General features: G+C 40.1%; 2 protein-coding genes, 1 long non-coding RNA gene, 1 other non-coding gene and 1 pseudogene across 8 annotated transcripts; 2 read left to right on the forward strand and 3 right to left on the reverse strand.

Annotated features, from left to right (window-relative positions):
- Positions 1-27,603: 27,603 nt before the first annotated feature.
- On the reverse strand, positions 27,604-235,638 carry LOC135321764 (uncharacterized). Its single transcript, XR_010381796.1, has 3 exons — positions 235,427-235,638; positions 166,804-166,948; positions 27,604-27,691 (listed from the first exon to the last, which is right to left on the reverse strand). It is a non-coding gene; the product is annotated as an uncharacterized LOC135321764 (long non-coding RNA).
- Positions 48,131-49,351, reverse strand: CCDC71L (coiled-coil domain containing 71 like). Its single transcript, XM_064487689.1, has one exon. The coding sequence runs from the start codon at positions 49,010-49,012 to the stop codon at positions 48,311-48,313; it is 702 nt and encodes a 233-aa protein (XP_064343759.1). The 5' UTR covers positions 49,013-49,351; the 3' UTR covers positions 48,131-48,310.
- TRNAS-ACU (transfer RNA serine (anticodon ACU)) lies at positions 82,025-82,097 on the reverse strand. Its single transcript has one exon. It is a non-coding gene; the product is annotated as a tRNA-Ser (tRNA).
- Positions 125,957-128,154, forward strand: LOC105093053 (BCL2/adenovirus E1B 19 kDa protein-interacting protein 3-like; annotated as a pseudogene).
- On the forward strand, positions 178,433-214,237 carry PIK3CG (phosphatidylinositol-4,5-bisphosphate 3-kinase catalytic subunit gamma). Of its 5 annotated transcripts, XM_064487690.1 has the most exons (12): positions 178,486-178,594; positions 178,929-178,964; positions 180,828-182,834; positions 185,914-185,979; positions 186,093-186,318; positions 187,753-187,856; positions 190,099-190,245; positions 192,096-192,186; positions 192,979-193,109; positions 194,092-194,203; positions 195,599-195,756; positions 210,852-214,237. In XM_064487690.1, the coding sequence occupies exons 3-12, from the start codon at positions 180,840-180,842 to the stop codon at positions 211,128-211,130; spliced, it is 3,309 nt and encodes a 1,102-aa protein (XP_064343760.1). In that variant the 5' UTR covers positions 178,486-178,594; positions 178,929-178,964; positions 180,828-180,839; the 3' UTR covers positions 211,131-214,237. The 5 variants fall into 5 exon arrangements, with proteins under 5 accessions (XP_010983137.2, XP_010983135.2, XP_064343760.1 ...); XM_010984835.3 differs by lacking the exon at positions 178,929-178,964 and having other exon boundaries at positions 178,433-178,518; XM_010984833.3 differs by lacking the exon at positions 178,929-178,964 and having other exon boundaries at positions 178,450-178,594.
- Positions 235,639-243,793: the final 8,155 nt, after the last annotated feature.

The raw sequence follows: 243,793 nt of genomic DNA on the forward strand, positions 1-243,793 counted from the left end.
ATGGCCATTTTTAAGTGATTTAAATAATTAAATATTTTTGAAATTTCTTGGTTGCACTTTCTGATACAACATCAATAGGTATTATGTACACAACACAAAAGTTCTTCGGAGTCCTGGATAATTTAGTTAAAAAGGAGTCCTGATGCCAAAAAAAAAAAAAAAAAAAAAAAAGAGAACCACTCCATTCCAGGATTGCTAAACAGAGCTGCGGGCCTGCCTGAGGCTGGGCATTGCATGTTTGCAATGGCGCTGGGTCATAAGTTTCCTTCAACAGCACCTGTTGGTTTGGGAGCAGGAAGAACAACAAAGAAAATGCATTGTTGAGCTGATCCAGGACTGCGGTTGGCAGAGCTGCTGGAGCTAGACTAGGTCAGGCTGTCTTGTTATTCTGGCCAATGAGGATAAGCTGTCACCTTAATAAACTACCCTTTATATTTTGCAAGAATTAGGAAGATTAAGAGGTCTTTTAATCCTGAACTTCCTTCTCCTTTATAGATCCCCTTTGGATCATTTTAATCTGGTTACTTATGTACTTAGAGTAGTTTTTCCAGCTTCTTACTGTTTAGCTCTTATGTTTAATGACATAAACAAAGACCATCTATTCAGCTTCATGGTTTGATCTGTCTCTGATGATAAACCCATTCCTAGGTCACCTGAAATAATGGAGTCCTTTATAGTATGTATTCAGTTGTTGACCAGATTACACATTTCCATACAGCTTGGATATTTAATAAAGGAATGGAGTCAGGCTGTTGATGATGATAATGACAGTCACGTTGATTCACTGATTCATCCCACAAATATTTTTTGGAGCATTTAGAATGAGACAGACATAGTCCAGACCCTGAGGATTGAGCACTGAACAAAACAGGCAAAGATCCCTCCACTCCTGGTCCTTACAATCCAGTGGAGAAGACCAAGAAGGAAAAATAACTGAAATAGAAATGATGGTATATAATAATAAATGCTGGAGGGAAAGAGGTAAATAAATCTTGGGAGATGATAGAAGAGCTGGGGTTTGAGTGTGAAAGCTAAATGGAGGGAGGGCAGTCTCACTAAAAAGGTGATATTTGAATAAAGACCTCAAGGAAATGAGTGAGCTGTATAGTGACAGGAGAAAGACGGAATCCAGGCAGAAGGAGTCACAAATTCCCAAAGGCAGAGGAGTAACTGGTGTACCGATGGATAGCAAGGAAGCCAGTGTGGATGCAGAAGATGAGGCAGGGGGAGGAGAAGGGAGAGGAGGGAAGGGGAGAGGAGGAAGGGTAGGGGGAAGAAAAAGGAAGAAAAGGAAGGAGACATGGATACAAATGCAGCTGCCAATAGATAAGGAAGGCACAGCAAAACTTGGCCATGTCAGCTCCTCCCCTTCACATGACACTGTAATTCTTTTCTGTTTTTTTTAATTGAGATACAACTAACATTCTTTAACCTATTTTCTCCACCATACGAGGCTCATTCTATTCTTAGCATTTAATGGAAGCAAGAAAATGGACATAACTTTAAATGTTCAATAATAGAGTTTAAATAAATTACAGCATGCTCTGGGACCTTTACAATTCATAGCTCTGTACAACATTTATGACTTAGGTAAATGCTTATATTACATGACTAGATAAAACAGTGGGGCTCAAAGCTATGTAGCTAATTTTGTTTAAATATATACTTATATATATACAGTCTTCCTCCTCCCCAAAGAATTACACCAAAGAGTTAGAAGAGTTTACCTCCAGGTAAATAAATAAAATAAATAAAAACTCTTATCATTCAACATATGATAAGAGTTTTTATTTCCTTTTATTATTTTCTAACTTCTCTACAACAAAGCTAAATTACTGTCATAATCAGAAAATAATAACATTTAGAAGTGAATTAAATAATTCAGTCCAGTATTGCTTGAATTAATAAAATATTTCATCTCGTAAATTTATTAAGTACCCTCAAGATATTAAGGGAGTGGTTAAAATAGTCCAGTGTTAACACTGCTGAGGTCTGTATTACAGGTACATTTATTTGCATATTTGGAGATAGTGCATTTATTTGAAAATCATATAACTGGTTTTATCAATTGGCTTTGGAGCAGGATTAAATGAATAGATTTATCTTGAACCCCCATTTACTTCAATTAACATATATTGTCTTAAGTAGGTCCATCTCAAAGATTGCATTATATTTAAAAGACCAAGGACTAGGAGAAAATCAAGAGCCACAATGATAAATGTCACTGTGAAATCTCATTATTTTTTGATGAAACATCTTTTTCCAAAAGCTTGTATTGCTTGATATTACAGGTGAAGCTCTTTAATTATTTCAGTGTATGGAGTTTAGAACATACTGAAATGATAAAGCAAAAGCATATTTTATGTTGCATAACCTGAGGACTCTAACTTTCACAAAGTTCAAAAAATAGACCACCAGCACCACGGATTCCCTCCCCGTGATCACCCCTAGTCAATGACCTAACTCCCACCGCAAATTTAACCAATATCCTGACTTCTAACACCATAGGTTAGACGTGTCTGTGTTTGAAGTTTAAGAGAATAGAATGAAACAATATGCATTTCTGTGCGGCCTGGCTTCTTTCACGCAACATCATGAGGCTCGTGTGCGCTGCTCTGGGGAGCAGTGACTCAGTTATCTTCACCGCTGTGTTGTCTTCTCTTGGATGAGTCGTCCACTATTTAGTGATCTGCTCTACTGTTGACAGACATGTGAGCGGTTTCCAGGTTACCAAACTCATGCTTGGCAACTGGCGGCACAACAGGCCAATGAGTTAAGCAACAAGGCGTTGCAGTAAGGAAAGCTGGTTAACCCAGAAGATGGTGGCCTGGTGTCCTTAAAAACCATCTTAACATCTGGGCGCAGGCAAAGGGCTTTTACAGGCAGTGTGAGGCAGGGGGCTGCAGGGTGCGTGATCAGTGTGTGCTCAGTTCTCCCATTGGTTAGCACCCAGGTGAAGTTTCTAGCATCACCAATCTTCTGGTTTCAAGCCGTCTGGTGTCTACGTGCTTGCAGTGTTTTGCAGGCAGCAGTTTTCATCTGGTGGGGTCTGCTTCCTGTAAAAACAACTGAGGAATGTGTGTCAGATCTTCATCTATCTCTCGATCTATCCCAGTCTCAGGGAACTGGGAGTTCGGAGACTCTGCTAGTGGCTGGTGTATAGTCTAAATTGTTACCAGTTTCCCTGCCCAACTATTATTCTTTGTTTCTACATCTTCACATTTCCTAATCATTAACTCTTGAGCCAGCCTTTGGAGACTCCAGGAAAGCCTGGGACACTAAAGCAAAAGCCTTAATTTCAAAGGACAGGGACAAGGGCTTGTATGCAGTTTCATCCAGGCTGGCATTGTTTTAACAAAGGCTGCTGTGAACACTCCTGATCCACGTGCTTGGATAGGCGCATATCCGCTACAGTGTGTTCATGTTTAGTCACTCTGTTCTTAAACCCTGATTTATTCATTGGCATCTTCCTGGTGCCTGGGTGCCAGTTCTGCAGGTAATTCTAATCTGAGCTGGGATTAAGAACCACTGAGCCGGATGTTGCAAACCCCTGACAAAAATAGGAGAGGAATCCAGTCCAGGGGATGTTGAATGAATTGTTTCCAGAAAGAGGACAATAAAATGCAGTGTAAAAAATAGACAGTGTCCATTTTGACTTTGTCTTTCCTTTTTTTCACTTCCAGTTCCCAAACCAAAAGACTACTTACTGGATTTATGATATTGTAAGTGGCCTCCAGATTATTTAAAAAATTCCCCAGATTCTCAAAGCAAAGTTACTTTAGACATGTTTGAAAGACACATGTGTCAGGAGCTGGCATCCTTTGGGTGGGGCATTAGGCTTTCAAAAATTTAGACAGACACAAGTTTGCTGTCCCAGCTGCATAAGCAGTGAGGTTTCCAAAAGGCAGAGCTAATTTTCTGTGGTCCAGATCAGCCTGGAATTAAATGAGATCTGCTTAATAATCATCATTGCAATGGAGAATTTGGTTGGCACTGTTAAATTCCCTGGTTTCTTGAAACTGTTTTTTGGACCCATGCCCAGGAGCTGTCTTGATGAATGTATTTCAGAGAAGGGAAAACAAAAATGAACAACGTGGCTCTAGAAAGCACAGCAACAGAGAACACCGAAATACCACAAAGCTGTAAAAATACGTTCCTCTTTGAGCTCAGTCTCCAATATGCATTGGAAGATAGGAGAGAACAGAGGCCATGAATATAATTCTTCCGTGATATGTGCAGACTATCTTAGAAACTTAATGTTATTTTTGAGTAGTCAGGTAGTTAGATGCCTTCAATTTGTAGTGTGGGAGTTAAGTTCCCACTTGGCCCAGAATAACTCCTCCACCAGCCTCCCCTCCTGCCTGACTTGGCATGAACTCAACCCCTCGATCAAGAAACATTCTTTGATCTTTGAACACGTATCAGGCTACATGACAGGTTTTGTAGGTACATAAAGACCCCATCCTTGCCTTCAAAGAACTTGCAGTCTTTTGGGGGTGGGGAAGGCCTCCACACATACAAAGAAAACTAAAACTGCGAGGCCAAGTATGATGTGTCAGAAGAAGCCCACCGAGCTGAGCGATGAGCACAGGCTTCTTGGGAGCAGCAGGCATGAACTGCATCTTAAAGGATGGTCAGACTTCTAACTGACAGGCAGGAAGGAGGGGGGCACTTCAGACAGGAGCAATGGTGCAGCAAAAGGAAGGGCAGATGTTCGGAGAAGAGTGAGAATAATCCTCTTGGAATCTGAGACGCTTCTAAAGCAGTGGTTATTGCCGAAGTTTTGTGACCATGACTGACATAGAGCAGAAGATGATGGATACAGGCAATCCACCGATTCCGAAGCCTTGTGTTAGAAGACGGCGAACAATCTGGGACGATGGACTAGCCAGTCAAGATGGTGACAACCTCGCAATTTGATAGAAACAAAATAACCAAGAGAGAAAACCCTAAGCAAAATTCTGTTTATATGAATTAATGCCAAAAATAGCAGCCACTGAACTCTATGAACAACAATCCATGAACACTCTTAGGATGCTCTGTTCAGGGCACTCTTCCCAGCCACTCAAGCAAGAAACCTGGACCTCACCTTCCATCCTTCCTTCATCAACCTCCTTCCTACAATCCATCCAGCAGCAGGGCTCATGGCTCTGCTGCCACCTCAGGCCAAGCCAGCTGACCTCTCACCATCTTCCAACTGGTCTCCTGCTTTATTTTTTAACCCCCTCATTCTTGCCACCCCAATTCAAATCTTTTCTTTACACAGCAGCTAGAATGTCATCTAAAAATCCCAAATCTGAGCAGATCATTCCCTGCTTAAAATATACCTACAGTCTCCACTGTGCCCAGGATGACATATAGAATCTGTGACATGACCACAAGACCCTGGAGGGGCCCACTCTGTCCCCTCTCTAATGGCATCTTCCCCTCTGCCCCCTTCATTAGGTGACTGAGACCTGCTCTTTCCTGGTTTCTCAAACTAGACCGGCTTTGTCCAGACTCATCTTAGGATGTATCCATTCTTTTCCTGGCTAAGCTCTCAACTTAGATCAAAGCTTAGAGGTCATTTCCCCTCGGAGGCCTGCTTCAACCAATCCCCCATCTAAATGTTGTCCACCACGTCATTCACTCTCACAGTCTTTAGTCTTTTATTTCTCAGCACTTAGCATGGTTTGTAATTACACATGTAACTTTTGTGTTGAAGGCTTGAAGCATTATGAAAACATGGACCATGTATGTTTGATTCATCACTGTGTACCTCAGCCTCGCAGCCTGATACCTAAGGTCTGCGATAAATGAATCTACAGGGCATGAAATGGAGGGAATTCCAACAATCTCTGTGCTAGACTCAAGTCCTCAATAATCTCTACCACAAAATTGGGTAATTCATATGACTGATTACTCGTCGTAGTCTTTATTCACATATAAAAAAGGGAAAGGTCACATATTCCAAGCACAGAAGAAAAATACTGCATTTTTGATAGCGCAAGCCTCATGTGGATGCCATTTTGACCAAGGAAAGGCGCCATCCTTGAGATGCAGGACATCTAGAATTAGTGCAAAGTATGGAAAGGAAATCATGATAATAATACAATGTTTACCAAGTGTGATCTGCCAGGCTTCCTGCTACACTTTTTACAGGCATTATCTGTAATCTTACAATTATCCCAGACATAGATATTACAGCCTCCATTCACAAATGAGGAAAGTAAAAGATTATTTGCCATAATCATAGAGCTAGTTAGCAGGAGAAATTGATGGAGCAAGGTCTTTAAAAGATCTACAATTTGCAAAATGTAATCTCTGTGAAATTATCAAAATACTGGAATTTCCACCTCTACTGATATTTCTCACATTGATTGGCATGATATTTACCAATATTTATCTTATTTTTCAAAAGAACCATAAATGCATTTGGATAATAAAGAATATCATTCACTGGCCATCATTAAAAAGTCCTCAAACAATAAATGCTGGAGAAGGTGTGGAGAAAAGGGAAACTTCCTACACTATTGGTGAGAATGTAATATGGTGCAGGCACTATGGAAAACATTATGGAGAGTTCTTAAAAAACTAACATTACACTTACCATATGATCCAGCAATCCCACTCTTGGGCATATATCCAGAGAAAACTCTAATTTGAAAAGATACATCCACCTCAATGTTCATAGCAGCAATATTTAAAATAGTCAAGACATAGAAGCAACCTAAATGTCCATTGACAGATGACTGGATAAAGATGTTGTGTTATATTTATACAATGGAATACTACTCAGCCATAAAAAAGAACAAAATAATGCCATTTGCAGCAACATGGATGGACCTCGAGAGTATCACACTAAATGAAGTAAGTAAGACAGAGAAGGAGAAATATCATATGAGATCTCTTATATGTGGAATCTTAAAAAAATGAACTGATTTACAATACAGAAAGAGACTCACAGACATAGAAAACAAACTTATGGTTACCAAAGGGGAACATGGAGGCAGAGGGGGGATAAATTAGAAGTTTGGGATTAACAGATACAAACTACTGTATATAAAATAGATAAACAACAAGGTCCTACCGTGTAGCATACGGAACTATATTCAGTTCCTTGTAATAACCTATAATGAGAAAATGAATATATGTATATATATATGCACGACTGGGACATTGTGCTATACACCAGAAATTGACACATTGTAACGGACTATACTTCAGTTTTAAAAAAAGTCTGTAAAAAGAAACTATAAAGAAAAAGAAGATATATATGTGTAACTAAATCACTATGCTGTACAGCAGAAACTAACACAACATTATAAACTAACTATACTTAAATAAAAAAGAATATCATTCAGGAATAAATATTTTCTCATCCTAAAGTTTGGTTTGGAGAGACTTTAGGATTAAAAAAACCTAAAATCAAAATAAGATAAGATTATAAGTGGTATGTTTCTGACCAAATGATAAAAAGTGGCCTTTGACCCAAATACTTGGGAACTATATGTGACTCCCTGATATATGTCCATGAACCTGTAGGCTGGTTGAGCATATATCTAAGTATATGTAAGAACAAAATGGCTCTGCTGGAAATCCTCAGTGCACTAGAACCATAAATGTTCCAGGAGATGAAGCACTGTTAAGGAATGAAAATCCAAGTGGACCCAGCATGAAGCAGGAGACTGCTTGAGAGCTTTGAAACTTCTTCAAACTCGGACATTCTAAGTATCCTGAAAGGGAGAGACTGTGAAAAAACTAGACCTGCCAGGTAATTCTGACTTGGGGTATACAGCTAAATTCTTTTCTTTATGGGCTTAAACCAAAATGTTAAAACACCACAGAGAAATGCCATTTCTACGTTAGAAGGAAACATCCTCCCATAAGATTTAAGAGAAAGAATGACTATGTGCAGGAGTTTTATATATTTTATTGATTCCATATGACTCCCTGAAGTTGGAATTCTTTCTCACTTACAAATGAGGAAACTATGAGTTTAATTAATTATCCATAATCATACATTTGTGATGCGGCTGGGATTTGAACCTAAATTTTGACTTCAGATACCTCTTTCCCTGGTTGTCAACTGTTTAGCGTGACTGAAGGAAGACGGGTGGATTTCTCATCTAATGAGGAAAACTACAGAACCACAGAATCCTGAGGTTGAGAGACAGGTGATTTCAGTACCATGTCTTATTCATCTTTACATCCCTTACAGTGCCCAGTACGTAATAGGTGTTCAGTGTGTTTATAGGGTGATCAGTGGATGGATGGATGGATAGATGAATTCCCTTACTCCTGGGCTATTGAGATTGACTGTTTTTTCCATAGTAAGAGCCTATTTCTCCAAGGACAGGAGACGGTAGCCAATTGTGCAATATTGTGTCTCCTCCTCTGGGCAAACTCAGGCAGGTAAAATGGAAAAAACGTTATTTAACAACCTATCATTAATTTTTTAGCCACTTTTCTTGGAAGTTAAATATATGTGTAGGTTACTGTAGCTGATTCAGTCCTGTGAAGATAAGGAACATCTTATCACCTCAATTTACAGAGGTGAAATACACTTTATTTGTAGCTGCTTCAGTCCAGTGGATGCAGGGAGTACTGTACCTCTTTAAGATATTTTTTAAAAAATTTTTTTAAAAAGTCCAAATCATCAGTCTGATGGTATAAACAGTAATCCCTCTGAGTTAGCAAATGGAAACTGATATTTGCAACCAATGTTATAAGTTCATCAAATGATAAAACCCGTGGGCCAAGTGACACCAGGACTAAGCCCGCCACTCTACATAGCTTCTGAGCCGGAGGAGCATGTGGCCACTGCCAGCCGGAGTCCAAAGGAGGATGGGGTGGTCAGGAATCCTTTCGCCATCAAATTCAAGGAAGGGAAGCATTGAGAAGAGGCATTCCCTATTCCAGGGCTGCCTGTGCCTCAAGGAATACAGGCAGGAGACTCTTTGACAAGCTAAATCACTTGTCCAACTCTTAGTGAAGGTAGAGGATGGAAGTTTTGAAAACTGAGTGGAGAATTCAACTGAGAAAATGAGAAATAATTAAAATACAAATTTTTAAATGATTAAAGTAGAAAATCACAATAAAATTGGAGAGAATGTGTGTGTGTGTGTGTGTGTGTGTGTGTGTCTAAACCCCCTTTAAAAATAAATATTCTTCAGAGCACCAATATGATCTTCCTAACCTTAAAGGCAGAAGGGAGCAATCTCCTAGTTTATTCCGAACAGCCAATTATTAGATAAATCTTTTGTCTAGCTCATCACCTTGATGGAATAACTGATACAGAAGTGGCAATGGGTTGCCCTGTAGTGGGTTGAAGAGTGGCCCCCAAAAGATACATTCAAGTCCTAAACCCCATACTCATGAAGACGATCTTATTTGGAAATAGAGTCTGGAGATGTAATTAAGGGAAGGACCCTGAAATGAGATCATCCTGGATTTTGGGCAGGCCCCAAATCCAATGACTGGTGTCCTGACACAATAAAGGAAAGAGAGATTTCACAGAGAGACACTGAGAAGAAGAACCCAGAGACAGAGGCAGAAACTGGAGTTACGTGGCCACAAGGCAAGGAAAGCCAAGAGTTGCTGGCAGCCACCAGAACCTGGAAGCATGGGACGGATACTTCCTCAGAGCCTCCGGGAAGCACTAATCCTGCTGACACTGTGATCATGGACTTAAGGCCTCTAGAATTGTAACAGCATAATTGTCTGTTGTTTTAAGCTTTCCAGTTTGTGCTAATCTGTGGCAGCAGCCCTTTGGAAACAAACACACTTCCCAAGCCTCAGGTCTGAGCATAGAAGTGAACTGAAATGACTTGCAGGGCATATTCCTTTGAATTCCTTACTGCAGGAACCTGTTTTGCCAGGATTTATACAGCACAGTCAATGGAACATTTTCTGTCTTAGACAGAAGGCTAGGTTAACATTCCAGCAATTTGCCTGAAATCTCTGTGACATTAAAGGGAGAGGCCAGCGGGAAGACCCCCCCACCTCATACCCTCGGTTGAATTCAGATGCCTGAGTAGGGTTATATTTGCAAGAAAGCCCCACATGGACACTGGCTGGATCCCTGGGGCTGGGAGCCATTCTGCAGGGCTCTGAGTCTAAGTGGTAGAGACCAAGAGCTCCTTCCTCTCCAAGACAACATTCAAGCTGAAGAAGAGACTTGCACCATGGTGGAGGGAGTGACAGGGAACAGGCTTAGCCTGCAAACGGGGACAATACTGGAGATCAGCCCACCTTTGTATCTTCCACCTTATTTTGGCCCTTCCCTTTGGGTCAGGTAGTCAAAGAGGGGGCAGCTAGGGCCTGAAACACAAGTCAAATGATGGATTCAGGGCTCTGGTGGAAAAGAAGCTGTGAGTGCAAGGCTCTGTTGAGGACTGATGGGCAGTGGGGGGGGGGGGTGGCCACACCCAGCTTGTTGGCTGTTTGAAAAAGTAAAGGCAAGAACAGTGGTATAAGCCACACCAGAAAACCCCAGGGACCTCTCAACTATAAGGGATAATTTGAGGGTCAAGGTTGCAGCTGTTTAGCTAAAAGAAGCTGGAGCAAAAGGCCACTGCCAAACACATGAGATCCCAACACACACCCGTTGGATGGCTACATTATTTAAACAAACAAAACAAGTGTTGGTGAAGATGTGGAGAAATTGAAACCCTGTGTACTGTTGGTGAAATGCAATAAAACGGCACAGCCACTATGGAAAACAACATGGTGGTTCCTAAAAATACTAAAAATAGAATTACCACATGTTCCAGGAATAGCACTTCCAGGTATATGTCCAAAAGAGCTGAAAGCAAGGCGTTGAAGAGAGATTAGTGCACCCATGTGGCATTGCCACATTATTCACAACGGCCAGAAGGAGGAAGCAACCCATGTGTCCACTGATTGATGAATGGGTAAACAAATGTCTTCATAATACCACGGAATATTATTCAGCCACAAAAGGCAGGCAATTCTGACATACGCTATAACATAGATGACCCTTGAGGACATTATACGAAGTGAAATAAGCTTGTCACAAAAAGACAAATAGGGCATCAAATTCACAGAGACAGCAATAGTGCTTGCCAGGACCTGGGAAGGAGGGGACTGAGGAACTTTTATTTAATGTGTACACAGTTTCAGTTTTGCAAGATGAAAACAGTTCTGGAGATGGATGGTAGTAATATTTACACAACAATGTAAATATATGTAATATATCAACAGTATATATACCACTGCATATGCTGAACTGGTATACACCATTGAACTGCACAATTTTAAATGGTTAAAATGGTAAATTTTATATTGTATTTTACAAGTAAAACAAATAGCATTACTTCGTTTGCATATTCTACCCTGAACACCTGCACACACACTCCACACCCCTATACCCACATCCACACATTTGAGGTTGGGGTGACCTTTAGAAACACAGTTCACTTGCCATGCTGGCGAGCCCAGCCTGAAGGTATCTGTTCCTGTAGGACTGATTCTATAAAGTCAACTGTGTTTAGTGCCTAATAGGTATCATAAGTCATCTGGCTGGTCAAAAGAAAAACCTGGGGGGAGAGGGTATAGCTCAGTGGTAGAGCACTTGCTTAGCATGCACAAGGTCCTGGGTTCAATCCCCAGTACCTCCGCTAAAATAAATAAATAAATAAACCTAATTACCTCCCCTCAAAACAAATTTTTTTTAATTAAGAGAGGGGGAGGGTTTAGCTCAGTTGTAGAGTGTGTGGCTTTGCATGCATGAGGCCCTGAGTTCAATCCCCAGTACTTCTGTTAAAATAAATAAATAAAAACAAATAAATAAATAATCTAATCCCTCTCCAAAACAAAACAAACACTGAAAAAAAAAAAAAAAAAAAACCAAAAAACCAAAAACCTGGAAGTCAATCTGATGCCCTGTCTTTTTTGTATCTGTCACCATTGGCCAGGTCTTGTTCATCCTGCTTCCCTGATATATTCTAGAGCTAACCCCTTTTCTCTTCTCACTTTAGTTCAAGTCTTCTGCCTGGGTTTGGCAACAGCCTTCTTACTCACCTCCCGCCTCCAGTCTCACTCCTCCCATACTCATCCTCCCCAGGACTGCCAGAGAGAGTCTGCAAAAAGCAAGTCTGTTCATGTCCTGTGTCTTAGAACCTCCAACTGTTGGTGGCCATTGGCTCCAGGATGTGCCTCCTGAGGTTGAAAGTTTGAAAGAACACACCCTTCTGGGTCCAGCCTCACCTCCTACCTTGTGCCTTTTTTACATGCCTCCCTTCCCTCCTGAACTGAAGAGTAAGGCTGCATACTTAGTATGTGATAAACACTGGCAAAGTGAAATCTCTTAAAGAATTCATCCCACTGCAGTGGCCCTAATGATAAGATTTTGACAATAATTATAAAATTAAAGTGATCATAAATATGATCATTTTATTAAAATTAAGTGACCTCAATTGTAAAAATTCTACATTTTCAAGGAACTCCAGACCCACCTAGTACTGTTTCTGAAACAATTATATCAGAATAACAGGGTTTGGGGCCTGGGCATCAGTACTTTTTAAAGGTCTCTAACTAGAGAAAAGATTTCAAAACCACTGGCAGCCAAGTCTTAAAAGCTCTGATCTCATCTGTTTACCTGTGAGTGGGCAGTGACTTCCAATATCCACCCCAGGAAGATAAATATCTTATTTTATTTTTTTAAGACTCTCTAGGGGTACAAATTTCAGAATCTCCCTTGCCTTTTAAAATCACGTTCCTCTTTAAAATAAATAAGTAAAATCAGTATTAAAAGAACCTTGTAGCTATCATCATTTAATTTTCAAATAAAAGACTGTTCTTACAATTTTTAAATGCAAAACCATTCAGAACAAGTCCTTTTCTGGGCATCTGATCTTTTAACCCCCATTTGGCATGATGTTCTCTTAATTTGCTACGTCTTTGAGAAATAGTTCCAGCATTACAGTTTCCTAAGAAGTCTGGGGTCATGACAGAATGAGCTGGCTAGCAGAGTTTATTTTTAGCCAAGAGTCTGACCCAAACGCAATAGTGCGTGGTAACGCCCAGCTTCTTTTTCCTGCTCTCACACTTTGCTATGCCCATGGGTAATTTGTCCCTTTCAGGGATCATGCCACCTACGAAATGTCTGCTTGGCTACATACATCTCTTAGCTCTCCGGGCCAAAGTGGAGCCTTTAACATCCCTAGATACAAAACATTGAGAGGTCCTTTCAACATGCTTGTGTTTTGGAAAGTGAACAAAAAGCATCTGTGGGAGGCCACCTGGAAGGAACACTGATTATGAAGATCAGGAGTGTTCTGAATCTGAAAAACTGCACGTCCTTCCTACGTTCTGTCACTAATTTAAGAAAACATCACCTCTTTTCTACCAACTTAAGTCACTGTTATTTAAAATTTCAGGCCCAAACAGAATTTGCCTGTCTTTTAAAATCATCTCCTAAAGAACACCCAACCTATATAACAGGGCAGAAGCACAAAACTTATCTCTGATTTCTCATTTGTTCCAGAAGCAGACGCACCCATTCCTGCATGATTTTTCTTCAGTCCACTTCTCCACTGTTACCTTTTCTTCATCCACAGCCCGGACTCATTCCATCTCGCTAAAGGAACCAGCTTAACTAGCTCTCTTTCTATTGCTGCTCTAACAAATTACCAACAAACCCTGTTCTTTAAAACAATATGAATTTACTCTCTTATAGTTCTGGGGGTCAGAAGTCCGAAATGATTCTGACGAGGCTAAAATCAAGGTGTCAGGAGGGCTGTGTTCCTTCTGAAAGCTCTGGGAGGAATCTATTTCCTTTTCTCTTCCAGCTTCAAGAAGCTCCTGGCATCCCTTGGCTCCTTGCCCCTTCTCCCATCCCAAAGCTCATCATTCCAGCTTCTGCTTCTTCATTCCATCTCCTTCTGCCTTTTACTCTCCTGCCTCCCTCTTATAAGGACCGTTTTGATTGCACTGGATATATCCAGATAAGCCAGCATGATATCTTCATCTCAAAACCCTTAGCTAAATGACATCAGCAAAGTCCTTTTACAGCATATAAAGCAACATATCCACATATTTCAAGGATTAGGATGTGAACACCTTTGCTGGAGCCAGGGGCGGAAAGAGCGCACTCTGTCTACCGCACGTCCTGACGCTCTCTAGCCAAGCATCAGCTTTCGCTGCTAAAATGTACTGAGTTGAACTGTGCTCCCTCACCACCACCACCAAATTCATGTCCTCAGGATCTCAGAAGGCGACTTTTCTTGGAAGTAGGGTCTTCACAGATGCAATTAAATTTAAGTTGAATTAATTAAATTCATGAGGTCATGCTGGATTAGGGTGGGTCCTAAATCCAATACAACTGGTATCTTTATAAGAAGGGGAGATTTGGACACAGAGACACACAGGGAAGAAGGCCATGTGATGATGGAGGTACGGACTGGAATGATGAAGCTACAAGCCAAGGGATGCTGAGGACTGCTGGCAACCAACAGAAGCTAGAAAGAGGTAAAGTAGGGTTCTTTGCTAGGGGCTTCAGAGGAAGTGTGGCCCTGCTAATACTTTGATTTCAGACTTCTGGCCTCCAGCACTACAGGTGAATAAATTTCTGTTGTTTTAAGCCCCCAATTTGTGATATTTTGTTATAGCAGCCCTAGGAAACTAACACAGGTGTATTGGAAAAAAGACACCCTATGTGCCAGGTTATACTAAGGGGCAGTTTGACTGATATCTCAGCTGACCAACCAAAAGCTTTCTTTGTTCCATTTGTAATGTATAAGGATTCTTACTGATTACTGGCTCTGTGCCTGGGACTTCCCCATCTGAGGACCTAAGATTGTCTTCTAGCACACAGCAAGTAAGAACAGTTTAGATTTGGGGTCAGCACGCAGTTTCTATAAAGGGGCAGATAGCAAAGTTGTTAGGCTTTGTGGACCAACAGGCAAAATCAACGATATTAAATAGGTACTTATAAAATGAGAAGGAAAACAAATTTTGACACATTTTTTACAAAATTTAAAATATAGTAATGTAGCAAAATCATTTTGTAATACCAGTCTAATAACGAGAAGAATAAAATTCTTATTGGGGCAATAGCATTTCACTTACTTGGGGTTCAAATGTAATTAGCCTACCACCAACACTGACTGCTAATGGTTATCTGTTAATGCTGATCTGTAATGAGGTTTCTACCTCATTGAGTGTTTTCATTCAAAGATGAAAACTGCATCTTTGAAAATGTCTTTTCACACAGAAAAGTACTACTAAAACTGATACCAATTCATGAGCATATAATTTTAACTGAGCATACTGATTGCTTAAAAGGTATTTATAGAGTTCTGTTAAATTTTTCTACCCACATTGCTCTTTTAGTATATCATTATATTGCAGATTAATCACTTCCAACTGAAGGTAGAAGCCCTTCAACTGCTCAATGTAAATGGATTTTGAAATATGGATGTTTTCTTTGCACTTGCATTGAGATCCAAAAAATGCTACTGGAACTGAAGTTTGAACTCAGAAAATATATCCACTGCAAATTTGCATGGCATGAGGATCTTACTTCTTGTTGTATCTTTTGACATCTCTGGAGGTGTATAAGGCAGCTTGACATTCAATGTTAGTTGTTGAAATGACTTTACTGCAGTGTTAGTTTCTCATATGAGTGCTGCTTGGCCTTGTGATTTTAGGTTGAATTCATTAAGAAACATCAAGTTTGCAGCAAAAACTAGACTTCAAAGCCATTCAGTGTTCAATAGTAGTGGCTGAAGACAGTTCATCTCACTTAAAAAAATTTCAATCCCAGCCCCAAGTTCAACAAATTGCAGTAAAACTTTACCATTGCCTTTGAACTGCTGTGTTGGGACAGGTCGGGATACTCAGCTTCTCTTTCCACGAAAACTCATGGGACCCACTATGGTTACATCTATGAGAGCAAATGAGCTCTTCAGGGGAACCACTGGATCAGTGACACATGACAGACTCAAGTATCTGCAAAGTACCTGTTGACAAATAACTCAAGCCTTAAACACCTTACATTTCCTCAAGCTTGTGAATCTGTCCAACTAAGCCTTTAAGGTCTAAACGTATTTTTACTGCTATCAATTGTAACACATTTTAGCAAATTCCAACTCAGGTTACATAATTAGTTTTCTCAAATTCTTTGAACATGTTCTCATCTGTAGTTGTTCCATGCAGACTATTTATAGAGGCTAATTCTCCCGTCACTTCAAACCCAGCACTGACTCCTTAAATAAGTAACAACAACTGAGCAGTATCTGTAGTATCTGTGGGCTCATCAAGAGCCACGGAAAAACACTCCAAATTATTTCTCTTGTGCTTTACTTGACCAACAACGTTGTTCCCAACGTTCTCAACTCTCTGAGACTCACTGAAAGGCTCAAAGTCTCAAACAAGCTTATTTTCTCTGGACACATTTGAATGGCTGCTTCCATCAATCACAATTTCGTTAATTCACCATTGGTAAACAGCTTTCTTTGCTTAGCTAATCAATGAGGCACTCAGAAACGTTCTTGGGTTGCAGGCTCATTTTCATGCTTTATTTTTTTGGGAAGAAATTCTGCTAGGATGAGAAATTCTGTTTTAGAATTTTCTGATCTTTCTAACCACTGCTTTTCTGTGAACTGGGAATATTGTGATGGCTGTTTAGTCTGGTTCTGCTGACACATACTGCATTCTTTAAGCACAGCGACAGTGTCCCTGCATGGTAAGCAAATGCTTGGCTGTCTAATTCTATAACGAAATAATGCACATATGCCATAAAAACATGATAGTCAAAGTCCACTTTTTCTTTCTTGTTTTGACATGTTTCTTGTTCTGATGGGTATTTACTGTAAACTGAAAAGAATGGGGAGGAAGAGACACAGGAAGGAAAGAAGGGAGGGAGGAATGGAGGGAAGGAAGGAAGGAAGGGAAATGTAATCATATGACACTTAAAATGCTGTTGAATTATAACTGCAGTTTGTAGTGTGCCAAGCATCAGTCCAAAGTGATGAGAGGGCCATATATCGTCTCTATCATAATTCCTCAATTCTGCCATTATAGCTTAAAAGCACATAGACAATATCAAGACAAATGAGTAAGGCTGGGTTCCAATAAAAAGTTGTTTGTGGAGCATGAAATTTAAATTTCATGTAATTTTCATGTGCCATGAAATAGTCTCTTATTTTTTCCAATCATTTTTAAATATTGGAATCATTCTCAGCCTCTGGGCCATATGAAAACCGGTGGTATGCCAGATGTGGCTGGTGAGTTAGTTTGGTGACTTCTCCTTAGTCATCAGGCCATCCCCAAAGCTCACTCAGCTCAGTATCACAAGATGCCTGTGAGGGAGGAGTCAGCGTATTCATGTCCTTTGCCCAGGGCAGCTGTATGTCACTGTTTACTTAATTATTTCGAAGAAAGGGTTATGGAATTTGTTTTAATATTGAACTTTTTTTTAACCATTTAATCCATTCTTTTTACTTGTACTACATTATTCTTACTTTATTTTTGTTTGCTAATTGTTTACTTTTTCTCTTTTAAGTGAAAGCAGAGTTGGGAGCTATAGTGCATATCTGGGCTCCACACCAAGGCAGTTTCTTTTTTGATTTACTTGTGCCCCAAAATATGTATCCCATGACAGCCCCAGAGGGTTCCCAACCCCATAAGTGACTTTAAAAAGAAGTTCTGAGACAGATCAATCAGTAGTCATCAGGGGTTGGGAATGGAAGAGGGGTGGACCACAGTGGGGCAGCATAAGGGACAAGGAAACAGTTCGGCATCTTGATCATGGTGATGGCTAGATGATCCTCTGTGTTTGTCATAACAGATAAATTTATACTGAAAGATGGAATTTTACTGTATGCAAATTTTAAAAGTGAGTTATAAAAAAAATACTATGTGGTTTTTTAGTTTCAGATCCAACATGCAAAGAACCCGGAAGCCATCACTCCTGTCCTCACCACAAGATAAAAACTGAACAGACTGAAAAATCAATGACTTTTCTTAGATCCATCAGAAAACTGAGATTGCATGGCAAATCAAGAGTGGAGAGAGACAGAAATTCAAATCTACATAAAGAGAGGAAGAGTATTAGAGAAGGAATAAATGAAGGAAAAATTAAAGTCCTATTTTTCTTGATCTTACCTGAGCTAATAGACAACCATTTGTTCAAAATAATAAAAGCAGCAACATATTGGGTGATTATAGATCCAATAATCAGAGAAGGCAGAAAAGTTCGTAAGGATATAGTTGAACAAAACAGCAGCATCAATCAACTGGATCTAATTGGTATTTATAGAATACCTCAGCCAACTGTAGTTGAATAAACACACTTCTCAATTTCATACAGACCATTCACCAAGAGAGACCACAAAACACATCTTTTAGAACAGAAATCACACTATGCTCTCAGGCTACACTGAAATTAAACTAGAAATCTACAACAGAAAGACAGCTGGGAAAATTCCCAAAGATTTGGAGATTAAACAACATACTTCTAAATAACATAAAAGTCAAAGAAGAAGTCTCAAAAATGTTTTTAAAGTATTTTGAACTAAATGAAAATGAAAACACAACCTATCAGAATGTATGGGATGCAATGAAAGCATTGTTCAGAATGAAACTTATAGCATTGAAAGCATATACTAGAAAAGAAGAAAGATCTAAAATTAGTAGCCTAAATTTCTGCCTTAGGAAACTAGAGGAAAAAGTACAAATGAAGACTAAAACAAGCAGAAGAAAAGAAGTAATAGAAATTAGATCAGAAATCAGTGAAATAAAAAAACAGGAAAATCAGAAATCAATGAAATAAAGAAAAGGAAATGGATGGGGAAAAATAACGGTACAAACTGCTAATATCAGGAATGAAAGAATCACTACTGATTTCATAAATGTCAAAAGGATAATAAAAGAATATTATCGACAACTCTATGTCCAAAACTTTGACAACTTAAACGGACCAATTCTTTAGAAAACGCTACTAAAAATCAGACGAGGGAAAACAGAGCATCTGGATAGGCCTCTATTTATTAAATAAATTTAATCAAGAATTAATAATCTTCCAAAAAAGAAATCATCAGGCCTAGCCAGTTTCACTGGGGAACGCTACCAAATATTTAAAGGAAAAATGATGCTAATTCTCTACAATCTCTTCCTGAAAATAAAAGTAGAGCGAACACTTCCTAACTCATTCTATGAGGCCAGCACTAATAAAACCAGCTAATAATAAAATGAGATAAAGACTTTATAAAAAAGGAAAGCTACAGACTAATATTTTTCATTTACATAGATGCAAAAATCCTTGTTAAAATGCTAACAAATCAATACGACACTATATGGAAAGAATTATACGCCACGCACAAGTGGGATTCATTACAGGTATGCAAGACTGCTTCAACATTCAGAAGCAAATTAATGTGTTCCATCACATCAAAAGGCTAAAGAAGAAAAATTATATGATCTTAACAATAGATGCAAAAAAGCATAGATGCATAAAAGAATAGAGGGAGACTTAATCAACTTGATAAAGAACATCTAAAAACAAACCAAAAACCCTACAGCTAGCATCATATGTAACGGTAGAAAGTTGGATGCTTTCTGAAATCATACTGTAGCTTACTATAAAGAAGCTGGGTAGGTGGAAGACACCTAGGGAAGATCATCTTCCTTGTAATATGCTCATGGATTTACTTACAAAACAAAAAGCACCTGTTGGTTCTGCCCTTTTGTATTTCATCACTTCTAACAGCAGGATCAGTGGTCCCTCAAATAAACCATTCCCTTCCCTTATCCCTCTAGCCAAGTTTTTTGGAGCCTCCAAAAAGTGATCCCTTCCTACACGATCTTTCTACCTACCTGTGATGTTACACACTGTTGGGCTGCACTCTGCAGTCCTGCAAGCCTTGTAATTGCCCAGTTGCGAGACGAAAAGAAAGAGCCCAGAGACACTGACAGAGACACCAGTGGTTTGATGGATAGGGAACCTTACAAGTCCAAAGTAAAGTCCTGGAGCAACACCCAACCCTGGACGGCGGATGGCAGGCAGGACACAGCAATAATCTTACCTACACAGGGGAGAAGGAGGCCATCATTTACAGGGGAAATTGACATCAGATTGGCTCATCAGTTACCAGGGAAACCAGCAGCTCGTGCAGCAGGTAAGCATGTAGGTAGCTACTGATTAAGCCCTATGATTAAGAGGATTGGAGAGTCGTGTGAGTAGAGTAGAAGTGAAGCAGGGACTGGCCAACCAGGGGATGTACGGAGAGCAAGAGGACAGCCATCTTGACTGGCCTGACCATGTACCCCAACTCCTCCCAAACTGTCAGCCTTCAAAGTCCATAATTCCCAAGATACCCTTCTTAGCAATTTCCCCAGTTAACTTGTATTCTTTCCCAAGGTACAATCAGATTCTGTGCCTTCCCTGGATGAAAACACAGTAAGCCTGATTTTGAATAAAAACAACTCATAAATAGGATGCTTGCGCCTCCTTCCCCACCCACGCCCAGCAGTGGGATGCTTGTCCCTCCTTCCCCATCCCCGCCCAGCAGTGCAGCGTTTTACAGCTTGTATTAATCGTACTACTTGATGAAGGTGACAACACAGCAGGACACTGAGAACAATTCTGTTCTGCTAAAGCTTTTCTGGTTCAGCTCTGACACTCACTGTTGACTGATGAACAGCTTGTGATCCTGTCTTTAACCGGGAGTAAGAAAGGACAACCAGTCAGGTATTCAGAATATAAAATTCTCAACCACTGCATGGAACCTCACATTGTCAGAGAGATGCCATGTGCCACCTCGTTGTTTACTCAGAGCTACTTGGAATTAATAATGGATTCCTCATAGCCAAAATATTACCTGCTAATGGCATTCCTGTCTTCATGCTCTGTTGCTTTTTTTTCCCTTCCTTTTATATTTTGTTGCTTTTTTAAAATGCAAACTCAGAGTTACATAATGAATGATGCCACAAATCTCAGGCTGTTAGTCATTTGTTTAGACATGGCTGTCTAGACAGTGAAGACTGGCTAAGCTCAGGAAGTTTCCAATTTCCATAAATGTGAACTGATGGAAAGAGTCAGCTGAGGAAACCAGCCTGAAAGCATGATGTTGCTGGAACCCCAAGGACAGGCCATCAGCTCGCTGAAGGGTCAGTGTGAACAAGTTAGCTTTACATGGCTCATATGCAGGGGCTACTTAAATACAGCTCCAATATATATTCCACATAAGAACAAATAAGTGACAGGAGAAGTAAAACAGAACCACAGCACTGATGGTAATTTGTGCAGTAAAGAAGACACCGGGGCGATAATGTATGCTTGTACAAGTTGCAAACTTTAAAGCTCTTAGGGTTGCCATTCACATTGTAGTCCATAAAACTCATACCTTCTAGAGCTGTGCAGTGCACAACTTGTGCAACCATAAGCAACAAACCTGAAAACATTCTGATGCTAATATATAACAGCAAATGCATGCCAAGAAAGAGCGGGGATTTTATGTATGAAGTTATAAGCTTTATAAATTAGATTTATTTAAATAATAATATCGGACTTCAATAAATAGAATTTCATCAAAATTAAAACTTTTGTTGCATCAAAGACACTGTTAAGAGAACAGGAATACGAGCTAGCTACACACTGCAAGAAAATATTTGCAAATCATACATGCAGCAAAGGTCTCATATCCAGAATATCATATATTTAAGTACATGAAAAGATGTTCAGCATCATTAGGCTCTAGGGAAATGCAAATTAAAACCATAATAAGATACTGCTGCACACCTATTAAAATGATTTTTTTTTAGACAATACCAAATACTTGCAAGGATGCAGAGCAACTGCAGTGCCCTCACATTGCTAGTAGAAAGGCAAAACGGTACATCTAGCTTGGAAAGCAGTTTGGCAGTTTCTTATAAAGTTAGACATACTACATGTCATATGACCCATTAATCCTACACCAAGGTGTTTATTCTAGAGAAGTGAAAACTTGTATTCATACAAAAACCTGCACCTAAATGTTTAGAGTAGTTCTAACCGTAATTGACAAAAACTAAGAAGAACACAAATATTCTTCAGGAGATGAATGGTTAAACAAACTCTGGTATTTCCATACAATGGGGTATTACTTGGGAAAAAAAAAAGAGTCAACTATTGGTATATGAATAACAAAGAGGCATCTCAAAGGCATTATACTGAGTGAAAGAAACCCATCTCAAAAAGTTAAATACAATAAGGCTCCATTTACCTGATAGTATAGAGAAGGCAAAGCTACAGGATGAAGACGGGTGGTTGTCAGGGGTTACAGGTAGGGGAGGGGTGACCACAGCACAAGGGATGTCTGGAGGTGGGGATGGAGATCTTCTCTACTAACATTGGGGTGGCGTTTACATGATCATACATCTGTTAAAACTCATAGCACTATACACCAAAAGAACTTATTTTTATAGTATGTTAATTAAACAACTAAAAGCACTTTTTAAAAAAACCCTAAATCTGTCATCTCTCCATTTCCTGCCCCCACTCTAATCCTAGGCACTGTCTCCCCTCCTGGACTACTAGAGTGACCCCTGGCTAGATTTCCACCCAGTTACAATCTTGAAGTATACTTTACAAATTAATTAATTATGAAATATTTCTATGGTACAAAATGTTATAAAGAAAAAAATTCAGCCAGAGCTAAATACAGCTCTGCCCGCTTTAGACTGGGCACATGCACCACTCCCTATGGTATCCCCAGCACTAAGACCCAATGTGAACATTAGAATAGACATCCCAAAGAATATGTGTTTGTTGCTTGTTACACACTTACATCAGAGTTTAACAAAAATAAAGTTTGATTATAGTGCTGGAAATGGTGGATTTTTTCTCATACCCAGCCCATTTTGCTTATTTGTGGTTCATTTTCGGGTCTCCTGTCCTAATCACCGGGCCCTCTGCCTCTAGCAGGTGCTAACCTAATCCTAATTGAATTGAATTTCTAGCTATTTCAACTCAGTAGCTTCTTCGGCCTGTGGCCTCCGTCCTGTGAACCTGGAGGCCAAGTCAGGGAAGAATTAACACACTAGGCCTGGCATGACAATCCTAATGCCTGGCAAAGAGCAACAAGCTCCCAGGGATAGTATCTATTAAACAATTAATTGGCTATTTAGGAAACATGAGCCAGAAAATAGAAGAACTAGAACTTCCCAATGGGATGCTTAAAAAAAATGCATTGGAGTGAAAAATTGAAGGGAAAAAACAGAAGAATTTTATCCCAGTGTTATTGCAGGTGTTTCTGGAGTGACTAGATGAACTTGAGGCAAATGATTTCAAAATAAACAAAAAAATTTTAAGATGCACGGTTACAATTTGGCAGGTAATCAGAGCAGAAGAAAACTACCTTTCTATGGAAATAATCAGTACACCATAGCTACTTGGAGGAGCCGCATTTATTGCTAATAACTGATGCTCAGGTGGTGCTGATCATTGTATCACCCAAGACTAATTAAGGGTCTTAAAAAGGAGGAGGGAACCCACACAGAGAAATAGAGACGGCTAAACAGATGGGATGGCTCAAGGGCTCAGGGAAATGAGAGGCCTTCACTGCAAAGTGAACAGTTAGCCTGAAAATTCAGGCAAGCACACCAGGTCTCTGGGCACCTGGCTTGAGTGCTGGGAATACCAGGGAGCAAGAAGATGAGTGACAGTGATAGAGCGTGTCCTCTCTGCCAGGCAGATGACCTGATGGAAGCCTCCCAGTCACTCCTGGGTGCAGAAAGAGGAACTGATGTTTAAGGAGGCTTTGTAACCTGCTCAAGGTCACACAGCTCAGAAAGTCCCGGAGATGACCTTTAAACTCAGCCCATAATTCTTACCCGTGACATGCTATGTCTCATGTACGCAGACTCAAGCTTTGGTGACCCTTTCGCCAGCTTTGATAACCAGCATCCCAAGTCTTGGCCTGTGTTCAGAAAGTTTCTACTTGCAACCCTCTCTCCCCACTCCTAATTAGAATTCACTTGTGTTTTCAGAACTCTGCTCTCTGAGCTGGAATAATAGGAAAAATAAAATTTTAAACAAATAAATGGTTACTATATGAATATGTTATCCCTTGATCTTGGCAATATGTTTACAAGTACCAGAAACACAATGTTATAATAAAAAACATAGCTCTAATGTCATCATGGAGGCTGAATCCTGGAGAAGTTGGTTTTTGTTTGTTTGTTTGTTTCTGGGGGCACGTGTTTTTCTTTAGTCATCCATCTTCACCCCATAGAGAGGTGCCTGCTTTCTCTGTGCCTGGGTTGGCTGATAAGTTTCCACTCTGTTGTAAGACACAGAGAGCCACTCAAGTTGCCTCAAGGAGGAGGTGTATTGACTGTAAGAATGGAAGTGGAGGTAAAAACGACAGGATTCTCAACTACTGGACGGACCAGACCACAGAGAAAAAGAGGAGCCACAGCAGAGGTGGGCCTCATGGGGTCTGCTGGGCAGTTCAGAAATCGACAAATGGGGGACTGAGGCGGCCGTCACCTCTCGGCCACACAACCTGCTGATCCCGCCTCCAGAGGCCATCCTCTCTCAGTCTCTGCTTCTGCTGCATTTATTCTCACTATTGCTGTTCCTCGTACTGTGTCGGCTCACTCAAAACTTCTGCTTATCCAGGCTAACTGCAGACATATACAGAAAACATTTGAGGTAAAAAATGAAATCGCCATCCATGCATGTCCTTGCATTCAAGCGTACACATAACTATATATACATATGTCTTTATGCATATGTGTGTGTGTGTGTGTGTGTATATATATATATAAAAATAAAAGATCTATTCAGCAAATAGTGCTGTAACAACTGAATGCCCACACAGGAAAAAAAATAATAATAAACCTCAACATTCCCTAAGATAAAAAATTAACTCAAAATTCATCTTGTACCTAAACGTAAAAGCCAAAACTATACAATTTCTACATAAAAACATAGAAAATCATTTTGATTTGGGGGCAGGCGAAGACCTCCTAGGTAAGTCACAAAAAGAAGCCATATTCATTGGTTGTGACAAATGAACCAGACCTACATTTATAAGGAAGAAAGCTGGGTGTGGGGTTTATGGAACTCTCTGTGCTGTTTTCGTAATTTTTTGTATAAATCTAAAACTATTCTAAACTAAAAATGTATTATAACAAAGCATGGACCATAAAATTAAAAATTGCTAAGTTGATAAATTTAAAACTTTCGCTCTTTAAAAGACACTGTTATAAAAATGAAAAGACAAGCTACAAGCTGGGAAAAAATATTTTCAAATCATATATCTGACCAAGGAATTGTATACAGCACGTATAAAGAACTCTCAAAACTCAATACTAAGAAAATAACTCTACTTTTAAAAGATTTAAATGATTTAACTTTCACTAGAGAAGATACATAGATGACTTATAAGCACAGGAAAAGATGATTGGCATTAGACACCAGGAAAACAAGAGACCATCACACACCTATTAGAAGGGCTGAAATTTTTAAATGGACAATACCATGAGCTTAGGGGATGCAAAGCAATTGGAACTCTCACTGCTGGTAGGAATGCAAGATGATACACTCTGAAAAAGACACTGGCAATTTCTAAAACATACACTCAGCACATGACCCAGTAATCCTTCTCCTGAAGTGTTTACCCAACAGAAATAAAACCATCATGTCCCAAAGACAAATGGTGCATAATCATCAGAAACTGGAAACAAACCAAATGTCTATAGACTGGTGAATGAACAGTGTGATGCGTCCATACACTGGAATGTTGCTGGACAACAGGAGGAGTGAAGCACTGATGCACACAACCTGAATGATCTCAGAGGCGAAAGAAGCCAGATGCAAAAGGTGACACACGTTATGATTCCGTTTCACTAACTTTCTGGAAAAGGCAAAACTATAATCTGCAGAGACTGGTAGTAGAAGGAGAAGACTGACCACAAAGGAGCAAGGGAAACTTTTTGGGGTGGAAGAGTCTTATCTCTTTGTGGTGGTGGTTATCACATGACTGTACACATTTGTCAAGATTAATCAAAATGTATGCCTGAAAAAGGAAAATTTTACTGTATGTAAATTATACCTTAAAATACTTTGAGGTATTTGGGGGAAAAAAACTGGGAATACATCTTCTCTATTACTTTATAAACTGCTTTTTTGTTTGTTTACCATCAGAGCACTAAACGTGCTTTGAGATCATGACTTTAATCACTACATAAATTTCATTATGTAGGTATATTGTAACTCAATGATCATCCCGTTATTGGACATTGTTTATTTCCAATTGTATTACATATATTCTTACACAAACATCTCTATACACCAATTTCATCTTTCTTCTCTGATGTTGGCCTTAGGACAAAATTCTAGATGTGAAATTACTGAGCCAAAGGGTATGAGCAGCCACTTAAGGTTCTGGATACTTATTGCCAATTTGCTCTCCAGAAAAGGTGGACACAGTTTACACGACAAGCATCGTAATAGTGGGTCTGTAACAGAAATCTTAAATATGTTTTTTTGCGGGGGGAGGTAACTAGGCTTATTTACTTATCTATTTATTTATTTTTAATGGAGATAATAGGGAGTGAACCCAGGGCCTTGTAAATGCTAAGCAGGTATCTACTCCTGAGCTATAATCTCTCCTGAGAAATACATGTTTTTTGAACATGGGGGAATCATAAAAGAAGAGACTCAAAGTACTTGAGGGAGGCAGCACCCTAACTCTCAGATCTAGAACACCAAACTAAACCATCAGAAAAAGGTCTATGAGGTCATGAGAAAATGAGCAAATCTACAGAAAACAGAATTTTCCATGAAATTTCCAGGGGCTTTTTACATTCAGAGATCTCTTGAATAATATTTGCTTTCAAGAAGTGAGATTAGTGTTTCCATTCATAATGCAGTACTTTGCCTAATGAAGAACAACTAGCACAATAATTCATCAGAATCCAATTTATACTTAAATTTTCAAGAGCAAAGCTTATTTCAACTAAGCTATCGCTCTCCTTTTAACTATCAGTGCCCAGGAGTAAGAATATTGGAATTTTCATAATCATCTTTCAATGTAACAAACCCTGTATTCCACAATAGAATCTTGGGTTCACAATATTCTTTCACGCGCTGGTCACTATACTCAAGGCATAGTTTGTCCTAATTCATGACTCTCCTTTAGAATCAAAACAAAAAAACTTTATTCATTCATTTCCTTATGACGTCTCTATTCAGACATTAGCTCTGCTATAACTAAGATAAACACATTGCTTATCTAACATTTTAACTAAAAAGTGACCAAAGTTGAAGAACTAAACCTGGATAACGTTAAATTCAGTACCAAAATGCCCTCGTGGTGAATGAATAAAATTTCTGAACCTCAGCCATATGATCTTAGAGTTCTGATCATCATTTTCCATCACTGACTTGAAAGATGAACAACATCTATCAGCATAGCTCCATCTGAAGCCCTCCTTTCTGAATTATTCATGCAGGCATGAATTTTGATTGAACAGAAATCATGGAGAACTTTAACTTGCATCATGAAACTTCGGAATAGAAAGAACCCTGATTTGCCGAAGTCCTCACAGCAGGTTGGTAGTTGTGCTGACTGTGAACTCAGCTTCTAAACCTTGCACTCTCTGTACTCACCCCATTCTGCCTGGCTCTCTCCTCCACATTGGCTGGGATCACTCATTTGACTGTACATTTCCAATGTCTCCTGCCAGACTGTTTGATCTGTGAAGTGAATCAAAAAATCACACTAATAAAGCTTCCATTCCAAACCATGTTTAATGTTTCATGACATCTTCCAGGATTCAGAGGAGATCAAAGTCAACTTCTTAAATCAAAGGAACATATTTAGAAGGAATTGTTTTAAACAATAAACATCAATTTCTAGATCTATTGTTATTTATTACTGTTATATTACTTAGGACTTCCTTTTTTAAGGAAAATGCTCTATGATTTGAAACATTTGAAAATGACTAGGCAATCGGAATATGCATCACATCCCTACACTGTGATCCTCCTCTGCTCGTGCGCATGCACACACACATACACACACACCTACTTCCCACAGACTGCCAGGAACCTACCCCAGATGCCCCTACCTCCAGCCACCGCCAATGCATGAAACTCCACCAGCACTCAGGACCAGGCTGCCCAGACATCCTCACCAGGACCAAGTCTGGAGGACACTGGATGGAGACAAGTGTCCACTAGTCCCACTCTCCTGGCCTTTTAGTGTCCTTTCTTCTTCCTGGTCTCCCTGCCTCTCACCCCACCCTGCTGTCACAGCCCCTTCCCCCAGCTCCAGCTACCTGAGAAACCTATCTAGTGTTTGATTCCTACAGCAAAACACAAGTCCAAGAAGGGCTAAGCCCTCCCAGACAAATGGATCAGCAGAAAAAGATGCTGCACAGAGAACAGACTATAAGGATTCTCGTTCCAGCTGTACCGCTCACTAGCTGAGCAACCCTGGGCAGGGGCTGTGGCTCTCTGGGCTGAAACAGGAAAATGAGTGGGCAGGGCTGGGCTGTTTTCAGAGCTTGCTCTAAGCCACATTTTCAAGGTCCAGAATGGTTGCACTTTGATCTGAAAAAAAAGCCCCCCAGCACGGGGACTCACTCACCAACTTTGTCCCTTGACCAAAGCCTTCCACAAAAAGCCATTGAATGTTTGTTAAGCCCTTAGGACTTTAGATGAGCCCCTTCAGGCTTATTTTGCCTTATTTAAAATATCTAGCTCAAGAGTAAACTGGCTTTTGAAAACAATGCGTACGATTCACCAAAATAACAGACCCACCCAGGAGTCCATTCACAATAATCTTCCATATTCCCAAAGCACTGAATTCCACCCTGTATATAATGAGAGAAAAGAAGCAGATACGCATCTGCCAAATTGAAAACAAAAAAGCACTGGAAGTTTGGGGAGTGACCCCCTGATGTAGTAGCTGCAAGCACTGAACATACAAATCACCCACCAGCCTGTCAGTGCCGAGGGCAGGGTTTACCTCTGGGGCAGATCCCGGCACATGGAAGCCCTCGATGAATTTTTGTTGAGTGCCTGATAAAGCCATTGGTGGATAAATGGACTGAGAAGAAAGCAAGCAAAGCCTGGCAAAGGTAAATCTACCTGTTCTACTGTGAGAAAAATAGATGCTTTTAGCAATATCAGCTAGAAGGAAAGCATTATAGGGCAAAAGAATGAGCAAGTTCTGTGGGTGGTGTAGCTCCCATGACCACTGAGGCAGCCGATCCATCCTTTGGCTGCCAAGTGCAATGGTGAGTGGGTACCATGCACTGGGGACAAGAAATTTTGGTACAAAGGAACCAAGGGCCAACTCCCACCTTTGCTAGTATCTGAACTTCCACTGAAATATAATCCGGGTGCTTCCTCTTCCTTCCTTAACTCCGCCTTTGACTTCCACATACCCTGTCCTTAGGTCAGTATATCTCTGATTCTGTGTCCATGATTCTATTACGTCTTGTTTTTGTTTCTCAGCTCAGTAGCTTATCTTGGTAAAATCTGGTATTTAAACCTTATGAAGGTGTTTACGAGGTAAAAGGGAATCTGAATATACTTAGAACCTAGTCCACATGGTCATGTGGTAGCAACCTATAGAGCTGATACCATTATGAACTGGAAGAGGTGTCTGCAGTCGGCCTGCAGGATTCCAATACAGAAAAGCTCTAGAATGGCAATTAGGGGGTGGGGGAGGAGGAAGGGTTGACAACTGTATGTGACTCCTCATGGTTACATGACTCCCCTTGGATATTCTGCGCTTATACAAAGTCCCCATCTCCCACCGCCCAACCTCCAGCCTTCCCAATGCCTAGGTTTCTAAAAAAAAGTCAACATATAAGGTCAAATCAGACAGTTTCTTCCAGAGATAAGGTTTCCACTATGTTATGGATTCTTTTAATAGAATCCTGCCCAAGAGATGAACTCAAGTCTCCTTAAATGCTTGGTTTTATGATAATTAAAGTTCACTGGGCTTGGGTTAACAATCGTCAACATTATTTCCAATCTCAGAGCTGGTTTTGTACAAAGGATGGAGAAAAAAGAACTAATACATAAGCTCAGCTTTAAGATAGCAAGAAGAAAACATAGCGGGGGGAAATGTCTTTATTTCACATTAAAAGCAGAAGGAAAAAAATGTCCATAGCTTTGAAGAACAAAAGAATAATAGCACCATACAAAGCAAACTTTTAAGAGATAAGTCTTATAATCTTATTATCAGCAACTTCTTTAATACAAAACTTACAGATTATGATATTTCCCATAACTCCTTGCTGCCCTGGGGGAAAAATATTTCATTGCTTAAAATTTTATCTGATTTCATGGCTATCTTTCCTTTTTTCTTTTTTTTTTTTTTTTTAAGCAAAGCAGCTTATCTTCATTAACCAGATAAAAATAGTTTATCTCTTTATTTGATGACATAAATAGAACATAATTTATACTCCTAACCACTTGTACCTCCTTGTAGTACCAAGCGTGTTTCCTCACACGTATATTTGCTGATCAATAAAGAAGATATTTTCATTTGGGACCAAAAAAAAAAAAAAAAGACATTATTTATTCAACTTCCAGAGAGAGAGCCAACTCCTATCAGAGATAATAAAATATCTGAGTATTAAACATGTTAGGGCTCTTTCCAAATGTTCATATTCAATTTGAGGAAAAGTTTCCTTGACAAGTTTGATCAAATACATAGCAGAATAATGCAAAGGAAGTGAAGAAAGCTCTGGAGGAAAAAGCACTGAAAGGTAATGAAAAAGTAGAGACTAAGATCCGGATCTCAAAAAAGCTCTATTGATACTGACAAAGACCTTTCAGAGCTTTGCTAACCAGGTTATAAACTTTGCTTTGAAAATCAAAAGAGCTATAACTTTCTAAGGCAGGGTTTCTCAAAGTATGATCGGATCCTCCCACCTCCTCCCCCTCATCAGAACCATAAAGGGCTCACATTCCTACTTCCATATTTTAAGGTAATTCACCGCTTACTGGTAAGATACCCAAAACTAGCACCCTGATTCCAATCTGCAAAAGACGCACAAACTCCACTTTCTTTATCATAAAGTTTATGTTAGTTTGGTAAATGGATGAAGATGACAAAAACATATCAGCTTTCAGGGAGCAGTGAACAAACACCCTAACTGCTTGAAATATATACTGTCCCTTTCTAAGGAAGAGCACAGACACTGCTCTATGGCCCCCCAAGCCAGGTGCTTTTGCCAGAACTAACCCTGCTACCCTGGCCACAGCTAAACACAAAGGTTATCCAGGGAGATGGACTATATCCATATCTGCCAGACACTTAAACCAACTAATCAGATTCTCACCACTGATGGAGCTGGGAGGTGAGATAAATGGAGAGATGCAGACAAACCCAAGTAGCCAAGAACTGGATGGAGTCCAGCAAACTGTCGCTACTGCCACATCTGCTGTTACCACAGCTGGTGTTGCACATGGGTCCACCACTGCTCTGTAATGATACAGTAGTTATATGGTGATAAGAATTAAATAAAACGAAACTTGGCAACTTAGCATAAGTTAGAAAATGTCAACCAGAAGACAAAGTAAAAGCCTTTGTTTTAACTTTAATTAATAATTAAAATAGATAGAAAAGTTGCAGTGCCTTTTGGGAGGAAAGGTTCTTGTCAACAGAAACATAAAGCCAATGCACCCACAGGAGCACCATCAGAAGAGTCATCCTGAAAGGGAACTGAACCACATGGATCTTTAACATGATTTGAAAGGCTGCACTGACTGGTTTCTCCAAAACCCAAAAGCATTTGAGTCTTAAAGTCTTCCAAGTTTGCTTAATGCATTGATAAGCCAAGGAGACTGTGGAGGAATTTTGGTGAAGCCACATACTCTAGAAATATCACAGCCAGTTTGTGACTTGGAGAAGAAGAAGAAGAAGAGGAATGACTTTCAAATGACATCAACTGTTCCACCTCATAGATCTGCTGTGAGCCTGAAATGCTCATCTTTGTAACGCACTTTGAAGAGGACAAATGGTAAGTGATCAGCGAATAATGGTATTATTAGTAGTAATGACTGCTAATTATTTCTTCCAATATTTTAAAGTAGGTTGTAAGGAAATCAGCAGCTCTGCCATTCTGTGCAGCCTGCTTCAGATGACACTGCTGCCTCAGAGGAGTGCAGGCTGCAGCCTGTTTTGTGAGTAAATCTCTCTCTGTTTAAGCCATCAGTGGCAGACTTTCTGCTACTTGTGGCTGAATGCATTCTTAACTGATACTACTAGCATTTTAGTCAATACATTCTAAATATAGCTTCGTATTTCATTAGCACAGAGAACATTAATCATGCAGCCCTTATCAAAAGTGAAATTATTAAGAACGAACCTGAACAGATGACATTTGAGAAAAGATGCCAGAAAAGTTTCCCAAAGGAAGCAGAGTCTTGGAGAATCCCAGTATTCTTCAACATAAGCATGTACTCTTACAAAGCAAAGTCAACTGTAAGACCTCTCAGCAGAAGCCCAGCGTAGAGAAGGGTTCACTTAAAAGAATGGAGCCAGAACAGTGGAAGAGTGCTTTGCACCTACAAGTGACTGCAATCAGCAAGCAGACTGAGACAATGATGCAGCTACAGAGCAGGCTACCTTTCGTAAAAAACAATGACTCAGGTGATGAAATCAAGAGCCCAGGGGGTGGAGCTGGAGCCAGGGAAAACTGTTCCCAGGCGTTGAGTTCCAGTAAAGGAACTGCCAACCGTGCCCAGCTGAATTTCAGGATTTCTGTGGGCCAGTGACCCTTTATACCTCCTTGTTTCGTCCTTTTTGAACAGCAATGGTCTAATCTGGTTATCCTATGCCTGTCCCACCAAGCAATGTTGGTTGCACCTTCAAGTCACAGGTATTCGGATCGAGGGGGAGTGTACTCAAGGACCTTTGTTTAAGAAACTGCGCCTGAGCAGCTTCATCCACACCGAGACCTAACTTAGATGAAACATCCTGGACTTTGAGCTAATGTTGTAAAGAGCTGGGTCTCTGGGGAGAAATTCTTAGTAAGGGGTAAGGATATTTTGCATGTGACATGAATGTAAATAATTTGATCCCGGGGGAAGACCATGGTGGCTTAAAGTATGTTCACAAATTCTCTTTAAGGACCTTCAAAAGGTAGAGCCTAATTTCCCTTGCCTTGAGTATGGGTTGGACTTAGTAAATCTTTTCGAAAGAGCAAAATAAGATAAAAGTGACCATATGAGTCAGAAACACTACAGAAAGTAGATATGATAGTTCCAATGGTGTAATAATCTGGAGCCGCTCAGGGAAGGGGCAATGAGTCATCACAATCTAGAATTCTAAACCTGTCAATGAAGTATGCGGAGAATAAAGATATTTTCAGACATGCAAAGCCTCAGAATATTTGACTCTATTCGCTCTTTAGGAAGTTATCTGAGGAGGTACTCCAGCAAAACAAGGAGAAGAGAAATAAAAAGAATAATTAATCATAGCTAACATTTACTGAGTGCTTATTTTGTGCCAGGTACTGCTCTGTTGTGTTTAACTACACAACAATCCTATGAAGTATATACTAATTATTATTACTATTTCAGAATAGAAGAGGAGATTTAGTTACAAGGGGCCAAATGAATTACCTAAGTTATTTGAAAGCTGGAGAACTCAGATCTAACCGTGGCAATCTGGCTCCAGAGCCCATGCTCTTAAACACTCCCTATCTTCCCAGACAGTCATGTTACCATGAAACTGTGGGACCAAATACAGACAGCAGCAAAGGAAAGAAAACCTCTGGGTGAAAGCTATGAAGCAGGCCTACTGAGTCATCGACAGAAACTGGGGCAGGAAAAGAAAAGGATTCAATGAAACAACTCTAGGAGGAAAATAAGACAACTTCATAGATGGCATGATGTGGGAACATTAAGAGTGCAAGAAAACAAAGATGAGCAGTTAGAAAATCAAGAAACAGACTTACAGAAAACAAACTTATGGTTACCAGGGGGAAAAGGGGGTAGGAAGGGACAGATTGGGAGTTCAAGATTTGCAGATACTAACTAATGTATATAAAATAGATAAACAACAAGTTCATACTATATAGCACAGAGAACTATATTCAATATCTGGTAGTAACTTGTGGTGAAAAAGAATATGAAAATGAATTTATGTATGTTCATGTATGACTGAAGCATTATGCTGTACACCAGAAATTGATACAACATTATAAACTGACTATACTTCAATAAGATATATAAATATATATATATATGTGTATATATAAATATATATATGTGTGTATATATATATATATATAAATAAATATATATATATACACACACACACACACATACATAAAGTAAGTTCCATACCATTGGGGAAAAAATACCCATAAGATGGTCTTAATTGGAATGAACCAACCAAAATATGGCATAGTTTAAAGCACTGATGGAGTATAAAGAAAAAGGGTCCATTTCACCTTGACACTAGGGATGTCTTCATTCTAGAGGTTCAAGGGTTGCAAAGAAGGACCAGTAATTCTAAGATTTGAATACTATTTACATAGTCTTAACAATGCAAACCATTTATTGGTTTTCAACTTTTAGAATCAACACTTGCACAATCTAAAAAGAACGTGATTACAGGGCAGAATAATAATGTCAACAACAATGACAAAATAAAAGTCCAAAGCTGACAGTAGGTGAAGGAGAAAGAAAACTACTATGCATAAAATAGATAAACAACAAGGTCCTAAATGTATAGACTAGGGAACTACATTCAATATCTTATAATGACCTATAATGGAAAAGAATACGAAAAAGAAAAATTATATATCTATATATAAAAAAACATGACTCACTATGCTGTACACCAGAAACTAACACAACATTGTAAATCAACTATACTTCAATAAAACATAAATTTAAAAAAATTTTAAAAAGACCACACCAAAAAATGCAGAAAGGATGAGGGAGACATTCATCTTACAATGTAAGAAGTGAAAATTGATAAAACAAGTAAAAGAGACCTAAGTATCTACTTTTAAAGTACATGATGTGATAGTTAAGCTTATTTTTCAACTTGGCTGGGCTACAGGGTGCCCAAATATTTGGTTAAACATTATTTCTAGTGCATCTGTGAGGATATTTCTGGGTAAGATTAACATTTACATCAGTAGACTGTGTAAAGCAGATTTTCCTCCCAAATGTCAGTGGGCCTCATCTAATCCATCAAAGGCTTGAGTAGAATTAAAAGAATGAGTATGAAAGAATTCACTCGCTTTGTCCAATTGTCTTCAAACTCAGATATTGGTCTTCTCCCACCTTAGGACTCAGACTGAAATAAGACTTACACCATCATCTCCTGCTTCTCAGGACTTCAAACGTGGACCAGAACTATACCATTGGCTTTCCTGGGTCTGGAATTCTTAGCCTCCATAATCGTGCGAGCCAATTCCTATTGACATGGTTTCTTTGTAGAACCCTAATACACATATGAACTCAATCCATTAAGCCTTTTTGCCCTCAAATCCAGTTCCTATACTTCTACAACCTACATTTCCTAGGACCTTTGCCAACTGGCTTCCAGAGTGGTTTGACCAATGGTGGCTGGGCTGCAGAAAGGGAGAGAGATATAAGCACACATTCTAGCTGGGAAGCTCATTCTCCTATGATCCCAAATCCTACTAGGCATAGTTCTGTGTCTTTCTACTCTAGACAGGGTAGAAACAGCTTTCTGATGATACTAATTGCTGGTTGCTTCACCATCCTTTGTTTGGCTTCTGGGATCTCCCATCACCTATGTAACTGTTTGAAATACCTATAGTGAATCATTTTCTGGCTGGATCCTGACTAAAACAGTAATAAAGATAGGAATTTAGTAATATAAGTATACTAGGAGGAGAGGAGAGAGAAGAAAGATGGTATAAGCGAACTATATCTCATCTTCATTTAGGAAGTCAGCAGATGGTACCTAAAATTAATAAATAAATAAACAGCAGTACAGTACATTATATAGAATTATGAAGATAACACAAAAGAATAAAAACCTGAAACAGTTCAAAGTGTTATCTCAAACTATGAAGACAGTAAAAGACCTGTGGTTTCCAGGGAGTCAGGGTAGAAAGGGAGAGATGAATAGATGGAACATAGGGGATTTTATAGCAGTGAAACTATTCTTTCTGTATGATACTGCAATGGTGAATACGTGACATTATATATTTATAAAACCTCATAAGACTATACAACACAAAGAACAAACCATAGATAAACTGGACTTTGGTTAACGATAGTACCAATATTGGCTCATCAACTGTAATAAATGTACCATGTTAATGCAAGATGTTAATAATAGGGGAAACTCTGTGTGTGGGAGCACGGGGAGTGGGACGTGGCAGGGATGAGAAGGTATATGGAAACTCTCTGTACTTTCTGGTTAATTTTTATGGAAACCTAAAACTGTTTCAAAAAATAAACTTCGTTAGGAGAAGTTTCAAGAAATATACAGTCTACCAAAACTGAATCAAGGAGAAATAGATAATCTGAACAGGCCAATCACTAGTCTGTAGTGGACTGAAGAGGAAGGAACACATCCGAACTCATTCTATGAAGCCGCCATCACCCTGATACCAAAACCAGACAAAGACACTGCCAAAAAAGAAAATTACAGGCCAATATTGCTGATGAACATAGATACAAAAATTCTCAACAAAATATTAGCACATCAAGTCCAACAACACATAAAAAAGATTATATACTATATCAAGTTGAATTCATCCCAGGGACATAAGGATGGTTCAACATATGCAAATCAACCAATGTAATATACCACATTAACAAGAGAAAGGGGAAAAAAATCACATGATCATCTCAACAGATACAGAAAAAACACCTGATAAAATTCAACATCCATTCATGATAAATACTCTTACCAAAATGGGTACAGAGGGAACATATCTCAACATAATGAAAGCTATTTATGACAAACCCATAGCCAACATAACACTCAATGGTGAAAAAGTTGAAAGCTTTCCCACTAAAATCTGGAACAAGACAAGGATGCCCGCTCTCACCACTTCTATTCAACATAGTATTGGAAGTCCTAGCTATAGCAATCAGACAATAAAAAGAAATTAAAAAGATCCAAATTGGAAGAGAAGAGGTAAAATTATATGCAGATGACATGACATTACATACAGAAAACCCTAAAGACTCCAAACAAAAATTACTACAACCAATAAACAAATTCAGCAAGTAGCAGGATACAAGATTAACATACAGAAATCTGTTGCATTTCTTTACACTAACAATGAAAGATCAGAAAAGGAAAGTAAGAAAACAATCCCTTTTAAAATCACATCAAAAAAAAATTGGAATATATCTGACCAAGAAGGTGAATGACTTACATGCAGAGAACCATAAAACATTGATTAAGGAAATTAAAGATAATTTAAAGAAATGGAAAGATACCTCATGTTCTTGATTGGAAGAATTAATATTGCTAAAATGGCCATACTACCCAAAGCAATGTACAGATTTAATGTGATCCCTATCAAATTACCCAGGACATTTTTCACAGAACTAGAACATAATCCTAAAATTTATACTGAATCACAAAAGACCCAGAATTGCCAAAGCAATACTGAAGAAAACCAACAAAGCTGGAGGAATAAACCCTCCCACGCTTCAGACAATTCTATAGAGCTACAGTAATCAAAACAGCACAGTATTGGCACAAAAACAGACATATGGAGCAATGGAATAGAATAGAGCAGTAAACAGAATAAACCCACACACCTACAGTCTATTGATCTTCGACAAAGAAGGCAAGAATATACAATGGAGAAAAGACTGCCTCTTCAGCAAGTGGTGTTGGGAAAGTTGGACAGCTGCATGTAAATCAATGAAGTTAGAATACTCTCTCACATCATACACAAAAATAAACTCAAAATAGCTTAGACAGTTAAACATAAGACAAGACACTATAAATCTCATAGAAGAAAGCACAGGAAAAACATTCTCTGACATAAATCTTAGCAATGTTCACCTAGGTCAGTCTAAGGAGGCAACAGAAATAAAAGCAAAAATAAACAAATGGTATCTAATTAAACTTACAAGCTTTTTCATAGCAAAGGAAACTGTAAACAAAAAGGCAACTGACAGAATGGGAGAAAATATTTGCAGATGATGTAACTGAAAAGGGCTTAATTTCCAGAATGTACAAACAGCTTATATAAATCAATAACACAAAAATAAACAACCAAATCAAAAAATGGGCAAAAGATCCAAATATTTCTCCAGTGAAGACACAGAAATGGCCAACAGACACATGAAAAAATGCTCACTATCTCTACTAGAGAAATGTAAATCAAAACTGCAATGAGGTATCACACACACACACAGAGGTCAGAATGGCTATCATTAAAAAGTCCACAAATGATCAGTGCTGGAGAGGGTGTGGAGAAAAGGGAACTCTCCTACACTGTTGGTAGGAATGTAGTTTAGTGTGGCCATTATGGGAAACAGTATGGAGATTCCTTAAGAACTGAAAATAGACTTACCGTATGATCCAGCAATCCCACTCATGGGCATATATCCAGAGGGAACTCTAATTCGAAAAGTTACATACACCCCAATGTTCATAGCAGCACTATTTACAATAGCCAAGACATGGAAACAATCTAAATGTCTATTGAAAGATGACTGAAGATGTGGCATATATATACAATGGAATACTACTCAGCCATAAAAAATATAAAATAATGCCATTTGCTGCAATGTGGATAGACCTGGAGATAGTCATACTAAGTGAAGTAAGCCAAAAATAGAAAGAAAAATACCATAGAAAGAAAAACACCATATATCACTTATATGTGGAATTTAAAAAAATGATACAAATGAACTTATTTACAAAACAGAAATAGACTCACAGACATAGAAAACAAACTTGTGGTTACCAGGGGGAAACGGGGTGGGTGGAGGGATAAATTGAGAGTTTGGGATTTGAAGATGCTAATTACTATATATAAAATAGATGAACAACAAGATCCTACTGTATAGTACAGTGAACGATATTCAATACCTTGTAATAGCCTATAATGAAGAAGAATATGAAAAGGACTATATATAGCTGAATCACTATACTGTACCCCAGAAACTAACAGATAACATTGTAAATTGACTGTACTTCAATTTAAAAAAAAGGAAAAAAGGAAAGAAAGCCAAACCATAAGGAAAGGATTCAAACCTATTTTCCACTAAAAAAAATAATTAATTAATTAAACTCATTAATGAAGAAAAGGAAGGGAGGGAAGGAGGAAGCTATTTGAAAGATATTGAGGAAACTTAAATACATATTGCTAAGTGAAAGAAGGCAATCTGGCAAAACTATGTACTTTATGATTCCAACTATAAGACAGTCTGAAAAAGGCAAAACTATAGAAACAGTAAAAAAAAAAAAAAAAAAAGAAAGAAAAGGAAAAAACCAGTGGTTGCCAAGGAGGAAGGGAGGAGGTGATGAACAGGTGGAGCACAGGGCCTTTTTAGGCAGTGAAACTATTCTGTATGATATTATAGTGGTGGACACATCATATTATGCATTTGTCAAAACTTATGAAACTGTACAACAGAAAAAGTGAACTCTAATATTAGTTAATTAATAATATGTCAATAATGACTCATCCAGTCCCTAGCCACAGTCATAAGAAAAGAAAAGAAATAAAAAGAACCCAAACTGGAAAAGAAGAAGTAAAACTGTCACTGTTTGCAGATGACATGATAATATACACAGAAAATCCTAAAGTCACTACCAAAAACTACTAGAACTCATTGATGAATTTGATTAAATTGTAGTATACAAAATTAATATACAGAAATCTGTTGTATTTCTATACACTTACAATGAACTATCAGAAAGAGAAATTAAGAAAACAATTCAATTTACAATTGCATCAAAAAGAATAAAATACCTAGCAGTAAATCTAACTAAGGAGGTAAAATATTTGTACTCAGAAAACTGTAAGATATTGATTAAAGAAATTCAAGATAACACAGATGGAATGATCTTCCATGTTCATGGACTGGAAGAATTAATATTGTTAAAAAGACCATACTACCCAAAGAAATCTACAGATTCAGTGAAATCCCTATCAAAATACCAATGGCATTTTTCACAAAATAAGAACAAATAATTCTAAAATGTGTACACAAACACAAAAGACTGAATAATCAAAACAATCTTGAGAAAGACAAAGCTGTAAGTATCATGCTCCCTCACTGCAAACTACACTAACATAGCTATCATAATCAAACTGTGTGGTACTGGCAGAAAAACAGACACATAGATCAATGGAACAAAATAGAGAGCCCAGAAATGAACCCACCCTTAAATGGGCAATTTAACGAAGGAGGCAAGAATATACAATCAGGGAAAGGCAGCTTCTTCAATAAACGGCATTGGGAAAACTGGACATCTACATGAAAAGAATCAAACTGGACAACTTTCTCACACTATATACAGAAATAAATTCAAAATGGATTAAAGACTTAAATGTAAGACTTGAAGCCATAAAACTTCTAGAAGAAAACATAGGTAGTATGTTCTTTGACACCAATCTTAGTAATATTTTTTTGGATATGTCTCCTCAGGCAAGGACAACAAGAGTGAGAATAAACAAAGGGGACTACATCAAACTAAAAAGATTTTGCACAGTAAAAACTATCAACACAATGAAAGGGCTGCATGCTAAGAAAATATATTTGCAAACAATATATTCAATAAAGGGTTAATATCCAAAATATGCAAAGAACTCATGCAACTCAACGTCAAAAAAAATCCTGATAAAAAAATGAGCATTGAACCTAAACAGACATTTTTCCAAAGAAGATACACAGATGACCAACAGGCACATGAGAAGAGACTCAACATCACTCACCATAAGGGAAATACAAGTCAATACCACAATGAGATATCACCTCACACCTGTCAGAATGACTAATCAAAAAGACAACAAATAGTAAGTGTTGACCAGGATGTGGAGAAAAGGGAACCCTGATGTACTGTTGGTGGGAATGTAAACTGGTGCAGCTGCTATGGAAAAATTAAAACTAGAACTGCCACATGATCCAGCAGTTCTACTCGTGAGAATTTATCCAAAGAAAACAAAAACACTAATTAGAAAAGACATATGCACCCTTATTGTTGTGTTATTTACAACAGCGAACATATGGAAGCAACCTAAGTGCCCATCAATGGATGAATGGATAAAGAAGATGGTGTATATATATACAGTGGAATGCTACTCAGGCATAAAAAAGAATGGAATCTTTCCATTTGTCACAATATGGATGAACCTAGAGGGCATTATGCTAAGTAGAATAAGTCAGACAGAAAAAGACAAATACAGTGTGATTTCTCTTATATGTGGAATCTAAAAAATAAAACAAATGAACAAACATAACAAAATGAGTGAAGGAGATTAAAAAGTACAATCTTCCAATTGCAAAATAAATGAATCAGGTATGAAATGTACAGTGTGGGGAATATAGTCAATAATTATATAATATCTAAGTAGGGTGACAGATAGCAATTAGACTTATCATGTGATCATTTTGAAATGTATAGAAATACTGAATCACTATGTTGTGTAATAGGAACAAGTGTTGCACGTCAATTATACTTCAAAAACCAACAAACAAACTCATAGAAAAAAGAGATCAGATTTGTGGTTACCAGCAGTGGGGATAGGGGAGGAAGAATTGGATGAAGATAGTCAAAAGGTACAAACTTCTACTTACAAGTTATTACTAGGGATGTAATGTACTCTGTGATAAATATAATTAATTCTGCTGTATGTTATATATCAAAGTTGTTAAGAGAGTAAATCCTAGGAATTCTCATCACAAGGAAAAAATATTTTTTCTATTCCTTTAATTTTGTATCTCTATGAGATGATAGATGTTCACCAAACTTGTGGTAATGATTTCATGATGTATGTAAGTCAGATCATTATGCTGTACACTTTAAACTTATACAGCACTATATGTCAATCATATCTCAATAAAACTGAAAGAAAAATTTAATTAAAAGATGAAATTAAAAATGGCTCACCCATCAGTTATAATATAATAAATGTACTCACATTAATGCAAGATATCAATAACTGTAGAAACTAGGGGGACTCTGTCCCTTCTATGGAATTAGCCTGCAAACCTAAAACTGCCCTAAAAAATAGCTTATTTTGAAAACACCCCAACTTTTAAAAAAAGGGTTGCCTCTAGGGAAGGGATGTCTGTGGGTGAGCAGGGCTTTAACTTTATTATTGTTAGCCCTCAAGTGCTTTTTAAGGTGTTTTTTTAAAATCATGTCTATATATTACTTGGATTAAAATGTTTTTAATTTTTTCAAAAAAAATCTGTTTATCCACCAGGATGGCTAAATGAAAAAGACCAAAGATATCAAGTGTTGGCAAGGATATGAAATATCCAGCATGCTTATATGCTGCTATGAAAGTTCATAACTTGGTATAACCACTTTGGAAAACTGGAAGTGTCTACCAAAGCTGGTCATTTGCATAGCACATGACCCAGCAAATTCATTCCTAGGTAAACTTTTTTATTTTCAAAAATTCACCAAAGGACATGTTCTCTCATGTGCCTTGAAGATTTATTTATAATTGCCCTAAACTGAAATCTAACTAAATGCCTGTCAAGAGTTGCAGAAACATTGTAGAATATTGACATAATAGAATTCTATACACCAATGAGAATAAATGATTTACAGTACATGCCATAATATGAGTGAATCTCACAAACATAACTTTGAGTGAAAGAAGCTAGGCTTACAACACATAATTCCATGTAAGGACCAGAAGGAGGCAAAAGTTACCTATACTGTAAGAAGTCAGAATAAAGTTTACCTTAGAGAGGAGATAGGTAGTGACTGAAAGGGGCATAATGGGGTCCCCTGGGGTACTAGTAATGCTGTTTTTTCAATCTGCATGCTGGTTCCACGAGTATATTGAATTTATGAAATTTCATCAAGCTGTCCTTATAATATTTTAAATATACGTACTTTTTAGTATGTGTACTACGCTTCAATAATTTTTTTAACCTGAGAATTTACAGCCCTGTCACACTGCTTTTTCTACTCTTATTGCTGAACATTTATAGTTAAAGAGTATGTATATTTAAAAAATTGTAGATAAACATACACACACACACACACATACACACACACACACACACACACATACACACATATATATATACACATTTAAAAAAAAGTAGTCCAATTTTGAGTCCAATAGAACATGAATTCAAACTTGCTGGGCCAGCCATAGTGCTTGGTGTTGTTATGATTGTTATCTTTCAGTTGGGTTCTGGGTGTGTTTATCACATTACAGATCACGGTTTACAGTGACATTTACCAAGACAAGTCATGGCTGACAGTAAGAAGTCATTGCTCTTGTGAAATCAAAACAGCAATCAGGCTCAGTTTTGAGCTTCTTACTACTGGATAACTTCCATCTAACGAAAATTCTTTTGCGTCAGCTTCAGACACTACAACTGGCTTGCTCACCAACTTAGAATATGTTCTGTTATTCTTTGTGCTAAGAGGAATTAACTAAACTAAAGGCTTTAGACCCAAAATCTAAAACAAAGTGTATCAATTCTTCAAAGATTAGGATTTTTTTTATTTTCAGTAATAATTTTCTGCTGTTTCAAACATAACTATCATACTCATTTGTTTCCTTTAACACAGGAAGTACAAACTTCACAGTAATTAATTCTAACTTAGTTCTGTACATGCAAATTAATTAAATTAATATGGTTCCTTACTGAGTTTACTCCAGATGAAAGCTTAGTGCGGAAATCTGGCAAGTTCTTCAATCAGTAACATCAATCTAATACTTTTATAAATTCTCAGATAGTTTAAAACATGTAACATGACACTTTAAATATCTTTCAGAGATAACACGATGATAAAATTTTAAGAAAGCCTTAGAAAACTCCAAGAGTAAAATCAGTAAATTAACTTAATCCAACTTCCTGCTGTATAGCTTGTCAGAATAAATCCATTTGGAGGTTCCTCCATCTTCAATTTAATTCACCCATAAATTACCATCTCTTAATTTGTCTTTTAGCTTTCCCAGATGACACTATTCTCGGGAAGCTAAATTCCCAGAGGACTACTCTCAGCATTTATATTCTCAGCACACACACCTCCAATTAATATTATTTATTTCCTACGTGTCCACCATTCATATTCCTTTGAGTCCTTTCAATAATAGCCCGGTAGTTTCTTTTACTAAGCACAGGTGATACTCGAGGAAGCTAAAGCAGTTTACATATCTTCCCTCAAGTCCTAACACTTACGAGTGGTAAAACCTTAATTCCATCCCAGGAACTATGATTCACACCTATTACACTACGCTGCCTCCAATTATTGATAGGAACTCAGGTACAAAGCCTCATTCAGGCCACATAGGACTATGAATTCTGCTCTTGCTAATACCGCACTTCTACCTTCTAAAATGTAATGAAAATTCTGGCTCTACTATTATTCTGTGAAACAAGCTTTACTGTTCCTACTCACATGGGAGCACTCTGACTCTTTCCTAATATTAAAGAACATGAGCTTTAGACTTTTTATCACCACCACAGGAAGATTTGGGGGCCAGGACTCAAAACTGAATTTTGATGCATTTTTAAAGTCTTTTTTTGCTGGCAAACTGGGCAATGGCTTTGGCTTGGGCATGTAGTACCATCCTGGAGATTCACTAAGTCATTCAAGAGGTGATATAACAAACAAGTCCCAAGATAGCACCAAACACAAATCCCGAGACTTCCAGAAGTTGAAGTTCACAAAAAAAACCCAAAATTGATCACCCTGTAAATTAAGGTGCTTCCCAATTCACATGTAAACATAAAATCCCATTTCAAAAACATTCAACATTAGAAAAACCAGACACTGTGTATTCTCTAAAATTTATTTACAGTAAATAAGTTAAAAAGCAAAGTACAGATTATAAATCTTGATCATATGCACATCAGTCCAAGGAAACGATTCTCTTCCATTACAATTGCCTTCTAATGTACTTAAGACATAACAGTCTATCAAAAAAATATTTCAAACACACCAAAAAAGAAAATATTATGTATATACGTCCGTGAAAAACCACCAATTTAAAAAGAGCTGTGGCCACCCTTAAAATAACAAAAAGCTTTGAGTTCAAAATTGCTCAGAACTTTTTTTTTTTGTATTCAAGTATTTTTAATGTTTTTTTGAGTGAAGTTTTCAGAAAAATAGTAGTATCATTTGCAAGTAGCAAATCAATAGGGGTTGGCCACCAGCTTAAGTTACACATGTTCAACTGGTTACTCAAACTGTGACAAAATAAATACACACCACAACACTTTGCATTATCAACAACGAAGCTTACCCTCAACAATCATGACATTACTGGTTTCAGTAAGGAAAAATATAAGTTGCTGGTTGACAAGGAGGATAAAAATGACATTGGGAATCTCAAAAGGTTAGCTGAGGTGCCAGTCACCACATTTAGGCACTCAAGAGTTAAAAATTAAATAAAAGAATTGCAAGGTGATAAAGTTCCTCCTAGCTTCCCCCTCCTACTTGTGCCATAAGACATATAAGATAATCTTATAAGAGAATGAATAAAGATCATGGGATTTTTTTAAAAAACTATATACAAGCTAAGCTACGGACTTACTTTAGAGGACAGGAAATGAACACCTCAACATAAAGGCCACCTTGCCAAGTTCCTTTTTCACATTCTGCCCAATGTACACCCATAAAATACTCTTCCCTATTAGAACACTCACCAACTATAATAGCTGTTTCTTCATATTTTAGAAGTTGTAACATAGATTCTGCTAAAGAACACTTGGCAAAAATAAAGGATTTTTTTACATCTTTTTTCACAAACTAGTAATGGCACGATTTTTAAATAGACCAGATAAATAACATTTTGAATTCAAGATGGGCAATCAGAGCCAAACTGAAAACAAGACAGCCCAGATAATCCAAAGAAATATTTATGATAGTTCAAATACACTAAAGTAATAAGGCATGAGGAAAAAATGTCAAGAATCTCAGTTAAAATAAATGTATGGTGTCAATGGTTGGTTCGGTTTTGTGCTGAGCAAAGTTATCCTCCCAGCTAAGTCTAATTTCAGAATCCTCTAGGAAACTATCTAGATAAGCTATATGTTGAAATTACATTCTAATATGGCCATTGAATTTATTTTTTAATTATTATAAAACTATGTACAATAGTCAGTGTTACAAATACATATTTTTTCATCAGGGGATAGTTGGCTAAAAAAGTTAACCATTTGGGGGTTGGAGGGGGGAAACTCTAATACAACTGGCAATGGAAGCTAATAACCAAAAGAATATATATAAGCTTTCTATCACACAATATAATTTAACACTCGCCATCATCTAAGTAATTATTCACTTTTATTTACTCCCATGACAGTGGTTGGAAAAACGCACTGTCACTGAGTAGTGAATAAAAGAATACCAGGTGTACCGGGAAGCTGGCATAAAGTATATATATATATAATTTTGTTTTTTTACAAAACAAGAACACTGAAATTAAAGTCACAAAACTCCTACTTACAGACTATGAAACTTGAACAATTCAATTCAGAAAGCTATGCCATTTGAATTCTAAGAATACAAGAGTCAAAACCGCAACTCTTTTTATTCTTCTAAGAAGCTGTCAAGCAGATAAACCTTAATATTGAGGATTTCATAAGTCAAGTTTCAGCCAGTATGAACCTTTTCATGGCAGAATAAATCTGAAAAATAGTGGTACAAAAACACTACTTGACCCTTTAAATATTGCAGTAAAATCTGGCTGTGGCACCACTGGCTAAAAACTATTAAAGTTTTGCTGCCACCAATGACCAAAGGCACTTGGATAATCAAGAATTCCACACTGGGCCATACGGTATAAATGCTACTATAAAAATGTAACAGAAGGGTCAGTACTCAGTGTGACTCGCCTGTTCCAATTCCTGTGATCTTCAGCTGTCAACAAAGACCGGTAACTGCAAACATTATGAATGGAATTCAGATAAAAGATACTCGTGGAGCAAAAAAAATCAACTAATTGTCACGATATTTATAAATGTGATGGATATTACTCTGGACATTTCTTGCTATCCAACAACAAAGAATAGAGAAAGATCTACTTTGCTCAAAGTAACTTCAACCAGTTATTTGATACCAAGAAATGACCCCACCCCTCTAGATCATTAATAGCTCTGAGAATTCTAATGGGTATTCTGTTTCTCATTTTAATCACAAAGTTCACACACATTCCCTTCTCCTATGTGATCCCCAACTTAAAGTTATCCTTGAACTATTCCTGGATTTGTATGTTAGACCAGGAAGCCATATGATTGCCAACAGGATTCCATCCATCTCTTTAACCAACACCAGTTCTTTATGATACATTTTTTTATCACAAGCCATGTGGTTTCAATGCACTTTAATTTTTATTTAATTAAAAAGAATTTAACAAGTCAACTTTTCCTAAACAGAACTTTATAGGAGTTTCTACCATTTTCTTTAGGAGCTCAGTAAATTGAAACATTAAATTTCAATATAAAACCTTTAGAAACATCTTTAAAATGCTTAAACAGTTGTACTTTGCATCTCTTTGTTTGCAATCACTGAGCCCATGAAATTCAAAGCATACAAATCCTTGCACTATTAACAGTCATAAGCTTGAATCTCTTAGAAAAATATCCTTGGTCAAAGCTTTGGAATCCAGTTAAAATTAGGGAACGAGTGGGATTCAGAATACCCTGAGCACAAATGGGTGCAACACCACAAAACAGGTTCGATCGTTCATCCAGCAAGAGGGGTGGCAGTCGAAAAGAAAAACGGGGGCTTAGAGGAGCGGGGTGAAAAGCAAGTCGATTCTGGCTTTATTACACAAGCATGAAACCAAATTCCTTTGGAAAAATAATTGACTTCTTCGAAGGACTTCCAGACCAGTGAGGTAGAGTCCAGAGGGAGAAAACGGATCTGCCCCTACAGTCCTGGAGACGTCTCAGTTCGGGGTAAGGAAGAAAAGGGCCCTCCCCTGCGGGTCCAGCGGTCTCCTCCCTCCGCGGACTCGGCGCCGGAAGGGAGGCAGCGGAGGGCACACCTGTCCCCGGGTCCCAGACGGCGGCGCCGCGGGCCGGGGAAAACCATCCGGTGACATCTTCGCCCGTAAAGTGCACGAGGGGACGGGGTCTTGGCCGGATCTGTAAACACTTGACTGACACTAGTCCATCCCTCCGAGCGGGAGCTCGGTCCCAGGCTGGGAGGGCTACGCGGGCCGCGTCTCACGCCCGGGGCACCGGGAAGCGGCGGAGCCTCACCACGGGTTCCAGGTTCACTCGCAGGACTTGGCGCGCCCGGCGCCGCGCAGCCGCCAGGCTGCGCTCGCCCCACACGTCGCCGCCGACGCGGATGGTGGGGAAGGTGGTCAGCGTCGGGGTGGCCGCCCTCCAGATCTCCTCCAGCGTGCGGCCCCCGAAGCAGGGCTCCGGAGCCGCGGGCTTTGTGGGGCAGCTCTCCTCGAGGGCCGGCGGCGGCGGCGGCGGGGGCTTCCTCCGGCGGACGGCGGGCGCCCGGGCTCCGCGGCGCCTCCTTCTGGCCGCGGCGCCCTGGGCCGGCCTGCGCGTCTGGCCACGGGCGGCAGGGTTTACTGGGGGGTCGGGGACCAGAGCCCGGCAGGAGGAGTAGCCGTAGACGTCCTTGCTGCGCAGGATGTGCGGGGAGAACTGGTGCTTGAGGCTGCAGAGGAAGCTCCAGAGCTCCGCGTCCGAGCTCATGAACTCCGTACTGCGCGGCATGAACAGCTTGAAGGCGTCGCCCAGCGCCTTGGTGCTGTCGGCCAGAGACAGTTGCGACCGCGAGTACACGACCTTCTCCTCCCGCGCCTCCAGCCCGGCCCCTCCTCCCGCTCTAAAGCCGCCGCCCCAGGCGGCCGGGGCCGGGGCCGCCGGGGGCCGGCGCCGCTGCCTCTTCACGCTGCGCCGCATCGGAGGCCGCTCGGGGCCGCCCGCGCTCGCCGGGTCCCGCCGCCGCCGTCACCGCCCGCGTTCGGCTCCGCGGCTGCGGCCGCTGCTGGCGCCTCCCGCTCGGCGCGTCTCTAGCTACTTTTCTCGCCTCCGCCGCCGCCCCTCCCCCTCCGAGGGCGGAGGACGCGGGTGAAGATCCTGCCGCCCGGTACAAGATGGCGGCCGGCGCCCACCCCTGGGCTTTGTCATTGGACGGCGCCTCGCCCCCTGGTTTCTCTTTCTTCTTCTCTCTTGCCTTCTTTCGCCCTCTGCCTTTCTTTAAATGTGCCCGCCTCAGGCTCCTCCCACCGCGTACCCGACTCCACCCATTGGGTGCTCACCGAAGAGGGGCGGGGACTAATGGGGGAGAGGCCAGTTCCTGGAAGATGGTGCTGGGGTGGGTAATGGTGGTGGCCCTTGAACGCAAGTCAACAGTTGGGTGGGTCTATGGGGAGGGTGCCCTGTCAAGAGTAAAGGGTGGACGTCAGCTCCACCTTGGGGAGAGTCCCTCAAGGGAGTGGGTGTGCATTTGTGGCTCGAGCTGGAAGGTCTACCAGTCTGTATAACAAAGGGAGACCTGCCCAAAGGCTGTGGCTTGTATCACAAAAAGGGAATCTGGGGTTAAGTCTAGAGGGAATGGCCCTTTGACAATTCCCTTCTAAACCTTCCAAGGTCTCCTTTGCGTCTTCATCCAACTCTTCCCTCTTTTGGCCCCAATCCACTTCCAGCAACGCTAGTAATCCAGAATTATTCATGTAGTATGGGCGGCATCAGTGACATTGTCTCCTTCTGAACAATGGAACCATCTTCACTTTTAAGAGAGACTCTACTTATCGGGAAAGCAAAGCCTTTTATACCTATAGACTAAATACCCTGTGCTCAAGTTGATCAAAGATCTATGACAACAAAGCCATTCTCCTTACAGAAAACGTCATTTTTAAATATATAGTTCTTTCTAAATGAGGACACTTCACTTTTCATTTAATTTTAATATGTCCCTTTGCAGCACCAGCTTTACCACCGAGAAAGGATACAGCATCACAGACAAAAAAGTTCGGTTGAGAAAGAACACATGGTTAAGAACCAATTATTTTTGTATTCAAGGGGAGGGGATTATGAATGTTTATAGAGTAATGGACAGTCTCTAGTCTTTTTTATCCTCAGTACTTACTTCAGTGTCTGTCAGATAGTGGGCACTCTGTTGAGTGAATCAATGAAGTATCACTAATTTAAAATGAGATGAGAAAGAAAAATGTATTGAAATCACTGAGAATAGGACTATTTTATATTGTATATTTTACACTGCAATTTTATCTTAACTCCACTAAATTTTTAAGATTCAAAAAAATCTAGTACTTAGAACTCTGAGGTAGGCAAGCAAATTTTACCCTCCAGTGAGCATATTATTTTGCAGTAGAGAACTGATAGAACAGAGTTTTGTGATTTGCATCCAGCTGCTCATGGTTCCCTCAAATATTTGAGCTGAAAGATACCTAGTTCAATCTCCATTATTTTACAGATGAGGACCTACAGAGGTTCTGTAATATGGCTTCTTAATAGCAGGACTAGGACTAGAGGTTAGATCTTTAGATTCTTAATCTAGGGATTTTTATATTTTACTGGAGGGTTTTTTCAAATTGTGCTGCTCAGACTCTAACAGGTTGAATAGAAAATGCTTTATTGCGAAAATGGACTGACCAAGGGACAGAACTCTACCGCTCTTTCTAATTACACTCCTCTCCTCCCAGAATTAAGCAGCTTTTATCTGTCCTATATTGGACCTACAGATGATATTTTGTTTGAACCAGATAATATTTTTGTTTGTTTCGTTTCAATAAAAGATTAAAATATTTTGAAAGTTGCTTTCTCTACACCAGAGCACCCTCTCCACACAATGGGCTTATGCACAAAACAAAACTACCTGCCAGGAAACGATTTCTCATCCTACCAAAATCATGGTAACTTTCTGAAGAGAAAATCATTTTCCTAGAAAAGCACACCCTGATCTCAGAACAAGATTATGGTGCCAATAACCAGCTTCATTAGTCCTTGTAAAGAAATGGTATTACAACAACTCTTTACATCACAATTAGTTCTCTGGGTAATTCTGGGAACACATTCTAATGTGAAATTTGTATAACTTCCATTGGAATTTCCCTGCAAGTCAGACACACAAAATCTCACAGAGTAAGCCAGCAGAAATGGTAAGGGGACTTCATAATGAAAGAAAGGGGTAAAATAAGGATTTACGTACTCCTGGCTTCTCATGTTGTTATCTCCCCCCTTCCATGTTAATCATATTTTAAGTACTTAGGATACTTAAATATGGAAAGACTTAAGAGTCTTTTGCCACATAAATACATACCAGACATCTACACAAACTTATCAGAATTGATTCCAGTTGAAAGGATAAATCTTTTTGTAAGACCATTTGTATTCTAAGAAAACATAAGAACCCTACAAATTGCAGAGTATTCAATAGTTCATTTTATGATACATACTCATTTAATTCACTTAAAACCAAACAATATTTTTATGAAATATTTTTAGGAATTAATGTCAATTCAAAGCATTTTAATTATTGTATAATTTTAAATTTGGCATTGTTTGATCTCTCTATTCTGTTTTCCCTATTTCTTATTTTTACATTTCTTCTTGACCTCTACCTTTTGATTAGCTTAAATAGATTTAAACATGGTTCTTATCCATTCTTCATAAGTGAGTAAATTTACACATAAAGATAAAATACTTCTTCTAGTTCCTGGGACTCTCCTAAGACACTATAAGCTTTATGGAAAGTTGGCAAATTAAAATTTTGTCCTTGAAGAAAGATTGTTTAAAATGCCTAGTTTGTTCCTTTACCTCTCATGGAGAATGATGCTTCTTATATCAGATAAGTAAGTAGTGGACATTATTATTATGAATAAGCATAAGAAAAAAACTAGCTATACAAGTATATATTCTGAATTTATAAATTATGTAGTTTAAAAATGAAGACAAACAAAATAAAGTGATTGGAGAAATTAAAAATATCATATATCTCTTAGCTATCCAGAACTTGTGCTTCAAGATCCCACTTCTATAAAATAATTTGCTTCTTGAAAAGTGGCCAAAAAGTAAAAAAGTATACGTAAGTGGTTGGAAGCATCAACTCTGGAATCAAATCAACTTGAAATCAAATGGATCTTTATGACAAAATATTCTTAGATACTTTTTTTCACCTTTCTGAGCCTGTTTCCTCATCTATAAAATGGGCATAATCTCTACTTTAATAGGTTGTTCTGAGGATTGGATGAGCGAACATTAGTAAAACTTTTACTAGAGTGCCTGGATCACAATAGGCATCCAGGAAAACCACACCTAGGCACCAGCATTAATAAAGCTATTGAAGAAAAGTGAAAAGCCAAAGAGGAAAAGTCTTAAAGGCAGCAGGAAAAAAGGGCACATTACATTCATATAGGTAGAGAAATCCCGCTTGATTTCTCAAGAGAAATGATAGGATTTAGAAGATAATTGGGTAATATCTTTGAAGAGCAGAGAGAAAATAAATTGCTATTAAGAATTCTGTACTAAGTACAGTTTTCTTTCAAAACATGAAAGCAAAATAAATATGTTTCCAGAAGAAAAAATGCATCCAATAAATAACTTATCTTAATTTGTCTTATCTAATTATGAGGATTTTACTTGGTTTAACCAACATATTTCAAATCCTGTATTACAGTGGGAGTCTTTTTAAATTTTTGCCTAGCTTTTTTATTTTATATATATATAGGAGTATAGTCAGTTTACAATGCTATGTCAATTTCTGGTGTACAGTACAATGCTTCTGTCATACAGGTTTTCATACTCTTTTTCACATCTTGTAAGTTACTACAAGATATTGAATATAGTTTCCTGAGCTATACAATATAAACTTGTTGTTTATCTATTTTATATATATTAGTATCTGCAAATCTCAAACTCCCAATTTATCCCTTTCCACACCACCCCCCCGGCCCGGTAACCATAAGTTAGTTTTCTATGTCTGTGAGTCTGTTTCTGTTTTGTAAATAAATTCATTTGGTTTTTTTTTTAGATGCCACATGTAAGTGATATCATATGGTATTTTTCTTTCTCTTTCTGGCTTACTTCACTTAGAATGACATTCTCCAGGTCCATCCATGTTGCTGCAAATGGCATTATTTGATCATTTTTTATGGCTAGGTTGTATTCCATTATATAAATATAGCACAACTTCTTTATCCAGTCATCTGTCAGTGGACATTTAGGTTGTTTCTATGTCTTGGCTATTGTATATAGTGCTGCTATGAACATTGGGGTGCATGTATCTGTTTGAACTAAGGTTCCCTCTGGATATATGCCCAGGAGTGGGATTGCTGGATCATACGGTAAGTCTATTTTTAGTCTTTTGAGGAATCTCCATACTGTTTTCCACAATGGCTGAACCAAACTATATTCCCACCAGCAGAGGAAGAGGGTCCCCTTTTCTCCACTCTCTCCAGCATTTATCATTTGTGGACTTTTGAATGATGGCCATTCTGACTGGTGTGAGGTGATACCTCATTGTAGTTTTGATGTGCATTTCTCTGATAATTAGTGATATTGAGCATTTTTTCATGTGCCTATCGGCCATTTGTATGTCTTCACTAGAGAATTGCTTGTTTAGGTCTTCTGCCCATTTTTGGATTGGGTTGTTTGTTTTTTTCTTATTAAGTTGTATGAGCTGTTTATATATTCTGGAAATTAAGTCCTTGTCAGTCTCGTCTTTTGCAAATATTTTCTTACAGTGGGAGTCTGTAGATTCTTTTTTAAGTAACAGATTGATGAGGGGAAAATCAAAATGCTAGAACTAGAACGAAACTTAGAGATCATCTAATGACTCCAACACTCTTAGTTTAGAAGAGAATACTGAGTTGCCCAGAGATCTGCCCAAGGTCACACAGCTGAATGCTGGAAGAATCTAAACTAGAACCCAGGTTTCTAACTGTTAATCCAACGTTATTTCCACCATTCTTGTATTTAATCCAAGGAGATAGCATTAGTGTTTAGTTCAAATAAAATTACATAGAACATGATTCATCAATTTCAGCCTTTTCATTAAAATCATTATAAAGTAATTTAGATTTTTCTATAAAAGTTATTTCAAAGCTCTGATATGCTCTAACCAGGAAAATGAATGTATTTCCCCTATTCCTCTTGCAACTTTCAACTTAAAACCCTGGACATTATATATAAAATGAACATAAGAAGACTGAAGAACAGAGAGGAGAAAGCAGACAGGCTAAGGATCTCGAACCCAAAGAACAGCACAGCAGTGAGTTCCCTGGGTTTTCTTTATTTCCTCTTACGTGCACACATCTCAGATTGAGTGCTGGAGAAGCCAGCAACTAAGAAATGCCAACAGACAATAAAAGCTCCAACAAAATCTTGTTCTTTCTAGCTTTGGGGCCAAAAAAAGGAGTAGCCTACCAAGACAGAAATTTTTAGAAAATAATCAACCTACTGCAACAAAACATCACTAAGACCAACTATGGCTCCTACCCTCACCAGGCTGTAACTAGGCACCCCACCACCACTCTTGGGGTGGTATCAGAGAAGGCCAAGGAGGGAATCAAGAATCTCATCCCTGATGGGCAGTAAAGAAGCAGTTCTCTCATACAGTGTCAGTAGAGACCACGAGGGGAGAATAAGACACTCATACCCACCCCAGCCAGGGGGCTATCAGAAGAGGTCTAGTAGCAAGCCAGCATTCCCACCCCTACCCAGCAGCAATGAAGAGCCTCTCTCTCTAACTTGGGTATCAATGGAGGCAGAGTGGAAAACTTGGACTTCTACTTGGCAATACAGAGGGAGTAGCCCTCCCTTTCCCTGTTAGAACAGTGTCAGAGGAAACCAGCTAAAACACATGGTTTAAAAAAATATCCAGAATCTCATAACATAATAGCCAAAATGTCCAGGTTGCAACTGAAGATCACTTATACCAAGAACCAAGAAGAAAATTTGAATATAAATATTGAAGATAATTGAATGAAAAAAGACCATCAGTAGATGCCAGCACTGAGATGAGAAAGATGTTAGAATTATGTTTCAAAGATTTTAAAATAGCCATTATAAAGACACTTTAACAAGCAGTTATGAACATTCTTGAAAAAGAAGAAAAAATAAATAGCTGCAGTAGAGAAAATATTTTAGCATAGAAGTAGGAGCTATAAAGAAAAACCAAATGGAAATTTTAGAACTGAAAAATACAATAACTGAAATAAAAAGATTAGTGGATGGTCTCAACAGCAGATTGGAGGGGACAGAGGAGAAACATCAGTGAACTTAAAGAGATAAAACAACAGATATTTTCCAATCTGAAAACAGAGGGAACATAGGCTTAAAAAAAAAAAAAAAAAGCAGAACAGAGCCACAGAGACCTGTGGGCCTACAATATATAATATCTATTTGTGTCATCAGAGGACTGGAAGGAGAGGATAAAGAAGGCTGGGCTGAAAAAAATAACTTGAAATAATGGCTGAAAATGTTCCAAATTTGGCAACAGACAGAAACCTGCAGATTCAAGAAGCTGAACAAACCTAAACAAGATAAACTCAAAAAAATCCACATCAAACAAATCATTGTCACTCTGAAAACTAAAAACAAGAAAGGAAATCTTGAAAGTAGCAAGATAAAAATGACACTTTACCTACGAGGGCAAAACTGTCTGAATAACAGTAGGCATCTCATCAGAAACTGAAGATACTAGAAAGAAGTGGCTCAACATTTTCCAACTGCTAAAGGAAAAGAACTGTCAACCTGGATTCCTATGTTCAGTGAAAATATCCTTCAGTAATGAAGAGGAAATCAAGACATTCTCACATGAAGCAAAACTAAGGGAATCCATTGCCAGCAGACTTACCCTAAAAGAATAACTAAAGCAAGTTCTCTAAACAGAAAGGAAACAATAAAAGAAGAAATCTTGTTGAGGAGAGTATAGCTCAGGGGTAAAGTGTGTGCTTAGCGTGCACAAGATCCTGGGTTCAATCCCTAGTACCTCCATTAGGATAAATAAATAAACCAAATTACCTCCCCAACAAAAACATTTTTTTTAATTAACAACAACAACAACAAAAAAGAAGGAATCTTGGAACATCAGGAAGGAAGAAAGAACACGGTAAACAGAAATACAGGTAAATATAATCGACTTTCCTTTTCTGACTGAGTTTTCTGAATTATGTTTGATGATTGTTATGGACTAAATATTTGTGTCCCGCCAAATTCATTTGTTGAAGCCCTAAGCTCTAGTGTGACAATATTTGGAGATAGGGCCTGTGAAGAGGTGGTGAAGGTTAAAGAAAGGTCATAAAGGTAGGGTCCTATTCTGATAGGGCTGATATCCTTATAAGAGGAAGAAACACCAGAGCGCTCTTTCTCTTTCTCTCCCTCTCTCACTCTCTACACCCCAGCCCGGCCCCCGCCCTATGTAAGGACGCAGAGAGAAGGAAGCCACCTGCAATCCAGGAAGGGGGCTCTCCCCAGGAACTAAATCAGCTGGCACCTTGCTCTGGGACTTCTCAGCCTCCAGAACTAAGAAAGTAAATTTCTGTTGTTGAAGCCACACCATCTGTGGCATTTTGTTATGGCGGCCCAAGCAGACTAATACAATGGTTGAGACACATATTATAACACTGTTGTGGTTCTCAATATATGAAAAGGAAATATTGAAAACAAATATATTAGAAACAAGGAGAATAAAGGGACACAAAGGGAGGTAAGGCTTCTATACTTCACTGGAACTGGTAAAAGGACATGACTAGACTGAGATAAGTTATGTTTATATAGTATAATACCTAGAGCAACCACTAAAAAAACCTAAAGAAAGATACACTCAAAAACATTATAGATAAATCAAAATAGAATTCTAAAAAAATATTCAAGTAACCCACAAGGCAGGAAATGAAAAGAAAGAAATGAAAAATAGAAAACAAAATAAAATAAGATAAATCTGTAATATAACATTAGTATATTAATGTTTATTGATAAGTGATTGATCAAATCAGAAATTGCCCAGATGGAAAATGGACTAAGACATTGTTCAGACTTCAAATTAGCTAGGGCTGAAATTAACCAAAATTCTTTGTTCCTCAGGTCTAGTTAAAAGATTTTTCTTACATTTAATTAAAATCTACTTCTATTTTATCTTTTACCCACTGTCTATCTTCATAGAACCAATCTCAAAAACTAAATTTTAGATTGTCAAAAATGCAAAGTAATTTCTTCATATTCTTATTTCACAGTAACTTTAGTCACATAAAAACCTGAATTTTTTCCCACATGAGGGGAACTTCTCCAAAATTATGTATGCCTTCCACTGTACTCTACTGTACTTGGAAGACTTTACATTTATCCTCATTAAATTTCATTTTGTTAGTGTCAGCCCAACATTCCTATTATAGTATCTTTGAATCTGGATTCCATCATGTCTGATTTTGACTAATCCTTTCAGTAAATTAAATAGGCATGCTTCCATCTTAAACCAAGTCATCAATGGCACAACCAGTTAGCACAGACTCAGTGACAAAGACCTGTGTCACTCTACTGGAGATACTGTCCACTGATTCATGTCCATGCTGATAACATGTCCACTTTTCGATATGGTTGGTCCACTAGCCTCAAGCCTGCCTTTTATTATCATCACCCAGTTCACATGCTCTTATTCAGGAAGATGTTGTTAAAGACTTTGCCACATTTTCACTGAAATCAAAATATACTATGAGCCTTTCCCTATTCTACCAAATCTGATAGTGAAATAAAGTCATCAGATATTTTTTATAATCTCTCTGTTTGATCTCAATTGTAAATGCCCACTTGCCCACTTGTCCTATTCATTTTCTTAATAATTTTGGATCTCAGCCGCAATTATATATAAAAATAATTACCCAGTTTGAGATTATTAGCATCGGATTGGAAAAATATTAACATATTGAATCATAAATGTGGAAAAAGAGAAGTAAGTAAAATGAATAGATTAATAAGAGTCAAAAAATTAGTAGGATAACTTTAAAAATATGGCTTTTTAGACACATAAGTAGGATGCATACGTAGACATATAAAATTCCAGAATCATGAAGTAAATGTTTCCTAATTTTACTTAAAACTGTTCAGTTTAATCTCTTAACACACAGTTCCAATCCTGTTCCTTTAATACTCAGAAATCTTCAGTGTATCTCCAGTGCCTATCAAATTAAGAATAAACTCTGTAGCCTCATATTCAAAAACTTTCAAATTATGACCCTAACCAACATTCAAGCCTTATTTTGCCTAGACCAAAGCAAAACTTCCTCCCAAACTTCACTGCAGTATATTTCTAAAATATCTATTTATTCAATCATTCAAATAATCTATTAAGAGTCTGCTATACACCAAGCTGAGAGCTGGCAATAAACAGGGAGCAGAATTGCATCAGAAACCTGCCTCTTGGTGCTCACAGGGTAGGATTATTAGTCTCCTATTGCCGCTGTGACAAATTACCACAAACTTGGCGGCGTAAAACAACGTAAGTGTATTATGTTACGGATTTGAAGGTCTGCAGTTTGACACTAAACTCACCGGGCTAAAACCAAGTAAGTTATGTACAGGGTTTCATTCCTTTCTGGAGGTTCTAGGGGTGAATCCATTTCCTTTCCTTTTCCAACTTCTAGAAGCCACTCTCTTTCCTTGGCCTCTCCTCCATCTTCAAAGGCAGCAACGTTAAATCCCTCTGACCATCTTTGATAGTCACATCTCCTTCTGATACTCTGCCTCCTTACTGAACTTTTAAAAACACTTATGACTACACTGGGCTCACAGGGATAATCCAGAATAATCTCTTTATTTTAAAGTCAGCTGATTAGTAACTTTAATTCCATCTGCAACCCTAATTCCCCTTTTCCATGTAACCTAACCCACTTGCATGTTCCAAAGATTAGGATATGAACATCATTATTCTGCCCACAGAATCACAGGTTTAACTGGTAATAACACAGGTTTAACATATACTGAATATTCATATTCTGTGCCAGACCCCATGCTAACCATATCACACAGATCACGTCATTTAATCTTCACAACAGTCCCATGAGGTAAGTACTGTTCTCTTTGCCCCATTTTACAGATGAGTAGAGTGGGACTATTCTTTCCTACCTACATTTCTGCTCATTTCTCCCATCTTCCTCTTTCCAAAGCTTATCCATCTTTTGAGGCTCCTCACAAGAGCCACCTGATTTCCCGTGTGCTCTTTCTATTCTATGAAGGCTGCGTCATTTTGCTTTCATTTCCCCATCCATATCCTACCTTACACTTACCCCCAGAAGAACCACTATTCCAGGGGGGAATATGTCATATCTCTCCATTGTGATGGGACAGAAAAAAGGTCGTAAACCATCTAGATTATAGTTCTGTCCAATTTTACATTGCTGTATAGTTTTTTCACTTAACACATAAATATTTCTTTCTATTTTACACAACCTTAATACTTCATACTTCCACTTCCTCATAATATAATATTTCTTTCATCAGGATGTTCAAATATAATATTTGAAGAATATTTAGGACATTGTTTTCTGTTTTGGGGGATTATAAACAATGTTCAAATGCAACTCCTTTTCATTACTTCCCTAGGATAAATTTCCTGGGTCAAGAAGTAAGAAAAAAATTTCAACTTGTTAATACATGTTACTCTATTGATTTCTAAGAAAATCACAACCAAGTTACAATGCTTTCAGCAATATATGAGTATGTGTTTCACCCCGACCTTTCCAGAAATAGGTGCTTCCTATATTTTAAGCATTTTTGCCTGTTATTAATTATTATTATTTTAACATATATTTCTTCTATTACTAGTGAGAGTGAATATTTCACCTTATATTTCTTAACTTACATTTCCTGTTATTTGAATATCCCTTCATGGTCTCTCACACTTATTTATTTCTTGTGGTCTCTTAGTGGTAAATATTTAAAAGACAATATATTGGTCTAGTAAGCTATTAAAATATTAACTCTTTTATTACATATCTTTGTATATAGTCATTGAAATGTGGAATTAAGATCTACAGAAGCAATATGAAGTTAGTTTCTTATTATTGCACTTATATAGGCATGTACCTTGCTTTAAATGACAAGTTTCTGTTTAGCTTGTGAACAAGCAATTTTTATACTTTGAGTTTTACCATTTTCAGCACCTTGATCTGTGATTTAGATAAGATGATGGGTGGTGGGCTCATCAAACTTAGAGACTCCATGGAGCAGTAGGAGATAGTTAATACTTCCTTCTAAAGTATCCAAAACAATGAACCAATTCTTTTAAAATGTAATTTCATAGAAACAGGTATAACATCTAAACCTGGAGTCCAACAACTCAACTGCTGAAGTATAACATAAAATAACAATATCATAACAGCAGCACATGTTTAAAGGATCAAGGGGGTGCAGTTGGCAGCGAGCTTAATTGAAGTCCATGGGAGACATTTGCTGCCCAAGAACATATGTGATCCTACAACTGTATTAATCATAATCACCATTGCTCTGCACTCCTCAGACCACTCCTGGAGTCTTGTGTATTGTTCTGGGACATTGGCACAGTGGAGCCCATTCCCCAGGAGAATGATGTGGAAGATAAAGTGACTCAACAGTAGGTCATGGAAAGAAAGGACAGATGGCTTGGCTTGGACTATTCTACTTGGAAAATAGGAGTCTCATGTAGGATGTTATCAATGACTTGCAAACATTTTAACATTTGCATGTTCTCTGAGGTTCTAAACTAGGAAACAACTAGACATGGAGGTATTGTATTATCAGAAAAAAGCACCCCCATGGGGTAAATGAAAAAAAATGCCCATCTCTGGGCAGAGTGTCATGCTTTGCTACAGAATATGGCGAAGAGTGTGGCTGCATTTCAGTCCCCACTTGTCCCCGTGGTTACTCATTTTTGTGTACAGATTATTCAGCTTTATGCAGTGGCCCTATCTCTAAGGCAGCGTCAGTGAACTATGGTCATGGACACATCTAGCCTACAGTCTGTTTTTGTAAATAAAATGTTGTTGGAGACAGCCACACTCACCTGTATTGTCTGTGTCTGCTTTCCTGCTACAACAGCAGAGCTGAGCAGTGCCAACAGGGCTGTGTGGCCTGCAAAGCCTAACATACTGACTGTTTGGCTCTCTACAGAAAATGTTTACCAACTCCTTCTCTTTAATGCTTTTTAAAAAAATTATGAAGTTATGCTTGACATACAATATTAATTTCAGATGTATAACAAAGTGATTCAGTATTTTTATACATTATGAAATAATCACAGTAAGTCCAGTTACTATAATTTCCTTCTGCTCACAAATACCAGGACTTGAGGGGCAATTAGGGATCTAAAGGATGAGGGCTCATTTTTAAGAAGCAGATTTTGGGGAAATTTTTTCACTCTTTGATTTTCATTTCCCAGAAGCAACTGTTTTCAACACTTCTGGCATTTCTTCTGTCCATGTTTCTAAATAACATGCTTCTACTGCTATTTCTTGATTCTTCCGTTTTAAATATTATTCATGTATTTCTTACTATGCAAGAGGTGGATTCTCCTTTTCTCTACTTCCTAACACACTTATATCACATATTTGGGCTAAATCTGTATCCAGCATTTACATTGCCATGACTATGTAAATAAAGTGAACTTTACCATAATTAAAGCCTTTTAAAAATGGAAAAATGTCTTGCAAGGTTAGTGAGTTCCTGTACATATCTGAATGGCAGATATTTTCTTATTTATCTTTATCTCCAGTACCTTCTACAGTGCCAGTATATGTGAGGTCATCTTTAAATGGGAATGTTTCTTGTGAAAGAATCTGGCATTTACTAGTTCCAAAGAAAGCATCAAAGTGGTCTCATGGGGAAAAAAAGATCAGAATTCTGTTACATTTCCTGACTCTTACTCAGCAGTTTAGTGCTATTGTGATTTTAGACCAGAGGGAGTAGCAGATAAGAGGACAAGCTCTACAAACTCTCCTGGGCTTCGTGCTTCCAAAAGGCATCCCGAGGTCCTGAGTGTGTGGACGTAGCACCCACGTGTCCCAGCATGTGGACATGGTGATTTGGTAACAGGTAAAGGGAGGAAGTCTCATTTAGAGTCAGGATATTTTCACTTTGATCTACTGGGATGCCATATAAATCTATCAGAATGCCTGGGTTTCTGCTAATGTTCAGACAGAAGTCAGAGCAGAGCAGGAAAAGGGATTCTGTGTAGAACCAGATAAACTTTTATGTAACTAAGAGCCATCTCAGAGTCAAGCCAGACCCTTTATTTAACTTTCAAGAATATCACTTTGACCTAAAGCATTGCCAGCTTTGTGATAAGTATTATTACTGGAGTTTTATATTATAATCATTACTTCACTTTACTCATAAGGATGACTCCTTCACTCCCCTGAAACTACATGTATTTAGTCTATCAATTTCTCAGTATAAAATGGGGGAGAAGAGAGGGTGTTATTTTTTATTCAACATAGTACCAGCCTCTGAGTAGGAAGCTTTACTACATAAATTTAAGTAATATACCATGAAAACCAAGAAAAAAGTAAAAAGAAAATTTTCTTGACTTTGAGCTACATGATTGGTTTTCAGTGAAAGGATGTGGACTCTCCCAAGATCTTCTGTAAGACAAACTCCTCTTTTTGAAACAGGACTATAGCCTTGGTCAGGGGTTGCGAATCCACAGAAATGCTTCCTTTGTATCTGCACAGAATTTTGATAACCATGAAAGTTTAAAAGAATTACGGATCTCTGGCTGTTCTTGAAAACCTGTTACTTCTCTCACCACTGGATCCTCATTCAACATGGCGGCAAGGGCTGGAGCCAAGAAGGTTCTGTAGCCTGTGTACCTCTGTAATATGTGTGAATCTGCAATCTTCGGGCTCTGTGAAACCTCAACATTATCAAATCAAAGTCTATGGTTTTAATATTAGTGGTACTATTTGTTCCCACTTCACTACTGACCAAGCTTTGGCTAGCTTTAGGGAAGTGAAGTTATATTTTCATGCTTTGAGAAACAGGGCATATATTTCGGAATAATAATAACAGAGAATAACACACTCCCATGGATACAGCTTTGTCAGGATGATGTCTAGCATTTCACTTTTTTGACTCTATTTTCTTGAAACTGATCTTCTGCTTTTTGTTTATTTGCTTAGTTGCAAAATGTCTGCACTATATTTAAGAGGCAAAAGCCCCAAGGGGGCATCAATTCTATTAAAAAGGTAGGGCAGAACTCAACAGAGAAAATATTCTTTTGATTGCATACCAGTGAGGAATATATTAAGTAAATGGTTAATTAATGTTAGAAAAAATATTACCATATTACAGGATTAAAATCACAGGACACCATTTCCCTGAATTCCCTGAGGATCCTTGTAAATCACTAAAAACACCTGGGCCTCGATTTGAAAACCAGAAATTCCAATGCAGCCTCATGTCAATAATAGTGTGTCAATGCCTCTTGTCCACCCTTGAAGTCAGGATCTACAGTGAACCATCTGAAGACCAGTAGGCAGAAGCTGTTCTTTAATATATTTTAAATGCTAAAGAAAAAACTAAAAATTATTACCCATCAGAGATAGGTAGAATTATAGTAAAAAAAAAAAAAGGGGAACTTTCTTATCTTGTTTTGCTAAGACCATTAGCACTACTCCTTGTGTAACTTTTTTATTCCATATCTGCATTTAAGCACTTATTACATTATTTTTAGTTGCTTTCATGTTTCTCTTTCCCGAAAGTCTTGAAGACATGAATCAAGTACAATTTCCTTTGAACCTCCAACTCTTAACAGAGTAACTTGGTATTTAGATGTTCAGTAAATATTTGTTGAATGAATGAATATATCAATTCACTAATTATACAACAGGCAACTTTGAGGGTAATTACTACTACTACTCAAATGTTCCTACTTTTAAGACTCGGGTCCTAAAACAATCCAAATGATTGGTCTCTTCCTTAGTTTCAACTGTGTGTGTGTGTGTGTGTGTGTGTGTGTGTGTGTGTGTGTGTGTTTATGTGTGGGCATGTTTTCCGTACCATCTTCCTTTCACTTGGCATCCTCTAAAGGTGTTTATGCAGCTGATGTCATCCCACAGAAACTGGGTCTTAGGTTTGACAAAATGCCCAGCCTGGCCCATGGAGCTTACAGAAGTTACAGTTCACTGCAATAGCATGAAAGGTAGATTCAAAGCCAAGAACACTAGGACTTCTTGCAGTTTTCTTGAGTCTTACAGTGGGGGTTTTCAGTTGATGGCAGTAACAATCTGCTTGTCCATGGTGAGGTCCTACCAGGTGCAGGAAACACTCAGCAGAACCTAATGCAGCCTGCTGTATCCTGCAACTGTGTCACTCCGAAACTCTAGCATAATTACTTTAAATGACCTGCAGAAATAACTTGCTGCTTCTCACAAGCCAGGTCACCTGGATGTCCCATTTAGATGGCTGACACTATTTCTTGCTGAGCCACCAGGACCTTCCTGCAACACTGTCTACCTGTCATACAGTGGTAAGGAGGCAGGAAATGTGCCAGCTGCATTGGTAACAATGACCAGTCTGTGGACACACCCCCATCATCAGGGTGGTTCTTTGGCTAAGTGTTCATCAGAACCACGTGAGGGACTTGTTGACTATACACTCCTGGACCTCACTCCCACATATTCTAATTTAGTAGCCCAGGATGGAGTCACTTAGCCCCCAGTTTTAACAAGCACCTCAAGGGATTCTGATGAAAGTGGTCCACAGACAACACTTTGAGAGACACGTCACTAGAGACTGAATAATGCGTTATTATGCACCTTTCCTACGGCAGCAGCCTTTCACTCCCTTTTCCCAGATTGCCTTACACTCTTTGGGAATCTTTGTTGGTTGTAACTGAGTTTTCTATATAATCTAAGTACAGGCATACAGCTATTACCCTTCTGTTTTTAAATAAGTCTCCCATGTGCTTTCCCCTAGACCAGCAGTTTTTGTGATACGCTCCATGGACATTCAGGATTGTGTGAAGCTTTTCTAAGGGATTGTAAATTGTTCATATGTGAAGAAATGTTTTCCTTTGATGTGTGCTTTATTTGGAGACGTACAAAATATGTACAATTTCCACAACCTTAAACTGAAAAGGAAAACCAGAAAGCCACTAGAATGGTTGACAACTTTATAATATAATACATGTTTATGAATGTCTGCTTGGCTTTAAAAAATACTTAAAAACTTATGTTTCCCTCTACAAAACTTCCAAGAAAATTCACGGTAACAAAAGAGTAAATCAGCTAAGATTATATCCTACGTTCACTGCACACCAGATAGGCTTCCCATAAATGTTTTTTTTTTTTTTCCAGGAAACTTTAGTTGGGGGTGGTAATTAGGTTTATTTATTTATTACTTTTTTCTTAATGGAGGTACTAGGGTTGAACCCAGGACCCCCTGCATGCTAAGCAGGGACTCTACTACCAAGCTATACCCTCCATCCCCATAAATCTTTTATTGCTTTGCAGCTATACCCACTTTTCAACCAAAGACAGACTCTAATCTTTATAGCATTAGGGGTTCAGCCTTCATTTACAATATTTGAAGTAAGAGATTTAAAGGCAGAATACAGTGTCCAGAAGCCTACATTTTCCTTAAACCAAATTATTCCATGCTTCTGTGTTTCCTGTTTTCAAATGCTTTTCATTCTTTTGTGAGGATCTAGTCCATTAAGATGTCTGAAATGTGCATCCTTTGGGTGTGCTTAACAAAAAGCCCTGCATGGTTGGTCTGCCAGAGTCCATCCCCTGTGAATGAAGCTGAATGCACTTGAATGAGCAATGATCTATGAATACCCTTAAAAAGAAAGGCACTGGTGATGGAGCTTCAGATGCATTCTAAGCACTGAACCCTTCAAGATGCAACAGAGCAATCTCTGCCACGTCAAATGGGAACACACACAGAAGCCATCAGCTCTATTTACTCAGCTAGAAGAAAGGAAGAGAATGAATGTGTGCTTACGATGAGGTTTCAGTGGGCCTTTCAGAATGAGTAAAGCTAATTCAGCAAATATTTACTGAGCACCTCTATGTGCAAGAGTATTAATAAAAATGTTTGTAGTACTGTAGGAGCTAGAAAGCTATTCCATCCATTAGTTCCATCCCAATTTCTAGGCTTGTCTCCAGAGGCCCTAAAGGAGACTTGTCTGGTCCAATGTGAGATGGTCCCCTTGGACCTTGTCCAACCCCAGACCACTTCAAGAGTCCTGCTGGAACAATTGGCCAAAGGATGAGTACTGAGTGGGAATCAGCAAGTTTTCTGTGATGGGTGGCATCCAAAACATCAAATGGTCAGGCTCAATCAGTTTTTTTCAAATTACAGGTTACAAAATCAATTAATGTCACAATCCAACACTTTTAATACAGAATAGGATGGTAAAAAAGAATATGAAAGTGAATATATGTATGTTCATGTATGACTGAAGCATTATGCTGTGCACCAGAAATTGACACAACATTGTAACTGACTATACTTCAGTAAAAAAAAAAAAATATGTATTTTTATATATATATATATAGAATATAGAATAGAATAGAGGGGGGAAAGTATCAGCATATTACAAATAGTAAGCTTAACTACTGTTTCATGAAATATATATTCGTTGTGTGGGAAGAGAGAGAGGATGAAAGTGTATGTGTGTGTATGTGTATGTATCCAAGGTTGTTATGTGAATATATTCTAACAGTGAGTAGTGGTCCAAAAAGTTTGAAACAAATGATGTACTAAAATCTTTTCCAACACTGAGATGCTACAGTTCTCAAATTTTCTAACTTCTACATGATTTTTAAGTTACTATGTATCAGTTATACTTGAATATAGTTTTCCAACTCAAATCATTCTCTGAATTTAAAAAAAAATCAAAATTCCAAATGTTACCTCTTCCCTTCCCAATTTCCATTCTCCAAGGCAAGTAGTAAAAGCCTATATTAATTTAGAAGTGAGAGATCATTTTTCTGTTTGTAGTTGTTATTAATGGTTAGCTCCATATTACAAAATAGTATGCTTTTACTGTTTCTTGGCTTTTTTCATCTTAAATACAATCTATGGACTTTTTTCATATGGAAGATGAGTATAACTTAGCTCTCTTACATCACACACACACACACACACATACTCACATGCGCACACACACCGTACTCCAACACCTAATCCCATTAGCATTAAAATTATGTTTAGATTAATTGTCAGTATTTATATTAAATGGCTACATGACTAATACTTCCAGCTGAACATGTAGGGTAATATGATTATATATCTGCTTGCTTATTTTTTTTTTGTTGCCCTGGAGTTATTAATAGCTTCTTTTTCATTTCTTTAGTTTCCACGTATACCTCTTATTCATATATAGACTTTCAATAGAACTATAAATACTCTGTCAAAACTGTTAAAGACATCTGGCAAAACGTCGGTTTCATTACTTCTTAGAGATGTCCCTCTTGATCTCCTCAGCCCTCCTGTGCCAGACTGAATTAGTGTTTCTCTTGACCTGATTCCCCGCTGACATTTTGGGCTTTCTCTTTACCCCCAGTCTGGCTCTTGTCTTTCTCCCGTGTTGGATCTCCTTGGATATCTGGATCCTGTGTCATCATCTTCTTTCCTGGTTTACTCCTTTGTTAAAGGAAACACCTCCTCCAGTTGATTCTTGAAAAACAAAGTGCATGTGAGTTAAATTTTGGGAGAGCTTTGTACCTAATTCTCAGAACTGATGAAAAGTTTGACTGGGAATGAAATTCTGGATTGGTAAGCACTTTCCCTCAGCATTTTAAGGAGATTGTTCTATTTTCTTCTAGCTTCCAATGTTACCACTGAGAAGACTAATGCCATTCTGATTCCTGAACCCTTGTATATGACCTGTTCTTCCTTTCTGGAAGTGTTAGCATCTTCATTCTGTTCTCAGAGGTCCAAATACTAATGATTATTGTTATGTTGCATCATGCTGGGTACTTAATATGGAAACTCAGATCTTTCCATTCTGGGAATTTGGGGTACTATTTCTTAATTAATTTCCTCCCTTCTGTTTTCCTCTCTCTCTCTATTTCTGGAACATCTTTCCTTTGGCTACTTTTCCTTCTATTTCTCCTTTCTATCTCTATTACTTTTTTTGTATACTGAAATGTCTCCTCATCTTTATTGTCTAACTCTTCTATTCCAGAAGGTTGCAATATATACAAGTGAAAATATACATTTTTCACTTCTACTGTCATATACTTAATTTTTAAGATATCGTTGTTGTTTTCTGCGTGTTTCTTTTTGTGTATGTATTATTTTCTCTTACCTTTCAAATTTTAATTATAATTTTCTAATGTTTTCTGCTCCCTGCCTTGTCTAAGTATCCTCCAAGTCCCTTTTAAAAAAAGTTTCCCCTTCATTTCTGTACATTCTATTTCATGTTAGATTTTTTTTTCCTCAGTTTCTGGTGGTCCTTGGATCTTTGACCATATTTAAAGATGAAGCACTGAAGAATGGTTGGTGAGTGTATAGGGTGTTTAAACTTCACTGATTGGACAAGGATGCAGTCATTTGTTGGGAATCCCAAACCATCAGTATCTGTTGGTCTTTCTCTTGGGTTTATCAGTCCCCTGAAGAGAAATTCTCCAAATTCCTGCTTGGGGTGTGTAAGCCTCTCTGTCAACATTTTTTTGGAACTGTGGAAGCTGCAGGAAGAAAGAATTTCTTCCATCCAATACATAGATTTACCCTGTTTTCAGGGCCGTGCTCCGCCCACAGGTGTGTCTGCTGTCTCTGAGGCCAGAGTCCTTCTGACTCAGAGTCACCTTCCACCTCCTGCCAGGCTGGGAGGGGAGTAGTTTCCTGGTAGGGAATATGGGGAGAGGACCTAGTAATTCTCATTTCAAGTTTCAACCCAGTTCCCTTTCAGATCCAGTTTCTGGGGAGTTTGGAGGCTCTGCAGCAAAGCTTTACCTGCTCCTAAGCATTCTTCACTGTTAGGTTAGTCTTCAGCCTTCTGTGGTCTCACCACTGGCTTCTTGCACTCCCCAGGTATTGTTGCAGTCATCTTCTCTTTCACTCTTCTAGTCTTTAGGGAATTATGCCTTTACATTTTTACTTTGGTGAAGTTACCAGAGGCGAATAGACACCACATTTTCTTAGCTTTTTAAAAGATTACATGTCATCCCACCTTTTCTGTATGATTTTCACCAAGGAATTTTCAATTCTAAATTCCAGCGTTATGCAATAAATCCAGTTTGGGTAGGAGCTCAAACTGGCATGCTATTTTGTACAAGAGGTATTTTTAAATGCAGTTTGGTACTGAATTCTCAACATCACATTTTTTCTAAGTTTTTTCAGAGAACTAATTTTAATTCAGTTGAATTCTGCTTGATTCTCAAAGCAGGATTACACTGGAGGGTGTATTCCTCCTTTCTTCCCCACTCCCTCCCCACGGCATCAGGCCCCAGATACATGACACAGATGCATAGTTCCCAAGCATAACTTGGGACCAGAAAGATAATATAGATGACAGCAAAGTAGAAAATAAGTTGTCTAGGGCATTGATCTGACAATGCCTGCCCTGCAGTCAATCTGTGTGTGCTTTTTGTTACCAGGAAAGAGCTCATGGTTGCTTTACTGGCTTCCTTTCCTCACTGTACTTAGATTAGCTGCCGTTGGGTACAGGGTGCTGTGCAAGACAATGAGGAAGCAGGGTGGAAAGAAGGATGCTCCTGACTCGATGTCGGAACTACCTTCCTAACTGCAGCCTTCTGGAAGTGGAGGAAAGATGTGGGCAAAACACCAGTGACTTGAGTAGAAAAGAGTCTTCCAGAAGGAAGCAATGGATGAGACACATCTCTTGTCAAATCATTCTTTCTCTCTCCTTTCCTCTTTTTAAAAGGTTACAGGTGCACTAACTAGAGAGAGAAAAGTTCGTCCTCGGTGCACTTATGAAACAAGGTCTCTTAGTCACATCTTCCATTCACTCTTAGAAACATGACAGAGCACCAAGGGATTACGAATTTTATGATTCCACTCTTTTATCAAAAGTAGTAGAGGTAGTTTAAGTAAACTTGATATACCTCAGTCTTCATTTATGACAGTCCTTTAAGGTTTTCATCATACACTCCTTGTCACCGACAATCTGAAATTTACATAACCAATCTCACTATTCTGGGGGGCAGCCTTGCTCCCCAGATGAGATGCGCTGTGACCAGCACAAACACACCTCCCACCGTGGGAGGAGGTGGCAGCCTGGAGTGCTGGAAGGAACGCCAGCTCTGGGAGCAGGTAAGTTCAAACTCTGGCTCTGTCGTGTATGAGCTGGTTGATCTTTGAGTGTGAATTTATGCATCCTTTCAACAGAAACAGAAAGCTATATCATTTAATTGCTCCCTTTTTCATCTTATTTTCCAGAAAATGTGGAGCTAAATCCATCACTTTGGTGCACCAGATAACTCATCTCAGGTAGCTGGCAGTGTCTTTTCCCTTCGTTTGCTTAGATGATCTTTACCGTATTTGATTGTCAGTGTCTCACGTTACATTTCAGTCTATTTTAAGCCAGATAATAAAGTCATCAGGTATGAATCTAAGGTACTTTTTACCCCATGATGCTCCTATTGACATCACTAATCTAGGCTGACCTTTCACTTCACGGCTCTTGATGTCACTTTACTCTTCGTCTGACGATTTCTGCGAGGTGAGTAGTATGACATGCTGCTTTTCTAGAAGGTGTATTGGTGCTGATAGTTTCAAGTCTGATTTTTCAAGCTGTAGAGTTTTCTGAAAATTCATGCAAAAGGGGGAACATTTGGCACTACACAGTTTTCACTTCCTATCAGAAGAAATCATACAGGTTCATAAACTTAAGGAATTTTGCTGAGACCTGCCATCAAGCATGAACTTCTGTTTCTTGTAAGTATACATGTAATTCACTCAGCAAGCATTTATGGTGCATCCGTCATGGGACAGGCCTGTTCCCGTCTCTCAGAACACAGACATGAAAACACAGACCTTGTCCTGACATATCTAGCAGTCCAGTGGGAAAAACTAATAAAAAAAAACAAATAAACAAGAACAATAAAATGTGATAAATGCTAGGGGAACATGAAGTTGAAGCCAACTATTTCTAACAGGAACTGATTCTTACATGCTTCTGACTATGTTTAGCTTTCCCAAAGTGGCTGAGCCGACTTACTCTCTTATCAGCAATGTATTTGTGTTTTAGTGATTCCTCATTCTCACCAACACTGGCTATTGTAAATGTCCTTCACTTAGCCATTCTGGTAGACACGTTGTGGTATCTCATCTGGTTTTAATTTGCATGATCCTGATGAGTGGATGTTGGTGGAGGCAACAGGTGGGGAAGGGTGAGGGGGGGAAGGTGCATTACAGACAGAGAAACCAACATGAAGAGGAAGACACGGAGGCTAGAGATAATGATGGATGGGGTAGATGCAGAGGCTGGCAAGAGATGAGACCAGAGGGAAGACAAGGAGGAGTATGAAAGGCTTTGCACAGGACACTAAGAAGGTTGAACTTCCCATTAAGCCACAGGAAAGTTAGTCATCAAAGGATTTTTAAGTAGGAGAAAAATATAACCAGGCCTGAAATGAAATGATCCCTCTGACAACAGTGTGGAGGACAGACTGGAGGAAGCAATACTAGAGGAAATAGCTAGGGAAGGAGACAGACAGGACCTGGATAGAGGCAGAGACACCGAGGACCATGCAAAGAAGGTGGTTTTAAGAGGCACTTAGACAATAGAATCATCAGAACTGGCTGGACAAGGGAGATGAGGAGGAGTGAGGAGCCCAAGATGGCACACAGGACTCTGGCCTGAGTAACTAGGTAGATGGTGATAAAATTCACCAGCTTGGAAAATAAAGGAAAAGAAGCAGATATGGCATAGGATGTGATGGGAGAGGGTAGCAAAATTCATTTTGGACGTCTTATATTTGACGTGATGGTAGAACATCCAATGAGATAGGTATTTTTCCCTCCCCAGCCTCAAATTCCTACCCCAGAAACCAAGCAGTGCATCCCAAGGTCTGATCTCTCCTTGCCTTAGAAATTTGTTTTCAAAGCTTAATCTATAGGGGTAAAAGAACTATATTTCTAAAGGGAGAAAGGGGCCCTGGGGATTGAGAGTGAAATAAACAAAAAGTGTCATGGCCTTTGAGTCTAGGAAAAGGGCCCCCTGAGAACAAATCTGCCAAACAAAGAAGGATGCTATGAGGGGTGTTGCCATATGTGTCTCAGAGCAGCTGGCTGGAGTCAAAAGCAAGACTGCTTAGCAGTAGACAAAGCTATAAGATGCTGAACTGTGTAGGTGACATCTGGTCATCAGCATGTTTGGGGTGGTTACAGGCATGGAAAAGGGTGAACTTACTCTAGGGTTGCCTAAAAGCTAAGAGGAGAAAAGCACCAAGATGATGGGAAACATGTGTTTAGGGGTTAGCAGTCGAACAGAAGGAGTCTGAAAAAAGCATGTCCAGAGAGGCAAGAAGAGAATCAGTGAAAGCCAAGGAAGAGAGAGTTTCGAGAAGGAAGTTATCAATATGGTCAAGTGCTGGAAAGAGAAGTTACATAAAGTGAGGATTATAAAGAGCTAGAAGCTCTTTGATGACTTTACCAGAATCATGTCACCAGATTGATGGATTATAAGCCTAATTATGGAGAGCTGTAAAGTGAATGAGCAATGAAGACACGTAAGAAATGTTTTATACTCTTTTATGGGGTTAAATAATGAAGTGGATAAAATGTAGGGTGATCTCTAAGAGGGATTGCAAGTTTGTGGGAGAGATTTTTCCTTTAATATGGCAGAAACTTTAGCATAGTAAAAGGCTCTGGAGAAAAAAACCAATAGTGATAGAGAAATTGAAAAAAATGGGAAAGAAGAAGTTAAGAAGGACTGACTGAAGCATTAGAAGGAAAACCAACAGAAAGGTCTAAGGGAAGGGAAGGTTGTCAACTATATCAATTGCTTTTAACAACTCATGAGACATAAGGGCAGAAATAGTGTGATGTATTTGTCAACTAGGACATCAACAATGGCTTTTCTGAGACAGGTTCAACTGAGTTTTGAAGACAGAAGCGAGAGTACAAGGAGCCGAGATCTAAAGGGAATATGGGGAACTGAAAACAGAAGGTTTAAGATTATGTTGTCAAGGGTCTTGCCTATGATGGAAGAAAATAGGTCAATTCACTAAACCTTTCATCTCCATCGGGCCCAGGGTCTCCATGAGTGGCCAGTGTACCAGTATTGCCTGGCGTATTGGTCTGGGGTGGGCACCTGAAAAAGGAAGTGAACTTTATGGGCATGGGTGTCAGTCAAGATGGGGCACCTGAAGTGATACATGTGACTTTCTTTTGGTGGAACCTCTCCTTGGGGGAAATTAAAAGTCTACTCATGGTTCAATGACAGAAGCACAATGACATTATTGAAGAGATTCTTATGTTTCTGGATAGAGGAAACACTCCTTTTTCTTGGAGATCAATTGATCTCCATAACAATTAGCTATAAAATAATGTTCCGAGACATTCTCTCTGTTAGACTGCCTTTCAGAAATCACATTTTTCCTTTTCTCTATTCCTCCTTATTTTGAGCCATGAACAGGAAAGCAAAAAGCCATTAAGGAGCCTATAAACCAAATATTTTTGTTTACATCCTCATGATCTCAGAATAGCTAAGTCATCAGTCAATATCAAAAATAAAATAAAATAAATAAAGCCAAATAAGTTAACAGTCACTGATTAGGTCTGTGTTTTTCTATCAACTTACTCATTCTGTAAGCGTGGGCACTTATAATTATGTCCTTTAAGCTAACCAGGATTTTCAGAAGTCAAGTGTAACATGGGCTGTGGCTTTTATTAGTCACAGCCTCCAGGAGTGTTGATTCAGCTGAGCAGGAAGCAACAGGAGGATTCACTCTGACTTAGTTAGTAGTCATGTGTGGGGGAAGGGTGTGGGACTGAGTAAAAGATGAAAAAAAGATAAGCAAGTAATTTCTAAAAAATACCTTTTACTATGATTAAGAAAGTAGCATTTATTTTTCTTATGCTGTGACATGTGCAGTTTCACAATGGGTTATGATGTTTGATACATTCTTTTAATGCTATCTGAACAGAGCAAGAGGGGGGAGGAAATGACCAAGCATGACTGTGGGCAATTGGTGATAAATACTTTAGCACCATTTAAAGATACTTAACACCCTCTGCCTTTGTTGTGCAAGGGTATACTACCATTTCATTATTTTTTAAATGTTACAACTCAAGTTGTTCAGTGCCATGTCTAGTCTATGATGACGAAAACAAAACCATCATTCCTGAAAAATCTCAAACAAGGTTATGTTCATCAGTTGGGGGACAGCCTGCCTTTCTGGATGCTTAAGACTATTATTTAAAATTTTATAGAGTATCAAATTTTAATGAATTTAAGAATCAATTTGAAGGAAAAGTTTCAGAATTTAAATTGTAAAAATATAAGCAAAAGCCCAAGCTAACTTGAGATAAAAATTTTGGCCTTTAGTATCCTCTGGGTATGGATAGACAATATTTCTCAGAGAAAAGGGTTTTTTGGCCCACTTTTTAAATCCCATTTCCACCCCATCTCACCCACTCCACAACCTAATACAGTGCCTGATGCATATATATTCAAGAAATATTTATTGAGGACAAATGTGTGCCAGGCATTTGCTAGAGGACATAGGAATGACTAACAAGGCACCTACTTTCTATTACAGAGTTTTAAGATTAATATCCCCCCCAAAAAAATCTATAAATAAACAGTTTACTGACGTGTCCTATACACCAACACCTAGGTTTTATAGGTGTTGCATCAGAAATTCGTAAAAGATACAGAGTGCCACCTGTGTAGAAATGTCCAATGAGATCAAAAGAGACTTTACAAGAGGCATCATAAGCTGTATTTGGTTGGAAGATTCCTCTCTGGGAAAAGAGATCAGATGAGGAGAAGAGATATCTAGACAATGAGATAGTTGGGAGTTCCACAGTAAAACTGTCTGGGCCCCACAGCAAAGCCCTCCAACACAAAGCCCAGCCTCCCTACACAAAGCCTTGAATCAGCTTTTAGTGCCTACTTGTAAATATGGGCAAACAGCCAAAGATCACCAAATATTTGAGGAAACCCTCCAGTGTGAAAGACAGAATCCAAAACAAACAACAACAACAAATCAAAAGCTAATTGGCAAGAAACACAATTTAAAAACATAATTTCTAAATATTGTAACTGATACTCTTAGGAAAAATTAGAAAAGATGACGCATTCACAAATAGGGACAGAAAGTTATGAAGAGGGACATTCAGAGAACAAAAGAAATTTAAAAGTGGTGTCAGAAATACAAAACTCAGTAGAAGATCTTGTAAGTGACAAAATTGAGGAAATATCCTAGAAAGTAAAACTTCAGATGTTGGAATCTAGATAATTCAGCATTTAAATCAGAGTTCAAGGAGGAGGGTGTAGCTCAGTGGTAGAGTGTATGCTTAGCATACACAAGGTCCTGGGTTCAGTCCCTAATACCTCCATTAAATAAATAAACCTAATTACCTCCCCCTCCAAATAAATAAATAAATAAATCAGAGAAATTCTAGAAAAAAGAGAAGAGAAAAAACAAAGGAAGGAAACTATCAATGAAACACTTCCCAGAATTTAAAGATAATTTTTTTTTAATTGTGAGAGTCCACTGAGAGCCCAGCACAGCATCACAGAATTTCAGAGTCCAGAAGATAAGAGAATCTCTAAATTACCCAGGGTAGGGGTGAGAGGATTAGATTCAAGTAATCTAGAATCAAGATGGCATCAGACTTCCATTGCAAAACTGGCAGCAAAAAGATAATGAATGAACAATGCTCCTAAAATTTGGAGGAAAATTTACTTCAACCTAGAATTCCACACTCACAAGAAATATCAATCAGGTGGTAGAGGAAACTAGAGTCATTTTAAGACATACCAGGTCTCAAAACATTTACTTCTACATACTTTCTGAGATAGCTACTAGAACATGCACTCCACCAAAACTAAAAAGTAAGCCAAGAGAGAGGAAAACATGCAACACAGGAATTTTGAGACCTAACAGAAAAGAGATGTGAGGGAAACCACAGGGTGATAGCAAATGGAAATATTAGGATGGCAGCTAATACAGGTCTAGAGAGCACCCAGTCCGGATGGGAACAACACAAGTCACATTCAAAGAAATACTACCCCCACAATAAAATTAATAGGATATGTGAGCATTTAAATATACTGAGAAAAGACACAGAATTTCCTAACAGTTTCAACACGAAATATTGAAAGACAGAGATATATAAAACTAAAAGAACAAGTGAGGGAGGTTGTTAATTACAGGAAAACAAAAAAATTACACAAGAAAGGAAATGAATTAATACATTAATAAGTACACTATATGGCTCAGGTGGCAATACTGGTAATACAACTATAATATTGTAAATGGTGAATACTAATCTAACTAAGAAGTATAATATAACTGTACTGGGAAGATAAGGAAAGGAGGATGTGTATGGTGTCTTAAGGGGTGGGAGGTGGTAAGAGAGCATGAAATACTTATTAAATACTTATTTTCTATAACGACAATTCAATAGATAGATCTTACTGGAAAAGAAAATCAGAAGAAAGCAGTATAAGGATGCAACTTAGAGAAAAAGAAGCAAAACCAGAAGAAACATCTAAAAGGTTAAAAAGTGACTGCCTCCAAGAAGCAGAAATGGGGTATGTGCCTACAAGAAACATGACTTTTATTAAAAAAAAACAAAAACAAAAAAAAGAAAGAAAACTTCTGAAATTACCACACTTCACTGAATCTCAGTGTACTAAGATGCACCATTATATTGTATACCACAAAGAAAAACATGCTGAAAAATTAAGGCAAAATGCTCTCCTATAGCTTAAAATTTGTTATATTAATTGAAAGAGCTATTTTGGCTTAGATATTTTATTATATTTCACTGTTGTACATATATAAAAAAGAAAATATAAGTGAAATAAATTAGCCATAATATTTCTAAAACTTCCTTACAAAGTCCAACTCTTCTGAGTTCTCTTGGACCCAAAGTTGTTGATCTCCATCTTTTCCCAGACAGTATTGATTTCTGTGCTCTCAGACTATTAGCAATATACAGCATCTATTAAAAGAGTGCTTACTCAGCCTGCCTTAGAAAGCCACTTAATATTTTAATATTGACTTTGGGTTTTCTCGCAAGCTGCTGACACCCATTCTGCAGCTTTTGATACTGTCATAAGTTACTTTTACCAGAAGGTATCAATGAAAGTTTATAAACCAACAGGACAGTCTCTTCCACAAGTGGTGTTGGGAAAGCTGGACAGCCCACATGTACATCAGTGAAGTTAGAGCACTCCCTCCCACCATACACAAAAATAAACTCAAAATGGCTTAAAGACTTAAGCATAAAACAAAGACACCATAAACCTCCTAGAAAAGAATATAGGCAAAACACTCTCTGATATAAATCATAGTAATGTCCTCCTAGGAAGTCTACCAAGGCAATAGAAATAAAAGCAAAAATAAACAAATGGGACCTAATTAAAGTTATAAGCTTTTGCACAGCAAAGGAAACCACAAACAAAATTAAAAGACAACCTACAGAATGAGAGAAAATATTTGCAAATGAAGTGACTGACAAGGGCTTAATTTCCAGAATATACAAATAGCTCATATAACTCAATCTAATCAAAAAATGGGCAGAAGACCCAAACAAACATTTCTCCAATGAAAACATACAAATAGCCAATAGGCACAAGAAAAAATGCTCAATATTACTAATTATCAGAGAAATGTAAATCAAAACTACAATGAGGCATCACCTCACACCAGTCAGAATGGCCATCATTCAAAAATCCACAAATGACAAATGCTGGAGAGGCTGTGGAGAAAAGGGAACCCTCCTTCACTGCTGGTGGGAATGCAGTCTGGTGCAGCTGTTATGGGAAACAGTATGGAGATTCCTTAAAAAACTGAAGATAGACTTCCCTATGATCCAGCAATCCCACTCCTAGGCATAGATCCAGAGGGAACTCTAGTTTGAAAAGATACATGCACCCCCCAATGCTCGAGCAGCAATATTTACAATAGCCAAGACATGGAAACAACCTAAATGTCCATTGACAGATGACTGGATAAAGAAGTTGTGTGTGGTTGCCAAGGGGATGGAGGAAGGGAAGGGATAGACTGGGATTTCAAAATTGTAGAATACATAAACAAGATTATACTGTATAGCACAGGGAAATATATACAAGGTCTTATGGTATCTAACGGAGAAAAAAAATGTGACAATGAATATATATACGTTCATGTATAACTGAAAAATTGTGCTCAACACTGGAATTTGATACAATTTTATAAAATGATTATAAATCAATAAAAAATGTTAAAAAAAAAAGGAAGTTGTGGTATGTATATACCATGGAATACTACTTAGCCATAAAAAAGAAAAATGCCATTTACAGCAACATGGATGGACCTGGAGATCACATACTGATGAAGTAAGTAAGAAAGAGAAAGAAAAATACCATATGATATCTCTTACATGTAGAATCTAAAAACAGGACACAAAACAGAGACAGACTAACAGACACAGAAAACAAACTTAGGGTTACTAGGAGGGGAAAGAGGTGGGGAGGGATAAACTGGGAGTTTAAGATTTACAGATATTAACTACTGTATATAAAATAGATAAAAAAACAAATTTCTTCTGTATGGCACAAGGAACTATATTCGATACCTTGTAATTGCCTATAATGAAAAATAACATGAAAAAGAATATATATTTATATATATACATATACACATAACTGAATCACTATGCTGTACACCAGAAATTAACACAACATTGTGAATCGACTATATTTTAATTTAAAAAAAAATCAGAATCAAAGAATTATTTACCCTGCTAGCACTGTATGAGATAGAATTAAGGTATCAATATATCCTTAAAAATCTTAGAAATTGTCACTACATTTGCCCTAGGCAAATTTCATTTTTATTCTACTAAATTCAGGGATGGCTGTATGAGTTCAAATTGAGATCATATCAAGTTACCTCTCCTCTATGGAGGAGAAAAGGAAAAAGGAAAAGGAGTTTTTCAAGTACATTGTGACTGCACTCAGAATATAAAAACTACTAGAAGAATAAATGTAACAGAGAAGAACAAACCTGACTCCATATTGGATCTATTCCCTTAGCTCTAACCTTTGTGCTCTGTTGCCTGTGCTTAGACACGCTAGCTCTGCACCTGTGAAAAGGAACGTTGCCTACAGCCTGAAATATACACAATAGCCCTTTCTCAAGGCTCTGCCTCCAAGGCTTGGCCTTTTAAGGTTTACCACTTTTCCATTCATATAAAGATAAAAAGTTGCAGAACAGAGAATAATATTTGCCTTGTTGAAGGTTTACAGGAACATCTTGACCAGATCTATGTGGACAGTTGCAAAAACAAAGGATTATCATATTCCCTCTGGGGTCTGGCCAGCACCAAGAAATTTGCAGCAACCAGCCACACTCCCTCCCCTTTTAGTATAAAAGAAGCCTGAATTCTAAGTCACGTTAAGGTCGTCCTTTGGAACACTAGTCTACCATCTTCCTGGTCTGCGGACTTTCCAAATAAAGTCGCTATTCCTAGCCCCAGCGCCTCGTCTCTCCATTTTTTGGCCTATCATGCATGTGGTGAGCATTACAAGCTTGAACTCTATAACATAAGTTTCCAGAAATTTAAATCAATGAATATTCAGAACAATCAGTAAAATACTAAACATCTTTATCTACTGATTGAAGAAACTGTCCTAAATCCCTGTTCTTTTGTAGCTCCAAGTTCAGGGGAGTCAGAGGGAAGATGTCTGGGAACCCCAAAGGCTTTCCCGCCTCACCCCACCACTGATACAATGCACCATTTCAGGTCCCAGCTGATCTCCCTAAGATCAGCCAGGTTTCTTTCTAAAAAGGCCACCAGTCTCTCTCACCTGTGGAGCCCCTACACTTCCCCATCTCAAAACACGGTTTGGAGTTGACATAATCTCCACACTTCCCTTGCTCCCAAACCAGGCTCCCCTTACCAACACAAACACACAATAACAATAAAGTTCAAGGCCAGAAGCAGAAACCAGTCTTGCTGTATTAAGCACAAAGGAGTGTAATAAAGGGAACTGGGTGTCTGCAAGTTAACTAGAATGGCTGGAGGGGCAGGCTCTAGGCTGGACCTCCAGGAATAACCCCCAGAACAATGCAGAACTGGCCAGCCAGGCAAGCTAGTAACTCTGTAACAATCAGGAGAGTGGGCAATCGGTAGGCTGACACAGGAACTGAGTTCATACATTATGTGGTTCACAACCACAGCTGTGATGCAGCGATCAGAAAAGAAGGATGAGGAGCCTACTGCTGCCACACGACAACTGCTTATCAGTGCCCACGAAGCTGGTGCCTGGACACTAGAACCACTTCAGAAACCCACCCTGCTCCAAGATCTTGCTCATCAGCAGGAATTCAGCCAGAAAACAGAAGGAAGATGGCTTCACTTCTGCTTTCTACACATAAAGCAATATGTACATAATAAAATTCATCCAGAAGAATAAAGCAAATGTGATTTCCTGTTTCCAGCCTCTGCAGTATCAGAAGACATGCAAATAAGATGGAAATAGATGCTGAGCACCTATCAGCTATATCACACACACACACACACACTACCCGCGATGACAAGATTACTGGCCCTTTTTGTTATGTGAATTGTCTGATAACCCGTATAGAAAACAGACTGGAAATAATATAAATGAGAAACATGGAAAATTATAATAAACATTCCAACATTTCACATGAGCTATAGTTTTGGCCTCCAACATCCCTGGTTACTGATGTCTTCAAGGGATTAAGCAGATGTCTGATGGGCAGCCCTGTGCTTTTAATTCTCTTGAGCTCACCAATGCTCTCTGGCAATTTAAATAGAGTCTGCCCCTCATTTTTGATATCTGATGGCTGACAGCTTCAAGCCTTGCACTCCCCCTTTCCCTTACGCCTCATCTGAGCAAGTTGATAAGAAAGCCCAGGTGCTCCCACCTTTGGCAGTGGTAGGAAGTTAAAACCTAGAAAATCTTTGCCAGCGTGAGGGAACCTTCAGCCCAGCTCCACATTCTAATCATTATAGAGCCCCAAGTCAGTCTCCCCTTCTGGCTCTCTCCAGCCATTTTCAGACCTACTTAGGAGTTTGTCCTACTCTCCCAAGAAAGCCTCACTGTGTGAGTAATAAACGTTTCATACCCACTTGGACCACGTGGCATCATCAGTCTTGACACATGAACCATGAAGTGGAATGCCCATCTTGCCCCTGAGGGATGCCCACAAGACACTTCACCCCGCAATCCTCCCATAAGGTACATCTCTGACCCCATCTTGCTTCCTGTTGGTCCCCATTCCCTACTTACAGATGCCATCAAGGCACAATGATAACTCTTTGTCATGAGTGGGCAGCTGGCTCCTCTGCAGAGTAAGACTGGGTGAAGCCCAATTAACTAGGGCTCCACTTTGCCTAGGAATGTTCTTCTCAGAGCACTTCCTCTCAGGGACCACATTCACCTTCCTCCCCATTGCCAAATCCAGATTAATGCCTCATGACCTCGTGGAACTCCCTTTCTAGATAATTTCATCCATAATCATTTGGGGCTGTCATCTGTGTCTACTCTTCACTCTGCTATGCTCTTTGGGAGCTGGATGCCTGGTTTAGCACCTTCACCTCACCTCAAGACTCTTTTAACCTGGGAGCACAAGTGATGCTATCCTCAAAGTCAGAGACATTTAATTCCAATGATATTTACTTGCAAACAACCAATATAACCATCCTGCCTTTCATCATGGCTATCCTTCACTGCCAGCCCAAATTCAGACCTCTCCAGCCACTTGTTTTCTCCCATACTTTCTTTTTAAAATTTTATTATTAACTTTTTAATGGAAGTACTGGGGATTGAACCCAGGACTTCATGCATAGTAAGTATGTGCTCTACCACTGAGCTATGCCCTCCTTCCCCATACTTGCTTCTTAGTACTGCTCATTTTGCCTGGAATAAACTACCTTTAACATCTGCATCTGGGTAACTCCTCATCCTACTAGACTCTGTTCAGAGCTTTCTCTTCTCTGCCAGGGCTAAGACTGTCCTTCCATTGTCCCCACCATAAAGGTAAATAAATAAAAGATAATAGGGATTGCAAATTGGCAGCTTACAGTCTGATTCTGGCTAGAAGCTATATTTTATTTGCCCTTCAGAGATTTTTTTTTTCCCAAAAGAATTCAAAGCAGGATCTCAAAGAACTGTCTGCACATTCATGTATCCTGCAGCATTATTCTCAATAGCCAAGAGGTGGAAGCAACACAAGTGTCCAAAAACGATGAATGGATAAAGAAAATGTGGTGTACAATAGAATGAGGTATACAATAGAATGTAGTGTGCAACAGAGTATTATTCATTCTTTAAAAAAGAAGGAAATCCTGTTACAGACTACAAGATGGACGAACCTTGAGAATATTATACTAATGCTGAACCATCTCTAAATTGCTAGAATAAATCTTATTTTCTTAGGGTGTATGGTTCTTTTAATATCTTGCTAGTATTTTATTCTCTAATTTTTAATTCATATATATATTTCCATAAGACATGTGTGTGTAGTTTCTGCCTTTATGATGTTTTTTCAATTTTTTTAATCATTTTAATGGTAACTTTGTAAAATTGGTAAGATTTCTATATTCTCTCCATGCTCTTAAATAGCTTAAAAATGAAAAAATTAATTTCTCCTTGAATATTTGGAACAATTTATCTATAAAACCTTCTGGATGTGGTGGTTTTGGATAAATCTTTACCTTTTTCCAATGTCTATTCTGAACTTACTCATGTTTTTCACTTCTTTTTTGGTAAATTGTTAAATATTTTATTTTCTTAGAAAATGTTGATTTTTCTTAGGATATTCAAATTTATCATTGTAGAACTGTATCTAATATTTTCTCACTTAAAAAATTGTCTTTTTTGTTGGGGAGGGTATAGTTCAGTGGTAGGGTGCATGCTTAGTATGCATGAGGTCCTGGGTTCAATCTCCAGTAACTCCATTTAAATAAATAAATAAGCAAACAAACAAACAAACCTAATTACCCCCCCAACAAAAACAAAAAAGTCTTTTTCATAAAGATGCAATCAGCTAAATTAAGAATGTGGAAAATTCAGGGGACATATAACCTCGCTTCTTTAACAAATAAATGGCATGTGGGGGTAAAAAGGGAGGGAATAGTTGTTGCAGATTAGAGGTACTTAAGCAACATATTAACTAAACACGATGTGTGGACCTTGTTTGGATACTAATTTGAATAAAACAATTATTAAGAGTTTGATACCAAGAAGGAAGTTTGAACACATACAGGGTACTAGATGATATTAAAAAGTATTGTTACTTTGTTCAGTGTAATAATATTGTGGTTCAGGTACACATTTTCAAAGTCCTAATTTGTTAGTGATATAGTATGAAGTATTTATGGGTAAAATGCTATGATGTATTGATTTCCTTAAAATGGACCAAAAAAAATGGGTAGTGGAGAGAGTAAGAGAGAGAAATAAACAATAAACTGGCAAAATGTTTGCTGAAGCTGCCTGATAGGTACATGGGAATTCATTGTATTGTTTAAAATATTAGAAATGTCTAAAATTTCCCCCTCTATCTTCATGTGTTGTTCTTTTCATCATTCTGAATGTTTTCTCCACTTCTTCTAAATTGATCTTCTAGAGATATTTTTATTTTGTTGTGCTTTTAGAGAATAAGCTTTTGTGTATTTACTAATTATTTTGCTTTAAAAGTAATTTAAGTCTTTATATTAAAAAATTCATTCCATTTGTATTTTTTAGGTCCATTTTATCATTCCTTGTACAGCTTCTTGAGTTGAATAGTTAGTTCATTTTTCTTTTCCTGATTACTAATGAAAGCATCTAAGGCTATGAATTTCCCTTCAAGAACAATTTTGGTGTGTCCCATAAGTTTTGACAGGTACCATCTTTTGTGTGTGAGAGGTTACTGTGCATATGGTAGACTAGTACTCAGTGTTCACTCTATTGTGCTTCTGTTGTGTCTTCCTGAACTTCAGAGCCTGGAAAGCTAAAAACTACATTTCCCAGATTCCCTAGCAGATAGAGATTTGCATGAGATTTAGATCTGGCCAATCAGGTGCAGCCATGCAAATTTTGGAAAGCAGAAAGGCAGAGGCAGAGCTTCTGCTGTTGGGCATAGATGGAAATGATTAATTTTTCTGCAGCTGAATTAGCAGAGGTCTCTGTGCCAGTCTAGTTTTAGGGATGTCATGAGGCAGGCACAAGGCATCATTTTGCTGGTGCAGATCACAGCAAAGACCATGTGGTTCTGGAGCCCACAGTAGTAACAACAGTTTCCTGTTTGTGGTGGCATCCTCCCCAGGACAGTGTGTTTCTGTAGCAGCAGCAGCTTTATGAGGTGGAAGATACAACAGCTGCTTTGGTGACACCATTTGCAGTGTGGTTTTCAGAGTCATTTCTGAAGGCTCAACCCAGCATCTGGTCTTCAGCCCACTCTTAACATTTCCACTGGCCATTTAATTCCCTGTACTAATCTTAAACTGGCCAGATGAATTCTGTTCTCTGTAACTGATATAATAAATGAAATTAGCAGTGTGGTTCCATGCTACTTATGATATAGGATTGATTGCACTTGACAGACCCAAAATAAGCACTGGCTTTAAAAAGTTAGAACTGTTTTCTCTCTAATATGAATGTCATAGCCAGTGTGGCTGTTCTGCTCTGCAAAGTTCAGTCCCTTTCTCTTTTTGCTGTGCTATTGCCCTGGTGCACATGGTCCAAAATACTGTGTCTGCATTCCAGCCAGAGAGAAGAGAAAGAAGGGGAGGGAACATCCTTCCTTTCAAAGGCATAACCCAAAAGTTGCACATGTTACTGAAGCTCACATTCCATTGGCCAGAACTGAATCCCACGGCCACACTTGGCTGCTAGGAAGAGTGACCCCTTTTTGACTGGTCTCTGCCCTTTGATGTCTTGAACATCTTATTATGACTACAAAATTCAAAGACTCGCCTGACCTAGAAAGGAGAAATGTCCCTCATTGTGCCATATCTTTACTACCTATGATTTTCTAAATATATTTAGGTAGTAGTCTTCATTTCTTCTTGATCCAAGAGTTATTTGATACCTTGCTATTCAAATTGTGCTCTACAGGGATCAACAGCATGAGCATCACCTGGGAGGTAACTGAAATGCAGGATGTCAGGCCCGAACCCTTGGACACCTACTGAATCAGAATCCACATTTTAACAAATATTACTGGTTCAGAAGTCAGAGTTCTACCTCCAGACTTTGAAGTAGATGAAGAAGCAGCACTCTTATTCTCTTCCCCACTCAACCCACTGTGCTGTCTAAGAGGGCTCCAAGGAAGCAGTTTCTCTGTAGAGTCAACTTACTGGAAGCCCCATTTGGGGTGAAAACAGCAATATAAGATAATGAGGTGTCAATGGAATCTGCTAGGGTTCAATTCCAGCTTTTTTTTTTTCTGTGTTTACTCCATTAGCCTTCTCTGTAATTTTTATCAACCAGCATGATTTAATTTGTTTCCTTTACTCCCTTACCTTTCCCTCACTCTTTCTCTCTTGCTCTCTTCTCCCCAACTTCATTATTTTAGGGGTTGCAACCAGTTGCCCAGGGCCTGGGTTCACATGTTTTGATTGGCTGTCATAGTAGTAGTAGTTTAAGAAAATCTGGATTTAAATGACTTTAGATAAGCTTGTGCTCTTGAGGCCACCCCATTCCTTACCAGCCCCTACAGTCTTGCACCCAGCCCAGCATGACTCACTAGTTTATGTTACTTCCCCAACCCCTATGAGCATTTGAATTTTTGAATCAAGCAACGTTCCGTTTTCTTCTGCCTGCTGGAAGACCTTCAGAGTTGAAGAGCTTACCACCCACTACTATGAAGGGACCCAAAGTACTTTTATTAACCAAGTCTTTTTCATTTTCTCCCCTCATTTTTATTATGGGATTCCTGACATAAGTTATTTCCTTTCTCTCAATGAAATTCTCGTACTACACCATCTCATCTCTAGCCCCATCTCTTTACATTGTACCAGGTCCTAGGAATGTGAGCCTAATAAACTGGTACTACTGGATATGAATTTTAAAAGAGTTTATAGCTAATCATTCCTGGCATCTTACTCAAGTTTAGTCATCGTTAACCTTATCAGACCCATAATTGCATTATTTTCTTCACCATAACTTATCAGTGGATTGTTCTTCATTTTCCTCGAAGTCCATTCTCCTCTTATACTAAAATGAGTAGATCAAGATGGCAGAGTAGGAGGACACTGAGCCCACTTCCCGCCATGAACACATCAAAATATATCGATGTGTAGAGCAATTCTTATAAAAAAAAACCTGGAGATTGGCAGAAAGACTCTTATACAACCAAGACTGCTCATAAAGATCCACACGGAGTCAAGGAGGAAAGAAGAGACAGAACCAGGCAGGGAGACATGGCCCCTAGGAGGGGAAAGAGAAGAGGAGGGGGAATACGCAGACTTAGCGATCCTCCCTGGGGAGTGAGCAGTTCAAACCACATACTGGGCATCCCATCCCTGGGCTCTGACGCCAGGAAGATGAGTCCCTTTAGATGGTTTGAAAACCAGTGAAACTAACAGGATGGCTATAAGAAAAGAAACCTAGACTTTGCTCATGAACAACATGCACATTCTTGCTTACTACCAGGAACAAGGCAGAGGAAGTAGACTGAAACTGCTTAGGACTCTGGCTGGTTTCCCACAACGGCGCCAGCGTGTGCCCCAGCCCATGCCAAGTAACTGCTCCAGATCACTCTAGTTCAGCCCAGCGTCCCACTAGGGCAAAAGCTGCTGTTGCCTAGGAAAGTGTGTAGTTGACCGGGACAGAGCTGACTCAGACATGGCACTGCACCTGAACGGGGTGGGGTGGCCACTGTTGGTGCTCATGGAAGCAGTAGCTGGGGAGTAGTCTGGAACTCTTGACTGGTGTACAGACCACCTCAGCACCTCCCACAGCCCTCACCAGGCACCTGCTCCTGCCTCTCTTGCTCCAGCATTGCTCTAGTCTTGGGCAAATGTGCTGATGCTGGGAGCAAGGTCAGAGAACACTGAGAGGGAACAGCACCAACTTAGATCTAACCCTCAGAGCTTCTGCTCCAGCACCTTGGGACACAACTCTGCTTCCAATAAAATGCTGTCGGCCACTGAGCATAGAAGCCCCACCTGGCTCCGGCTCTAGCCCCTCAATCTCAAGCCCCACCTCCCACCAAGGTGACAGCTGCCAGCACAAAGTGAGGGAGGATGGGACTGTGCTCACACCAGATCCAGCTCTCCCATCAAAGCCACTGGGCAATTTGTACACTATCTGCTAAACACTGTTTTCTTTGAAAGATTTCTTTTTACCATGTTAGCAATGGCATTAATATTAACAAGTGTACTCCAAATGAGTGTTTTGATTCTAGGGCATAAGTAGAAGGTGGGAGGTACTTAGCCAAGGTGGTTCCCTTAGCCAGGCACATGTTTTGTGTGTGTGTATGTTTCCATCTCTTTTTTCTTTTTTTTTTTTTAACAGAATGAAAGATTGTTTAAATTCTATATTTTCAACAGTTTCATACACATGATTTCATATAATCCCATAAAAACCCTTTTCCCCCTTCCTCTTTATTGCCTGTCCCCCACTGGTAAACACTAGTTTATTCTATCTGTGAGTCTGCTTGTTTTTTGTTTTATTCACTGGTTTCTTACATTCCACATATAAGTGACATCATACGGTATTTGTTTTTGTCTTACTTACCTCACTCAGCATAACAGGCATAGGTTTTTGGACTCCAGAATCCTCCTAGCCTAAAATGGCTCTCTCTACCTGTCAACCTACCCAAATCCAGCTTAGCTTCCATCCCTCTTTCCTTGGCACAACTGCTCTTCCTCCCTTTTGTCTGGGACAGCACTCCAGATACAGGCTAGGACAGTGTTTCAGTAACCATATACCAGTGTCTATCAAGAGGTGTCAAGTTGTTGACTAAAACCCCCCAGAACTCATTTTGATTTAGTAGAAAAAATATGAGAATCTTCCTCATTGGAGCCCACAGGTGAATAGAGAATCAAGGGCTCCTTCTTCCGGGTTCCTTATCTCCATTCTTTCGGCACTCTTCCCTGCCAAGTTCTCCGCACCCTCTCAGTTCCCACAACTTTGCTGGCACCTGCTTCCTTGCTCTGGCTTATTTCCTGCCTGGTTTCCCCGCTGTCTCCTGATCCTCTGCTTGGGGTTATCTGCACACTCTGCTGTGAGCACTGGTGATGGGTGACTCTCAATCCCAGATTATGCACCTGATTCTAGACGCTTCTGGTTCATCCCTTAAACCACCTCTTCATAATTGGTCTTAAGACCACAGCTGTTTCCTAACCCATGGCTTTCAGTGGCAGATAGGCATCAGAGTCACCAGTGTGAATATCTGGGATTTTTTTTAAGTATATGAACGGCTTCGGCATTAGCAGTTCTAGTAGTGGGGCTAAGGAGTATGTTATGTTAAAAGGACCCCAGGGAATTTCTGATGACACGTATGGAGTTGGAAACCTGCGCTGCAGCCTTCTTCCTTTTCCTGATTGGCCTTCAGAACCACTCTGCTCTTTCTGCCCCTTAGAGATTCTGATTTTACAGTCTTTCTTTATAGAGGGGCAGGTATAATAAAATAATATTTCATTTAAATTTGGGGTAATTTCTTTTTACCCCATTGCCCTTCCACCATTAAAACTAGATACGGGACTGGGGATTAGTGATCCTAGGAAAGAGATCATGGAGGACAAAAGACAGATTTTTGGCTCTTAATTTCTTTAAAAGATTCTTGAAATTTATGCCATAGAGAATAGATCGGAGAGCCAAGGAATTCAATAGCAAGAGTCCATTCTTTGGGGGTCTATTCAGATCCAAAAAGGTAAGAACTTGGTGTATGAAATTTGTGTCATAAGCAAAAAAGCTGGGAAGATTTATTGATTAATGAAACAAAGTTGGTCCAGCAACAAAGGATGGAGGAATTTGTCTTGAGCTGCACCCTCACTCGGCACAGCCATGGGAGGGGACCCAAGTCATATCCACTGAAGCCCGGGATGGCAGCAGGCTTCCCAGAGAAGCCCTTGGCTTCAACAATGTACAGAAGGCAGGAGCTAAGCAACAGAAAAGGCATCGAGTTTTATCCAACAAGGGGGTACATGCTGGTCCTCTAAGGCTCCCTTAGACCCAGAGGGACAAGAAGACTTCCCAAGGTTTTCCATGATGCCAGAGGGCTGCAGCTTGGCAGAAAGAGGATGATGGAAGAGGAGGGGGCTCTGTGGCCACAAGGAGAGGATGCCATGGGAAGGAGTGGCTTGGATGATAGGCTGGAGTCCACAGCCGGACCCCTGGTTTCTGCATCACAGAAACCATTTGCTGCCAACCAAGACCAGAAAGACCATGGCATCTCAGCAGGGCTGGAGAGGACAGAGAACCATCCAGGATCCGATGCCCTTTCCCACGGATGCCTTAAGCTCCTCTCCTCCCCTCTCCTGTCCACTCCCCCTGCCCGCCTTCTGCCTCCTCCACCCCGTGTAGGCAGAACTCCAGGGAGACGGGAGAGACGGCGCTCTGAAATTAATGAGAAATCTCTGAAGTGACTGAATCTGACTGGAAATAACTAGGTCACATTTTTGCCATCAGCAGAAATAGGAGCTCGAGGTAAGATTAAGATTAATAACAGGGGGGGAAAGTCATGTGCCTGAGATTGGTAGACCGCAATCATTCTTAGCTGATATACAAGAACCTAATGAGAGCCTGAATCTCATGCATTCAGTAATAGCATGATGATTCTTAATTGCATATGACGTTGGACACTTTGGGAAACTCATGGGCAGATATGCTGACAGAGGTTCTCTGGGCAAGTCTTGGTCCCAAAAGAAAGTAAGAGCTGCTGGGAATTTGTCTAAGCTTTCAGAAAGCTGTCTTAGTGACAAAGAGAGCAGTAGGTTCAAGAATCCTAAGGTTTTTATCAGAAGCCCAGATTTCTAAAGAGATCTTATTAGTGCTGACTAATGATTATTCCAGGCCATGATTTACCAGAGTGGCAGTTATTGTTACATTTTTAAAAATCAGATTTTCAAGTATGGATTTTAAATCTGATTTGGCAGATCTCATAGGATCTAGAGCTGGGGTCCCCAGACTTCCCTATCAAGCAATCATCACTCTGAGCAAACAGCCCCAATACTGACGACTTTGGGGGGCGGGGGATAGGCTTTAATAACACCTGGCAATCCTACTACATATCCTTGGTTCCCCCACTTTGACTCTCCTAGGGATTATTTCACCTTCTCTTCACTCTCCTCAAACCTCTACTTTCCCCCAAGCTTGCTCAGCTTGGGGATGACTTTGATCTTTAATTACTAAAACCATACAGTAATCAGAAGAGAAACTCCACTTCCTCCAGCCCCACATCTAACACGCCGCCCACCCTGTGCTGGGTCCTCTGTTTTCTCTCCAGCTATCTTGGATGCACTGTCTCTGTTCTGAGAAGCCAACTGGTCCTCTGTCACCTACCCTGTGACACCTCTCTAGGGGAGAACCTTCTTCAATTTTGCACCTGAGCTGCCTTGCTTGCGTCACTGAGTCCTGGCTCTGCCTACTGGCACTGTCTTAAAAATGTACGTGGCACCTGACCCCTTCTCACCACATCCACTGCTGCCTGCTTTGGTCTTGTTTGAGCCAGGACCGCTGCTCCAGTAGCTGGTAATAACTAGCTGGTCTTTCTGCCTCTTCACCCTCGCTGTCTACTCTCAACACAGTGGTCCCAGTTCCTTCTCGATGGAAGTCAGACGAGGCCGATCCTCACTCAAAACCCTGCTGTGACTTCCCCTCTACTCAGAGCAGAAGCCAAAGTCCTGGCAGTGGGCTGCAGGCCCAACAGGATCCGGAGGCCAGAAATTTCTCTGACCTTAGCTCTTGAGATTTCTCCAACCTCAGCTCCTATGAAGGGCCTCTCCACTGGTCCTTGAACATGTGGAGTCTGACCCACCACCACACTTAGCTTTTGCCACTTCCCCTGCCTGGAAGGCTTTTCCTCCGGGTATCTGCATGGTCTGGCCCCTTTCTTTACCTCTCTGCTCAGATTCATTCTATTATCAGAGAGGCCCTCCCTGACCATTCTATCTAAGAGAATGGTCCCTTTTATCCTGATATACTGTCCTCCATGATCTGACAGACTTCATTGTCTCTCTCTTTCCTCGCATCTTGACCCAACTAGAATGTAACCCTATGTCACCTCATCTGCTTTTTTGTCTACTGTTGTAAAAATATATTCCCACCCACCTGCTACACAATGGGCCCTCAATAAATATTTTAAATTAATATATGCACCCTTATTTGTAAGTTATATGTGCCCATAGATCCATATGCACAGTATTAATAATCTTTATTTCTTTATTTTAGGATAAAATTAAGTTCTAATGTTCCCCTTCCTCCTCATCCCCACCTCTGTCTTATTCTGTTAAGCTTCCTTAAGCGAGACCACTGTGCCCACCTCATGTGCCCCCCTTGAGAGTCCCTTGTCATGGAAACCCAGTATTCTGGAGGGCTGGTGCATACTTTTCCTGCATGTTCAGGAGAAAAACTAGAGGAGAACTGCTGGTTCAGAACTTACTCTGTTATTTTCACCATAACATTTCAGAAATGGTCTCTTGCTCCTATCAAAGAAATGCAGCTGTTGTCTAGAATTCTATTTTTAAAACCACAAAAACATCTTGATTCCCTCACCCCACCCCCTGCCATCATTCAGTAATGATAAATTTATTCAAATCTGAATTTAAAATTAGGGGAAAAAAATCACATTTCTAGATAAACATATTCAGATTGGTATATACTGTGTGTGCTGATTAAAATGTTTCTGCTTCTAGGAATGCATATCCATCTCCATCAACTTCTCAGTTTGGTATGTATGCTTCCCTTTAAAAGAAGCAGAGCTGTAAAAATGAACACCAACTGCTACTGACACAAATAAAGCATCTTTAAATGCAATCAGGGTGTTTCAGAATGCAAAGCTTTCTGTTAAGGGTGGTGTTCATCCTAGTCTAGAGCAACAATTCCCCGGAAGTTAATCAAAGACACTATTTCCCCCTGTGTTTTCTTTATGCAGGAATCATCGAAGTCCTGGCTACCCTTCCCCAACCCCTGCTTTGTGATCAGGGACCATTTCATCTCCCACCTTTTGGCTACAGGCAGAAAGCACAGGGGTAATGAGAACCGTGACCACAGGAACAAATTCCCTGTGTTCCATTCAGGGAGAGAGCAGAGGTAAAGTTGGGGAGTCAGGGCAGAGGACCTGATTTGTTTAGCAAAAAAGAGATGATGCTTCTTTTCCTCCATGGAGAGGCTGTCACGTGAGGTGCTAAGTTAGTGCAAATCAAGATTTCCATTGGTCAGGGACGGTGGCAATAAACAGACAGGCGTGCAGGGAGAGGGAGATTGCCACTACATTATCTTTCCTGTTTTTACAGTTTTGAAAGTACAGACAACCTGACCTTCCAGTTTAGTCTGTTTTTCTTTTCTTTCTAACTAAAAAGCAGAGGATATTCATGGCCAGAACACAGCACTGAACACTGGGATGTTTATGGTAATGATTAAAGAGGGGCCAACTGAGACACTGATTCTGGGCAGAGACACTTTACTGGAATAGAATACAGGAGGTCCTCAAATTGACTTTTCTTCATTTCACTTGTCTCCGCCTCAAATCCACACTTCCGCTTCCTAAGTACCTTTACCCACCCTGTGTCTGCAACAGGCACTCACGGTCTCAAGGTGCTAAAGCTTAGAAGAGGGTGGGGGAGGGGTGGAAGTCACTCTAATTGTTCTGTTAGAAAAACAAGACAGAGGCTCATATCTGCCCTAGGCCCCTGAATAACACACACACACACACACACACACACATACCCCAACCGCCATCCTGCAGCGAGGTCAGAAAGTAAAACTGTCCCTTCTCAGCTCCACACTCATTTGGCACCTGTCCCCTCCGACTTCGCCTCTTCTTTGTACCTGCTGTACATGTGCCCAAGGAGAGGGGACAAAAGAACAAAAATAAAAAGGCCAGAGGATCCAAGTCAAGAAACGCTAGCTCACCAGACTCTCCATCACTGGTATGTTGGGGCTGGCTGGTAACCGCACGGTGCCCGGCGTCAGGAAGGGTGGGAGTATTTGTACAGAAACCGGCAAACCTTACAGATCAGGGTGCTGGTTCTTTGCGAGAGCCCGTTGTTAAACGCTTACCAGCACTTGTTGCTCTCAACCCTCACATCTGACCGGGTGTTTCAAATGTCCAGGTGCCTTAATAGCTATTTCTGAAAGCCCAAGCCCAAATTCAAGTCCAGTGCTCCCACAACTAAGGGACTCTGTAGTATTTCTCTCTAATGCTGGAAAAAGTAGCAAGAGAGAAAATCCACTCTAAAAAGTTTTGTTTTTTTAGTTGAAGTGGTTTTCGTTGGTTGGATCATGATATCGCTGGGAAAGAACTAGATAATATAGAAAAGTATAAAGGATGTAAAAATCTTCACTGTAAGCTTTCTGCCTTAGGGATAAACACTGCTGATGTTTTTACACAGATCTTTCCAGGTGTGTATTTATGTGTGTGTGTGTGTGTGTGTGTGTGTGTGTGTGTGTGTGTGTGTGTGTGTGTTTTGTAACCACCTTTTCTTAGTGCAATTATTATTTTTACAAAATAATACTTGTAAAATAAATATTTTTTGCTTATTTGTGAATATTTACAAAACAATGCTTGCTCTTCGACACAAATTTCAAACAATATCAGCGAAATAAAAAAGTGAAAGGCCCACTCAATGCTTCTCCTCTTCTTCAAACTCCCACTTCCTAGTGTACTCATGATCCATAGTTTGGGAATATTCTTCTAGACCCTTCCCAGATAGACAATTAGACCTTTTTTTTTTTTAAATAAAGACTGCATTGTATATGAATACTGTTTCACAACCTGGTTTTCACTCAGTAAAATCGTATCAATATCTTTCCATATCAATATATAGAGATTTGTCTAGGTCTTATAATGACCATAGAGTTTTATAACATGAGAAATCATATCTTATCTAAGCATTCCCCTATTGGGGCAGATTTTGATTGTCTTCCTTCCTTGTATTTATTTATTTATTTATTTATTTATTTATTTATTTATTTATTTATTTATTTCCTTCATCTATCTATTCAGTTTTGCTATTGCAAATACTGCGGTGACCATCCCTGCACCCACACTTCAAACACCAGCTTGAGAGCTTCCAAAAAGGTCTCACTAACATATACTCCTCCAGTAATATGGTCACATCCGTATTTGAAATTTTTGCCATTCTTCTGACAATCTCCTTTTAAAGTTGTATTGCCCTGATTGCTAATGAAATGTATGTCTCATGTTCACTGCCATTTAAACTCTTCTTTCATAAATTGCTTTATATACATTCTTCTCTGGTTTTACTAATGATATTGTCCTTATACCTTATTGATTATGGGAGCTATTTATATTATCTGGAAAGTATGCATTTTCTATAAAATTATCATAACTATTTTTCACAGCTTTCCACTTGTCTTTAAAGTTTGTTTATTCTGTATTTTGTTCTATAGCTAATTGTTTGTTTTGTTTGTTTTTACTATACATTTCAATATGTTGCTTTAAAACTTAGGATTTTTGTACATCACTTAGAAAGGTGATCCCCACCCTTAGCTGATTAAAAATACTCTGCTATATTTGTTTTAAATACATGTGTATGTGCTTTTTTAGCTCCTTAACTTTCTGAAATTTATTTGGGGCTATGGTATAAGGTCTGAGACTTATACGATTCTTTTTATAAACAGATAGTGAATTTCATAACACAATGTATTGAATTGTCAATTCTTCTCACTGATTTAAATTTACACTTTTAATATAAACTAAATTTCCATATATACCCAGTTGGTTTTTAATCTCTGTGCTCTTCTGGTCTGTATATATTGGTCTGTCTCTTCCTGTACCAATAGCAGACTGTTTATGTAAGTATTGTGTGGCAGGCAGCTGCTAAGATGGCCCCCAAGGATTCCTGCCTCCTGGTATTCACACTCTTGTGTAGCCCCCCACCATACTGTACTAAGGTTGGTCTGTATGACCAACAGCATATGACGGAAGAGATGGTATGTCACTTCCATTTTGGATTTCTCGCTCTCTCTCATCACTTGCTCTGGGGGAAACCAGATGTCATGTCCTGTAAGCAACCTTATAGAAAGGCCACTGAGGCAAAAGAAAAAAAAAAAAAAAAAAACACAAGCTTCCTGCCAATAGCCACATGAGTGAGCTTGGAAAAGGATTCTTTAGCCCCTTCAGATGACCGCAGGCCTAACCAACATCTTGATGGCAACTTCATGAGAGATCCTGAGCCAGTGAAGCCCTTCCCAGATCCCTGATCCTCAGAAACTGTGAGACAATATATATTTGCCATCTTAAGATGCCAAATTTGGGGGTACTTTGTTACACAGCAATAGATAACTAATACATATGGCTTTATAATACATTTTGCTATTTAATAGAGCAAATATTCCACTAAAGCTCATTTTTCTCCAACAGTTGCTTGGCAATTTTTGCTCATTTTATAAACTTCAAAATTCACTTTTCAAGTTCCATAAAGAATCCTATTGGAATTGGAACTGAGATTCTGTTAACTTTAGAGATTAAATTTAAGATATTGGACAACTATACAACATTGGGACTTCCTAAATGGGGGTATGGTTATATCTCTCCATTTATTCAGGTAAGAATTTTATAGTTCTGTTCATAAAAGTCTTGCATATTTCTCATTAAATTTATTTCTAGGTTTTTTTATGGGGCTTAATGGCATTGTGATATCTTTTTTTCCTTCACATTTGACTGTTTATTGCTAATATATAAGAAAATTATTGAGTTTTGTACCTTGATCTTGACTCTCTTTTACTTTGAACTCTCATATTAGTTCAAATAGTTTTACTATTGAGTCTCTTGAATTTTCTAGACAGGAAAATATCACTTGCAAATAGTGACCATTTGACGCTTCCTTTCCAATATTTGTTCCTTTCCTATTTGTGTTTTATGACACTAAGAACCCCAACATAATGTTAATTAGAAGGAGAGATAGTAAGCTTGTTGTGACTCTAATGGAAATTGTCAAGTGCTTCACAATTAAGATTCATTCACTGCAGTTTTCTTGTTGACATTTACCAAGGTGAGGAATTTCATTCTATTCCTGAATTCATGTTAGATTTTTTTCAAATTCTTGTGGGGGCATCTATCCAAACAAGTACATTATTTTTCCCTTAATATATTTTTATATTCATAGATAAATTGATAGTGTATCTTCATAATTTCATACATCCTTTACATACTTGTCCAATTATTTTCTCAAAATAAGTTAAATAGAGCTACTGGGCCACAGGTAAGCATATTTCATATACATTGATATGTATTGCCAAATTTCCCACCAAATACACTTGATAGGTATTGTCAAATATTCCTCCAAATAGATTATACCAATTTATTCTTCAACTAACTGTATATCAAAGTGCCACAGTGTTTTATAAACACTAAAAGGTTTAAAAAGTCTCTATTTTCTTTTAGATCTTATATTCTTTTCTCCTTTCTTCTTTTCTTTTTTTTTTTTTCATTTCAATATCTAAATTTATCTGGAATTTACTTTGGTATCATATGTGAGGGAAATGTTTAACTTTGTTTTTATTCAAATAGTTATTCAGTTATCCTAGCACCTTTTACTAAGTTACCTACATAGTATAATTTCACACTAAACGTGGTATTTATAGCACAATATACATATTCCTGAGAATGACCATGGTTGACCAAATGACTTATCAACAGAAGGATTTCACAGAAAATAGAGAATTTCTTGGGGGAACGTGACATTAGGAAAACAAAAAAAAAACCTCCAATAAATACATATTCTAGAACCCAAATTTTAAATCAGATCAGTTTGGTTGGTAAGGTATCACTGTTTAACAAAATGAGAAATAATTCTATAGCACTTACTGACTGCCAGGCACACTTCTAAAACTTTGCATGTATTAAGTACCTCATAATAAGCCTATGAGATAAGCATGCTATCCCCATTTCATAGATGAGGAAAGTAAGACACACAGAGGTTATATAATTGAAATACATCAACCCATTTCTGCACTGTTTAATTTTGTTAATCTTTCTAGCTCTCTATCTCAATTCTCATTTTCAAGTTTTAAAATATATTTTAATGTCTGGTAGGGCTGATCTCTCTCCATAATTCTTCTTCAAAAATTCCTAACTACTCTTTATGCATATTCTTCCTGTTCAATTTTTTAAATCATTTTTTCAAGTTACAAAATGTCCGTTAGGATCGATATGAGATTGCATTAAATTATTATCACAATTTCCACTAAATTAACTCATGGATACTAAGGAAACTTTCTGTCCAAGGACAAACTTTTTTTTCCTTTAATCAAGTCTTTATTTTGCTCAGTAGGTTTATAGTTTTGTCATGTAAGCCCTGCCTAGTTCTTACTGAGTTTGTTCCTAGATATTCTATATATTTTATCCTCTTCCCTAGCTTATTTCTCATTATACTATTTAATTATTCATTGTTAATAGAGAAAATATATTAATATTTTAGTATTTGTAGTCTATCTAGCCTCTTTACTGAAGGTTTTTTATTAGTTTTTGTGTTCGTCCCTTCTGTTCTTTAGACAGATAATAATATACATTACCCAATAATAATTTCATCTTTCTTATACTTAGGTTATTTATTATATTTTATTTTTGACCTTATATGGTCAGAGCTTCAAGAACAACTAAAGTGTTTTTGTAAATGATGTATGGTTCAACTAAATTATCCCCCAAATCTTTCCCATATCTAAGAAGGCAAGTTCAACTGTTAGCTAAATATTTAATGCATGACTGTTTTTGCTGGTTTATGTTATTTTCAAGTTGTAGAATATGTAATATTATATACTGGCCATTACATCCCTGCACCCTCATTAGTTATAATCATTTAATGTGTATGGTATAAAACTTGTAATACCAGTTTCATATTCAAAATAATCATAGAACTTATAATGGTTTTATCAGTGTTTTCATGATAAATTATTAATTGAACCTAAGTGTATTTGATGCTAAATGCTAGCTCCTGAACATAATCCTCACATATAATGTTTCTATGGGATAGTAGAGTCTGCCTTTTGACAATCTACTTTATCTTGGTTTCCAAGAACATGTTCCAGTAAAAAGCTCTGACTACACGGGTAGAGTTAGCTTTACATACTGACAGGCTAACATATTAATCTGTTGCACTTCATGCCGGAATGCTGGGTATGCTGGGACTCATGCAGGTAGTAAGCTAGGGCCCAAGTTGGGAGATCCCAAAAGCAGGAGAGTCACAAATATTTCAAACCATGGTGGCCAAACACAATAATATAGTGAACAAAGAAAATCTCCCCGGACCTATGATAACCACTGTCCTGCATACATTACACAGGAACCAGAGAAAGTCTCCCAAACCGTGTGAAGTATGGTTAGACAGTTTCTGCAAATTGCTTAGTCAAGGTCATACAGGGTAAATGATGTACAAATCAGCATTTCCTGATCTTTGCTTTTGTGAGGGTAATTCCTCACCTCAAAATCCTGGACAATACTTTGATAATGTTGAAATGCATTTTAGAATAAAATCAAATCATTGTGGATAATCAGAAAATAACTTATAAATAAGAGGTCAAACTGGAACGTTTTTCACTTGCCATACAACATGTTGGGTTGACTACTTGAGTCATCGTTAAAGAAAGAGTCAGCACAGACACAGAAAACAAACTTATAGTTGAGGGGGTGGGAGGAGGGATAAGCTGGGAGTTTGAGATTGGCAGATACAATCTACTATGTACAGGACAGATAAACAACAAGGTCCTACTGTACAGCACAGGGAACTATATTCAAAGGCTTGTGGTAATCTGTAATGAAAAAGAATGTGTATATACATGTGTGTATAAACTGAATCACTATGCTGTACACCAGAAACTAATACAACATTGTAAATCAACTATACTTCAATTTTTTTAAATGGTGGGAAGAAAACTAAAGAGAGTCAGACTGCCAGAGCATGAGAATTTCATGATTTTGAGTCACTAGTTATTCAGAACTGGAGTTCTTTTTTTTTAATCATGTGGTCTGCCACACAACTGCTATAAAATGAGTCCTCACTTTACTGAGCTTGTAGGTGACTGACTAAGGAGCTTTTCAAATGAGTATATGTTACACTGGCAAACATTTTAAACACATTTTTATTCTTCAGTGCTGAAGTCACTCTCTGAGGTGGGGGTGGGAGTGAGACAACACTCAGATTCTATCAAAGGTGGCTTCAGATTTACCTACTTTGCTCTTTGCCTGGAGCAATCGGAGACCCATGTAACACCCTCAACCCACCCCACATCCCCCGCCTCTTCTCCTTGTGTTCTTTTTCTCGCTGATGCCTGATTTGTGCCAGGAAGGCAGGTGGCCCCTGGTATAGGAGGTGGAGGTGAAACTTGTTTGGAGGGCAATGTTCTGGGACAGTGGGCACTGGCAGTCCCCTGCCTGTAACTGATTCCGATGGACCTCTGAAACTGGGGGCTGTATCATCTCACTGAAGTTGATGGACAGTCAGTCCTCTGTTGCCCTCAGCCCTTCCAAAGCACAATACAGAAAACAGGATTTGGTGCAGGTCTTATCTCCTAAGAAAGCAGACAGCTGCCTACAGTGTGATGTAAGAGATGCAAGAAAAGCCCATAAAGGTGCCCAAGACTCACCAATCTCCGTGCTGACCTGCTTTCAGTCTTTGGTCATGGCATCCCCAAATACAAGGGGTCTACAAACATTTCAACAATAAATGTTAGCCTTTCATTAGGGGATCAAAGTTCTTTCTTTTATTTCTCTGGAAAACAAGAACATGTTTCCTTCTGTGATCATAGCCAATTGCCTTGGGAAGTGAGGGTGATTCCTTAATGGTAAATGGTCAGCTTATCAAGAACTGTGAAGAATTTGAGAGTAAACTCTACATGCAAACTAACAAATGAGCCCGTTCCTGTTTTATGGCTGCTGGCAGAAGGCATAAGACTTCTGGGTCAGAGACAAAGGACTTTTATCACTCGGAGCACAGAAGGCAGCATGAGCTTCAGGTCCATGTCAACTCCCCTTACCCCTCCACCCCAACCCAATCTCACAGAGCAACCTGGGTGGGTGCTGCTCATGCAGTAGATTTGCATTATAACTAAGAAACTCCAGGTTTAAGGAATCCCAATCTTTTATAATGGGCTGCAAGCAAACCTGTCCAATCTTTGCCTCCAAGGAGACATCACTCTATTGGACAGTAAACAAGTCTGCCCTCTATCCCACAGAAAGATACTATCTCTGTCTTCCAAGGCTGTCCACTATATAAATATCCTTGAAAAGATAATCCAGAACAAAGGCAATCAGTGCCTTTGCATGCAAAATTGCAGAAATATAAGTGTCCTTATTCTTAGTCTATCTAAGCTGCTACAACAAAAATACCATAGACTGGATTGGGTGGCTTAAACAACAAGCATTTCTTTCTCACAGTTCTGGAGGCTTCTCTTCACTGTGTCCTCATGTGGCAGAAAGAGTGAATGAGTTTTCTGGGGTCTCTTTTATAAGGGCACTAATCCCATTCACAAGGGCTCCACCCCAATGATCTAATCACCTTCTAAAGGCCTCCCTCCAAATACCATCACTTTGGGGATTAGGTTTCAACATGTAAGTGGAATAGGGGACACAAATATTCAGCCTCTAGCAAGACCCATGAAGAACTGTCTCTATCAAGACCTCAGCAAGACCACAATCTACAGACACCACTGGTATCTTATCTCACACTGAATGGTAGATAGAAGGCAGTGTTTTCTCCCTCTCAGTAAGAGTTCTGAAAAAGAACCATAGTTCAATTTGGAAGGGAATAAGAAACACGATGCCAGCAGTGTACTCTTCTCCTTTTCTGCCATTCTCCATCCCAGGGCCTTGCAACACTACAAGCCCAGCTGTTAACCAGATGCAATCACTTGAGCCACAGAGAGTGTGGGGATAAAAATATTAACATGATTTCCATGACACTGTTCACATGATCATTATAGAAGTCATCGGCATTGGCACACTATAGTATTTATTTTGTTCTTGAATCTTTTAACACCCGAGGGGGAAAATTATAATTATTTGAAAAAAGTTTAAAATGAAAGTACAAGTTACGTTTTTTGGCTGGAAAATGGTGGGAAAGGGATTAGTTGAAACTACATGGAAGGGGAGAAGGAATTAAAAACAGAAATCATAAAAAAAAAAAAAGGTAGAAAAGAGAGAGAGACAAAACTATAGCATGGTCATTTTACTATGAAAATGGGTTTCAGGGGCCCATATAAAAAATGTTTCCTAAAATTCAAGATGCCATATGTCATTGGTTAACTCTACTTTTAAGTGACTACATATGGGTCCAACCAAATTACCTTTAATTTTTCATAATTTGAATTATTAGTTGCCTTCATGGTATAGCAGTAATAATAGTCACCATAATAACAGTAATACCGGTAATAATAATTGAACCAGGAATCAGGGACATTATTGGATGTCTCCTCAGTGTGACCTTGAGCCTTGGTTTCCTCATCAGCAAAATGAGCCACACAACATATAGCAAGCCTTCCAGCTCTCAAATGCTAATAGACCCTTCAGAGAAGGGAATTTAATTTATTTTATTATTATCCCCATCATTAATTGCTGAATACTCATATGCCACAATGGACTATGGATGCCTGAAAAATTACCATGAAGAAAAATCACAACCTAAGCTGGTCAAACCCAGCTAATGTGAACAAATTCATGTGAATTCTTAGAGATGATCTAGTTCATAGTCCCGTTCGATGCTGTGTGTGAATTCCCTTTTCGCTCATATAACTTTAGAGAATTCTCCAACTTGCCCCCAGAATAAAAGCTGTCTCTTTAGAACCCAGTGATTGAGGAAACACTTAATACAAAACAACCAGTATGAGTCCGTAATGCTTTTAAAATGAAAATCTATTTCATTTATCACATATATCTAAAAAGTAATAAATAATTCACATCACTAATGTGAAGACAATGCTTGGGGTGTATCTGATCTTACACATCCACTGCTGTCACCAGTGTCTTTGTCCTCTCGCCAACCCCACCCCAGAGGTCTTCAGCCCATATGCCAAGAAATACTCCTTTACAACATGCCGGCATAGAATAATTTTAGAGATAAAGGGACTTTAATGAATATAATTTCCAATACCCTTATTTTATAAGACATGAGCTATGGAGTATCAGAAAATTGTTTATCAGTAGCAAAACTAACGCTAGAACTCAGGTGTCCCAATTCCTTATTTCATTTCTATTCTGGGATAAGGCCAGTTATCCCCTTTGTAGTAGATGCTATGGGTGCCCTCCCCAGATCCCATTTACCTGGCTGGTGCCTCCATCCTCCAGCTGCTGGGAGCCTTTGCTGGTAACAGCTCACAGCCGCACCCTTCACCTAAGAACTGCCTTCAGCAGAGCCATCTGGCCTGAACAGCCCATGAAGGTTATGCCTCTGCCATCTCCCCCATGCACAGCCCACAGGAAATGACTGACTGAGGCACGGGCTTCAGAACTCCCTGTGGGAGCAGGTGGAGGCTGGACTTCAGCTGGACTTCTGTCTTTGCCCAGCTTCTCCTCCTGTCCTCCCCTGTTCTTCTGTAGGTCTCCCCGGAGAGCACTCTCTCTCAATGAATTGCTCACACAAGAATCCCCATTTCAGGCTCTGCTTCTAGAGAACATGACCAAAGACGCCTGTTTCCAAAGACGGAGCTGACAACACTAGGCATGCCATTCTGGTTTTGGACAGCTCTTATCATTAGAAATTTTTATTATTATTATTATTATTATTATTATTATTATTATTATTATTATTATTATTATTATTAAAAAAAGGTCACATCTGCCTCTGTAATTTCCACCCATGGTTCTGTGTAGAATGAGTCTCATCCCTTATCCACATGACAGCCCCTCAGATATTTCATGGGGGAAAAACATTAAGCCTTCCTTAAATCTTGTTTTTCTAGCCTGTGAGGAAAAAAAGAATTTTTTTTAATCACAGAATGATATTTTAACTCAGGGTAATGTCTGTCTGATAACAAAATTGCATGAAGCACCATAATGGCAGACCAACCCAAAGAGAATTTGAGGAAGGCTATGTTCAAATCCCCTGAGGAAATGGGGGTAGGTGGAAACTAACCTAGCACAGAAGTGAGGAGGAGATCAAATCACAGGAAGTAAAAAATCAGACAGAAGCTACTTAAAACCAGACACAATGAATGACTGCAAGGATCCCATGGAAGGGAAATCTTAACAATTCTCAGAAGATGTTATAGAAGTAGGTCAGGAAAAAGCTCTAGAACTCAGATATGTCAACGCACACAGCATACATACATTTAAGGTTTTTAGACAAGCAATGGTAAATGCTGACGCAGAGTTATCAAGACTTACTGATGAGATGCATGCTTGGAATACAATAAAAGAATATGCCTTGCTCAAAGGGAAAACGTTTCATCGAAGGTGTAAGAGGAAAACTGTGTGTCAGAATGTCTACATAGGAATACACTTGTATTGTTGTATTCCAGGCATGCATTTCATTAAAAAAAAAAAAAGAATACACACATTCCTATATAAATTCAAAATCCGAGGGTAGAAGTATTTAAGAGAGACTAAACTTGAAATAAAAGTACTCTCTTTAAGGGAATATAATATAGATACTCAGCAAGGTGAAAGAAACTAGGCTTAAAAATACTGAATCGCATTTGTTGGGGCTTTATCATTTAAAATGTGCTTTCTCACATTTTCTTTGACTTCTTAGACCTTCACAGTAACCCTATCAGATGAGTTATGCGTTATCTCCATTTTATGGAAGTGATGTCTGATTGACTGACCATTTCCAAATCACCCAGCTCCTAAGTGGCAGATCCAAGGCTTGAGCACGGGTCTCCTATCTCTAAAGTCTATGTTCCTGCCACATCACCATGCCGTCTTCTAACACACATAGCCAAGCAACTAAAGCATTGGGCATCTGGATTCTGTGGGTGGTCGTGTCCTGTTAACAACATCATTTGTTTCCTAAGGCTGCATTGTTCCTCCTTACCACAAACGGGGTAGCTTAAAGCTACAGAAATGTATTGTCTCACAGTTGGGCAGCTAGAAGTCTGAAATCATAGTGTTGGCAGGGCCATGCTCCCTCTGAAGGCTCTAGGGAAGAATGCTTCCTGTCTCTTCCTAGCTTCCAGGGTTTGCTTGCTATCCTCAGCATTCTTCATGCTGTTGGAGAGACATCACTCCAATCTCTGCCTCCATTTCCACATGGTGTTCTCCTTGTGTGTTTCTCCCTGGGTCCAGATTTCCCTCTCCTTAAAGGGACACCAATCATACTGAATTTAGTCCCCCACCTTCATCTCAGTCCAATCTGACCTCATCTTAACTTGATTGTATATGCAAAGACCCTAGTTATAAATAAGGTCACATTCATAGGTTCCAAGTAGACATAAATTTGGGGAGACATATTCAGGCCAGAAGACAGCAGAACAAGTAGTTTTTTCTTGGCTTTTGTTGCTGACAGTTTTCCCTCAAAAGATTAAAGGAAGAAATTCTTAAAAACTTCTGTTCCGGATTCCAGCTTGACCAACAGGAAAGAATGAGGCATCAAATGTAGGCACAAGGAAGTCTTGGAGTGCATGGCCTTGAGATTTCACAATAGTGAAGAAGGAAATGTCCAGGACTTCAGAAAGGAGGCTTCAAAAAAGACAAATAAAATAACGGTGCCTAGGGGAATATATTTACAAGAGGGATATGGGCTTTTAAAAAATGGGATTCCTTCACCATAAAAAAAAAATTGATACTGTTGAGGAAGAAAAATATGCTGCCTGCAAAGAAAATGTAATAAGCATCAATAGTCCCTCATAACTGACCCTCAGTGAGGTCCTGAACTTGAATGGAGAAAATGAACAATCTAAATAGAGAGGGGGCTTATGAGCAGACAGCTGCCGGAGAGGAATTGAGAGAAGCATTGGATCTGGAATCACAAGACTTCATTGCAAGTTCCTCTGGCCCAGAGGGTTCTCTGATGAGTTCAGAAAGATGGATGGAGTCATGGGTGCAATAAAAGAAAGGGGGGAAAAAACTGTTCAAAGGACATCATATGGGAAACTAAAGAGTCAAAATAAATTGGGACTGAGATAAACACTAACCACAACAAGAAAACTGTTTTCCTTTTGAATCTCTGCAGCCAGGAAAAGATCAGAGAAGGACTAGCTATGCTATCTCAGACCATATAAACATAACAAGTAACAGCACAACCAAAGAACCATTCCATTTTCTGCTTTACTGACGTAATCTCTCTCACAGAGAATGAACATCATTGTGGAACAATCATTGTCAAGAGATCATTAAAATGCACAATAGAAAACGAGATAGTGAGAGAGTCCTCATCCATTCTGAGTTTGAAACTTTAGTTGATACAAATTCTATCCCAAAATATGTAAAGAATTTGTAGATGAGATCAGATAACTGCTGCTGAGAATGAAGACTAAAAGAGGTGCCCAGTGGCTGGAAAGTGTTTCTAATTCCAAAAAGGGTGAATGGGTGAAATTTATGTATAAATTAGTGAGCCCCGTGCAGATTCCAAGCAAAATTCTAGAATGCATGATTTGTAAGCAATACATTGTAAGAAAATACTGACCACTGGCAATGAGTATGAATTCACTCAGAACAAGTTCTGTCAACCTAATCTCGTTTTCTTCCTTAGATTTGGTTGCCCATTCATGTGCTAGAGGAAGGCATGAGCACAGATGTCCTGGTTTTAACCTAGCATGTGCCAAGTCTCATGATGCACCCCTTTTATTGTTAAAATGGGGGAATGTAGGTCTTGGGTTAGGAAGACAGTTGGGTGGCTTGCTTCGTAGTTGGCAACCAAGGTCACCCAAAGAGTATTGATTAAAGGCTTGGCTTCAACCTTGAAAGGCAACTCCAAGAATTTGTGATTTGCTCATTCCTGTTCAACAGATTAGTCAAAAACACAGAAACAAAAGAATACGTATTTATGAATACCTGGATGACAAAAATTTGGTAGAGAGAGCTAATACACGAGGAGACAATTCAAAAATCTCTCTTCATGTTGAAACCAGGACCCAAAGAAAATGTAAGTTATTTGGAATAAATGTGAGGTCCTGTGCTTACGTCAAAAAAATAAAGACAATAGTACTAATAGCTAACATTTATTGAAAACTTGCTCTGAATTATATTTCTACATGCATTATATTTGCTTAACCTCACAATAATCATACTATAAATCGAATAATTATAGTCGCTGTAATTTAGAGATCGAGGCTCAGAGAGGCTAAATAACTTTTGCAAACTACACAGTTAATAAGTGTAGTTTCCTCTTGAGCCAAGAGGAAAATCACTAGACTTCTCAGAGTCTTCTGAAGCTAAGATTCATAAAGAAACTCCAAGTTAAAGAAGTTGTAGTCTAAAGCTTAATTCTCCTATTCTAATTCTATTAAGGAGGCAAGAAACCCTTGGAGCACTTCACTTACTTTGTTTCATTTATCCTTAGAGTATTTCTCAGAGATAGAGCAGACATCGGTATCCGCTCTATTTGACTGGAAAAGGGGAAAATTCCACAGCCCATGTGGGGCCGGGCAGGATGGAAAGTCAGTTCCTGCTGGCATCCGGTAACCTTTCTCTGACATCACTGTTTTCCCAGCACCAGTGACCCCAGCAGATCTTGCCAAGATTTTTAAAAACCAGATAAACAAAAGTCAATTTTGATTCTTTCTTTGAAATATATAATAGTGATATTTATAAGAAAACACACTCAAGAAAAAAACTGATAGGGAGTTACAATTCCAAAAGACCGGAAGTTATATTTATTTAAGGCTTTTAAGTCATTCAACACCACTTTGTCAAACATGCAATCACGTGATTTGGATCTCCATCCACACGGTTCTGTACAAATTCATCTGGTAACTGAGAGATGTGTTTAAGTGTAGTTTTGCAAAGGCAGTCCTGGAATGTTGGTGTGGGCACGGCATGTACGCTAAAGAAGTTTTATACTGGAAATTCAAGGTCGTATTCTAGCCTGGCCCTGCCACTGGGCCATGTGATCTTGAGCAAGTCAAGTAACCACACTGCACCTCAATTTCTTGGTTTCTAAAATTTATAAAGGGCTTGAATTACATTGCTCTCTAATGTGTCTTCCAACTTATAACATCTCTAAGTCGTTCCCTATAGGGAGCTTCAGCTTATTGCGGTGGCATTTTCTCTTTCACAGAGGAAAGAGCTTAGTTTATAATCCGATTGATTTTTTAATATTTCATAGCCAGTCACATCAGCAGAAACCTCACATGCATATTTAACCTGATTTCAGCAATATTTTTCTCTAATAAACTTAATCAAGCCTTTTTGTTTGTTTGTTTGTTTGTTTGGCACAATTTGGGATAAAATTTTAAAAGAGGAATATCGCTTTATAACTTTTCAACTGTCCTCACGCATTTTGGTTTAGCAGTATGCTTTCTCTTCCCCCATGAATTCAGCAACGTTAAATATGCTGTCACACAAGAGAGTTCTTGGGGTTTACCACCCAATTTCACATTTTGGCACTCATAAATAGTCACTCACTGTTCCAGTCAGAGAACTGTATACATGGACCTCGAGTCTATGTATTGGCTGGTAGTTTCTCCATTTTCTTCAGCTCCTTCACACTCACTACCAAGCAAATGGGTACATTTCTAGTGAGGTCAGCTCCTGGGTACTGGTATAAAACAATGCGCCCAGCTGACACAAAATAACCTAGATGAAAAGAAGACCCCCTCCCTGTCCCCTCCCCCTGGGTCCTCCACACCTCATCCCCTGCTGCTTCACTGCCTGGCTCCATGGGCCTGGGCTGATGGCCCTCGTTGGCCTCCTGCAGATAAGGCAGGGAGTTGAGACCCAGCTCCTTGTCTCCTGGGGGCCCCCTGCTCGCCCCCTGGACCCTGTCTCTGACCACCCAGGCCCCAGGGGTGGGCGGAGCTGTTCTCACTACACTGACTCCGGACACCCATTGTCCAGAGTGGTTTACCTACTCCCCCAGGCAGGTTCTGTTGACAGTAAGTGCTGGTTTGCAAACAAACAAAAGGCCCCAAAACAAAAAAACAAAAGACATTAAGTATATGCTAATAACCTTGAACTTTAATTCCTTAAAAGAAAAACAAACCCAAAAAAGACTGATTTCCTCTCACTCATTATATCTAATTCTCCACTAAGAAGAATATCCAAGTTTTATTATCAAATTAAGGGCTCAAATTAGGACATCTTTCTAAGGAAAATTTCCAGGCTGTCATCACCAAGTGAATTTTTTTTTCATATTTTGACTTGTTGCCATAAATACAGGTAGAAACGAGAAATTTTTATCACTTTAGAATAATTAAAGTGACTGATTACTGTAAAAATTATTTGATATATTTGCATATTTTATATAAAATTTTATAAATAAATAGTAAAATATCAGTGTTTCTTTGGGTGAATTTTAACAAGCATCAGTGACAAAGTTTTTTTGGAGGGACCTTGGACCTGTGGGGAGCCCAAGAATGTTTATTTTGCTGTCATTCTGCATTCACTGTAAATATTTCAAAGAGTAGTCATACGAGAGCATGTGGTTGGATCTTTCTGGGTTTAAAAGCAGAAAGCAGTTTTGCTTTCTCCATCACCCATGCTACCAGTAGCTACCTAACCTTGCTTTCTGATGTTATGCAGGAAATGGATGCTTTAAGATAACACACTCATACTTGCTGGCTTTTTTCCTCCTTTGATCCCTCGCCTCTCTGCTGCTTTGTGATGTCAAAACACCACAAAGCTTTGACTCGAATGGTGTCAAAACATAAAGACAGGATTGAATCAGCTCACAAATTCTCAGAATCAAAAGTCATTCTATCTGAGCCATACGTCCAGCATTTGCGACTTAGCACCGCGAATCACCAGGTGGGAAAGTGAATCACAGCCACCCGACGGTACTCCTTTTTGATTCTATTAACCATTTCTTAAGAATTGTTATAGATTTGAATTCAAGTGTGCCTATGAAGCAGTGAGGTGGACTTTTTCTTCCCTACAACACATCAGAAACTGTACCATCAACCATCTTCAAAGTAGTTGGTTTTCAAGTGAGCTTGTTTTTAAAATTTCCAATAAACAGCTACAGAAACAGTTTATTAACTTTATTATTATTTTATTTACTATATAGTGTATTAACTATATTATTAACCCAGCACATATTACTTGGATCTGATGGTTTTTCTCTTATTTCCTCTTCCCTCATCTCTTTTTCCCACTAAGTCAACCCCACCACTCCCTTATACAGCCCCCTCCCCATCATCTCCACTTCCTCCCCTCCTCCTTCCCTACTGCACATCCCTAGAGAGGGCTGCCCCAGGGCTGTCATACTCCGAGAGCCTAGTAAGCTCTTAGGATTCTAGACTCAGGAGTGTCGGGAAAGCCTTACACAGAGAAATGCGAAAAGACAGTTATTCACGTAAATCCATCCCTGGGTTTCAAGTGGGTAAGAAACTGGCTAACAAGTGCTAAAGTTCACATCTCTTCCCAGAAGCAAATTCTGTAAAAGAAAGAATTACCTCCTTTTCAACAATTTGTTGACTCTATATTTGTCCTGCCAATCTTTCTATTGTTCATGATTTCATCTTTCCATTGTTATTTTCCTGAGCTTTTGGCAAACCTCATCACTTAACACATCCAACAAATTGGAGTAAATCGGTCACCTTTGTATTTGCCGAGGACAACCAAAATTTTTAAAGAAATTCACTAACGCTGGAAAACAAACTTTAGAACGGCACATTACTAATCGGACTGAAAACAAAGCAACCTTCCAGAGGGAGATTCAACAATCAATCAGTCAGTGTGATACAGCTACACAGTTTAAGGACCTCACTCCCCTGCACTGCTGATATATTTACCCACCGTTTACATGTTAGATGGTGTCAGTGTGGACTTTTAAGGAACTTTGAACGCTATGCATACACTGAAATCATGATTTATAAATATAAAAATCAGCAGCACTTTTTAACAGCTCACTCTTCCCAAAAGGTGCTTCCATAATAAGCAAATAAGCAGTTTTCACTTCCCTAAATGGTGGCTTCTGGTTCTGTGAGAAAGTGCTCAGTTGCCAAGGCAGGAGGGGGCACTGGAACATCAGAGGTGAAACCTGTCACCATGATCACTTCAGTTTACAGCAGCACACTGTTCCTGTCAAGGGACAAGGGCACCTGTGCTTTTAAAGCCACTTGCAAAAAGCGTATTTTTAACATGGACAGACCCTGACTTGCTCGGGTCCAGATTAGGGACCGACTCGCAGGCTGAAATCGTCTGCTCTGCCTGCCCTGCAGCCTCTTCATGTTAACGACCCCCAGCTCCTCTCTGTAATGGGGTTCTGTGGTGGAGGAGGTAACTTCTGCTGTTCAGTACTTTAAAGAAGCAACAGAGGATTATTTACTGAATTGTGCTTCAGAATGAACAAGGCTCATTTCACTTAACGACTAAATTATACATCAACCTTTGTACCACAGGTTTCCAATGGTGTCCAGATAACACTGCAGAGTGATTCTGGTGTTCACTGTCTCTCTTCCCAGTACTCCCAGCCAAGCATGTCCTCCTCCGTTTGAAAGTCCATTTCCTTTTGTTGCCTAGTTCTGGGTAACCCTCCACTCCTTCACTCACCAAGCACAGACTGGGTGTCAACACTGTACTAGGCTCAGGGAAGAAGAGAAAAACACCAATAAAAATCACAGAATTCACATTCTCCCAGGGTGACAGACAGAATAATCAATAAACATAATAAATAAGCACATCGTAGAGTATATGAGAATCTCAAACACACTATTAAAAATAAAAAAAACACAGCAGGGTGAGGCAGAGTCAGGAAGCTGGGCAGGGTCTAGAATTTTAAACAGGGTGGTCAGGGAGGACTCACTGAGCAGCTGACATTTGAGCAAAGATTTGAAGGCAAAGAGGGAAGAAGGTATAAGGTTCCTTAAGGAAAAGGCAGTTTAGACAGAGGGAGTCCCAAGGTCTGTGGTTAGGAGGCGGGGTGAGATTTTGATGTGTTCAAGAAAAAGGAGGGAGACCAGTCCTGGGGGAAGAGGGGAAAGGACGAAAGAGGAGAAGGAACGAGAACAAGAGAGTCAAAGTGGTTCCCAGATCCAGCCAAGCCACATAAGGATCTTGGCTTTTACTCCAAATATAACAGAGTCACTGTGGAGCTCAAGGAGGGGAGGGCTCCGATCTGGCTGAAGCATCACACCCATCACTCAGCTGTGGCCTGAGAATCAGACCAGCAGAGACTGCACCATCATCAGGGTGATGTGGGGTGGACCAGGTGGTCGCAGTAGGGGTGGTAAGAGGGAGTCAAACTCCAAGTACACTCTGAAGGGAGTCAACACCAGTCCCTTGGGGCTGTGGGAGAAAGAGAGGCTGACCTCAGGGTGCTGGCCTGAGCAAGTGGAAGGATGGAGGAGCAGGTTTGGAGGTAAGACCAAGAGTTCAGGTTTGGATATGTTGAGTAGGGACGTATTAGACATCGAAGTGAAGAAATTGAGGAAACAACTGGAGATCGGCTTACAGTTCAAGGGAAAGATCCAGGTGGAGACATAGACTCGAGGTTTGGATCATACTTAAATTCACAAGCCTGGCTGAGGTCACCCAGGGGGTGCGTGTAGGTGGAAAAGACAAGAGGTCCAAAGTCCAAAGCCCTTGGCATCCCAGAGGCTGGAAGGAGAGGAGGTACCAGCCAAGGAGACCAAGAAAAACGGACCAGTGCTGCATCCTGGAAGCCAAGTGAAAAAAATTGTTTCTAGGAGGAGAGAGTCATCAACTGTATCAAGTGACGCTAATGGATGGTATAAAACGAAGACCAAAATTGACCATCAGCCCTCACTACCTGAAGGTGTTTGGTGACCATGACATGAGAACTCAGAGGAGGAGGGCTCACAAACTTGACTGGAAAGGATTTAAGAGAATAGAAAGAGAAGAATTGGAGACAATACGAACAGACACTTCTAGAAGAACTGTGCTGTGGAAAGCAGCAGTGATGGTGCTCCAGGGAGAGCCCACTAGTGATGTGAGGTCAGGAAAGGTCCTTTACGTAATTAATACAAGAGAGATGAATGTGCCTGTATGTTGATAACAACGATCCAACAGAGAGGAGGAAACTGATAACAGAGGAGAGTATGTTGACCAAGCAGCACCGAGAGTCCACACAGGGTTTAGGTTCATGAATTTCAAAGGAGAAGATTCTCCATGGTCATTTTTCTCCAGTGACACTCAGCTGCATGGGTTCAAGCACTGAGTAGGTAGAAAGCTTGATTTCCTCAGGGTTGGGGTTTAACAAAGAAAGTTCAGCAAAGTTGTGAGTGGGTCGGCACGAGAGCTGTTCTAGTGAGTCTCTGCGGTGTGGGAGCTGGGTACAGGGGGAAGGGGAGCATCAGGGGCATGAGAGACAAGATCACAGGTCCTAGTGGAGGTAAAGGACTGCTGGGGACGGGGCCTATTATGGGTCACATTTGTGTCCTGTCAGAATCTGCATGTTGAAGTCCTAGCACCTCAGAATGTGACCTTATTGGGAAATAGAGTCATTGTCAATGTAATTAGTTACATTAAGGTGAGGTCACATTGGAGTCAGGTGAGCCCCTAAGTCCAGTACGACTGGTGTCTTTATAGAAGCAAAGGTTTGGATACAGACACATGCAGGGAGAACGCTATGGGAAGGTGAAGGCAGAGACTGTAGTGATGTGTCTACAAGCCAAAGATGGCCAGCAAACCACCATAAGCCAGGAGGGAGGCATGGAACTGCCTTCAAAAGGACTCCACCTGACACCTTGATCTTGGATTTCCAGCTTCTAGAACTGTGAGAGAATAAATGTCCGTTGTTTAAGCCACCCAGTGTGTGGTGCCTTGTTATGCAGCCCTATCAAACGGGGTGCCACAGAGAGTGCACTAGGAAGAGAGGAGGTAGGGGTCAGAGAGCGGGGTGCACATGTGATGATTATGGAGGGCACCCAGGGATGAGTAGTGACGGGGTCTGGTGTGACCATGGGGGTGACGAAAGGTGAAGGGCCAGAGGAATGGAGAGACCATCTACATGTGTGTTGAAATTGGCAAAGAGTCCAGACTGGAATAGGACTGTGGCCATGAGGCAGGAGCACTGAGGAATGACTTTGAGACAATGGATGTCAGCAAAATGAGAGGAACAGGTGACATCCACCTGCTGACCTGACATTCAGTGTGAGATGTTTTTAGGGAGGAAAGAGAACGATCCAGTAGTAGCAATGAGGAGTGAAAAGGAAATGCATCCCACCTCCAGGCCCCACGGCACAAAACTGTGGGGGAGAAAAACCACAGCCACCACGTGCCAGGAACGCAGGAGAATAGAAAGGCAATGTGTTCTGTCTCCATCAGAGCAAGATGGTGGCAGGAACATTCAGGGATGAGGTTGAGGATATCGGGTTTGGCTAATAATGGGCTGTGAGCTCCAGCAGGCCCAGAAGAGGGCAGGATTGAGGGAGGTAGGAGATCTCCTCTGTTCCTGACCAATGCTGATCCGTTTGGACCAATCACTTCCTTTGTTCGAAGCCAATATACTAGTAGCAGTAAGTATTCAGATTCCAGCTCAAACACGCTCCCTTAGACAACCCTCATCAACTCCATTTTCTGGCTGTAGCTAATTCTGTTCCAGGACCTGGTTATTACAAAGCCAAAAGCAATAGTGAAGCTCAGCTTTTTTTCTGAGACCCATGGAAAACACGGCTGCTGCAGCTCCCTGTTCCTTCCCCCAAAAGCACTCTGTCTTTGCCATAATGAGGATGGGGATCAGAGGGAGAAGAAACCAAAACTCCAGCCGGGCATCTCCTAAGAGACTTCTACCATTCTCTCATAGGCAGCATTGTTTTGGCATCCTCAACTCTGTGGTTATTTTGAGAGTCTCCACAGCAGACGTGCCCTTTCTCGTAATAGCCCATAGTTGATTGATTTCATAACCACTTAGGACAGACCATAAAAGTGCCAACTCTATTCCTAATACTACATTTACAACATCTCACAGCAAGTTAACAAAAGCTGAGGGTTGCATCTGTATGGGTCATTCATTTATTCATTCAACAAATGTTTATTGAGTACTTCTAGACGGCAGCAGGAACTCATTAAGCCTGGTGTAAATAAACATATTGATATGTAACATGAGATCCAGTAGTGATAGGTAATATGAAGAAAAATAAAGCAGAGTAAGAGGGTAGAAAAAGCATGCAGGGAATAATAATATGTTAGTTAACAGCCAGTTTTCCTTTCCTAATGTCTACAAGGTAAACCCTGAGCACATTGCAGCTGATTTCAAGCGATTTTAAAGGGTTTTATGCAGCTGACTGCTTGTTCTGCCTGGGACACAGGAAGCTGTAAAAAGTCACCACAAGCGTAGCATCTTTAGCTTTGTTGATCTGGAAATCCAGTGTTGTCCATTCACCCAGGGAGGATCAGACACTCGGGAGCTGACTCCAGCCAACCACACAAGGGGAGATACTTCTGTAAACCAAAATGTTAACTTCTTGATCTATAACAGGAGCCATATCTGACTAAACAGTGGGCTCTGCTCATTGCTCAGACATGTCTTTCTGGCATGTTGTCTCAGAAAAACACATTATGCCATATTTAAAAGTTTGGCTACTATGGCAACCCATAGGGACCCTCTTGCATTTGCATGGACCTGGGTCTGGAGGCGTGTGATTTGAAGAGCAGACTATGACTTTGTGTGACTTCTTTCTCATGGATGCAGGCCTGTGTTAGGGCACTCAGCTTGATGAGGGGAAGGTGGGCTGGATTTCAGCCCCGACTCATTTCTTAGGGTAGGTGCTGTTATGCAGTGTCCAACCTCAACAACTGTATATAGCAGACCTAATGGAAGCAGTGAATTAAAACAAAAGTAATTGGGAGCTTTAAGGAAAATTTCCATTAAAGTATGTGGCATGTGGTATCAAGAAGAGTGCATGTCATTTAATGATGTCTTTTACACCTTCCAGTGTCTGCAAAACATCAAAAAAATAAAGTTTCCTTTGTTAATCCACTTATAAAAGAATTGATACAGCTCTAAACAAGCCTTTTTTTAACATGTAACTGTGGTTGAAAATATATTTAGAGTCCTGAAGAGGGTCACATTTCCACACTCTGTTTCACTACAAGAAGAAGGGCAGTTTCACTGATGCTGGAGAGGCTGGAATCCAGGAAAGAAAGAGATTAGAGAACCTGGGTTTGGCCTCCCCACTAAATAGTAGCTGAAATCAGTGAGTTTGACAAAACAGAATTATGCTGCACCCCACTCCCCACCCATCAGAGGAGAGGGCAGCAGGCAGGCTTGGAAAGGCCACACAGGTCTGACCTGCTCCCTCACTGCGCCCCACTGTGTGGCCAAGTCTAGAGGTCACATTTGCTTTTCTTTCTTGTCCATTTTTCCTTCCCTGGGGCTTGGCTTAAAGGATGTTCTTGATCAGAGGAAACTGATTAGAAGGCATTAATAATTTAGAAACATTGATCAGGCCTGCCCCCTAATGTGTGGGGGACCTGAGGCGAGAATCCAATGAAGACCCACAAACCATATGTCTACATATTTAGAAGTTATAAATCATAGCAACAAGCTGCTGAATGAAACACATTCTGTTCTCCTACCTAGTAAATACACCTTCAAAAGGACGTAGAACGCCAGGAAGGGAAGCTGTGGTGCAAGGAGAGCTAACTCCTGGCCCATGGCCCCTACTCCAGCTGTCCCCACGACCAGCCTTCCACCTGGGCTTCTTCCGGCCACTAGTGGACACAGCAGGTCACACAGCCAAGCTCCATCCACATCCCCATGAAGCAGCTGCCGCGGCCACCGCTGAGGCTTAATGCCATCTCCAGTAGGATATGTCCCCTGGAGGTCAGAACAGGGAAGAAGCCAATGAAAAACCTGGGAGCCAGCTCAGTGCCATTTGGGCAGAAAACTCCAGGGGCCTGGTACCCAGATCATGGTCTAGAAGGGTGGTCTCAGGCTCCAGGCTGGCATATCCCCTTGAGCCCACTGATTCTCCATCACATTGGGAGGGACACGGCCAGAGCAGGGTCCTTAAACCACAGATCCCAAAGCAGGAGTCCTCTGGCCTAGATCTAAGGGCATTATTGTTACTGATTATTTAACTTTTATCCTAGCTACTTCACTTATGAATCTAATCTCAAAATGTGGTCCAGAAGAAGCCTATTAAAATTTAAATTCCAACATATAAAATAAACATGTCTACTAGGGGAAAAATGTGGGGGATAAATCAAGAGTTTGGGATTTGCAGATACTACTATACATTTAAGAGATAAACAACAAGGTTCTACTGTATAGCACAGGGAACTATATTCACTAACTTGCAATAACCTATAATAAAAAAGTATACATATTATATATACATATAATATATATATATAAGTAAAACATTATGCTGTTCACCAGAAAATATCACAACATTGTAAACCGACTATACTTCAATAAAAAATAAATAAAATTGTAAATTCCTGAGCTTGAACCCTGATGTATGAATCAGATTATCTGGACCAAGTTTCCAGGAATCTACATTTTAAAACAGTCTTCCCAAATGACTCTTACTTACGCTAAGTTGAGAACTGCTAGCAAACAGCTGGGCCCTGCCTTCCACATGGAATCCATCAGCTCTATTCCTGAAAAGTTGGGCCCCTAAATGAACTGATGAACTGTCCTCCATTCTAGAGATGTTCCCATCTAGATAACCCTGTTGGTCTTTCAGAAGCTAAGGCCAGACTCTTCAGCACCATGTTAGATAAACACTACTCGACACTGTCCTCCCCAGTTCCAAGAACACCATGACTTAATTCCTGGCAAGCTGCAATGTAATTGAGTAGGTTGCAGTTTCCTTTGAGCCAGCTTCCTGGGAACAGCACAATCTCTGGATGAGGATCCTGGTAACACGCACGCTGTTCCGATGGGAGCGGGGCAAATTTTTAATTATCATGAAACTCTGTATTTTTCATTCCCGTCATCCTTTCCTTTCACCCACCATGCAGCAGTCAGTGGGCACTTTCTGCATACATTATCTCAGGGCAGAAGCATCCAGGCAGAACCGAAGCCCTGGGTTATGAGCTCCCAGGGAGACTTTGGTCAATCTACAGAAGAGACCGTGGTCCTCAGGGCATGGTTTTCCATTGTAAGTGGCAGGTGTTTGAGAGAAGAAAAGAGGGTTTCACCTTTTTAAAAATGTTTAAATACCAGAGGCTTAACTTAAAATATCAAGATCTCAAAGCCCATGGATTCAGAGCACCTTCTACCATGAACCATTGATGGGAGAAGATTGTAAATACTAACTAAAAGTAGGTAAAAATGTAATGAATTGGGGGGAGGGGAATTCACAGCGGTTATGACTAGGATTCAGACACTGGTAAGTCCCTAAGAAAGTCCCCAGCTGTCCAGCCCCAACACTAATTTCTGAAGAGGATGAGTTAGATATCCAGATAGAAACCCCAGATGGGTCCAGGGAAGGCTCTAAAGGAAAAGGCTCAGAGCCTGACTTCCTAGGACAAGCAAGCTTCCTGCTTGGCTGTTTGCCTCAGCCTTGCTCATCCATCACTCAGGGGCCATGTCAGACACAGGGCTTCTCTCTGCAGCCAAGCAGACAGGCCTCAGAGAACCCCACACCCCCCAGCAGGGCCCAAGTAATGGAACTAAAGGGAGAGTAAAGGGCACTTGGACCAGAAGAGGCCCCTGACTGATAGAGGAGAACTCAGTGTATATGAACGTGACAACTGAAGGCCACAAAAGAGCCAGAGACACCACTGTCCATGCAGCAAGCAGAGACGAGACACCTCAGACCGAGTGAGACAGGTCATACTCAGCAGAGGCCAGTGGAGACAGAAAATACCTTGGCCCAGAAGTACTTCATCCTACCCAACCTCTCCTGGAAGAAGAGAACAAGGGTGGAAGGAATCTGCGTTTCCAACTTGCAGCAACTGGGTCACCTGAAGTTTCCATCATAAAGCACTGGCAGAGGTTAGAACTATAAAGTAAAGTGCAACTTCATCATAGAGAAATAAGATGACATGTTCGCACACCTTGTGTTCCATTGTCTGACACTGTAATCCAGATAAAACATCAAACCTGCCACGTAAGCCACAGATCCCTTGGACCCAGTCTGTTCCATGTGTGGCTATTTCCAGAAGAGTGCATGTCAGTTTTTACCAGCTTCCTTTTGAGAGGACTATTTCTTGACACTCAGAGTCCTGAATTCAGATTCTGGGGCTCTAACCCATGTGAAGCCCTATTTGAGACCTGTCATGCCTTATATATCCTGACACTGTCCTCAAATATCTTGCAAGTAGGTGTCACTGCCATGTCAGGTCTGAGATTTGATTTTACAGGTAAACTAATAAGTTAACCTGTTACCTTTTCATGGATGTGGCAGTTGACACAAGAGGCTCTTGGGTCAAAGACAAAGGGCATTATTACTCACAGCACAGTAAGAAGCGTGAGTATCACTACGTTTGTGTCACTATGTTTGCCTTGGTTCTCGTTGCCCTGAAGACCTCCCTGGGGGCAACAAGGTGGGGCCCAGATGGATGATATGCAGGGAGTTTGTGTCACAACTGAGTTTTATATATTTCTATAGCAAACACTAAGCAGGACTTTCTGCTGGGGGCTTTTTACCTGATCTCTCAAGATTACCAGCTGCAGAAACAACCCTGAGAAATGGCCCAGGTAAAAAAGTGGCCAGGACCTTGCAGACTTGGCGTACCTGGCATGACGTGCAGGAACAGAAGAGGCCCAAAGAAGATCCTCTTTCCCAACACACAGGAGAGGAAACCTAGTGACCCAGGCTCCACCATGGTATCAGGGACAGAGTGTCAAATTAGGAGCCCGAAGGGTCTAGACTATCCTGCGCTGCCATTTAGTGGCCATATGATGTGGTCATAACTTACTCCTTCTGGGTCATGGTGTTCTCATCTCTAAAACGAGAGTAATCATACACATCTTGCCCAACAGAAAGCTTTGTTATTAAGACCAAATGAAAAAAAAAAATTTAAACAATAAATTAATTTAAAAATAAAAAGTTACAGCTCAAAGTGGCAGAGAAAGAATTAAAGAGTTTTCTAAAATAAATGCTCTGAGAAAAGAGGTTTAGAGTACAGAAGAGGATTGTTTAAAGTTTAGTCAAGTTGAGGAAAATGTTAAGGTCATCTCAGATAATGGCCATGAACCACTTGTGACAACACAACTAGAGTCTGTTGAATTCATACCAATTTGTATGCAAATAAAAAAGACAATTATGAATAGGATATTTAAGTTCCCATTAGTTCTACTACCTTGTTCTTATTAAGTACATTTTGTTTTCTTTCAAACTCAGAGAATTTGAAATGAAACCTTCTAATACAATATAAGTGTCTTATCACTAATTTGGAATTGACTGTATTTCACATTGTGAACAATTTAAATCATAAAGGACAAAGGATGGTGTTTCATGTTGAAACTTATTCTACAGTATGATTGAATTAATTTAAAAATGTATCTAATGAAAAAAATGAGCTACTCTGTGTGAAATCATCTTATAAACTATAAACACTATACATATTAAGGAATTGTTACAACAATCACAAGTCCATCACCACCTTCTTTAAAAATAACTCAAATGACATCTCCTTCTAAGTTTTGTGCAGAGAAACATGGGAGCGAAGTGAAAAATACTCAAAGCACATTATCATTGCCTTCGTGCTTGTAGATTATATTAATATAAGATTATATTAACATCTAGTTTTCTTCTGTGCTGTAAACTCTTTGAGGGATCTTTTTTTCAGGTTCATCTTTGCATCCCTGCCACCTTGCACAGTTCCAGGCACATAGTGATCATGGAGTCTTGGTCTCCAACATAACTAAACCCCTCAGAAGAAAGAAACAACTTCAACATAAATCTGCTTTGCAAAAGTTCATGAATAATGGATGAGGTGATGTCTCCAAGATGCTGGCCACGAATTCAGAATTTGGAAAACTGTGTACGGTTTCATTCTTTTTTGTTAGTATTCCTCCAGCTCTACTTTTCTGTCACAAGAGCTCATTTAAACAGCACATCCATGTCCACCCTTTCTCTATGCTCTAAACTCTTCGGTCTACTTTTTCCCCACAAAGTCCATCATCATCAACTGATAAAATTGTAAAGCTTTGACACATTAAATCATTATTCTTCAAACTTGTTTCTCTCATACTTCCTAAAAGAATTTTGAAGAGCTATATATCTCCTACATTTTCAAGTAGACACCTAAAATTTTTCCTCACAAATCTGAATAGCTTTAAAATATGTACTTTCTATCATATTATAAATACTGATTTTTTTTAAATGCCAAAGCAATTTAATACCCATTCTCATTCACTTAAAAATTCACAGACAAGCTCTTTTTTGACAGCTGGAATTTTATTTGTGGGGTTATTTGTTTTTTGGGGAGAGGTAATTAGGTTTATTTATTTAGTGAGTTGTTTTAATGGAAATACTGGGGATTGAACCCAGGGCCCCATGCAGGCTAAGCAAGTGCTCTACCACTGAGCTATACCCTCCCCAACAACTGGAAATTTTATACCAATCCTTTCTCTCCTTGATCTCATATTTTCGCAAAACAATCTTAGTTATGTAATATATTTTCATATTTGAAAGATTTTATCTAATCACCCTATTAAATACTTTACAATAACAGAAATAATTGTCTATAGGTTGAAATTTAAACATTGTAAACATTATGTATGACCATAAAGGTCTAAGTATTTTTAAAGTCTTCTGTATTGAGCTATGTTTACAATGATTTTTAGCACACAATAGACAAAGCAATATAAATGTATAGCATAGTTTGAGAAATAATTATAAGCCATGCCAAGTAAGGTTTTATTGCAAAACTAATCTAAATGAATAGATGGATCTTTTTAATAAGTTCTTGCATCTTTGGCTGTTACTTACTGATAGACTGACACAGGCTTCAGCAACAATTCTATTCTTATTTTCATTTTATAGACATAAACCCTGAGAAAAGTTGTTCAATTAAATAAGTAATTAGAATGTTACGCATTTTCTTATGGAGATGCCACTCTTGCTATTTGAATGCCTTGTTAATTATAAGTCAAAAGGAGCATCGTGGTCTATTGTCAAAAAATATTCTAATTATCTACCTATTGACAACTTGGTTAGGTCCTCCTTTTACTTTATTGAAAGCAAAGAATTGAAAACCACCTAATTTACCAAAAAAAAAAAAAAAAAAAAAATTTTGTTTTCTTTACCCAGTCACTCAAGTTCTTCACTTTCTTAGTTTCTAGGAAATATGACCCAAAAAAAAGTTTAACACAGCCTTATTACATGCCATTGATTATACTGTTCAACTTTTTCTAAGAGGCGTCTTGCTTACAGTGTTAAAATAAATAAAACTGGGGTTAAAAACAAAATTGTAAGTTGTGTATTTTAGGGATTTTTCTCTTTGATTATAAACAAAGATATATTATTTCATTTTTTAAAGATATCTCAAAATTCATAGTAAAGATATGACAGAAAGACAAGACACCAACAATGGGGGATATTTATTTGTAGATAAGTGATTTCTTCCCAAAGTTAGTTGAAGTCAATTCTGTTTATGTCATTATACATTTCACAGAATCGGAATCAGTACATTAATATCTGAAAGGAAGAAATGAATGCTAATTAAATCAAGCTGATTTTCTAAATGTATAACATATTTTGCTTAGGTCATTTTACATTAGATTTGCACTTGGGGAAAATTTCAATTTGCTTTTGAACCTAAATAGATGTTCTGCTTTTAAGAGTGTAGTTTAAATATTTTATGTAAATTGACTTCCAGAAAAAGAACTCAGTTACAAATAATTACAGACTTACAAAAAGGTACATTAAGGATTGCTGAGTACAGTATTTAGAGTCTAATCTGCAACATATTCCTGTTAAGTTACTTAAACCTAATATTTTGGGCTGAATTGTCCCCTCAACATTCATATGTTGAAGCCCTAACCCCTCAATGTGACTGTGTTTGGAGATAGGGCCTGTGAGGAGGTGATAAATGTTAAATGAGGTCCTAAGGGTAGGTCCCTACTCCAATAGGGCTGGTGCCCACATACAAATAGGAAGAGACACCAGAGCTCGCTCTCTCCTGTGTGAGGACACAGGAACAAGCTGGCTGCCTACAAACCAGGGAGAGGGCACTCATTAGAACCCTACTGGGTTGGTACCCTTGTCTCAGACTTCTACCTCCAAAACTGAGAAAATAAATTTCCACTATTGAAGCCCCCAAACTCAATCTATGGTATTTTGTTATGGCAGCCCAGGCTGACTGAGACACCGAACAAGAACATGTAGAATTTAATAAATGAGCAGAAAAGGGGTTGATAAGTGACAGTGAGCAGGAGACTTGTACCTTCATTAAAAACAAGTATTTTTTTTATAGTTTGCTAACTTTTAGCAGAAGTTAATGAAAAGGTTTCTCCTATGAATTTGAATAAATATTCAAGAGAATATAAAACACCAACTTACCCCTAATATGTTTCTTATTAGAAAATATAACATTGATATGCTGGAAGAAATTGTGGTCTTTTTGCCTTGAAATCATGCAAATTATACCAGTGAGACTAGACTAAAATACAGATAAATGAACGTATTTCACTGAGCTCATCCTCATTACTGAGATGGTGAAATTGCAGGGAAAGGGTCGTTCAGAGCATGCTTCTTACATATCTTGAATATTTCAAGATAGCTAGCTAGCTAAGTACAAAAGCCTATCATGAGTTTGTCACCTGGGCGAGTAACGTGCTGCCATCTTCAATATTTCCAAGAAGTGTTCTTTTTACTCTGTTCTCCAGGGTTTCTTTCCTCAGGAACAATACTTTGCCAGTAGTCAAGCCAAAAAAGAAAAAAAAAAAAAAAAAGCCATCACCTCCCTCTCTGCCTAATTCCACTGTATACTTGAAATCAAAACATCCAAATATACATCAGCATGCCTGTTTAAGGCATTGTCTCAGTCAGTTCAGGCTGCTGTAACAAATTACCATAGTCTGAATGGCTTAAACAAGAAACATTTACTTCTCACAGTTCTGGAGCCCAGAAAGTCCAAGATCAGGGGGCCAGATCTGGTATCTGATGCGGGCCCACTTCTCGATTTGTAGATGGCCGTCTTCTCATTGTATCCCCATATGACAGACAGCAGAGAGGGACAGCATGCTCCCTGTCTCTTCTTATAAAGGCACTGATTCCATCCATGGGGGCTCTCCCTCAGGACCTGATTAGCCTGCAAAAGCCCCACCTTCAAATACCATCACACTGAGGGTGAAGATTTCAACATAGGAATTTTGTGGGGACATAAATATTCACTCCATAACAGTTATGCTTTGCCCTTAACAGAGACAAGGATAAGACAGGGAAAGGCATGATGCCCTATTACCTTTGGTTCGTGGTGCCATTTTATTCTTGGGAATGTTATCAGGTTTTATTTAATTTTATTTATTTATTTATTTATTTATTTATTTATTTATTTATTTACGGAGGTACTGGGGATCAGACCCAGGACCTCATGCATGCCAAGCATGAGCTCTACATGGTGCCATTTTGATTAAAGGGGGTTCTCAAATATCTGTAGTTTGGGTTGCCTCTGCTCAGTGTCCCAGAGTTTTCTATACCCAAGACAACATATCATAGTATGATTTGGGTTGGATGAGACCTCTCTTGTAAGGCAGAAGGAGGGAGATTGCAAAAGGGAAGACAAAAAAGGAGAAGCAGCCTAATGCAGGTGCATTTGTAAGTAGATGAATACAAAAAGAATGTATATATCTCTAGAAATGTAGAATCTGTAAACAGACTCTCTTAAAATTATCCAAATCTGTATACTTCCTGGAATGTCTTTATGTACCACCAAAGCTATGCAAACCCCAATTCAAATGTAATATTCCTACTATTGCTAATAATTTTCACTGTAATGTACTAAGAGCCTACTTTAAACTAAGTATTGTATTAGATTCTCCAAATACATCAGCTCATTTACATTGTGTTTCTCATGTGATAGCCATTATTAACCCCATTTTACAGATGAAGAAACTGGGACTCAGAGAAGATAAGAAGTTTGCCCAGAATCTCACAGCCAGTTAGTGCCAAAGCCAATTCAGTCCTCGCTCCACTGACTCCAGAGCCTGCGCTTTGTGATAACCTTATATTGCCTTGTTTATGTGTTCCTGATCCAGCAGCAGCTTAATATGTATCCCTCTGAGATAATTGGTACTCCCAAAAGAATGATTCTCTAACGGTGGATTTTCAGAATTAAGTGGCAGAGCTTTGAGAGAGATTTTTATCGAAACAGTCTTCCCAGTGCTTTCTCAAATCATTAAATATACATATATATATTTCTCTTCTCTTGATACATATATTACTCTATTTTAATGAAGTTGCAATGGGGAAATCAAAGATGAATACCAAATAAGCATTCAAATTAAGAAAACTTGAAATTATTTCAAGGTCTTTATTTTGCCCATTAGTAGCAATTCTCTCCTCATGTTTTATACTAATTAAGGGGCTTTGCGGTCACTGGTTTTTTTTCCCTCAAAATATCCCCCAAAAGGATTAATTCTTTAACTCTCAATTTTTTTACCTAAACCTGTTAAAGTATCTAAAAATCCCTTTACTGATTAACTACATAGTTAAAAATTGAAGGTAATGATGACCATTATAGCAAACCCTTAAGAATACTGTTTTCTGAAAGAAAAAAAAAAAAGAAAAGAAAAATTTATGGTACTTAAACAAAATTAGACCCCTGTTCAACCTATTCCACATGTGTACACACACAATGTTCAGTATAACTGTGAGTAAAGTGAATCTACATCTGTATTTCAAAACGGAGCCTGAACTCCATTGAGCTAATTATTCTTTAAGACAAATTCAAGCTTGTTTTCTTGAATAGAGTTGGGACCCATGTTTTTTCAGGCACATAAACATCTGAGAAGTAGCAAGGCACAGGGTGAAGAAGTCAGGTCAGTTCCTATATTACAGATTTAGGAGAGGAGACTAAGCCTAATGCTGTAGACTGGAAACACCATGGAGCAGTTACTGAGACAAAAGAGCACCTCTCGTAAAGCGAGCTGTGCTGCACCACTGGACCCTGCTAAATAAGGTGGAGAGAGGAACCAAAAAAAATCTAAGGAATTGAGATCGAGCGAGTTCTTAAGGGTATAGTCCATAAAAATGAACAAAGAGATATATGTATTCGGGCCACAGTGAAACAATAACAATGTCACATATTCATGTTCTGCTTAAAGAAATTTTCTGCAAATATATTCTTCGTAACAGCCCCTGGAGTGTGTGGAGCAGACACTATTTTTATTATGTGGCAGAAAAGGAAACCCAGGCACCGAGAGACTGGGGGAACTGCCCAGTGTCCCTCAGCTGCTTCCTGGCCCAGTAATGACCAGATAGACCCCAGTCTGAGGGGGTCCCACCTCTTTGTAGTAATCTGAGGCATGCTCCACTTCCTCTGCCCCCTCTTCTAATGCCTCATATTTGTAATAGCTTCTTCTATCACTTCCAGTTAACCCCTTCTCCGTCTACTCAAACCCCCAGGTCTTCATCTCCCTCATTCTTCACTTTCAGCAAAGACAGAGACCATGATTAAGATCCATACCCCAACACTCTGTGAGTGATACCAAGGCCAGGGCGCAGAAGTCCCGACTGCAAGAAGTTGAGAATTTACATGTCCCCCACATCGAGCTATGACTATGAACTCTACCAATGCCCCTTTTCTCTACTGCTGGGTAAGTAAACTTGCACAGATCTAGGGACCATTTTCTAGTAGCAGATAATCTAAAACAATGACTCTGCTTTGTAAAATCTCAAAAAGAACAAGAAAAACTGCATTTGAGCGTATCTATACGGTCCTAAATGGACTTTGGTTTTCATTGAATGGATTTACATGCCTTGTCATTTTGATCCTACGTAAATCTTGCCATTTCTGGATGAAGACAGTTTTTGAAGCATACGTGACTAGACAAAAATCGAGCAGACATTAAAGTTAAAAATTTCAAGTGAGTTATGTTAACCTCGCTACTTCTTTGTATATACAGAATTTTTTCACGTGAACCCCCTATACGGTCATGTCTCTTTTATAACTGCCCAATTTTTAAACCAGTGTCAGGTTTTAATAATAATAATAGGTGGTATTTCTTCAAGTACTGATCTAAGTGCTCTCTATTATTCCATTAAGCTCCCACAACAACCCTAGAAAGCAAGTACTTTTCCTTAATCTTATTTTGCAGATGCAGCAACTAGGACACAAGAGAGGTTATGAGACTTCCCCAGGGCTTTCCAGGCAGTAACCAAGCAGTCAGGCTCCAGAGCCCACTTCTCAGTCGTCATGCTAACCTGTCTGTGATAGTGCGCGCTTATAAACTGTATCTTACTAGTTTCATCACTATATTCCAGCTGCTTGTGTCAGCCTACCAGCCTACTGCATCTGCAATCTCTTTGACTTTAAAAGTTGAACAAATTAACTTACAATGGATTTTGGACAAACTGTAAAATAATAAAACTGTTAGAAAATAAACGGGACATCTTCAGGATTGGGTTGAAGCATTTTCAGACTTGACACCAAAAGTATGATCCCTTAAAGAAAATTTTGATAAATTGGACTTCACCAAAATGTAAATTTTTTGCTCTGCAAAAGACCCTGTGAAGAGGATAAAAAGATAGATTATACACTAGGAGAAAATATTTGTAAGTCATATATCCAATAAAGGACTTATACCTAGACTATATAAAGAACTCTCAAAACTCAACAGTAAGAAACAAATAATCCAGTGAGAAAATGCACAGGAACATACATTTCACTAAGAGGAGATACAGAGGGCAAATCTGCACGTGAAAAGATGTTCAGCACTCCTAGCCATTAGGGCAATGCAAATTAAAAACCTCCCCGAGGTATTACGACACACGTATCAGAATACTAAAATTAAAACTAGCGAGGGGTGACTCAGCTTGCTGTGTTGTTGCCCAAAGACTGGAGACAGTCCTGCTCCGGCCGCAGCTCTTCCAGCCGCCAGACAGTGTTGTTTCATTTAATGGCACAGCCACTGCCCCCCTCACACAACAACAAAAAACAACAACTTCGAGGAAGGTGAACAGCCTCTGCCCCTGCCAGCCGGCCCCAACAGTACCTGGGTGGGGCTCCCCGTGAACAGCAGCAACGGCAATGATAATGGTACTGCGAAAATGGGGGGCTAGGACACATACCCTCCTCATCCTCTATCCACAATGGAGACATGGAGGAGATTCTTTTGGATGCACAACATGAGTCTGGACAGAGTAGTTCAAGAGGCAGCTCTCACTGTGACAGCCCTTCGCCACAAGAAGATGGGCAGATCATGTTTGATGTGGAAATGTGCACCAGCAGGGACCACAGCTCTCAGTCAGAAGAAGTTGCAGAAGGAGAGAAAGGTAGGTGCTTTAAAGTGTAGACTGGGTATCCAACGGGTCCAGTAGACCTGAAAACACGCCACCCAAGGAGTTCCACATCAGGCACCCTAAACTTTCTGTCTCTCTAAGCACGAGGAAAAGTGGAGCCATGATGAAAGGGGTTATTTTCTCTGCAGAGTTTCATAAGGTGTTCATTCCATCCCTCTTCCTCGCTCATGTGTTGGCTCTGGGGCTAGGCATCTACATTGGAAAATGACTGCGCACACCTTCTGCCAGCACCTACTGAGAGAAAGAAGAGCCCTGGGAAAGCGTGTGACTTGTGAAGTAGTGTACTGTCACAGTAGTTTATCTGAACTTGAGACCATTGTAAGCATGACCCAACCTACCACCCTGTTTTCACATATCCAAGTTCCAGTAACTCTCAAATCCAGTATTCAAACTCTTTTGAGGCATTTTACTAATAACCTCATTCCCCTTTTGGCCTGTAAAACACTTTAGAATTTCCTAACAGAGTTTACTGTTGTTTAGAAATTTGCAAGGGCTTCTTTTCCGCAAATGCCACCAGCAGATTGTAATTTTGTCAACAATGCTGTTGTCTCCTTTTAGTACCAGCAGACTTAGACCTGCATCATTCATGGGATAAATTTAACTCTTGCAGGATAACTCCCATCTCTCTCTTAAAATGAGATCAGGTTAGTAAAGGATATAAAAGCTATGTTGCTTTGTTTCAAGATAAAGGCAAGCTTCCCTAAGCTTGAATTCATAGTTATTCAAAACAAAAGAAAACAAAAACAAACAGAAAAAAACAAGACACAAGAATAAAAATATTCTGGGCAATAAAAAATTATTTTAAACCAGAAAAAAAAAAACTAGTGAGAACACCAAATGCTAGCAAGGATGCAGAGAAACTGAATCACTCATATATTGCTGATGGGAATATAAAATGGTACAGCTACTTCGCATAATAATTTGCCAAAATGTTATGAAATTAAACACATAATTATCACATAACCTAGCAAATGCACTCTTGGGCATGTATCCCAAAAAAATGAAAACTGAAGTTCAAACAAAAAACCTGTATAAAAATGTTTGTAACAGCTTTATTCATAATAGCCAAAAACTGGAAGCAACGTAATATCCTTCAGCAGGTGAATGGTTAAACAAACTGTGGCATATTCACACAATGGAATCCTACTCAGCAATAAAAAGGAACAAACTATTGCTATACACAAGAACTTGGGTGGATCTCAAGGGAATTATGCTGAGTGGAAAAAGCCAATCTCAAATGATTACATGCTGTATAATTCCGTTTATGCAACATTTTTGAAATAACACAAATTCCAGAGATGGAGAACAGAGAAGTAGCTGTCAAGTAGTATCTTGATTATGGTGATGTTACATCAATTTACAAACGTAATAAAGTTGCACAGAGCTATACATACACACAGAGCCACACACACACACACACACACACATTTGAGTACATATAACAATGGTGAAATTTAAATAAGCTCTGTGGATTGTCCCAATGCCAATTTTCTGGTTTTGATACCATACTACATTTATGCAAGGTGTTGCCATTGGGGAAATGAAGTAAAGCATACGTACAGATTCCCTGCATGTTCTTTTTTATAACTTCCTGTGAGTCTATAATCACATCAAAATAAGTAACTTTCTGAAGTTGGACAGTCAGAACAAAGCCTGTAACCCTGTAGCACTCCACTAGAGACCTCATTTCAGTTAGAAAAATGCCATAATCAACACCACTTGAATAAAGTTATTTCTAGCAGCTGTAAATTAAACAGTCCTCTATTTTCTGTTTGAAACTTAAATGACAGAAATAAAATTCTAACTTCTTCTGAAAGTCATGGAATTCTGTATCAGAAATGGACCTCATCACAGAGAGGATTCTCTTCCACATCCCTTTGGCCCTAAGGGTTTCCAGAAACAGCACTTGTCACAGGAAAGAACTGTTAACAGGGGGATGTTCAGGCTGCCTACAGGGCCAGACGTAAGTAAATGGTGTAGCTTTTGAAACAGGGAATAGAAATAACTTGACACCTACTATGTGCCAAGCACTGTGTCATTAATTTATCACGAGAATCGTACAAAGTGGTCTTGCTGTCCCCATGTACAGATGAAGAAACTGAAGCAGAGAGGAGCTGGAGGTCCACAACAGGGAAGTGGTGGAGCCAATTTTCAAATCTAAGTCTCTCAGGGTCCCAAATCCGTACCCTTTACTCTCCCTGAGCCCGCCTGTCCTCTTCACTGCAGGCATCAAGATCCCAAGATCACCTGGTCCCAATCCTGCAGCGCCTCCTCCTCCAAGCCCCATATAACCTACAGGATCTCCTAGGTCCTGGCGTGTGATCATGGATGCCAGCAGGCTGAGACCCTGGGTGTCACCTTCCTCTGTCTCTTTTCTTTTCCCAGCTTTATGGAGATGTAATTGATAAAGAAAATCATCTATATGTAAAGTGTACAACATGATGATTTGATATATGCATACATTATAAAATATTTACACAATCAAGTTAATTAACACAACCATCACCTCACATAGTTACTCCTTGTGTGTGTGCGTATGTGTGTGCGTGGTGAGGACACTTAAGATCTACTCTCTTACCAAACTTCCAGTATATAACACAGAGGTATTAACTCTAGTCACTATGCTGTACATTTTCCTCAGAGTTTATTCATCTTATAACTGAAAGTTTGTATTCTTTGACCCATATCTCCCCATTTCCCCCATCTTCAACTCCTGGCAACACCATTCTACTCTCTGTTTCCATGAGTTTCATTTTATTTTTTAGATCCCATACATAAGTGATTCCACGCAGAATTTGTCTCTCCATCTGGCTTATTTCACTTCCCATCTTGCCTTCCAAGTTTATCCATGTTGTTATCATAAATAGCAGGGTTTTTTATGGCTGAGTAGTATTTGACAGTATATATCTACGTCATAAAAAAGAATAGAACCCACTAGAAAGTACTTTAAATGATTAATAAATGATTAATTAAAGAAAATCTATTTTTAATCTTTTGAGGAATCTCCATATTGTTTTCCATTATGGCTGCACCAAACTACATTCCCACCAACAGTGTAGGAGGGTTCCCTTTTCTCCACACCCTCAGAAGACTAAAAATAGACTTATCTTATGATCCAGGAATCCCACTCCTGGGCATATATCTGGAAGGAACCTTAATTCAAAAAGATATATGCACCCCAATGTTCATAGCAGCACTATTTACAATAGCCAAGACATGGAAACAGCCTAAATGTCCATCAACAGATGACTGGATAAAGAAGTTGTGGTATATTTATACAATGGAATACTACTCAGCCATAAAAATAATTAAACAAAATACTTAAAATAAAAAATAAAATAATTTGCAGCAACATGGACAGAACTAGAGATTGTCATTCTAAGTGAAGTAAGCCAGAAAGAGAAAGAAAAATACTATATGATATCACTTATGTGTGGAATCTAAAAAACAAAGACACAAATGAACTTACCTACAAAACAGAAACAGACTCACAAACATAGAAACAAACTTATGGTTACCAGGGAGGGAAGAGGGTGGGAAGGGATAAATTGGGAGTTAAAGATTTGCAAATACTAACTAATATACATAAAATAGATAAACAACAAGTTTACACTGTATAGCACAGGGGACTATAGTCAATATCTTGTAGCAACTTATGGTGAAAAGAATATGAAAACAAATATATGTATGTTCATTGACGACTGAAGCATTATGTTGTATGCCAGAAATTGACACAACATTGTAAACTGACTATTTCAATAAAATGACTGTGTGAGTGTGTGTGTGTGTGTGTGTGTGTGTGTATACACACACACAAAAAAAGAAAAGTACGGTGAAAAGAGAGGGGAAGTGGTGCTTTGGAATATAACCTACTGGTACATTTTGTAAGGCTTTTTATGAGTAGAATTTGATTAATCATTGCCAGACCTTAGGAGAGCAAACAAAAGCAATTTTTCTTTAACATTTTTTATTGATTTATAATCATTTTACAATGTTGTGTAAAATTCCAGTGTAGAGCACAATTTTTCAGTTATACATGAACATATATATATTCATTGTCACATTTTTTTCTCTGTGAGCTACCATAAGATCTTGTGTATATTTCCCTGTGCTATACAGTATAATCTTGTTTATCTATTCAACAATTTTGAAATCCTGTCTATCCCTTCCCACCCTCCACCCCTTTGGCAACCACAAGTTTGTATTCTATGTCTATGAGTCTGTTTCTGTTTTGTATTTATGCTTTGTTTGTTTTTGTTTTGTTTTTTAGATTCCACATATGAGCGATCTCATATGGTATTTTTCTTTCTCTTTCTGGCTTACTTCACTTAGAATGACATTCTCCAGGAGCATCCATGTTGCTGCAAATGGCATTATGTTGTCGGTTTTTATGGCTGAGTAGTATTCCATTGTATAAATATACCACTTCTTTATCCAGTCATCTGTTGATGGACATTTAGGCTGTTTCCATGTCTTGGCTATTGTAAATAGTGCTGCTATGAACATTGGGGTGCAGATGTCATCTTGAAGTAGGGTTCCTTCTGGATATATGCCCAGGAGTGGGATTCCTGGGTCATATGGTAAGTCTATTCCTAGTCTTTTGAGGAATCTCCATACTGTTTTCCACAGTGGCTGCACCAAACTGCATTCCCACCAGCAGTGAAGGAGGGTTCCCTTTTCTCCACCGCCTCTCCAGCATTTGTCATTTGTGGATTTTTGAATGATGGCCATGCTGACTGGTGTGAGGTGATACCTCATTGTAGCTTTGATTTGCATTTCTCTGATAATTAGTGATATTGAGCATTTTTTCATGTGCCTATTGATCATTTGTATGCCTTCCTTGGACAATTGCTTGTTTAGGTCTTTTGCCCATTTTTGGACTGGGTTGTTTGGTTGTTTCTTATTAAGTCACATGAGCTGCTTATATATTCTGGAGATCAAACCTCAGTCGGTTTCATTTGCAAAAATTTTCTCCCATTCCGTATGTTGTCTTTTTGTTTTACTTACGGTTTCCTTTGCTGTGCAGAAGCTTGTAAGTTTCATTAGGTCCCATTTGTTTATTCTTGCTTTTATTTCTATTGCTTGAGTAGACTGTTCTAGGAGAACATTTTTGAGATGTATGTGAGATAATGTTTTGCGTATATTTTCTTCTAGGAGGTTTATCTTGTCTTATGTTTAAGTCTTTGATCCATTTTGAGTTTATTTTTGTGTATGGTGTAAGGGAGTGTTCTAGCTTCACTGCTTTACATGCTGCTGTCCAGTTTTCCCAACACCATTTGCTGAAGAGACTGTCTTTATTCCATTGTATATTCTTGCCTCCTTGGTTGAAGATGAGTTGACCAAAAGTTTGTCGGTTCATTTCAGGGCTCTCTATTCTGTTCCATTGGTCTATATGTCTGATTTTGTACCAATACCATGCTGTCTTGATGACTGTAGCTCTATAGTATTGTCTGAAGGCTGGGAGAGTTATTCCTCCAGCTTCTTTCTTTCTCTTCAGTAATGGTTTGGCAATTCTAGATCTTTGATGGTTCCATATAAATTTTATTATGATTTGTTCTAGTTCTGTGAAATATGTCCTGGGTAATTGGATAGGGATTCCTTTAAATCTGTAGATTGCTTTAGGCAGTGTGACCATTTTAACAATATTGATTCTTCCAATCCAAGAGCATGGGATATCTTTCCATTTTTTAAAGTCTTGTTTAATTTCCTTCATCAATGGTTTATAGTTTTCTGTGTATAATTCTTTCACCTCCTTGGTTAGATTTATTCCCAGATATTTTATTACTTTGGGTGCTGTTTTAAAGGGGATTGTTTGTTTACTTTCTTTTTCTGTTAATTCCTCATTAGTGAAAAGAAATGCAACTGATTTTTGAATGTTAATCTTGTAACCTGCTACCTTGCTGAATTCTTCAATCAGCTCTAGTAGTTTTTGTGTGGACCTTTTAGGGTTTTCTATATATAGTAACATGTCGTCAGCATATAGTGACACTTTAACCTCTTCTTTTCCAATTTGGATCCCTTTTATTTCTTTCTCTTGCCTGATTGCTGTGGCTAGGACTTCCAATAAGTGATAGTGGACATCTTTGTCTTGTCCCAGATTTTAGTGGGAAGCTTTTGAGTTTTTCACCATTGAGTACTATGCTGGCTGTAGGTTTGTCATATATAGCTTTTATTATGTTGAGATATGTTCCCTCTATACCTACTTTGGTGAGAGTTTTTATCATAAATGGGTGTTGAATTTTATCAAATGCTTTTTCTGCATCTATTGAGATGATCATGTGGTTTTTGTCCTTTCTCTTGTTGATGTGATGTATTATATTGACTGATTTGCGTATGTTGAACCATCCTTGTGTCCCTGGATGAACCGCACTTGGTCATGATGTATAATCTTTTTTATGTGTTGTTGGATTCTATTTGCTAATATTTTGGTCAGGATTTTGGCATCTATGTTCATCAGTGATTATTGGCCTATAATTCTCTTTTTTGGTAGTGTCTTTGCCTGGTTTTGGTATCAGGGTGATGGTGGCTTCATTGAATGAGTTTGGGAGTAATCCCTCCTTTTCAATCTTCTGGAAGAGTTTGAGAAGGACTGGTATGAGTTCTTCTTTGTATGTTTGGTAGAATTCCCCAGTGAAGCCATCCGGTCCTGGACTTTTATTTGTAGGGAGGTTTTTATTGCTATTTCAATTTCATTTCTACTGATCGGTTTGTTCAAGTGGTCAGTTTCTTCTTGATTCAGTCTTGGTGGACAGTATGTTTCCAGAAACTTGTCCATCTCCTCTAGGTTATCCAGTTTGGTTCCATATAGTTTTTCATAATATTCTCATATGATATTCTGTATTTCTATTTTATTTGTTGTAATTTCTCCATTTTCCTTTCTTATTTTGCTTATTTGTGCTCTCTCTTTTTTCTTCTTTGTAAGTTTGGCCAGAGGTTTGTTGATTTTATTTACTTTTTCAAAAAACCAGCTTTTGGTTTGATTGATTTTTTCTATTTTTTTTAATCTCTATTTTATTTATTTCCTCCTTGATCTTTATAATTTCCTTCCTTCTGCTGCCTTTTTGGGGTTTTTCGTTCTTCTTTTTCTAGTTCTTTTAGTTGGTAGGTTAAATTGTTTATTTGAGAGTGTTCTTCTTTTTTGAGGAAGGCCTGTATCGCTATAAACTTCCCTCTTAGCACTGCCTTTGCTGTGTCCCATAAATTTTGTGTGGTTGTGCTTTCATTTTCATTTGTCTCAAGGTATTTTTTAATTTCAGCTTTGATTTCCTCATTGACCCATTGGTTTTTTAATAGCATATTGTTTAATCTCCATGCTTTCCTTTTTTTCTCCTTTGTTTCTCTGTTGTTGATTTCCAGTTTCATGGCATTGTGGTCAGTAAAGATGCTTGAATAATTCCTATCTTCATAAAATTGTTGAGGTTTCTTTTGTGCCCAAGTACATGATCAATCCTAGAAAATGTTCCATGTGCACTTGAAAAGAATGTATATCCTATTTTGGGGAGGTGTAATGTTCTGAAAATATCCACCAAATCCAATTTTTCTATTGTATTATTTAGTTTCTCTGTTGCCTTATTTATTTTCTGTCTGGAAGATCTGTCTAGTGATGTTAATAAGGTGTTAAAATCTCCAACTATGATTGTATTCCCATCAATATCCCTTTTATCTCTGTTAGTAATTGTTTTATGTATTTAGGTGCTCCTATATTGGGTGCATATATATTAACGAGTGTAATATCCTCATCTTGTATCACTCCTTTAATCATTATAAAATGTCCTTCTTTATCTTTCTTTATGGCCTTTGTTTTTTTTTTAACATTTTTTATTGATTTATAATCATTTTACAATGTTGTGTCAAATTCCAGCATTCAGCACAATGTTTTATGGCCTTTGTTTTAAAGTCTATTTTGTCTGAAATCAGTACTGCAACACCTGCTTTTTAAACAAAAGCAACTTTGGATAATAGCAGGAGAGAGGTGGCTTTGTAACCAAGTCACATGAATGTTGAAGCATTTAATGAATTTTCAATGGGGTTGGGATCCCTCGAGAAACCTTCGAGGGAAAAATTTACATTCTTCATCCTGGATAGTTCTTACTGCCATCAGTGGGAGGTTTTGACCCAGATCAGGTGGCCTCTTGAAGTTCCCACCAACAGGGGATTAAGAATGGCCCCAGTGAAAAGGAATATATGTATATATATGCATGACTGGGACATTGTGCTGTACACCAGAAATTGACACATTGTAACTGATGGTATTTCAGTAAAAAAAAAAAAAAGAACGGCCCCCATACTTTTCACAGGGTCCACTTGACATGTCAGCTATTCGGAACTGCAGTGCTGGCAGAATTAACAACACAGTTAATGAGTGTGTTTATTGTTCACCATTAAACATAAGTACGTCTACAGAACAACATTGTTTAAAGGCTTTTAGCATCTTAATTGGATAGAATCATCACACCCAAGAAATTTAAAATGTAATATGAACCATCAGTTTTAGCAGAAGATGGAAATGAAAGCTGACAACTTGGAGAGTTGTAAGAAAGATGCTAATTAAAGACGAATGCAAAGAGGAAGACAATTTCTCTGCTCGTAGTCATAACAAATGCTAGTTCTAGGTAGTCGCTATATTCCCACCTGCCCAGTAGGTGTCAGTAGAAGACAATGATCCTAGAACTGACCAAGCCTTAAATCAGAAACGAAAAATAGGGTATCAAGTTATAGAGAAGACATAAAGGTGGGGCTACAAAAATTCCACAAGAGCCTTTAAATGACACTGTTTAAAAATATTGCTGACCTAAACAAAGTTTCCTTGTGGGTGAGATGACAGAGTTGGATGAGAGGGGCTCAGAAGACCCATCTGATTTTTATATTCCTTATTGAGCCAGAGGGAATTCCTAGAGGATCTCATACTGCCCCAGCAGGGCTCAGCATTGTACTAAGAGTTGGTCACTATTAACTAGTACAACTACCAATGAACTTTCCCAGGAAACATGGCAATGTTCCGCCAGGTGTACCTTCTTTAAAAAAAAAACAACAGAATCTGTCCCTGCTTCTCAGAGATCTACAATACAAAAATAGAAGTCCTGTAATCCACAGAAATATATTATTGTGAGGATTATAAAACCAAGGAAAAGGGAACTATGTTCAGTATCTTGTAAAAACCTTTAATGAAAAAGAATAAGAAAACAAATGTATGTATGTATATGCATGACTGGGACATTATGCTATACACCAGAGATTGATACGTTGTAACTGATGGTACTTCAATTTTTTTTTAGAAGTAAACAATTAAACCAAAAAAAAAAAAAAAAACGGAAAAAGAGGGGAATCCAAGGTCATATGAGTGTTTTGCAGGTTGAGTCACTCAGGGTGAGCTTCCTGGAGGAGGTAGCCTTTGAGCTATAATGGAAAAGAAGAAAGCCACAAAACCAGGACTCCACCCTGGCCCCACCTTTCTGCTCTATGTTCAGTTTTCTTCCTCCAAATACATATGATGATAAAGAGAAAGCAATATAAAGAGAAAGAAAACAAACAGGAATTATTTTTAAATTCACTATATAAGGGTACTACTGATACTCTAAAGGACAAATAGGGGGAAAGGGTATACTGAGTACCTATCATACACATTATGTCGTACAACACTTACCAAAATCCTGATATACACTGAATCACTATACTGTATGCCTGAACCTAACACAATATTGTACATCAACTATACTTCAATTAAAAAAAATTCTGAGCTGTAAGTGGTAGTGTTCTTATTCTTAGATAAAGCACCCGAGGCTCACTAACTTGCCCAAGATCATGGTATCTAATATTTATGAGCGAGTCTCTGCAACAGGTGTGTGAACGCACAGAACAATCCTATAAAGGAGTTACTACGATTCCTGTCTTGCAGATAAGGAAATTAAGTCTTCTAGAAAATAAGTTCTTGCTTTTCCCAAAGTCACAGAGCTCCTAATTAGTCCATCTGAAATTCAAATTCATGTGTTGCCAAGTTGGGTTCTCTGGGAAGCAGACTTCAAAACAGAATTAAGGTGTTTACTGGGGAATGCCTTTAGGGTTAGCACCTGCAGAAGGAAGGGACTCAGACAAGATCCAGAGGCCCATCTGAGCTGTTGGGCCCTGGGCCAGATAGCCAGGCTTTCATACACTTGCCTCAGTCAGTCACTGGACGTGAACATGGCCTTGGGGGAGGCGGCTCTCTGCAGCTGAGGCTGACCCCAAAGGGCTGACAGCTGCCAATGATCTGCTGCCCACACTCCCAGAGCTGGGACCACAGTCCTCCCCAGAAGGGACATCTTGGCCACACACCTCCTTGTCCCTCGCACCGTGTCTGTGTCAGACTCCAGATCATCATGTTTTTCTGCTCCACCATGATGGTAGGGGCCCGAAGGGAGGTAGGAGCCTTTGATGGAATTGTAATTGTGGGGTTGCAGAGCGGGGAGCCCAGGCCCCAAGCCTCACTGGGAAATGAGCATCAGGCTCTCCTCCCTTAAATGCCTCAAAGAACATAATCTAGAAATCCAGAAAGGGGTGGAGGCTGACAGCACTTACTCAATAGTCAGGTCAGTCATTAATGCTTGTTGTTCTAGGGGGTCTAGGGAGGGAGGTACCAATCCACTCACAGACCGAACAGTTGGTCCGGGCACTTCTGCAATGGAGTAACATCTGATCTCTGCTGCTCGCCACTCACATCTCCACAGATGCTGCCTGAGATGGCAAACCCACCTGGTATGCCCGGTGCTGGGCTGGCCGCGCTGCCTGCCTGCCCCACCCTAGGGGAGGCAGCACCGGGTGTGCTGTTCTCCATTTGGAAAGACAGCCTGCTTGCGGTATCTCAAGTGGTGACAACAGCAAAATTCCAGCCTGAGTCGCCAGGAATTCTCATACTTCTACTTGAATTCAGAGAACAGCTGACTGTGACAGAAGGCAGAAAGCCACTGAGTGTAGCTCATACAGGGACAAATGAGCACAAAGCCAAACCAGCTTCCTGGGGTGAAATTCTTCTGCACATTCATCCTAGTGATGCATGGAAGAGAGGCCTGAGAGACAGCAGCATGGGAAACATGCCACCTGGTCAATCTGCAGCCCATGACTGCCAGAAACCTCAGGGCTGTCATCTCCTCCCTGTGCTAAGGTCACTGGCCCCCCGAGACACTTCATCCCCTTGGACCAGCCATTCTCGCTCCTGAAACACCACCTCCTGTTAGCCACCATCAGCAAAACCCAGCGAAAGCCTCGGTTCAAATTCTCCTCCATGAACTACCCATCCCTGTACTCCAGTCGAAAGTAATTTCTTGTTTAATTCATTTGGTCGCTACCACAAAGCAGCGGGAGTTCTAACATTTTAAATTGTGCATGAGAATCACCCCGAGCGCTTGATTAAAAGCCAGATCCCTTGGCTCTGGGCTCCAGACAAGCTGATGCATCAGGAATGGAGAGACCTGAGAGTCCTCATTTTCGTAATCAGCCCTGATATCCCTGAGGCACTTGGTCTGCCAAGAATGCTTTAAGTACCGGCATCCTGATTTTAAGAGATGCCTTCAGTCCAAAAGGGGATGACATGCTTGCTGTAGTCTCTTTCCTCCTCTGAAGTGCATGTTTAGATGCAATAGGAGGTAGAGACCCTGCTGTGGTCACTGGAATCTCTCCTACAGTAACTAATGTAACAGTTTGCCTACAGTAGGTGCTCAAACACTGTTGACTGGTCAGCTAAGGGTCTTTTTTGGTCTCTTGGTTTTGTTTTTACTCTTCTAAATGATCTGAGGTTTGTTGAGAAGCCCACCTCTCGCTCCTGCTTCACCCATATTTCCCTCCCAGGCTCCTTGACATTCCAAGATCTACACAAGCCACTGAACCCTGCCCTTCACCCCATCCGTCTCTTCTGTGACCCTCCTTTAGGAGACTTCTCAATTGTTCAACAAGATATTTTGGCAGGATTTTTTTAATTCTCTATTTTATAAAAGATCATATTTTATTCTAACTTTTAAAATACATGTGTTCATCAAGCTTATTTTAGAAAATAAAAGCATTACGAACTAAACTTAGCCATAACCCCCATTTCCTCTTGAATGCACTTTTCACACATCCTGAAAAGATCCTGCTTTCTGGGGACTATGTCAATAACCTTCCTTTTCCTCTGGACCTCCCCCTTTTTTGAGAAGGTTGGCATATTATTAACGATTTAGAAGGGAGATTTGAAGGGAAGAGAGAATCTAAAGGCTGCTTTAAGTGAACAAAGCATGTTCTATGATTTAGCACCCCTATCAAAAATTAAACAAATATGAAGCTAGTGGTTCAGCTTTGACCAGGCACACTGCAGAGGGGCAGATATTTGGGCAACAGTATTTCAGGTAACTCAGTGTCTTCCTTCTGGCTTTCAGAACCCACTAAGCACAGCAGGTAGATGGTTAAGAGAAGATAAGGATAATATACATGACACTGACAATAGAAGAGCAAACATACGTTACTTCCTGTGTGCTGGGGAATAGTAGGAACATGCAGTACATGCATTAACTTCTTCAACTTCACAACAGCCCTGTGAGGTAGGAATTACTATTGCCACCACTTAACAAATGAGGAAAATGAGTCACAGAGAGGTTAAGGAACTTGCCCAAGGTCACACAGCTAGTAAGTAACAGAGTTGGAATTTGATCCTAATCAGGCTCCAGAGTCCACGTTCATAACCACTAACTGCAAGTTAACGGGTGTGCCAACAATGATAACATTTTAGTCATTTAAAGACCTTAAGCAACACTGCACTTGAACTTTTGTCCAAGGTCTCAAATTCCAGAGTGTTTTCTTGGGAAATAAGCTTGCAGTTAAGCCTCAGTCAGACAATGGTTCCACTCATAATTATCATGACCAGGTCCTATCTTATACAGCTTGTGCGCAGCAAGATTGAAGAGCCACAGTTTACTTTAAGAAAATGCTTCTTTTATTCCTGAACTTGGTGGTTCTCTTGAATTCCTTTATTGAACAAATGTATTGAGCAACTACTAAGTGCCAGGCATTCTTCTAGGTTCTTGGCCCCAAAAATCGGTGAGCTGTGTCATTTATCCACCACACCACGGGAGGACTCAGCCTCTCCTGGATCCGTGGACATGGATAGACAAGAGTGGTGGGGATGGGTTGCCTGTTCATACATGAGAAACAGCTATGTTATAAGGGAGCTCAGCTCTAAAACAAGCATCCTATGTAACGAACTCTGGGGTATTCAAATGAAGTATAAGAAGCCCAAGTACTATGTGGGTTTTTTTGTTTGTTTTGCTCCAAACAAGAGAAGTCATCAGTATAACCATTGTCAAAGCCAATTACCCATCCAGCACCCTGTCTCCTGGCACTCTGAGCCGTGTGAGGATGAGCCTTGGTCCCGCTGATCTGCATAGCCATCTCCTCTTACCATCACTTCCTTCTAGCTTCACCGCCTCCTACAGTGCATATTTTCTCTAATTTGCCTAAGTAGTAAATGCTTTCATGTGCTATCACTGAAATAGCCAAGTAGTACAGTCAGTGAAGGAAACAAAGATCTGCCCTCATGGAATTGACATTCAAATGGGGGAGGCAGGCAAGAAATAAGAAAACACTAGATATGATGCAAAAAGTAAATGATAGCAACCTAAATGTTCATCAACAGCTGACTGGATAAAGAAGATGCGGTGTGTATATATATACAATGGAGTATTACTCAGCCATAAAAAGAATGAAATAATGCCATTTGCAGCAACATGGATGGACCTAGAGATTATCATACTAAGTGAATTAAGTCAGACAGAGAAAGGCAAATATCATATGATATCTCTTCTGTGTGGAATCTAAAATTTAAAAAAACTATACAAATGAACTTATTTACAAACCAGAAATAGACTCAGAGACATGGAAAACAAACTATGGTTACCAAAGGGGAAAGGGGGGGGAGGGTAAAATTAAGAGTTGGGGATTAACAGATACACACTATTATATATAAAACAGATAAACAACAAGGACCTGCTGTATAGCACAGGGAACTATATTTAATACCTTGTGATAACCTTTAATAGAAAAGAATCTGAAAAAATATATACATATATATGTATATGTATAATTGAATCACTTTTCTGTACACCAGAAACTAGTACAACATTGTAAATCAACTATACTTCAATTTAAAAAAAGAAAAAGGAAATGATGTAGTATGTGGAAAGGTGATAAGTGCTATGGGGTAACAGAGCAGGGGTTCAAAGGTGCTGAAGTAGCAGAGGAAAGGGGTACAACTATCAATGGGGGGTCAGAGCAGGCCTCATTGAGAGGGAGGTATTTGAGTAAGAACTTGAAGGAGACAAGGAGTTAGGCATGAAGATGTCAGGGGAAGAGCATTCTAGACAGAGAGAAGAACTCATCCAGAAGCCCTAAGATGGAAGGTGCTTGCTGAGCTGAGGAACAGTGAGGAGGCTGGTGGGATTGCAGCCCAGGGAGCGAGGGGAGAAGGTGAGCGATAAGGAGCAAGGTCGTGATGGACCAATTGTGCTGGGCTGCTCCAGCCTTGTGAGGACTGGCTCTTACTCTAAGGGGAACAAAGAGCTTTTAGAGTTTTGAACAGAGAAGCAAATCAGGTTGCTTTTTTTTTTCTGTTTATTTTCATCTTTATTTTTTAATTTTTTAGTTGAAGTTTACAATGTTTTATCAATTTCTGGTGAACAGCATAATGTTTCAATCATCCATATATATACACACACATATTCCTTTTCATTATAGGTTACTACAAGATATTGAATATAGTTCCCTATGTTATCTATACAAAAGAAACTTGTTGTTTATCTATTTTATATATATTTATTATCTGCAAATCTCGAACTCCCAATTTATCCTTTCCCACCCACATCTAATCAGGTTTTAGCAGAATCTCCCTGGCTGCTTTATGGAGAATTGACCACAAGAGGCAGAGGAAAGAAGCAAGGAGACTAGTTAAGAGGCCACTGTGGGAACCCAGCCACAAGATGACAATGGCTTGAACGAGTGTAGTAGTAGGCGTGATCAGGGTCTGGAACATTTTGGGAGGGAGAGTGCACTGGTCAGAAGAGGTAGTTATGCTGCTGCATTAACAAGACCCTCAAATCAGCACTTACAACACTTCACGTCCAGGGTGAGTCAGCTGTGGCTCTGCTCCTTGTGACTTGGCTCTGGTCCTGGCTGCCAGAGCTACCTCTATCTAGAACATCATTGGCCATCACCAGCTGGCTCTCAGAGGACCCAATGGAAATGATATCCATCAATTCTACCCACAATTATTTAGTTAAAGCAAGTCATATGACCACTCCTAAACTCAACAAAGTAGGGATATTTAATCCTGCAAGGAGGGGGACAACAGAAGGGAAACTGGATTATTGGGTGGAAAGTAATACTGTTGGCCATAGAGAGCCAACAGAATGTCCTGATGGACTGGATATAGGGTATGTGTGAAAGAAAAGTGTCAAGGATGACTTGAAGACATTGGCCTGAGCAACCACAAGAATGGACTGCCATCAACCCAAATGGCAAAGCTACAAGTGAAATAGTTTATGGTAGAACATCAGGAGTTCTGTTTGGAGCATGTTTGGGTCAAGCTGCCTATCAGACATCCAAGTAGAGATGTCAAGTGGTAGGCTGGATAATATAGTGTGGATTTCAGGTCAGACATCTGGACTGGAGACACAAATCTGGAAAACATTATCATAACGTGGTATTTAAAGCCACCTTATGATGATGGTGATCCCAGGGGAGAGAGTATAGCTCAGTGGTAGAGTGCATGCCTAGCATGCATGAGGTCTTAGGTTCAATCCCCAGTACCTCCATTAAAAATATAATAATTAAAATAATTAAAGCTGTGATCCCAATGCAATCACTAAGAATATGTAGACAGGGCTGAGCCTACCAACGTGAAGAGTTCGGGAAGAAGACAAGGAACCAGCAGATCAAGCTGTGCCTGAGAAGAACTGACCAGTGAGGAAACCCAGAAGAGTGTCATGAAGGCCAAATGAAGATATTTTATCAAAGGAAGAAAGAGGGACCAATTGTGTCAAATGCTTTTAAAGACTGAGAAGTTTACTCTTGGATTTCACAACGAGGAGGTCATTTGGTGACCTTGAGAACAGCGGTTTCCACAGGATGGCAGGAGGAAAGCCTGAAAAAGAAGGATTTCAGAGAGAATAATGAAGAATAGTTGAAGCCAGAGAGTACAAACTGCACTTTGATTTTTGCTACAATGAGGAGCAAAGAAGTGGGGGCTAGTGGAGGGAGGGGTCAAGGAGGGTTGTTTTCTTTTTCTTTTAGGATGGAATACATAATAGTATGGAAATAAATGCTGATGGGAATGGATCCAAGAGTGTTGGGAAATTACATAAGAGAGAGGAAAGAATTGCTGCTGTGCTATTCTTGACTACCAGAGAGAGGGTGGGAGGGCTTGGCTTTCGACAGGAGCACAGACAGTACATCCAGAAACAGACGGGAAGGATGCAGACGCAATGCAGGTGGATTCCCAGGAAGAAGTGGCAGGGGCCGGGGGGCGGGGATAACATATGAAAGTTCTCTCCTTGTTACTCTCATTTTCTCCATAAGGTGGGAAACACGATCATTAGCTGAGAGTCAAAATGGGGTAGAAGAGTCGGAGATCTGAGGAGAAAGGAAAAGTGTGAGATAGTTACTCAGCATAGAAATCAGAACAGGGGCTGCTTCCCAGGGAGGGGTGCAGGAATCAGCTGGGAAGGGATGCAGAGAATTTTCTGGGGGTGACTGTTGTATTCTGTATCTTGACAGGGGTGTGGGTTACACAGTGCATGCACTTGTCAAAATCATCAAACTTATAACCTGTGCATTTCACTGAGTATAAGTTATCCCTCAAGTTACCAAGAAGGAGGAGGAAGAAGAGGACAAGGACGAGGAGGGGGACAGGAAGAGAAGTCACCCAGGAAAGTGGAAGAATGAACAGAGGAGAGAAGTATGGCATTAAAGGCCCACTTGAGGTTAATGGCCATTATCCAATTAATATCCAGGTGGTGGTGTGTTAGTCACCCGCCACATTCAACTGCTCAGGGGCAGGGCAGGGTTGCACTGATTCAGGGCTGTGGTTTTGCCAAGCAGGTAGTGTGAGGTGGAAGAGCTATGCAACGGAGTGACTGTAATGACTGGTTTTCAAAATAAGGCTGCATAGTGTGTGGACTGAATATCAAATCCATTAGCAGACTGAAAGAGATACCATGGCTGTCAAGGCAGAAACACCTATGTATTGTAGAGAAAACACTTTCCTGTTCTTGATCTGTCTTGTAATCAGCATCACTGAGGCTTTTAATCATCTCTGATTGCATCTTATCCTGTTAAATGTATTCATGTGCTCTTCGGAGATCTATTCCAAGGAAAAGGCCCTCCTCTGGGAGGAAGGGCAGAAATACATTATTCATCAATGCACCTTCTCTGTTACCCACCACGTGGACCAATGACGCAGCCATCTCTGGCTTTCTGGATTTCAGGTAGTAAATTCTGCATTGCCCTCGCCCAGGGCCAGCCCCATGGTAGATGCAGTGGATAATGGCATGGGGGGTGTGATTCTAGCAGTGCCATCAAGTTTCTTACCCCTGAATACAACCTTTTTTGCCTAAAGTTTGAATGTCACCAGAATTACAGACTTTGAGCTTAAGGTCTTAATCATAAATTCAAAGTCAAGTAATCTTGTTATCAATAAATTATACTTTATGCTTGAAATTTTTCCATCCTACCTTCTGCAGTCCCACAATGTTTTGACAGAAGGATGAAGAGTTGGAAGCCGAGACAAGGAATTTTTGTTTCAGGCTGACAGCCTCGGTGCCCCTCCCTCTGCTGAAGACCCCACTCATGGTCCCATTGCTCCCTGCAGGTTCCGCAGACATAGCACCGACCCTCCCTTTTGCTGCCTTGACCCCACAATCCAGCTCCCCCAGTTCACCCACACCAGCCTGTCTGGGACAACTTCTTTACTGAAGGTCAAGGTAATTTTAAAGGGAATGTCGGTGAGGAAAAATTACATTGAGTGCTACACTTGACCTTCTTCAGAATCTATAGGCAACAGGAACCTAAGATGTTAACTCTTCATGACAGCGTTCCCGCTTGGGCTCAGACCCAACCTGTTCACATCCCAAATCCAATGCCCTCATATCTCCCTCAAAGAGACTCTTGCCTCTAGTTTTCAGAAGGAAATCACCCCTTCTAGAAAATTGTGCTCCTCACCAAGAGGGATCAATTTTCACCCCAGAATCCATGCCCCTTCCCCTATAAGAGCACACCCCACATCCAGGCCTTTCAGCAGGGGCTTCAATAAGACAATCAACAATTAGACATCAATGCCCCATGTTCCTCTAGACAACCAGGGTTTGGGAGGAGGGAGTATTGCCCTGGGTGAGTGTAGCCCTCCCACTCTCCTTTTGAGAGCTCCCCACACGTGTGGGCTGAGGGGGCTTCCCTGTTTATTAACACTTCTTAGTCCAAGGTGGGCCCACTACACCAAGTCCACCCACACATCCTTCAGAGACAAACATTCCTATTTATGGACAGTCTAAATCATAACAAGGAAGAAAATATTTATGAAAATCATTATAGTTTTCCCTTCCCTCAAGTCAGGAAGTCTCATTATCACACAGAAGAGAATCTGGTTTCTATCTCACTCCCATGTTCTCCATGGACACTTTCTTGGTTAAAAAGAAAAGCTTGGAGACAGGCAAGTGTTGTGGGTTTGCACTCATTCCACTCAGCTCAGGCTGGTTCTCACATTGCTGATGCCAAGTGCTGGGTGAAATTATTCCCCAGGCAGTCTTCTCCCTCCTCTCTCTGGTCTTCCCCCACACTCAAAGGACTGGGGTGGGACAGAGAAGGATTCACAGCATGGTAACACCAGAGGCGTGTACTTTGGTGGCAGAGTGAGATTGGGGACATAAATCTGGGGTAAAGGATGTGATGGGGGAACAGGTACAAGAGGAGACAAGCTGTAATGACACACAAAGCAGGTCACAAAGGGACTTGCAGGCCACACTGCTCCCAGTCCTGTGACAGCATGAGGAAGGAATCCCGGCATCTAGCTTTGTCAGATGGCTGGCTCACCAACTGCCTAGGAGGCTCTCACAGATATTAAACTTTGAGGTCTGCGGGTCTCACAACATTTTTTTTGCTTCTGAGTAGCAAACAAATCAAAATTAATTCAACAACTATTTGTTAAACTTGCATACGGCATAACAATGACAACAAATGTTGATAAGATGGTTAATAAAACTGAGAAGTAGTTGGCAAGGGGTAAACTGGTGAGACCAAGTATCAGAACGAAGTATGGTAAGTTACAGATGAGAAAAGGTACCAGCTGACACCAGAAGATACCAGATACAGATGAAATAAGTACTAAAAAATATGAAGAGCTACTATAAAACATCTGTACTTTTTGATGTCAAAAATCCTGATTCTATTAAAGTTTATCTACATCTATTTTTCTGAATTTCAGATATTAATAATATTACCTAATATTTGCCCAGAAAACACTTTCACACACAGTACTTCACAAAAAGCCTATAAGCAGAGTATTATTATCTTCATTTCTATTCATGAGAAAAAGGCTGGAAGAGCTCAGCGGCTTGCCCAAAGTTACACAGCAAAAATGAGACAGCCAAGCACATCAAGCCTGCTCTGGCCGCAGACCTTTGACCCAGCTATTCCTTCTGTTTGGAATGCCCTTCCCCCAAGCTTCACGTGACCAGCTCCTCAGCATTCTCCTGTCACCCCAAATGTTTCTCCTCCTTCCCTAATCCCGCCCAGTCTAAAGTCACCATCTCCCACTCCAAGTGCCACTCCACCCCAGGAGTCATTAAATTACATCCCTCAGGCTAAATCTGGCCTACCACCTGTTGCTATTGTTTTTGTAAATAAAGTTTTATTGGAACACAGCCATGCCCATTCATTCCCGTATCGTCAGTGGTTACCTTCCCACCACAACTGCAGAGCTGAGTACTTGAGGCACAGATTGCATAATCCACAAGCCTAAAATATTTACTATCTGATCCTTTACAGAAAAAGCTTGCTCTATCCTACTGCTCCATTTTTTTTCTTGAAAATATGTGCCATAATGTGAGTGTGTGTGTGTGTGTGTGTGTGTGTGTGTGTGTGTGTGTGAGTGTGTGTGTTTGTACTGCCTCTAGAATATAAGCTTCATGAAGGTGGGGTTCATCTGTGGTCTTCAACCCCTGTATCTCCAGCACCTAGATCAGTAGGTGATCAATAATTATTGTTGATTGATAAAAGGCTCTTGGTTTATTTCAATTGCACAGTCCACAGGCAATTTTGTTTATAGTTAGGATGACCAAAGGAGGGAAATATCTGATCATCTTTGCTGTTATATACTTCATTGTCCATCAACAGTACCTTTATTTTTTTTGTTTTTCAAATAGGTGCCTGCTGTTTACAATAGCTAAGACATGGAAGCAACCTAAATGTCCATTGACATATGAATGGATAAAGAAGACATGGTGTATAAAGTATGGAATATTACTCAGCCATAAAAAAGAATGACAATGCCATTTGCAGCAACATGGATGAAACTGGAGATTATTATATTAAGTGAAATAAGCTAGAAAGGGAAAGAAAAATACCATATGATATCACTTATAATGTGGAATCTGAAAAGAAAATGATACAAATGAACTTATCTACAAAATAGAAACAGACTCACAGACATAGAATACAAACTTATGGTTACCAGAGAGGAAAGAGGGTGAGGAGGAATAAATTGGGAGTTTTGGATCTGCAGATACTAACTACTATATACAAAATAGATAAACAACAAGGTCCTACTGGGAACTATATTTGATAGCTTGTAATAGCCTATAATGAAAAAGAATATGAAGAGGAATATATATATATATAATTGAATCACCATGCTGTATACCAGAAACTAAAACAACACTGTAAACTGACTATACTTTAATAAAAAATAAAATAAAATAAAACTTCCTGTGGTCAAAAAAATAAAATAAAGTAGGTGCCTGAAGGACATTGCCACACAATTTATGTCAATATTATATTATATTAAATTATTTTAATTAATGGATTACTGTTTAATTCTTAAATTATAATAAATATTGGCATTTTGATCATATTAATGCTCATTGATGAGCTTTAAAACCTATAGCCTGTCTAATTTTTTAATACAGTACATGTTTTTTTCTAATAAAACAATGCTGGGAAGCATTATTTACTAAAAATTACACAGTGTGGCCATTATAATTTATGTCCAACCTTCTCTCTCCCCTACTAGAAGAGCCCTGGAACATTTATCATAGAGAATAAGAGACAGAAGACCATTCTGTTACTTCCAGCGAATCCCTACTTGTCCCCTTCCACCATCACCTCTTGCCTATCCTTCTAGCCCGAAAGACCAAAATAAAAGTGGGGGAGGGGGGTCAGGTGAGACGGTAGTTAAATGAAGTTACCAGAAGTTGCTTCAGAAGAAATAATCAGGGGAAAGAATTTCTAAAATGGCACTTCTCAGTAAGATCCCCACAAATGTAAACCTCAGGCATTAAGAGCTTGGCAGTCACTTGTGAGTTTTAGTTTGAGTCAGTGACCAAGAGTTCAGTCACCTCTGAAACAGAAGATCCAGTATTTGACCTTGACTTTCTCCTCTGCAACATCATCACATATCTTTCTTTCAAACGTCTATTGTGTCATTTAGATTGTCCAGGGTCTTCTATTTAAAACATCTGAAGAGTTTATGTTCTAAGTCAAATGACTGGGTTTTCCTCCTCTTTTACCCCCTCAAATGACTTAGATTTTTTTAAGTTCTTAATCAGAATTAAGATGTGTACCAATGTCCATGATCAGAATTCTTAACATACGAAGCCAGCTTTCTTTTTCCTTTGCTTTCCCATATATTTGACTTCAGAATTTAGAAATAAATGCAAAGGGGAAAATTTTTAAAGGTCTTTTACTTTATGTTTATTGTTCCGATGTCAAGAATACCTATTGTGATAGTTTTATTCAAATAGAAGGCTCACTTCCCTTCAAGGAGCTCCCCGTGAAAGAGGTTCCCAGGGTTAGAGAGAAACAATACACAATGCCAGTACTTCCCAAAGGACAGCCCCATGGAGACTCTAATACATTTTTATGTAATTTGTTTATTGAACTTACCCCGACTACCATACCTAACCTAGCACCCCTCCTCATTGTCATTCCCTTACCCTGCTTTATATTCTTTATAGTATGCATCACCGTGTGACCACTGTTATCCACATTATTATTGTCTTACTGATCATATTATCTGTCTCCCCTACCAGCACAGAAGCCCCATGGTCTGAGACTCCACTGGATCTTCAGAGCTTTGAACAGTATCTAACACATAGCAGGTGCTCAATACATACTTGTTGAGTGCAGTGGACACTGTCGTCTCTCCTTCCTGATCATGTCCTTTTCACTTCTTTCTGTTTCTGTGCCTCCCTTTATGTGCTTTTGATTCCAATGGCTCCAGCCCTCCAATGCATATTCAGAGCACTGCTCTGGGGCTACCAGAGCTGTTTGCCACCTGGTGCAGAGGACACGAGAGCCTAGACATTTACATCTCCCCTGGGCCACCCACAGCCCGTGACTGACTGACGTAGGGGTAGGAGAGCCCAGCTCACTTGCCCACGAGTCCTCAGCTCAGTACTGGTTTCTAAGGAGCCAAACCTAAGACATGGAGTGATTGAATGCACGCACTGTGAGATTTTATACAAACTCAAACCATTCCTTAAAATTTTCGCAAGGATTACAAAAATGTCAACCACATTTCTCTTGATTCTACTCAAAACAGTAATGGATTGATATTTACCACCTGAATCTATGGTAAAATTAATTCCCCGGGGCATTTTAGAAGAGGCTCAGTTTCAAAAGTAATTTTATGAACAATAACTATAAACACTGGAAAAAAGAAATGACTGAGTCAACCTCCATTTACCATGCAGAATTACACTTCTTTGGATTAATGCTATGATTTGAGAAGCACTGCTCTCTTGAAAACAACAAAACTATAACAAAGAAGAATTAAAAATGCATTTGCCTTTAATGCTGCCTGCTTCTCCTGACTTCTGCTAATGTCTTCATTTCTCAGTCAAAATGTGGGTAAAATAAGTTTACTCTGCATTCTTCAGAATACCATCAGCAAAAATGATAGCATATCTGCATGACTAATTTTGATTAAATTGGGCTGCATCTAAATATCTAAATGCCAGGTTTGCTTCTTCAAATGTCCTCTACTTAGCTTGCATGTCTCCAACCACTCATTTTCCTCTACACAAGTGGTAAAAAAAAAAGACACCATATCAAAGGTTAAGTCCCAGCCATAACTGGCAGATGCAGAAATAGATTAAGGCAGCATTTTGGAATAGAAGTTAACATAATTTTCTGAAATCAATTCTAATAAAAAGGACAACCACTTCTGTTTCCATTTTCCTGCCCTATGAATCTTGCAGCTTTGCAAGCAGCAGGTATTTTCCAGTAATGCTTTTAGGATCATGACTAACACTGAAGGAAATAAAGGATGACAGTCTTTATAAACAGCAGCTAGAATTGTAAGGAAATATGAATGCCTCCATTTTTACACTTTCCATTTTCATATGTGTAGTCTCCGTGGCTTCAGCCACCTCCTTGTCACTTTAGCAAAATCTTTCTCTGTCACTCCTGACACCAAAAGTATATTCATCAAGATCATCAAAAATCCATAGTGTCTCCAAGTGAACTTATTTGCAAAACAGAAACAGACTCACAGACGTAGAAAACAAACTTATGGTCACCAGGGTAGGGGGAAGGGGGTGGGGAGGGATAAAATGGGAGTTTGAGATTTGCAGATACTATTACTAGTAGTAGTAGTTGTGTAAATATATATATATGTGTGTGTGTGTGTGCATATATATAAATATAGCATGTATAGTAATATATACTGTATATAAAGTTGTGTGTGTGTGTATATATATATATATATATATAGTAACATACATATACTACATATAAAATAGATAAACAACAAGGCCCTAGTGTATAGCACAAGGAACTGTATTCAATATCTTGTAATAGCCTATAATGAAAAAGAATAAGAAAAGGAACATATACATATATAAAAATGAATCACTATGCTTTATACCAGAAACTAACACAACATTGTAAATTGGCTATACTTCAATTTAAAAAATTTATTTTTTTAAATAGACTTACTATATGATCCTGCAATCCCACTTCTGGTCATATATCTGGAGAAAAATATAGTTCAAAAAGACACATGCACCCCAATGTTCATAGCAGCACTATATACAATAGCCAAGACATGGAAACAACCTAAATGTCCAACAACAGATGACTGGATAAAGAAGCTGTGGTATATTTATACAACAGAATACTACTCAGCCATAAAAAAGAATAAAATAATGCCATTTGCAGCAACATGGATGGACCTGGAGAATGTCAATCTAAGTGAAGTAAGCCAGAAAGAGAAAGAAAAATGCCATATGTTATTGTTTATATGTGGAATCAAGAAAAAAAAAAAGACACAAATGAACTTATCTACAAAACAAACAGCCTCACAGACATAGAGGACAAATTTATGGTTACCAGAGGGTAACAGGGGTGGGAAGGGAGAAATCGATAGTTTGAAATTTGCACCTTTTGGGGAGTGATGGAAGTTAGGTATCTTGATTGTGGTGGTGGTTTCATAGGTGTATACATCTATCAAAATTCATCAAATTGTACATCTGAAATATGTATAGTGTATTGTACAGGAATTATACTACAATAAAGGTGTTAAAATTAAAAAAAAAAATTTTTAACCCATGATGTCTTATTTTGCCGCATATGCGTTTCTCTTTAAGTCCTACATAGTCCTGGCTATAACAATACTGTATTTTCACAGGATTGAGCTCTCTGGTGTTAGTTCTGATGAGCTGATTTTAGAGCCTAGGACTCGAGAGACTTTGTTCACTTAATAACTTTTGCTTATGTGGACTTAGTGTGGACACATGCTCACCATGGTCACTTTTGGTGCCAACACTCAAGACAACAGGATGATTCCTACTCCTCTACAGAAGCCCTGGGCCCATTGGCTTCACCCTGACTATTCCTTCACACTTGAGGGACCCCATTTGGACCTCCAGGGCATCACATGTTTGGGCCACAGCTGAGCATCCATTATCAGCCACTTCATCAAAATTTCTCTGGCAAAGTACTCATGAAGGTAAATAAATGCTAGGAATTTAATTAATATAGTCACAGAGAGTGCAACCTCTAATTTATTTCATGCAGACAACGATGCGACACGTGCAATAAACTTTGATAATTGTGTATATGTCACCTTAGAGTTTAGTGTTATCAAGACTGTGCAGAAAAGCTAATTCGGCACCTTTCCAGATGTATCTAGTTTACATTTTGCTGCATAGTAATTATGCACAAGTGGTAAGCAGTTTTCCTAAGCTGTTGTGATTACTTTGATCAAACCAAGTTTTATAGTTTTTGTTGTTTCTTTGTTTGTTATACTCTGTGTGTATGTGATTTAATAATGTTTGTAAATGTCAATATCAACATGATTTCCCTAACATGATGTAAATCCAAACAATGTAAGATACCAGTCCAAAGACTGACTCCCATTTGCTGGGCTCCCTGGGCGGGAGTCTTTACCCACTGGTCCTAGAATCAGATATTGTGTTCTTACCTTCAGCTTGCCTCTTATCCTTTGGATTGGGTCTCCACCCTACTCACACCAGTGCGTCCTAAACTCGAAAAAAGCATCACAGAGTCAACTAACCTTTTACTGTCCTCCTTCCAAGAAGCTGGGCCCCACACTCTGGAGCTCCATATGTTACAAAAGCTCAAAAAAAAGATACCGAAGAACCCATGGTCACCTCCGTCCCTCGGATACTGGGCATTGAGAAACGGACACAGTATAACCCCTAATCCCAGACATCCTTCTCACGCCTAACACCATCAGTTCCTAGGGAAATATTTCATTACACGCCTTGCCCTGGGCCCTATGACCTCAGAACAAAAGCTGATAGCAGCTGAATCACATGCAGGTTTGTGGGGTGAAACTTCGTCAACTTTTGAGATACTGCTTTGACTTTGGGGAAGATTTGAGAGACAGAAGCACTTAAGTAAGAGAAAATACAAATTAATTAATTTCTCAAATCTTTCCTTTCAACGTGAATGCAATAGATTCCTGTGTAAACCAAGTGGCATTTCCCAGGGCTGTCAAAGTTCCTCTTCCTGTTCCAACTCCAGAGGGACTGGTTTGGGGGTGGAGGGGTACTCGCAGGCCACCACAGTACTCCCAATAGTTGCATATGGTCCCTTAGGAATACATGGCTGGTAATATTAACCAATTCATGTTATTCTTAAATTATATTCATGTAGGTTGGGATGTGACATTCATGAAAGGTGATACCATTTTTTATCTTGCTGTGTGACTCTAGACATTGCTTTAAGAGACTAAGAAATCACAATTATATGACAGTAACATGCATGGCACAGAGTATGATATTGTGTGGACTTTATGACCCCAAATCAAAAAGTGATTTGAAAGAGTCAGACTCTTAACTGTAAAAATCTTTTAATAATACTTTAAACAATTTATTTTCACTTTTATTTTCCTTGTATGTATACAATAGAACAGAGCGTCTCAAAGAGGCTCTCAAACAGGGGTCTCTGTGACATTCTGGGAGTTTCAAAACCCTTTTAGGAGACCCATAACATCAAACTTATTTTCATAAAAATACTGTGCTGGGATCTTAGCACAAATCGAGCCAGTGGCAACAAATTTACTAGCAATCACTGGATTCTTCACTGGATTCTACTGTACACTCACAATTAGAAAAAAGGAAAATCTTTAATGAAACAAACAATACTTCTGCTACATAATGAAGTACTGTAGTTCTCCTGAGGAAAAGCACTTATGCAATTAATATTTATGCTTCCAAGCAAAAAATGAATTTTTAAAAACTGGGTCTGCCACTGTGAATCTGACAGATTTCCAATATTTCAAGATTCTTCTGACTAGGTTGGTTATGAGATTAACAAAGATGATTTTTTTTATATTGTATAATGAAATGTGTCAACACTTAGAAGACTGACATAACTCAGAGGACCAATATTTTCCAAATGACTTTTGCATGTTGTTACAAAATCATGCATGAGTAAAAGATCCATTCAAATTACAAGAGAGACCAGTGGATTTTTATGTAACAGAGTATGAACATTCATTGATCAGGGTTTCTGATTCAACGCTGCAACTAATGTTTAAGAACCTACCATTTGTCAAGTTTTGGTGCAGTATCAAAGAAGAATATCCATAATTATTGAAAAGGTTATTAAAGGCTATTAAAATCTTGACGCTACATGTATACATACACATATATCTTTCCAGATAAAAGCTAGAATTTTTCCTTTGTATGCTTCCACCAAAACAACATGTTATGACAGACTGAATGCAGAAATAGATTTGAGAATCCAGCTACCGTCATCTCCCCTTATTATCAGTTTCACTTGCCACAATTTCAGTTACCTGCCATCAACCCCAGTCCAAAAATATTAAATGGAAAATTTCAGAAATAAACAATTCATAAGTTTTAAATTGCACACTATCTTGAGTAGCATGATGAAATCTCCTGCAGAATCACTCCGTCCAGCCTGGGATGTGATCATCCCTTTGTCCCACCCACATGCCACCATGTACATGACTACTTAGTAGCTGGCTCAGTTATAAGATCAACTGTCATAGTATCACAGAGCTTGTGTTCACGTGACCCTGATTTTACCGAATAATGGCCCCGAAGCACAAGAGTCAAGATGTTGGCAATTCAGATACGCCAAAGGCAAGCCGTAAAGTGCTTCCTGTAAGTGAAAAGTGAAAGTTCTCGGCTTAAGAAGGAAAGAAAAAAAATAATACGCTGAAGTTGCTAAGATCTAAAGTAAGAAGGAATCTTCTACTCGTGAAATTGTGAAGAAGGAAAAAAATTGTGCTAGTTTTACTGTCACATCTCAAACTGCAGAAGTTAGTTAAGACGGAAAAGGCATTGGATTTGTACAATAAGATATTTTGAAAGAGAGAAAGAGAAAGATCACTTTCACATAACTATTATTTACAGTATTTTGTTAACATTATTCTTTTTTATTATTAGTTATTGTTGTTAGTCTCTTATGGTGCCTAATTTATAAATTAAACTTCAACATAGGTAGTGTACCTACAGGAAAAATCATTGTATACGTAGGATTTGTACTATTTGTGGTTTCAGGCATCCACCAGGGGTCTTGGAACATATGCCCCACTGGTAAGTTGAAGCTGTTGTAAATTCTATTGAGCCAGATATTAAAGAGATTTGGAAAAACGTAAAACAATGCTACTTTTTGAGTTAATACTTTTTGAAAATATATTTATAAAATATGTGATTTATTTTAACATGTAGTGGACTTGTTATTTTTAAAGTAATTATTAAATATTTTTTAAATTTCTCAGTTTTAATTTCTAAGATGTATATATCAACGAACAAAGCCTACATAAACCAAAGCTCTGGGGCGCCTCAGTAATTTTTAAGAGTATATAGCAATTCTGAGATTTTTTTTTTTAATAAAAATTGCTGCACTAAGTTGATAAAAAACTAAAAATCTATGTCTAAATTCGTCTAGGAGCTCTTTCAATACATGTAGAATAAAAATTCTAGGTAATAAAGTATTACTTCAGAGTGCATTTGTTAGGATGTTTTCTTTCCTGGTGGAGCATAAAATAATGGGGCATCTTACAATCTACAGTTTCTTTCCTCCCTCACTCTTCTCTCTGCCCACCAAGCCCTGAGGTTGTGGACCAATGGGAGCCGGTGTTTTCCGTCTAGGATCAAGTCTTCTCTGCTCTGATTTCTGACCTAGACAAGCTGTCTTTTCCATAACCCACTTCACAATCCATTGATAAAGTTATGGGAACAAAATCAGGAATTTTTGTTCTCTTATCTTTTATTCCTTCCCTGAACCAATGAGCACAAAATGAAAATCCATAACCACATGCCCTCTGATGTCTTAATTCAGCCATAACACAACTACCATGAACTCCAGGCCTCCATTCAGCCCCTATCTTCAAACAAAGGTAATTCATCATGATACGTTCCTAGGAGGGCTGGAGGAATGACGTGGAAGGAAGAGCAAGGCTGGATGGGAAGACAGCAGTCGACCCCAGATCAAAGAGCAGGGAGGCAGAGGGCAGATTTCGATAACAAACTTGGAAATTTCCACAGTCACCATTATGGTCCTGGAAGTCCTGCCAGGCACAGGACTCAGAATGGTTCCCACTGATCGTGGGGACCACTACCACCAGGATGGTGCTGGCAGACCCAGGGAAGTCCTGGTCGGCTAGCTACACCGACTCACCCCAGGCATTTCACTACTCATGAAATAACTCAACCTCACAGTTTAAGTTATTGGATTGTTTAGATTTTGCTTTTCCCAATTCTTTCTGGGAGAAACTTAGTGTAGATGTTACTGTACATACTTAAATAGGGAAAAGGGAAGGGGGAAAATACAGGAAAAAAATAAATGTATGTTTTTATCCCAAATGATATCCTACTATGCAGAAGATCAGGTGGTATTAGGTCATCCAGGTGTGATGTGCCAGTACCCTGGACTGGGGTTGTGGCTGTGGGGCAGAATGAAGTGGAGGTATTTTGAAAGCTATTTTGGAGTTAGAATCAACAGAACCTGAGGTTGGTTGGAAGCAACCTGAGGTTGGAGAAGCAGGAAGAGTTAAAGAGAGCCCCCAGGTTTCTGGCTTATGCATCTGGGAAGACTGCAGTGTTGTTTACTGACACAGGGAACACAGGAAGAGGAGGTTTGAGCGGGACAAATGATGGGTTCAGCTTTGGACCATTGGTTTGGAGATGCCGGGTGGGACATCGCAGTAGATTTCAATGACACAGCTGCAAATCGGAGGAAGAAGCAGCCAGCTGTGCCAGGAGTGACACACTATGTGACCCTCTGTTCTTTGCAGCCAGGGAGACCTCTTAAAGATGGGCTGACTGACTGGTGATCAGGTACCTTGGAGTGGAGGCATGCATCCCCTTTATAGTGACTGTCAGCCATTAACACACCCTGCAGCCCTCTTTACTTACACTGCTTTGAAACAAACAACACATCTGGAAAGGTAAAAGTCCACCCCCCATCCATTAGGGTCTGCAAATCAAAACTTGTCTTTTGGTACCATGTGGAGTGAAACAAAATGGCACACAAAGGTGCATAAGGGATTACTCCATGCTAAGTGATGCTGTTCATGAATCTCACAAGACGTCTCCCTGTCATTGTCTGTTAACCACATTTCTAAATCCTGCATTAAGCAGTGCTTGTGACACCTTCCAGGGGAAATCACAGACATAATTTGGCACGCTGCTGCTGATTAACAAACTCATTGCAGTATACTGTCCATCACATCAGCAGCAGCAATTGTCCCCATTCGACACACTGCCTGACCAAAAAGAATCTCCTTTTCTCCTGAAATTGAAACCCAATGTAAGCCGGAAAATATTTTGATCACCTTTATAGTGCCGGGATTTCAATATTTCAGGGCTGCAAACCAACCTATGCTAATTTGATCAATCAACAACTGTCAGATTAGCAGTAAGGCTGTCACCTCTACAAACTACCAGGTGGATATTAGAAATCTCAGACAAAATATTGCCCTGTCTTGAAGTATTTTCGTAATCAGGAGGAAAACCTGGTTATTCCAAGAGAAGTTCCTGCTCCCTGTCCTGGATAATATACTGCAACAAGCACCCCACAAAAGTGTCCTCTGAGGTGGAGGCAATGATAATCTGAGAGCAAAGTCAGCAAACCTTCTAGGGTTGTAAGGTGGCATCCAGGAGCACAGGACCCAATGGAGTTCTAGATCCTGGGTCCTAACTCCAAACACGTTTTCCTGCTGGCCCTGCTGATTCTTATGATTTATTTATTCAAGGGAGGTGGGGGCCCATTAAGTCCTTCTAACAAACCACATATTTTTTAAACTGTTAATTGTATAAATGAATTATTTTTCCTAACATCCCCTCTGCTAATTAGCAAGCCCTATGGTGCAGACTTAGAGGACTATATTTAAAACACTCATTAGTGGGAATCTCTTTGGAATTTGGACTCCCAGTTAGAGGCCTTTACAGACTAATTAACCAATCCTGCCTGGAAGATGTCTTCTTGGTTAAAGCATCTCGAAATGTTAGTTTAAGCCCCCTAGGATGTAGATTATTGTTAATTTACACCTATATGTACCACAAACTGAAATATTTTAAAATAAAAATCACACAAAGACAAGAATGATGTCCTGGTTCTTATTTTTGTTGTTGCTTTGATGTTAAAAACAAAACCTCAGAGCATGGACTAAGTTCCAATTCTCTTTTGCTATGTAACAAACCATCTCAAAACTTAATGGAATCCCATATACAGCATGGTGATGGTAGTTAATGATACTGTACTGTATACTTGCAATTGCTAAGGGAGATCTTAAATGTTCTCACTGCAAAAAGAAATGGCAGTTACCGGTAATTACGTGACATAATTTATGTGTTAGCTAAGCTATGGTCGTAATCATTTTACAATATATAAGTGTATCAATTCAACATGTTGTACACCTTAAACTTACACAATGTTATGTGTCAATTATACATATGTGTCATTGTGTTACAAAAAAACTTAATGAGTAAAAGAACAATCATCATTTATTTTGTGCACAAATCTGCAATTTGGTTATGGCTGGCTGGGAGCAGCAATTCCCTTCTTCAACACAACATCTGGGGCCTCAGCTGAGGAACCTGAGACAATGAAAAGGGGTGGGGATACTGAAATCACAAGAAGGCTCCCTGACTCACTCACCTGTCTGGTGCCTGGATTGGGATGACTCAAATACAGACCCAGCAGGCACTGCTGAGCTGAGCATCCACACATGGCCTCTTCATGTATTCTGGGCTTCTGATGCAAGGGCAGCTGGGTTCGCAGAGGGAGATTCCCCAGAGTGGGTGCTGCAAGAGGCTCAAAAGTCACACAGCCTCACTTCCACAATGTTCTATGGTGACACGCAAGCCATAAGCCACCCTAGATCCAAGGGATAGGGAATTAGACCCCACCTCTAGAAGGACAGTAGCATATGGGATGGGAGATGCTGTCATGACCCATCTTTGGAAAAAAACAACCTATAACAACCTAGGACACAAAAATGGGTCATATACAGTCACTGGGTCCTCATTCTCAAAGAACTCACAATTTAGTTGTGGAAGCAGAAAAGTCAACTAATAATTCTAATATGACACAAGATGACTATAGATCGGGGGTCAGCAAACTGCAGTTCCCTGCCTCTTTTCATACGTAACTTTTATTGGCACACGCGATGCTTATTCATTTATGGAATGTCTACAGCCACTCCCATACTACAGTGGCATACTGAGTCAGTGGGACAGATGCCATGTGGCCTGAAAAGCCTAAAATATTTACTTTCTGGTCCTTTAGAGAAAAATAAAGTGCTAACCCTTGCAGTAGATTCTAGTGCAAAATGCTTTGGCAGTATTGAGCACGGGAAAGTTAAACTTTTGTGTGAATTTCAAAGGCAATGTCATGAAAAAAGATAAAATTTAAACTGATTTTTATTCAGTGATTTCTTCCTATTTGTCTTGCTTGAGGACAGATTTAAGGCCTTTTACAAGCATATGGAAAGGAGAGTAGAGGTGTTGGGAAGGGGGAATCCAGGCAAAAGGAAGAACACCAAAACATGTCTAAGGAAGTGAAAAGAGTGGTATGTGCAGAGAACTAGAAAGAGCTCCACGTACAGGACCAGGTGGTGGACATTCCAGGGCAGGGAAGGAATGAGAGGTCACATGAGACCAAGAAAATACTGTTGCCAAAACACAGCCTCTGTATCCTGCTTACTAAATTGAGACTCAAGGGCAGAGTTTTGGATGAAGTAGAAAAGGCAGCTTTATTTCTTTGCCAGGCAAACAAGGTCACAGTGGGCTAATGCCTCTAAGACTGTGAGTCTGCTGGGGAGAGAAGGCAAGGGGTTTTAAAGTAACAGTTCAAGAGTTCAAGAGGCAGAGCTAGTTTCCGCAGAGATCACATACAGGGTTACAAACTGCTGCCAAACTGTTCTTGTTTTTTGCAGATACAGTGTTCCCTTTCCCTCTGCTGGGTATGAAGTTCACCTCTGGCCAGGTTGATAAATGTTTTCAGCCTTTTAAGCAGGCTGAGGCCTGCAGCTCAAACAACAAGATACAAAGAAACCACAAGGGTCAAGAGGAGGGCACTGGGGTCAAGGGCAGGGCACTGAGCATGATCCCTGCACTCCGCACCAGCACCATAAGGGGGTTGGGCAGACCACCCAAGCCTCCCTCCTCTCCAGCCCAACCCTGGTCAGCTAGAGCATGAGAACAACCCTTTAAAACGTTATACAGTTAAGCAGTTGCAAACACCATTACAGATATCAGATGGTCACCGATGATGACAACAGGGTCCTACTCAGCTACAACATGAAATTTGAAGCATGGAGCCCAAAAACTCTCAGGGGAGCAGTGATGAAGACTGGACCCAGGCAGGGCTGATAAGAAGGCAAAAGCGGGGTTATGTCCAGACACTCACAGGGATCAACTCCTCACTTACTCAGACGTCTTTTCATCTGTGACTGCATCAGAGATGTCTTCTGTAATCAATATATCTAAAATGGCAACTCCGTTCTATGACTCTTTGCCCCTTACCCTGCTTCATTTTTCTTCCTAGCAGTTAATGCCAGCTACCACTATATATTTATTTGTCCACTGCCTATGTCTCCCAATTAGATTTAAGTTCCAGAGTTTGGACTTCACCTGTTTCATTTGTTGTCATGACCCCAGTACCTAGCACACAATAAACAGACTCATTTGATGAATGAACAAATAGTGTCAAAGAGCAGAGCGGCCACAGTTCAGACACAAACTGGATATGGGAGGTGAGCAGGGGAGAGCACCAAGGATCACTCTCAGGTTTCCAGCTCAGGTGGCTGGATAGATGCTGCAGCCGTCACCCGAGGGAGAAGAACAGGTTTGGTGGGGAACGAGGCCCTGGGTGAAGAAACTGCAAGTTTGGTTGTAGACAAATAGAGCTCAAGGTTCCTACAAACCCTCTCAGAGGGTCTGTTCCATAGGCAGCTGGGAACATAAAAATGAAGTTTAGGAGAAAGGAAGAGGGATGTAGATTTGAGATCACCTGACCATAGGAGATAGGTGATGCTGTTGGAGGATAGGAGATCTTCCAAGAAAAGGCATCAAGAAAGAAGAGAGCTGGTGACTGTATCTGGGAGGAGAAAGCACCCTTTAAAGGGCTGGCAGAGGAAAGGAATTAAGGAAACCTAGGGGACAGTCACAGAAGAAGGGAACCAAAGAGCTGATGTCAGGTGAAACAAGGGAGGATATTTTCGAGACAGAGAATGGCTGACCAGTTTTGATACAGCAGAAGGCTGTGAGAGTAGGGCTAGTGAGGGGATCCCCCAACACATCTCAAAGATGTTCTCATGGTGACTTGTACTGTTTAGCACTGTTTACAATTCAGAGAATTTGCTGCAATTTCTACAACTTGTTTCCTTATTTTCTGCCAGCCTTAGAGTAATTAGATCTAGAGACTAAAATTCTATTTCTATAGTTGTCAGCCTCTGTTGTCTCTACAAACAGATAAATCCATGATAAAGGGGATATTAATCCAAGCCATTAAGCTATTTTAATAATACCACAATTACCTAGGCTGATCATTAGGGTGTGCACTCACTGGCTAATGAACTCCTGTCCTGGGTAATTAACAACAACAACAACAACAACAACAAAAAATAGGGAGTCTTTATTTTGAGCATGAATTACTGACACTAATAGATTTACTTGTCATTAATTGAAGTAAATGAGGCATTTCAAGGGAACCAGAAGTGAACTCTTGGCTAAAGGTGCTTAAAATTTTCTATGAATTTCAGCCAATTTTAAAAATCTGTTTTTATATATAGTGGCTAACATTTGTAAATCTCAAATTCCCAAATTTATCCCTTCCTACCCCCTTTCCTCGGTAACCATAAGATTGTTTACTATGTCTGAAAGTCTGTTTTTGTTTTGTAGATGAATTCATAGTGTCCTTTTTTTTCCTTTTTATTTTTTATTTTTTTGGATTCCACATATGAGTGATATCATACGGTATTTTTCTTTCTCTTTCTGGTTTACTTCACTTAGAATGACAATTTCTAGGTCCATGTTGTCATGTTGCTGCAAGCAGCATTATTTTATTCTTTTTTTATGGCTGAGTCGTATTCCATTGTATAAATATACCACAACTTCTTTATCCAGTCATCTGTCAGTGGACATTTAGGTTGTTTCTGTATCTTGTCAGCCAATGTTTTTATTTCCTCTCCTCCATCCTCCCAAATACACAGTCATCTTGATAGAACATCTATCACCCCTTGAAACTGTTTTCTCTACATCAGGACCAAACACTTCCTGATCAAATTCAATGATCTGTTCAACATTTTCATCTGCTGCTTCTTACCTGGTTGGCCACCAACCACCTTCCCTCTCTCTTAGAAAGCTCTTCTCCTTTGGTTTCTGTGATAACAGGTTCTCCTGGTTCTTCTCTCTATATATTTCTTCTTTATTTCTTTGAATGGCTGGATTTCTCTTCTTCCGTCCCTAACTGTAGTTGTCTCCTACAATCCAGTCTTCATTCTTCAGTCCTCCTGCACTCATCCTAGTCTCCTGTTTCTCTCTTCTCTTACAGTTTTCTAACTGGTCTTGTCATGCATATATTCTTTGAATGATGTTGCTATACAGAACTTTAGCATATGCAGCTATATACAATATATTATAGACAACATTGGTGAGGATGCTGCCCATTTAAGTCACTGATCAGTTTAGAGAATCCCTTTATATTGGAATTAAAGAGTATATTCTGACCTAGGATATATATAAACAAAGTATTTTGAGACAGACTATCTGAGGATTATCTAATGATGAGATTGGGCACAGTTTAATTCAGACTGAGGACTAGTTCAATTAAGAAAACACTTATATTCTATTATAATTATATTAAAAGTAATTATGTTAACATTAAAATTAAATTGCTAATTTGGGGGCACTGTGCTAGGTGCTAGCTGACATGTATTTAACAGGTAGTCACACTGAAGCTAATTAAGCTATTTCCACAATGGAATTCATCACAGGTTAAAAGTTCATTATTTATTTCACAAGTTTTCCTTAATATGAAGTTAATTTAACATGACATATGCTTATTTTGCTACATATTTAAAGTTTATCACTTGTCTGTAGGCTTTAAGGGTCTAAAGTCTTTAAATAAATCTTTTAGAATCTCAAGTATAAATATACAATATACATTGATAATATTACCAAATTTTCCATCATTCCTATCAAATACTAGGTTTATCCTGGCACCTGCTGTTAACAAATCCTTAGAGGCAGAATAACACATTCATTTGTTCAAGGAAGGTGTGAAGTCGGTCAAGCCCACTGAAAAATAAACTTGAAGTCCAAACACAGTAAGTTATGTTAAAGAAGTTGGCCCTTTAAATGGATTCATTTTCCAGTTTTCTAATTTCTGCCAAAAGTATCATTATTTTCTTGGTCAACAGACTTGACATCTCAGAGACTCCTTTGCCTCTGCCCACCCCTTGATGACTTATCTCTGGCCTGTCTCCAATGATCACTCCTGCTCCTTCTTTATTTTCAGAGCCACTACCTGGTCTAGGCTGTGAGTACTTCAACATGGAGCATGAAATGGCTTCTCTGTGGTCCTCCTGCTCCCAACTCTTGACTGCTTCAGTTATTTCTTGTCTGATGATGCTTTCATATGATCGCATGACTCCTCAAGTTTAAGAGTAGTCAAAGGCTTTCTTACCATATAATCCAGCAATCCCACTCCTGGACATATATTTAGAAAAGATGAAAACTAATTGGGAAAGATACATGCACCCCAGTGTTCATAGCAGCACTGTTTACAATAGCCCGGACATGGAAGCAACCTGAATGTCCATCAATAGATGAATGGATAAAGAAGATGTGGTCTGTATGTATACAGTGGGATATTACTCAGCCATTATAAAAAAGGAATGAAATAATGTCATCTGCAGCAACACAGATGGACCTAAAGATTATCATACTAAAGCGAAGGCAGTCAGAGAAAGACAAATACGTGATATCACCTAAATGTGGAATATTTTTAAATGGTACAAATGAACTTATTTATAAAACATAAATAGACTCACAGACATAGAAAACAAACTTACAGTTACCAAAGGGGAAGGGAAGAGGAGGATAAATTAGGCATTTGGGATTAGATACAAACTACTATATACATAATAGATAAACAACAAGAAAACTACTGTACAGCCCAGGGAACTATATTCAATATCTTATAATAACTTATAATGGAAAAGAAGCTGAAAAAGAATATATATATGTATGTATACACACACACACACACACACACACACACGTGTGTGTGTGTGTGTGTGTAACTGAATCATTTTGCTGTACACCTGAAACTAACACAACATTTTAAATCAACCATCTGGCAATTTAAAAAAGAAAGGAAAAAAATAATCAAAGGCTTTCTATTGCTTGTCATATGAAAACCAAACTGAGAATCCAGGCTTCAGTTTCTTCAACTGTAATATGGCCACGCTGGTCTTGAGGAGTGGTTTTCAAACTTTTGAGCAGTCCCAAACCTGATTAAAGTAGACTGCTCAGATTAAAACACACAAAGGAACCGGATCCTACCACCCCCACTGCCCCTTCCAGCAGCCTCCACAGATAACTCACTGATCTGGAAGATCTCTAAGTTCCTTCCCTGCTGTTGTAGTGATCTAAGATTTTCTTCTGACGTAGGTCCATTGTCCTCCATCACATGGTCCTGTCTTCCTTTACCAAACTCAGGTCTCTCCATCCACCTCCGGCTTTAGGACACCAGCTCAGACACTCATGGACAGGGTAGAGATTGAAGCAATCCAGAAGTCCATCCCTCATCCAATGAATTTACAGGTCCAAAGTAACCAGATATTTCCGTTTTTCCATAGAAGCGAGAAGCCTGGCTCTTCCTTTTAAAATCTAGAGATTTTCTAGTGTTGGTAGCTATTGTGGTTAATTTATGTGTCAACTTGGCTAGGCTACAGTGCCCCATTGTTTAGTCAAATACTAGTGTAGGCATTGATGCAAAGGTATTTTGTAGATGTGGTTAGCATTTACAATCAGTTGACTTTAAGCAAAGGTGATTACTTTCAATAATGTGGGAAGGCCTCATCCAATAAGTTAAAGGCCTTAAGAGCAAAAAACTACAGTTCCCTGGAGAAGAAAGAATGAATAATTCTGCCTCAAAAATGGAACACAGAAATCCCATCTGAATTCGCAGTCAGCCGGCCGGCCTACAGGTCTCAGATACCAGCCCCTACAATCGCAGTTCCCTAACACCAGTCAATCAGTCTCTCTTTAGACACACACACACAGGTACACACACATGCATACAAATACATGTATACACTTTCTTGGTTCTGTTTCTCTGAAGAATCCTGACAGATAAAGCAGCCAACTCCAACTTTTGTGAAACTTCATAGGCCAAACAAAACACATGCCTAACCCCTACTTGCAAACCACCAGTATACAACTCAGTTCCCTGTGATCCAGCCTGTCTTCTCCAGAACCACTGCTTCACACACACCTGGTTGTTGCGACCACTGTGCCCTTTTCCCCACCAGGAAAGCCTTTCTTCCCAGCCAAATCCAATGCTTCATGAAGGCAGTAGGCTCAAGGGTCTTCTCTTTCCAGAAGCTTCTATAACAATTTGATGCCATGATGATCTCCATGCATTACTTTTAATTCCTTCTACATGTAATGTTCACTGATAGGATGTACTATGTTATGCTATATTTATAATTTTTAAAATTGCTCTCAAAATGTTCTCCACCTTATTTTTCAAATAATGATGAAAAAGACCTCACCTTGAGAGAGTGTCTGCCATCATTCTGCAACTCGTACTGAAAACAAATCGCTGAGAAGACGTGGGTTCCAGGCTCAACTCTGCCACGAGTTAAGGGCATTAGCTTGGGAAGGTTGTTGAGCATCTCTGGGCTGAACTTTCTTCGTCTGTAAAATAGGATGGAGCTACTTAATGGCTAAATGTACTTATTGCTTACCATGTGCCAGGTACTGTTCTATAAGCTTTACATATATAATTCACATAATCCTTAACATTTTATGACGTAGGTACAATTATATAGAATAAACTAAGACAAAGAAGTAAGAAAGAGGTGATCTGTCCAAGGCAGGCCTGCAAATCATGGAACAGGGATTTAGACCCAAGGAGTCTGGTTCCTAAATCCATGTCAATCCCATTCACAAAACAGACTCAAAATACATATTGCATAATTCCCAGCAGTTCTAAAACTCTATGATTCTAAAATCATCTTCAGTGTGTTCTTTATCATAAGCCACAATAAGGACTCATTAAATGTTTATTAAAATGAATCGACTTTTCATCTCGTTTCAGTTTCATTATCACGATGGCCTATCATGTTGTCTAAGCGGATGAACTAGATTTGACTGAGACCATCACACTTGTCACTAGTGACGAATTCTCTTCAAAAGGACTGGCTTGGTCATTAAATGTCCTGTCTACGCTTCATCCTATAGTCTTTAAATCACTTATAGGTCAGATTTTTTTGAGCATCATTTGTTTCCTGCAAAGCAAGATAAACAGATGTGTCTAGAATGAGTGTTTGTGAGACAAGCCTTTAAAAGCATGTCACATGCTACTACTGATCACGTCGGGGTCAAAACAGGCAGTTCCAGCTGGTAACATAACCCCAGAACAAGAGGTAACTTTTTGCCAATAGGAGCAGATTCCCAGGTCCTTCCTCTGGATGTCTTGATGCAGGGAGACTGGAGTGAAACTAAGAACACACGTTTTGAACAAGTCTCCCAGAGGGTTCTGATGCCAGGCCAAAGCCTGACATTTTGTAACCAAGCAAGACCCTATGGAACCTTCCCAGGACACACCCCTCGCCCATATCCTCTGCTGTAGCTCCCCTCTGAAGGACCCAGATGATAGTACCTCATACAGATTTCCTGAGTTATTCAGATGCTAAAAGCCACCACCAAATGGAGGAAATTAACTACTTGGTCACAAGCACACAGCCCCCAGATCTTCTGGCGCCTAAGGATTGAGAGTGTTGACCGCCCTGTTATATCAACATCAACCAATCAGCGAACTGTGCATGAGCTGTTCACATACCCTGTGACTCCCCTCCCTCACCTGGCCTTTGAAAATGCTTTCCCAAAACCCTTCAGAGGGTTTGGAGTTGGGGAGGCACAAGCCACCCATTCTCCTTGCTCAGACTTGCGACAAACCTTTCTCTGCTCCAAACTCTGATGTTTAGGTATTGTCTGGCTTCACTGTGCCTCAGGCACACAAAAGAACTTGTGCTCAGTAACAATGGGGGAAACACTAGCATGGCCCCTCCTGTTTCCGACCAAGCTTTGAGGTTTCTGTTGTTCTGTGAAATGGGAAAGACTCAAAACCTACTGTCTCCCATGGAGGTGTGTGTATGTGGTTTAGAACTGCCATCATCCTTATTCATCATGAGGCATTCCGGGGCAGAGGACGTAAGGGATTCATGTGATTCTTGGCACTGGTGGCAAATAGACTGATACTGCAATTAGAACATGGGAATCATAGAATTTTTAAAGCAGAACTGAGGAAACAAAAGAAGAAAAAGATCCCCTGGCACTGATTCCAGTTATTTCAATATCATTAAGGAGGAGGAGATTCTAAGAAAAGCCACACAAAATCCTTGAGGGGAAAGAGGAACAGTATCATGAAGCAAGACAAAAAGAACTACATATAATTTACTTTTACTAAAATCTACATCTAAAACTCTGAAAATTGTATCTTCTTTAGGAACAGATGGAAAAAGACATTATCTATTGTCTATAACTGTGTACCTTCAACATTAGATCAAATCTTAGCTCCTTCTCTGATATTTTATATAGTAGTTTGTAGCATGACTTTTGAAGCATTTTTAAATTAAATATTATATTTTAATGAATGAATGGGATTGATTTATGCCACTTAAAGTTGATAGCAACAGAGTTCCACCCAAAGCAACTTTAGATTTCAAATCCCATAGAGTAAAAGTTAACCCTTTAAAATCTGATGCAAAATATTATGTCAGCTTGTCTTTTTCAAGGAGAACCTTTACCTGATGCAGTAGTCAGAACTTACTAGGTTAGACTGCAGTTACAAGCAGCTCCAAGATTTCAGCAGCTTGCCCACCAAAAGTGAATTTCTTGCCCATAAACACACTCATCTCATGGTGAGTGAACTGGGGAGTTCTGCTGATTCCAGTCTTTCAGGGGCCGGGTTGACAAGGTACCATCTCAATGTGTGCTTCCAGGTTCTCCACAGCAGAGGGAAGGAAATATGGCGCCCTGTGACACATTTCTGCCCACACTTCATTGGTCAAAGCAAATCAGTGATCATCCTAACTTCAAAGCAGGTAAGGAATGTCATCTTAGCACCCACCTTCTGGGAGGAGAACTGGCGAGTTTGTCACTAGCCCTCTTGACCATCGCATCTGCTTTTTTTTTTTTTTTCTCCTTTGGACCTTTGCACCATACAACCATTCACACTATCCTCCTTTTTGGGATTCATGTTATCAATCCAACAAATTTACCAATTCAACAGATCTACATTATCAATTCAACAATGACCAAGCATTTCATTCTTTCAGAACCATCGTATTCAAGCAAGATCTCCTTTTTTTCTTAAAACCAGCCTCCCTAGTACCTCTACTTTTGGCAGAGCCGGAGTGCTGTACGTAAGTTTAAAGAAAAGAGAAGTTGGCAGCCTCGCTGTGGCAGAGATGACCAGTGGTTCCCCAAAGGCTGATGACCTCTTCTCCACCACATCGAGTAGAGCTGTTGCTGAGTTGCACCAGGGGCTGTATTTCTCAGACCCTTGCAGTCCCTGTGGTTACATGACTGGCTTCTGGCCAATGAAATGTGGATGGAAATATTTACCACTTTCAGGTCCAGCCCATAAAAATCTCCATAAAAACCGCCTGCCACTCTCATCTTCTGGAGGTTACCTGGAAAGCCCCATGTTGGGGCCCCATAGCAGGGTCCCCATCAGCCTGGTCTCCAAATGATGACATGAGCCAGACCTTCCACCAATCCCTACCCTGCTGATGATACAAATAAACTTTCCATTAAAAAATTGTTTTTTTTAAGTTTATAAAAGTAAACTCTTATTAAAATAAGTAAACTTTAATAATGATGGAGTAGTAAAATAAATGCACAAAACACTCCCAAGAGGTGAATTTTTAAAAATATTTGGGTTGGCCTTGAAACGACAAAGTCAGCTAACGTAATTCCTTAGCTATCTACTAGTCCCTCTCCGTTCTCTTATGGGTATCCTCTGAAGTACTGCATTGCCTAATTAGAAGAGAATTTCCCAGCAAGTGAAGAAAGAACGGTGTTATTGTAGAGGAGTTTGGAGAAGGCAAGAGGGAAGACTGCCAGTTTCTAGTTTGGTAAAAGCCTTTAGTTATCACTGAACATTCAACGTAGAAACAAGATAAAATCACATCAATGACTGTCTAAGGCTGATGGGCCATCTTCTAAGTGTCTCAGGATAGAAATAATTCATAATGCATGAAATTAGATATCTAACAGCACTTAAATTTTGTCATGCTCATCAAAGCCCTATCATCTCTAACATGTGGTGGCAAACACAACACTATGGTTTTGCCAAACCTATTTTCTTTCCCCCTGGGCAGACAGATAGGTTGTATTTCCCAGCCACCCTTGGCACTAGGTGGGTCACATGACACAACTCTGGCCAATGGGGTGTGGGCACAAGAGCCACGACCCATTTCAGACCCAATGAAGGACTCAAGGCCGAAAGGGAAAGCAGAGCCTCTAGTTGGAAGGAGCTGGGTCCTGAATGAACAGCACCTTCCCCAACCAACCAATTTGGGACTATGATGTGAGAAAGAAATGCACCACTGAGATTCTTGGTACAGCCGTTAGCACAGTTAGCATACCCTAATGAACACATCAGCACTGTGGCATTTGCCTCAGAGAACCATGGGAAGGATTAAAACCGAAAGGGATAGTGTGTAAAGTACATGTCAATAAAGCTGTTAATCAAAGGAAGAAAGTCCAGGGGGCCCTAGAGATGTCCTCTAACCTTGCCCTTACTCCCAACACACCCTGTTCAGTTTGGCACTTCTCACTTGTTTGACAGCTCCTACAGAATGCCTCTTGCCACGGCCCCAGCAGAAATGCCATGACTTGGCCATGCAGCCCAACCGCCCTCTGAAACTTCTTCCTTTCTGGGCTATTTGAGAAAATTTCACTCTTCTCTGCTTTGCCTGCTGTATACTATTCCTTCTGCTGGAATGCTCTTCCCCTCCACCTCTGCCCGTCCAGTCCCACCTGTTCTGCCTGCTTTCTGGGTGGGCTCACCTGGAAAGGACAGCATCCCACTCTGAATTCCTCCTCCCCCTTGTGCAGCTCTGAGGGTCCATCTCCCGTTCCCCACTCCGCGATGATGGCAGGTACCCATCCTCTCTGCCTGCTAAGTTGCAAGCTCCCTGCAGACAGGGGATCCATGTGCCAGGTCGCAGATAATATTCAATAATAAATGTTTAATGAACTTATGAACAAATGGTAATGAATGCATCAGTCAATAAACAATTAATCGGAATTCCACAACAGCAGCTGGGCTCAGAGACCCCTTTTCCTTCAAATGAGTCCAAATGGGATCATATTTCCTTTACGACATTCTGCCCAGCCTGATGGCCTCTGCTACATAAGACAGAGGGTCTGGACAGAGGTCACTGCTTATGAGAGGCAGACATGCTGGTCCAGCCCCAGCCTCCTCCTGAAACACCAAGATTCAGATGGAGAGAACAGTCCGCCAAGGATGTGGAAAGAAGGGGGGGAAAACCCCACTTAATTAAGAAAACTGGGGAAGTAGGTTAAATTTCAGACATTTTTAAGTAAAAATTATTTTAGATAAACACTGTGTTTTTGAACTTTTATTGATGGATAACACACGGAAAAGCGACCCTCGAGTGTATAGCTTGATTAAAGTCCACAAATCGGTCACACTGCAGCTAGCACCTCTTCAAGAAACAGACCATTAAAAGCAACGCAGAAGCCCCTCCCCCTCCTCGAGTCAGTAAATTCTATTTTAAAAGAAAAGGAAGGAAGGAGAGAAGGGAGGGGTGCCCAGGCATCCACTTTAAAAAAAAAAAAAAAAAAAAAAAAAAAAAGGAGAAACGCTGCGGGCAAGAGGGCACGGGGAGGAGGGGGGCGAGGGCGGCTCACAACTTCACTGAGACACACCCATCAGGGCTTCTGATCTGCTGAAAATGTTCGTGGGATTAAACAGACCCACGACATGGGTGACTGCAGCAAAGGCTGGCCGAGCTTTGGAGGAGGAGAGAGTCCTCCCAGGTACAGAGCAAGGAATGCGTGCGCTAGGCGGGCAGGTGGGTCCCTGCGAGGCTCTGGCCTCGCTGTGTCCCCAGCGGGGAAAGGCGGGTCAGGCCCCGCACCCCTGCACCCCGCCCCACCCCCAGCCCGGGCTCCTGCGCCCTACTGCTGAACCCGGAGAGGAAGGGCAGCCTCTGAGCTTGCTTCCAGGGGGATGTGACTCCTGCCAGGCTCTCAGGCAGAATCCAGGGCTTTGGAAGGAACAGCGTCTCATATAATGGCCAGAGAAGCAGCTTCTATTAAATTGTCATCCCCTGGGGCTTCAGGACCAGGGCTTTGAGAGCAGGCTCCACCCAAGACGGTCTACTAAGTCTTCCTCTCTCCTGTGATCCTCTGCTGTGCCCCTGAACAGGAACAACCCCATGAATGAAGGAGCAATCTTTGGCTTGGAAACCTCACTCCCTATTGATTGCAGCAGTTTTGTCTCTGTCAGGATCAGGGTATGTGTGTAAGAGGCAGATAGAGAAAGGCCAGTGATTGGACAGGTGTGTAGCTAGACAGATAAAAATACTTGACAGTCTGCAGGTAAGTCTGAAGGTCCCAGGGATGGGTCTGGTATCCACTATATGGGAGGATTTCTTGCTCACAAGGATGTGGTACCGGCAGTTTTCAGTCTTATATTTCTGTCAAAATTGATATGGGAAAAACAAAGACAACTAATATAATAGATCAGGATAATTAATAAATTAATAAAGGGGCTATTTCTCAGGCATTGTAGTTCTGATAATGTTAGTTAAACTAGGGTCCTTCCGAAGTTCCACATACTACACGCCATTTTCCTCCCAAGGTTTCTCTTCTGAGGTTTTAAGAGGAGGTAGATGGCTGGGCTTTGGGTTCCATGGGACGGAGGGGATGCCTGGGTTTTGTCTGATCTGGGAGGCTGCAGGAGTCTCATTCAATATCCCGGTTGCTTCCTGTAAATGCGAGGGAATTCACTGACTTTCAGAAAAGAGATACTCTATACAAATCATGCATTCCACAAATATTTACTGAGGCCCTCACTTTGTAGATGCCAACCACTGTGTCAGGCTCTGGGGAATTCACTGATGAACACAGCGCTCACTGTCCCCAAGAACTCACAGTCTCATGCAGGAGGCAGCCTAGCAAATAGCTCTCAGCCCCCAGGAGAGGTGCTATGGCAATGACCTCTCACAGCTGTGGGACCTGGGGGAGCTACTGAACTTCTCTGTGCCCAACTTTCATCATCTGTAAGTGGGGGTAATGGCAATGCCCCTCTCCTTGGGATGTTGTGAGGATTCAACAAATTAATATATGAAAGTGCTCAAAACAATGTAAGACGCATGGGAAGTGCTATGGGAAGAGTTTGTTTTTGGCGGTGGTAATACTGCTGTTGCTGTTGTGGTGATTACTAACGGAGGAAAGCTTTCCTAAACTAGAAAGCTCTCCCAGAGGAGGTTATGCAAACTGCATAGCATCGTCTGTCAGTAACCACAGGGGAGGGACTGGTTCCAGGACCCCAGCAGATATCAAAATCCACAGATGCTCAAGTTCCTTATAGACAATGGTGTGGTGAAGTCTACAGACCATAAGAGATAGATCATAAAGGGTCCGATGTAGCATGCTAAGGAGTCTGGACTTTTAAAAATCAATTTACAGACAAATAGCACATAGTATCACTTATATGTGGAATCTTAAAAAATGAGACAAATGAACTTATTTACAAAACAGAAACAAATTCACAGACATAGAAAACAAACCTAAGGATACCAAAGGGGAAAGGTAAGGAGGGATAAATTAGGAGTCTGGGATTCGCAGATACACGCTACTATATATAAAATAGATAAACAACAAGGTCCTACGGTACAGCACAGGGAACTCTACTCAATACCTTGTAATAACTATAATGAAAAACTATATATATATATATGACTGAATCACTATGCTGTACACCAGAAATTAACACAACATTGTAATTTCTTCAATTTTTTAAAAAATCAGTTTACAGAAAAATCTTTCCTAGAAATGTGTGAAGTGCTTACTGAGCTATATTGGCAAAGTTGAGCTGAATAAAGAAACTGACAAAAGTGCCCTATTTCTATTCATAAAAATAGAATGTCCCACAGGCACTGGGTCTGGCTGTAACTCCTTGGGGCTGTGTTGACTGTGACTTATTTCCCACAGCTTCTTTTCTCTGAACCTGGCGTGGCTCCCCCCTACCCTGGCGTGATAATAGCCTATCCCCCAAATGGCATTCAGGCTGTGACAGACTCTCCTGCTGTCCTCCCCAGCCCCACTCTGTCCTGTCAGAGCCCTCGTTTTGTTCTGGGGGCCACCCTTCTCTGCCAGCCAGGCACTCAGCAGAGAGATAACCCTGATTAGCTCAAACCACTCATGTAATTCTAGCCCCTTTCCTAGGGATTGGCTGAGGGAGAGACAGACACTTGCCCCAAGTCTGGCCAGAGACAGGAGGGAACCCAGGAGGCTTCCGGGAGAGTTTTCCTCTCTCTGGAAAGGAAACACACAAGCTGGCATGCCTCTTCTTCCTCTGTCTGTAGTGTTAGTGTGTGACACCTAGACTTGTCTGTCCTCTGTGGCATCCAACAGTATAGTATAGTTACATAGCTTTATGTGCTATTGAAAATTGAACATTTATAACAACCTCCTATGGGGTAAGTACGGTGGCTGTTATCTCTTCCATAGATTAGGAAACTGAGAGAGATGCATTAGCATAGATTAGGCCTAGGGGAAAAGCAGGAATAAACCCAGGTCTTGTGATTGCTGGTGCTTCTCCATTACCAGGATGCTCCTTTTTCATCTTACCAGACACAGACCAAAAAGCATCATAGAGATTGGCGTGTGTGCCTAGACAACCAAGAGAGGTATGAAGGCGAAGCAAATTGTGAGATTAGATTAAAATGCCTTTAAGTCTATTTTATCATTGTATAAGCCATCGGAGGCTGAACTAGAAGCTATGAAAAGATGGATTCTAGTGCTTTGTCAAGCTGAGAGATACTCAGATGTCTGAGTCACTTAGCTACCCTACCCAGGAACAGTAACCAATGACAGCTCCCCAACCAGTGCGCTCCAAAGGCATCCCGGGCCCTTGGGGACACAGGCACTGTCTCATGCTCTGGGGAACCTCTTCACTTTATTCCCGTGTCACAGTCAGATCCGACTGCTATAACACAGTACTACACACAACACATTCATTTCTCATGGTTCTGAGAGCTAAAATCTGAGATGAGGGTACCAGCATGGTCAGGTTCTAGTGGGGGTCCTCTTCTGGGCTGCCGACTGCTGCGTTCTCATTGTGTCTTCACAGGGCAGAAAAGGGCGAGGGCAAGAATGACGGCATGAATCCCATTCATGAGTGCTCCACCCTCATGACCTAATTCTCTCCCAAAGGCCCCACTTCCTAATTCTACTGGGCATTAGGATTTAAATATACAAAATGGGAGCAAACATTTAGTCCACTGCAGCCAGCGCATCACACAAGTATTGTTACTCTTTACGTGTGCCAAGACACGAAATAAGTTTAGGAACCACAGGCCTGTCTTCTCATGTCTTCCCAGATCTCCCACCATCTCCCACCATTATTGTCTTTCACAAACTCTCCAGTTCAGGGAACTGATCAGCACATTGTCCCTCAAATACGTTTTGGCTTGAAGACTTTCCCTTCTGATTCCTCTTACCTTAAATCCTGAACCTCTCCCTGCATATTTAAAAAATTTTTAATTCCACCCAAAGTGACCTCCTCCAGTAAACTACTGTATTATGTAAGGAATGTTACATAATATATTTAAACCACTTGGTCTACACATACTATCATATTGCACATGACTTTTTTTTAATCTGCATGTCTTGTCTCTCCAACTAGGCCACAAGTAATTTATCTGAAGACTATCATGAAAAGCCTTCCTCAGAGCAAATAATTTATTCTTAATCTGTTTATTGACCACTAACACATCCAACAGTGTTCTTATTTTCTAATCTGTTCTAATATGCCTGTGATGGCTGGATGTACAAAGAAGATTAAGACTACTTGATTGTATTTTTTCAGTCAAAATGTAGTGTATGTCTACGTAAAGCATGGTACCAGGTGTATGAGATTCACAAGATTCACAGAGGGGAAAAAAGAGGCAAAGAGAGAAACATATTAATAAAACAGAATAATGATGAGATCTACAGGTCTTTGAACCTGAAAAATCTGAGGATACAAGAGGCCCCAACTAGTAAAGAATTCCTCGTATAGAGGAAGTATCCAAATCCAGGAGGGAGACACTGGCCATTACTTCTCCCCTGAAACACTGACGACATACAGTCAAATTTTAGTGGCTATATTAGGATTTGGGGAAGAGCAGGGTACTTTTAATCTCAAACCACCAAAAAAGCCTGAAGTATTTGCAAGTTTAGTCATAGAACACACAACCTTTGTGTGATTGGATTTAACTGAGTAGTTTCTATAGAGACAAAGGAGACCCAAGAGCTGGAGTCTAGAATTTCTGAAATAAGTAGTGTGTGTGTGTGTGTGTGTGTGTGTGTGTGTGTGTGTGTGTGTGTGTGTGTGGTGTCAGGCTGGGACTTGGCCTCCTGGGTGTGACTGAGCCAGGGCAAGGAAGGAATCTGTGGCATGGTCTGCAGAACAGAGCTGGCCAAGCTCATGATCCCTCTGTGGTCAGCCCTACCAACCCCAACCCCCCACCCAGCCCACCTGCTCCTCCACACATGCTGGGTGACAGCGTGGGGTGCTCCTACAGTGTGGCTCCTCGCCTTCTCCCCCAAACCAACCCAGACAGGCAGCTCTGAGGCTTCTAAAGCCACCAGCCTCCTAAGGGAGTATTCTTATACAGGAATATACTCTGGGAAGCTGATAAGAATCCTCTAAATATCTGGGAGGCATCCTTTAAGTTAAATCATTTCCCTGCTAATGTCAACTATCACAGCACTATTTGTGGAAAGCTGAGACCCAAGGAGCCGACGTGAAAGGAGATAGATCAGATGAAACAATCATTTAGCCTGATGTCAGAGCATTGAAAGAAACTCTTAATTATCTATCTCCAAGAAACCTTCTACTTGTCGTCCCGGGGCTCAGCTGGAGTCCACGAGAGCCTAGGCTGGAGGATGAACTCTGGTATAGGAAACCCTGGGATGGAGGGGAGGGGGCACTGGTTCAGGATGTAGAACGAACTGAGGTCACCTGGAAGATATAGAGCTGCTGTAAAGACGATTTAGGATGGCTTTTCTATGGTGTCTCCACTCTCCTGGGAATCAGGAGCCATCTCCCACCTCTACCTTACAGTGTGGCCGTGCTCAGCTCCCCCATCCCCATGACACCAAGAAACCTATTCTGTCTGCAATCATTGCTCACAGTAAGTCTCCACCCCCGGCACTTACACACACACACACACACACACACACACACACACACACACACACACACACACACACACACACACACACACACACACACACACACACACACACACACACACACACACACACACACACACACACACACACACACACACACACACACTGAACTTTCAGTTTGAGCCAGTGATATTTCAGAGGCTGAATGCTTTGGAAAAATAGAGAACTGTCTCGCCAAGCTAAGGAAGTGAACTTGCAGACTTTGTCTTTGAAAATGCTCGGCTGGATAACTCAGTCCCCTGGATCACTAGGTTTCTCTTCCCCACTCCCTCAGTTACAGGGTGTGAACAAGGGGTCATTTGAATTCCCATCAGGGAAAATTAATTGAATGGGCTTTGCAGGACTAATGGGTTTAATTTGGGTCTTTAAAATTATCCCACCTGGCTGTTTCTCTAATACTATGGCTGGGAGGCCTTTTCTTTCACTGAGAACTAGCTAGAAAAACATTTCATGTGTTTATGGCTCACGAATGTGTTTTTTGTTTGGATCTATGTGATTTTAATTTGTTTCTGCTCTCTCACAATTTTTTTAAAAAATTTAAAAATTAAAGAGTAAAAAAAAATATATATAGGCAATATTGCTCAACTTTGTGCTCTGCTGTGTGTGCCCTAACAGGAAGTGCATTTCTGACACTTTTTAAATGAGCAATCACACATATAATCAACTTGGTTAAAACTTCCTTCCTGGTAACTGCAGCACTTCCTCTGCATCTGGATATGAAGGGAGACCCAGAAAAGCGGAAGAGTTGAGAAGCAGACTGGGTAGGTTTGAATTTGTTTTGCTTTCAGAAATTAAACAAATGATCCTTCAGCATCATCGCCTCCGCTGCTTCATCAGGTATTACTTCCTACTATTTTCTGCCCTTTGTTGGGTCTGACTCGGAATAGTAACACTTCCGCCTCAGCTAGAATATTTTTATCTGGAACTGTTGTCGTCCTTAGGATGGGACTGCCACTGAATGTCTCTGTTTCATTGTCTAGTCCGACCTATGTGTGTGGCTATCCACAGGATTCCGGCAGTAGCTTTGCAGGTGCATCAGCCCTTTTTTGTTTTTGTTTGGGAGGAAGAGTGAGGGCACGGGGGCCTGTGACAGCCAGCTTTCATGTTCTCACAAGTGCACACTTCGAGATTACTGCACTTAACCAGTGTTTCTAACATCTTCTTGTAAAAGGAGAGCGCGCCGTGGCCTCAACCATGAAGGAAAGCAGTGAGTATTTAGTCAGCCCGTTTTCTTCTGCATCTCATACCCTGTAAGACTGATGTCACTGAGGCAGAAGTGATCGCTGAGTATTTGCATGTTGCCTAAATTTGGACCTATTTCATTTCAGGTCAGTGCCAATATTAACGTATCTTACAGTTCTCTTGTTATTCTGTAATGTAGCCAAAGATCAGTGACAGTTTTAAGCTGCAAGAGACAGTCCTTTGGGGTAGTTGGTTTCATGTGTTTACTAAGTGTCATTTCATAATTTTTTTTTGGTGGGGGGAGGCAATTAGGTTTATTTATTTATTTTTATAGGAGATACTGGGGCTTGAACCCAGGACCTCATACATGCTAAGCATGTGCTCTACTGCTTCAGCTATACTCTCCCTGCTACTTCATAATATTTTAAGAGAGGGAATATTGAACTTAAAAGTAAGATTAAGCCAAGATTTGAAAAGAAGTTTGGCTCTAATAAAACTTATCTTTCTTATCTTATAATCAAACTCTCCTTTTCGGTATATAAAAGTGCTCCACTATTTCATAAGGAAATAGGTAGTTTTGAGCCTCACTAACATGAGTCCTTTAAGAAGTAAATATTATTTTCTGAAACAACTTTTGTTTCAATAGTTGATTCTTATTAGAATATACCTTACAATATAGTGATGCTAAATATTAAAATCAAAATACCTTATTCATATTTCAACTTTAATATGTTTAACATTTTGATCATTATTTGAAGAGTTTCTTACTGCAGTAAGTCATATTTATAATTAAATGCTCTGTGAAGGTAAGTCCTTATAAATATTTGTGGAAAGAGTAGATAAGTTGATGAGAATAAACTGGTGAATTCCCATCATAGAAATGAAATATTATAGCAAAAAAAGAAGTTAAGTCATTGATTGGGGCCCAAATGGCTGGTCCTACGTTCCATCCTGTGGCTTCTCCAAAGGTAGATGGAATGAATTGGTACAAAGTTAAAATTACCTGACTGTTCATACTCAGAGACTACAGCCTTGGGGACTCCCCTAAGATACTGCCTTAATGGAGCAATGACAGCCAAGATGCTAACATACTTTGTGATTCACAATTTTAAATATCTGCAAATGTTCTTCAGTGCCACTTCACCAATTCTGATCTTTTTGAGTTTTATCAGTGACAATGACTACTTCTTCTAACTAGAAAGATTTAAAAAAAATTTTAAAAAAAGGAAAGAAAAAAAGGACAGGAAGTTGACTAGGGAGCAGATACCTGATCCAGACAGCTTGAAAAGAGACTGTGAGGCAAGCTGAGTAAGGTGTCTGGGTCCCCCAGGAAATGTGAGACGGAACAGACAGCAAACAAGTCAAAGGCTTGTTTCCAAAGGGGGGCAGGGGAAAGTCAGCTTCTCCCACAGCACCGGACTTAATCCTTTAACTGGATTATTTGACTCAACCAAGCATTTCAGTATGCCTAACAATTACTGCTTGAGCCCTTATAGTGCATCAGACACTGTGCTAGATGAGTGCTTTACCTCTCTTTTTTAAATTAAATTTTCAAACATAAGTAGAATGAATAATTAATGAACCCCCATCTATCCACAGCCCATAATCATCATGTATGTCCCCTAATTTAATTCTCCCCTCTACCCGCTGAGGTACTGCTAACTCCATTTGACAGATGGGAAACAGGCTCAGAAATTATTTAAAGAGTTCGTCCCGCAGAGTCTAAGTCGTAGGGGCCAGGATCCCTGGGCCGCGACCCCAAAGCCCCTGTATCTTCATGCGCGCCTCTTTGTCATTCTTTTACACCGTCTCCTTCTGCCAGCTCATGTAAGAATATAAAGGGCAAGTGCCTTCCCTGTGACAGAGCCCTGTGTTTCTCCGCTGCCAGGTTGCACAGGGCATGGAGCTGGAGAACTATGAACCGCCCGTGGTGCTGAGAGAGGACAACTGCCGCAGGCGCCGGAGGATGAAGCAGCGCAGCACGGCGGCCAGCCTGTCCTCCATGGAGCTCATCCCCATCGAGTTCGTGCTGCCCACCAGCCAGCGCAACACCAAGACCCCCGAAACGGCGCTGCTGCACGTGGCCAGCCACGGCAATGTGGAGCAGATGAAGGCCCAGGTGTGGCTGCGCGCGCTGGAGACCAGCGTGGCCGCCGACTTCTACCACCGCCTCGGCCCCGATCACTTCCTCCTGCTCTACCAGAAGAAGGGACAGTGGTACGAGATCTATGACAAGTATCAGGTGGTGCAGACCCTGGACTGCCTGCGCTACTGGAAGGTGCTGCACCGCAGCCCTGGGCAGATCCATCTCGTGCAGCGGAGCATGCCCTCAGAGGAGACGCTGGCTTTCCAGCGCCAGCTCAACGCCCTGATCGGCTACGATGTCACCGACGTCAGCAACGTGCACGACGACGAGCTGGAGTTCACGCGCCGCCGCCTGGTCACCCCACGCATGGCCGAGGTGGCCGGCCGGGACCCCAAGCTCTACGCCATGCACCCCTGGGTGACATCCAAGCCCCTCCCGGAGTACCTGTTGAAGAAGATCACCAACAACTGCATCTTCATCATCATTCATCGCAGTACCACTAGCCAGACCATCAAGGTCTCGGCGGATGACACCCCAGGCACCATCCTCCATAGCTTCTTTACCAAGATGGCCAAGAAGAAGTCTCTGATGGATATCCCCGAAAGCCAGAATGAACAAGACTTTGTGTTGCGCGTCTGTGGCCGGGATGAGTACCTGGTAGGTGAGACGCCCATCAAAAACTTCCAGTGGGTGAGGCAGTGCCTGAAGAACGGGGAAGAGATTCACCTGGTGCTGGACACGCCTCCGAACCCAGACCTGGACCAGGTGCGTAAGGAAGAGTGGCCACTGGTGGATGACTGCACAGGAGTCACCGGCTACCATGAGCAGCTGACCATCCATGGGAAGGACCACGAGAGCGTGTTCACCGTGTCCCTGTGGGACTGCGACCGCAAGTTCAGGGTCAAGATCAGAGGCATTGACATCCCCATCCTGCCCCGGAATGCTGACCTCACCGTTTATGTGGAGGCAAACATCCAGTATGGGCAGCAAGTCCTTTGCCAAAGAAGAACTAGCCCCAAACCCTTCACGGAGGAGGTGCTCTGGAACGTGTGGCTTGAGTTCAGTATCAAGATCAAAGACTTACCCAAAGGCGCCCTGCTGAACCTCCAAATCTACTGCGGCAAAGCTCCAGCACTGTCTGGTAAGGCCTCTGCGGAGACCCCCAGTCCTGAGTCCAAAGGCAAAGCTCAGCTTCTCTACTATGTGAACCTGCTGCTAATAGACCACCGCTTCCTCCTGCGCCATGGGGAGTACGTGCTCCACATGTGGCAGCTCTCGGGGAAGGGGGAAGACCATGGAAGCTTCAATGCTGACAAGCTCACGTCGGCAACCAACCCGGACAAGGAGAACTCAATGTCCATCTCCATTCTTCTAGACAATTACTGTCACCCCATAGCCTTGCCTAAACATCGGCCCACCCCTGACCCGGAAGGGGATCGGGTGCGAGCCGAAATGCCCAATCAGCTTCGGAAACAACTGGAGGCAATCATAGCCACTGATCCCCTTAACCCTCTCACAGCAGAAGACAAAGAATTGCTCTGGCATTTCAGATATGAAAGCCTTAAGGACCCCAAAGCATATCCTAAGCTCTTTAGCTCCGTGAAATGGGGACAGCAAGAAATTGTAGCCAAAACATACCAACTGTTAGCCAGAAGGGAGGTCTGGGATCAAAGTGCTTTGGATGTTGGATTAACCATGCAACTCCTGGACTGCAACTTTTCAGATGAAAATGTAAGAGCCATTGCAGTTCAGAAACTGGAGAGCTTAGAGGACGACGACGTTCTACATTACCTGCTTCAGCTGGTCCAGGTAGGGGATGCTGGCATTGTCAGTGGAGCACTCATCTCCAGGAATTCGTTTGCATGTGCACAGGCACCCCATTCATCTGTCTTCAAATGCCCTTTGTCCAGAGAGACATGATCAGTCAAAGCAGATCTGACCAAACTACCTCAAAAAGCAGTAAACTCTTCCATGTACTTTTTTTATTGCCTTTGAGGGCTTGCTGACCAGCATTTTGATGACATTAACATTTCCGCTTTTTAGGAGAACTGGCCCCATGGGAATACTTTGTACTCATTTACTATATTAATGATAGATTTGACTTATTGAATGCTCCCTTATGCCAAGGCTCTAAGTGATTTACATGCCTTTTCTGTGTTACCACATTTAACTTTCCCAACAACTCTGATGGAGGTCAAGTTAATATTTGTAGTTTATATATAGGAAACCAAGGCACAGAGAGGCTAAGTACTGTGCTCAAGGTCATAGACATTGAAAGACAAGTTCAAACCCAGGAGGTCTGACTCCAGGCTCTGGTCTTTTCACTGCCTCCCAATTTCTTGCATCAATCCAGTGACAGGATAGCATGTCCTAGAGAAAAAAAGGTCATACTCCCTGATCATGTTTACCACAATTCATAGAGTGACATTTCATATCCGGATGGGACCTTGAAAGCCCCTCTCTTTCCCCTCTCTTTAGACAGGACTGGTACTGTGTTTCCACTCCCCTTCACAGGCCTTTCCCTGGGGTCCAGAGAGACGAAATCATTTGCCTAAGATTTTCTTAGGAAGTTAAAGAAAGGAGGAACAGATCTGTCTGACTACAGCCATTCTCAAATTACACCATGCTGCTTTACAAGGAAGAGGAAGAAAAGGAACAGGGAGAGAAATGCTATTTTAGAGTGGAGATGTGTTCATTCATTAATTCAACAACATGTACCGAGTGCTTCCCCTGTTCTAGCTGCTGGGGACAGAGCTGTGATCAAAACAGAGCCCGACTGTCCTAGTGTAGCTTGTGGTGCATGAAGACCAACATTAAAGGAGTACACATACAAGCAGATATTTCATAACAAGTTGTGACAAATGCTTCGGGGGAAAGCTACAGAGTGTTTTGAGAAAATAGTCAAGGGGCCTGGGGACACCTGATTAGACTGAGGAAGCCAGGGACAGTTCTGAGGAGGTGATATTTGACCTGAGATTCTTAGGATTAGCCAGCCTATATGTTGGATACCAAACTGTCTAACCATTTAAAGGAAGTTTCTGGAGTTTTCTGATGTGAATTTTGGATACTCTCAACTTTAACTCTGAATCTTCCCATCAGGCAGAAACGTGAAACAATATATTTGGCCTTAGCCTCATCGACCAAATATGTCCAACATTTCTCTCTGCCCATGAGTTCAGATGTTGCCGTAAACGCTAACGAAATTTTAGAATAATCCAGGTATCCTTAGTTGTCTAGTTCTCCCTAATAAAAAACATAAAACAAATTTGCATGTGATCTCTTCCAAGTCCCAAGGCTGCCGTGAATTGTTTTACGTTGCCGTTTTCACTAGTAAACGCTGCAGAATTGGAGAATGATTCGTGCTCTTCTTGGAAATGCTTAAATGAAAGAGGTCACTAAGTAATAGTAATCTTGAATCTGTGGTCATAAATTTGAAGAAGAGTAGTCATTTATAACACTATTTGAGACATTTTCAGGTATGGCCAAATGACTCATTGATTCCTGATTAAAATAATCTCCTAGTTGAGATATGCATTGTCTTTACAGAAGTGAAACATAAAGAGGGTCAGAAAGACTCACGTTTGGGTTAGAAACTCAATAACATTTCTTAAGTGAGTACCAGTGGTGAAATAACCACATTCTCAGAATTAAGATCTTAGCTACAGCTACAGTGGCACCTATTTGAGCATACCACATCTTCAAAAACATGGAGATAACTGAAATATTATCAGGTCACTACTGCTCTGATCATTTCCAAACTGGAAAACCAGAGTTAGTATTATAAATCATACCAAAAAGCCCTGGGTCCCTAATACACAGAATAGAATGGGCATTTCTCCTATTCCTTAGGAAAATTGGACAGACTATGTCTATTTATAAAGGAAATACTCTGAGAGATTTAATTTTAAACCTCTATTAATGCTTGTACATGACATCTACCCTTTAACTCTATATATGCACCTCTAATAGTCAAACAATATTTGTTAGTCTTGCTGCCTTTAAAATTACGAACTATTGCAGACTTGCAGAAAAGTACAAAATATGATGTAACTAATATCCATGCACCCACCATAATTTAATTATTTTTCACTTTTTTTTTTTTTTTAACTGGCCAGGCCACAGCGAGGGGAGTGAAGGGCAGCCCCCTGCCCCAGCCCTGTTCTTGGTCCAACCCCTAATTTTTACTTTGTTTTTTTCCTTCAGTCTCAGCGTTGTCACCTACGTGAATATCTCTGTATTAGCCAAGTGATATGACAACTACTAAAAACTACTAAGCCTGAGGAATCATATAAAACAAGAGATTTTTCGGGCAAAAAGCTCTGTATACGCTGCATCATGGTAGGGAATAATGATCACTCTGTTGCAGTGAGAACCGGGGAGCAGCTCAGTGACTTGCAGTCTGACGCCAAACACACATCTTGAATAAAAGAGAAGCAATGGGATTTTCAGGATCTTCACATCCAACAAATATTTTTTCCTCCCTACATGTACAGTATTCCCACTGTCTGTTTTCTTTCCAACAACCTTTCGTACCTTCCACTTTTATAGATTTGTTATAGCCATCTCCATCTTTCCCTTCTATCCTTCCAATAAATCAGGTAAGCCCTTAATGGGAACAGAAGCCCTCCCCTCTTTGTCTTTGCCGTTATCAAAAGCTCATGATTGTGAGTCAAGAGTTCTGGCTTCTAATCCTGGTCCTTAAGCAAGTGGTTCACTCTGGCCCAAAGTGCCCTTGAAAAGAAAGGATTGAACTTGTGCCTGGTGAGATTCTCATCACCCTATCCATAGAAACCCTCCAAGGCAGACCATCAGTTTTTCTCCATTTCCTGTTTCTTGATTAACCAACAGAGAAGGCAGTCCTACAAATGCCAATGTGTTCTTCCCTTAGGCTGTGAAATTTGAACCATACCATGACAGCGCCCTGGCCAGGTTTCTGCTGAAGCGTGGCTTAAGAGTAAGTACTTCTATTTTGCTAAAAGCGTCGTGACATTTAAAAAGTTGTTCAGAATTGGCCGAGATCTCGAGCATGAGTCATAAGGATTTCAATCTTCTTGTTTCCACTCTCAGAACAAAAGAATTGGTCACTTCTTGTTTTGGTTCTTGAGAAGTGAGATCGCCCAGTCCAGGCACTATCAGCAGAGGTTTGCAGTGATTCTGGAAGCCTATCTAAGGGGCTGTGGCACGGCCATGCTGCACGACTTCACCCAACAAGTCCAAGTAATTGACATGTTACAGAAAGTCACCATTGATATTAAATCACTCTCTGCAGAAAAGTATGACGTCAGTTCCCAAGGTACGGTGGCTGTATTTTCTTGGTCCTCTTTCCAAATGCCTTGGTCTCCAATGCCATCGCCCCTGTGATTCTTCCTCCTCCTAGAAGCCAAGTCCCAACTTCCAAAAGGTAGCCAAGAACTGATTTTTTGTTCTTCTGTCTTCATGAAGGAAGCAAATGTAAAGTTCTCCCTTTACAAGTTAATATATTTAAAAACCATATACACGTTCTAATGATGAATTTATGATAACAGATAGCAAACGCTTTGAAAAATTAAAACAGCACAATGAAGATGTAAGATGTATTTTTTAAAGAATAGTCATGCACACACAGAAGATTAGTTATTTCCAAATATTTATCCTTTTCTCCCCATCTTTCAGTATATGCATATAATTTTCAAATCTTCAGTCTTTTAAAATAATGAATTGAGAAACTATTTTAAATTTTTGTATATATATAGACATATACATCATATATAGCTATATATATGTGTGTGTATATATAATCAGAGTACTTCCTATATATATATATATCACCGTCTCTCTGAAGCCGTTTCCAGGATTTCTTTCCTAAGGAGGAAAAGTAATCACTCTCTATCTGTATTCCTATAGGTTTTGGTGGATACTACATTAAATTATGGTCATTAACACATCTTTCTGGTCTGTTAGACTACATGAGCCTTGAAGCTAGGAAATATCTCTTATTCATGTTTGTAATATCTAGATCCAGCACTGTGGTTCTTAAGGGGCACTCAGTAACATACTCAGCCAGTATTTTACACATCTGAATATTCTGATTTTCCATTTTTTCCTTTGATTCTTTTCCAATACACCCATAATGCTCTCTCCTAAAAATAATAATGGTAGTAATAATCTTACTTTTATTTTTATTGTAAGCAAGACAGGGAAATATTTGTACTGGCCTCCAGTCTGTCTGTTATCCAGGCAGTAATTTGTATGTATTTTGCCTTTAGAATTATGAAGCTGTCATATCATCTCCACACAATCTAACTTCCTCTTTTGAAAAGAATTTACCAAACCCTAACCGAATTCCATTTAATAAACGGCCTTCAAATGTCTGTTCCCCAAATCAGATGGCAGTTTAAAGTTTGTTGTTGGAAAGGAAACTACAGTATCAATTCCCTATCACCATCCTTAAAACATCCTCCTCCACCTGACCGTCTCGAGATTCCTTATATACTCAGCTATTCCTACCCCTGCTGTAGTGTATGTACGTGGTTATATCGCTCCCGGTGAGCCCCTAGTGAGCCTGATGTATCCTGCCACCCTGAATGGTTAGTTCCTCAAAGACAGAAACCTACCCCCTTTCCTCCTGCTCCACACCAGACCAAATACATAGAATGTTGTGAATGCACATGGCCTCAGGAAGGGTGATAGATGACATGGCTAATTTTTTGAACTCAACATAACTCTTGTATCCTTTTGACAATTACAGTTATTTCCCAACTTAAGCAAAAGCTTGAAAACCTCCAGAATTTGAATCTCCCCCAGAGCTTCCGAGTTCCATATGATCCTGGACTGAAAGCAGGAGCACTGGTGGTAGGTATCGCCTTAATGTCCTCACGTTGTCACCGTGTCCTGACAGTGGCTCCACATACTTTTCAGGGCCCCGTGGATTAAAGCCGATGTCTATACAGAGACAGGGAAGCTGGAAAGTCCCCAATGGGCTTTTGTCAAACCCTTCTCTAAACACTAGATACTATAAACCTCAACCCCCAGACAATCTCCCATCCAGTTTGTTTTCAATCAGCTTTCTTGAGGAACCATTTGTATACAATAAAATTTACCCATTTTAAGTTCAATGAGTTTTGACAAATACATACAACCATATAACTGTCACCACAATTAGGATGCAAAACATTTCCATTGAAATGTTTGAGAAAAAATTCTTTCAGATCCCTTTGTAACTAGTCCTTTCCTTCTTCCACACCCAGTCCCAGATAAGAGATCTGCTTTCTGTTGTGAAATTTTGCCTTTTCTAGAATGTCATGAAGTAGAATCTTGCAGTATGTAGTTTTTATATCTGGATTCTTTTACTTGGCATAATGCTTTTAAGATCCATCCGTGTTGCTGTGTGTCTCAGCAGTCTGTTCCTTTTTATGACTGAGTCCTATTCCCTTGCACGGCAATACCACAATTTGTTTTCTATTCACCTTTTGAGTAAATATTTAGCAGTGAGATAGTTGGGTCATACGGGAAGTGTGTGTTTATAAGATACTGCCAAACTGTCTTTCCATTTTACAATGAGCACTGTGCTATTTTATGACACAGTTGTCAGTTTATGCAAGTTCTCATTGTTCCACATCCTAACGAACACTTAACATCAGTCTTTTTAATTATAGCCATTCAATGGCTGTGAAGTGGTATCTCACTGTTGTTTTTATTTGTATTTCCCTAACGATGTTGAGCATCTTCTCACATGCTTATTTGCCATCTTCTTTTGGGAAGTTTCTTTTCACATTTTCCATTCATTTTTAATTTGGGTTGCCTTCTTCTTATTATTTATGTTATTCCTGTATTCTAGATTCAAATCCTTTATCAGATATAGTCTACAAATATTTTCTCCCAGTCTGTGACTTATCTTTTCATTTTCTTAGTAGTGTATTTCAAAGAGCAGAAGGTTTTCACTTTAAGTCCAGCTTATCACTTTTTCTTTTACGGTTCATGCATTTCGTGTCCTAACAAGTGTTTGCTTAATCAAGAGACATTTGGTAATGTCTGGGACATTTTTGATTGCTACAACCAGGAGAATGCTACCAGCAACCTGTGGGTACAGACCAGAGATGCTGCCAAATATTCTGCAATGTACAGGACAGTCCCCACCCCCAATGACAAAAAAATTATCCAGCCCAAAGTGTCAGTAGTGCCGAAGTTGAGAAACACTGCCCAATTCAATGTGACAAATGTTTTTTCCTAAAAGTTTTGTAGTTTTAATTCCTGCATTTAAGTCTTTGATCCATGTTTTAATATTACATCCTCTTAGCAGTAAACTGGCTCTATAGCAAAAGCACACACTATCCACTGTCAGCATGAAGTTAGAGGCTAACAGGAATAATGATATATTAATACAACTTCAAATTATGTTTGCTTTTCTTAAAGAGCACATCATATTATTGATCCATGGTCAATTCACTTTTGGCTAAAACTCCTAAGATTTTTATTTTTTATTATTATTTTTTTTTTGGAGTGAGTGGCTGCTAAGCCACATTTCCCACACCTTGAATTTATCTACATGTATGGGGGATTGGGACAGGAGATAGGCATTGTACCTGCGCTAGGTTTCCAATGATGGCTGTTAAATTTCATCCTGTTAGATTTGGCCTAGAATTATATTGCAGTTGATTCTGCAACAACAGTTTTTAGACACTATGGTAACAACAGAACTCTTTTTTTCAATGCAAATCTTAGGGGGAGGCCAAATATATATACAAATAACAGCCAAGTTGCTCTGCATTAGAGGGGACACAGACGTGCAGGAGTCCTATGGGAGTGGGGTGTGCAGAGGATGAGAGGTGCCACGCATCTCAGGCACCGCCACAGATGCTTAGGGTTCCTTGGAACACACTTTGAGAACCACTGGTTGAAGCAGTGTGCATTCCTCTCACTAGCTTTTTTTTTTATTTGATGAAAATGCCTTTGGCATTTTTACCCAAATCACTGAAAATCATTTTCCAAGTGGGACTGGGTCCTAGTTGTTTACAGTGATGCTTTGCAAGAAGATGTGTGTCTCCACAATATGTGTTCAATTGTGTGTAGGAAGCTTATGGCTGTTTTCTTACAGATTGAAAAATGTAAAGTGATGGCCTCCAAGAAAAAGCCCTTGTGGCTTGAGTTTAAATGTGCTGACCCTACAGCTCTATCAAACGAAACAATTGGAATTATCTTTAAACACGGTGACGATCTGCGCCAAGACATGCTGATTTTACAGGTGGGCCACTGTTAAGGAATTTTTTTTTTCAATTACCTGAGAAGAGAATTCTTTGTTAGATCTTTAAAAATGCCTTCTATTGACTGTATTGCTGTTCCCCTATTTTACCTGATGAACAGTTTCCACTGGCCCATGGATATGCAGTCTAGTGAGCCTCGCAGCTCTGTCCATTCCGAGGAGGTGCATGTCCGCACTCCCAAACAGCCAGCTGCACTTCCCTCACCCTGCCTCTTTGCTGCATGCCCCACTCCCAGTGTGGGACACAGGGTAGAGACACACTGACCCCCTAGTGTGCGCCGTATTCATCTCCACAGACACAGCTACGCACCCACAGGTGCTCTCCTCGGAGCCATCACCTTTGATTCATATCCATGTACACAAACTCAAGTAAATGATTAATAGGAAGCAGGGAGAAGATGAACAGGCAGGTGACTGGAGAATTCATGCAGTTCAGTAACAAGAGTAAACAGATACTAGAACAGAAGGTGAACGGGGAAGGTATCAATGTTGACCATTTTCATATTTTCTAACATAAACTTTAGCTTTGCAAATGTGTAAAGTAATATTCTCCATACCCTAATGGTTTAATACTGTAGAGGTAACACTAACATTTAGTATGATTTAATGAAAATAGGCAAACCACACTGATTTAAATGTAACCTATTCTTTTTTTTGTAATTAGGTTTATATATTTATTTTTAGAGGAGGTACTGGAGATTGAACCAAGGATCTTGTGCATGCTAGGCATGTGCTCATTCTACCACTTGAGCTATACTCTCCCCATAAATGTAGCCTATTTAAGAGATCATGCTTTCATCTCTATGTTCTTGTTTTTGTTTATTTTTGGTATAACAATAATACCTTTTGCTCTCTTTTCAAGAATAGTATGTGACAAGGACCTACAGTACAGCACAGGGAATATATTCAATATCTTAAAATAACCTATAATGAAAAAGAATATATATATGTATATGTGTGTGTGTATATATATATATATATTTTTTTTATATATATATATATAACTGAATCACTATGCTGTACACCTGAAACTAACACGATTGTAAATCAACCATACTTCAATTGAAAAAAAAGAACGGTATGAATATTATCCTGGAAGTAATTACTAAAAAAAAAAAGAAAAAAGAAAAGAAATCCTTCAAAGCTTTTGAGAGTTTATTAAATCTCCAGTAAATCTGCAGAATCTTGAATTATTTGAACATGGGCACTTCAAAATCACAAAACATAGCTGTGTTGTTCCTCTCATTTTGAGGGGAAGTTTGCACTTGTCGTTTAAGTGCTTTTTCTCCCCCCATCTTTGAGGCAGTTTGGCAGGTAAGGGCAGGTTATTTAAGCCGTCTAAGCCTTAATCTCTTCACCTGCATAATGGGAATAATTATCCAGTCCATGCTAGGGGTTAGTGCAAAGGATCAACGTAAATCAGCACTCAGTGAATGTCAGTCATCACCACTGTTACTGCTATTGTTGCATCGGTTGTAGCCCAAGAGTGAGTGCCTTATGGATAAAAATGTGTTAGTGGAACCTTTTTCATTGTGGTAAAATACACATAACTTGGAATATTTGAATAATAGATGAATCATGGCTAAAACCTCCCCCAAAACAAATCCAACTATCCTCTTTCCCAAGGTACCTCTCAGGGACCAAAACTGACAGGCTTCCAAGAAAGAGAAACTTGAGAGTACCAGGTCGATAAATAAGAGCACATTTGTTGCTTACATATTTTATGGTCACTTAAATACCTTGTGTTACCAGAGAAGACTGTTGCTGTTGTTTTTAACAGAGAAGAAAAATATACACTGATAATGGAGATGTTTTTGTCTTTTGATGCCCAGATTCTACGAATCATGGAGTCCATTTGGGAGACTGAGTCTTTGGATCTGTGCCTCCTGCCGTATGGATGCATCTCAACTGGTGACAAAATAGGTGTGTGGTTACCTCGGGGTGAACAGACCACTCAGCTCGTTTTAAAGGATAATCCCTTTAGTGTAGGCATTTAATAACTGCCAAATGACAATCATAATCCATAGAAAAAGGAAGAAAATGTTCCAATGCTGGCGAATGTAACTCTCGGTTTAATGCAGACATGCTGAGAATACATGAATGCACCATTGAACTCCTTGTGACTTGATGAGGAAATGACCATAGTGAGAGCTTGTTCCCTCCTCTCTACTTCTCCACCTCTGAACTCACACGTTTCACTGCACATTAAACTTCTCTCTCACAAATAGCATTTAAAAATAGATGGAAAGATCTGTCACTTGTTTTGCTATCCCAGAATTCACATTATCAAAGCTATTACATGCTCTTAGGTGCTTTTACAGACATTTCACATCTTAATTTCAATCAAACAGGTTTTTAATTGAGTTTCCAACTTGAGAAGTGTAGAAAACCATTTACATTAGACTCTGTAATTTAGAAAAGGGAAAGACCCAGGTTGCCAAGTGAGGAAAGATGCATCCAGCACCTTCGTGCTTTTGCTTATTAAAAAACTAGCCCTTTCCTCTTTTCATTCAGGGATATTGAAAGCAGGTCCTACACAGTCCCGTATCCTCCTCCTTTTCTTTCTCTTCCTCCTAAGAAAACCAACAGCATGAATCTGGAAAATATCCCCCTGGTTGAGAAAGCTCTCCGCCCTCCAACAGAGACACAGCCGTTCCTCCCTGGGTCAGGTTACTCAGCCCCGGTTGGCATCAGACTCTGTGTGTCTTCCCATAGGAATGATCGAGATCGTGAAAGACGCCACAACGATCGCCAAAATTCAGCAAAGCACGGTGGGCAACACAGGCGCCTTTAAAGATGAAGTCCTGAATCACTGGCTCAAGGAAAAATGCCCCATTGACGAAAAGGTGGGCTCCTGCTTTTCCCCACCCTGAAGGCTCCTGACACCTTGTCATGACACAGCAGTAGAGGTTTCACGGTTCCAAGGGGTCTGCCAGGGCCACGCACCCTGACACACTGGGGAAGCCCCTTATTCCTGAGCTCCTGGGGCTTTAAGTGCTTTCCCATGGTGACACAGCGGATCTGTGTACCACAGAGGTGCTCGGCTCAGAACTCCCTGAGCATTTGCTTCTCCTATGATTAGGAGGCCTGCTTTGCATAAAATTTGGTTCTGGGAACTAACTTGTTACCACTTTTGATGATCGCCTATTGTTCAGCAGAAAAATTTATTTACCGTGTATAAACTCCTTCCGACCTGGGAAACAGATCTTTTAAAGTAATTTATAATTTACCACCATCGCACCCTAACCCCAATGGTAAATTATGGATGCTGAGAATGTCAGTCCCATTCCTCAGAAGTACATCTGCTGAGTCCTTCACAGACTGTGCGGTTAAGCTGTTTGGCTGCTGGTTAAAGTTCTGCTGTACAGGATTAGCACTTCTCATTTGCATGGTTAGCAGCCTTTGGGGGAGGAAATATAATTAGTAGCATTTATTAGTCTGTTATACATGTGCATTTGTGAACCCATGCATGCTTTAAGTGGTCACAAGCAAAACATATGTTCACAAATGAAGGCGGAATCATTATGGGTTCTGTATTGTTGCTGGCAAGTCATGCATGGAGAGGCACTCTGATTAAATTACTGTTGTCCTTTGAGTCTTTGCTTCCTCCCTGGGCTACTGTGATTCATCGTATCTTCACCTAAAATATTAAGCAGAGCAGTGAGAAAGTTGGCACTTAATCCAGAGAACCCTAATGAAACCAGGCACAACTGACTTGCTCTTGGAAAATGATCCCCAGAAGACCGTGTTTTGGGGAGTCCTTTGTAATAGCTTCATGCTGCTCTTTGTAGTTAAAACACAACTAATGTTCAGACATATTTTAATTAGTTTCAGGCAGCGGTGGAGAGATTTGTTTATTCCTGCGCTGGCTACTGTGTGGCAACCTTTGTTCTTGGAATAGGCGACAGACACAATGACAATATTATGATCTCAGAGACAGGTGAGTTTATGTATTGTAGATCAATTTTTAAAACTGGAATAAAATACACATAATATAAAATCTACCATTTTGACCAGTGTTAAGTGCATACTTAACTGCACTCACCTGGTTGTGCAACCATCCCCACCATCCACCTCTAGAACTTTTTCGCCTTGCCCCATGGGAACTCTGTGCCCACTGAACACGAATCCCCCCATTCCCCCTTCCCCAGCACAGAGACATTTTTAAATGGAGGTCAAGGTTGGAGCACATGTCTAGAAGTCATTATTGTGTAGGGACACAGAAGCTGTGATCATTCTCGAAAGGACCCAGGGGTGAGTAATGGAAGAAGATGCAGGACATGGGACTTCAGAAGGACAAGCCAGTCAGAAGCTAGAAGGCAGTCCTATCTCAGAAGCTAATGCAAGTGGGTGTTATCAGCAGTGTCCGATGGTGCAGAGAAGCAACAAAGTAGTCACAGATATCCTTTAATCTGAAATGCTGTGCCTTCCTAACCTACCCCCTTCACTGGTTCACTGTCCACTCTGACAGTGTCAGTACTGGCTACACACCATGAAATTTTTCTCCAAAAAATTTGGACCAATTTAAGAGTAGAGTCTAGAAACAGCACCATATTGGGGTAAATCACTAACTCTCTGTGGGAATTAAGAGATAATGCATCTAAGTATATAGAGGTATATATACGTATGCATCATACGTATATAGAGGGCTATACTAATGAGAAGAGGTGATGGGAACTGTAGTGGTAGAAATTGACCTATGGAGGGAGGGTATAGCTTAGCGGCAGAGTGCGTGCTTAGCATGCACGAGGTCCTGGGTTCAATCCCCAGTACCTCCATTAAGAAAAAAAAGAAGTAAGCAAATCTAATTACCTCTTCACCAAAACAACCAAAAAAAGTGCAAAAAAATCAACTATACTTCAATAAAGAAAGTTTAAAAAAAAAAAAAGAAATTGACCCAAACGAAATTCAAAAATGATTTATTTCTATCATGCAACTCAAAAGTAAAAGATGAACCCCACCCTGGCAGAGTGAAACATCAGTCTCTCCTGAGTTACTTAAAGGGCATAAAAGAGTCTTGGGTGTAATGATGACATATAAGCCAGAGAGTTTTGATTTATATTTCTAAAAGTAATTCTGAGACAAGAATTTTTTTTAATGGCATCTGGCTGTCATTTAAAGAACACCAGAAGGGTATCAAAACTACTCTTGGTTCAAAGGGTGCTTTGTGGCTACTACTACACACACCTGCTAATAAAACAGAGTAAAAATAGCACTCTCACCCAAGATAGCTCATTTTCAGGCAACTTAAAAATGTCAAGAGACAAACAAATCAGGGTGTTCTTTGCAACTGCTTATGCCAGGGTAATGATGTCAGACATTTTCTTCCCTCAAGGAAATCTATTTCACATTGACTTCGGGCACATTCTTGGGAATTACAAAAGTTTCCTGGGCATTAATAAAGAAAGAGTACCCTTTGTGCTGACCCCAGACTTCCTGTTTGTGATGGGGACTTCCGGAAAGAAGACAAGCCTACACTTCCAGAAATTTCAGGTAACTGACCTCCCTCTTGATCACCTTCCGGAAACACCAACCAGATGGTGCCCACCACCCTCACCTCTCGCTCCCCTTTGAGCTCCTCTCGCCTCTGCCCACTTTCTTCTGGCATGACCCTTTGCCCCATTTCCTCTGTTCCTTCCCCAAGTGCAAAATGACGCTTCTCAGTAATCCTCCCCCAAAAACCAAACAGCAAATAAAAGTATTCCATAATCAGTGGGATGGGCAAATAAAACCCACCAGGATGATGCGGTCCTGAAAAGAGTGCTTTCAGGAAAAGCACCGGACAAACAGGTTTAGCCTTTAAATATCTACCTAATCAAGACATTGCCTAGAAGATCTAAATTTTACATGTACTTTTCAGGACTTGCAAATGATTGTGAGTTTCGCTTGATTTTAGCCACTGGCATAGGTTTATCAGTTACCAACACAAAGGATTCTTGCTTGTCTCCTTTTGTAAAGATTAGTCCCTTCTCATTTGAAATCTTGTCAGCTCAACTCCAGGTTGGTCTGAGAGCTCTGGCTTGTCCCTCTCACCGTGACACCCGCCCTGCCCTGGGTCTTTCCATCTCCCTGGGAGTCTTCTCATTCTGCTTTCTCTTTCATTCCTTCCTACCCACCTCCACTTTTGACCATCACAGCAGATTTCAAATACCTGAGGAGTAAAATTTTCACTCTTGCAAATGTAGTAGTAACCATGAATGAACGTAACTCAGAAAAGGTGTAAACCTATTTTATCGCCATACAAACACTAAACCAATGAGCAGAAGCAGAGTGATTACTTTATATGCACGTTTATCTCAGGTTTGCTTTAAATAGCCCCCTCCTCTCGTGCCTCTTAAATATGATTTGATTTGCACTCAGGACTTGTGCTGTCCCACGTTAACCTTGGGAGAGGACAGGGGCCTTAACGTTTGGTGGAACAGGAACTAAGATGTATTGTTTTGAAACCAGTCCATTCTTGTTTGTTCTCCTGGCTGACGTTTGCTGTGGTGGTTACCGGACTTCCCCTCCCGTAGTTCCAGGGGTGTTGTCAGAGAAACTGAAATCTCCGTGGCCAGATGGTCTTAGGATTTTTAGTGTGTGTTTTTCTGTGTAAACTCAACTGGGTTAAAGACTGTTTCCAGGGATTTGACACATTTCAGTCCTGTTTTTCTTTAAAGTTAAAAATCCCATGTTTTGACAACTTCCTGGAAGAGAAAAATGGTTCCACAAACAAAACAAAACAAAACAAAAAAAGCACCTGGAAGAGTTTTTCCCTTTAAAGGGAGGAAGATATTCCGTTCTCCTCTCCTGGAAGCATGCAGCTGACAAGCTTTGCACAAATACAGCAGCAGTAGTGCCATTTAAAGGGTCAAACAGACACAAGGAATCTGACCTCACCCACAGTCTCTCCTTGTCTCTGTGTTTATGTTCTCTTCCTTTTTCCCAGTGGTTTTCCCCAGAATGACTGTCCATCTGTCCTGTTTTTGACGACATTCCCATAGACCCCATAGTGCCCATGTCACCCCTAAAATCCCAGCTAGACTTCCCCTTTATCTTCTTTGTTGTCATTTGAAGTTTCAGACTATTCTTTAATGAAAAGATTGGGGGCTTGGGGAGGACACAGAGAGGTTGCCTCCCCCTCCAGGCAGCTTCTGCACAAAGCAAGAACTCTGAGCCTTGGCAGTCTGTCCTCCTCGTCCAGGAGCATTTCTCCATCCTTTGTGACCAAAGCTTGTTTCTTGAGCCATTAGAACCCCTTTCATTAAAGAAATATCTAAAAGGGGAGAAGGTATAGCTCAGTGGTAGAGCATTTGCTCAGCATGCACAAGGTCCTGGGTTCAATCCCTAGTGCCTCTATTTTTAAAAAATCAATCTAATTACCTCCCCCCCAAATTTTTTTTAATTTTTTAATTAAAATTTTAAAAATAAATCAACATCTAGGCAGTGTGTGTACCACCAAAATCACACCTCCATAAGTTTTATCGTGCTTTTCTATGTCTGTGTTTGCAGTATTAGCATACTCTTTTAAGTGCCTGTAAATGTCTACACTTGAGCCTTAAACCCAGATTAGCGTGGCACTGTAGTTGAAAGGATGTGCTTTGGAGCAGACCAACTTGAGTTTGAATCCTGGCCCTGCTACTGAATAGCTATGCATGTGATGCAAATGACTTATCCTTTCAGAACCTCAGTCTCCTCATCTGTACAATGGGAATTCTAAGACCCACCTCGTGGGTTTTTTTTTTTTTAGACTTTATTTACGTGAAATACATAGAATGCTTAGCCCAGTGCCTAGACCACAGCAGGAACTCAATAAATGGAGCCTCCATTGTTACCTACATCACAGTGGGTCTTCAAACTTTGAAAACTTCTCAACTGAGAAGCCCTGTTTGAAATGAGATCTCTAGCAGAAATGAAATACATAAAACATGAGAAAGTAGCGATGATCAGGGAGTTTTTTCATCGTTTGACTCAGACCTGCTGACATTTTTTTTTATATACTGCTAAGCCTTCCAGAAGATTTTTCTGTCTCAGTCACCTGCTCCCTTTTTGAGATGAAGTCCTTCAAGATCAGGGAGCACGTGTCTAAACTCTCTAAATAGCCTCCCCGGATCTTGCATAATAAAGCTGCCATTTTGAGGTAGGCTGGGAAATGCGGTAGCTATTTACACTTGGAATTAAAGCTGTCCTCATTTCCAGCGAATCACTAATTTCGAATTGATAAGGTTAATTAATGCAGGCAGCACATTTGAAGAACCTGTTAGGAAGGGTGGAGGAAAGCCCTTCTGTCAAGGGTGAGGTGAACCTTCCCCACAGAGACTTAGAAATGTACCTCCGCCAGTGGCGGGAGGATGGGAGTCAGGGGAACAGAAAGAGGTAGACGCTGCTTTATCCCACCTCCCTCTTCTTTCCAAGGTCGCTGGTGGAGCAGAGCCATATTCATGAGTTATTTCTAAACTAGGGGAGGGTTCAGGAACAAGCTGTAACTACAAAAAGACACAAAACCAGGGCCTGCTGTTTGAACACAAGACTATCTGTCAGCCTTTGGAGCAGCATCCTGTACACAGGTGTAAACAGATGTACTGCAATGATGACAATTTTGATAAATAAAACTCTCCTTAAAAAAAAACAAATCTCTCCCTGACTAAAAACACATAGAAGAAAACAATGTTTTACCTGCTGGTAATGTATTTTAGAACCACCTTTGTTTCAAATTTCATTGAACAATTATAGACCATACTCACATGCAAATACATTGATATCACTGGCCAATGAAATCTGGCTTCCCATATACTTTTATGTAAGAATGCGGGGGCTTTTTCTAAATTTTAAATGCTTCCTTTTAAAAAAAAAAAAAGCGAGCTAAATATTTAAAATATTAGGATATAAAAGACCCACTCTCCCACCTTCTAAAAAGAATACTGTCAACATTTCAGTGGTTTTCCTTCATTCTATTAAGTATTTGGTCTTTTAGAAGGTGGTGAATTAATCAGAATTTGGTTAAAAACTGAACTTAAGAAGCAGATATAATGTTATTCCCTTTCTTTAACCTGTTCAGTGCCTTCTCACTTCACTTTGAATAACACCTGAACATCTGTGCTGGCCCTACAAGGCCCTGAGCCCGGGAGCCCCTGCCCCTGCCAGCCTCACCCCATGGCACTCGCTTGCCTTTGCTCACTGGGTCAGGGTGGCCTTCGTCCGTGTCTTCCCCTGGTCCCGCTGTCCCTGTACGGGCATCCACCCCAGAACGCCCATCACTGCCCTCAGCCCAAATGTCATCCCTCAGAGCCGGTGTCTAGACTAGGTCCCTCGTGGGTCACAGCCCCCTGCCCGTTGCTTTCAGAGCATCTCTCAAAGCACACAGGTCTCTGCACCTCCTGCTGCCTGTCTCTCCCTTCCCAGAGGCAGCTCTGGGCAGCAGGGCCACATCTGCCCTGGATCCCACGTGGGGCCTAAGACTAGGAAGGACTCAGTACAGATCTGCTGAGTGAAGGCATGATGGCAGAGGAGCAGTTCCTGAACCGGTTAGGAGTTGGATGAGACGAGATAACCTCTCAGGTTCCTTCCTTTCTAAGAGGAGAGTACAGCTCAGTGGTAGAGAGCATGGCCAGCATGCACAAGGTCCTGGGTTCAGTCCCTAGTACCTCCATGAGAAAAAAAGATCTTAAAACCTTCCTTCCCCACAATACAACAGATTCCGTGAGTTTATGCAGTGGTAACTCGGGCACCACACAGATGTTAGTTAATAAACCTCCAAGATGCGGGTTAAATACCCAAACATCAGAGAGGAAGGAAATAAATGAGATCTTATGTTTTAGTAATTCATACAGATATGTAAGTGTCATCTGGTGCCTAATCACATTTTTGTAGAGATTTCCTTACTGACATAAACGTCACGTATTTTCTCCCAATCAGAGCAGTAGTCATGCCAACAGGACATGCGGTTTCAATATAGGATAGTTTTCAAGGAGTGTGAAATATGTAGAAACCAGCATCTTGAAGATGTGCATTGCACACAGTAGGCAAATGCAAGGCAGATAAAGCTGAAGAAATCAGAGGAACCAATAATCTCTCTTACACACACAGCCCTACAAAGCAGGCAGTTTGATGAGCATCCTTAAAGGCCACCTGCCCCTAGATGTCACTCTTAAGAAGCGTTTTGTATGAGAGATGTCTGGAGCCCATTCCTTGTGTCACTTTAGCCATCAGGCCCCACCAGGTCGCTGCTCCGGCCAGTGCTGTCCCCACGCCAGGGCACACCCAAGTCCCTCAACCTGCACTGTCGGCCCCGCACCCATCTGTACGCGGAGTCCTGACTTGGGTTCTTACCCTTCATTCAGAGTCCATCTCTGTTGCTGTCTCGCTCTCATCTCAGATCCCAGGCTGTTGTGGCCGCTTCTGCCTCAGCTCGTCTGCCTCCTAACCCTGCCTATTAACCTGCCTCTAGGACGGGGGCTCTTGCCGGAGACTCTAATCCCAGCCACAGGGACCCCAGAGACCTTCCCCACTGACACCCTTCTGAGTACTGCGGCCACATCACCATTACTCCCCATTCCTAGCCTCTGACTCCCCTTCCTCATGTGGTGACACTTGTCTACACCTCTAACCATCTCCACCTGTCACCTGCCAAGCTGGGCTTCCTCAGCCTCCTGCTCCATCCTGTTGTAGTCACCAGGCCCTGTTTTTCCCCATCCAAGAGAACACACTCATTCAACACACCACAACCTTTCAGGTACTGGGCAGAGCCCAGAGAAGGCTCACATATTTACAGCTTAGTTCCCTTCAGATATGACTGTTCCATCATCCACCCTGATTTAAAGCAATGACTCTTGCCCCAAATTGAACTTGGCTTTTGCGTGTGAAGCATTTCTTCATCATCCATTTGCAGATGATCGCCAGTGTGTCAGACACACGGCTGGGCATAGGTGACACAGGCAGAGACACGGTCCCAGCACACAGCAGAAAAGATGCAGACATAGCCGTGTAGTAAGGATTTCAACACTGGTTTGCAGAGGGAGCAATGAATCCTGTCCCGGGCAATAGAAAAAGGCTGTGGAGTCAAGGGAGCATTTTTTATCGGAGACTTAAGGTCTGAATTTGTTTTTATTTTACCAAGAAGATGCAGAGAGGGGAAGGAACAGCCAGACAGAAAGAACATGAACAAGGGCATGAAGTTAGTATTTAGCATCAGTATTTAGGGACCAAAAGTGCAGTTGTCCGGTATGGATGGAACTTAGGTATACATGGGAATGTGTAGTGGAATTTGAGTCAAGAAAGGAAATGGGGGTCCAACTTGAAGCAGTGCGTGGGCTGGATTAGGGGAGTAAAGAGCAAAGCAGAGAAGTCACTTGGAGCTCAATTAATCACAAATTACTGTAATAAAGACCTATTGTAAGTCAGCAGGGAGATGATGAGTTGAACTGCCCAGAATATACTGAGTTGATAAAGGATTCCCTCTTGGGATTGGCACCCTGGCCAATGAACAAGGTTGAGCTCAGCCCCCTCCATCCAGATGTGAACACCTCAGGAGTTCACTCTCTCCACGCTATCCCATCAGAAGATACTCTCAGAGAATGATCCGCATCAGCCATTGGTCGGGGCTTGAATATGTTCGCATGATATCTCCACCAGAAGCAGACTTGCATGGGTTTGTAGAATTGTTAGGACTTGGATAAGCTTGCCAAATTTTATCACTTTTCTGGAAAGGCTATGAATACAAGACTGGAAAGATGGCCTTGGATTAAATTTGTATGTTGATCCACCAGCATGCAGTGTCATTTGGTGCCTAAGATACAAGACCCTGTTACTGCTAAAAATTTATTGAAAATAACCTTCCAACTGGCATCCTTCTCTGAGTGTTTAGTTTCTCTTAGAGAATTGTTTTGTCTACCATAAGAATATTATGCAGGACATTACTCACCGTGTTACAAAGTGTATTCTCTATAAAGGTCCTCTTGCAAAATTTCTATCAGGTCTTAGTCTCTAGAAAAGCTGTGTTTCTCCCAAAAGAATAGTTCTTTAAAATCTTCTGAACATTGGATGAAGTAACAGATTCCATCTTCCTTTTGGCTGCAGATGTCTTTGAAGACCGCCTTCGGCAAGCATTGAGGATTTGGGATGGATAGTTTTAACTTAGTCTCTTTTCCAAACCCATGGTGGTTCGTGTCCTGTGTTATTCCTGTTGCTTTTTCTACCCACGTCTAATTAATGTTATTGTGACTTGTGTATCCAAATAATCCATCTCAGCACTTTTTGGAACAAGGCTAAAAGGCAAATACACACACATACACCTACATCCAGTCTATTTAGAACAGTTTAATTGGAACCTTTAGGTTTCTCATGAGCTTCTAGCTGAATATTTGAAAAGATAGCAGTACAGCCCTTTCCGTGGTCGACAGAGCTAGTCTGAGAATCATTTTCAAGTCCTTAAAGATGACAGTCCTCATTCAGTCTCCACCAGGGCATGGTCAAGTGTCAGGCACAGTCTTTCAGATTTACCAGAAGGCGCTTCTTCCTGCATTACTAGGTCTGCTAATCAGTGACCTTCTCTATTTTGCCAAAATAATTTCTAAAGGCATTGCCTAGCCAATTCATTGATTTTTATTAATAAATAAATAAATAAATAAATAAATAAACAAATAAACAAACCCCTCTTTGACTAAAATATGATTTTTTTCTCCCCTGTCTCCTTCCTCTGGCAGACAGAAGCCACCTTGCTATTTAGGAAAAGGAGGTGGGTGAGAACAGTGCTTCTCATTGATGAATATTTGTGAGTGTTTCTTCTCTCTGTCCTCTCAGCCCTCAATTCTTTTTCTGGAGTTTCAGTTGTATGGTCCTGACATTACTTCCTCATTTTTGTGGCTACGTACAGTCATATTTCACTTCCACTTTGTTTCTAGATGAGAATGGAGGCATTTGGTTTTCAGGCTTCTTTCACGTGACCTTGGACAGTCTAAGGCAGCCACAGCTCATTGATGGTTAAAGAATTAACAGATTGTGTATAGAAAGTAGCTTGTTTTCTGGTTTAGTGAACTGGTAAGTTAGGCCAGTTAACAAATCAAGTCAAAGATCTGACCCTAAAATTGTAATGAATTCCTTTGTTTCTCAGATTTAGGCGAGTGGTAGCTTTGGAAAAGCAATCCTCTCCTTTGCTGCCCGATGCTTCAATTAAGGCGTTTGGATCAACTATGGTAAAGAGCACATGTGCCGTGTTGGCTCCGTCTACTGGGGAGCCAATGGCATTAACAATACTCCACTGCTCCCCACGTTCACCCTGGTTAACAAGTACGTTAAACCAAGTCCCCAATCTTGGGTTCTCCCCTGCCCCTTCTTCTCTGCTCAGTCGTCTACAGCCTTTAACAGGCAGCTGAGAAGGCAGGGTGATGATGGTGAGGTCCATGCCAGGCGGCCCTGGCAGAAGGGAGAGTTCTGTTGCTGCAGCCAGTAACTTCTGTGTTCTGTGCTTCCCCCGCGCTCCCCAAGCCACATCCTCACAGTCCCTCAAACCACAGGCCTCTGTGCTGGGGCAGCGTGGTCAGGGCGCTGAGTGTCAGGGCAGAAATGAAACTTATGGGGCTTTAATGGGCAAATAAGTGCTCAGCTGGGCCCCTCGTAGCAAGAGCACCACCTGCGGAGTAGCCAGTCTGCCAGATGCGTTCATCTTCCAGCCCAGCCCGGGGCCTGCGCCAGGACACCCCTCCATCAATACCAGTTGGAGTGGGGCTCATCTCCCCACCCAGCCCCCCACCCCCACCCCTCGGTCTCTGCTGTCTGAGAAGACTTCTTGGACAGGTGGTCTAGAAGGCAAGGTGACCTCCTCAGCATTGAGGAGTGTGTGCTCAAAATGCAACTTCTCATGCTGTCAGTAACAATAGCCACTGCTTACACAGCACTTGAGTCTCACCACAACCACATGACAGGGGTATTGTCATTACTGCTCTTGTTCTAAGATGAGGAAACAGGTCCAGAGAGGTTAGGTAACTTCTCTGATAACAGCTTGTTGGTAATAGAGCCAAGATTTGAATCCAGGTAGTGAGGTGTGACTCTGTGCTTAGAACCACTGCCCTACACATCTCTAAGCAGAAGATAATTAAATCTGTACCAAGTCTCTAAGTCTGCACAGCCAGTCAGAATTTAGACATTGTGCCTGACCAGTATGGGGCAAGTGGTTAAATTTGGGGATGAAATTTCTTTCTCATAGCAGTGACCCTTGAGTGTAAAAATTAGAATTAATTAAACTCAAGCCGGGAGAAATTCCTTACATAGGTGAGATATCCTGGGAGAGCAATAGGTCAGTTCCTCCCTCTAATGTGTCTCTCTGTGGTTACAGCGATTGGTGAATCGGTGCACTGCCACTTAAATATTTAAAGAGTACCTGTGGATTGGTGTTACAATACCTTGGCCCTAGATTCATTTTCCTCCTCAAAAACTTCCTATTAAAAAGTTTAGCCACACATTGAGCTCAGACAGTAGGGGGTTTGCCCGGAGCCCCCAGTGAACAGAAGGATAGAAAATAATTAAAAATCAGAATGTACTCTAATTCAAAATCAAAAGGCATCCCCATCTAGGCCCTTGTGAAAACGGTGCGAGTTGGCAAATTAATGAGACTGTTGCTTGTGGAGACGTCTGCCCCTGGCCAGTTAATCACCAAGAAATCAGAGACCTTAGTGGGTCCTATGGATGAAGAAAAGAAAGTGATTTCCGTACTTCAGTGGACTCATTAAGAATGCAAGAGCAAGGAGGGGAGGATATAGCTCCAGTGCTAGAGTGTGTGCTTAGCATGCATGAGGTCCTGGGTTCAATCCCCAGTACCCCTCTCTCTCTCTCTCTCTCTCTCTCTCTCTCTCTCTCTCTCTCTCTCTCTCCATATATATACACCTAGTTACCTACCCCTCAAAAAAAGAAATTGAAAAAAGAAGAAGAATGTAAGAGTGCTAAAGCACTGAGCCCGCTTCCAGGGGACAAGTGGTGCCCAGGCTGCGGCAGAAACAGCCCAAATGGTCCCTGGGGTCTGTTGAGTCTCCTGCTTCGTGGTGAGCAAGCAGAAAGGAGAGGCAGCGTTGATCTGCCCTCTGGGTAGGGAAGGGAGAGCACTAACATTTATTGAATCCTTCTTACATGTCAGCCTCTGTGCCAGGCAGTCTATATTCACTGTCTCACTTAAAAAATGCCAGAAGAGTCTGTGGGTTTTTGTACCTGGACAGGGTGATGCGCACAGTCCAGCCTCGAGCCACAGACTGACACAGGCCCGACCACCATCATCACTGCAGTCACCCTGCCACATGCAGGTGACACAGACGAGATTACCTAAAAGCAAAATGAAAATCACTATTAACATTTTGGCCTGTGACTTATGTTCTTTTTTCTGTATAAATATTCTGTGATCATTTACCAAAATGGGATCACGCTACATGTGTTGTTTAATACCTGCTTTTTAATGCAAACACTTTTACATGCTTCTTAACTTTTCTTCTACAGTGTCATTCTGGTAGTTACAGAGCACGCAATTGCTAAAAAGGGTTTGCGGAAGTATCTACAATCTCCAGCTGTATGGGCTTTAGGTTGCTTTCAAGTTTCCACAATTTTAAACAATGTTCTAATGAACACTCTTGGAGATAAATCACTGCAAAATCATCCAGAATTTTTAAGGGTAAACTTCTAGTATGGAAATTGCTGGGTGAAAGGACATACAGACATTTTAAAAGTCAACTTTATTGAGACATAATTCACATAAAGGAGGATTTGGCTTTTCTAGGTGTACCATTCTTTGAATTTTGACAAATGCATCACTTATGTAACCACTGCCACAATTAAGTTATATAACAGTTATAAGTATTTTAAAGCTTTTGATACATGTTATCAAGTTGTCTGCTAGTAAACTTATACCTATCCCCATCTGCCATCAGCCTATGGACGGTTATTCGGATATTACGAAAGGTTAATTGGATATTATCCTTAAAAAGATTTTTTTAAGAGTCTCCAATTTGGTAGATAAATGTTTCCATCTCATTTTATTTTTTTTTCATTTTTTTAAATTGAAGTACAGTCAATTACAATGTGTCAATCTCTGGTGTACGGCACAATGTCCCATTCTTGCATATACATACATATATTAGTTTTCATATTTTTTCCATTAAAGGTTATTACAAGATATTGAGCATAGTTCCCTGTGCTATACAAAAGAAATTTTTTAAATCTATTTTTATATATAGTGACTAACATTTATAAATATCAAACTCCCAAATTTATCCCCTTCTGCCCTCTACCCCCAGTAACCATAAGATTGTTTACTATGTCTGAGTCTGTTTCTGTTTTGTAGATGAATTCAGTGTCCTTTTTTTTTTTTTAGATACCACGTATGAGTGATATCATACGGTATTTTTACTTCTCTTTCTGGCTTCACTTAGAATGACGATCTCTAGGTCCCATCCATGTTGCTGCAAATGGCATTATTTTGTTGTTTTTATGGTTGAGTAGTATTCCATTGTATAAATATACCACAACTTCTTTATCCAGTCATCTGTCAATGGACACGTAGGTTGGTTCCATGTCTTGGCTATTGTAAATAGTGTTGCTGTGAACATTGGGGTGCATGTATCTTTTCCAATGAGAGTTCCCTCCAGATATACCAGAAGTGGGATTGCTGGATCATATGATAGGTCTATTTTTGGTTTTTTTGAGGAATCTCCATACTGTTTTCCATAATGCCTGAACCAAACTGCATTCCTACCAGCATTGTAGGAGGGTTCTCTTTTCTCCACACTCTCTCTAGCATTTATCATTCATGGTCTTTTGAATGAAGGCCATTCCAACTGGTGTGAAGTGATACCTCATTGTAGTTTTGATTCACATTTCTCTGACAATTAGTGATATTGAGCATTTTTTCCATCTCATTTTAAGTTACCTTTATCTGATTGCTAATGAGGTTGCATATTTTTTCATATGCGTATTTTTTATGGTTTTATGTCTTATAGTGTGATATACTCTATCCTTGGCCTGTTTTTATAGCCAACTATTCATCTCTTTCTTGTTGATTTGTAAGAGCTAACAGGGGTCTAGGGGTGAAGAAGTGATATGTCATGTTGCAAATATGTTTTCTCTTGGCATTTGCCTCTTTTAACATTGTTTATAGCTTTCTTCCTCCAAAATTTGAAGTTTTTGTAATCTCTTCATCTTTTCCTTATAGAGTCCACCTTGGAGGTCTGCTTCATAAAGTCCTTCCTTTCTCATGCCACGATTCTTTAGTTTCTCTTTTTACATTTAAATGTTTAATTCATCTGGAATCTATTTTGGGATATCACATGGAGTAAGCTTTATTTTCTCCCCAAATTATGAGCCAACTGTACTAGTCCCATATATCAAATAATAATAGGTCTTTTCCCAACAGATCTGAGGAGTCACCTTTATTATGTATTTAATATATACTTAAATATGTTTCTGAACTTTCTATTCTGTTTCACCAAATTTCTTATATTTTTTGGAAAAGAATAGATGCTATTTCACAGTTTTAAATATTGTAGTTTTATAATGTATTTTGATATTTAGGATGGCAGGCATTGCTGTTTTTTGCTACTATACTTTTTCAAAACATTCTCCCAGGCCCTAATTATCCCAGATGAACTTAAAACCATGAGTTTAAACATCCAGTCGGAATTTTTATTCAAATTTCATTATATTTATAGATTAACCTGAGAAAAAATTTTCTTCATAATAAGCAGTCTTATCAGTGAGGAACATGCTATGTCACCCTATGTGTTCAAGCTTTCTTTACATAATTCAGTAGATTTTTATGGTTTTAAAAAAACAGGTTCTACCTGTTTTGTGTAGGTGTTTATCTAAGGATCATAGGGGGGTTTTTTGTTTGTTTTAACATTTTTTTATTGAGTTAGTCATTTTACAATGTGTCAAATTCCAGTGTAGAGCACAATTTTTCAGTTATACATAAACATACACATTTTCATTGTCACATTTTTCACTGTGAGCTACCACAAGATCTTGTATATATTTCCCTGTGCTATACAATATAATCTTGTTTATCTACTCTACATATGCCTGTCAATATCACAAATTTTGAACTCCCAGTCTATCCCTTCCCATCCTCTTCCCCCTTGGCAACCACAAGTTTGTATTCTATGTCTATGAGTCTGTTTCTGTTTTCTATTTATGTTCTTTTTTTTTTTAGATTCTACATATGAGTGATCTCATATGATGTTTTTCTTTCTCTTTCTGGCTTACTTCACGTAGAATGACATTCTCTAGGGATATCCATGTTGCTGCAAATGGCGTTATGTTGTCTTTTTTATGGCTGAACAGTATTCCATTGTATAAATATACCACTTCTTTATCCAGTCACCTGTTGATGGACATTTAGGCTGTTTCCATGTCTTGGCTATTGTAAATAGTGCTGCTATGAACATTGGGGTGCAGATGTCATCCTGAAGTAGGGTTCCTTCTGGATATATGCCCAGGAGTGGGATTCCTGGGTCATATGGTAAGTCTATTCCTAGTCTTTTGAGGAATCTCCATACTGTTTTCCACAGTGGCTGCACCAAACTGCATTCCCACCAGCAGTGTAGGAGGGTTCCCTTTTCTCCACAGCCTCTCCAGCATTTGTCATTTGTGGACTTTTGAATGATGGCCATTCAGGAATCATGGGGTTTTTTGTTACCATTATTCACAGCATCTGTGTTTTCATTTTACTTTCTAACTAGTGGCCCCTATGTATAGCATTATATTTATTAACTTATAAAAAGCTAGTTTAGTAAAAACTAGTTACAATAGCATTTTAGCTTTTTCCCCTCTTCAGTGTTCCAAGAAGACAGTTATTTGTAAATACTAATGATTTTACCTTCACTTTTCTGACTTTATCCAATTTCTTTTTCCAGTACTCACTATTCAGAATGATTTTGAGTGGTAATTTCAGGTGATCCCTCACACCATTACATTTTAGTCACATATTAAGTTATATGTTACTTTTAGAAAAATCAAAAGTAGATTTTAATCCAGTACCTTAGGAGGAACTACTCTTGCAATTTTGTAATAAACCCTCATTGGCAAGGGTGTTATTCTTTTAACATTTCATTCAGTATTTTATTTGAAATATTTAAACCTGTAATCATTAATTTTGGTTTTCTTTAACACGCCACCTTTGCGAAATTGTAATATTAAAGTTGGACTATTCTCATGTCGTAAAACTGGGAACCTTGCAGCTTTTTCTCCATGCAGGAACAGTTTAATTGACATGAGCATGCCTTTTGCTTATGAAGTGGATTTAACTCACCTGTATCACCTACGCCAGGGCTTTTAGAGGAGGCACCGGCCATAGCATAGCATAAAGCCTGTTACCGATGGCAAGTTCGTGTGCCCGCCACACCATGAGGCCAAACAAACCGAAAGGTCGGAGTTTGGAGTGGAGAAAGGTTTACTGTAGGGCCGAGCAAAGAGGATGAGGAGGCTCATGCCCAAGAAAACCCCAAACTCCTCAAACGGTTTCAGCAAAGCCTATATAAAGGCCAGATGAGGGAAGGGGGTAGCAGGGTACATGATCAGCTCGTACACAATTCTCCGGTTGATGCCAAGGGAACAGGGCAATCAACACTATCAACCCCTAGGCACCAGAATGTCTGGGGGCTACACGATCTCCATCATCAAGTAGTTAGTTTCTCCCCTTTGGCAGTGGTTTTAAGCATCTGAGAAACTCAGGAAATATACATGAGATACTATTATCTGGGTGTTCCAGAGGGAGCTACAGCAGAGGATATGGGGGAGGCGTCTGACCCTTAAAGGCCCCACAGAGTGCTACTCGGTTTCAAGCTCTCTCTCACTCAGTATTCAGAATTTATATTAAAATTTCATAGGTCAACTCAGGAAGGCACCTCTTATCTATGTGGCCCACTGTTCCCTATAGCAGCGTACCTGTTAAACTTTCCTAAACTTTTCTCCGTCTCTGGTAATTCTCCCAATCCGCATGTCACTGCTGCCATGTGTTCCCGCAACAAATGTCAAGACCTGTGGTCTAAATATAAACTGAAATAAAATTAATTATATTATTCTTCTAAAAAAATTTCAAAGCTCATTCAACAGTTCTGAGCGTCAGACAATGAAAAAACTGATTCATCCGTTTTCTTAGAACAGGACAAATGCTAAAGATGAAAACTAGCTAAATCTCAAATGCTGCCTTTCTTTCTCTTCTTTGGATTCCATTAGCTCTTGGCAAACATTATTTACGCTGACAAAAAGTGTACTGATTCCAGTAAGGTGTTTTAAAACAGACTCCTTCCTCTTCAGAGACTACAGAAATTTCCACTCTCAATTTCCCAGGCAAGAAATCGAAGTAAAAAGGTAGAGTAAAGAATAAGATGAAGTTTACTGTATCAGTTAGTTTTCCTTGTGCACACGCTGGATGTATGCAACCACACTGAAGTGCTTAAGAGATGATAAAAGCCGTTTATGTTCTCAAGTTTTTTATTTGAGGCAGGGGACCTGCCTTGCTTGTGATGACTTCCTCTGTGGGACAGGATAATGCCATGTAAATTTCAAAAGCTCGCTGGTCTTTAGCCTCTTTAGTCACCACAACAACAGTTAATACCGGCTCCTTTTCCTTTACCCAGGACGTCTGCGTTAAGGCTTACCTAGCCCTTCGTCATCACACAAACCTGCTGATCATCCTGTTCTCCATGATGCTGATGACTGGGATGCCCCAGCTAACCAGCAAAGAAGACATTGACTACATTCGGGATGCCCTCACAGTGGGGAAAAGTGAGGAGGACGCTAAGAAGTATTTTCTGGATCAGATTGAAGTTTGCAGAGACAAAGGATGGACTGTGCAGTTTAACTGGTTCCTGCATCTTGTTCTTGGCATCAAACAAGGAGAGAAACATTCCGCCTAATACTTCGGGCTGGAATTAGAAACGAGTTAGTGTTCTAAGGCTTTAAATCAGCATGACAGTCATCGAAAGTGATTTAAAATGTCATAGAAAAAAAAAGTCATAGGACATTATGAAAGCTGGTACATGAGAAGTATAGCTATTTCCTAGCTGAACTCTTCATGAAGAAAAATCTTGGCACATCTGAAGTAATGTTCACTTTCAGGCTTATTTGCTGGTTTGTTTTTTCTCATTTGTCTTGGTGAGTATGGAGAACATTCTGAGTTTCAGCAGCCTAATTACGTCCTCATCGTGACTGATGTTTTGACTATCAGATTATTGAGTGCTTCTGGAAATTCTTGAGAATAACTGAATGAAAAATAACATCTATTTTCATCTGGGTTTCCTCCCAATTTTGGTTACCCTCGTGTTTCTCAAACTCTTCACAGAAAAAATGTGATCGTTGTAACTTCTGTCTCATTCCTTAAATGCTGCTTCCAGACATCCCCTCCAGGTCTGCAGATGTTAGTGATGTGCTAAAAGTGAGGAAATCGAGCTGGTCTTTTCAGTGTCTTTTGTGTCATTAGATTCTGTTACCACTGAGACTCACAAACACGAATGGAAAGTCGTAACCTTTGTGCCCTGGCCCTTCTCTGCTGGCTTGGTTCCAAGTTATGAACAGTAACATTTGTCTCAACTCTGCCCACAGAGTGAACCATCAAGTCTCTAGCACAGAAACAGGAAGTGACTAAAGGGAGTCATTTGAGGCCTTTATAGTCGCCCCACACACACATCCCCCCGCCTTTTCCCTGCTTCTCTTCTTCCTCAGTTGCCACCTTCCCACAACTCCTGACACACAGTTCTAAAATATTCAAGAACACTTTTTACCCTAGAACTCAAAAATTAGTTGAAAAAGGATTTCTCCTCCAGAGTTACTGTAATTTTAGGTACTTATTTGTAAAGACATTTGGTGAGGTTTTTGGCTTTTTTTTTTTAAGTTTATTTTTAAAGGAGACACTCTAGAAAATATGGATGCGTTTCCAAATGCCTTAATTTTCGATGTTGGTCTGAGCGGTTTTTCCTTTCTTTTTAATGGAAGTAGCTATCTGACATCTAAAACGTCCTCCCGGTTAGGAAGAACACTGTCCTCTTCCATCTTGCAGTTGAAAAGACTTTACACTTCAATGCATTCTTCAGATTTCCTAAAAATAACCGAAATGTCTTCTTTAAAAACTCTTTTCATCTCTTAAGTATTTTATTATTTATTGGAAGTGTTGCTTAACAGAGAAAGATCATTAAATTATTTATAAAATATTTTTAAATTACCAATGGTTAATACTTTACATAGAAATAACTGTGTGCATGGTGTCTGTTTAAGTATAATCAGATATAAATATATATTTAATTTTTTAATTTTCTAAAGAGACACCTGTTTGGTGTAGCCCAGACCTTTATTTTTGAGTACACAAAAGCCCAGTGGTTCTTATGTCTGGCTGCAAATCAGAATCACCAGGATACTTTAAAAAGTACCCTGCCTGAGTGCCCAACCTCACTCAGGTTATAATGAATTAGTCTGGGATGAGACCTAGATCGCACTATTTGTCCAAGTCTTCCAGGTGATTCTAATATGCAGCAAGAGTTTGGAAGCCCCGATGGCCTTTGAAACTGTAGGGAACACTGCTTCCTTGCCCACTGAGCCTTTCCCCGGCTCCTAATGTATTGAGAAAGAGTTCCTCTTCCTTGACAACTTGTCCTTTTAAAATCATGCTCTGACCCCTATACAGAGGACCATGCCTGTAATGAAATATTTATTCCTCTATGTGAATGGAGAGGAGACATTTTATAGCATTTTTTTGGACCAATTCCCCACCATTCTTTTGAAGAACAGGAAGAATGGTACTTTCTAATTCAGAAGAGGATGTTTCATTATTCTTATAAAGCACGGTCGAGCTCAGACCTTGTACAGATTTCACTTTTTGTCTGAATTGCTGAAATAATTGTCTTAATAATAGAAGAATTGCAGAAGAATGTATCATATTTAGCTTATCAGTGCACGTGTGTACAAATTTGCTCTTCAAATGAACAAGTTCTTTCATTATGCTGACTATATATATATATATATATATATACACACACACATATATTACACTGGGCTTGATTCTTCCATATTGCAATGAAGGTACAATTTTAATTCTATAGACTTGTACATAAACAAAAACCACCTTTGTGTGCTTCCTTCATGGTCTCCAATGAATCACATGACCCACAACTTGTATACCTTTGAAACTGTCCTAGAACTCAGGACATCTTCCTATTGGAAGGAGAAGTTGGGAACTACCCACACCCCATCATCAATGCCAAATGAAAACAGAGATCACAAGTCAGGTTATTCAAGTCAAAGCAGCTTTTATGTGAATCTAGGACTGGCTACATTTGCAGAGCCCAGCACAGAATGAAAATGCCAGGGCTGTGGTTCACAAGTGATTAAGAGATTCAAGCTGGCAACAGTGGAGTACAAAACCTTCTGAGCATGAGTCACTGCACAGTTCACAAGCCCAGGGAGCTGGCACTGGGTGTATCTGAACAATGGCTTTGGTACTCAGCTTACATTTAGACCACAACTGTGTGAGTGCAGGTAACATGCCAGATCAAAATGTTGCTTCTGTTCAAATTGAAATACCTCATCTCTATGGCTGTACGTTAGGTCCTAAAATGCTGACCTATTGCTTTGGGACTGGAACTATGGCCATTAAAGTGAGGCAAAGCAGATTCTCTAGACCCAGTCCCACATGACTGCATTGACTGGCTTCAGTGAGAGTAGGGGTAAGTGGAGATAGTATCATAAAATATATCAGCTCCTTGAGCAAATTCTTGATAAAAAAAAAATAACTTTATTAAATATATCATTTATAGGAGACAAATTTTTTTCAAAGGTTAGATGTAGCAATTCTGTAGTAGAATTTGGAGGCTGTACAAATGGAAATTAATTATTTTTTTGAAATGAGTCTGAAAAATAGTTTCTGGAGTAAATTCTGGCATTTGGTAAGTGAGGCTCTCTCTGCCCTATGAAATAAATTGTAAATTATATTTTACTATGTAAAGAAAAAATTAAAGAAATTTTGATTTTTAAAGCTCCTGCAGTGTTATTTTCTGGTTAATCCAATCTAACAGTTCTGGTCACGAAATCTGGTTCTAGTCTGGTGCTTGTCTGCATTTTCTCAAAGACTCATTTCAGGATAGATACTAGGGAATAAAAGCACACACCTCTGCTTAAGTACCACCCAGAGAACTGGGCGCCTCCCTCTTGTGGGCAGTCCAGTCCTCCCCCAACTTGTATTTGTATTTTCGTCGCAAATTGTTAAATGAAATTTAAAGAAGAGAAAGAATCTGATATCTTGTGTTCTCCACACACATTTTCTAATGTCCAAAAGGCCAGATATTCCTAAAACTCAAATTCTTTCTTTAAAGAAATCTTTATGGAGTGCCCACTACCTACTAGAAACTGTGCTACGTAGTGGGGATTAGAATATGAAACAAGACTGACCCAGTCCCAGTCCTTAAAGAGTTTGTAATTTGCTGGTGATAGCAGATGCAGCATCATGGGGGCTGTTGTGGGTTGAACTGTGTCCCCAAAAAAGATATGCTGAAGTCTTTAACCCCTGGCATCTGTGAGTGAAAATAGGTTCTGCATGTGTAATCAAGTTTAGATGAAGTGGACTCTAATACATTATGAATGGAATACTTAAGAGAAGGAAGAATGCCCTGTGGTGGAGGAAGAGATTATAATGATGTGTCTATAAGCCAAGGAACTCCTGGGGCTACCAGAAGCTTGAATAGGAAAGGAAGGATCCTCCCTAGAAGCTTCCAAGGGAGCATGGCCCTACCAACACCTTGGTTTCAGACTTCTAGTCTCCAGAATCGGGAGAGAACACATCTCTCTTGTTTTAAGCCACCAAGTTTGCGATACTTTTTTATGGTATCCCTACAAAACTTATACAATCTCAATAACCAAAAATACTACGGGGGTTTTTTTGTGGGTTAAGGGGATTACAGAATTTAGGTAAGTAAACCTGTTTGATATTTTCTGCTGTTACCAAAAAGAGTGAATTGTGAGCAAAATATATGACAAAGCGCTAATATGCTTAATATATTAAAAAGCTCTAACAATTCAGTAAGAAAAATATAAATATTTCATTAGAAACTGTTGAATTCACAGACACAAAATACATGTGGTCAATAAGCATATGACAGCAGACTCCAAATCACTACTGATTAAACAAATGCAAAGTAAAACGTGAGCTCCTTTTCACCATCAGATAAGTAAATACTGGTACTGCCCAGAGTTGGTGATAATTGAGGGAAAGAACGCTCTATCACAATGTTGAAAACAGATTAAGTTGGTAAATTCGTGCACGGTATTTTGTCAAAATTAAGAAACTGAAGACAGCATCTGTTCTCTGGCCCAGCAAGTCCAATCCAAGAATTCATCCTTCGGAAATTATTGCACAAGTGCAGAAAGACTTACGGGCAAAAACAGTTGCCAGCATTCTTTGTAACAACCAAAAATTGGAAACAACCTAAAAGCCCCTCTCAGTAGCAGCCTGATTAATTAAATCACATCCATACAAGGGACTGCAGAGAAGCCCTTGAAAAGGTAGATCAAAATCTGTTGACAACCAAGTAGACTTATAACTGCTAAGAGGAGACACAAGGTGGTTACAGGACAGTATTACTTTACAGTTATATTCCAGCTAAAATATAGCTTTGTGTATGCATTAAAGGCTGAGAGATATACTCATACCAAACTATTAATAGTGATTTTTTTTTTAACCTTTGCATTCATTTTCCCTCTTGGATTTTGGGGGATTTGACCTTCTATTATCTGAATTTCTTGACAAGAGGAAAAAATTAAGTCTTTCATTTTGGGGGAAAAAGTGCTATCTGCATGATAATCGTATCCTTTAGCTTATATCAAGCCTCACTAAAAGCTCAGAAATTTTCTCAAAGGGAAAATAATCACGTGAAGTCAATAATTATCAAGCACAGGCATCAAAGAAAGTAGTTGTTGAAACTTCTTGGCATAAAGATGACAATGTCAAAGCTTCCTGTTTTATCTAATGACACTGCCTGATTGTGACTGTGATACACTAAGGCGCCCGGATCCATCCCCTAAAATGACAATGCTTTTGGAGCAGGAGGGCCTCCAGGGATGCTATCTCTTCAATCACTATGGGATGCCTTGCCTGGCCCAGTTCTCGGCTCTGCAAACCTGTGCAGCCCGTGTGGCCATGCTGAGCTCTCTAGCACACAGTTAAGGCTCCCCTTGGAGGTGCAAACTGCTTCATTTTCACTTCTCATGAATGTCAGATTTTCCCCCTAAGCATTCACTCATTAGTACAGCTTAGTTCTCATTGCCTGCTGCTTTGGTAAGAATTTTCTCTTCTGGGAGCTGGGCTCTGAGTCTGGGTTCATAATGCACATATCAATCTAACTTGGAAGATGTAATGGGGACAGGGACCTACCAAGGAACATAAAATCCACTTGCAGCACTTCTCTGTATCTCACAGCAGATGGACAGTCATCTGAGAACTTTTATACTCAGAGCATTGAGCTCCGAATTCTTTTGATTACACTTAAGAGTTAAAATGGGCCCCTACTATCTGCAGAGAGGTACCTACCATTACCCCCACCATTTCCAGCCACATACAAGGTTTGTTGGCTGAGCAGCATCTCCCACCACTAGATGTAGAACACCAGCTCTTAGGGACCAGGATGGCCTCCCACCCAGCAGCTGTCCTTTGTATCATTACCAAGCACCTGTGCTACAAAACAACTGGCCCTGTGACTACTGAGGGCTTCCGCTGGGGAAATCCCGAGGCCACAAACCACTGCCAAACCCCTGACCTCTCCAAGGCTCTGTTCTCTCTATCTTATGGTTCTGGAAATCAGAAAAGACAATTATTCCTTTTGGGAGCACCTCCTTGCTTAGACAATAATTGCTCATAATGGCAGAGCAGTCTGCAGTTTTCATTGGGTAGATGGTTTTGACACCTCTAATTTATAGAGATTTAAAGGAATCTGAGACTTGAGAGATCCTAGTGGAAATGCGGAGTACACATGTGTAGCTGTAGATGTGCTGTGGACTGAAAGCCAGCAACTTGGGTATAATCTATTTGAGAGTCTGAGCAAGATGCTACAGGAGCAGTTTGGAGCAGATGACGCAGTCAAAAGAGTAGTTAAGTGGCTTTGGCTTTGGCACTAAACCATCCCAAATTCAAGCACTGGCTATCAACTGAAAAAATTGTCTAGTCTCTAAATTTCAGCCCTTTCCTCTATAACTTGGGAGGACAGCAGTACCTCATTTGCAGAATTACTGTGCAGATGAAATGAAATAATGGAAGTGAAGCAGTAAGTAAATGTCTGGCTCTACATTACTGTTATCAATAAACGAAAGCTGTCATTTCTATGCTACTTTTCAAGGAAGGCTGATGAATCTTGAGAAATCAAAATGAAAAGTTTAATGGCATCATTCTTGAAGTGTGACTCTTAGGAGTACTTTCAATGATGGAAATCTTAACAACTTTCTAAGTATGGTGTCTTCCAAGTAGGACTTCAAAGGAGGAGAAATAATTTATATTCTATGTCAACATCAGATACCAAGGAAATCTATATAGCATCTTTCTCTGATGAGTTATTCTAATCAATGCAAATCAGTCCTTGGGTTCTTCTGGGCCTAAGGCAAGTTAGACAAACTAGAATCAACTGGCAAGGCTACTAACTCCTATTTACTTTTTTTCCATCAGCTTTATTGAAGATTAATTCACATAAAATAAGATTCACCAATTTGAATGTGCAATTTGATGAGTTTTGACAAATGTCTATACCCATGTATCTACCACTATAATCAAAACAAAGAACAGCTCCATCCTTCAAAAGTTCTCTTGAGCCTCTTTGTAATCAATTCCCTCCCATCTCTCCACTGAAATTCTTTCTCTAACTATAGTTCTGTCTTTCCTAGAATTTTATATAAATGGACACATACAATCTGTGGTCTTTTGTACCTGGCTTCTATCACATAGCATAATGCTTGTGAGATTTATCTATGTTACCTAATAATATATAATTTAGGAAGGCTCACTTTCTGGACAGATTTGCTGTAGTTCGTTCTAGAGCCAATAAAAAACAAAACAAAACAAAACAAAAAACCTTTCTCTCCCGCTCTCTCCCTGCAAACCAGCTTTCCTCCTATTGGTTGAGCAGGTAACGAAGGAGGGCTGCCTCTCACCTCTCCTCTGGTTTGATGGCCTAGTTGAAACCTCTGGCATCTTTGAGGTCCAATTAAATTGGATTGAAGGCTATGATTGGCTCAGCTTTGGTCAGGTGTCTACTTCAAGGCCACAATTATGATCAGGGAGGTGGGGTTACATGGTGAAAACATGGCTGCCAGGATTTACCCCTACTACACTGGAAACAAGGGCCAGATAACAGGCTAACATTCTGAAAGTCTTCGCCCATGAATGGAGAAATGTAGGTATAGAAACATTTTGGCCAAATTCTCTGCTTCAGTATTTTTTTTTTTTTTTTTGCATCTTAAAAACATTTTGGCTAAGTTCTCTTGCTTGAATATTTTTTGTATCTTACAAAATATACCCAAAGACATTCGACTGTATTCACATTGTCTACATAGACTAATTTTTCAGTAGGACACAACTGCCCAATCCAAACATCACTATTGTAATAGAAAAGAACAAATCTGACTCCATATTAGTTCTGTTCCTTTGACTTTAACCCTGTGCTCTGTTTCCTAGGCTTAGTCTTGCTGGTTCTGCACCTTTTGTAAAAGAATGTTGCCTATAGCCTGAAGTATACAGGATAGCCTATTCTCAAGGCTCTAACCTTAAGAAAATAACACTTTTCCATTCATATAAAGATGACAAGTTGCAGAAGAGAAGAGAACGTTTGTTTTGTTGGAGGTTTATAGGGACACCATGATCTGAAACACGTAAACAGCTGCAAGAACAAAGGATTCCAAGAACAGAGAATTCCTATACCAAGAAGTTTGCAACAACTAAGTGTACTCTCTGCCCTTTTGTATAAAAGGAGCCTGAATTCTGACTTGGGGAAGATGGTTCTACAGGACACAAGTCTGCCATCTTCTCAGTCTGTTGGCTTTCTGAATAAAGTCGCTATTCCCTGCCCCAACACTTCATCTCCAGATTTTACTGGGTTAGTAAGCAGAACGGTTTTCCAGTCAGTAACACTATCATTCATTAGTACCCATCCCAGTAACAGAGAAGAAAAGCAATTCAACCAAATAGAGTTAATCTTCCCTATCTTTCACTTCACAAATGAACCCAGGTCATCTACTTTTCTCCTGCCATGTATGTAGGTGACGTTCACTGCAGGGAACATAAAAAATGATCTCGGCTATGTGGGTGTGTTTCATGCAAACACCCTTCTTGGCAGCTTCTGACTTCAAATGAGAACTCCAAGCACTAGCAGGCACGTTTTGTGCTTAATACATTTAAGAAAAAAGAATAGAAGTTACACTGTTTCCCTGGAAACCTTTTCTAAAGAAACTTGCACAGGCATCTTCTCAAGAAGCAGCTACTGCAGCTTGGGAATTCTTCCATCTAGTAAAAGGTCAAGTCCAGGGCTTCTCTGTTGTAGCTCTAGGAGCAGTGACGGGCTTATTTTGCTGAAGGTTATTTAGTGTCATGTCTTTCTTTATCAGCTGGTTCTAAGAGAAAAATTTGCCCAGGTAGCTTTTGGCATCTTTTGAAGCATTTGCAAGTTCTGGCTTACCAAAGGGAAGCGGAGGAAGTCCTGCAGTGTATATCAGAATGGGTGGTGGAGATTCCTCCACAGGGAACAAGTGGAGATGGCTCACTGATTATTATCAGTAGTTTGAACCTGAATTCTCAATGCACTCATGTTCAGATTAGAATAAAAAATAGAAAAGAGCTATGCATATTTATTATCAGGAATTTTTCAATAGCTGTGATCTTAAGAGATTTCTTGGATAAGGTTACACACACACAAAATCAACCTATCTGGTTTGCAGAATTTTAGGAAATTATTGACATCTTGATTCGCAGAGTGTCATGGGAGTGAGGCCGAGAATGATTTCCACTTGGTTTAAAGGGATATTATGAACCGTGAGGCTTATACAAGTAACTCCTCCTTCCACTGCAACATCTCACAATCCTCTTCTTGTTTCCTCCTCTTCCCATCTCTGCAACAAGGGTTGTTATCAGGAGGAAATTAGCCTGCCTCTTTAACCTTTGCCTCTAATTTAAGGATGCTTATCTTGGGAAGTCCATGTTATTTCTCCCTTGGGAATTCTTGACACTTTAAGGCATCAGCTCAATATCTTGGTTTCAAGGTCATCCCCCATGTCCAACATCAAAAGAACAAATGAAAATCAAGCAAATCACAAAGGAAAAGAGGGTCATTCTAAGACATGAAAGAGACTGCATAACTATTTGATAGATCAGCACAGGCAGTATAACTGTAACACTGATTAGTCTTGGATTGACAGGAGAAAGAAGTATTAGCCAGAAAAGCACTTATTCCAGACTCCCTTACTAAACAAGGTCTCTAAAATCATATCCCATTTCCACTTGAAGTCATCCCCAATGCTTAGGATGTTCTGAGGTTCAAGGCTGAAAGTACCTGATTTGCTTTCAAGATAACGTCCTTTCTCTTTCAATGTGATTATTAATTATTTATGTGCCAGGAACCATGGGAAATGTTTGGAATTCAGAATTAACAACAGACAATTTCTTCAGAGACAGAATAATTAAATCCCCTATCTCTATCTTTTCCTGGCTCACTTTTAGGAAAAAAAATCATCTCGCCTAATTAATCTGGATAAACTAGTATTCAGGAAAAACTTTCTTGAATAAACTTGGCTTTTTACATTTTCTAAAACACAGAGCTCAAATTCTTTTAATGTTTATCACTAGTGGGTGAATGATTGTTCTTTCCTGGCCTTTGCTCTTCTTAGAAAGAAAATGGGGCCAGCAAACCAAATTAACATAGGATTTGTGTAAGCAAGAACTACCATCAGCTCACCTGCAAAGTCCAACAAAGGCTCATCGTTTTGTTAGTGGCTATACCCTCTAAATTCAAATCCTCTGTTTCTGCAAATCACAAGTAAAATATGCCATTGATTCATAACTAAAAGCTACATTCCCTTTCCTCAAATTTCCTGGAATGCTCTTAAAATTTTATATTTATCTTGGTGAAATATGTAGGGCATATTTTGAATTCTTGGAATATTTTGTCTTCACCAAGTATGTCAGTTGACTTGAGAATATTTTAAGCTGCAGAACAGAATCAAAGATTCCAGAATGTCTAATTAATTGGGCTAAATAATCAAATGACTGATCTTGCAATAACTAGAATTTCTAGGATCTAAATGTATTCAGATTTTAAAAAATAATCTCATGAACTTTCCTGAGACAACCACAAAATATACAGTGGATACCTGCAGACCTGGGAGTTCAACTACTGAAGGGCAACTCTCAAGGTTCATGGTGTGTATTAGCTGATCCTTTTTTTTTAAGGAAACCAACCCTGAACCCAAGCTTTGAGGCTCAAGTAAAGAGTTGAGGCATTTAGCTAATGAATGAGTCTTTCTGACCCATCATACCCATATCTCCACAATCCTTTTGGGTGTCGATCAAAAGTATACACAGGTGTGATGTCAGTATCACTTTTTTGTTGCTTTGCATGTTTAGTAGTTGTCTATGTTATGTTTTATGGTTGGAAAGTCCATTTATTCACTTGTGCACCCCAAAGTTACTATGTGTTAGTCACTGGAGATTCTGTAGTGAACAAATACAGGGAAAGTCCCTTTTCTCATGGACTTACATTGTATGGTGCAGACAGACAGTAAACAAATGAGATAATTACAGATTGCAATGTGATTAAGGAGATAAACTAGGTGATACATTACCAAGTAAATGCAGGAGGACAACCATGCAAAGATGGGTCAGGAAAGGCCTTCTGGGGAATTAACATCTGAGTCAAGCCTTGAAGAAGAAAATTAGGGTACCAGCTCTTAGTTAATTATTAGCTGTTGGTGGAGAAAATTAAGTACATATAGAAATAGACAATGCTATTCACCTTTCCCAGGGGTACTTAAGCATCAAAAGCCATCTATGGGATGACTATGTATGTTTAAATGACTTTGCATTATGCATCTGCTTTTTGACGAGAAATTTCAGTCCTTGGGACAAAACAAAGACACTGCTTGGGCTATAATATTTCATTAGCACAATCTACTTAGAACAAAAGTATTTCTTATAGCTGTTTTCTGCTACCAGTGTTAAGTTTACTTTAGAGCAAAAATCAAATGTACAAAATTCAATTGTATTTCTATACACTTGCAATAAACAATCGGAAAATGAAATAAAGAAAAAAATTTGACATCCAAAAGAATAAAACACTTAGGAATATATTTAACAAAAAACTGCAAAACTTATAGTCTGAAAACTATAAAACATTGTTAAAGATCATCTAAATAAACAGAGATGCATCCACGTCCATGGAACAGAAATTAGCACTGTGAAGGTGGCAACACTTCCCAAATTAATCTACAAAATCAACACAACCCTCATGAAAATCCCAGCTGACTCTGGTTGTAGAAATTGACAACTTGATTCTAACATGGAAATACAAGGGATCCGGAATAACTAAAACAATTTCAAGAAAGAAAAACCAGGTTGGAGGACTTGCATTTTTCAATTTCAAAACTTAGTACAAAGGTACAGTAATCAAGACCATGTGATGCTGGCATAAGAATAGACATATACATCAATGGACTAGAATTAAGAGTCCAATTTAAAAATGGGCAAAAGATCTGAATAGACTTTTCAATAAAGAAAATATAAAATAGTCAATAAGCATGTGAAAAAAATGCTCAACATCATTAGCCATCAAGGAAATGTAAATCAAACACACAATGAAATACCACTTCCTTCCCACAAGGATGGTTATAATCAAAAAGAGAATAATGAGTGTTGGTAAGGATATAGGGAAATTGAAACCCTCATACACTACTGGTGGGAATGTAAAATGGCACAGCTGCTTTGGAAAACAGGCTGACACTTCCTCAAAAGATTAGTCATAGAGTTACCATATGCCCTGGCAATTTCACTCTTAGGTATAAATCAAGAGAAACCCTGCCTATATTAAACACTAGTACTAAATGTTCATAGCAGCATTATTCATAATAAGCAAGAATTAGAAACAATACAAGATTCACCAATTGATGAATGGATTTAAATGTGGTATACAAAGGAATATTATTCAGCAATAAAAAGAATGAAGAACTGTTATATACAGCATGGAGGAACCTTGCAAACATTATACTAAGTTTATGTGAAAGAAACTAGTCACAAAAGGCACATGTGTAATGATTTCATTAGTATTAAATGTCCAGATTTGGCAAATCTATAGAGACAGGAAGTTGATTAGTGGTTACCCAGGCCTGGGGTGGGGAGTGGTACGCAGGAAACAGAGAGTGATTAATCATGGTATGGGGTTTCTTTTTTTTTAAAGTGATTTTTTAAAATTTAACTCTTACTTTTTATTGACGTACAGTTGATTTACAACGTTAGTTTCAGGTGTACAGCAAAGTGACTCAGTTATACATATACATACATATGTATATTTTCATGAGGTTTCTTTCTAAGGTGATGAAAATGTACTGAAATTGCCTCTGATGATGGTTACACAACTCTGTTAATATACTAAAGTTATACACTTTAAATGGGTAAATTGCATGGTATGTGAAAATCTCAGTAAAACTATTATATTAAAAATAAATAAATCAGAGACAATACCAGGAAACATCAGTGTTCTTGTCTTTGAACTTTAACATCAGAAGAGTCAACAACAATTTATTAAGTCAACTTACCTATCTTGTTTTTAGGTGTGACCTCTGTGTAATAACAATAGATGAAAATCTGTTCTGTTCACTGGCCCTTAAGAAAAGGAGCATTCATCAGGTTCTTCAATAAACTATCCCAGCTCTGACAACAACTCTGTGAATCAACAGTCTTCCCTAAGACCAACTTCATGAGAGATTTTAGACTAAGATTAATCTCCCCTGGGGAGAAAGATTAATATAGTAATTACTATGTTTCCTATTTTTCTGGTGTTTGTCTTCCTACTCTAGAACTATGACTCCGGTACCAATATATTATGCCTCTGCTCTGTTGGTCTTATCTCAGGCTTGGTTCTTTATTGCAGACACTGAGTAAAAGTCTCACCTCTAAATTGAAGACAAGAGTAATGTCGTACAGATGAGTAACCTGCTTTCATTTCTCCCTGTTGTTATTCCTAAAATGAGATTATCTGATCCTTTCCATTTCATGGGATACTGTTAGCAGATACAGAGACCCCAAGTTGGAAAGCGTACCAAACAGGTGGTCAAGCCCCACCAAATGGTGGGTCCTTGCCTGTTGGTAAAGAATTCTCAGTAGAGGCAGAAGGACAAAGTGGGGGGGGGGGGGGGGAATAAGAGTTGCTTTATTGCCCAGAGAGAGAAGGAAAAAAGCAAAAAAATAAATAAATAAATAAAGACACTAGAGTGGGGAGCCATCAGCCCAGTGGCCGGTCAAGACAGCTCCAGCCCCAAATCGGGCCACAAGGTCTTTTATTGGACGGCTCTGCCATCATGACCTTCACTCAGGTGGTGAAACAAACTCTGGTGGGAGAAAGAAGAAAGAAAGAGATACCAGGGTATGTCCTTGGGATCAACGCAGCAGTTGTGGCGTGATGTATGGCTACATCCTTGGAATCAAAGTGCTGGCTCTGGGATGAGGGGAACAACCTGTTTTTCAACAGCCTGGCATTTTCTTTCCCTTGTTAATCAGCCAGGGTCAGTAAGCTGCCTCCTCACCTCTCTCAATCCTGTGTGATAAATGAATCACATACAAAAGTAAAAGTATTACCTAATAGCAATAGCATAGTTTTTAAAAATGATTTGATATTAATGACTATTTTACAGCTTTGCCAAACCCAAAAGATCCTTTTCTTCTTTCCACGGGTGCTTCTAAGTGCCTTAATTGAAGTGCCTACTCTTGGCCTGATACCTTCCTTGGGCGCTTTAGTATCAGCAGATTTTAAGATACCACAGCCTTCAGAAAATCTGAAACCAGTGACTGGAGACTGTGAGGAAAAGGGCTGAAAAGATAGCTCTTGGGGGAGGAGAGCTCTCTAAGAAGGTAGAAAGGAGGACGAGAAGAATGGTGGGTAAACATTAACATGAGGCTTTTAATTTCGGGTTCTATCAGTTGTCTTCTACCCAGCTTATTTAGATGGTAGCCTGCCCTCAGGTTATCCTTTACATTAATCGTCTCCAAACCTGTCCTACAGCATTCTGGCTAAGGTATTCCTCACCTGGAACCATTCTATAAAGGATCATGGAATAATTTTTCTTTTTTGTTGTAGTACCATCAGGTACAATATGTCAATTCTGGTGTACAGCACAATGTCCCAGTCATGCATATACATACATATATTTGTTTTCTTTTTTTTTTCATTAAAGGTTATTATAAAATATTGAACATAGTTCCCTGTGCTATACAGCAGAAATTATTTTTTAATCTATTTTTATATAAAGTGGCTAACATTTGTAAATCTCAAACTCCCAAATTTATCCCTTCCCACTCCCTATTCCCCCATAACCATAAGATTGTTTTTGCTATGTCTGCAAGTCTTTCTGTTTTGCAGATGAGTTCATATAGTGTCCTTTTTTGTCTCTTTTTTTTTTAGATTCCACATATAAGTGATATCATATAGTATTTTTCTTTCTCTTTCTGGCTCACCATACTTAGAATGATGATCTCTAGGTCCATCCATGTTGTTGCAAATGACATTATTTTATTATTTTTTATGGCTGAGCAGTATTCCTTTGTATAAATATATCACAACTTCTTTATCCAGTCATCTCTTGATGGACATTTAGGTTGCTTCCATGTCTTGGCTGTTGTATATAGTGCTGCTATGAACACTGGGGTGCATGTATCTTTTTGAATTAGAGTTCCCTCCAGATATATGCCCAGGAGTGGGATTGCTGGATCATAGGGTAAGTCTATTTTTAGTTTTTTGAGGAATCTCCATACTGTTTTCCATAACAGCTGCACTAAACTACATTCCCACCAGCAGTGTGGGAGGGTTCCCTTTTCTCCATAACCTCTCCAGCATTCATCATTCATGGACTTTTAAGGATCATAGAATAATTGTAACTTATTTTAATGCAATAAGAGCTTGCCACACTAAACTAGCCTTTTCCCCAGATTATGTTGTGCTTAATTTGTGTTTATTTTCAGATTTGTATGCTGATGGGATCCTAGTTTCCTTAAAATTGTGACATTTTTGTCTTTAAGTTCCATTTCAGCCCAATGATTACTGAATACTCCATGTCGCTCTGGGGGTTAAGAAGGTATCTCAGATACAACTCTCAAGGATCTTCAAGTCTAACGAGGGGATGAAGGGCACAAATAGCTTTGAGATGCAGCAGAGCAAGACAAGTGTCAGCCACCAGCTTTGGTATTTAGTTGATGATTTCCTAAAGCTCCCCTTCCACGTTTAATTCCCAGTAGTTCCTAAGAATTTGAATAAGACTCAACTATTAAACAATCATCCCAGTATGAGGTCTTCTACTCACTGTTACGTATCATTTTCTCCAGTTTGCTGTCCTTGTTAAAAAAAAACACTCAAGCCCTCTAATGTATGTTCTAGCACTTAGATCTCTTTTCAGTGAGAGATTTGCATCCTCTAAAAGAAAGAACCATGATAAGCCAGAAAAGCAGAGGAAGCTTTCAAAAATAAGCCAGAGACTCCTGCAGAAAACTATTTAATTCTCTATCATCTTAAAAGATCCAGGTGTTGTTAGATTCCCTCAACAGTTGGATCTTTCTTTAGCTAGCTCTCACCAAAACACAGGTAATACTAACATCTTAAAAATCTGCTAATGTTATGTGTAAATATTTGACACTCTCACAAATGTAAAACTCCCAACTCCCTTTCCAAGAAGTTTTACTCATGGAATTAATGGCGTGTTCTCTCAAAGCAAACAGTGAGGTTTCTCTCTGGGAGCGTTACAGAAAAACATTTTATTTTAGAAGATGGTTATAAAGATTCTTAATCCTCTGGGTGTGAATGCCATCTATTTGCAGCATATGTCATATCTGTTATATTTTCTCATTTTCTTCTAATGCTTCAACTACTAATACCGCAACTTAATATCATATCCACTGTTAAGCCTGAAAGTTTAGGCTTTGATAGACCAACCAGCTAAAGCTCACTGATAACTCTGACTGCCCAGCAGGTCTATGAACCTGTTAAATATTTCTTAGTTGCACTGATATGGCAAAAACCCCTGATCCTGCATGAATTCACCTCTGTCTCTTATGGCAGGTTGATTCTGCCCCCAAGAAGTTTTACTCAAGTTTATTTGCTCATATTCAAAATCCCTACATAGACATAGGTTGCTTCTCCAAGAGCAGACAACAGAACATAAAACAAGCAAGCAAACAAAGAAAGAAAGCACTGCCCACATGATGTAATTCAGAGGATTCACCAAATATATCAGCCATGACGCCTGTCCCACCACAGTCCAAGCTAGGGAGCTGTTCTTTGTTCCAAGAGACCATGACCTCGCCTGAATATAGCCAAACATGAGCCAAACCGCTTGTATAGTGACATCTGATGTATCCTGGCATGGAAAGTTGATGAATCCTTAGTCTTAAAATTTTAACTAAGAAATACTGAGAAGATAAGGGCATAAGGACTTCACTCTCTCGGTTTCTCATGTTCATAATGGGAATGGTAGTAAAAGTATTTACAACACAGCAGAGATTAAATTAATCAATAATAGTAAAGCACTCAGAACAAGATCTGGCACTTAATAACCATGTAATAAATGCATTGTCATCATCAGCATAATTATCATTATTTTGAGGAGTTATCTTCTTCTCAAAAACCTTCCATAAGAATGCATATGTAATAATATGTATAATAAGCTGAAAAATAAAAGGAATAAGGGATGACTAGCCCTACCAGATATGAAAATAAAAAATAAAGCCACTTTAAATAAAATGATACAGGATTCATGTAGAAAAAAGCAGATATAAATTGTTCCTAAAACTGACCCGAATATATGTGGAAATTCAGTGTATGATAAAGGTGATATTTCAAAGTAGTGGAAAAAATTAAATTATTAGTAAGTGTTTTTACAACAACTCACCATCTACTTGAAAAACATAAGGTATAATCTCTAACTCATTCTTATAGCAAAATAAATTCTAGATGGGTCAAAGATTTAAATGCAAAAAAATAGAAGTAATGGAAGAAAATATGGATGAATATCTTTATAATATTGGGGGATATTGTTCTAAGATGAAACAAGATTCTGAAGGCATTAAAAATTCCTATAATTAAAAGCAAATGTTTGGGGGAAAAGTTAGAAGCAAATGTTTCAGGGGGAGAAAATCCTGAAGTCAAAAGACAAAGAACAAATAGAGAGAAATACTTGCAATGCAAAAGAAAGTCTAAGGACTAATTTCCATCAAACACAAAGAGCTTTTAAAAATCAGTAAGAAAGAAGTTGAACTTTCAATTGAAAAATGGACAAAGGGCATAAAAATGATGAATACAGAGAAAATATTTAATTTCTTTGTAATTCAGTAAGTACAAATTTAAAAAAAAAACTTAAATATCAATGTAAAACTGTCAGATTAGCTAAGACTTCATTTATAACAATCAGTGCTATACAGGAAGTGGGAAAAACTACTTGATTCACTGCTATTAGGGTAATTTTATCACATAACTTCAATCAGAAATTCCCCATCATCCAGCAATTCTATTTCTACATACTTGCACAAAAAGGCAAGAGATGCAAAAATGCAAAGATGTTCACTGCAACATTGTTCCTAAGAACAAAATACTGGAAACTATCTAAATGACCATTAATAAGCACCGATTAAACACAGTCCATACACTAGAAAATTTTACAGTCGTTAACAAAATCAAGGGTAGATGTATATACTACAGTGTACTGACATGGAAAATGTCCAAGATGTATTTTTAGTGGAAAAAAACAAAATATTATTGCGAACCCATTTATGCATTTTGATATGAATATAAATATGCATGATATACTCCATTTCTATACTCATATTTGCGTAATATACATACACTTTCAAATACACGAGTGAGACATACTATGCATATACAGATAATAAATGAGATGTATTCTGCATATTTAGTAGTAATGCTAGTAGAAGCAGTAGCAGCTGCAGCAGTGTGTGTGATGGTGGTGTTCGTATACACTTCGAGAGGGTCTGTGGGGTATACTCCCAACTGCTAGCCTCCGCGGAGTGGGAAGGTGGGATGGAAAGGAAGGCAGTCAGGAAGGAAATCAAGAAGAACCTTTACTTTTTACTCTTATATTACACATTTCAGTGCTTTAGAATATTTTTATAGTGAATCCATATTATTTTTATAATTTTAAAAACTCAAAGTTAATTTTTAAAATCCTGCTATGGCTTCTTATGGCCAAAAAATAAAGCCCAAACTCCTTAGCCCATCAAAGGCTGCCATGATGTGTTTCTAACCTACCTCTCCCTTTCAGCCTCGTCTGCTATAAACAGAACTGCCTTGCCCTTCCTCTTTGCTCTCTTTACCCTCTTGGTGATAGTCTGCCTGTCTGCTCTCAGAGCCACCACCTGCCTCTCTCCCTTTGCGCTGTTATCACAGGAAACTACGTTTCCCAAGCTCCCTTGCCCTTCTGGATTGAGTTGGCCAGTAGGAGTCTGGGGAGAATACTGGAAGGTAAGAACTGGGAAGAAGACCAAGTATTTCTCCCTCTCTCTCGGTTTCCGATCACCCTCTGGTGGTGTCCCCGGCTCCCATGGGACATCTTCTTTCATGGCCCTAGTGCCTGTAGGCAGGTCTATTGGGATTGCTGCCCCTGCAATATAGTCCCAAATCCGGCTCTGGTAACATCACTCTTTGTCCCTCCAGCTAGAGGAGAGGTAGCAGCTTCCTGCTATTGCTCAATTTGGAGCTGCCTCACCACCTCTGTTTGACTTTTTAGCTCTTCCATTGGCCATGTAATCAATTCTCTGCATTAAATTTCCTCCTTTTGAAATACCTAAAGTGCTGTGTGTTTTCTGGACTGAATATGATGCACTCTTTCCTCTTTCCACAGTAGTAAAAAATGAACAGTCTATCCTACTTTACTGCAAATAAGCACACGAGTACTCCAGTACCGCTGGGCTTTTGTTCAAGGAGTTCCCTCAGCCTGGAATGCCATTCTTTTCCTTGTCTTTCAATCAAAAACTTACTCATCCTCTAAAGCTCAGCTCAAAGCCTATCTTCTCCAGGAATCTTCCTCTAAGTCTCACACATATTCACCCCCCTCAGCCTGCCTTCCAACCACATCGAGAGAGCAAATAGATGATTTCAATGCACTTGGTGTCAAGTATTGAAGAAAACAGTGACAGGCGACATCTTAGGCCAATTAACTAACATCTTACAGGCCACTGGATTATCATTTCTTTCTATTTTGAAAAGCTGAGAAATAGTCACCTCATCATAGACCCCTCCCTAACCACTCTAATAAATAATGCATCCTTTTCTGAGTAGTCAGAATTGCCAGTAAATTCCAAAATGCTTTGTTTTATTTTTTTAATGAGCTCACTTTGCATTTAAGTGCCTTTTAATATACCCTTTCTCTTTAGTTTGGCAATAAATGGCTCCACATTCTCGCTCTTGTTCAATGAAGGTTCTTTACAAAAGCAGTACCAGTCAAAGTGCATAGTCATGTGCATCCTGTCCCAGCCTGTAGATGCATTTGCAGAAACCAACCCCCAGGGGTCAGAATTAACAAACTGGAAGTGGAATCAGGTTTAGTTATTAGCTCAAGAACCCTCAGCTCTGGTTCCCTGGAGAGTAACTACTTATGTGTTGTGAGAAATTGGGGTTTTCCCCAAAGAATTTTTGACTCCTCTTCACCTTGTGATATAGGAGTAGGTCTGAATGAAAAAGGGAGAAGACAATGTCAAAACCATGGTCAGTAGGCTAATGAACCTTTCATATAGTGCACCAAAATGTTCCTGATTTGACAATTTTGAGAACTATTTTAAGTCTTTCCTAATCTTTTAGCAAGGAAGAATGTTCTTTTCTGATTTGCCAAGTTAGAACAAATAGCCCCTATATTCACACTGATGGAATTCTTCCTCCTTGTCACAAAACCACAATATGTATCATTTTAGAAAAAAAAAGTTATACTACATATATTTAAATTATAATTGATAAACACTCTTCAGAAAACCATTTTCACAGATGCACATTTGTATCTGACCTCAGTTTACGGAGGGTGGCAAACACAAACAGTTGAGAAATGTTTAATGTTTAAAATAATTATGGTATTAAAATTTCAGATTAACACTTAATACCTCTTGGTGGATATTCCTATTAGAAAGAGAGTTGCTTCTTTAGATTAGAGTGGAAAATTACTCCCTTGGGAAGAAACAAAATTCCCAGAGATCCTCATCCCCATTGACTTCACTCCTGCCCCACGGAAGGACAAACAGCTAAGGGCACTGTAGGGGTGGGGGGACGACAAGGCCTGCGGCACCAATGTTAACTCAACTTTTATCCTAGGCCCAGCAATCCTACTACCAGCCTTGGACATTACCAACATTGCAGACCTCTCTAATCATCTATCCCTGCCCCATTCTGCTGCTCAAACCCAATTTCCCAGTATTCTCCTCCTTAAGACTGACTGTCAGTTGTCACTCCCCATTTGATGGTAAACAAACCCTTTTATTATTCTTAACCAAGCCAAAGAGGTCCTCTGCTTTGGTGTCCTCTACTGTCCTTGTGTAGAAGGAAACTCCACTCTCACAGAGGCTACCACTTTTCTACAGTTACCTGGGATAAACTGTTCTGTATTTTCAAGCTCTGCTTGTGTGCAGAATTCTACCATTTCCAAATCATGAATACCGTCTTTATTCCCTCACTGTCATTCCCACCTCTGACCTCACTACACATTCACCAAACCAGCCACTTGTGTCACCACCTCCTTCTGCAGGACTTCAATCCCCATGCAAAAGACCATCCATAAACCACCGTAGTCTCATAATACCTTGACCTCTCAAGACCACACCTTGGGTTTAACCATTCCTGTTAGTGAGTCCAAGTTCATACTGCTCACCACATGACAGGCCAGTAAATCCAGAGATGAGTTGTTGGGGCAAGGAATAGCGACTTTATTTGGAAAGCCAACAGATGGAGAAGGAAACATCTTACCGGAGTTAGAATTTAGCCTTCTTTTATACTAAAAGGGGAGGGGATGTGGTTGCTTGCTGCAAACTTCTTGCCATCAGACTCCTTTGTTCTTATAGCTGTTCACATAGGTCAGGTCTGGTGTTCCTGTAAACCTTCAACAAGAGAAAGGTCATTTTCTGTTCTGCAACTTTTTACCTCTATGTGAATTGAGAAGTGTTATACCCTTGAAGGTCAGAGTTTTATGGCTATCCTGTTGTATTTCAGGCTCTAGGCAACATTCTTAACATGTAGCAAAAGCAACAGAATACAAAGGTTAAAGTAAAAGAAACAGATCCAACATGGAGTCGGATTTGTTCTTCCCTGTTAAACTTCCTAGAATTTGTTGCTTAAGCCACCCAGCGGTATTTTTTTACGGCAGCCCAAGCAGACAGAGACAACATCCACTATCAACTTGGCCTCTATATTTGAACTTTTATACTCTACTCTGAAACAATGAGTTTTCGTATGCAAAATTCAGATTCATAATTTTAAGCCCGAAATGTGAAGTCAGATGACCCTTGATGACCCATCCTCTGTGGGTCTGTTTCCTCCTCTGTTATACAGGCACAATTCCTGCCCCGCCAGTCTCACATCATTGCTGTGATGATCAAATACATGTGAACACACTCTGCAAACCTGGAACCGCCAGGAAATGGCAAGCATCATGTGTTCGGACCCCTACTCACCTCTGGAGCCCAGAAGGGAGCAGTTCATTATGAATGTCAGCTTCTTGTTTCCTCTTTTAACGGTAACAAATGGTTACTATAATTCTAGGTGGAATAATTAAATGGGGAAGCACTCAGAAGCAGCAGGAAAATTTCAGGCAGCCTATTCCAGGGAAGTCTCAAGTCAGCCCAGGAGGAAACCATGGAAAACCTGAGCCAGAGAAAGGAAAGTAAAACAAATGCTCATTTTCAAGAAGAAAAAGAGCCAAAACACTAAGAGAACTCTGGCTTCTTTTCCCAAGGCATCAGTCTGTCCCACAAGCAAATGCTCCTTCCAAGGGAAAGAGGGACAGCATCTTCTCTGGCTGTGGGGCTTGGTGAGAGTGTAACAGGGAAGAACAAATCTGACTCCATATCTAATGTTTCTTTTACTTTAACTTTTGTATTCTATTGCTTTGCTACAAGTTGCTCACTAAAGGGATGTTGCCTATAGCTTAAAGTGTATGTAATGACCCATCTCTGGGACCCCTGCCTCCCATGCCTGAGTGTTAAGGTGGATACCTTTGTTTGGCTCACAGGAACCATCCTGACCAGGCTCGCCTATGAATGGCTGCAGGAAAGAAAAAATTAACACATCCCACCTGGAGTCTGGGCAGAACCAAAAAATATTTACAACTTAATCACCTTTTTTACTTTACCTCCTCACCTCCTCCTCTTTGTTCTATAAAAGAAACTAGCATCCAAACCCAGGCAAGATGGTTCTTTGGGACACAAGTCCATCATCTTCTCATCTCAGTCTGCTAGTTTTCCCAATAAAGTCGCTATTTCCTGTCCCAACAGCTTATCTCTCAGTTTAATGGCCTGTCATGCAATGAGCAGTGCACGCTTTGACTCAGTAACAAGGGGAGGGAAGTGTGTATTGGAAGCCTAAGAGAAGAAAAATCACTTGCAGTGAGCATGGGTAAAAATGAAAGGAACCATGAGAGGAAGAAGGCTAACAGCCTGAACTTGGTCTAAAGTAAATTCCGTCAAACATGATGAAACACATGCAATGCACGGAGCAAAAACAGGAGCTCAAGTTCACACATCTGCTAAACCCCAGTTTCTCACCAGAGGATCCCAGACCCAACAGTGCTCACATGGAGCGCTAGCCCCGCGGGGTGGGGTATTGGGGATGCCGCACTGGAGGGTCCACTTCCAAAGCACTGGAGACGCCAAAACCAAAACGTGAGCAAAAACAACTATACGTCAGCACACGCGTGTTCCACTCCCAGATCTGCCGCTTTCAAGTCCAGCCTCTGCCATTATCTACTTTACCTTTGTGGACCTCAGTTTGCTGCTGTATGAAATGGGTTGATAAAACTGGCTCAGCTTGCCTTCCAGGGTTGTGCGAATCCAACAAGTTATAAGAGAAAGCATTTCATCGGTGGAAAGGAATCACACAAGAGTGGTATTGAGTGTAGGTATTTCCATAGCCTTGGACTGGAGCACAGGCGAGATCAATCTGAGCTCTCTTGGGGCCTCCAGGCTGTTCCTTCTAAGGAGAACCACTTGCTTTCTGGCGAGCTGGAGCCGTGGCACGGTGGTCGCGCCCCGGGCTCTCTTTTGGGGCCCTCCTCCCTTTCTTCAGAGCCCTGCCCAGCAACAGCAAACTACAAACCCTCCAGACGCCTGCACTCCCGCCCACTTGCTTCCGCTCAAATCCCTCGTCTCCCTGCTTTCCCATAAAGGGTATCACTCATGGAAAAAACGGGCTTGCTGCAGGGTCCGCTACACAGTCTCTCCCCTCGATGCAACAGAATGATGCCTCTTTCTGAAGCCAGTGGGGGTTAAATGTGTTTACCGTGGCTAGGAGGGGGCAGCGGGCGCAGTGAGAAGTTCCTGTCATGGGCTAGACAGGCACCCCAGGCCTGGAGGGAACCTGGGGGGCCCTTTCAGACCTCCCTCAGGGGCACAGAGGCAGCTGGGTGGGACGGAGGGTCGCAGAGGCGGCTGCGGTCCTGCTGCGCTTCCTCTCCACGCACTCACGCTGCAGCCCCTGTGCACCGCACAGCCCCCCCGGCCCCGTCCTGGCTGAGTGTCGCGGCACCGACCTGTCCGCCTCCCCGGGGGTTGGCGTCACCTCTTCCCGGCCTCCTGCTGGCCCACCTTTCTCGAACCCAAATAGGAACCGAGGACTCCAATGAATTCAGCCACGCAGTACTCACTGTTTTTGTTTTTTTCCCCTTTGTGAGGAAAAAAAAAAACCTTCTCTCCTCACTACCCAGGTGGGCAGCACCGCATTTACCAGGATTTACTCACCAACAGTGTCGCTCCTGCTGAGCCTCCAACTTCAGGGACAGAGGTGAGTTCTGACGAGATGTTTAAGCATTTGAGAGGAAAAGGGGACTTGGCGGCTACTCCATGGTAACAGTGTATTGGAAGTGCTCAAGGCCTGGCAGGTTCACGGACTCGGCTGACGAAGAACACTCTGAGCGCCTTAGGTATCTCTGACGTGCCTGTATTGCGGAGGAGTACACAGGCTTCAATGGCGGTGGTGGAAAAAGTTCCGGCCACCTTGTATATCAAGCCGCCTTATATAACAAAGCGTCTAGACAACCATGGTCGGAGCTAGCCAGTGCGCTTGCGTGGTGCGAGTCAGTTTCTATGACACCACATGGGTACCGCACGTGCGGGATGGTGCAGCTGCGTCGCTGGGTCCTGGATGTCCTGTGAGGAAGCCTGAGTGACTCCATTTTCCTTACGCAGAGTGAACATTTTTATTGCACTTACAATGACCTTTCGTAGCTACATGATTTTATTGGAGCCTCAGAACAACCATATAAGGTTCTGTTCAGATTAGAAATGTGGACCTCACAAAGGTCAACTAACTAGCCCATAAAGAGCCGAGCGGATTAGAGGTGGTCCTGGAGCCTGCGGTTGCTTCTCCTGACTACTTCTCCTCCACAAGTGCTGGACCCGAGGACATCAGGTGTACAGCAGGGTGATTCAATTATACACATACATACATGTATTTTCTTTTCAGATTCTTTTCCATTATAGTTTACTACAAGATACTGAATATAGTTCTCTCTGCTATACAGTAGGACCTTGTTTACCGACCACTCTATTTTAAATCAGACACACACACACCCCTCTGTTCCCACACTCCTCACTCCCCTCTAACCCTGCTCTCTCTACCTTGTCTTTTTCTCCATAGCACTAACCACCTTGTAACATAAGACATCATTTCCTTGGGTCCTACTTTTGTTACTTGTTTTCTGTTCCCCCTAGTTAGAACATAAGCTCCACTGAGTGGAAATCTTTGTTTTATTTGCTGATGCCCAGCCCAATGGCCTGGAACAATCCCTGAGATGTTGTAATGTTCCGTGAAGGCAAGTGGAGTGACTGACGAATGAATTTGCATTTTGTTCGATATGTCCCTGATCTACCAAACATTCAGGATCCCACCATAGACACATACTTCCCGGGGCCCCCAGGGACACCGACTCTGAGCTCAGCACCAGTACCATAACCTCAGCCTTTTTCAGATTTTTTTTTTTTACCTCCTCATCTCAAGCCAAGTCTGACTCTTTGCTGAGAACCTCCCCTCACCTGCAGTCCTCCTACGAAGAGGTGACCTTTTCCCAACTTAGACATGCCACCCCCAGCGGCTCCTTCTGTATCTAGAGTAGCACCTGACTCTCTTTCAGCTCCTCCTTCTTTCCTTTGAAGCTCTTGTTATAACATGCAACCATTTTTTTTAATTAAAACATTTTTAATGGAATATTTTAGTCATATAATAATTTTAAAATTACCTCATATCCTGTAGATTTTACAATTCATTTAAAATACATGTTCATCTTTTTATTGCAATTATGTGCAACAATAATTATTTTAGTGAGTAATCATTGTAATCTTATTATTTGTGTTTAGCATTTTTTTCTACCATAATATAAACATTATCAATGAGATAAAATCTTTTCTCCTTGCTGATAAGGAATAGGGTAGCAACTGATGTTAACAATCATACAGTGATTCCACTTGTCCACTTCAAAGGTTAAAATTGCAGTTACATCTGTATCTTTAATGATAGCCTTTACTAAATGTATATCTGTTATCCAGTAATATAACTTTCCTTTGTTATTGTGATACATGTTTTAAACTTTTTTTTTTACTTTGAGACTTAAAAATCTCTGACAATTATTTGCAGTAGCTCAAAGTTTTAGAGAGGGTAATTTTAGATGAAGAAATAGAGATTATATATAAAGGAAATGATAATGTCCAATTTAAAACTTGTCCATGTTAATTCTGTTGTCCAGAAAGTATGAGTATATGAGGAGAGTTCTAAAGCCATAAGGCAATTGTGTGTTTCAGGACTGTTTTCAAAACGTGAAGTAATTTCTTTGTCCTTTACCTGTCTATGATCTTTCTCCCTCTAGAATATAAGCTCCATGGGGAGAGGGACCACATCTGTCTTCTCTACCACCGCATCGCACTGAACACGCATGACAGAACTCAAGAGATGTGAGGCACAGAGGACGAGGTAAAGAGCTGAGGGGACTGAAGCATCAAGGAGGGCTGGGTTTGTCCCTGTTTATCCAGATCTCCGTTTTATTCAGCTGCACTGGAGGACATGATTCCACTGAGGTGTAGTGTTCCCCCAACTCCTACACTAGACACTGAGCAGAGCCTGAGAAGAAATGGGACTCCTGGATATTAAAGGGGTGAGGTACAAGGTCTGCTAAAGAGCGTCTGATCATGGAAGGTGGGTGTGGAGGAAAGAGGAGTCCTGGTCGGCAGGAAACAGGAACTGCTAGAGCCAAATCCAAGGCTGCTGGCACCAAGTCCAAGGCTATTGGCATGCTCTTTCCTATTTGCTTAAGGGATTCATGGTGGCTAATTCCAGCCCCCATCCCATGGACACAGATGGCAACCAGAGAGCGAACTCTTCCAATCTAAATGATGATAGTACTGTCTCCCTGATCTTCCAGATAAATTCAAGCATGTGCATGGACTAATATCAAGTGCAACACTTCTTTTCTCCACATTTAGAAAAGTGAACTTGTACTGGATCCTGGCTATAGGTCCACCCTCTGCTAGAGGCTCAGTGTGCATCACTGTGTCTGACATCACAATCACGTGGTGCAGCTCCCATGATTCCTGTTTCACGGACAAGGAGTCTGTCGGGTATGTGGGGAGCATAGATTAGTACCCAGGCAGCCTGGTGCTGAAGCTTGCAGGCTTAACCATCACATTTTATTACTTCCTGTTACTGTTACCTTCTTAGTAAAACAACTCCATGGAGTTCATGTGACAAGGATAACAGCCAAGCACCTGTGTACTCAGACCTAAACTGCGACTTGTTTACAAAGCTGACCCTCCAGTTGTCCATACAAGGGAAGTTCCAGTCCACAAGATGCAGTAGATTAAAAAATAAAGCAGTTGTCAATAATTGCCTAGGTGTTATTTTATTTTTAATTTTCATCGCATTGGAAACTAGCCCTTTTGTTTCCACTTTGTGAAAATGAGAAAAGCCACAAAGTGTCAGCAATACAGTGGTCATCGGGTCCTCTCTGTGATTTGGGGCTCCTCCTGCTGTACGAAGTTAAGTCATTAAGGACAAAGCCTTAGGAAGGAATTTTCACATGGCAAATATCTATCAGTGCATCACTGACTTCTCCTTTCCAAAAATAGGACTTTTCTTCAGATCTACTTTGTTCTCCTTCGAAGAGAAACTGCATTTGAATAAAAGCATCAGTACCACCTGCAGCGCTTTGGCACACGCACATGGAAGTTATTTCTGAAACCGAGGACTGCAAGGTTGGGGCAGAGGGAGCATCTTCCTGCAAAGTTTTACTTAGGATGTTCTGAATTTCAGCTTGAGTCACTGTCTGTGACTCCAGTCTACCTTAAATCCTGGCTGTGCAGAAGGGTTTCCAAAATTTGCCAGACCCTTTTCTAAGGCCATCCCTGGAGGCAGGTGCTTACAGGGATTCTGTATCTATTTAACAAATAGAATATGGTTAAAAGAAGCATCTAGGGCAACCTAGAAACTGAAAGAAGGGGATGGGGAGAGACTGTCTTAGCACATCTAAAGCCTAGAGGCTGGAAAAATAAGAGATGAAGGAAGAGGTTACTATAAGAAGACTTCTCCAAGGTCTGGGGACCTCGCATCAGCAACAACAGGGAATCAAAGGGACACTTTCTACCTTCCTAAAGCTTTGAAGCTGCAACCTTCCTAAAGCTGAAGCCCACACTGACGTCCTGAGAAAGGCAGAACAACATGCTATTAGCACTTGATTTCTTTGCGTTGAACTTGGAAGTAACAGCTCCCCCTGCCTGTTCTCTGAAGCTGGCCAGGCACTGCAGGAGGGTGTTCCTTGTCCTCTCTGGATGAAAACAGCAGGTGTTGGATACCACTCTGAGGGAGCTCTGCAGCTGAGTTATAATGAGCCAAGACCCCAAAGCAAGGTCTAAAGCCCAGGAGGATCCTAAAACGACTTTGCCTCCTGACTAAAGCCCTGTGGCCTGAATACATTCAAAGTAGAGTCCTCGTGGGAGAAATCCCTTGAGATTCAACTCATGACCTTCCATGAAGGGAAATGTGTCCTCGGATATTTGAAACAGGGCTTCTCAAAGAAGTGTGCTCTTGGGACTGTCTGTATCTGAATCAGCTAGGGTACCTATTAAGAATTCAGCATCCCAGGCCCCACTTCAGACTTACTAAATCAGATTTTTCTGAGCGGTGGGACCTGGGAATTTGCACATTGCAGATTTAGGGGATTTTGAGGCATGTTAGGGTTTGGGAATCATTGGATTTGAGAATTAAAGACTTAAGCTCTTTCTTAGAAAAATTTGGCTCAGGTGAGACTGCAAATCTTTTTAGAGCAGTATTTTTTTCAAGCTCCCTCCTGTTACTACGTTAACAACAAGGCACGTAGGGAGCCGCGGATTCATTATGAAACAAAAGATCTGTATGTGGAAAGGTGGCATCCAGTTCGCTTAAATATCTGTCTTGCTAACAGTGCTGCTTGCTGCTTAATGGTCGTGTGCCCTGAACAGAACGAGCAGAGATGCCAGTGTTGCAGGTGAATCTGACTTGTGCTTGCAATTGCCATGGAAACAGCAGCCATTGTCACTAGACAGGATGCCCTCCCAGGCAATCCTGCTGTTCTATTTTAAAAGCCACTGTTTCTGCTTGCTTCAGATTGGAAATCCTTCCTTCATAGGGCATGGTTCTGAGGGTTTATAAGTGTGCCTCCAAAAAAGAAGTAAATAGAGAATTGTGCCTTCCTACCACTCTGTTTTCTTCTCTTACGTGTCTTTCAAAAGCATCTCAGCATAATCCAAACAGGATGGAAATTCTTCTCATCTTTTGGCACAAATCTCCATCTTGCCTCTGGCTTGTATGGGAATAGGAGGGGGTGCGCTTGGAATTGAAATCTTTCATTGCCTTCCTCCTTTCCCTTCTTAATTAGTAGGCTTCATTATAAATGCATCTGCATCAGGAATTTAATTAGGTTGAAATTTTAAAACATTGTTTATTTTACCCTGGGTTAAGGGGAATTTTTAAAATGATGACTACGAGGGAAAACAATGCCACACTTTTGTTCTAGAAACCTAGATGTTAACGTTGGGCATGCCTTGCACAGTAAGCGCTGTATCTTACATTATGAATTGAGCATTTTATCTTTGCCTAAAATGGTAAAATAACAGCAGCTAGAAGCATATGTGTTTATCACATGGGAAACAAGGCTCTGTGGGCTGTGTCCTCACCAGGGGAACTCTCCATGTTCCAGAGTCAGGCCTTCCCCCATCCAGGCTCAGAAAGCCAAGGGCTCCCTGAGTATATTAATCTCCTCAGGGGCAGACTCACAGCCACTCAGCCCCCAAAACAGAATGCCAGATTATTCACTGACAATGAGAAGTGCCTCTCACAGAAACAGAAACACATATATTGTATAACCAGCCCTTTTCCCCCCAGCTGGTCAAACTATAGGGGAAGCCAAATAATAAAGAAATATAGTGGTCAAAATGCCATTTTGTTCATTTACAATCAGAAAAAGAAACAGGATACGAAAAGCCCTTGTAATAGATCCATTTCTGTAGGTAGGACCATAGAGGAAGTCAGATAATGATCAGAGATCGCCTGGAGAGCAGGAATCAGAACAAAGAGAGTCCTTCAGCCATAGCCAGCGCTTAATGGCTTCAGGCTGAGATAGCTTGATGCTGCCACCTACATGATAGGGTTGGTCTGGCCAGTGGGAGGGGATTATCCCCTCTCCCCTGGACAATGTTTTTGAGAGCCTTGCCACCTGTTCCTGATGACTCAATTTTCTACACTCCCAAGCTGACGACCATGCGTCTGATTTTCTCATTATTTCTTTGGTTCTGCTTAACGTCAGTCAGGTTACTGTCTTGCAGGCTGCGGCTACTGCTGGGGGAGGCATTGCTTTTTAAATGGCTTTGCATATTCTGCATTCTGTATATTCTGTGCTATGCTGTGCTATTTTTATAGTTTAACTCTGTGCCAGCGACCTTGTTTCAATTTCTTGAGAGTAACCTCTCTGAAGGTCCCAATAGGTGGGGAACATATCTGACTACAATGTTATGTTTCTTCTGATCAATGTTATGTTTCTTCTGATCGGCCAGCGACTCCAGCTTATATTTGAGAAGATAGTAATAAGTACACGACCCACCTCTTCCTTAGCATGGATGTGGTTCAGATAGTGAGCTGCGCTGAGCCACCTTCAAATGCCACACAGCAGGGGCCTCATCTGTTGCTTTAGAGATGCCACCCTCCTTATTGTCCTTGTTTGTCTTCTCCTGGTTACCATGTGTCCATCACCCCTTAGGTGAATGCTTGTCTCTTAAACTGAGAAGAAGGACTAGGGGCAGCTGAGGGGTTAGAAGGACAAAGCGGTGGCTGAGCAATGGGTCCACCGGGCCAGTCTGTGGAGGCACAGCAAAGAGGCTAGTTAGAGAATTTATTTCAATTTGTTCTATTGAAATTGTTTAATTTGTTGAACTGAACATCTATTGCATGGATGTATGTGATTTTGCAGCTATCTTACTCATTTTCAGGTAAATTCTAGTGAGCAGAAGGGAAGAGGAAACTAACACTTTATATAACCCCTCGGGGCTGTTTGCTCTCTTAAGGTTACCAGGGTAAAGAGCTAGCGACTCAAGTCCTTATGAAAGCTTTAGCCTGGAATAAAACTACCACCCTCCCGGAAATGAAGGATCGGGTTAGGGCAACAAAACAGAATGTAAAAACCAAACCAAAACAAAAAACAGGGCCACTCAACCTGTTACGCACCCTCCCTAATCAGTCCCCAACAAGGGTCCTTCTGCCCAGTGTCGTTGGAGCCAATAAAAAAACCGAGCTCAGTTGAAAAGCAAAGGAAAGCCTTATTCTCTGACCTAAGAACGGAGAAGTGTGAGCTCTGACTTTGCAGCACACGATCTCCTGGACAGGCGGCGGGCGGGGCTGCTGTACAGGGATCTGTCCGTCCGCGAGAAGGGGGCGGAGTTCTCACGGGGCTGGCGCAGGCGCGGTGCCCAGGACTGCCCACTGGAGCGCCCGGCAGCCTCTCTGCACACCGCCCACTGCCGCCATCTTGAATTGCAGGTCTCGCGCCCGCTTCCCCGCACCACCCTCGGGACTGAGGTCTCCAGCGCAGCGGTTCGGCTCTGAGAGCTCAAGTCCAACATGTTAGGTGCAAGCCCTCTGCACGCGGCCCCCAACAGGCAAGTGAAACTAGACTAAGCACAAAAAGAGAGGTTAGACCTTATCCCCTAGATTCCATCTTATTTTTCCTGGGGACCTCAGTAGGCTTTGCTGGTGACAGATCTATTGATTCCAAAAGCGGCGTGTAGGTTGAGGACATCGAGGGTGGGAACCTGTTTGAGGGGTCCAGGCGCCACCTTCCCCCCGGCTTTGACGCTCTGCTTCACTTTGAGCACGTGGGTCTCCTATGGTGAAGCAGAGCCCGCTGGTTCTTGGCTGTAGGGGCACTATAAGGATTTCTGCATGTAAAGTGTGAGCTCAGCATTCAGCATCCACCCTGGAGAGAGAGCCGACTCCCGGAGTGGCCTTCATTGGGTATCTGTAGGGCCCTGCAGCAATCTCAAGGTGTGCAGAATTCCAGCCTGGGCTTCTGCCATTTCCTGATCCCACCTGAATGAGGGGAACAAAGGAGCCTTAAGATTCTGCTGAAAAAGTCTGGGGTTGTTAACTTGACTCGCTGCGTTGAGAGCTGTGCAGGTCCAGGCTGATCCGGAAGGAGATAACTCCAGGATCCTCTGTGGAGCTAGTGGGGGCTGCTCCTTAGTCTCCAGAGCAACCCTGAGGAAAAGATGAGCTATGCCCCGAGATCTACCCAAAGTTAAAGCCTAGGAATTAAGTAGAGGCAACCCAGATAAGCAAAAGGACAATTTACCAGTTTGAGGCCACAAAACACAAAGATCCTAGAGCCTTAAATTTTGCTGTGTGGAACCAACATAATGCTGCATAGCATTCAGGATCCCTGTAATGGATGTTAAAAAAGAATAGACTGAATAGACATGTTCTGAACCATTATTAAACTTCTATGTAGGAGGGAAGGAGAAAGTAAAGTGGAGAAACTGGGAAATGTTTTAACATTTGGATGTACCAGAATTTTATTTCTTTTTTAACCACAATCA

This window comes from Camelus dromedarius, chromosome 7 (assembly GCF_036321535.1).
Source record: "Camelus dromedarius isolate mCamDro1 chromosome 7, mCamDro1.pat, whole genome shotgun sequence".
Classification (NCBI taxonomy): Eukaryota; Metazoa; Chordata; class Mammalia; order Artiodactyla; family Camelidae; genus Camelus; species Camelus dromedarius.

Coding starts and splice junctions, on each gene's coding strand:
- CCDC71L (XM_064487689.1), bottom strand. CDS start 49,012: ATGCGGCGCAGCGTGAAGAGGCAGCGGCGCCGGCCCCCGGCGGCCCCG.
- PIK3CG (XM_010984832.3), top strand. CDS start 179,053: ATGTTGCCTAAATTTGGACCTATTTCATTTCAG. Junction 182,835..185,913: donor ACCTGCTTCAGCTGGTCCAG/GTAGGGGATGCT, acceptor TTCTTCCCTTAG/GCTGTGAAATTTGAACCATA. Junction 192,187..192,978: donor CTCAACTGGTGACAAAATAG/GTGTGTGGTTAC, acceptor GTCTTCCCATAG/GAATGATCGAGATCGTGAAA.